This window comes from Pan troglodytes, chromosome 15, assembly GCF_028858775.2.
Source record: "Pan troglodytes isolate AG18354 chromosome 15, NHGRI_mPanTro3-v2.0_pri, whole genome shotgun sequence".
Taxonomy (NCBI): Eukaryota; Metazoa; Chordata; class Mammalia; order Primates; family Hominidae; genus Pan; species Pan troglodytes.
In genome coordinates, this window is record NC_072413.2 from 86,560,629 (window position 1) to 86,811,128 (window position 250,500).

Consider the following 250,500-nt stretch of genomic DNA (forward strand, 5'->3'; position numbering starts at 1 on the left):
ATTACAATAGTGTAAGATCTTTTCTTGGCATGTGGAACACAGAACCTTTTAATTTATGTAAATTTTAATTTCAGTGATTTTGTTTTAATGCTGTTGTTTCTGGAAAGCTTTTTAAAGTATTGTTTCATGTAAATCTCATTTTCTTAAACAATTAACAAAAACTTTTGAATACTTAACTCTGCATGAGACGTGGTCCCTGCACAACACGGACTTTTGGTTTAGTGGGTGATAAACGCACCTGCACACCACACACGCAGTACAAGGCCAAAGTGGGGAGCATTGTCATAGAGGTATGAGTGCTATCCAAGAGCAAAGCCCAGCAAGGTGCATCTTGGGTCGTTTAGCTAAAGGCAAATAAGATTACCTGTGTTTCTAAGGGAAAAAAAATAGATCAATTCTGTTTGTAATTGATATTTCAACTGAACTCTATGAGGGGGTCAATTTGTGTGTGAGCAAAGAAAAGAGATCTAAAAAGAAGTCACTTTGCTGGCTTCCCAAGGTAGAAAAACTGGAATCATGTGTGACTTCTCCCATTATCATCTCCAGCCTGTCATCAAGACCTGGTATTTCCTCCTTTGAAATGTCTCATGAATTCTTTGTTTCCTTTCTGTTCCCCCTGGAACATTCTAAATCCAAACCCTCATCATTTTACATCCGGATTATTGCAACAAGGGTGGTCGCCTGACATCTGGTTTCTCAGTTCTCTCTTATTTCCTTGCTAATACCAGGCTTCCTTCTCTTATCACCCTTACTGGACTCCCAAGGTTAAGTTCTTCTGCCTGACCTATAGGGACTTTCCAAACGGGCCTCTCTGACCACCTATATCGCTTTCTGCCCCTGTCAAGCTTTGCCCCTGGCCAGCAGCCCCTCCTGCCCTCCTTCCACTTGTCTAAGCCTTCTGCTTCTCTGCAAGTAAGACTCTGCTTCCAGGATGATTTTCTAGCCACACCATTCCACAGTGATCTCCACATTTGGCAAGAACTGTAAAAGTTGTTTCATGACGGCTTCTTTTATATCTCCTAGGATTCCTAGGACAGTACTGGGCAAAGAGTAGGCACTAAATAAAAACTTGTTAATTGAATCAGGAAGAAAATAAAAGAATTTTAAAAATAGAAAATGACCGTAAAACCCAAGAGATGTTAGACAACTGAGTTGAACTTCCTCCCTCACAGTCCACAGATGTCATTTACTGACCAAGTACCTAAGCCCTATTTTCCCTCAGCTATGTTAATTTGGCAGGAACATTCATGGGAAGGCACTTGAATAACACCTTCAAAATATTAGACATAAAATTATTAGCTTGTGTTGCATATCTAAGGAAGTGAGATAATTTATATGGTGCCACCCCCAAAGATACAAAAGGGTGTAAGTAAAAGTCCCCTTCTCACCCTGCCTGCTAGACACCCAGCTCTTCTCCTGGGGGGTAACCAGTGTTCCCTCATTCCTCTGTATCCTTACAAAGATGTTCTGCAGAGTTACAAGAAACTACATATAAGTATCTTTACCCCCTCTTGTTATCCAGAAGGTGGCATACTTACACATACTTTTACACTGGAAGTTATTTCTTACTAAAATAAATAAAATGTAAAAAGAAAGCCCAGCACATAAAATGATGAAAGACAAAAAGATGAAAGAAGGCTGGGCGCAGTAGCTTATGCCTGTAATTCCAGCACTTTGGGAAGCCTAGGAGGGCAGATCACCTGAGGTCAGGATTTCGAGATCAGCCTAGCCAACATGAAGAAACCCCGTCTCTACTAAAAATACAAAAATTAGCTGGGCGTGGTAGAGCATGCCTGTAGTCCCAGCTACTGGGGAAGTTGAGGCATGAGAATCGCTTGAGCCCAGGAGGCACAGGTTGTGGCGAGCCAAGATCACGCCACTGCACTCCAGCCTGGGTGACAGAGCAAGACTCTGTCTCAAAAAAAAAAAAAAAAAAGGAAAGGAAATTGTGGTTTGGTGGGTGCACTGACTAGTGTTTTCTTAGAAGTTCAAAAGTTAATCTGTTTTGATAGCATGGTGAATACCCACCGTATAAATATCATCATCTGCAAAAATCCAAATTGAATGAATGCCCTGCCACGCAAAGATAATGATTCCTGGCTGGGCGCGGTGGCTCACGCCTGTAATCCCAGCACTTTGGGAGGCCGAGGCGGGTGGATCATGAGGTCAGGAGTTCGGGACCAGCGTGGCCAATATGGTGAAACCCCGTCTCTACTAAAAAAATACAAAAATTACGCCCGGCACGGTGACTCACGCCTGTAATTCCAGCACTTTGAGAAGCCAAGGTGGGCGGATCACAAGGTCAGGAGATCGAGACCATGCTGGCTAACACGGTGAAACCCCATCTCTACTAAAAATATAAAAAATTAGCCAGGCATGGTGGTGGGCACCTGTAGTCCCAGCTACTTGGGAGGCTGAGGCAAGAGAATGGCGTGAACCCGGGAGGCGGAGCTTGCAGTGAGCCGAGATCGCATCACTGCACTCCAGCCTGGGCGACAGAGCGAGACTCCGTCTCAAAAAAAAAAAAAAAATTAGCCGGGCAGGTGGCACACGCCTGTAGTCCCAGCTACTCAGGAGGCTGAGGCAGGAGAATCGCTTGAACCCAGTAGGCGGAGATTGCAGTGAGCCGAGATCGCACCACTGCACTCCAGCGTGTGTGATAGAGTGAGACGCTGTCTCAAAAAAAAAAAAAAAAAGATGATCCCTGAGGAAGGGGACAGTGAGGGCTAGAACTAGAAATGTGTGGCCGGGTGCGGTGGCTCACGCTTGTAATCCCAGCACTTTGGGAGGCCGAGGCGGGCGGATCACGAGGTCAGGAGTTCGAGACCAGCCTGGCCAACGTGATGAAACCCTGTCTCTACTAAAAATACAAAATTTAGCCGGGCGTGGTGGAGGGCGCCTGTAGTCCCAGCTACTTGGGAGGCTGAGGCAGGAGAATCGCTTGAACCCGGGAGGTGGAGGTTGCAGTGTGCCGAGATCGCGCCATTGCACTCCAGCCTGGGGGACAAGCGCCAGACTCCGTCTCAAAAAAAAAAAAAAAAATAGAAATGTGAAGTCTTTGGTCTCTGAATCTGCACCTTAAGTTCTGCCTACCACACTCAATACTGTGTCACATGCAACACCTTTTCAGTTGCAAAAGAGCAACCATTTTATGGATAGATTCCCCTGGACATCAGAGAAATGATTATCTTGGCAGTGTGTTTGTTGAAATGGAGAAGCATGTCTGCCTCAGTAGCAAGTGACTGCTGTGACTGTAATTCCCAACACTTAGGGCCTTTGATCCAAGTATGTCTATGCCATGTGATAATCACTGTTGGAAAACACTTGTCCATTCAGCCCACATATATTTAGAAGCCAGGTGCTGCAAGGAGAAAGGTAAATAGATGCATACCCCTGTCCTCAAAGACTCACCATGTGAACAACAGGTGAATATGTAATTGTAGTAGGTGAGGAAATTTATACATGGTTATACTTTATAGTCTGAATGGACTGGTAATGTCTCATTAATCACTGTGATCAGCTTCTGCTTGAGTCTGGAAAAGCAGACTCAAAAGGCTGACAAAAAAAGGTTGACTGAGTACTCAAAGAAAAGCAAAGCTTTGGGCCTGGCACGGTGGCTCACACCCAGCACTTTGGGAGGTCGAGGTGGGCGGATCATGAGGTCAAGAGAGCAAGGCCATCCTGGCCAACGTGGTGAAACCCTGTCTTTACTAAAAATACAAAAATTAGCTGGGTGTGGTGGCACGCGCCTGTAGTCCCAGCTACTCGGGAGGCTGAGGCAGAAGAATCCTTTGAACCCAGGAGATGGAGGTTGCAGTGAGCTGAGATCACGCCACTGCACTCCAGCCTGGCGACAGAGTGAGACTCCGTCTCAAAAAAAAAAAAAAAAAAAAAAAGAAAGAAAAGCTTTTCAAGCAGGAAGACACCCCCACTCCCACCCCACCTTCCCCCATCCCCTAGTGCTTCTACACACTCACACACGCACACACGTGCAAAGGATGTGCAACATCCAGCTGAAATACAACCTGAGAAGAGATTGCAGACGTGGTTGGGGGGCAATGTTAGAAGACTCATGGCTCCATGGAGATGGGGTTGGTACTCAGCCCTTCTGACTTCAAAGCCAATGCTCTTTTCAGTCATCTTCTCTTTTTGGAAGACAGCCCAGAGCCCTCTTAGCTGGCACTTTGGGTTTGTTGAAATCTGGTCTTCACACTGTCCCCTAGAGGAAAACATGTTGTTTCCCCTAAATCAGAGAACATTTCCAAGCTGGGGAAAAAAAAAAATACTGTCCAGTATAGTCTTTTTCAAGCCTAGCACTCCTACTCCCTCTAATGGCTTCTCTTAGGGCATTGTCATGAACATCTTCTTCGAGATGTGATGTAGTTTGTGAAGCTGCAGTTTACAGGGAAGTGCCTGGAACTGCACTGGAACACCAAATGAACCATTGGTTTAGTGGGTTTGCCCCTCCTGTGATCGAGACATCATAACATCTTAGATCTAAAGGTGGGAGGTCTCAAGCAGCCTTTCAGTCTCTTTTCCACAGTTGTCCTAAAAGTTAGCTCATTGTCCTAAAAGTTAACGCTTTCTTGAATATATTTTAATAAGTTTCCCTACTCTGAATATGTTTTAATGAAAACATTACTTTTTATTAAATGTTATTCTCAATATTATGTTAATATTGACTGAGAATTGGGTACCCAGTAATGGTAAAACATGTTTTTGTTCTTAGTTCTGAAATGGTTGGTAAAGGAATAAAAGTAATTCATCTGTCTTTTGGATTGTGAGTGTCATGAAAGCAGGGAGTTGGTCTTGCTCCTCTTTGCGCTCTGGCTCCTAGCACTGTATCCCAGTGCAGGTACTTAATTTTTAATCAGCAAGCATAGTACTGCTATAAGCCAGGCACAGTTCAATATGCTTCACAAATATTAACTTATTTCATCCTTATAGTAACCCTTTGCAGGTGAAACTAGTATCATACCTATATCACAGATAAGGAAACTGAGGCACAGAGATGAGAAGCAATTTGCCGAAGGTCTCAGAGGGAGTGGCAGAGCCAGGATTCAGACCCAGACGGTCTGGCTGCAGTGCCCTTGTTCTGTGTCATTCTGCTCTGCTGCCTGTCATCAATGTTGAATGAGTGTATGATCACTGGATTTATCCTTGAGGAATGCTTTTGTAAATTAGGTCTTTAATTTCTTTTACCCTATTAATATTTAATGAGTGCTTACTATGTGTCCAGCATCCTGAAAGGTTGGAGAAATATAAAGCCCTACAGAGAGTTTATAATTTTGTTAGAGAAGACACACACACACACACGAAATAACATTGCACAGAATATATTATTATACTAATAGCTTCCATATAGATGCCATAGGAATTCACAAGAAAGGATTATATGAGATTATTAAAGGACCACAAGACAGACCCTAGGTAGCCCCACAACTCCTGTTTCTGCTGTCCCCACAACCCACTCCTGACCCCTAGTGTGGATTGCTTAGGTAATAAACATGGCAAAAATAAGAGGTTTGGCAGATGTAATTGAGGTCGTGAATCAGCTGATTTTGGGGTCAGGTCCTGGGTGGGCCTAACTTAATTAAATGAAAGCCCTTGGCTGGTCTCAAACTTCTGGTCTCAAGTGATCCTCCCACCTCTACTTCACTGAGCTGAAATTACAGGCATGAGCCACTGTGCCTGGCCTTTACTGGCTTAAGTGAACAGACATGTTAGTGAACCCTTTGGCAAAGAACTGTGGGCAGCCTCTAGGACTTGAGGGTGGCTTCCAGATGATAGCCAGAAAAAAATCTGGGTCCTTACTCATAAAGCCACAAGGAAATGAATTTTTTTTTTTTTTTTTTGAGACAGGGTCTCACTCTGTCATCAAGGCTGTAGTGGCATGATCTTGGCTCACTGCAACCTCTGCCTCCCAGGCTCAAGCAATCCTCCCCTCTCAGCTTCCCAACCAGCTGAGACTAGAAGTGCATGCCACCACGCCCAGCTAATTTTTTGTACTTTTGAAGAGACATGTTTTTGCCATGTTGCCCAGGCTGGTCACGAACTCCTGGTCTCAAGTGATCCGCCAGCCTAAGCCTCCCAAACTGCTGGGATTACAGGCATGAGCCACCGCACTCAGCCAGAAATGAATTCTTGCTAACAACCTGAATGAGCCTGAACATAGATTCCTCCTCAGTCAAGCCTCCAGATGAGAATACAGCCTGCCTGACACAACTGTAGCCTTGTGAGACCCTGAGCAGAGGACCCAGTGAGGTTGACCCACGGAAACCATGAGATGATAAACGTTTGTGTTTTAAGCTGCTAAATTTGTGGTCATCTGTTATGCAGCAATGGATAACAGAGACCACTCTCAGGAATTAGTGGATATGAGGGAGAAAGGAGACCTCTCTGTGCCTCCTCTGTTTCCCAGGTTTTGTGATCAGGGATAGGGAGAATTCGGCTATTGATACAAATAGGGGAATCAAGAGTAGTAACCTATTGAGTGGAGGAAGGGGAGATGAAGGCGACTTCTGTCTAAGCGCTGAGTTGGGAGAAAATAAGAGTAGTTACTGGCCGGGCGCGGTGGCTCACGCCTTAATCCCAGCACTTTGGGAGGCCGAGGCGGGCGGATCACGAGGTCAGGAGATCGAGACCATCCTGGCTAACACGGTGAAACCCCGTCTCTACTAAAAATACAAAAAAAATTAGCCGGGCGTGGTAGCGGGCGCCTGTAGTCCCAGCTACTCGGGAGGCTGAGGCAGGAGAATGGCGTGAACCCGGGAGGCGGAGCTTGCAGTGAGCCGAGATCGCGCCACTGCACTCCAGCCTGGGCGACAGAGCGAGACTCCGTCTCAAAAAAAAAAAAAAAAAAAAAAAAAAAAAAAAAAAAAAAAAGAGTAGTTACTTAGAATTTGGGAGTGGGGTTTGTGTGAGAATTCAAGGCTGATGGAAAATTCGGTCATTATCAGCACAGAGTTGACAACTTAAGTCCTAAGAACAAAAGTGTTGTCCCATGGAGGGTGTTCAGAGAAGCAGGAGGATGGGATTCGTCTCGGGGAGAGGCCACGGGTGGGCCTGGAAGAAGGAAGGCAGAACCAAACCCAGGAGGGCCAGTGTACTGCAGAGTCAAAGACTTGACGGATTGGCTCTGTTGCTCTGGATAGTCCATTTTCCCTTCAAAGGTAATTGCAGTGCAACCTCTAAGGGGCAGACTCCATTTTACAGGTAAGAAAAGTTGAAATACCTGGACCGATACCATACTGACAGTAAGTGAGGGCTGGATTTGAACTCGCGTCTCATATCACAGCCCAAGATCTTTCTGCTACACATTTAATTCATTCTTAACATCAAAGAGAGAATAAAATGAATAAGCGGAGGGCCAGCCGAGAGACTAACGAAAGGTCCCCGAAGGGCCCGGGAGGCGGAGCTGCAGGACCACCCGCACGCGCACGCCGCCGCCCTCCTTGCCTGAGCACAGGTTTCGCGGGTAGAAGGCGTGCGCAGGCGCGGACACGGGCGCATGCGCGTTCACTCCGGCGCGCAGTGCCGGCCGGGGCGGGGATACGCCGTGTGCGCGGCCGGGGGCGGAACGGAGGAGGAGGCGGTGGTGGCCCGGCTGCGGGGTAGGAGTCCGCGGCAGCCTCCGGGTAAGCCAAGCGCCGCGCAGTGCTGAGTTCCCGCACGCCGCAGAGCCATGGAGATCGGCACCGAGATCAGCCGCAAGATCCGGGTGAGGCCCGTGCCGGGCGGGGGTGGGAAGCCAGGTCTCGGCGAGCGGGCGGTTGTCAGGAGTAACGGGGACTGTGGGCCCGGGTGGACGCCGCGGCCTGGCCTCCGCTGGACGCTCCTGGCGGGCTGCGGCTCCTCCTCGTCCAGGCCGCCTCGGGCCTGGGGACATTTGCGGCCTCGGAGCGTGGCTGCGGCTGAAGTAGCCGCCGGGAAATGGAAGGACAGGCGCAGGCCCGGCTGGAGCCACCACCGCGGCGCAGGGCGCCGCTTTGGATCCGCTGCGGGAGGTGGGCGCCGCGGGGCTGGAGCTGGAGTGGGGTGCGGGGTGGGGGGCGGTGCAGGCGAGGCTCCTCCCCGCCCCCGCCCGGGGGATCCGAGGTGCGCGCACCAGCAAAGTGGCCTCAGCCGCTGCAGAGTCCGGTCTTCTTTTCCTAGAGCCGCCTTTCTCACATGCACGTTTGCTCTTTTTCTCTCAGAGTGCCATTAAGGGGAAATTACAAGAATTAGGAGCTTATGTTGGTAAGTGTTTTTTTGGTTGTTAGTCTTACAGAATTTAGAGTTTGCAGCTAATAGAATTTTAGTCAATGCATATTTCTCACCGTACTTTGGACATTGGGAGAGACTCCCTTCTACCTTCTTCAAATCTTATACTCCCTGGTTACTTCTTTATCATCTTTTTGCAACCTTGTTTTTTTTCTCCCAAACCTCCTTCTGTTATGGTGTTTTGAAATTTAGTTTCCTCCGTTAAGGCTCTGTTTGACCGAATTTTATTTTATGTTTTTCCTATTCTCTCTCTCTCTCATTTTAAATTCTAGGGACGGGTCTCGCTACGTTGCCCAGGCTGGTCTTAACTCCTGGGCTCAAGCAATTATCTGACCTTAGCCTCCCTAGGTGCTGGGAGTGCGGGGATTACTGGTGTGAGCCACCATGCCTGTTTAAAGTTTCCTATTCTTGTTACTTTCCTCTTGACATTTGTTTTTAGAACTCTGATGTTGGATGTGAATGTTTGATGCTTTCTGGCATTTGCTTCTGTAATGGTTCAGTGAGTTTTATTTTCCGATCTCTTTATGTTTTCCCTCTCTCTGAAACAGTAAGGCTTTTTCCGTCTCTTTATTCTAATTTGAGTGTTTACTCTGGGTCAGGTACTGTGCTTAACTATTGTATATGCATTAACTCAGGATAATCCCTACGAGAATCCTGGAAGGTAAGTGGCAGTATCTTTGACTGTGTAAACAAGGAAACTGAGGCTTTGCCTACTTGAGCAAGGTTTTATGGTTTGCCCCCAAAGCTGGTGCCTCCTATAAAAATAATAGCTACCACTAATGACAGTGGTTCTCAAAGTGTGGGAGACTCCAAGGGCCTCTGAAGTCAAAACTGTTTTCATATTAATACTAAGATGGTATTTGTTATTTTTCACTGTGGTGGTGGTGTTTGGATTGTGTAAAACTAATGGTTGATAAAACTTGTCAGCATAGTAACACCATAATGAAATCATATTCAAATCACTCCCCCCTTGTAGTTTTTTTCTTTTTGAGCCAATTACACTTAAAATGTCATTGATGAAGATGTGAAGTCCAGGGTTTACAAAATATTTTTTATCTTCTTAGTATTCAGTGCGAGGAAATAGAAATGCTCATAAAACATTTTTATTGTATACTGAAATACGGTTGTTCTGAGGAAAATCATTTTAGTTGAGAACTAAGCTAGCCACCTCTTTCAGGGAACATCATTTTTAACTTCAAAGTACTGACAAACTGGTTACATACACTAGGATATTTGGCAGATATTTACTTGAAAGTGAGCAAAGAAAAGAATCCATAGTCTTTGTTGCCAATCACATGTGAGCTTTCAAATGAAAATTAGAATTTTGGAAAATCTGAGCCTGCCTCCATGAATTTCACAGCTTCCCAGTACTTAAAAAAATTCTGATTAAATAAATGGTGATTTAAAAAAAATTTGTTATTATTATTATTTTTTTTGAGATGGAATTTCACTCGTTACCCAGGCTGGAGTGCAGTGGCGTGATCTTGGCTCACTGCAAGCTCTGCCTCCCGGGTTCAAGCGATTCTTTTGCCTCAGCCTCCCAAGTAGCTGGGATTACAGGCATCTGCCACTACACCCAGCTAATTTTTTGTATTTTTAGTAGAGACAGGGTTTCACCATGTTGGCCAGGCTGGTCTCAAACTCCTGACCTTGTGATTCGCGTGCCTCAGCCTCCCAAAGTGCTGGGATTACAGGTGTCAGCCACTGCATCCGGCCAACTCAATGGTGATATTAAAAAATAATTATTTTATATTGCATAATGAAATATATCAACGTGTCAGTGGTTTTTGTAGCTAAGTGAACCAATCTTTTCTAAATAACCAATGCATAATATTACAAAATTATGCAGTGGATTAAAGATTTATTTAAACTCTGGGGTGGGTCAGTGGATTTCTGTGCAACAGTTCAAAAAGGTCATTGACGTATTTGACATTCCACGTTGCTTTAACATTTAATAAGCTACCACTTGTTTAGTTTTGGTGTAGTGTCACAGAAGAATATCCACCTTATCTGAAAAGACTATCAGAATACTCCTTTTTCAACTGCATATCTGTGAGACCAGATTTTTTCATATTCTTCAGTCATAAGCACATAGAACAAGATATATAAAAATATGAAACAAGGCCAGTCTTTGCAGTAAATTTTTCTTTTTCTTTTTTTTGAGATGGGGTCTCACTCTGTGGTTCGGGCTGGAGTGCAGTGGTGCAATCTTGGCTCACTGCAACCTCCGCCTCCCAGGTTCAAGCAATTCTCCTGCCTCAGCTTCCCGAGTAGCTGGGATTACAGGCACCTGCCACCACCTCCCCCCCCCGGCTAATTTTTGTGTTTTTAGTGGAGGCGATGTTTCACCATGTTGGCCAGGCTGATCTCGACCTCCTGACCTTAGGTGATCCACCTGTCTCAGCCTCCCAGAGTGCTGGGATTACAGGCGTGAGCCACTGTGCCTTGCCTAAATTTTTTTTTGGAAAATTTAATAATGTTACTTGTGTTAATATAATTGGATTTATGATTAACACGTGATGGATTTATTTTTTAATGAATTAATAAATACTTTTTAATTAAAAATGATCAGTTCTAATTTTGAACACCATAAATAATAGAACCTGCATAAACCAAAGAAGGGGCCCAAGACCAAACAGTTTGAGAATTGGCAATTTATGGAGTACTTACCACCATTTGCTGGGCACTTTCATAAACGATTTGTTGTCAGGATTGTTGGAAGACTAACAGATGAGAGAATTGAGGCTCAGAGAAAATAAAGCTGAACCAAGATTTATTTATTCTTTTATTCTTTCAACACTTGAACTGCATTTTTTATAGTTTTCTTTGAAACAAAAAAAGTACTTCTGAAATGAACCTTTCTGCCTGCATAGAAATATTACAAGTATTTAAGGTATTAAAGAAATTTGTCACAGCATGGTGGTTCACGCCTGTAATCACAGCACTTTGGGAGGCCGAGGTGGGTGGATCACTTGAGGTCAGGAGTTTGAGACCAGCCTAGTCAACATGCTGAAACCTGGTGTCTACTAAAAATACAAACATTAGCTGGGTGTGGTGGCAGGTGCCTGTAATCCCAGCTACTCGGGAGGCTGAGGCAGGAGAATCGCTTGAACCCAGGAAGCAGAGCTTGCAGTGAGCCGAGATTGTGCCACTACACTCCAACCTGGGAGACAGAGCAAGACTCTGTCGTAAAAGAAAAAAAAAAAAAGAGAACTCGAATGGAGTTTTGAGGGTCAGAGATTAGAGTTCCTGATAACAGCTTTTGCTTCCTTATCTTCTTAGTGAGGTTTTTGTTTTTTTGTTTTTTTAAATCCTAGACGTCACTCTCATAATCACTGTAGGATTACCACTAGGAGGGTGTTTTTTGGCTTCTTTTATTTATTTTATTTATTTATTTATTTATTTATTTTGAGACAGAGTCTTGCTCTGTTGCCCAGGCTGGAGTGCAGTGGCAGGATCTCAGCGCACTGCAAGCTCCACCTCCTGGGTTCACGCCATTCTCCTGCCTCGGCCTCCCGAGTAGCTGAGACTATAGGCGCTCGCCACCACACCCAGCTAATTTTTTGTATTTTTAGTAGAGACAGGGTGTCACTGTGTTAGCCAGGATGGTCTCGATCTCCTGAACTTGTGATCTGCCCACCTTGGCCTCCCAAAGTGCTGGGATTACAGGCATGAGCCACCGTGCCCGGCCTTTTTTCTTTTTCTTTTTTTTTTTTTATCCTAGACCTCACCCTTATAATCATTGTAGGATTACCACTGTGAGGGTAAAACCGTGCATTGAGTTGACATTATTTAATGTTAAAATTGAGTTTTTTAAATGATGTGGAGCTTTTGGGTCTATTTGTTTATTCGATGTTGCTACAAGTTTGTTACCGTGAGTAATTGAAACCTGCCTTTAGCAAGGGTAAAGATGTTCACTTGAGAAATGAGTGTTATTTTGAAACATTGCAAATTAAAACTAAACAAAACTCAATTCTTTTTCTTGGGGAATGTTCAAATATTTCCCATATGCTTCTTTGAAATTAATAAGCATTATTAAAAAGATTCAAGGAAGTGAATGCACGCTCAAGTTTGACCCTATAATTCAGAATGTTTAGTTTTGTAGGTATCAATTATTCTTAATTTCCATTCTTCTGGTAATTGAAATACCTGTGGAATGAAGAGAAAAAAATTAAAGCTAAGCCATCTTGTCCAATGTAATTCCAGTAGAGCTCTGCGACTCTAAAGCTTAGAGCTACATCTATATTTTCAAGCACATCAACTTTAAGAAGAAAGTTTTGAGGAAACAAAGTTTTGATCTACCTTTCCTTTTAAATAGATGAAGAACTTCCTGATTACATTATGGTGATGGTGGCCAACAAGAAAAGTCAGGACCAAATGACAGAGGATCTGTCCCTGTTTCTAGGGAACAACACAATTCGATTCACCGTATGGTATGTTTCTGAATTTTTGTGCCTCAGACCAAAGTTTGGCACAAGCCTGAGTTGATATTCTGTCCAAAGAGAGGTTCTTGACACTTGAGTTAGGTTTACTTTGGAGAGGCAGTTTGTGAGTGATGAGAGCACAGCCTCTGTATTAGTCCATTTTCACAGTGCTATGAAGAAATACCCGAGACTGGGTAATTTCTAAAAGAAAGAGGTTTAATTGACTCAGAGTTCCACATGGCTGGGGAGGCCCCAGGAAGGGGAAGCAAGCACCTTCTGCACAAGTCGACAGGAAAGAGAAGAGTGAAGGAGGAACTTCCAGAGACTTATATAAAATCATCAGATCTTGTGAGAACTCACTGTCTCTTGAGAACTCGGGAACTCACTGTCTCTTGAGAACTCACTATCATGAGAACATCATGGGGGAAACCACCCCCATGACCCAGTCACCTCCCTCCCTTGACAGGTAGGGATTACAATTCAATATAAGATTTGGGTGGGGACACAGAGCCAAACCTTATCAGCCTCTGAAGCCAGACAGCCAAAGTTGAATCCTGGCTGTGTCTTGCCTTGGTTTCTCTAGCTATAAAATGGAAATAGTACGGCCACTTGCTTTATAAAATTATTATTGAGGATCAAATGGGCTAATATGTGTAAAGTACTTATAGGTGTCCCTAGCATTTTCCTAAGGAATTCTTAGTATATGTCGGCTATACTTAATATGTTTCTTTTGTAAACTTCTATATCTTTTTTTTTGAGACAGGGTCTTGCTCTGTCACCAGGCTGGAGCACAGTGGTACAATCATGGCTCGCTGCAGCCTCGATCTCCTGGTTTCAAGTGATCATCCCATTGCAGTCCCCTCCCTCCTGCACTCCCATGCCTGACTAATTTTTAAATTTTTTGTTCAGACAGGGTCTTAGTATGTTGCCCTGGATGCTCTTGAACTCCTGGGCTCAAGCAGTCCTCCTGCCTTGGCCTTCAGAAGTCTTGGGGTTATAGGTATGAGCCACCGCACCTGGCCAGCTTCTGTATCTTATAGTTCCTTTTCCCCCACCAAAACCAGTTACAGATGTTTTTTTGAACTGGGTTGGCTTCTTATATTGCCTTTTACAATGAGTTACCTTTTAGAGGGCAAGGTTTTCGGTTTCTCACTTTTCTGTTTCTCACTTTTTAAGCTTTTTGTTAAACTCACACCTTCATTTTGAGTAATAATTGTAGTGTAATGTTACAGCATATTTTGAGATTATAAGTTTTTTTAAGTTTGGAATTTTAAAATAGGCAACTTTGCTTTTATACATAAATTACTGTTATATGCCTTTAGTTGAGAATACTGACTAGAAGAGTAAGATTCAACTTAAGGTGCTAGGTCCTGGTACCAGGTTTGAGGTAAAGTGAGGATGAGGGCTGGAGGATAATGATGTAGCTGAGAATAGACAGACGAAATACTTTATTAGGCCTCTCAGGCTAGGAACTACCAGTTACCGTGAAAGGTGATGATGTAGCAGAAGTGAGCAAGTGGCCTGCCGAATTTGAGTGCAAGAGGAGGCACTGAGTGGGGAGATGAGCCTGGTTAAGTTCTTGCCTTTATACCAAAGGTCATCTTCAAGGTGTTTTTGCCCAAGTAGGCAACTGTATGCTTATCAACCTTCTTGAAATTCTGCACAGAATTCTCTGGGTTTATACATTGCACAAATTTGAAGAACATTGTATAGTGGTCATCAGTTGTTATCATACACTGCTGCCTCACTGTGGGTGACCCAACCCATTTGTTACAATTTGTCCCCAGAGGTTATTCCCTCCCAGCCCCCCTGCAAAAAAAGATTGTGGGTCTTTTGACTGGGGAAATTACCATTATTGTGAGTACTATTTTTTTTTCTAAAGTGACCGAGTAGATCCTTTTCTCCGATAACTTGATAGAATACTTAGATTTTTAAAACAGACTACCAAATGAATTTAAAACCAAATTAATTCAACATTCTCATCTGGCCATAAATTGAGTTCTTTAACATGTAGTGAAGCAAAGGGTGATGTCCCCATTTTGGCACTTTGCTTTCTTAAGTTAGTGTTCATTAACACCAGCCCCAAACAGACTATTGTGATTATTTGGAGCCTTGAAGTAATTGTGTCCGTGGGGACAGTAGCATGTGACTAGGGTTCTCATTGAAACATGAGGTTTCTGGCATTTTTTGAGAGGTACTGGGAAGGGATGTAAGGCAAAGTACCTCATTTATAACTACCAAAACAGGTTATGTTACAAGCAAGATTACAGCCTTACAGCATCAGTTTTCAAAGTAATAGAGTGAAATGATATAGCATAGTTTGAGATTATAACTTGTTTTAACCTCTCAGAATTAAGTTGTCCAAGACACCATCTAGTTTAAGCAGTTAATATAAGCTGCTTAAGTGGTGGTAATAATAAGCAATATTACATGTTTATGATACTTGTTTTACTGTAAGCTACAGTAAATCTTTAGTACTTACAAACAGGGTGACATATTTTGTAGACTAAGACTGGTCAGATGATATTCTTTCCCATATTTTTGCAGAGGCTAGATGTTGAAAACAGTGAAGAAAAAAATACAATTTTTTATTGACTTCTGTAGGATTTATACAAAACCCTTTTTTAAAAATGTGAAGTTTGAAAGTTAATACCATTTATTCACTAAATACAGCTTATCAGTATTTATCTCAGCTAGGTGCAGTGGCTCACGCCCGTAACCTCAGCACTTTGGGAGGCTGAGGCAGGTGGTTCTCTCAAGTCCAGGACTTCAAGACCAGCCTGGACAACACAGTGAAACCCCATCTCTATTTAAAAACAATAAAAATATTAAAAAATTTAAAAAATTATCTCTGAATATAATGTCATAAATTTAGAGTGACAGTTGAATTGAAATCTTTCTTAACAGAAGGTTTATTTTTGTTTTTTGTTTTTTTCCTCAGGCTTCATGGTGTATTAGATAAACTTCGCTCTGTTACAACTGGTAAGATTCATAACATTTTTTTTTTTAATTTCTGCTTGCTATGGCATATGATTTGTTTCTTTCTAAAGTCATAGTGCTTTGGGAAAAACCCATCAATTTCAAAACAGTGGTTCATTTGAACTTTTTTAGAAAGCACATACTTTTATGAACTTAAGAGCAGTAAATTTAACATAATTCAAAGATAATTTAAGTGTGGGAGAGGGAGCAGTGCACTTTATCCGAAGGAAATAATTACATATATGTGCAAAGATTTAGCCTCAAGGATATTTCAGTATTTTATAATTGAAAACAATTTAAAAGTTCAGTCATAATAAACGAAATTGTTGTATTACCATGTGTGGAATAATATTCAACTATTAAAAATAATGTTGTGGAAGAATAACAGAATATACACGCATAAGATAACATGTTTTAAAAAATGTGTATATATGCTCTTCCCCCGAAAAATCACCTTTGAGATAATTGGTGATTTTTATTTATATTTTTAAAATTTTCTACAATAAACATATTGCTTTTGAATTGGTGATGAGGAAGGAAACGACTTAAAGTAATAAAAATAGATGGCCGGGCACAGTGGCTCACGCCTGTAATCCCAGCATTTTGGGAGGCCAAGGTGGGCGGATCATGGGCTCAGGAGATGGAGACCATCCTGGCCAACCAACATGGTGAATCTCCGTCTCTACTAAAAATACAAAAATTAGCCAGGCATCGTGGCACATGCCTGTAATCCCAGCTACTTGGGAGGCCGAGGCAGGAGAATCGCTTGAACCAGGGATTTGGAGGTTGCAGGGAGCCGAGAACACGCCACTGCCCTCCAGCCTGGCGACAGAGTGAGACTCCATCTCAAAAATAAATAGATAAATAAAAATAAGAAATAAAAATAGATTAAAAGGACTGTATTTTTCTTTTCAGAACCCTCTAGTCTGAAGTCTTCTGATACCAACATCTTTGATAGTAACGTGCCTTCAAACAAGAGCAATTTCAGTCGGGGAGATGAGAGGAGGCATGAAGCTGCAGTGCCACCACTTGCCATTCCTAGCGCGAGACCTGAAAAAAGAGATTCCAGAGTTTCTACAAGTTCGCAGGAGTCAAAAACCACAAATGTCAGGTAAGAGTCTGGTGTAGACCTGCTGGGGGCAGATGGCTCTGTGTATGTGACATTTATATTAGTTTTTATATCTTTCAGTTTGCTGTTCTCAGCAATTTTTAGAAACAATGAAGTGATCATGAGTAGTTTTTTGAATAAAATAATGGATAAGATCTAAGTATGATTATCTTTTATCACAAATTTAGTAAATCAAAGTTTAAAGAAAGTGCAATTTCAAAGCAGTTTTGAATGGAATATGTAAAGGGAGTATCCTCAGTTTTTTCATTGAAATTTTTCAAGTAAACATTCTTTAAAGATTTGGTGATAATTGCCCTAATTTGGCTGTAATACATTTTGTTGTTCTTTTAAATAGACAGACTTACGATGATGGAGCTGCAACCCGACTAATGTCAACAGTGAAACCTTTGAGGGAGCCAGCACCCTCTGAAGATGTGATTGATATTAAGCCAGAACCAGATGATCTCATTGACGAAGACCTCAACTTTGTGCAGGAGAATCCCTTATCTCAGAAAAAACCTACAGTGACACTTACATATGGTTCTTCTCGCCCTTCTATTGAAATTTATCGACCACCTGCAAGTAGAAATGCAGATAGTGGTGTTCATTTAAACAGGTTGCAATTTCAACAGCAGCAGAATAGTATTCATGCTGCCAAGCAGCTTGATATGCAGAGTAGTTGGGTATATGAAACAGGACGTTTGTGTGAACCAGAGGTGCTTAACAGCTTAGAAGAAACGTATAGTCCGTTCTTTAGAAACAACTCGGAGAAGATGAGTATGGAGGTTTGTATGTACTTTTAAATTCTGGCTTAGGCTAAAAATCGGCAGTTCTTGATACCAAATAATATATGAAGTAACTAAACACATATTCCAAGGCCGGGCGCAGTGGCTCACACCTGTAATCCCAGGACTTTGGGAGGCCGAGGCGGGTGGATCACGAGGTCAGGAGATTGAGACCATCCTGGCTAACACGGTGAAACCCCGTCTCTACTAAAAATACAAAAAATTAGCCAGGCATGGTGGCAGGCGCCTGTAGTCCCAGCTACTCGGGAGGCTGAGGCAGGAGAATGGCGTGAACCTGGGAGGCGGAGCTTGCACTGAGCCAAGATCGTGCCACTGCACTCCAGCCTGGGCAACAGAGCGAGACTCCGTCTCAACCAAAAAAGAAAAAACAAAAAAAACCACATATTCCAAGTTTATTTTATTTTATTTTACTTTTTGAGAAGGAGTTTCGCTCTTGTTGCCCAGGCTGGAGTGTGATGGCGCGATCTCAGCTCACTGCAACCTCCACCTCCTGGGCTCAAGCGATTCTCCTGCTTCAGCCTCCCGAGTAGCTGGGATGACCCGCCACCACGCCTGGCTAATTTTTTGTATTTTTAGTAGAGACGGGGTTTCACCGTGTTGGCCAGGCTGGTCTTGAAATCCTGGCCCTGTGATCCACCCACCTTGATCTTGGCTCACTGCAACCTGTGCTTCCCAGGTTCAAGTGATTCTTCTGATTCAGCCTCCTGAATAGCTGGGATTACAGGTGTGTACTACCACGACCAGCTAATTTTTGTATTTTTAGTAGAGATGGTGTTTCACCATGTTGGACCAGGCTGGTCTCGAACTCCTGACCTCAGGTGATCTGCCCTCCTTGGCCTCCCAAAGTGTTGGGATTACAGGCATGTGCCATGGCGCCCGGCCCCAAGTTTATTTTTAAATTGTTTTATCTGCTGTTTCTCATGCTATACCAGATTTTCCTCTCCATGGCTTGCTCCTAGAGTTCTTTTGTATCACATCTGTATACCTTTTTGGGATTTCCAGCATTTGAGATATTAATCTTAAATTAATTTGGGGGGTTTCAATCAATTTTAGATTGTTCATGGTAATTGCTAGTGAGCAACCAATTAACTCTGTTTTATTAGTTTCCTCAATAGCACTGTATGCAGCTGTTGATAAAATAAATGTAAAGTTCTAATTTTTGTTTTAGCTAAAGGTTGACTGTTAGGGATAATATTTATATTTATAGTATTTATTTATTTATTTATTTTGATATGGTGTCTCACTCTGTCGCCCAGGCTGGAGTGCAGTGGCATGATCTTGGCTCCCTACATCCTCCACCTCCCGGGTTCAAGTGATTCTTCTGCCTCAGCCTCCTGAGTAGCTCGGACTACAGGCACATGCCGCCACGCTCAGCTAATTTTTGTATTTTTATAGAGACAGGGTTTCACCATATTGGCCAGGCTGGTCTCGAAATCCTGACCTTGTGATCCGCCCACTTTGGCCTTCCAAAGTGCTAGGATTACAGATGTGAGCCACCACACCCAGCCTCAGATTTATATTTTTACATAAAACCAAGAAATACTCTGTGAATTTCTCATATTACTGTGTACTGTTTTTTTCTTAAAATGGAAACATTTTGTGGTAGAACTTTTGTTATTTTCTGAGATTAGGTAAGCATAAATTTTATCTGATTGCAGGATGAAAACTTTCGGAAGAGAAAGTTGCCTGTGGTAAGTTCAGTTGTTAAAGTAAAAAAATTCAATCATGATGGAGAAGAGGAGGAAGAAGATGATGATTACGGGTCTCGAACAGGAAGCATCTCCAGCAGTGTGTCTGTGCCTGCAAAGCCTGAAAGGAGGTACCTTGAACATGGCTGTAAATTAATCTTTAACTGCCTTGGTGGAGTCTTCCTGATTTATTGAAGAGAATAATCACGAAAATAATTTTTGTTTGTTTTTTGAGACGGAGTCTCGCTCTGTCAACCAGGCTGGAGTGCAGTGCCATGATCTCGGCTCACTGCAACCTCTGCCTCCCAGGTTCAAGTGATTCTCCTGATTGAGCCTCCTGAATAGCTGGGATTACAGGTGTGTACTACCACGACCAGCTAATTTTTGTATTTTTAGTAGAGATGGTGTTTCACCATGTTGGACCAGGCTGGTCTCGAACTCCTGACCTCAGGTGATCTGCCCTCCTCAGCTTCCCAAAGTGTTGGGATTACAGGCATGAGCCACCGCACCTGACATAAATATTTAATGTAATACCGTGTAGGACTTTTCCATTGGGTTTTGAGAAACACATTAATGAGAGAAATTGCTTAACATTGGAGAGGATTGCAGAGAATATTGACTAATATGGTGGGGTGAGGAGGAACAACATCAATTAAGATTCAGATTTATTATTTAAAAAAACTAAAAGGGGCCTAGGCATGGTGGCTCATGCCTGTACCTAGCACTTTGGGAGGCTGAGGCAGGAGGATTGCTTGAGACCAGGAGTTCGAGACCAGCCTGGGCAATGTAATGAGTCTTTGTCTCTAAAAAAAATTAAAATAAATTAGTTGGTCATTGTGGCAGGCACCTGTAGTCCTGGACTGGAGAGGTGGATGTGGAAGCATTGCTTGACCCTAGAAGTTTAAGGCTGCAGTGACATCACACTCCATCCTGGGTGAGAGAGTAAGAGTCTGTCTAAAAAAAAAAATAAGGTTCCAGTGTAGTTGGCATTTTCTAAAAACTGCAGCTAGTCTGTTTAAAACCTAGAGAAGGTTGTGGTAAAGGCATAATAGATGGCTGGCCTGTGAGGAACTGAAATTTAAAAGTTTAATGAAAATACCTTTCTTAACTCTTTTAGACCTTCTCTTCCACCTTCTAAACAAGCTAACAAGAATCTGATTTTGAAGGCTATATCTGAAGCTCAAGAATCCGTAACAAAAACAACTAACTACTCTACAGGTAATTTAAATGTATTATGTTTACACTTGGTAAGACATTTCTGTAATTCTTGAGTAAGGTGAAAATGATTGCTCCTTAAATTGTGGTAAAATAAAGGTGCCTGTCAGATGTCAAGACCAAGATGAGGTTCCCCTATAGAAAAATGGCTTTAAAAGGAAATTGACAAGTTTGAGAAACTTCCCCAACTGTTATTGGACTGTAGTTTTTCAAGCACCATATAATGCCTTTTATATCTTTCCAGTGTGTGTAAAATATATAGTACATAAATATTTTGAAGAGAATTTTGATGAAGTGGGACTTTCATATTAGCATTAGATTCAACATTAGATACGAATTTACGATGTGTAAAGGGGAGTACAATTGGACAATAATAGGTATCTGAAGTTATAGAAATTTGTTAAACAGTAGTATATAAACAAGGTTGGTTTCTTCCCTTTTGGCGGAACTCATTAGTAGAATATAAGACAGAGAATTGACTCATTTGTGATGTTCCTGCTCCAATTCTAGTGGAAGTACTGAATAATTTTATGAGAGAATATAAAAGTATTACGCTTTCAAAACAGGAGATGAATCAGCTGTAAGCTGGTCTTACGGAAAGCTGATTCTGAAATGCAAACAACTGATGGGTGTCATTTTGTGTTGTCATTAAATTCTGTACTCTCTGGCCGACCTGTTGTAGACAATGTGTAAACTTGTGTTAAGAAGCTGATGGTAATGAGCTACTCTAAAAAGATTTAAGTTTTGTTGTGGATTTGGTGGGTGTACTTACAGCATTGCCCTGCTTATCCACTCTCTCGCTTTTTTTTGTGACCCCCCTTCCTAAAATGAGATAAACTGTAGCCATCAGTTTTTTTATTTGTTTTCTTTTTTTGAGGCGAAGTCTTGCTCTGTTGCCCAGGCTGGAGTGCAGTGGTGTGATCTTGGCTTACTGCAACCTCTGCCTCCTGGGTCCAAGCAATTCTCCTGCCTCAGCCTCCCAAGTAGCTGGGATTACAGGCTCCCACTACCATGCCAGGCTAATTTTTTTGTATTTTTAGTAGAGGCGGGGTTCCACCATGTTGGCCAGGGTGGTCTCGTACTCCTGACCTCAGGTGATCACCTGCCTCCTCGGCCTCCCAAAATGCTGGGATTACAAGCGTGAGCCACCGCGCCTGGCACCATCAGTTTTTGATCCTGATACTTGTCTGTCCTCTTGGTTCTCCTCATCCCTAATTTAACCTTGAACACAAAATTCAACAGGTTTTGGCATATAGAATAAAGATTATCAGGCAAAGGCGCACTCTTGACCTAATGATATATCTACATTTCATTTCCTGATTTATCAGCAATATTAATTGTCTAGAATGATGAGAAGTTTAGAGAAGTTCCATGACTTTGAAATTTTCTTTCTTTACCTAGGTTATCTAAATTACAATTTGAAACTCATATAAGATCATGAAGCTAAGCTTAAATAAACCGCATTTTGTTGAAAATGAATACATATGTACTATATTGTATTCATGGTATGTGGTTGTATGGATATTGTTTACATATGTTTGGATAAATAGGTTCAGGTATCTATCTCAATAATGTAAGAAAAAATGAATGGTATCTATGGATCGAACTCCTCATATATATGTTCTTTTCTTTTCTTTTTCTTTTTTTTTTGGAGACAGAGTCTCACTCTGTTGCCCAGGCTGGAGTGCACAGTGGTGCAATCTCGGCTCACTGCAACCTCCGCCTTCCGGGTTTAAGCAATTCTCCTGCCTCAGCCTCCTGAGTAGTTGGGATTACAGGTGTGTGCCACTATGCCCGGCTAGTGTTTGTATTTTTAGTAGAAACGAGGTTTTACCATGTTGGCCAGGCTGGTCTCAAACTCCTGACCTCAAGTGATCCACCCACCTTGCCTCCCAAAGTGCTGAGATTACAGGCATGAGCCACGGCGCCCAGCCTGAACTCATATGTCCTAAACCAAAGGAGGTATTTATATTTACTATGACATAGTCACTGTGGAGTTTTGACGTATTACCGCATTTGTATTTCTATCTTTTTTGCTTTTATGTGAAAGTCCCACAGAAACAGACACTTCCAGTTGCTCCCAGAACTCGAACTTCTCAAGAAGAATTGCTAGCAGAAGTGGTCCAGGGACAAAGTAGGACCCCCAGAATAAGTCCCCCCATTAAAGAAGAGGAAACAAAAGGAGATTCTGTAGAAAAAAATCAAGGTAATAACTTAAATGATGTTTCACTCTTTACTACAGTTTTTTCATGAGGCATTGAATATTTTCCAATGGATTTTTATGAAATATTACACTATGAAAAAAGTGATGATTAAGCCCAGAAATAGAATGAGAAGAATACCATGAGGAAGGTTCATACCAACACTTCAGAAAAAAAATTTTTTTTTAAAGAGGTAGGGTCTTGCTGTGTTGCCCAGGCAGTCCTCAAACTCCTGGGCTCAAGCAGTCCTCCTGCCTCAGCATCCTTAGTAGCTGGAGGTGTGTACAAGTGTGTGCCACTGCACCCAGCCCTTTCTAGAAATTTTTGAAAGTCTTTTTATTGTGGAAATTTTTAATATTCTCAAAAATGGAAAGGCTAGTACAGTGAACTCTCATGAACCCAGTCATTAAGCCTTAGTTATTATCAGAATTTTGCTGGTCTTTAGATAGCTCCTTCTTAAAGATATATTTATTTCTGCATTCTTTCTTTTTCTCTTTTTGTTGATCCTACCCGTTTACCTGAACTTGAAATTTTAGTTACCTTTAAATCTCCCGTCTCTTAAGCATCCTGTCTCTGACCTCCCATATGTGTCCCAGCAACCCTAATTTATCCCCTCGTGCCTAACATACTTCAGTTTGCTTCCAGGTTTTTTTTTTTTTTTTTTTTTTTGCTTTTTTCTCAGCTTTCTCCCCCAATTCCTGTACAATCTTTTGACTTTGAAAGTGTGTCTCTCATCTTCTGACTCCTTTGTGAAAGTATCTCTCCCCTCCTCCTCATTACCCAGAAATAACGCTGTTAGTTTGGACTTTTGGTGTCTCTGTTATCTGACCCCTGGGCCTGCACAGCCCTTCTCCATGACTCTTCAGACCTTTTGTCTCTTTTGTCATCAAGAAGGATTCTTTTTTCTTCTGTTTCTTTTTCTACTAAGATTTGAATTTTAAGACCCCACCAAAAAAATCTATATGCTTATTATGTTATTTCTCACATACTTTTCAAGAACCTTGGAATATGTTTTTTCATTTCTTCAAAACTGTCCTTTAAATTGTTCCAGGTTTCATGAAACCTTATGATTTCAGAATTGTCAATTCTGTATTTGTTTCCTCATTGTGTCTCTTTAAAAATTTTTGACTGTATTGTTCAGTTTGCCATGACAGCGTTATATACTATTCTGATAATTGATAGGCCTGAGGACAAGACCTGTTTGGTCCCCAAACAGCAGATAGGTACCAATTGGAAAATGTGAATGGGCCAAATTGAGAAGAGGAGCTGAAACTGAGGAGGGATTTTGCTCAGTGCAGTGGCAGATGAGGCTGATCTAAAAGGACTGCAGTGGTCTACTCCCTATGGAGTCTGTAGTGTGTTGCACCAAGGTTTTCTTCAAACACAGGACTCTACGTGAGAGTCTTGGAGTGGAATCAGATGGAGCAGGGAAACAGACAATAGAGAAAAGGAAAGAATGTCAGATAAAAATAGGAGAGGAAAACAATAGGAAATCTCAAAGCAAGGTGCCATATTTTTTAACATCACAAAATCAACAGAAGAAGGTTGTTGATTCTGAAGTTAGAATAGCTATCCAAAGCAAACTTTCCCCTAAAATGAACAACAGAAAAGTATCAAGGTCAAGTCCTGTGCCGAATTGAAAGATAAAAGGGAATAAAAGACAAAACAGCATTGTTTCAATGAAAGCATGCTGAAAGGTATACCAAAAAGAAATACAATTTCAAAGTGAGCTAGAAGACATTATTTAAATAATACAAGACAAAGCCAAGAAAAACATAAAACAGAAGAACTTTGAGGCTGGGTGCAGTGGCTCATGCCTGTAATCCCAACACTTTGGGAGGCTGAGGCAGGAGGATCACTTGAGACTAGCCTGGGCAGCATAGCAAAACCCTGTCTCGACAAAAAATAAAAATATTAGCTGGGCAAGGTATACACCTGTAGTCCTGTCTCCTTGGGAGGCTGAGGTGGGAGGATTGCTGGAGCCCGGGAGGCTGAGGTTGCAGTGAGCCACGATCATACCATTGCCCTCCAGGGAGGCTGAGGTGGGAGGATTGCTGGAGCCCAGGAGGCTGAGGTTGCAGTGAGCCATGATCATGCCATTGCCATCTAGTTTGGGCGATAGAGTGAGACTGTGTCTCAAAATAAATGAAGACTAAATTAGAAAGAACTCAAAAGAATTAGTGCGTCTTAATAAAATAAAACATGCGTGTAATCCCAGCAATTTGGGAGGCCAAGGCGGGAGGATCACTTGAGGCCAGGAGTTGAAGATCAGCCAGGGCAACATAGCAAAACCTTATGGCTACAGAAAACAGCAATTTAAAAATAAATAAAATTAAAACATCTTCAGAGAAATTGAAGATAAAAGACAAGAACATTTTAAAAGTCTAAAAGGGCTCATGAGAAAGTGGCAAATATTGATAATAGGCAATAGAAATACAGTGTTTTTATAATAGGAATCTCCAAAGAAACAATATTCAGAGGAACAGAGCAAACATTAACTGTCTTTCAAGAAAACTTTCATGAAGTGAAAACATATTTGAAACTGTTGTCTGAAAAATTGTACAGTATACCTGAGAATATTTGCCCAGAACCATAACACTAAGATGTATTATATAATTAATGAAATTTTAAAAAGAAAAAAAATGATTTGGACATTTAGGCAAAAGGGGCACATGACTCAGAAGAAAAGGAAAGGTAGATTATCATCAAACTTTTCAACAGCATCACTTTTGTGCTGGAAGAAAATGGACTAGCATATTTAAGATACTCCAGAAAAGAAAATGTGAGCCAAGAATTTAATGTCCCGCAAAAGTGACCTTTAGAAGTGATCCAGCACCAACTGTTATCTATATGCAGAAATTCAGAGACTCATTCCCGTGAACTTTTCTTAGGAAATCTAATGGAGGATGAGCTTCAGACAAGTAAAAGCCTGTTGTCCTGAATTTACATTGGAAATGTTTCGGAACTCACAATGTATTTTATATATAAATACATTTTTTTCTAGTTCTGTCTGCTAGAAGGCATAGAAACATTCATCAACCGTTAGCATCATCTGTAGTTCCCAGATTGTGGTCTTGGAATACTTCCTATTTAAAAAACTAGGCTTCTTGGGCTGGGTGCAGTTGCTCACGCCTGTAATCCCAGCACTTTGGGAAGCCGAGGTGGGCAGATCACCTGAGGTCAGGAGTTCAAAAGCAGCCTGGCCAGTGTGGTGAAACCCCATCTCTACTAAAAATACAAAAAAATTAGCCGGGTGTTGTGGCGTGCGCCTGTAGTCCTAGCTACTCAGGAGGCTGAGCCAGGAGAATCGCTTGGATCCGGGAGGCGGAGGTTGCAGTGAGCCAGGATTGTGCCACTGTACTCCAGCCTGGGCAACAGAGTGAGATTCCGTCTCAAAAAAAAATAAAAATAAAAAAACAAAGAACTAGGCTTCTTGAGAAATGTCTTTTTCCAGGTCTGGGGCAGGAAATGTTAACATGATCCTGGAATGGCTCAACATCCCAGATAGCAAAGAAGCTGTCAATGAATGGTAGACCACGTCCAAAGGATGCAGGAGCCAACTTAGAGGTTTCCATTGGCCAAAAATGGAATTATTTGAGATTCAGTAGGTGTAAATATCGCGGTGAATTAAAGCCCATTTAAATCCACAATTTCATAATGACATTTAAAAAAAATAAGCTCTAACTAGTCACCTTCTGGAAGATAGTAGATAATCATTCATTGTCTTGAAAACTGGGTAAATAAAATAATTGAACATTTATGCTGTCTTTTCTGTGAGAATGATACCACTGGGTAACCCCATAGGACAGGAGTTGGCATCTGTTGGAACCAAACCGTGCCTATTCATGTATGTATTGTCCGTGGCTACTTTCATACTACAGCCTTAGTTGAATAGTTGCAACAGACCATATAGCTTGCATAGCCTAAAATAGCCTAAAAGATTTGCCAACCTCTGATATAGTAGATGAGAGAAACATTTTCTTTTAAAATGATTTCAGCTGATAAGAGAACAAGATGGTAGGATTAGAGTTATGCTTTTAAGAGTGAAAACCAGTTGTTTTGTGCCTCTTGATACAAAAGAACAGAACTTTTGTCTTGCCAAAAATGTAAACCTAAGTCATCAAGCTCCCAGTCCAGCAGTCAGTTTGCAAGAAGTTGCAGAGGCCAGAGGAGTATGTTGGTTGAGCTTCACCGTGAGTGTGCAGCCGGAAAAATAGTGTTTGGGACACTGTGGGTTGAATAGCCTGAGAAATTGAGATTAAAAGGCAAATCAAAGGAAAATAAAAGGAGCAGGATTAAACTGTAGTGGCTAGGGATACCCAGTGTGTGTGAAATTATAAAGAACCTCTAGGCGTTAATATAAAAAGCACACAGTGGTTGCTTTTGAAGAGGACTGATAAAGATGGAGCACACAGAGAGGCTTCTGGGGTGGCAGATGACGTTCTCTCTTTTGACTTGGATGGTAGTCAGAAGGGTGTTTTGCCTTACAAAAATTCATTAAGCTATATGTTTGTGTGGTTTTCTATACTGTGTTTTAAAAGGGGATAATTGAAATGGTGTCAGGTACCTTTGCTGATGAGGAGTTTGGTATTACTAGATATATTCACAAGTGTGAAGTGATACTGCAAGCAACTGTTATCTGTTAATGTGGTTACTCACTGTTGTACAGTATAATCTGGGGCAGGTTTTTAAAATATAAACATGCACTCGTATTAGCATAAGTTGTTAATTTTTTTTCTTCTTTTGTTTGAGCAGATAGCATTCTCTCATTTCTCTGGTGTCTTTATTTTTACTAGCGCACCCACCTCATAATATGTGTACTTTTTGCTTTTTGTCTTGCCATCAGTCTGTCACTAGAAGTTTATTTTGCCGATCTTTTCAAAGACTTAACAACATTATTCTGGCTTTATTGATTTTTTTTTTTTTTTTTTGGTGTTTTTGTTTTCTATTTCATTGACTTGTGCTTTTTTTTTATTTTATTTTTTTAAGAGGCGAGGTCTCACTGTCACCTAGGCTAGAGTACAGTGGCACAATTGTAGCTCACTGCAACCTCAAATGCCTGGGCTCAAATGATCCTCCCACCTCAGGGACCATAGGCACACGCCACCACGCCCAGCTAATGTTTAAGTTTTTTTGTAAAGATAGAGTCTCACTATGTTGCCCAGGCTGGTCTGGAACTCCTGAGCTCAAGCAGTCCTCTTGCCTCAGCCTCCCAAAGTGCTAGGTTTGCAGGTGTGAGCCACTGCACCTGGCCCGACTTCTCTTTTAATTTATCCTTCCATATTTTAAAAATTATTTACCTCAGGCTGTCTTCTTCTCAAATGTAAGCATTTGACAAGAATACATATGACAGGTTTTAATTCATCATGTTTTCATTATCAGAGTGTCTTTAATTTCCATTATAATTTTCATCATTGAAAGTGTGTTTTCTATACAGTATTTGGAAGTGGTGTGTGTTTTTGTCTTTTAATCCTTTTTATTATAGACACCTGACTTAATTGCATTGTGGTTAGATAATGTAATTTTTACAATGCATAGTTTTTGAAAATTGTTAACACTTGCTTAGTGCATAATCAAGTTTATGCATCTTCCACATGCATTTTGGAAGAAAGTGGACTAATTATTGGATGGGGAATTTTACATTTATTCAGTAGATAAAGCTCTACTGTTAACATTATTCAAATCTTGACCTTGCTGAGTTTTTGTGCTGCTTGACTTACCACTTGAGAAAGGGTGTTGAAATTGCCCAACATGATGACAGATTTATCTTAATTTCTCTTGTACTTATATCAAGTTTTTGCTTTATTTTTAGGCTGTTATATACTATTAGGTGCATACATATTTAAATTTGTTATATCTTCTCTGCAAATTGAATCCCTTATCTTGATTTATGACCCTCTGCAGCAAAAGATGTTTTTATCTCAAAGTCAGTTTTGCCTGATATCAATATAGCCATTTAATTATATTTGCTTTATATATCTGGTTTCCCTGCCTTTGTTTTCAGTTTTCTCTCTCATGCTTTAGGTATATACAGTTGACCCTTGAACCAGACAAGTTTGAACTGTGTGGGTCCACTCATACACTTATATGTGGATTTTTGAAAATAAATATATTGGAAATATCTTTTGAGATATGTGGCAATTTGAAAAAACTTGTAGATAAACTATATAGCCTAGAAATAGTGACAAAATTAAGAAAAATTTAGGTATGTCATGAACACATAAAATATATGTAGCTACTAGACTAACATTTACTATCTTAAAACATACACATCTATTATGAAGTTTAATTTATCAAAATATATGCACACAAACACAGACTTTACATGATACCGCTTGTAGTTGAGAGAAATGTAAGCAAACATGAAGATGCAGTAATAGCTACATAAGATTTACTATAGTACATACTGTACTACTGTAATAATTTTGTAGTTACCTCCTGTTGCTTTATGGTAAGCTAAGGTGTTTTGAGTGTCCACTTAAAATGCTGTGTGATGCAACCATCTCTGCGACAGTTCAGCTCTCCAGTAAATTGTGAATTGCAGTGAAAGGTGATCTCGCAGTTCTTGCATATTTTTCATCATGTTTAGTGCAATACTGTAAACCTTGAATAACACCAGGGGACCCATAATGAAGTGCTACTGGTGATGCTGGACGTGCTCCCAAGAAGTAGAGAAAAGTCATGACATTACAAGAAACCATTGCTCAGTATGTACCAAAGATACATGTTACAACTGTGGCTGCAGTTATTCACCATTTCAGGATAAATGAATTTAACATAAGAACCATGGTTAAAAAAAAAAAAAAAAGAAAAAGAAAAAAATGTATGAAGCTGCCACTGCAGCTACGTTGGCAACAGTAAGTAGTTAAATGTTTGGGAAGTCAAAAGTTGTATGTGGGTTTTCAACTGTTGTTGGGGGATTGGTTCCCTTAGCCCTCCTATTGTTTAAGGGTCAACTGTATATTATATCTTAAATATTATAAAGCTGGATTTTGTTTTTTAGTCTCATCTGAGTTTGCCTTTTATTGGAGAGTTTAGACCAGTCACATTTATTACAATTACTGGTATAGTTGGATTACTTTCTGTCATCATTTCTGATTTGCATTTGCCTGCTTTTCTGTTTTTTCTCATGTTTTTTAAGGTTCATTAATTACTGTTATTGTTGACAACCCTAACCCTGGTTCTACAATTTTAAACTAGTTTACTGTTTAAACCTTCCCTTTCTGTTCTTTTTTTTTTTTTTTTGAGACGGAGTCTCACTTTGTTGCCAGGCTGGAGTGTAGTAGCGCGATCTCGGCTCACTGCAACCTCCGACTCCTTGGTTCAAGTGATTCTCCTGCCTCAGCCTCCCAAGTAGCTGGGATTACAGACGCCCACCACTACGCCCAGCTAATTTTTGTATTTTTAATAGAGACGAGGTTTCACCATGTTGGCCAGGATGGTCTCAATCTCTTGATCTCTGATCCCCTGACCTTGTGATCTGCCCGCTTCAGCCTCCCAAAGTGTTGGGATTATAGGTGTGAGCCACCATGCTTGGCCTCATTTCTGTTCTTTTAGTCGTTACCAGTGAAATTTTACCACACATATTTAATTTAGTATTCTAAAAGTTAATATCCTGACCCCATTCTCAAACAGTAAAAGAACTTTTGAATACCTATGAAGAGCTTCAGTCTTTACCCTCCTGATTTACTTGTTTCCAGTGTTTCAATTTGATCTTTTTTAAATGCACAAGTTGGGCCGGGTGCGGTGGCTCATGCCTGTAATCCCAGCACTTTGGGAGGCTGAGGCGGGTGGATCACCTGAGGTCAGGAGTTCGAGACCAGCCTGACCATATGGTGAAACCCTGTCTCTACTAAAAATAGAAAAATTAGCCAGGCATGGTGGCACACACCTGTAGTCCCAGCTACTCAGGAGGCTGAGGCAGAAGAATCGCTTGAACCCAGGAGGCAGAGGTTGCAGTGAGCTGAGATTGCGCTGCTGCACTCCAGCCTGAGCGACAAAGCGACACTCCTTATCAAAAAAAAAAAAGTAAAATAAAATACACAAGTTGGACAACATTTTTGTAATTTTTTCCAGGCAATGTTTTTTGAGGTTTACCTCCTGTTTATCATTTTACTTATTCTTAACATCTCTGAGTGTTATTTGGGGATCATTATTTTCCAATAATTTTGAAGTATTTTTGAAGTATTTTTTTGGAAGTTTCACTGAAACATGTCTGTTGGCAATATATTTTCCAAGAGTCTATTCACCTGTGAGTGTTTTCTTTCTTTGTGTTCTTGTGCAGTAGTTTTGCTGGATACCCAAATCTAGGTTGTTAGTTATTTGCTCTCCACAGCTTATATATATTATTATCCCATTGTCTTCTGCTTTCCATTGTTGAGTGGACTTCTATCATTCTAATTGTCTGTCGTTCCTTTGTAGGTGATCTGTCCTTTCTCTCTGGCTGCTTTCAAGATCTTCTCTTTGTGTTTGATGTTCTGCAGTTTCACTACGATGTGTCTAGGCGTGGATTTCCTTTTATTTTTCCTGTTTGGTATAATGTATGGAAGCATCCCATATATTTGAAATAAAATGCATTATGAAATACATGCTCACCATAGAAAATCTGGAAAAAGAAAGCATATCAATGTAATATCTCCTGATAGATGAGAAAATAATCAAATAGTATAAAAAAGATTAAAAATAAAAAGCAACATTCCTTACTTCTTTCTTCTCTATACTAGTCCCACTCCGCAGAATCCCCCACTTTTAAATGCTTCTGTTTCTTTCTCCATGTTGTAATAATATGCTTTATACTGTTTCTTCATTGACCAACTAGATAGTACCTGTTGATTTCTTGCTGTATGTCAGGATCTAGCCCATTTATACTTTTCCCTTGCTTCCAAGCTCATACAGCAAAATCCATTTTTAATTCATTTATTGGTTACTTTAGTAATTTTAAGTAGTAATCTAAATATTTCTTGTCTGGTTATATTTCAATATATTTAGTATATTTTGACTTCTGAAAGATATGTATCCTTCAATTCCTTTTTTTTTTTTGGAGGTAGAGTCTCACTTTTGTCACCCAGGCTGGAGTGCAGTGGCGTAATCCTGGCTCACTGCAACCTCTGCCTCCTGGGTTTAAGTGATTCTCCTGCCTCAGCCTCCTTAGTAGCTTGGGACTACAGGCACAACCTGCCACACCTGGAATTTTTAATAAAATTTTTAGTAGAGACGGGGTCTCACCATCTTGCCCAGGCTGGTCTCAAACTCCTGAGCTCAGGCAATCTGCCCACCTTGGCCTCCCAAAGTGCTGGGATTACAGGCATAAGCCACCATGCCAGGCCTTTCTTTCAAGTCTTATATTTTCTTTCTTGCCGCCACCTACATTCTGTCCTGCCTCCACCTTCTAAATTGTCACCTGTACTTTTATATTGTCAAAGCTGATCAAATTTACATTTTGTTCCCTACTTTAGTTAAGACTTAGTCGATTGACTCTAAGTTGAGAAACAGTAAGCATTTACACTGTTAAGACTATTTAGTCTGGGCATGGTTGGTGGCTCACACCTGTAATCCCAACACTTTAGGAGGCTGAGGTGGGAGATTTGCTTGAGCCTAGGAATTTGAGGCCAGCGTGGGCAACATAGCGAGACCCTCATGTATATATATTTTAATGTTTTTTAATTAGCTGGGTGTGATGATGTGCACCTATAGTCATGGCTACTCTGGAGAATTGCTTGAGCCCAGGAGTTCGAGGTTACAGTGAGCTGTGATTGTGCCAGCCTGGGTGACAGACCAAGACCCTGTCTCTAAAAATAAAAAAAAATTTTAAAGACTATATAAATATTACAAGGCCAAATTTACATTCTGTTTCTTGTACAGTTTTGTGGGAACTCTCTAGAGTTTTTTTAATTTTTCCCCCTTTTTTGTTTCCCTTAGGTTCTTCTTTTTTCCCTTCCTTCATTGCCTACCTGTACTGTAGCCTAAAAGTCTATCACTCTGTGCTTTGAAATCTTTGGGTTTCCCACTTGTTCTTAGGCACCTTCCTCCTGGAGCCTCTCTCCTCCTTTTCTGACCTCACTGCTTGCTCTAGGCCTGCTCAAGGCCATCATCCCGGGGCGCCCTCCTCCCCTGAGTCGGCTCTGCAATTCCTGAATTCCATTTTGTCTTCTCAGTGCATTTCTCCATTTTGTAATCACATCACAAAGAAACTCCTTAAGAAAGTATAGAAGGTAAATTTTCTGAGTTCTTGGAAATCTGAAGCTATCCTTGTACTTGTTTGATACTTTGACTAGGTACAGAATTATAGGTTGAAGTCATTTTCTTCAGAACTTTGAAGGCATAGTTTCATTATCTTGAGGCTTCAGTGTTGATGCTGAGAACTTGGTTGCCCATCTTATTCCATTGTGTAATACCTGGGATTTTTTTCTTCCGGAACTTTTTTTTTTTTTCTATGTTCCTGGTGTCTGAAATTTCACTGTGGTATGTCTAGATGCTAGTTAGGTACATTAGGTACCCTTTTAATTTGAAAATTCATTCTCTTCAGTGTGGGAAATACTCTTGCATTATTTGTTGTAAAATTTGCTGTCCTTGTTTTCATTGTTCTCTGGTGGAAATTCTATTAGTTGGATGATAAGCCCCTACTTTAATCGGTCAGTTGTATATTTTTTCTCTCTTGATTTTTGACTTGATCTTGTTGGTCTACTCTTGAATACTTGCTTGACTTGATCTTTAGTCTCCTTACTGAACATTTTAAAAATGTAGGCAAGCGTATTTTTTAATTTCCACAAACTTTTTCTTGTTCTATTTTTCATAGTATCTTACTTTGTGGATACAGTATCATCTCAACTGTCTGAAGATCCTAATTAAAGGGATTTTTTTTTTTCTTTTCAAGGAATTCACTCTTGTCTTCTAATTAATGGAGTCAGAGTCAGATTTTATGCTTTTTTTCTTGCTCTTTCGATTATGGAATTTTTTTCAAAAACATCTGCAGATAGTGGTTCCTAGTTTAAGGAAAGGTAGTGCAGAGGCTTCCCTAGAATTGTGCTGTGGGCTGAGCTTTTCTACAGGCAGGTTTAGCTTTCAATGAAGCAGACAAGGAGCTGCAATTGGCCTTGCAGTTGTAGAGGAATTTCTTGGGGGAGCAGGTTGGTATGCTTACACTCCTACTAGTTGTCTATTAAAAATATTAAAATTTTGTCTTTTAAATGTCTGTCTCTGGCAGTACCATTCACAAGCCTTCTTCTCTGCCTTACATCCTTCTTGGTTTTTACTCATTGCTGCAATCTCTCACAGTTGGATGGCCCTTTGTTTCATCCAAATTCAAGGCTTGATATATCATCTCTGCACTGTGACTCTCACATTTTTATATCTCCAGCCTGGACCTTGCCCTGAATTCCTCATTTCTGTCCAACCACTTTATATTTCTTCTTGGAGGTGTAATAAATCATTTCAAACTTGTCCAAAGCTCAACTATGAATTTTCCTCTCCTGTCTGTTCTTCCTGTAGTCTTCCTCATTTTAGTTTATTGGTGACTTCACCTTTCCAGTTTCTGAGACAGAATCCTGTTGCCATTCTTTTTTTCTCTCCTTCTCCTTTCCTTCCTCTTCCCTCTCTACCTCTGTCTCCCTCCTTCCCTTGTTCCACCTGTCAGCCTCTACCTCCAGATTTATAGAATTCACTACCGTTTATCACTTCTGCCTCTACCACCCATCAAAGTCACTGTCTGGCCGGGTGCGGTGGCTCATGCCTGTAATCCCAGCACTTTGGGAGGCCGAGGCAGGTGGATCATATGAGGTTAGGAGTTCGAGACCTGCCTGGCCGGCATAGTGAAACCCCGTCTCTACTAAAAATACAAATATTAGCTGGGCATGATGGCACATGCCTGTAGTCCCAGCTACTCAGGAGGCTGAGATACGAGAATTGGTTGAACCTGGGAGGCGGAGGTTACGGTGAGCCGAGATCATGCCACTGCACTCTAGCCTTGGTGACACAGTGACACTCTGTCTCAAAAAAAAAAAAAGGCAAAAAAAAGTCACCGTCTGTGATTTGCCTTGGTTACTTGATTATTGGAATAGTGTGTTCTTACAAGGTGTGCCTGCTTTCAAACTTGCCTTCCTTCAGTCCATCCCACACAGCAGCAGCAGTGATCCTTTACACTGTAAATTAGATCATGCTACTCTGCAGCTTAGAACCCCCCAGGGGCTCCCTGTCACACTGTAAGTCACAGTGTTCTGCCTTCTCATCACCCACCTGCCTCCCTCTGCTCTGGCTCCCCGTGCTTGCTGCTGCTCCTGCACACTGGCCTGCTTGTCCTTCAGGACGTTGGAAGAGTTGCGCGTCTCAGATGCTTTTGCCCTCTCCTGAGAATGTTTACTTTGGATGTTCTCATATCTCATCCATGTGTCATCTTCGAGGCCTTCTCTGGCCCCATCCCCACACTCCCTCTTTTCTGAAGCTTTATTTTTCCCCATAACGTTTGTCACCATCAAATACATATTTTATGTTTTTGTAGTGTAGGTATTTTTATCCGAACGTAGGTCTTTATGTTTTAACGTGAATTGTTTTCTTTTAACATGTATTTATTTGGGGGTCTTGAGAGCTACCTCCTTCCCCATCTCAACAGAGTCTGTCCTTTTTGAGCAGGGATTTATGTGTGTGTTCTGTATGGCTGTTACTGAGTGCCCAGAGCAGTGTCTGGCATATAGTAGCAGGAGCTCAGTCAGTGTTTGTTGTCTGAGTAAATGTCACTCCTGCCTTGCATCTAACCTGCAGTTTTCACAGGGGCTCATTTGTGTTTTTGCCTGCTGTGCCTTACAGCCAGTATTTGTCCATATATTTTCTATTACCCAGAGATTGTTGACATCTCATCTGCTGCACCTTGTAACCCCCATCTCTAAACCAGTGATCTCCATCATATTTTTGACCTGAAAATTTTTGTACAGTAGCCATTTTTAAGTATGTATACCAATATATGTATTTTACTTACGTACACATGCTATATTGATATGAATATTAGAAAACATAAGAATAGAAATCTGCCGGGCTTGGTGGCTCACGCCTGTAATCCCAGCAATTTGAGAGGCTGAGACGGGCAGATCATTAGGTCAGGAGTTCGAGACCAGCCTGGCCAACATGGTGAACCGCCGTCTCTACTAAAAATACAAAAATTAGCCGGGTGTGGTGATGGGTGCCTGTAATCCCAGCTACTTGGGAAGCTGAGGCAGGAGAATTGCTTGAACCTGGGAGGCGGAGGTTGCAGTGAGCCAAGATTGCGCCACTCCACTGTAGCCTGAGCGACAGGGTGAGACTCCATCTCGGAAAATAAAATAAAAAAAGAACAGAAACCCAAAGATCATAGGGTAGAGATGTAGATATTAAGTTCTTTAATTCACTTTTATGGACTCTTCAGAAGGAGAGATTATAATTGTATATACTTGATACATTGTGTTGGACTGGAAGCACTGTGAAGGATTCTTAGTCAAGGGGAGATTTTATATTCAAAGAAAATGGAAAATCCCCCTGCTTTGCTCGGAGGGAAGAACTGCACTTAAAAGTTTGATGTGTATTGGTGTCGTCTTCTAGGCATTTCTTATATCTGTGAACATGTGCACCCTTTCTATATAAAGTGGAATTATATGTTTACTTACGCACACACACAAATGTACATATAAAGCAGGAATTATACCACCCAGAGTTCTCTGTGACATTTTTGTTCCACTTAATGTATCATGGGAGAGTCCTTGAGTGTGGACCTAGGAGCCAGACTACCGAAGGTGCAGACCCTGCAGTTTACTAGTTGATTTAACCTTTCTGTACCCTAGTTTCCTAATCTATAAATGAAGAATAACGGTAGCATTTACTTCAGAGTTATTGGTAGGAGTAAATGTTAAAATACATAAGCTTTCTCTGCTGATGAATATTTACACTGGAGTCTTAGGAAGGGTCCTTGCTTATTTTCTATTCTAAAGTTGGGCTGGACATAGTGGGCCATATGGGTGCCATCAGATGGGCTCTTGTTTCTCTGTGACCCGTTCTGTTAGACCTCTTTCCTGCTTTTTTCCTTGAGGTTGTTTATCTGTCCTCTAGTGAACCAGCTGGTTTGCAGGTGGTGCTTTTCTGAGAGTGTCTTGCTGTTAACAGTTACTATGGATGTCATATGCCAGCTGGTTCTGTTAAAAAAAAAAAAGGCTGTGAATCCAAAGCCTTGAATTTTGAACATTATTTTCTGTCTGGAATTTTGAAGAACTGATTCATAAAGTGGAGAAATGAATAAAGATTTTTATTTTACAAATTCCAGCACTTAGCATTTTCTTTATTCTGTTACTGTTACTGTGACATCTATTTGACTGGGAAACCAAAGACTACCATTCTTTATAAGGATTCCTTTTTTTTTTTTTTTTGAGACAGATTCTCACTCTGTCACGCAGGCTGCAGTGCAGTGGCGCGATCTCACTCACCGCAGCCTCCGCCTTCCCAGGTTCAGGTGATTCTCATGCCTCAGCCTCCCGAGTAGCTGGAATTACAAGCATATGCCACCACGCCTGGCTAATTTTTGTATTTTTAGTGGAGACAGGGTTTTGCCATGTTGGCCAGGCTGGTCTTGAACTCCTGACCTCAAGTGATCCACCTGCCTTGGCCTCCCAAAGTGCTGGAATGACAGGTGTGGGCCTCTGTGCCAGGCCAGGATTCTTCTTTTAAGAGGCTATAGTGAGCAGCATCTACTAACTTGCATCCTTGTATGTTGCATATCTTATTTGTTTGCTTGGGGAGTAAACCAAAGTAAAAACGTCCTTTGTCAAATTAAGGACCTTACAAGATTTTCTGTGTTAATGGATTGGAAGTCTTTACTATTCTTTTTTTTTTTTTTTTTTTTGAGATGGAGTCTCCCTCTGTCGCCTAGGCTGGAGTGCAGTGGCACGATCTCTGCTTATTCAGTCTCTGCCTCCCGGGTTCAAGTGATTCTCCTGCCTCAGCCTCCTGGGTAGCTGGGATAAGAGGCGTGCGCCACCACACCTGGCTAATTTTTGTATTTTTAGCAGAGACGGGATTTCGCCACATTGGTCAGGCTGGTCTCGAACTCCTGACCTCATGATCCGCCCACCTTGGCCTCCCAAAATGCTGGGATTACAGGCGTGAGTCACCACGCCCAGCCTAGATGTCTTTACTATTCTTAAGATGGCAGTAGTCCCCAAGTTGATCTATGGATTCAACTCAATCCCTGTTTAAACCCCAAATTGCTTTTTTTTGTAGAAATCGGCAGGCTGATCCTAAAATTCATATGGAAATAAAAAGGGACTGAGAATAGCCAAAACTATTGAAAAAGAGTAACGTTGGCAAGGTTATGTTGCTTGATTTCAAAACTTACTACAAAGCTAGAGTAATGAAGACTGTGTGGTACTGGCATAAGGATGACCATACAGACCCGTGGACCGGAATTGAGAATCCAGAAATAAATGCATACTTTCACGACCCATCAATTTTTGGCAGCGGTGCTAAGACAGTTTATTGGCAAAAGAATAGGTTTTTCCACAGGTGATGCTGGGACAACTGAATATCCACATGAAAAGAATGAAGTTGGAACCTTACCTTATGTCATAAACAAAAATAACTCAAAATGGATCAAAAACCTAAACTTCAAAACTCTTAGGGAAAAAAATAGATATGTCTTGGATTCCAGAATGATTTCTTAAATATGACACCAAAAGCACAAGCAACCAAAGGAAAAAAGATAACTCGGACTTCATCAAAATTTAGTATTTTTGTGTTTCAAAAGATACTATCAAAAAAAAAAGACAACAAAATGGGAGAGAATATTTAAGAAACACCTGTCTAATAATGGTCTAGTATTAAGCCAAGGCTGAGTTCTTATTTCCCCGTCCTTAAGTTTACACGATACTATATTAGTGAAGTTGAATTCTGTCATTACCACATGTATCTTGAAAGAAGTTTGTGTGGATCACGGGTCCAGTTACTTTCTCCGCCCTTTCCCTCCAGAGGATTTGTCAATCTCAATAATGTTATATACTAATTTCAAGGGGAAATACAACTCAAAACAAATCAGAAATCTGAAGCTTAAAAATGTTATGGTTTAGATGATGAAAAGGGAAAAGTACATTTAATTCATATCATATTTAGATGTAAAGCAGTTAATGTTATATTGCTTAACTTATCAAGTAGCGCTTCAGTGCTCTCATCATATGAAGTAAATAATAGAAAATTCTTTGTGTGACACATGTCTGTTTTCAGCCAATCAGAAACCAGGATTATTTTGTATGTAATAATAGGGTTTACTGGAAGAGGAGCTATACAGATGGTACTTAGAGGATGTAGGGCCCTACGTATTAGGGCTTCTTAGTTGTAGCGGAGAGCAATTGGTCTGGTACGTTTAGCTTTTTCATATTTAGTTTTGAGTTCTGACTCTAGAAATGTACAACCCCATCTTTTGAATTACAGGTTTTAAGATGTTATTTGCTCTTAATACGTCTTAAGGTAACAGCCTTGATCACTGCTTTTACTTTCGATGAAATAACTTAATGAGCTGTGAAGAAAAAATTATCAGATTTTAAGGGAGAGAATTTTATGAAAATGTCTTTGAGGTTCCTATCACCTTTATGAGAATGTCTTCAAAGTTTCCATCACCACCTCTACCAATTTTTCTTCCACCGGAGCCAGTGGACTTAGGTTCCATAACAAGCTCCTCTTGTTCACTGAATGAGCCAGACAATATTTCCCACCGTTTAAGGAAAATATCAGCTGATATCAATGAAATTAAAGGAATGAGAGCAGCTATTTTGACAGTGGAAGCCAATCTTTTTGATCTAAATGTTAGAGTGTCCAAGAATGAAGCAAAAATTTCATCTTTGGAGGTTAAAATGAATGAATATTCAACAACATATGAATGCAACAGACAGTTTGAAGATCAAGAAGAAGATACTGAATCACAGTCAAGAACTACTGATGTAAAAATAATCGGCTTCCTTAGAAACGTTGAGAAAGGTAAACTCTTAATATATGATATGTTCTAGGTACCCATCCTTTGATCTGTATCTTTCCACGTATGTTGACTGTAGCTCTGATGTGGAGGGAGCAAGTTACAGAGAACTTGAATTTTTCATGGACCTTTAATGACAAATTTGGATTCTGCTTGATTTAGCTTAGCAATCTAGAATTGATCAGAATTCCATCCTCTTTAATGGAGCTCTCTAAAACGATGTTTTGAAAAGACAGATGAACCTAGAGCGATGAAGCAAAACTTGAAATGTGGAAGTGTGGTCTTTCATGTGTCTTGTGAAATTATTTTAAAATGTCTCATTCTTTCATCATGTACTGTTGATGTGAAGGAGACCTGTTGCAGTATTTGGATGGAAAGAGCATTCTTCCTGTAACTTTTCACCTCAGTTTTCCAAGCTTCCCACAGGAATGCAACTTGACCTAAGTGTCATCTTCGTTACAGTTCCTCAGAATGTGTGTTTTTTTATGGTAATAATTCTGGAAGGAATTCACTTTTTTGGGACGCACCAGTAAAATTTCATATAACTTATGTTTTAAAGGAAACTAACTGATACAATTTCAAATCGAGTATAGGTTTTAAAATTTAAAAACACCTTTTAATGAAATGTGGTACTTGGTGGGAGATGGCCCACTTAACATCTTTGCACTGAGTAAGCAAAGCCTGTCCTTGTGAAGCCACCTGTAATGGATATACCCAAAATCAGCATGTGGGCATCTTAGTAAGATTTCAGTATTTGCAACCCTATCAGTTACATCCCTTTGTACACTGTAGTGCAGTACCTTATAATGAGCAAGTGAGTGCCTGATGTCTGCTAAGCGCTGTGGGGGCTACAGAAAAGTGTGACATTCTCCCATCCTCAAGGAGCTTAACATCAAATCGAGGATGGAAAAAAATCAGTTCTTTGTCCCTATTTTGTGCAGTCAGACTGCTGGGCATATTATAGTTAGGAATAGTGAACCTAATAGGAATTAATGTTAGGAGCCTATTTTAGAAGAAATAAGTAGTTGAACATCTTTTCTTGTGGGAGAGGCAAAGAATTATCATCATGCTTTGCTAACATAGGGTGTGGATTGTAGAGCTGAGTGTCTTATTGTTTTCTTTGCATGCATCGAAGCCCAGAGTTTGTCTTTTAGGAACTCTTGTTTAGATGATGAGAGTGTTTTGTTTCGCTATTTCGATTATCTTCAAAGGTCATGAGTGAGTCGTGATGGTAAGAGCTCAGGTGATGGAGGGAGGTGCTTGCCGTGCTTATTGTGCAGTTGGCTGTGATGCGAGCTGCTGGGCCACAAGGTGCCTTTTCCTGGATTTTCCACCCGTTTGCCACCTTTACTTTCCCCGCAGAATTCAAATTCAGGAAAACTGATGTCCTCACAGAGGGAGAACCAGGAGTGTTTTAAATTGGCATTTTTGGTTTAACCCTGAGTACAGCCTTTTTTGTCTTACAGGATATGTCTTTGGTCTATAAATACTATTAAATTGAATGGTTGAAGCTTTAAGTTACTTTTAAGACTTCAAGTTAAGAACCCAGAAGGACTGATTTTTGGGAACCACATGCTGGTATTGTCTGTGTTGTAAGCTTAGTGAAGTTTTAAAATTTATATTCTAGGAACTCAACAGAGGCAATTATTATCCCGACTGCAAATCGACCCAGTAATGGCAGAAACTCTGCAGATGAGTCAAGGTTGGTAATGTTTCGAGTTGTACTGCAATCCAGCCATTTCAGTTGCCATTTCCATTTCTTACACCCCATTTAACGTATCTCGGATCTCTTAGATCCTGCCCTAAGATGTTATATTTAGATCTGTGAAAATATTTTAGGGCCAGGAGATAAGATCTGCATTTCTTTCATGTTATATAGTGTTATAATTTTTTGCCTCATTGGAAAACTTTGTTCCTTTCACACCATTCCAAGTGTGTCCCTAGCACTGTCGGCTGTCACTCTCCTGCTGTCAGGAGTGACCTGCGTTTCTGATTTACCCTCCCACTCTACCCAGCTTTTGTCATTGCCATGAGTGGCTTTTGTATCCTGTTTTTCACCTGGTTAGCCTTATCCTCTTGTACTTCATTTTGGAGTCTTATCACCAGGGCCACACCTGGAACTTGTTGTTCTAGTGTTCTAGAGCCACTCTAGTTTGCCTGTCTCCTTTCCTCTCCCCACAGACACACATGCCAGGGGCTACTCCAGGACTGGAGCTGACGCCTTCATTTTTATTATCTCTGTCCTCAGTGCCCAGCCCCTGCCAGATGCATGTTCAGTGTCTTAAAAATGACTGCAGGATAAACACAGGCAACCATGAGAGACCCGGAATCATCTCAGTCCTTCTGTTTCCCCTAAGTCTGTCTTTTGTGGGAAGCTCTGGTCCCTAGACCCCTCTCAGTCAGGACTCCACAGTCAGTCACTCTGTTCCCCTACCCTCCCCCAGCTTTCCAGCTCAGAAAGTGTGCTTTTCCTCCCTAAGGGTCAGCCTCCACCAGAGGCCAGATCCCACCGGGTTGGTGAGCCACTGGCATGTCACCCACTCCTCCAACTTCATTCTCTGCCTCCTGTCTTCTCTCTGTAGAGGTGTTCAGACATTCTCTGCCCATGATTTTGCTCTCTCATCTCCCAGCAGTCCGTCCTGCTTCCTCCACAGGAGTATTTGAAAAGGTTGACAGCCGAGATCTGTGTGTGGGATCCACTTCATCAGCTCTTGTGCATGTTTTCTCTTCTGCCTCCTTCAGCTTTTCATTGTACCCATGGTGCATGCAGTTTGAAATAGCAAGTAGTTCTGTGAGGCTTATGAATGACTGCAGTCCTTAGCTCCTATCACATTTTTTATTCTAAGATCCCTTTGTTTCTGCATATTCTATTAATTTTCTAAAAACATACTGATTTTGTGTACACAATACTCTTTGTTATTTCTCTGTGGATCTGAAAGGTGGTTTTGACATTTTTCCCCTCCCTGCTTGGTCTTGTTTTCTCTAAGTGGTCTGTTTTGGCTGTCTTTTATGCTGGAGGTTCCCCTCTGATGTCTGGGGATCCTAGGTGGTCTTACATTTAAGAGTGGAGCACTCAGAAGGTCACTGGTATTCTGGGTTCATGAGTTGGGGCATGGGGCACTTTGACTTTCTGTTTGAAACTAGACCCTGTGGTGGAAAGTGATTTGTCCTGCCTGTCTTGGTTTGTGGGCACCCTGATGTCACTGCCTTCAAGACTTTCCTCTCAGGCTGGTCAGCTTCTCCAAAACAAAGTTTTTCAAGTAATAGCCTGGTAGTCAGAGTTCTGCGAGCTTAAGTGGGGAAAGAAGGCTGGGGGAGGCACCTCACCATTAATTATTATGTAATGTTTATTTAACCCTCCCCCAACCATTGTCAGTCCAGTAGTTCTTTCATCATGGCTGGTGTCTCTTGGTCCAGGGACTCTGTTCTTATCCTCTGAAGAGTCTAAAGCTCCACTTTCTCCAAGGGAGAATGCATGCAGTGGGTAAAGATTTATCAGGAAATCTAATTGCCTTTAAAAATTTTTAACAGTGTACCTTCAGGTGATTTTGTCGTAGCATCTTTCTGGCAGAGACCCTAATGGTGCATCCATAGGCCTCTCCGAAGATTATCTACAGGAAAGCACATCACCAGTCGTCCCAGGTGTCTTCAGTGTAGAGGTCGGGATTGGTGTGGCAAGCATCAAAACCAAGAAAACAGTGGCCAGGTGCGGTGGCTCACGCCCATAATCCCAGCACTTGGGGAAGCCAAGGCAGGCAGATCACTTCAGGTCAGGAGTTCCAGACCAGCCTGGCCAACATGGTGAAACCCAGTCTCTACTAAAAAATACAAAAATTAGCCAGGCGTGGTGGTGCACATCTGTAATCCCAGCTACTAGGGAGGCTGAGGCAGGAGCCTTGCTTGAACCCAGGAGGCAGAGGTTGCAGTGAGCTGAGCTTGCACCACTGCACTCCAGCCTGGGTGACAGAGCAAGACTGTCTCAAACAAAGAAAACAGATACATGGAATTAGAGTTGAAGAAGAACTAACTGCTTCTTGGACACATCTAATACACCTCTTTTTTGCCTGTCATTTCTTCCATTTCTTCCTAAGGTCCCTTTTACTGCCAGTTCCTGAGCCTTTGGAGAATCTTGTGGTCTGAATTGGATTGCTTCATTATTGCCTTAGAATTCAGCTTTTACAGATCCCCTGAGTTCTTAATCATCTGTTTTCCACTTTGAAAATTTCTTTTTACACTTATTTTCTTTGTGAGTTTATGCTTTCAAAACAAAAACAAAACTCTCATTGACATTTCTGTGGGCTTTCAGGAGGGAACAAAAAGTAAATGCATGGGGTCAGCCTCTGTGGTCTCTACTCAGAAGATGTTACTTACTCCCCCGTCTGTCTGGTCTCCACGTGACCTGGGCTGCTAACGTTCCGCTTGCAGAGAGGTGTGCGGGAGGGACCGGTGCACGCTTTCCTCAACCCTGGAGCATGTTACACTTGGGTTCCCATACTTTCTCCAAGCTTTGACCTTTCGGCTTCCAGTTCACTCTGTCTTTATTCTTCTCATTCCCTTTCATTCTCATGTGTCAGCTCATCTCCTCCATTCCTCCTCAAAAGGTTAGCTTTGCTCTCTCCCACCTTCAGCATTATTTTCATCTCTTCTGTGTTCACCCAACCTATGAACTGGTAGAACTCCTTCGTCTCAGAAAGTGCAGAGTGGTGGGAAGGAGTGAAGCAGCCCCTGGGCCACTGTTGGGACCCACCTTTGACAGTTGTGAGACCTCGGTGAATCATTTAATAACTTCGAGCTGCAAACAGTCATCTGTAACATGGGAGGAAACCGACTTTGTAGGCTTTGAGTGAGGATTCAGTGAGAGACGGCCACCCTGAATATGTTAAACACTTCTGTCACCTTCGGTTTTGACTCAGCATCTTATTTCTGTCCCCCCACCTACAGGTCAAATCTGAATTTTCTACTTCCTCTTAAACATGGGAGAGTCCCACAAAGACTTTAAATCTAACATTGAAATGTATCTTTGCCCCTTTTAACTTTGCTCTTTTTCTTTTGCTAAGTTTCTCATCCCAGCTTTCTCTTCCGCCTGTCTCCCTTTACCATCTGTACTGCCCTTGCTGGGGAAGGCGGGCACGCCCCTTCCCAGGATGGAGCGTGTCTTCTCTTCCTGTCAGGTGTGTGAGACCAGGACAGACAGCAGAGAATCTTTTCATTCAGAGCCTCACCCTCTGTCCCGGGCAACAGCAGGTCGAGAACTCTGGTTCTTTCTTAACACTGTTTTTCTAAAAACCAGTTTGATCAGGCCACTTCCTTCCTTAGGAACCTCTCTTGATTTCTTTTCTCTTTTTTTTTTTTTTTGGTTTGAGATGGAGTCTCCCTCTGTCACTCGTGCTGGAGTGCAGTGGCACAATCCTGCTCATTGCAGCCTTGACCTCCTGGGCCCAAGCACTTCTCCCACCTCAGCCTCCCAAGTAGCTGGGACTGTGGGCATGTGCTCCCAAGCCTGGCTAATTTTATTTATTTATTTATTTTCTGGTTGATGGGAGGTCTCACTATGTTGCCTAGGCCGGTCTCAAACTCCTGGGCTTATGGAATCCTTGTGCCTTGGCCTCCCAGAATGCTGGGATTACAGACATGAACCGCCACACCAGGCCACTTGATTTCTTACTAATTATAGACCAGAATCCAGAGTCACTGAGACATAGAAGAACCTTTATTATATGTGTCAGCCTTCCTTGGTATGTACCGCTGAGCCCACCACACACACCCTTCCAGCCATTCCACATTCTAACCTTTCTCAGATGCCTTCGGCCTTGTGAAAGCCCCTTTCCTTCTACGTGCGTTTTCCTCTGCCTGAAGTGCTGTGTTTGTTTCTCCGAGTCTCTCTCCTTGTTTATTCCTGCTTGTTCCTTTACTGCTGACTTCAGATGTTCCTCCTTGCTAAGCTTTTCGTTGGTTCTTGGGTGGAGTGGGCTGTTCTGTATTCTCAGCACCTTGTTCACATCCCTTTTGGGTCATGCTATTCTGAAATTGTATATGTGTCTGTTTTTCTTTTTTTCTTTGTGTATCTAGCTCAGTTCTCTTAGTTGTTCAGTAAATACTCAGTGAATGAACATAAATGAATATCCTGTAAATTTTGGTCTCTAAGCTTTAAAAGAAGTGTATTAACTTTAGTCCGTTGATGGCGTATTGATAGGTCAGCCATTCTGGGTTGTAGGTCTTGGCATATTTTGTAAAATAGTAGATGATGTGAGCTTATGGTTATTTGCATTAAAGGCCAGTGTTTTTCTTGATACATATGTTTAAGTGTCCATTCACCTTTCAGTTACCTTTTAAAGTAGTCCTCGGTTTATAACCAACTGGAAATTATACCACTTGAATTCTTTTTATCAGGACATGATTCTTAAGTGGTACTGTGCGAAGTGAACAAACCAGATTTTGGAAAAGTGGTTCAGCAGTCTGTGTATTCTAATTATAGGGAGCATTAGGACTCAAATTCTCCAGGTTTTTAGAAAAGATTTTTGTACTTTAAGGGTATATTGTTAATATCTGTTGAGATGCCTCACCTGAGAACCTTTCTCTGCTGTGGATAGGGAGTGTTAATCAGAATCACTTGTGCCGTGCCCTACGCGAAAAGGACTCCTTGAGTTCTTTGAAAACATGTTTGGAATAGAATTATAGCCCTGTTTTCCTGAGTGGAACCAGTTGTGATTTTCCTTTGAAATAATTTGAATATATAAAAGATTGACATTCTTCTCACATGTATAATGTTGGGAATGTAAGGTATATTCAAAAGTAAACATTTGTGGCCAATTTTTTTGGCTCAGATTACTATGACATGGAATCCATGGTCCATGCAGACACAAGATCATTTATTCTGAAGAAGCCAAAGCTGTCTGAGGAAATAGTAGTGGCACCAAACCAAGAGTCGGGGATGAAGACTGCAGATTCCCTTCGGGTACTTTCAGGACACCTTATGCAGACACGGTAGATGGTTTCTTTTTCTTGTGTAGTTAATTTGTGTGATGAGATAGTAAAGGTTAACCATTCGTTTGCAGCTTCCCTCCTCCCCACCCTACCCGCTAGCGTAGAGTGCTTTCATTGATTCAGTAGCTAGCCCGTGAATAGTTAGCCAAATTCAGTTTTCAAGAATTCCAGTTCATCTTTCTTGTTCAGAAATCCATTAACCTACAAATTACAACTCAGTGTATGATTTAACTCTATTAAAGATTCTTTTCTTTATGCAAATTCAGGAAATGCAAGTTTAAAAGCCAGCTGACCATAATCAGGTCAACTCTAAAGAGAGTTGGCAGATCAGGTTTGGGTGATTTTTCGCTTAGAAAATGGACTGTTTCTATAAAAGAAGAAACATACAGATAATTAGCATAAATGCTGCTGGCCCTTGTGTTCTGAGCATTGATGCTAATTTTTTGGTTTGTTTCCATGTTGACCCTATGAAGATCGAATGGGTGATGGGGTCAGGCTTGAGGGGAGATTGTCCTTAGTAAGTACAGGCTGGAGGGTCACTGGTGATGCCACTGTGACTGTTCATGGCCATCGTGTGTTAGCAGAGAACCCGCCAGTGCTGCACCTGGAAGCCCTACCTAGTCTTTTTTATTGAACCAAACGCAAAGCCAAGGGAGTGATAGTTCTGCTGAAGAGCACTTTAGGGGGCTCAGCGTTTTGTGTTTGTTTCCCTAATTCTATGGTATTTTTTATCTGTCTGGCAGAGATCTTGTACAACCAGATAAACCTGCAAGTCCCAAGTTTATAGTGACGCTGGATGGTGTCCCCAGCCCCCCAGGATACATGTCAGATCAAGAGGAGGACATGTGCTTTGAAGGAATGAAACCCGTAAACCAAACTGCAGCCTCAAACAAGGGACTCAGAGGTCTCCTCCACCCACAGCAGTTGCACTTGCTGAGCAGGCAGCTTGAGGACCCAAATGGTAGCTTTTCTAACGGTGTGTTGAGAGCTCAGATTTTCAGGGTGCTGTCATTGTGAAGGGAATCTTTGACTTGTTTCTCTACCTTGAATGAATATTGGTTAAAGGCCTTGCTTTTATTTATATTCAGTAATGGCCTTTTTTCTTCTTTCAGACAAACCCACCAAGTACATTTCAGACTCTTTTTCCTGTGTCTTTTTCATAGGTGGGCTGTTACTCCAGTTTGAAAACGGAGTTCAGCCATGGAACCTGAGAGACCTCTTCCGCTTATGCTGGCTAAAGGATGAACCACCATTCTTGTTGCCTTCTTTACCTTTGTATTTTCTTCAGAAACTGTACTGCCACTTTGCCCTTTTATCAGCAGTAGTCTCTTGCAATTAACTTGAGAGAAAAATTTAGATTTGATGCTATTTCTACCTCAGTGAAATTTCTTTGAAAGGAGTTTCTCACCTAATCTATCAAGATCTTGGAACTGTTTAAATTAATGTTGAAGAGTAATATTTAGCAGAACTCAGATGAACTCATTTCAGATAGCACCATAGTTTTTGGCAGGTGACAGTTTCTTATCACCGTTTCTTTCACTGGGTATCAGTGGTAGCTGCAACGCCACTGATCATTTCCATTCATGATAGAGAATGGTAATTATGTTCCTTATATCTTCTAAAATATTTAGAAGCACCTCTTCATTGGCAGGAGGGATAATTACTCAATCTTAAAAGTGTACAGATTCAAAGGAAAAACAGTAATGGATTTTGAAACATTTCCTTGAGTAATCCTCTTCTTGGAAGAGATATGAAAATGTATTGAATACCTTTCTCAATCATTAAAAATAGAATAGACTTTAGAGGGAAATCATGTTAGTGGAGCGATAACACTTAGCTTTATTTTAATTGGTTGCGTTTCCTGCTGTGAATCAATGACGTAGTGTCGTGGTTTTGATTAGTGGAGGGAGTTGAAAATCTGACCCTATCAACAGGAAGAAAAACTTAAAAAATAGTAAAAGCTGCAGTAGGCAGTCCCGATTTATTGACTCTGTATGTTTTGTCTAAAGAGAAGACTCCAGTGTTTTCACTACTCTTGATTTTCAATTTGGTACCTTAATTTTTTGGTCTATTAGGATCTGGTTTCATTTAAATGTAGGTGTCCATATGAGGCTTTATGGGGTATACATGTAGCAGCAGTGACACCAAAATAATATGTTAGTAAAAATTCTTGCCAGTGCTGTGGCCATTGTGCTGACAGCCATGATGAGTGGTGAGCCTCCTTTCCCATTGCTTTGACTGGGGACTCAGTGTTTCCCTGCTGCTCAAGGATGAAGCTTTGTAAGATTAGCATAGGGGTGTGGCTGGAGAGACTCCTGCAGAACAGTTCTCAGGAGTCTCTAGTCTCTGCACCACTTCCCCTGTGAGCAGGGAGTTTGAAACTGCAATTGCTTCTGGTTGGTTTTATGTTGGGTTGTTTCAAGGATGCTACCAACAGCAACATCTGTTTTAACCTGCTGTCTTTTCACTCACTGTCATATGGCAGCACAGATTTTATAGCTTGCTTTCTTTGTTTTTTTTTTGAGATGGAGTCTCTCTGTCCCCCAGGCTGGAGTGCAGTGGAGCCATCTCAGCTCACTGCAACTTCTGCCTTCCAGGTTGAAGCCATTCTTCTGCCTCAGTCTCCCAAGTAGCTGGGATTACAGGCATGCACCATCACACCTAGCTAATTTTGTAGTTTAAGTAGAGACGGGGTTTTACCATGTTGGTCAGGCTAATCTCCAACTCCTGACCTCAAGTGATCCACCAACCTCGGCCTCCCAAAGTTCTGGGATTACAGGCGTGAGCCACCACGCCTGGCCTATAGCTTTCAATAAAAGGTGAATTTGCCTCTTAAGGTTTGAACAGAAAGTTTTAATAGTTTACAAAGTCGGTGTCAGCCAGTGAAGACTAGGGGCATGACCTTCATATGACTTAATGTTTTTAAAAGAAAGATAAAGTTTCTTTGTAAGGTATTATTGTAATAATCACGTTTCTTTGTAAAGTATTATATTGTTCCTGAGTATCTAGCTACTTTGCTTTCCAGCTAGGCTTCTCTTGGGTATTCTCTTAATCTTTTATTTGTACTGGGTTCTTGTGTATATATTATAGTCTGCTGTGTGTAATTTATTGTAGGAAAAGGGTAAGACACATTTACTCTGCAGGGATGACACAAAAAACCTGTAAAAATTAGAGAAACTTCCAGTCATCTCACATTTTCTTTGGAACCAATTATTCTTGTATCTTAGAACTAAAATGACTTATACTGTTTTGTTTTTAGAAAGGGTCTCCCTCCTGTTGCCCAGGCTGGAGTGCATTGGCACAGTCATGGCTCACTGCAGCCTCCACCTCCCAGGCTCAAGTGATTCTCCCACCTCAGCCTCCTGAGTAGTTGGTTACTACAGGTGCACACCACCATGCCTGGCTAATTTTTTGTATTTTTTGTAGAGATGGGGTTTCACCATGTTGCCCAGGCTGGTCTGAAACTCCTGAGCTCAAGTGATCTGCCCGCCTCGGCCTCCCAAAGTGCTGGGGTTACAGGCATGAGCCACCACATCCTATTTAAAGCTTAAATAGGACTTTTACTATTTTTAAAGTAGCATAGAAAACTGTTTGTATCAGGCATAGTCATAATTGCTCTTTGATGCTGCTCCTATCTGGGCTGCATGACTGCATTTGGGTGCCTTGTTCTCCTGTAGTGAGGACAGAATGTGGGTCACTGGAACAGTAAGTACTCATAGAACTAGCTGCTGCTGCTATTACGACTGGTTGCCTGTTTTGCATTTTTTCCGTTTAATCATCAGACTCCAAGGAAGACATTATTTTCTCTTTGTATAGATGAGAAAACAGAATTCCGAAAAGTTAGCTAACATTTGCACAGAGTGTCTGGCTGAGCAACTAAGTGGCAGAGTCAGATTTTAACTGACCTCTGGCAAGAGGACTAGAGGAATATAGTTGAAGTGATACTTGCTTTCATGAACATGAATGTGAACCATAATACATAATACCCATGATGCTATTTTGTGGGGAGTTTAAGGTGTCTCAGTCCAGAAATTAGCAGCTGATTATTGCCTGTAGCTGTAATTTTACTTATTCAGTGTTATTTAATAAATTGCCAGCATTACAATTTTGATGAAGGCAGATTTTTGGCTTACTGAAACAGGATAAAAATCTGGCAACAGGGGTCCCACTTTGCCCTGTCATAGTAATCGAAGCTGTGATTGGATGTGGCACAGGGAGTGGAGTGGATGGGTGTGCACTTGCTTTCCAGGTTGCTGCTCCCCGTCTGTCCCTTATTGCGTTTATCATCTTCAGCCCAGTCAGTCTTGCTATGTTAGGGGAACTGCCCAGTCTCTGTAAGTGATGGCATTTGTGACCCCATTGTAGGTAAAAATGTTTTCCCCTTTTTAGACATTGCTGGCTGAGTGCGGTGGCTCATGCCTATAATCCCAGCACTTTGGGAGGCCGAGGTGGGTGGATCGCTTAAGTCCTGGAGTTCAAGACCAGCCTGGGCAACGTGGGGAAACCCCGTAGCCAGGCGTGGTGGCACGTGCTACTTGGTAGGGGCTGAGGTGGGAGGATCACTTGAGCCTGGGAGGCAGAGGTTGCAGTGAGCCGAGATTACGCCACTGGCACACCACTGTACTCCATCCTGGGTGACAGAGCAGGACCCTGTCGTAAAAAAAAAAAAAAAAAAAAAAAAAAAGTAAAAGACATTGCTGAGTTTTGCACCTGGACTTACAGCTCAGCAGGTGGGAATCCTTTTGTATTTGGGCCACTCATCATCTTGCTGGCGTGTGAGGATTCACATCTCCTTATCACCTTACCTGTTTTCAGTTTGTATTTAATTTTATTAGTTCCCCACTTGGCGTCCTTCTCTATTTTTAATTCAGCTATGAATTAGTATTGAGAATTAGAATTTTTGGTGAAAAATTTGGCCGTAGTTGCAGAGTCACTGTCCTCTTTCCTTTTCACAGTGAGAACTGTTGTCTTCTTCCTGGCAACCTTTTATAGGATTCTATGGCCAGTGTTAATCCCATAATTTGAGCTCACTTATTTTATATGACTGTACATTTAACAGAAGATTCTAAGACTGGGGTTTGAGGGAAATATGTTAAAGGTGCTGTGTACTGAATTGATCATAATGAATGAAATACTTTTATTTCCTTTCCCTTTGTAGCTGAGATGAGTGAACTGAGTGTGGCACAGAAACCAGAAAAACTTTTGGAGCGCTGCAAGTACTGGCCTGCTTGTAAAAATGGGGATGAGTGTGCCTACCATCACCCCATCTCACCCTGCAAGTGAGTACCATCCCCCCATCTCACCCTGCAAGTGAGTACCATCCCCCATCTCACCCTGCAAGTGAGTACCATCCCCCCATCTCACCCTGCAAGTGAGTACCATCCCCCATCTCACCCTGCAAGTACCATCCCATCTCACCCTGCAAGTGAGTACCATCCCCCCATCTCAACCCTCAAGTGAGTACCATCCCCCCATCTCACCCTGCAAGTACCATCCCCCATCTCACCTGACAAGTACCATCCCCCATCTCACCCTGCAAGTACCATCTCCCCATCTCACCCTGTAACTACCATCCCATCTCACCCTGCAAGTGAGTACCATCCCTGCATTTCACCCTGCAAGTACCATCTCATCTCACCCTGCAAGTACCACCCCCTCATCTCACCCTGCAAGTATCATCCCCCATCTCGCCCTGTAAGTGCGAGTATCATCCCCCATCTTACCCTGCAAGTACCATCACCCACTTCACCCTGCAAGTACCATCCCCCACCTCAGCCTGCAAGTACCATCCCTTATCTCACCCTGCAAGTGAGTACCATCCCCTCTCACCCTGCAAGTATCATCCCCCACCTCACCCTGCAAGTACCATCCCCCATCTCACCCTGCAAGTACCACCCCCTCATCTCACCCTGCAAGTATCATCCCCCATCTCGCCCTGTAAGTGCGAGTACCATCCCCCATCTTACCCTGCAAGTACCATCACCCACTTCACCCTGCAAGTACCATCCCCCACCTCAGCCTGCAAGTACCATCCCTTATCTCACCCTGCAAGTGAGTACCATCCCCTCTCACCCTGCAAGTATCATCCCCCACCTCACCCTGCAAGTACCATCCCCCATCTCACCCTGCAAGTGAGTACCATCCCCCACCTCACCCTGCAAGTACCATCCCCCACCTCACCCTGCAAGTACCATCCCCATCTCACCCTGCAAGTATCATCCCCCACCTCACCCTGCAAGTACCATCCCCTATCTCACCCTGCAAGTGAGTACCATCCCCCATCTCACCCTGCAAGTATCATCCCCCACCTCACCCTGCAAGTACCATCCCCCATCTCACCCTGCAAGTACCATCCCCCATCTCACCCTACAGGTACCATCCCCCATCTCACCTTGCAAGTACCATCCCCCATCTCACCCTGCAAGTACCATCCCCCATCTCACCATGCAAGTACCATCCCCATCTCACCCTGCAAGTACCATCCCCATCTCACCCTGCAAGTACCATCCCCCATCTCACCCTGCAAGTACCATCCCCCATCTTACCCTGCAAGTGAATACCATCCCCATCTCACCCTGCAAGTGAATACCATCCCCCATCTCACCCTGCAAGTGAATACCATCCCCATCTCACCCTGCAAGTGAATACCATCCCCCATCTCACCCTGCAAGTGAATACCATCCCCATCTCACCCTGCAAGTGAATACCATCCCCATCTCACCCTGCAAGTGAATACCATCCCCCATTCCACCCTGCAAGTGAATACCATCCCCCATCTCACCCTGCAAGTGAATACCATCCCCATCTCACCCTGCAAGTGAATACCATCCCCATCTCATCCTGCAAGTGAATACCATCCCCATCTCACCCTGCAAGTCATAGCCAGCTGATTTTGGCTTTCAGTTTAGTGTCTGTATCTTACACCTTATTTTGTTTTTGTTTTTCTGTGGACAAGTTTTTAGTTTTATAACTAAATAGAGTGACAATTACCATGGCCCTCTCCAGAGTAGCGTATTTCTTGTTCATGTATGTTTGTTGAGAGGCAAGCGGGGGGGGGGCTTTGTTTGTGCCTCGGACCTGTGAGATACTGAAATACCTGGGGTTCCTTAAGAATTCTGTACGTTTAAGCAGATGGGTATATGGTAACTGCCCCAGTTTGTATGCATTTTGGCCACACACAGTATACACAGATTTTGAGGAGTTGAGGGAAAAGTTAGTTATGGGTAATGAAAATATTTTGGACTTGGATTAAATTTTTCCTTACAAGCTGGCTGGCTCAATGTAATGAGCTTTATGAGATGGCTTTTTGGGGCCTTTTTTTTTTTTTTTGCCGGGGGTAGGTCCTATGGATGGAATCTTCATTTTTAATTCTTTTAAGGAAATGATGTGGGAATAATACAGCTGTACATATAAGGAGAGTATGGGATGAGTCTTTTTGTATCACAAAGCCTTGCATAGAGGATGTGTTTATTTTATTAATGAGTTCACTGCATAAAATATATACCTTTTTTATTAAGTGGTGTGATTTTTATCACAAAAGCTTGTCTTTCTTGGTGGCTTGGCTTGAGTTAAAAGCCTGTGTTTGTGTTATCCCAAGCTTTGGAATAAATGATTGTGTCCTATTTTGATATATGGTCTTATTTTAAAATATTCTTTTTGTTGCTGTTTTTTTTTGCATTTCTCAAAACAAGTAGTGATGGGGAGTGTAAAGAGCCCTTATACACAAAACTAATAATGCATTGAGAAGATTGAATATGAAATATGCTTTTTTTTTGTTTTGTAGAGCCTTCCCCAATTGTAAATTTGCTGAAAAATGTTTGTTTGTTCACCCAAATTGTAAATATGATGCAAAGTGTACTAAACCAGATTGTCCCTTCACTCATGTGAGTAGAAGAATTCCAGTACTGTCTCCAAAACCAGGTGAGTGAGTGACTGTGCTACTACATTTGGGTAAAAAATATAAAATGGCATTTTGTGACTGTAAATGGAATTGAACAAACAAAAGATGGTTTCAGAAATAATTTTGGCAGGATCAGTTAATCCAACCAGTCTTTAAAGAGCAAGTGTGCCTATCTGTAGTATTCCGAAGTATTTTGACTAGTGAATATATAAACCTTACCATTCTAATTTAAAAATGGTTTTCACTTTCAAAAAAAACATCAGTAGACTGCATTAAAAATGGGTTTTCCAAACAGATTGGAGATCAGTCCTGGTTTTTATTTTGTTAGCAGTTGCACCACCAGCACCACCTTCCAGTAGTCAGCTCTGCCGTTACTTCCCTGCTTGTAAGAAGATGGAATGTCCCTTCTATCATCCAAAAGTAAGAACTTCTATTTTCTCAAAAATCAATTTAGTGACAACATCTCAATTTCCTCATTTAACTTCTTTTTTGTCAGAGTCACTACACTGGTGTAAAAGTAATTGCGATTTTTGCCAGTAAAACTATTAAGTTGTTCCTCGTCACTGAACCTCCATCTGGCCCCTTAGGCCAAGTGGTCTGAAACTGTTCAATGTTAGTATCCCAAGCACTCAGTGGGGGGAAGCATATCTTTGCTGGTCACATTTTCCATTATTCCCTGCATTTAAGTATATGGATGGGTTTTAGCGGGGGCTGGGGGGCAGTTTGAACCTAATGTCAGAACTGAGATGAAGAAATCCAGTAGGTACTGCTTAAAACCATCCAAACTTGTACTGATGATGGTTGATGAATCTCCAGATGTTTAGTTGGTCAAAATGAATTATCTCCTTCTTGCCCCGGTAGCTTGAGGACCATATGAAGGCCTTCACTTGCCCCCATCTGTAACTGGGCGTAGATGAGGGTACTCAGTGAAGAGTGTAAGGGATAATTAGAAGTTTTTGTGGTATGCTAAACTACCTTTTGAAATTGTACTTGCTGTGATTCTTTGACTAGAATTTTGTGTCTCAAGGTTAAGTCCATTTTTCAAGGCTTCACTGGTATTAAAATGGTCCTTATAGATGGAATCTCTTACTCTGTTAATGGTTAGGGTGGGCTGGTTATTGTCTCCTAAGTTGTATGTTGGCCAGGTGAGGTGGGTCAGGCCTGCTCTCCTAGTACTTTGGGAGGTAGAGGCAGAAGTGGAAGGATCGTTTGAGCCCGGGAGTTTGAAACCAGCCTAGGCAACATTTAAGAGACCCCATCTCTTAAAACAACAACAACAAAAAAACAAAACAAAACAAAAAAAAACAGGCTTGGTAGCACACGCCTGTAGTCCCAGCTACTCAGGAGACTGAGGCAAGAGGTCATGCCACTTCACTCCAGCCTGGGTGACAGAGTGAGACCCTGTCTCAAATAATAAAATAATGTGTTTACTTATATTAGCCTTGTGGATATTGTTGAAGCTCTGTTATCTCTATTCAGCATTGTAGGTTTAACACTCAGTGTACAAGACCGGACTGCACATTCTACCATCCCACCATTAATGTCCCACCACGACATGCCTTGAAATGGATTCGACCTCAAACCAGGTAAACATTCAAATTCGTTTTTCTCATGTCAGTTCAAATTCTTTTTTCTAATTTGCAGTTTCTTAATTTATAAGCACACAAAATTGGAAACTAGACTGTTACTTTGAATTTTTTTCTTTGCTGTTTAATTATACAAGGCTCCTTTGGCAAAATAATTTACTACATGGGCTAAATTTTACATTATCCAGTGGTTACTTTTTTAACCTAGATTATCTTGCTCTGTTGCCCAGGTTGGAGTGCAGTCACACTATCATAGCTCACTGCAGCCTCAAACCCCTGGGTTCAATCCATCCTCCCACCTCAGCCTCCCACTTGTAGCTGAGACTACAAGCGTGTGCCACTATACCTGGCTAATTTTTTTTATTTTAAGTAGAGATGGGGTCTTGAACTCCTGAGCCTGAAGCGATATCCTTCCACCGTGGCCTCCCAAAGTACCAGGATTACAGGCATGAGCCACCACACCCAGCCAGATTTTAACTTCTCATTATATACTACGCAAACATATACTAAGGCCAGCAGGAGTGTATATATGTGTACTGTACTTGAATTTCACATCCATTTTCTTCGACATTAGCAACTGGGAAATACTGAAAGGAAGTTTCAAAATATTTTAGTGTGGCCAGAAAATTTAATTACATATGGTATTGTCTTTTATCTACCTGACATAATTGAATTATTTTTAAAAATCTGCCATTTATATTGTAATCTTATGACCAAATATTTATTGCTTAAAACTAGTCAACTTTTTAAACTGAGATATATGGTATATATGGATACAAAGCAGATAATTAAAACAATTTTTGGTTCTGTTCATTCAGCGAATAGCACCCAGTCCTGCCTGGCAGAAGATCATGCAGTTTGGAAGTTTTCATGTACTGATGAAAGATACTCTACAGAACTTGTCAAATCTTTGAAACTTGGAATATATTGCTTTCATAATATGAAGTTTTATTGCCTATCTATCTATCTGAAGTGTCTAATTTTTCAAGTTTGTAAGTTTATTACGTGGTTTTAACATTGGGTGTTTTTGTTTTGTTTTTACTATGAAAAGACAGCTTAAGGAAGAGCTAAATTCTGTTGAAGTATTTGGGGCGCGTTTGTGCGCTGCTGTTGTGAGGCTCAGCATATGAAATTGACATCATGGTTAGTCATGGTACTGCAGCTTAGGGGGCTACACGGTTGCTGTGTGAGTGGAGAGATGCAGTGAGGCAGTTGTCATTATTCTAAAAATTGTACTACTTTCACTTTTCCCAAAGATTATATAATGTTCATAATCCACCATGAAAACAGCATTGGCCAAAGGTACTGAGGCTGCTTAAAATATTCAATTCTGCTTTTTAATTTTTAAGTGAATTTAGTTTGAAAAGCATGATTATACAGGCCTCTCAGGCTGAGTGCTACTTTGGTAAAGTTCCCAGTTTTCCTGCCTTCTGTGACAGGATGAATGAGGTGGGTATGGACGGTGGAGGCAGCTGGAATGGCAAGTGCAGAAAATAGGAACAGTTCTATACAGTGCTCTCATTTACTAATAACATAATGCCTTCTAAATAATTTTTTTGGGAAACTACATTATCACAAAATTATACAAATTTTTTTACAAGTATTTACATACTGTATCTGAAAACAGACTTTAAAGTCACAAGATTATAAATGTACATATGTATTCTCACATTCTGAAAAATAACATTCTCAGAATCCACAGAAAATATACTTAGTTACTACTGAAGATAATTTTTGAAATGTAAAAATTAGATTTAAATAGTATATTTTAAATGACAGAACTATAATTACAGAGATCAGATCAGATAGGTAAACTGCAAGATAGATAGGATGAAACTTTTGGCCTACTGTATTACTTACAGAGTTTTTTTGTGTGTGGTTTTTAAAACTGTTAAGGCAAGAAGTGTCAAATGCTTTAGAGTTAAATAACAGATCACTGATTTCAAAGACTTGGTGTATAGTGTTAAAAATTAAAGCTTAAAAGGTGGTTAGAAAAGTGGATTAATGCAAAAGGGGTAATAAAGACTGCAACATTCTCAGGACCAAATTAAACTGCTAAAAAAAAAAAAAAGTTCATTGACTTGCTTAGTCGTATACCCAAATGATGATAAACCTACATGTGCAAAGGCTCACGTTTAAGATAGATTGTCAAGCCAGCAGTCTACTGTTGTGTTGCCATTGCTTTTCCATTGGGAGAAGAAAGAATTAATTAACCAACCAGTCATTAAACCATTTGGTAAGCTGCACTTTGCTGTGCTGATCCCACAGGAAAGGCTTGAAACACGAGAAGCAGCAAAGACAGAGCACACAAGTGCATAAGGCTATTGTCTTCAGCTTGGGTGAAATGACAGTTCCTCTTCATTCTAAAGGTTTACTCCATTGAATTTAAGGCATTTGTTCATTCCAGTGTTGAGATGCTTTGCATCTCTGCAGAAGAAATTTATTTTAAATTGTTTAAATATCTGGAAATACTTTTAGCTATCATTTATAAAGATAGTTTTGTTCTCAGTTTCACTATAAATTATAGAACAAATGGGAAACAAGGGTTTAATTTAGTTCAGCCATTTTACAAGGAAATAAAATACTAAAATCTGATTGTTTTTTGCTATTTAATAGACACTGCCCAGACACATATTTAAGAGTTTAATCTTTCAGTTGCTATGGCTTATGAACAAGCTAAGGTTGACCATAAAACATTTGTTGGATGACGTGGTTTAAAATGATCACCACAAAAAGGGACCACAAAAAAAGGAAGGAAATGAGCATGGTTGGCGATTGGAAGCAAGGGTACCAGAGGGCACAGTGTGCTTTGGCATGCATTTTATACATAAAATGAATGGAACAAAAGGTGCCAGAAGTCCCAGGTTACACAATCAGGAGCTTAGATACTGCACACAAAAATAATTATCTGGGTTAAAAAAGTAAACATAGGGCAGATTCTATATGGCCTATCATGTTTCTTCACCTTCCCCTCGTTGCTGGCTGATACAGCAAGGTGGTCAGCTGATGACTACTTAGTCAATATGACCTTTAGTCGTGAAACTGACAGCAGCAGTGATTAAGGCTGACTTAATCAGGTTGGCCACTTTGAAGGACAGAAATGCAGTGGAAACAGTTTTATTCTATGTAGTTTACATGCTTAAGGTTACAGAGTTTCTACCTGCACTGTAATGGAAATATAATTTCTCTGTAGCCAAAAGCTGGCAAACTTGACCCAGAGGGAAAATTTAAAACTGCAGCAGGCTCAAATGTAGAGTATTTTTCTTTTTATGGGCAGGTTGTTCAGGGATTTTTTTTCCCCCTTTAATTTATTGACTGACTGTAAATACATGAGTAGAAACTTAATAGTCATGTATTTCAAAATTTGGCTTAATTTAGGAGAATCCACTGATGAACAAGTACCAACTTACGTTTCAAGCTTCTTAGCCCCATAATCAGTCCTTCAGCCACAGCTATTTAGAGCTTTAAAACTACCAGGTTCAATCACTGGTTATGCTTTCTGTGATGTAATTTAGTCATTTCTATTTTTAGTATTAACCAAGTATTAGACACAGAAAATAGGTATTAAGAATCTTCATATATCCTGTCAGACCAAATGGGATTCCAGGAACCTAAAGCAATCTATTATGCTATAAAGATAATTAACACATTAAAAACTCATAGGGTCAATACAGCATCTTAAACCTCACACTTAGAAAAATATATTTTTAAATAGTCTACATAATTTTCAATCTTCAGGAAACTACAGATAGGCTAGACAGCGAATTCCTGAATGATGAGTAGTGATCTTTGGCAGCATTTAAAGTGAAAAGAAATAAGGATCTAAGAATTCAGCCCTAATCCACTAAAAAAAGGAATTCTAACTGACAAGTTTTTACAAATGGAGTTGGGCTCATTCATTTTGGAAATAAACCTATGGAGTGGCACACATCTAAACAAATTTTCCCAATAGAAAAAAGGCTATAAAAATTTTATTCCAAGAGTAATTGTATAATGTTGTATATGTGAATTTAACACTTTTGTTTACATGTTAAACAAATGTGTATATATTAGACTACATTAAATATGCAATTCTTTCTTCCAGTTAAATACTGTTGCTCCCTAAAACCCTTACATTGTACACCATTGGGAATGATTGTTCATCATACTACTTTTCCATTAGTGAGGCTACAGTTATGTTTTAAATGTGCGATTACAGAGATGGCATCTGAACATAAACTGATGGCTCGAAAATGAAAATGGAAATGTAGCAGCCATATACTCCTAACTTTGGATCTGTTCCTGAATTCAAAACTACTAGGAGAAAAGTGTCCTTTATAAAAAAGGACCTTATTAATGCCTAAAAAACATCATATTCTCTAGGAAAGCTTGTGTCTGTTTCCTTAGGGAAAATGTTTGCCTTTTAAAAACTGTGATCCTTTAGGATGATCATGACTTTCCCTTTCCTTATGGAAATGCAAGAATAAAATATTTCATTAAACAATGAACCTTGAAAATAAAATATAAACATTAAGAAACCATTTTGCTAAAAAGATAATGAAAATTATCCAAATTGGGTTTTTGAGTTCTTCTGTAAAGAGTGCTCTACCCTAAATTTTCCCAGCAGGTCTGCCGAAATCACACACTTCCCAATACAGGGGGACTTGGCCTTTACCATCAAGTATTCGATCCTTCCTTGAAATGGCATTATCTGGCAGTGTATGGATTACGGATTATACCCAGTGCATATAGCAAATATTTTGAACAGATCAGTCTTTCACTATTTTGATGATTCTGGGCATTTCTCCCTGTTACAGTCTTGGGTTAGCACCACTTGACCATGCAGGGTTGGGTTTTGGTTTTTCTTCTCTGTAATTCTGGTCTCAAAGTTAATTTCTGTAGTCATCTCAGCATCTCTCAGTGAGGTGTATGTACACATTTCCAGACAAATAAGCTGCAATCAGAGAAGAAAATTGCAGGGAGTTAATTATGTTTTTAGATTTTCATAACAGTTTAATATTTTTCAGTTGCGCTTTCAGGTTACATGTGTAATATTTTTCCTCTTTAACTCCTTTTATTCTGTATTTGCATAAATATGAGATTCTGAAGAGCCATCTGGTTATACTACCTTCTACTAATGTTGACTAGCTGATTTCATAAACCTAAGCTGTAGGAGTTGTTGTATTAAGTCTCTTAACTAGTAACATAGTCTGCTCTTCATGGGCTGAGAAAGTTACTAACCTGCAGTCATCACCTCCAGCACTAACAACATGTCGATCACCACTGGTAAATCGAATATTTGTCACATGGGGCGAATGACCCAAGAACCTTTTGTGTTTTGCCTAAAAAACAATGACAGACAAGCTCAGGGCATTTGGTGCACACAGAAGTCAAAGGCTCTTAGGAACTATAATCTCTATGACAAGAGCTGTGGAGAGAGTAAGGAGTTAGCACCGCAGCCAGTGATTAGAATGCTTTTCAGCATGAGTAGTGGATCTGCAAAACCAGGCTGTGTGGGCAGTCAGATGTCTCCAGGTACTCTGACCATTTTTCTCTAAGGAAAAGCATTTGAAATTTGATAACTGATTATAGGTTTGGTGAAAAGCTAATTACAGCTTTTGTAGGATGGTTCCAAAGATGATATTACTCGAGGGAGAGGATTTGTTTCTAATAGCTTTTATTTCAAAGTAAATAGATTTAGAAAGTTTGGGGAAAAATTTAGAAATTAGGACAAAACATTTTAAATATATGGGGAAAAGTGCTGATGATAAGATATCAAAATTAGGAGTAAACTGATAATAGTAAACAAAACACAAACTTACAAATTTTTCTGGACATGGGAAGTCAAATAACTTAACCATGCCAAAGTCATCTCCTGTAACAAGACTGATTCCTGAATGAGATACACAGGCACAGTTGACATCAGCTTTCTCAGCATGTCTGGACCAGATTCCCAAAACCTCATCTCCTAGAATACTAGAGGGAAGGAACAAAAGAAAACTCATTATGGCAAGTGCGGGCAGGTTGACTATATTCAAAAAGTTTCTTGGCAATTAAAAAGTACCCTATCATGTTACTTAAAATACAGGAAGTAAATTATGGTAAGTTGTTTGGAGACCTGAATTTCATCAGGATATCAACTCCTGCCTTTTAAAAATGACATTTTATAATTTGAAGGGTTTCTAGATTAATCTTTTTAAGATTAAAGTAGTACTTTATGAAAACTGATAGAACTATTTTTTCTTTTTTTTTTTTGAGACAGAGTTTTCGCTCTTGTTACCCAGGCTGGAGTGCAATGGCATGATCTCGGCTCACTGCAACCTCTGCCTCCTGGGTTTAAGCAATTCTCCTGCCTCAGCCTCCCGAGTAGCTGGGATTACAGGCATGCGCTAACGTGCCCGGCTTATTTTGTATTTTTAGTAGAGACAGGGTTTCTCCATGTTGGTCAGGCTAGTCTCGAACTCCCGACCTCAGGTGATCACCTCCGCTCAGCCTCCCAAAGTGCTGGGATTACAGGCTGAGCCACCACGCCTGGCTGAAAACTGATAGAACTATTTTTCAAATTAAAAGTGCTACTTGGCTGGGTCCAGCAGCACATACCAGTAATCCCAACATTTTGGGAGGCTGAGGCAGGAGGACTGCTTGAGGCCAAGAGTTTGAGACCAGCCTGGGCAATATTGTGAGATCCCTATCTCTACAAAAATAAAAATGACTTATGACATAGGAATTAAAAAAATTTCAGAAATGGGGTCTCGCTATGTTGCCCAGGCTGGTATCAAAACTTCTAGGCTCAAGTGATCCACCTCGGCCTGCTGCATCAGAGATTACAGGCATGAGCCACTATATGCCTGGCTGATACAGGAATTTGATGGCATTTTTCATTGGCCAAAAAAATGGATAGTCATGGTTACCTGTCATACAGCCAGAAAATTTGAACAAATTTGGAAGCTTTGACTTCTAATAGATTCAAGATAGCATTCCTTTAGATAGAGAATTAATAACAGTTGCTTAACAGCACCCAATACCTTTTTGCCAGTCATTAAATTTAGCATTAAGAAAAATATCAGGGTATCTTTAAAGTTAAAACTTTGATTTCCTTAAAAAAAAAAAAAAAACTTGATAAATCATGGAAACTGATAAAACATGGAAATATATTCAATAGAAAGGGGTCCCAACATGAACATACCATTTCAAAATATGGTAACAAAAACTTGAAACTCAATTACTATTCCTTATTGGAATGGCTCTAACAGTTCAGAAATAGGATTTTCTAACTGGCCTTCAAAGTCAGTTCTTGCCTTGTGAATATATAAGTATTTACCTAGTCCATGTAGCCCAAGTAATTCTGTCAATAGCGGCATGATCCATAAGATGTTTTCCTGAAGGCACTTCATAGACATGCCGTTTATAGCAGCCACTAGAGACCTTTTTCATCAGATTAAAATGGGACAAGAATTCCATTAGGTGAGAGACAAAATCCACAGGGGGTTTACAGAATACTAGCATATTGCTACTTGATTTACATGTCTAACATTATTAAGTATGCAAAAGATCACTACAAAAACTTGAGAAAAGCACTGATAAGTGGGGGAGGAAAGGGGAGCTGTAGGTCAGAAGGTACAAAGGGAGGAGTTGAGAAGCTGGAGCTCTGGAGCTCAGGAACTTTAAATGCATTCACTAACACGAAATGTAAAAGCAGAAGAACTTGCCACCTGGGTATACAGTATTGGCACTGTACCTGGAGATAACTGCTATCTGCAGAGAAGTCCATTTGAATGACAAAGCTTGGAATGTCTTTGCAGTAGCTGATTCTGTTAAGAGTGGGGCCCAACGTTAGGTCATAAAAATCCACTGAGTTCTCACTAGAACCTACTGCCAGATACCGGGAATCCGGACTAAATCTGAATCAAAACAAAACGTAAAAAGTATTAGACCACATGAAGTATTATAAATACTTAAGATCAGTGACTTTTCCTTTCTAGTTCTTAAAAGTAACGTGTGATAAGGCCTCAAATAGATTTACCTGACAGACACAACTGATTATGTATACTGAGATTGTCTGGGTTACATGAAATAAGGAAGCTTTATATTTTACTTAAATTTTAAATATTTCCCCAATTGTCATCTCCCAATTCCTTTAAAAACATCTAATGGCTTAAAAAAACTTTCTAATCCAGGCCCAGTGGCTCACACCTATAATCCCAGAACTTTGGGAGGCGGAGGCGGGCAGATCACCTGAGGTCGAGAGTTTGAGACCAGCCTGACCAACATAGAGAAACCCTGTCTCTACTAAAAATACAAAATTAGCCAGGCATGGCGGTGCATGCCTGTAATCCCATCTACTCGGGAGGCTGAAGCAGGAGAATCGCTTGAACCCAGGAGGCACAGGTTGTGGTGAGCCGAGATTGCGCCATTGCCCTTCAGCATGGGCAACAAGAGCAAAACTCCAACTCAAAACAAAACAAAACAAAATTTAATTTTTTAAATAGAGGCGGGGTCTCACTATGGTCCCAAACTCCTGGCCTCAAGCAATCCTTCCCCCTTGGCCTCCCAAGGTACTGGGATTACAGGTGTGAGCCACCACACCCAGTCAGAACATCTCAGCTTTTAAAAGCCATTAGCATTACATAATTAATAAGCTAATAATTCATTAAGATAGTTTTCTTCCATCTGGAAAAAACGTCTTAATATTAAGCAAAGAACACAGCCCAGCTTAACTAACCTCCAGTTATTAAGGTGAAATGACACAAGTTGAATCTTGGAAGAAGAATTTTTTTTTTTTTTGAGACGAAGTCTCGCTCTTGTCTCCCAGGCTGGAGTGCGATGGCGCAACCTCCGCCTCCCAGGTTCAAGCGATTCTCCTGTTTCAGCCCCCTGAGTAGCTGGGATTACAGGCGCCTGCCACCACGCCCGGCTGATTTTTGTATTTTTAGTTGAGATGGGGTTTCACTATGTTGGCCAGGCTGGTCGAGTACTCCTGACTTCAGGTGATCTGCCTGCCTCGGCCTCCCAAAGTGCTGGGATTACAGGCATGAGCCACCGCGCCCGGCCTGAAGAACTTATTTAAAAGACAAAGTGAAATGCTATTTGCCTAGCAATCTTTGGAGTCATATGGGACAATTCAGTCTCTTGAAATGGCCCATGAGTCTTACTGAGGTACGATAGAGACTTGTAAAAGCTAAGGGAAGCTACTGTTACTGTTTTATATATTGAAGTTCTGAGGAAGGTTTCATTGGTAAAAGGATTTTACTGATGAAAAGCGTACAAGCTTCTGACAGACCTAGATTCAATAATCTTATCTACTGATCACATAGAAGTACTCCGTAAACGGTAGCCACTGTTGAAAAATGCTTAAGCACTGAAAAACAAAGGTTTAAGAAACATTTAAATTAATTTGGATTCTGGAACATTTAATCAATAGGTATTGATTAAATTAATGAACTACATATTCCCAAACTGAGGTTACTAAGAGAAGATATGTTTGAAATCACAACTTCAGTTTTCCAGGGTGACAACTTTTGAAGGGCAGATAGCTCTCTTGTATTACAGTGGGAGATACCTCTTGGTGGGATGAACTTAATGGACATGGCTAAGTGTTAACATGAATTCATCAAACATTACCTACTAGTACTTGCTATTATAGTTGGTGCCCAGTGGGTTTATAATTTAGCAAGAAGAATTAAGTAGTATACAAACAGCCATATTTTAGCATACAATTTATAATATGGGAAATGCTACAGGCCCTGGGGACCTCTTTTTGAAGGCAAGGCTATGGAAAATTTTACAAATGGAAGTTAAATCAAGTATATACTAGAAACTCTATTCCATTTGTTCACTAACCTGATATCATGGATTGCACATCTCCTGTCTCTCTTCTTTCCCCATATTTTTAGAGAACTCACTAGTAAAATGATAAATTCTCCATTTTTCATTCCAATAGCCACCATGTCCCCTTCAGGGCTATAACACACAGTACGAGCAGCATGCCCCAAATTCACTTTGTTTAACATCTTCTGCATTAAAAAAAAAAAAAAAAAGAGTCATAGGACACATTAAGTGAAGTACTTCTAAATTATACCAGTTTCCCCTCAAAATGCTCAACAGAATTCTGGTAGTTCTTTACTAGCAATTTAGAACTTCCAACTTTTCTTTTTAGAAGTTGTAACCTCTTTTAAAAAAATTATCTGTACTTACTTTATCAGCAATATCCCAAAGTCTCACTGTCCCATCTTCTGCAGCAGAAAGGAAAAAATCCCTGGAAGGATGTGTTGCTAGTCCCCAGATTGGCCCATCCACATGACCGTTAACTAAAATATTACAAGCTGCATTTTTCTCTCCAACTTCGATTATTTCAGCATTCCTTGTCCCAACAAGGATCTTGCCCTGAAACACAAGCAGGACCAATACAGTGAATGTAATACAACAGCTGCTTTTCTTCTTCATAATATAAAAATGACCCTATTGACCTGCTTTCAGAGAACTTTTTGCTTTGAGCTAATCTAGTAGCAAGGCAGTCATTAGCTCATGCAAATTTTTCTATGACTACAGGCACACATCTATCTGTAAGCACACTGGGCTAGATTACATATTAGAGTCCATGCTACAGAATAGAACTTTTCTGTGGCAGTACACCTGGATTCTTCAATAATCAAAGTTTTTATTTGATAATCTCAGGATTTCCAAACTGGGGTCAGTGCAGTGGGATATAGGAAAAAATAATAGAATTTATTTTTTAGTTAAAAAGTAAAAGCTTAACTACAATTTAATATGCAGACTGAAGATAATATCCGTATGATTTATAAATACACTTAATAAGTACAAACACGCTCACAAATTTTCATAGGAGTTGTAGTTTTGAATTTTTATTTTGAAATTGACACATACATATCTATAGGGCATAGGGTAATACGCATAACCATCACCTCAGACATTTATCATTTCTTTGTGATGGAAACTTTCAAAATCCTCTCTTGTAAATACCTGAAAATACATAAATACGTGATTCTTAACTATAGTCATCCTACAGTACTACAGAATACTAAAACGTACTATTCCTATCTGGCTGTGTAAACTTGTATCCTTTAACCAGTCCTTCCCTATCCCCCTCCCCCTCCCCCTTCTCCGCCTCCAGTAACCACTATTCTACTCTCCACCTCTGTGGGATCAACTTTTTTAGTTTCTGCACAGGAGTGAGAACATGTATTTATCTTTCTGTGCCTGGCTTATTTCACTTCACGTCATGTCCTCCAGTCTCATCCATGTTGCCACCAAGAATGACAGAATTTCATTATTTTTTATGGCTGAGTAGTATTTCATTGTTTACTGCAGGTTTTATCTAGGGAATGTGTTTTTTTTTAAAAAAATGGAGACAGCTGTCCTAATATGAGTCAACTGCCAAGGGTTTTCAATTATGTCTACTAGAGTTGTTGAATTGGCAGATTCTAGAAAATATTGGAGGTTTACATACAGTATTTAGACAGAATAGCTTCCTAGCTTATGCACCACACTGGTGCTAACTTTGGCAAAGAAAGCAGCAAAGACAGAGTAATGTTGGCAAGCAAATCCATCGTTATGCATTATTAAGTATTGTTCATTAGGCTGCAAAGGGTGAGGGAATCACAGTAATAACCACTTTCTGTTTTCTGCTGCACTGTATCAGCTCATGGAACATCTTACTTTGCCTCTGCACACAGAACGAACACAATCTGTGGCTTGTCCTGTCTCAAGCCTGAAGGCACGGCACCGCCTCAGTTCCTGATCCCACAGTTTAACCGCTCCTCCTTCTTTTGACCTAAGTAAATAACCAAGCCAGAGTAAGTGTTCATTATTGGCTACTATAATTTTTATTATAAACAAATACCAAGTTATAAGCAGAATCTTTTTTTTTTTTAAAAAGGCCCTGATATTTATAATTTACTTCTAATATTCTTGTAAACTTTCTATGGCAATTTGAGGATATACTATATCTCAGTCAAAATAAACATCCAGTTTCAGTGAATTTTATTTTGAGAAACACTCTTTTTTTCTGACATGAGCATAATTTTATTTAGCCTCTACAATACATTACAATACATTATCCTCTCTCATAATACTTTTTTTTTTTTTTAAGATGGAGTCTCGCTCTGTCTCCCAGGCTTGAGTGCAGTGGCATGATCTAGGCTTATTGCAACCTCTGCCTCCCAGGTTCAAGCGATTCTCCTACCTCAGCCTCCCGAGTAGCTAGCATTACAGGTGTGTACCACCACACCCAGCTAATTTCTGTATTTTTAGTAGAGATGGGGTTTCACCATGTTGGCCAGGCTGGTCTCAAATACCTTGACCTCAGCTGATCTGCCTGCCTCGGCCTCCCAAAGTGCTGGGATTCCAGGTGTGAGCCACTGTGCCTGGCCTCATAATACTTATTGATTAGGAAGATGTAAAAAAAAATTTTATTAAAAGGATAATGGAAATGTAAGGCAAAATAATAGAATTACAAATGCTATGCTACAGAGTTGATTTATTTATTTATTTTTTTGAGACAGAGTGTCGCTCTGTCACCTGGCCTGGAGTGCAGTGGTGTGATCTCGGCTCACTGCAACCTGTGCCTCCCAGGTTCAAGCGATTCTTCTCCCTCAGCCTCCCAAGTAGCTGGGATTACAGGCGTGCACCATCATGCCTGGCTAATTTTTGTATTTTTAGTAGAGATGGAGTTTCACCATATTGGCCAGGCTGATCCTAAACTCCTGACCTCGTGATCCGCCCACCTCGGCCTCCCAAAGTGTTGGGATTACAGGCATGAGCCACTGCAACTGGCCCAGAGCTTATTTTTGAAGGCCAAAACAGAAGCATATTTATTCCCTACCAGGTGTTAAAATATCTCACTGGAACAGTTTAGCAGGCTTCTAGTGAGTGGGGGTGTGCAGGAGTAAATGACGTGGAAAATACAAGTGTTGGAGGACGAAATAGAGCCCATTTATGGATTTTATTCCTGGAAGGGCTGAAAAATGTATTCCTTCCTTTTCTGCTAGATGAATTGCTTGTCTGAAAGCATGCCTATGTGCATTCTTCCTTTATGTAAAAGGCACAAATTCTGCGCTTGTGTTTAATTAACATATGTGGGTTCTTTCAATCCTGTATTGAAATGTACTTCTTAGTCAACTATATGTCACATTTTTTTTTGTTTTTGTTTTTGTTTTTTAAATGGGGTCTCACTCTGTCACCCAGGCTGGAGTGCAGTGGCACCATCACAGCTCACTAAAGCCTTGACCTCCCCAGGCTCAAGTGATCCTCCCACCTCAGCCTCCTGAGTAGCTGGGACTACAGGCATGTACCACCACACCCGGCTAATTGTTGTTTTTTATAGCGATGGGGTTTCACCATGTTGCCCAGGCTGGCCTTGAACTCCTGGGCTCAAGCGATCCACCTGCCTCAGCCTCCCAAAGTGCTAAGATTACAGGTGTGAGCCACTGTGCCTGGCCTACATGTCATGTTTCAACATGCATATGACTATGTTGGTGACAAATCAAATCATAAGTATCTGGTTACTGTTGGGAGATTTGAAAATCACTCAGAAGAGACCTCTTCTCAAATTTTGAGGTCTTGTATAAAACAGTTTAAATTTGCCTCAAGCAAAAGGAAACAAGGCAGTTCTCTCTAGTTCCCTCATCCTTTTCTAAAGCAACAATGTGCATTCTACTCCTTAGAATGCATTCTGAACAAAAAGAGAGCAGGCAGTCAAAATACAACCCTGGCTCCAGATTCCCCCATGGGCCTCCTACTCAGCAAATACATACACAGGCATACAGACATTAAGAAAAGTAACTCAACTTGTAGGACAACTACCTATCCACACCTCAGAAAAAGTATCACCCCAACATGAAAAAAATTGGAAGCGAATTAAGACCAGAAATGAGAATCAAATAGAAGGCACATAAAAGGTAATAAAGGAGAAGCATATGAGGAGGAAGGTCGGAGAGGACACTCTGTGTAGCCTAGAAACAACTAGAATAATTAACTGCAAACCTCAGGTAGGTCACAAATGCATAAATATTCTGTGAAAAGAAAGAGGACTCACGGCCTTTCCTTTCCCCCAGTCACGATAAGTCCATCTCGCAGGGTGGTGTACATGGCAAACACAGGCCCGTTGTGAGCTCTCGCCACGATTCTACACAATATGTGATCTTTCCACACACAGACATCACCACTGATGGTACCTGTAAACGTCAAGTTATTCTGAAAAGGAGTGGGGGAGGGGGAGACAAACTCATCAAAAGTTCAAATAGAGTTTAAATAGATAATTTTCTATGTATGTGTAATGCTGTCTCACCCTTGATACAAAGAGCATGCATCGTGTAGTGGCAGCAGCACTGAATTCACGAGTCAGGAAACCTGAACGGGAGGCTTAGCTTTGTCAGGACCTTTTCCTTTCCAAGTCTGTTGCTTATTAGCTAGAATAACCTTAGACAATTCTTCCCTTCCAATTCTAACATACTATAATTCTAGGGTTTATTTTTTATTTTTTTGAGACGGAGTTTCGCTCTTTGTTGCCCAGGCTGGAGTGCAATGGTGCGATCTCAGCTCACCACAACCTCTGCTTCCCAGGTTCAAGTGATTCTCCTGTCTCAGCCTCCCAAGTAGCTGGGATTACAAGCGCCAGCCACCACGCCCGGCTAATTTTTGTATTTTTAGTAGAGACAGAGTTTCACCTTGTTAGCCAGGCTGGTCTTGAACTCCTGACTTCAGGTGATCTTCCCTCCTTGGCCTCCCTAAGTGCTGGGATTATAGGCGTGAGCCACTGTGCCCGGCCTGAGCCACGGTGCCTGGCCTGGTCTTATATTAAGAATACCCAAAATGTTCAACTGAAATTTGACATGGCACAAACATTTCAATGGTCTTTTTCTCAAAAATGTAAGTGTACTTAAATATTCTAAAATTATAACTTTTCCTGTAAGTATTGCATAATCACAAAAACAAAAAATGCACTTAGTTTTTCGATGCACCAAAGGATTTATACAGCCTAGCCAATGCAGGATATTAAAGGAAAGAGATGTGGATTGGAAGCCACAGGTCCAGATGAGATGGAATAAAGTGAGAGGAGAGCAGGTCTCCTGAACACCCTTCTGTCAGGGCCAGGAATTGTGCTATTTCCTTCTGTCTCACTACCTCCTTCTTCCCTCGAAGTAGAGACACTGGCCCAGAGCACTTCCAGCTGTATGATAAGCAGTATGTTAAATGATAAAAAGCAAAGGAAATCCTAAACCCTAGTACCACCTTAAATCATTCGAAAATCATGTTTCTTGATTTACCTTTCTCTCTGACAAATTTTTAGGACTATGAAGAACTACTAGGAAGACAGAAATTTTAGGATATTTAGGGTGACAATTAGAAGATTAAGGAAGGCTTTTGAGTATAACAGTAGTCCAAGGAATCAAATGTTCGTCATAATCCTTATTATGGTGGCTCATGCCTGTAAACCCAGCACTTTGGGAGGTCAAGATGGGAGGATCACATAGCTTAGGAGCTTGAGACCACCTAGGCAACATAGCGAAACCCTGTCTACTAAAAATGAAAGAAAAATTAGCCTAGCATGGTGGTTCCTGCCCTGTAGTCCCAGCTACTAAGGAGGCTGAGGATCACTTGAACCTGGGAGATGGAGGCTACAGTGAGCTATAATCGCACCATTGCACCCCAGCCCAGGCGACAGAGTGAGATACTGTGTCAAAAAAAAAAAAAAAATCCTTTTCCCCCTCTCATTAACATTCTTTTCACTCCCTAATTTCTGAAATAACTAGATTTTTGAAAGATGAAATATATGCTTGACCAGGGCATGTAATGATTAGCAGATCACAGTATCATCTCAACAACATTCATGTGGCTGATGATCTAAGGCAAGAGAATGTAAAGTAGTCAAAGTCACACTATGTGCATTTTAAGAGACATACTGCACCAAATGCAATAGCGAGCATGGTCTGCATCCGGGCATCTTCCAGTGTGCTCAGTAGCCCTTTTTTGCTAAGAAGAGCTCTTCCTGCCAGGGTCCAGAACTTCACATGTTTTACTCCCACTGAGACAAACTGGGTATCTGAATCTGGTCGGAATTCTGCCACAAAAATACGTTGATTGTGACCAGCTCTGCTGGCAATTTTGGCACCTGACAAGATACAACAAAATTATCTAGGTTATTACAAGAACCAAGCTAATCAACAGCATCAAACAAATATGTAAAATACATAGTTCAAAAAACAAAGGCTTAGAAAGAGAGGCCAATGGCCCCTGCTCTACTACCTAGCAATACATGATTTACAATTATTTGTGTATTGAGTCCTTTTCACTTATCTTCGCTCCATTAACTTTTCTTTATATAACTTAAATGTTTTGTCTAAAGTGTGGTAGGTAATATTATCCTGCTGATCTGCCATTATCATTAGAAATATACATAATTTTCATAAGAATCTCCAAAACCAATCAAATCATTAATAATAAATACATAGTTTCTTGCTGGAAGAAAATAGCAGTGAATCATTTATAATACTAATAATGGTTTCATTCATTTATCTGTTCTGTGAGGTTACAGTTCCACTGGGCTTTTAAAGTGAAATATACCTACCGTACCACTGTGTACAGTATATTGCATAGGCCTACACTGAATGATTGTTTCAACCACCAACTTTAAGACGAATATTAAATACAGAATTCCTACTATCTTTGTATTCTTGTTTTTTTAAAAATCAAACACACAAAAGAATCCTACCTTCCTGCCATCTCCAAATGGTAATAGTATGTTCTGGGTCTAGTCCCACAGACAGCAATAGTTTGCCAGTAGCACTGAAGCTGACTGAACATACTCCCTTTGAATGGTAGCATCTTAGGATAGATAAAGTCTGCTTGTTCATTGCATCCCAGATGTGAATAGAAGGAGCTGTAGCTAAATAAAGATAGTATCAAAAAGTTGTAATCTACCTGTTATAAATATTTCTGTTTCTAAAGCTGATGCATATTCATCTCTGAAACATGGACAAATGTGTACCAAACAAAAACTGTACTTAACAAAGAACAGCTCAAAACTAAAACTAAATTTTAAAAAGGAAAAGGAGTTTTGGGGGTGGGGAGGAAAGAAAAGGAAAAAATATAGAACACTTCTTCAGGCTATATTCCAAATTGCACTTTTGGAAAAACAGCATTTAGACAAGCAAATCAGGCAATCTCAACTTTAAACAATTCAAAACAAATGCATGTTTTATGTATACTTTTAATCTTTATACAATTATATGGAGAACTATACAAATATTAAACAATAAATATTAAACACCAAGTATACATTCAGTACTGATGTTACCTGAAAGAGAAGTGAAAAGCAGACACAAATAGACAAAGGCAGTAGATAGGAAACCACCTGAATAGATCTCAAAAGAAATTTTCAACCATACAGATAGACATCTGGTAAAAAGCTAAGTTCATATCACTTTATAAGACATTTACTTAAAAAGGATTTCATGAGAAAGATAAAACTGCTAATCTTTTAAAAAATGTGGTTATTATTAATCTTGTGTAGCTTGTTTCTGCTGCTTAAAAAATTATCCCAGTTCTCCATATTTTCTAAATTAAAAAAATTATAGTTTTATATTTTCTTTTTTATGAACTGCACCCTATAAAAATGGATAGGTCAGTTCAGCAGTTAATTCAATCTCAGAACATAAGTACTTTTAATGAAGCAATAAAAATACTAAAGTGCATTTGCTTCAAATTATAAATGTTATAAATGTTTTAAAAATAGAGAAACATTAAGACAAGCTGCCTTAAATCATTCAATGCAGAAATAAATGTTGGTCTCTAAAGAAAATATTCTGATAAGTTTAGATTATATTTTATACCATCTGCTATTTGTAATACACAATGATAAATTAAATCTGGCAGTTCTTCAAAGCAGTTAAAATATATTAAACCAGAGACTTAGAGTATCATTAAGTAGAAATTGTTCAAAGATTTATGCAACTGTAAAATATCAAAACTACATGGGAACATACATAAAAGTTTATCATATAATAAAATAGGTTATTTATGTTTGTAAAATTTATGACAATAATGTAAGTATTGAACTAAAATTAATATATTATTCATTCATTAAAAGTCAAAGTACCCCAAGGCATAGGTAAACTTAACCTCAATAAAGAATGTTAGGTGGCTTAAATTTAAAATGTAAATATATACCAGATCACTCTATACATTTTGCCAGTGATAAATATTATATAAATATTTTTATATGTTTACAAAATGCACCTCTAGGCAATTCACATGTTATATTTGCCAAATCATGATGAGGTAGACAATAGATTTTCAAGAAATATCACTAACTTTGCCTCCAAATTTAATATGCCACAAGTTTTAAAGTTTTATTTATCTAAATTTAAATAGCAAGTAATCTTAAATTCAATGACTGAGCTTCTCATATTTTTATAAAAAATTAAAGGAGATGGCAAGAAGGTGAAACCAGAATTTATGTTTTAAAACGTATAGGTACGTAAGGTAATGGAATTGTCACACACTTAGACTGTTCTAAACTTACATCAGTAACAGTATTTAAAACTAAAATTACTGCAAATTTTCAGGACCTCTCGAAGTTACTAAAGATGAAACTATGTTTATTAAGTATATTATATTTTCTCCTATCATTTGGAAATGGTCATTCCTGATGCTTGGGTAACACATAAACAATTCTTCCTCCACCTGTTCCAGGAGGCCATGAGGTATTAAGTACCTATCATGGCAGGCATGTTACTGGGGACATCGCATATTTTCTAATGCTTACCTTCTAGGTAGGTACGTTTTTTCCTGAATTCAGCCTCAGAGAAGATAACTGACTTGCCCTAATACAACTCAGAGCTGGGAGAGGCAGCACAGGTATGCCGTTCTCAGTATCCAGGTTCCACTCTTGCTCTTTTCCCCATATGTAGCTCCCTCCAGAAAATCAATCCCAGTAACTTTTCACTACCGTTTTTCACTCTTAGTTTCCAGTATAGAGATGCCATAAGTGTCTCTTTAAATTTTTAATTGGGTCTTACAAGAATCAAAGTTTTAAAGGATATTCTTTATCCCCTAGTTTGCCTTTGATGCAGTATAATAAAAACTGTATTTTTTTTTTTTTTTGAGATGGAGTTTCGCTCTTGTTGCCCAGGCTGGAGTGCAATGGCATGATCTCGGCTCACTGCAACCTGTGCCTCTGGGGTTCAAGTGATTATCCTGCCTCAGCCTCCAGAGTAGCTGGGATTACAGGCACCTGCCACCACGCCTGGCTAATTCTGTATTTTTAGTAGAGATGGGGTTTCTCCATGTTGGTCAGGCTGGTCTTGAACTCCCGGCCTCAGGTGATCTGCCTGCCTTGGCCTCCCAAAGTGCTAGGATTACAGGCATGAGCCACCATGCCTGGCCTAATAAAAACTGTATTTTAAAAGAAAATTTTAACATGGGTCATTAGGTATGCCAAGTGTATTTTGCCCTTTAGTCTCTGTAGTGAGTAACTCCTTACTGCATACTCAGCATCCATTACATCCTTTCTTCCTACCAAGGCTCCAGTTTTATTCAGGAATCTACTCCTTCCTAGAGCGTAAGTGATTCAGGGGAAACAAACTGCATGCTCAACTAATAAGTCTGAGCCCACTGTGATAATACTGCCTCCACTCCCAACCCAGACCTCAGTGATTAGTTTAATAACCCAGACTTAAACCAATCAGCACATGGTATTCCCCTAGTATCTTCTCAGTTCGCAGTTTGCTTTGTGTCCTCATGCAAAGTCAGGCTAAAATGACTCAGTCAGGCTAAACGGAAGGATTTTTAGGTCATGGCTCTGAAATGGATTTTTTTGCTTCTTTCCCACTGGATAACAGCAAGGAAGCACATAACTCCAATTGCTACTGCAGCCATTTTCATGACCACAAATGCAACCAGCCTTATCGGTGAAGCCAACACTGTGGATAGCAGAGCAGAAGAGACGGAAAGTCCCTGGGTTCTGGATGACATCATGAAACTCCTGAAGCAGCACACTCCGGAGGCTACCCTCCCTCTTCATTCTTGTGTGCTAAGGAATTTCCTTATCCTCTGCTGTAAAATGCAGACACCCACTGAAGTTATTTGATGGGCAACTGCCTGTCACTACAAATACTACCAGAGAGTGAGTTTTCTCTGCTTAATTGCCTTAAGGATCAAAAATATCAAATTCTGAGGTGCAGTCTTAGGAGGGCTGAAATTACTTTATCAGAGACAAAAGATATTCCCATAGTGTCCACTGAAAACATATCTAATGTATTCAATGGTAACTTTTCTTTTTTCTTTTTGAGACAAGGTCTCACTCTGTCATCCAGGCTGGAGTGCCATGATGTGATCATGACACACCGCAGCCTCGAATTCCTGGGCTCAATTGATCTACCTACCTCAACCTTCCGAGTAGCTGGATCTACAGGCACATGCCACCACACCCATCTAAGTTTTGTATATTTTTGTAGAGATGGGGTTTGCCATGTTGCCCACACTGGTCTTGAACTCCTGAGTTCAAGCAATCCACCCACTTCAGCCTCCCAAAGTGCTAGGATTGCTGGGCACGGTGGCTCACGCCTGTAATCCCAGCACTTTGAGAAGCTGAGGCGGGTGGATAACCTGAGGTCAGGAGTTCGAGACCAGCCTAGCCAACATGGTGAAACCCCATCTCTACTAAAAATACAAAAAGTTAGCTGGGCGTGGTGGCAGTCGCCTGTAATCCCAGCTACTTGGGAGGCTGAGGCAGGAGAATTGCTTGAACCCGGGAGGCAGAGGTTGCAGTGAGCTGAGATTGTGCCATTGCACTCCAGCCTGGGCAACAAGAGTGAAACTCCATCTCAAAAAAAGAAAAAAACAAAACAGAAAAACCCAAAGTGCTATGATTACAGGTGTGAGCTACTGCGCCCAGCTCATATCTCTTCTAATGTATTTATTCTCCCACATTGCAAAGTGACAATTTAAAATCTTTATCCTTGTTCCAACCTAATACCCATTCCCCACCTCCTCAATCTCAGTTGATGATACAGGGAAAATGGAAGTCATCAGACAGTACTTCCTTATTTTTCCATCCCCAAATCTACCAGTCTTCTTATATTTGTACAAGAAAGAATGTCCAATAAATTTCGCTCCTTATACCTGTGGATAATTTCTTCCTGTCAAACTGATTTCTCTCAAAGTATTCCCCATCCCATTTAGCTCACTGTTCAAGCAAAAAGTTCAACTGGCCTTGATTCCTCACTATGTCATACGCCCATACCCAATTAATCAGAAAGGATAACTGGCTTTACTCCAGAATACACCCCATATTTGTCTCGTTCTCTCCACATTCACTCCTGCCACCCTGCTTAACTGTTTTTTGCTTGGACTACTATAACGGCCCCCTAATTTTCCAATTTTCTCTCTTCCCCCTCTACATTCTCAATAATATAGTGAGAGTGGTTTTCTCAAAGTATAAATTCGGTCATATCACTCCCTTGTCTAAAATTCTCCAGTGACAGCCTCTGCACTTAGCATGAACCCAAACTCTTCTCCCTGAGCTACAGCATCCTGCATGAGATGACCACTATCCCTCTCTACATTCATCTCAGAGGCCTTCCTCCAGTCACACTGACCTTCCAGTTTCTTGATCCAGCCTCAGGGTTTATGCAGGAAAGATTTAATATAAGCAGGGTACTTGCAGGGTACCAAAAAGCAGTGCAAAGGCCCAAGGTTACTGTCATCAGAAGGGCCTGCTTGCTGGGCTAGCTCTTGGCCAGTGTGTAAGAACTTCTGAAGTGTTCTCCATGTTGACAAAGCTCTTTTGTTCACCTGGGGCGCTGAACACTTGCTTTCTTCAGGGCGTTTGGTATTTTGGTAGTTAAGGCTGGTCTTTATCCCTATGTGACCAACCCCCAATAAAAACTCTGGACTCTGAGACTTCAGTAGGCTTGCCTAGGCAGAAACACTTCATGTGTGTTGCTGGATTTGACTGCTGGAGGAAGAAGCAGGTTCTGTGTAATCCCTGGCACGAGGGTGTTGGAGAGACATAGAAACCCTGTAACTAGATGCTCCGGATTCCACCTCATATGTCTTTTCCCTTTTCTGTTCAATGTAATAAACTAAAGCCTTAAGTACCTCTGAGTCCTGTGATTTCTCCTAGTGAACTGCTGAATGTGTGGGAAGTCTTGGGACCCCTGAAACTGGTCTGAGCCTGCAGCCCCCAGATCATGCCTCAGCTATCTACTCCTGGCATAGCTGAATGTTACCACCTCTGAAAAAACAAATACTTTGTTTTATTGCCATCATCTCATTTATTGTTTTTAACACATTTCTTGCCATCTCATCTCAAATCATCAAGGTATTTTAGTTTTTCTTTTCTTTTTTTTTTTTGTAGAAACACGGTCTTGCTGTTGCCCAGGCTGGACTTGAACTCCTGGCCTCAAGTGGAACTCCTGTCTCAGCCTCCCAGAGTGCTGGGATTACAGGTGTGAGCCACTATACCCCACCTGTCATCTCATTTGATTACAATACAATCCATGCTTCACTGTGCCTTAAAAGTGTGATATTCAAAAACTATTTTTGTTTTTTGTACCCTTGTCTTGACATGATGGAGATTTACTAGTTAAAAACCAAAATAAAATAACAAGAGATAACAGATAGTGCTCAAAGTCTGTGAATTATAATTGTGTTACTGGAACTTGCAGAGTACCAAAAAGCAGTGCAAACAGATGAGTGTCATCTATAGCCTCTGTAGCTACTACACACCTCTGCCATTGTAGCACGAAAGCTGCCACAGAACATATATAACTTCATAAGCATGGTCGTGTCAAATAAAACTTTTATTTAAAATGCTTATACTTTTATTAAAGTGCTTAAAACAGTGCTGAGAACAGGGTCTCACTATGTTGCCCAGGCTGGTCTTGAACTCCTGGGCTCAAGTGATCCTCAGACCTTGGCCTTCCAAAGCACTGGGATTACAGGTGTGAGCTACCATGCTTGTCCAAAAAAACCATTACTATTACCACAGATTGAGTTCAGAATCATGACATTAAAATAATGTATTCTTCATTAAAAAAAATCTGCAAGTTTTTTATAGAGTAACAAGATACTTGATGATATGGTTTGGATGTATGTCCCTGCCCAAATCGCACATTGAATTGTAACCCCCGGTGTTGGAGAAGGGGCCTGGTGGGAGGTGACTGGATCATGGGGGCAGATTTCCCCCTTGCTGTTCTTGTGATTGTGAGTTCTCATGAGATCTGCTTGTTTAAACGTGTAGTACCTCCCCTTTCTCTCTCTTCCTCCTGCTTCCACCATACAGGACATACCTGCTCAAGCCCTTTGCCTTCCACCATGATTGTAAATTTCCTGAGGCCTCCCCAGCCCCATTTCCTGTACAGCCTGTGGAGCTGTGAGCCAATTAAACACATTTTCTTTGTAAATTACCCAGTTCTTTAATAGTAATGCAAGAACGGACTAATATACTTGAACTTGTTTAATATGCACTATCATTACCAAACAATATAAATAAAGCAGAAAATGTTTAGTTTTCCTTACCTGACATGTCTGCTGAATCACCTATAATGGAAAATAATTATCTATAAATAACATAAATCTGTAAAATCTGTAAAAACCCAAATATCATATTAATTATAATTTAAACTATTATATACAAAATTGGTTTTATTACATTTGATTGAGTAAACTGTAAGAGAAGGCACTCATTTCAATCATACATACTTATTAACATGCTATGTATGATCTTTCAATCTTCCTTTGGATAAAAATTTTGTTTTCTTTGCATTTAATGAGTTACATAAACTTTTAATTATAATAACTTTTAAAATGATACTGATATGATTTAAAATTATATTACCCTCATTTTGGTTTATAAAAATGTACTGCTAATAATAGACTCTCTGGAGTTTTAATGACAGCAAAGGTTACTATGTAACTCAAGAAAGGAAACAAGTTCTTTCTTTCAACTAAAGATTTTCCATATGCATCTTTTAATGCATCTTTGTCTCCAGGGAAGAATTAGATCTAAACCTTCTGAGCTGAGAGACATGATGGCAAAGCTTACTGTATAACTCAAGAAAGGAAAAAAGTTCTTTCTTTCAGCTAAAGATTTTCCATATGAGTACAAGTTTGCCAAGAAAGAAAATGTGAAAGCTCATGCTCATTATATTTGTGGTAGAAATACCTAATAACCAAACTTTTCAAAGTAGCAGTCTTTAGAACAAGAAAGAAAATAAAAATATAGGAATCCATTGAAGACAGGTGATTGTTTTTTGCTTTGGCAAAGCTTTATATCCATATGAAATAATGATTTAAAAAACATATTGATAACATAGGACCATAGTGCCTTGACCTGGAACATGAGGAAAAACAGAATAAGTACTTAACTCTGCTGAGCAGACCATATAGGAAATATCATTTTTAGTTATGAATATGCTCTATTAACAACCAAATGGTGAGAGGGCTTGGAACTTTGCCACCTGAAGCCTGGGTGAAAGACTGGGAGCGTTTGGTCTGGAGAGACTAGGTTTGTCTCTGAATATTAACAGGGTCTGGGACAGAAGTACAAATGAAGGCTTGAATGTCATCGGCCTAAATATTTTAAAGCTATCCATCAAGATAAAACTTATCAAATAAAATATATTCTAGCCTCTTACCTTGATGAGTACACTCCTATAATGATCTGGAAGGCAGATACCAATTTAGAACTCCTTAGAGTTTGGGCAGCATGAGACAACCTGTCTCATTCTCTTCCATCCCACACCACAAAGAACCATGGAAGCTCATGTGTGGTGCTATGAACTGGATGTCTGTCTTCCCCCAAAATTCATATACTGAAACCCTAATCACCAGTGTGATGGTATTAGGAGGTGTGAAGGTTATGAGGATGGAGCCCTCACAATGAGATTAGTGTTCTTATAAGAGACAGGAGAAAGATAATCTTTTTTCACCATGTGAGGATATAATGAGAAGACAGCCATCTGCAAATACAGAGAAGGCCCTCACCACAACTTGACCATGCTGGCACCCTGATTTTGGACTTCCAACCTCCAGAGCTGTGAAAAATAACATTTCTGTTGTTAAGCTACAAACTGTGGTATCTGTCATGGCAGCTCAAATTTCTTAAGACATGTGGTTATCCTAGCTACTGCATTAGAACTCCATCCACCCCTACACAAAGAACAGCTTGGCCACCCCTCAAGAGTATACACATTGGTTGTACAGTCTGTCACTGGGAGGACAGACGCAGAGAAAAGGCTCATGCAGGGCCATTAGTAGGTTCAGGACCATCTGGTAGAGAATTCTGGGATTTCATATACCCAAAACATGGTCCAGTGGAGAAGTAGGCTCCCCCATGGAAAGCAATCCCCTTGCTCTCATGTACACCTTGTTCCATGGAATGTAGTTGGAGGGTGCCAAAGGAGACCTTTTAAAAGAGAAGCAAAAGGCTGGGCACGGTGGCTCATGCCTGTAATCCCAGCACTTTGGGAAGCCAAGGCGGGCAGATAACAAGGTCAAGAGATCAAGACCATCCTGGCCAACATGGTGAAACCCCGTCTCTACTAAAAATACAAAAATTAGCCAGGCGTGGTGGCGTGCACCTGTAGTCCCAGCTACTCAGGAGGCTGAGACAGGAGAATGGCGTGAACCCGGGAGGTGGGGGCTGCAGTGAGCCGAGATTGTGCCACTGCACTACAGCCTGGGCAACAGAACAAGACTCTGTCACAAACAAAGAAACAAATAAAAGATAAGAACTAGATAAGACTCAGGGAGAATATGCTAGCTGTCTCCAAAACTGGAAGATAATGCCATGGGAATGTGATTAGATGTTCTAGATACACCAAGAATGAGGGCCAAAGAGTAGCAATCACAGACAGATTTCTGTTGTATATGAAGAACCACTTTATAACTAAGCTTCCCAGGGAAACGTTTACTTCATTAGGTATTAAGTGGCAGCAGGGTTCAAACACACTGTAACAGAGAGGACAAAATGATATACTTGGCCCTAAAATTCCAAGATTCTAGCCAGGAAAAAAGTTTGAATGTAACTGGCTAAAATAGTACAAAATCAAACATTTCAATTCTTCTATGATCTATATGATTTTTAACAGAAGGAACAATAAACATTGTAAATGCTGTTTTGTGTTTTGTGGGTATTAAACAAGCCTGACAGCAAAGTAACAAAACAATTCTCTTTATGTGTGAGGAGAAAAATAAAATCCTTTCTTATTCTTTAGTCTTCCCTTGAGTCTATCTTAATTAGTCACCAGTAATTTTTGTTATCTATCTTCTGGAAGGGTACAAATGGTGTAAGGAATGGAGCTACATATATAATCTAAAATTTACCTCTGTACTCCCCAGAGTTTGACTTGGAAAGAAAGAGGAGGGATATAATTAAACATTTCATATTTTCTATAGTGTTGTCTTTCAAAATAAAGGGGAGAAAAGGGCCAAATTCCTAAAAGATTAATTTGTGACCATGACATTTCTTAACTAAGAAAGAAAACCACAGCACTAAAATGATAAATAAGTTGCCTAACAGAGGGAGAGCAAAGGAAAGAAAAGGAGAAGCCAAGGTGGGAAATGAAAGAACCATATTCTAGAATTCTATTTGCAGAACGTAAATCCCATTAATACAGGGATTTTGCCTTTTTGTAAGTAGCCCATATCCCCAGCGCCTAAAACAATACCTCGCACATGGCAGGTGTTCAGTAAATTTGTTGAGTAAGTGAATTTACTCAATAAAAATTAACTAAACAGTAACTATGTACCAAGAGGCATTGAGCTAGGTACTTAGGTAACATAGTTTCTTCATTCCTCAAGGAGATGGGCCTTGTTCCTTGTGCACAGTGAAAATAAGACTTCACTTTCCAAAATCTTAGCACAAACAGAAGCTAGACCTATGTATTTATATGCAAAGATTAGAATATTTTCTGTATAATGGGTAATGTTCCATTTACTTTTAAAAGTAGAAAACTGTACAAAAAGGAAAAACACAAGGGTCTATGTGGCATAGCTTCAGAACCAGGCAACCCAGACAACAAATTCCTGACTATCAACTTAGTACTCGCGTGAAAAATAAAGATATTAAAAGTATAAATTATCTTAGTCAAGAAGAAAAGGGATCTGGAAAGCTAGCTTAGCCATCAAGGCCCAATAAATTCCAACAAACTCAATGATTTCAATAAATTTTACAAACGTATTGAAGTTTATGAAACTTCTGCCATATTCATATTTAGTAATCACAGGTTGGCAGATATGTCCTAAACAGACCTGCCATCCTCTCATCAGTTTGACTGTAGAGTTATGGCCTTTGTTTAACAGTTTTTCACAGAGGTAAAAGAATACAGGTATATTTCAAAACAGCTCAAAACAGTTGGTGAATTAGGTCAATGACAAAGAAAAGAAAAAGGCAGAAGGGATTTACCAACAACAAACAGACTTGGGTCCTCTCTTCTTTCCAGCCTGAATCCCCATGGAAGCAGGGTTCTACCCCGCCCAGTCTAGTTATTTCTTAGCTTCCCTTTGTTTACTACTTCCTCTTCAAACTCCTCTTTTCTGCTTTATATGCTATTGACTTAAACCTTTTTGCTGACCAGAAATTCCTGCTAAAGGACTAAATCCAACTATTTCAACTACCATACAATAGTTTCCTTTAAATTTTGGATTGTCAAGACCAACTCAGATAACCAGAGTGAGTGAGAGAAAGGTACCTGAAAGCAAATAATATGGTATAATTGGGTAGGGCTTTATGTATACATAGATTTTGAACAATCGATAAATCAATAAGATTTTGATTTTTTCCTTGGATATTGAATTTATTTGAACAAAGCAAATGCTTTAAATTGTTTCTTTTTAAAATACAGAAACATACCTACTTGGCCAGTTGCCACTATGTTGATAAATTTGGGGTGCTGGTTTACTGTGAGGCACAGAATATCATCATTATGTTCCTGATAAAAACTCTGAGAACCTACAAAAAAGAATTTGAGAATTAAGTTTGAAAATTTTAAGATGTAACAGCCAAAAGCACTTACCCAGAACAATAAACTACTCTTTAACTTATTTGCTTATTCAAAACATGTTTTTGAGCACTTACTATGTATACAGCATCATAAGGATAGAAAAATGATTCAGAATTATGTAATGGGATAGAGCCGTAAAAGGGATAAACAATACAGTACAAGGCTGAAGATTCCAAGTGCCATAAGAGAGTTGGGATCAAAATGCTATGGGAATTCAGAGCAGAAAAGATTAATCTCATCATGGGAATATGGTACTCCTGGACTGACCCAGATAGATTTTACAAATCTTTTACAAAAAGTCAGTGGGGAAGGGCCTTCTAGACAGAGGAACACTTTAAGCAGAGGCCTAAAGGCAGGAAAGTGTTGTGTATCCATATAACAGGCTCATTTGGCTGAAGTGTAGGGTCATGAAGAAGAAAGATGAGTAACATGGTTGGAAAGGCAGCTTGGGACTAGAGTTAGGGAGGATTTTGAGTGTCAGCCCATGATCCGTCTGTTTTGGTTTCTTAAAGAAAAGGATTTGCCAGAGTCACACAGAAACCAGTAGTAATTTTCCATTTAATAATTTGGGCCATATTGAGCCACATTTTATATTTGTTCTTATGTCAGTGGAGGAAGAACTGCAATCTGTTTTTGTTCTTGTTTTTGTTTTTTTTGAGACAGTCTCACTCTGTTGCCCAGGGTGGAGTGCAATGGCGTGATCCTGGCTCATTGCAACCTCCACTTCCCCGGTTCAAGCAATTCTCATGCCTCAGCCTCCCAAGTAGCTGGGATTACAGGTGTGTGCCATCATGCCCAGCTATATATTTTTTGTATTTTTAGTAGATACAGGGTTTTGCTGTGTTGGCCAGGCTGGTCTCAAACTCCTGGCCTCAAGTGATCCGCCCATCTTAGCCTCCCAAAATGCTGGGATTACGGGCGTGAGCCACCGTGCCCAGCAGGAATTGAAGTTTTTTGATCAAATAAGTATAATGTGATTCATCTGGTAGTAGTAACAGTGAAGAGACCTTGTAAGGCTATGACAGTAGTCCATGCAGAAGGGAAAAAAGATAGACTTGTGGAAGTAAAATGAAGAGGTGGAAAATGAGTTCAGAGCAGTAGGTTGGATCCAGAGGATAGAGAAACCATGAATAATACTAGGCCCCCCAAAAAGCAAAACAAAAATCAAACAAGTGGGGCACTTCAACAACCCACTGATAGTGTTAGATCATCAAGGTAGAAAACTAACAAAGAAATTCTGGACTTGAATTCAATACTTGACCAATTGGACATAACAGAAAGAACACTCTGCCCATCAACCATAGAATATACATTCTTCTCATCTGCACATGAAACATACTCTAAGATTGACCACATGTTCAGCCATAAAGCAAGTCTCAATAAATTCAAGAAAATTGAAATCATCTCTGCCATACTCTCTACCCACAGTGGAAAATAGAAATCAATACCAAGAAGATCTCCCAAAACCACACAATTACGTAAAAATTAAATAACTTGCTCCTGAATGACTTTTGGGTAAACAATGAAATTAAGGCAAAAATTTAAAAAAAATCTTCAAAGTAGATTAAAACAGAGACACAACATACCAAAATCTTTGGCATGTAGCAAAAGCATGTTAAATGTTAAGAGGAAAGCTTACAGTGCTAAATGCCTATCTCAAAATGTTAGAAAGATCCCAAATTAACAATCTAACATCACACCTGGAGGAAATATAAATACAAGAACAAAGTAACCCCAAAGCTAGCAGAAGAAAATAAATAACAAAATCAGAGCAGAAATGAACAATACTGAGACCCAAACATCTATACAAAGAATCAACAAAATAAAAAAATCGGTTTTTTGAAAAGATAAACGAGATCAATAGACCACTAATAGTTAGCTTAACAAAAAAAAGAAGATCCCAATAAACACAATAAAAAATGACAAAGATCACATTACAACCAATCCCACAAGAACACAAAAGGCCCTCAGAGACTATTATGAACACCTCTAAATACACAAACTAGAAGATCTAGAGGCTATGATGTTAGTTGTGGGCCTCTAAAAAAAGAAGAAGAAAAATCTAGAGGAGATGGATAAATTCCTAGAAACACACAACCTCTCAAGATTGAATCAGGAAGAAACTGAAATCCTAAACAGACCAATAATGAGTTCCAAAATTGAATCAGTAATAAAAAACCTATCAAAAAGCCCTGGACCAGATGGATTCAGAGCTGAATTCTCCCAGACATACAAAGAAAAGCTGGTGCCAATCCTACTGAAACTATTCTAAAAAATAGAGGAGTGGGCACTCCTCTCTAACTCATTCTGTGAAGCCAGCATCACCCTCATACAAAAACCTGCCAAAGACATTTGAAAAAAGAAAACTACAGGCCAATATTCCCATAGAAAACTACAAAACATCCCATACAAAACATCATTCCCATACAAAACATCATCCCTATGATGAACATAGATGCGAAAAGCCTCAACAAAATACTAGCAAACAAAATCCAGCAGGACATCAAAAAATTAATTCACCATGATCAAGCAGGCTTCATCATTCCTGGCATGCAAGGTTGGTTCAACATATGCAAATTAACGAATGTGATTTACCATACAAACAGAATTAAAAACAAAAACCATATGATTATCTCAACAGATATGGAAAATGCTTTCGATAAAATCCAACATCCCTTTCATGTTAAAAACCTTCAACAAACTAGGAATTGAAGGAACACACCTCAAAATAATGAAGCATTTATGGCAAACCCACTTCCTACACTATGCACAATGTATCCTCAAACTGGTGAGAAACCAAATATAATAAAAACTAAAGCAGGTGGCCTACCTCCATCTGCCCTCTCTCTAGACACCCCACCACTAGAAAAGTGATTAATTACAAATCAGAAAAGTAAAAATAAAATTATAAGTATAAACATGAGAGTTTACACATACATTCCTTTCTTGTTTATCTTACTCTTCCTCATTCTCTCTGAAGGACAGACAGACCTCGATTAAGAAGGATTTTTCTCTCTAATCAGTATGTTTTAAATGGCCCAAATTATTAAATAGAAAATTGCCACTGATTTCTGTGTGATCCTGGTGAATCCTTTTCTTTATGAAACCAAAATAGAAAGATCATATTGATGGTTAATACCGACAAGAGGTGGTGGATTATAATTCACATCATCAATCTACTCTTTACCCATTCAGGATGAAGCTATCAGAGGAAAACCAGAATGAACTAGATAACCTTTATTTTTACTTCTAACTTTCAGACTTTTATGAAGTTTGCCATTAAATTGTAATAAAACAATTCAAAATTAAATACTTAATGTTACTAGTAGCATTATCACATTGTTCATCAAATGATGCTAACAGAACGTTATTTGCTCTTGAATAATCCAACTGAATAATCCAATCAGTTAAATGAACATCAAGAAATAATTTTCTCACCTTCTTGGATCAAACAAGGTATCATCATAGAGCCACAGATAAACAGCTTTCTTAGCCTTTCTTCCTTGGCTTTCCAAGGCCTCAGTAAGAACACTTCCAGCCCCAGCAATCACTCACCCAACATGCTACATTCAATCACTATCAGAAACCACCATCCAAACCATCTATTCTCATCATGAGGTTATGGGAAAATAGAATTAAAGTTATAAATGGTTTCAATATAAAACATGGTTTTAACATACAGTAAAACCTTTACTTCTAATAGAGACTTATGAGCACTTTGCATTATGAATTCCTTTTCTGCTGTATTATACTCTCTTAAAACTGAAATTTGTTTACTTGAAATATTACTAGAAAGTTCTGAAATATGAAATATTTTTATTCTGGAGTGTTTCTCCTACATTTCAATTACTATTTATAGCTTTAACAAAGATTTTAAGCTGCTAGATCAAAATTTCTAAGTTAAAAAAAGTGATAGAGGGATGGAGAATCAGGGTTTCCTACCTGTAGCAACATTGTGCAGAATTCCAACAGATGCAGTGTGATAAATTATATCATCACCATCATTTAAATAGTGAACATTATTCCTACAGTCTCTGCCTCGATAACCAAAAATGAGCTCCAACACAAGGTCCTATAATGATAATAATAAAACCATTATATTCTTCCTCATGTCTAAATGTTCACCACTGTTTTGTTGTATACATAATACTAGTAGTGTCTGCAGTCAAAATGGAGTATGCATTTTTGATGTTTTACAAACTTAATATACAAAATTAAGCTACTCATACTTCTTTATATAACCTGTTTTGGGCAGCTTAAACATACATTCTATACTTTTCTATATAAAGTTATGAAAAGGAAAATGGAATCACAAGGTAGTCTGATTCCAAGAACTTTAGTTCTTAAGATTTCACATGTAAACACTGAGGTACAGTTGGCCTTACATATCCAAGAATTCAACCAATTCCAGATAGAAAATATTGGGGAAAAAAACAATAAAAAATAACATTTAAAACACAATATAGTATAACAAATATGTATACAGCATTTACACTGTATTAGGTATCATAAGTAATCTACGGATGGTTTAAAGTATGCAGGAGAATGTGCATAGGTTATATGCAAATTACTATGCCATTTTATATAAGGCACTTGAGCACCTGTGGATTTTGGCATCCCCAGGGGGAATCTATCCCCCATGGACATAGAGGGACTGTATTTTTTGTGTCCAAAAGAAGAAAATTTTATGTTCATTGTTAATCAAAGTATCTGACCTACATACAAGAGTCAGGATAAATTATGTCCAAGTCACATACTTCGAAGAACTCAAACAGTACATTCATCATCGGTGGACAAAAACTAAGTATACTGTCTCTGACAATTCATGCTGAAGTTCTGGCAGATAATTCTGCAACTGAAAATGTACATTTCATTGACTTTGTAGGACTAGGTTGGGGAGGGAACGACAGCAATCACCATCGCACAGCTTTACGCCTTGTTTACGTTTGATTTAGCAGAGTTTGGTTGTTTGCTGCTGCTACCGGGATTATGAAATGCCTGAAGAGCCTTCCTTCTTCCTCAATTATTACGTAAGGTTACTTTGGCTGGAAGCAGAGACAGAAGGAGAAACAGGCTTCATGAACCCTGTACAGTGAATATATCGCACAGGGTCAAAATTCCTATTTGGTATAAGTACTTACTCTTTAATTTACAAATTTAAGCCACTGAATTTTAGATACTGCCAAGGTGTCTGTGCTTCTATAAGCAAAAGATCATTCACACATACTTAGGTTTAGGACTCCTCTGAGATACAGTTCAATTAGGGTATTATTCACAGAAAAGTAAAAGGAAGACTAATTTAAAAAATTAAGAGAAACAGAGAATATCCATCCAAAACTCAGACTTACATAAGAATTAAGTCAAACAAAAAACAGTACTCAATACACTGATTTTCATGAAAACTAATGACAAAACTTGGGTGTTTTATAAAAAAGAACTCTGGATACATTTCAGTAACACTGGAGAGTGAGTTTTCCTTACCTCTATAGGTCTCTTTTTCTTGCCTACATTGTTTGTCTGGAGTTTCTCTGGCTGTGGTGGGGCCCTGCTCACTGGAGGCCTGCAACAGAGAAGTGGGGAGGAGGAAAGGCATGCAGCACTCAGTGCCTTCACTGAGCTTCTCACACCATCCCTCCCAGAGAGGTGTCTTGTCACACCTTCCCAAAGATGACCCATTCTGTGGTCCACTAGACTGCCCTCTTCATCTTGAGAGCTTCTAAAGCAGGAAGGTAGAAAGAAAATATTACAACTTTTATTCATTTTATTTTATTTTTTTTTTGAGACAGAGTCTCACTCTGTCGCCCATGCTGGAGTGCAGTGGTGCAATCCTGGCTCACTGCAACCTCTGCCAACTGGATTCAAGCGATTCTCCTGCCTCAGCCTCCCGAGTAGCTGGGATTACAGGTGTGTGCCACCACACCCAGATAATTTTTGTATTTTTTTAGTAGAGACGGGGTTTCACCATGTTGGCCAGGCTGGTCTCGAACTCCTGACCTCAGGTGATCGGCCCGCCTCGGCCTCCCAGAGTGCTGGGATTACGGGATCAGGAGTAAGCCACCACACCCAGCCTTTTCTCTTCTTTCTTTCTTTCTTTTTTAGACCAAGTTTCACTTTGTCACCCAGGCTGGAGTGCCGTGGCACATTCTCGCCTCACTGCAACTCCACCTCCCGGGTTCAAGCAATTCTTGTGCCTCAGCCTTCCCAGTAACTGGAACAACAAGCGTGCACCACCACACTCCGCTAATTTGTGTATTTTTAGTAGAGATGGGGTTTCGCCATGTTGGCCAGGCTGGTCTGGAATTCCTGGCCTCAAGTGATCCGCCTACCTCGGCCTCCCAAAGTGCTGGGATTAGAGGAGTGAGCCACTGTGCACAGCCTCACTTTTAATTTCTTTGGTGTACGTGTCATAATGTAAATAACAGCACAAGAGTAGATTGTTTATAAACAAATGTGAAAATGTTAATTTAACATACTAAAATATTTCTTGATGGGTACATTAACAACAAAGCCTGGATTACTGTTCTAAAGTATCTAACAGAGTATCTTCACATGGCAGGTATTGAATACATCCTTCTTGAAAGTGAATTTTCGTAATATTTCTATGAACGTTCCACACTGTTAGCAACATAAATCACATCCGAGTTCAAATTTGTATTTATCTGTTTCTCCATGCCCTTCACCTTCTCTACTTGCTGAAGTCCCTAGTACTGGTTAATGGCATTGCCATCAGATGGTTACTCAAGGAAGACATTTTATAGTCACAAAGCACTGTAAACCATACAACACATTATAAAAGGAAATAACTATTATTATTGCTTCCAACTCTTTCTCTTCCCTTATTCTCACTATTTACTAAAAATGTATCAACTTTACCTACACAGTAGCTGTCAAATCTCAAATCTAGCCCCTCTTCTCTGTTCAGGATCTATTTATAATGTGCCGTGTCCCAACAGGTATATTGAGTTCACATTTTGAATTATTTAAATGTAGAAGCTCTTCTCTAGAACCTTTAATTTTTTAAAAAAATGCAATTTAGTTTATTATTTTTATCTCAACCATTATTCAAATACTGAATAACCGGAACATTGAATTTAAATCAATCATGCACCAATCCCTTTCCAAATTTTAAGTTAATATTCAATTTGTAACACCTAAATCAGGAAATAATACAAATTAACCTTCCCATGTAAAAGACTCCAACATTTATGAACAAGTCTCATAAAATTAAAGGCATAAAATATACTTGCATTTTCAAAATGGTTGTCAAGTTAAACATCAATAAAAGTAAATGTGCTATATCTTAAACATCCAATAAGAAATGAATGGGATGTTGATACGCAATATGAGGCAGCATGTAAAATATATAAGCATGACTGGTGTCATAAAAAGTAAACATCCTTTTCAAGAATATATAAACAATGTTTTCAAACCTTCTTCATATACTTTTTTTGGATGCCCACAAGTAAAAATAAAATTGAATTTATCATATTTAACATTTAAAAATATTTCTGATAGGACCATTTCAAAGAATGATAGAAGCCTTGCTTTTTTCCCCAAGTCAATTTTGTTGGTGAATATTATTCTATGTTACTGTCTGACAGCTTTAAATGTAACCCAAACAATAAACAGGTAATTTTTATCTATATAATCCTATATAACAATTAACCACATTTTAATTTTTATAAAGATCATTTAAGCATATTTTAATTTTTATAAATATCATTTATATAAGGTATATCATTGCTGAAAATAAAATTATACAACTTATAAAATTATACAAGTTGAATGGATAAGTTTTAGTAAAGCAGTTACTTATACAGAGTAAGTCCAATAATTAAGATGCTATTCATTTCAGTGATACCAATTCCAAAGGAAAAAAATGTGCAAAACTGTGAAGAGAGGTAAAGAACACTAAGTAACAGTATCCCATTAATGCTAAATATGGAAGATGACAAAAATACAAAGTTAGGCTTTGTAAACACAGCAAAGAGAGGATTACCTGGAACCTCTTTTCAGCAGCAGATAAAGAGGGAAAAAGATTACAACATAAATTTGAATTGAAAACACTAGTGAAATACCTCCTGTAATAAAATATTTTAACAAGTTTAATGCAGACAGCTATATTGCATAATATTAAAGGCCTGTTGTTTTTAGTTTATAATCCCAGCACTTTGGGAGCCCAAGGCAGGAGGATCACGAGGTCAGGAGTTCGAGACCAGCCTGGCCAACATGGTGAAATCCCGTCTGTACTAAAAATACAAAAAACATTAGCCAGGCATGGTGGCACGCACCTGTAATCCCATCTACTCAGGAGGCTGAGGCAGGAGAACTGCTTGAACCCAGGAAACGGAGGTTGCAGTGAGCCAAGACTGCATGCGCCACTGCACTGCAGCCTGGGCGACAGAGCGTGACTCCATCTCAAAAAAAAGAAAAAAAAGAAAGAAAAAAGAATAAAGAAAAGGCATAAGGCTGGGCACAGTGGCTCACACCTGTAATCCTAGCACTTTGAGAGGCCAAAGCAAGAGGATTGCTTGAGCCTGGGAGTTTGAGACCAGCCTGGGCAACACTGTGAGACCCCACCTCTATAAAAAACACAACAATTAGCCAGGCCTAGTGGCATGCACCTATAGTCCCAGCTACATGGGAGGGTGATGTGGGAGAATCACTTGACCTGGAAGGTCAAGGCTGCAGTGAGCTGTGATCACATCACTGCACTCAGCCTAGGTAACAGAGTGAGACCATCTCAAAAAAAAAAAAAAAAAAAAAAGGGTTACTCCATTAATAACAGGGAATCACAAGAAAGGTGAAAAAAGAAAAAAACAAATAAATGAGAATTCAATATATTTCATGTTGTGAACTTTAAAGCTTGCCATTCTTATTTTTCTGCAATGTAATCTGAATTTTAAACAAAACATTTAAGCTTATTTTTGTTTTTAAGAATGGGCACTGGCACTAAAATGTTAATTTAAAAAGCTGGTAGCACTGGAGATACTTCAAAGGAAATTGTCTAAAGAGCCTAAGTTCCACCTGTTCTGACCTAAGAGGGTTCCCCAGTCAGTGAATCCAAGCAGGCAGAAATAGTCACTCGGGACTATGCTGAATTTAGAATTTTGCTAGTAAAAAAAGTAATCTTTAAAAAGTTTTTTTTCTCTCTTAATAGCATAATGATCAAAACAAAATTGGAAGGAATCATGAAAGTCATTTCATCCATTTTCCCACTGAGACCAGGAACCTTCTTTACATGTCTAGAACAATCATTGTACAGCTTTGATGACAACTGATCATCTAAACTCTGTATAAATACTGCTTGTGACAGGTCTCTTCTACATAAAAAGCCATTCATATCCAAGATAACAATGATATCTCCATTTAGTTTTCTTGTTTTGAAACAAGATTCCCAGAATAATAATAATTATTTTTTTTGAGACAGGGTCTTGCTCTGTCACCCAAGCTAGAGTGCAGTGGTGTGATCATGGCTTACTTGAGCTTTGACCTCCCACGCTCCAGACATCTTCCTGCCACAGCATCCCACGTAGCTGGGACCACAGGTGCACACCACCACACCCTGCTAATTTTTAAAATTTTTTTTTGTAGAGACGGTGCCTCAACAGATTGGCTAGGCTGATCTTTAACTCCTGGCCTCAACCGATCCTTCAAACTTAACATCCCAAAGTGCTGGGATTACTGGCATAAACCACTGCACCCGGTCAATTAACTATTCTTTATATGAAGTGGCCTCCCAACCTCCCTTCCTCCAGTGCTTTCTTCTAGCCCATTATAAACTATCCAAGTCTCCTTTAAAATGTAGAGATCAGTACTGAGTAAGCTATTCTAGATGTGAGGCTAGATCTGGGTGCTTTATTTCTGGTAAAATAGTATAAGATTTTATGGCCCATTTTAGAGGTTGCTTCATACTCTGAACTCATATCTTTGTACACACCACTCTGCTTAAAACAGATGATGGATTCCTGCTGTAGATATAATATTAACAGGTGTCTATTATTTGAGTTTCTGCACAATCTGGTCTCAAGTCTACTGTTTTCATCCTTATCTCCCAGCATTTTCCTAGTGATACCTTCCCCCTGCCACCCCCCACCCCCGAAACAGGGTCTTGCTGTGTTGCCCAAGCTGGAGTGTAGTGATGCCATCACAGCTCACTGCAGCCTCAAACTCCCAGGCTCAAGAGACCCTCTCACCTCAGCCTCCTAAGTAGCTGGGACCACAGGGCTGCCACCACACCCAGCTAATTTATTTTTACTTTTATTTTTTGTAGAGACAGGGTCTCATCATGTTGTCTAGGCTGGTCTTGAACTCCCAGGCTCTAGCAATCCTCTCACTTCGGCCTTCCCAAGTGCTGAGATTACAGGCCTGAGCCACAATTACAGGCCTGAGCCACTGTGCCCAGCCATGATACCTTTTTTAATTTATAAAACAGACTAGCCATTTCCACACTGTCGTTTCAGAAACTCTTTCAAGACATTTTCACATCACCAAAGGTAGATATAAAAGTAACCCAAAGAGTCTTTACCTACATGTCATTTTATTAAACATACAAATACCATAGTTACCCTCTTTTCATCTTTTTAAATGAATGGATTAAACATGCATTAAATCATGTTAACAGGTTTAAAATTGAATAGTCTTTCACTTAAATATATGTGTGGTTAGGTTTGTTTTTACGAGCCTCTGAAACTTAAAGAAAACCAAAACTATTCATTTGCATTGTAGTAGTTTGTACAGTCATATGTAAAACAATTTATCATAATGAAGACCCTTATAATAACAACCATATATGCTATCTAAAAATGCAACTCTTTTATAGAATTTGTCCTACTTCATTTTATAATGCTTTGTTGACAAATGTAGTTAAATGTTTTATAGGGAAAAAATACCTTAAAATACCATAAAGAATAAAATAAAGGGTAAATTTTTGAATAAAATATTTTCTTTTATAAAACACTTACCTTACTACTCCCTGCCTTCAAAAGGAGCAAGGGGGAAAAAAGTAGGAAAACATATAAAAATTGATGATGAATAGAATACAGCATTTTAGCAAACAGAAGAAAGGCAACATGTCAACAGAATTTTAAGGAAATACAAAAATGTCTAACTTATGTCACATTGGTTTAAACATTGATTTAAATATTTTTATTCACAAATACTGGAAATTTGACAAAAATTAACTACTTTAAATACATAATATTTGTTATAAAAACATTTATTGGCCGGGCAAGGTGGCTCATGCCTGTAATCCCAGCACTTCGGGAGGCTGAGGTGGGTGAATCACTTGAGGTCAGGAGTTCGAGACCAGCCTAGCCAACATGGTGAAACCCCGTCTCTACTAAAAATAACAAAAAATAGCTGGGCGTGGTGGTGCGTGCCTGTAATCCCAGTTACTCAGGAGGCTGAGGCAGGAGAATCATTTGAACCCAGGAGTTGGAGGTTGTAGTGAGCCAAGATCGTGCCACTGCACTCCAGCCTGGGCGACACATCAAGACTCTGTCTCAAAAGAACAAAACAAAACAAAAAAATAAAAACAAAAACATTTATTTAAAAAGAAAAAGGTAAAATTATCGCTTAGGAAAAACATCCACAAAAGTATCAACCAAATAGAATGGTTATTGTCATTAGAAGCATTTTTCCTTTTAAGTGGATATTTGATAAGTATTTAATTGTTTTTAATTTTTTTTTCATTTATTTATTTTCCCAGAGACAGGATCCCACTCTGCTGCCATAGCTGGAGTGCAAGGGTGTGATCATAGCTCACTGCAGCCTCCAACTCCTGGGCTGAAGCAATCCTCCTGCTCAGCCTCCTGAGTAGGAACCTCCTGGTACAGGCATGTACTACCATTCTTGGCTAATTTTTCTATTTTTTGTAGAAATAGGGTCTTGCTGTGTTACCCAGGCTGGTGCTAAACACCTGGTCTCAAGCAGTCCTCCCACTTCAGCCTCCCGAAGCACTGAGATTGCAGGCATGAGGCACAGCACCTGGCCTGTTTTCCATATAAAGTGTTTTATTTCATATTTATGACAGTAATATATGTTACTAAAAAGCAATTATTTAAATAAACCATGAACCATATTATCTCCTCACAAATATTCTAAGTTGGTAAAAGAGATATGAACCTCTTCATTTGTAATCTCCTTTGATTTTTTTTCATTTTATGAAAATGAAATCACATTAATGACTTCTGCCTTGTCATTTTCTTTCTTTTTTTTTTTTTAAGGCAAAGAGTAGAGCTTGGACTCTGCTACGGGGGCCAACAGACCCTCTCTCTCCCTCCCCACACCTTGTCATTTTCAAAATATTTAGCAGGGTTGAAATTGTAAAGTAAATTGAGAACAAAATGCAAAGCAATTTGAAAAATTATTTTGGAAAAGTTAGCTGCAGAATATACAAGCTAACATCAAAGATTTCAGTTATGACAGTGTTAATCATTCTTCATGAGTAGTAAAATATTTCCATCTGTCAGAACATGCCTCACTTCAGCAATGGGTGGAAATTTACATTTAAGTGTTTTACCGTGAATGAAGCAGACTACAGATTAAAATTAGGTCACATTTTCTGACATACCAAATTTATCCAATAAATAATTTTTTAAAAAAATCAATATAACAAATGAAAGAAATTTATGGGAATGTCTAGAGCCCCTTCTTCCCCATAGAACACTTTTCACTTTTCATTACTTAGGAGACATAATTTTCCTTAAGTCATATTAAACACTACACTTCAAATATTCTAATTAGAATATTTAAATAATATTATATTTTCATATTTATCTGTATTTATCTAATAAATACATATGTAGTGGTTATTGCTTTGTGAATATTTAATTTCAGAAATAATGTTTAAGTATTTACCAGGTATCTCCTCAGTTAACTTTCATTTCATTCCAAGGGATAAGGTGTCATTAGTGAAGACCTACTATCTGAATTCTTGATTTACATTATTTCATTTAAAACTTGAAATATACCATAAATTAGGGATTATAATGTTCATTTTGCCACTGAGGAAACTGAGGTTCAGAAAGAATGAATAATTTTTCAAAGTCACACAACTGGTAATGAAAAAAATGAGTATTTTACCCATTTGTCTGACTCCAGAATTCATGTCCTTTGCACTATATGATGCTGCATTCTAGCAAGTTACTTGAAACATGGAATTCTGTACAAGTACTTAGATTATGGTATACTGTGCTTTCTTAAAAATATCCCTAATTTAATACTTTGCCTCGTTATACATAATGAAAAACTGGATGATCACTCTCCATCCCCTTTCCTTAGGTGACCTCCCATTGCTATGATCTGAGGTACATGAGGTATACCATCAGCAAACGACACCTGGAAAAGGAGCTGAGGAGGCACTGTGCCCTTAACACTCCATCTAGAGCTTCCCTGGCAACGCTGGGGTCAGTCAATTTACAAAATCTCTCAGTTCTCCCCTTCCCCATTACTAATGTGTTTTTCACCTTAACTTCATCCCTTTCCCCGAATATAAAATCCATAGGTGCAAACTCAAATCCCTCTGACGAAGCTTTCCTGTAATGTCATTTCTATCTCTCTTGAGTTCCAAAACTCTTCAGCACTATCCTAAATGGCCACAAATTCGCTTGAATTTTCTACAAATCCTGTTCAACTGTGAATGAATTCCCTTTTAATTTCTCCCTCAAATTGTCCACTAACTTCTCATAATAAAGTTTTCCTCACCACAACCTTGTTCTCACCTCCCACTGCTGTTCCCACCTCCCACTCCCTCTGTTCCTTCTTACTGTTTCTGGATCTTTTCCTTTTTTGTTCTTTAAACCTCTTTGCTTCTGAAGTCCATGCCATTCAATGCTCCATATCCCTTTTTATTGTTTACCACCTTTGATTTTGAAACACTAGTTTCACAATTTATTTCTTAATCTGTCATCTAGCTCAGAGACTTTATTAAAAAGTGATCTCTAAATTACTTTGGGCAGTATGGCCATTTTCACGATATTGATTTTTTCCTATCCATGAGCATGGAATGTTTTTCCATTTGTTTGTGTCCTCTCCTATTTCCTTGAGCAGTGGTTTGTACCTCTCTTTGAAGAGGTCCTTCACATCCCTTGTAAGTTGTATTCCTAGGTATTTTATTCTCTGTGTAGCAGTTGTGAATGGGAGTTCACTCATGATTTGGCTGTTTGTCTATTATTGGTGTAGAGGAATGCTTGTGATTTTTGCACATTTATCTGGTATCCTGAGACTTTGCTGAACTTGCTTATCAGCTTAAGGAGATTTTGGGCTGAGACAACAGAGTTTTCTAAATATAAAATCATGTCATCTGCAAACAGAGACAATTTGACTTCCTCTTTTCCTATTTGAATACCATTTATTTCTTTCTCTTGCCTAATTGCCCTGGCCAGAACTTCCAACAATATGTTGAATCGAAGTAGTGAGAGAGAGCATCCTTGTCTTGTGCCGGTTTTCAAAGGGAATGCTCCCAGTTTTTGCCCATTGAGTATGATATTGGCTGTGGGTTTGTCATAAATAGCTCTTATTACTTTGAGATATGTTCCATCAATACCTAGTTTATTGAGAGTTTTTAGCATGAAGGGGTGCTGAATTTTATCGAAGGCCTTTTCTGCTTCTATTGAGATAATCATGTGGTTTTTGTCATTGGTTCTGTTCATGTGATGGATTACATTTATTGATTTTGGTATGTTGAATGAGCTTTGCATCCCAGGGATGAAGCCGACTTGATTGTGGTGGATAAGCTTTTTGATGTGCTGCTGGATTTAGTTGGCCAGTATTTTACTGAGGACTTTCACATCGATGTTTACCAGGCATATTGGCCTGAAATTTTCTTTTTTTGTTGTGTCTCTGCCAGGTTTTGGTATCAAGATGAAGCAGACATCATAAAATGAGTTAGGGAGGAGTCTCTCTTTTTCTATTGTTTGGAATAGCCAGAAGAATGGTACCAGCTCCTCTTTGTACTTCTGGTAGAATTCGGATGTGAATCCATCTGGGCTTTTTTTTTGGTTGGTAGGCTATTAATTACTGCCTCAATTCCAGACTTTGTTATTGGTCTATTCAGGGATTCCACTTCTGGTTTAGTCTTGGGAGGGTGTATGTGTCCAGGAATTTATCCACTTCTAGATTTTCTAGTTTATTTGCGTAGAGGTCTTTATAGCATTCTCTGATGGTAGTTTGTATTTCTGTGCAATCAGTGGTGATATCCTCTTTAACATTTTTTATTGTGTCTTTTTGATTTTTCTCTCTTTTCTTCTTTATTAGTCTGGCTAGCGGTCTATCTATTTTGTCAATCTTTTCAAAAAACCAGCTCCTGGATTCATTGATTTTTTGAAGGGTTTTTTGTGTCTCTCTCTCCTTCAGTTGTGCTCTGATCTTTATTTCTTGTCTTCTACTAGCTTTTGAATTTGTTTGCTCTTGCTTCTCTAGTTCTTTTAATTGTGATGTTAGGATGTTGATTTTAGATCTTTCCCACTTTCTCCTGTGGGCATTTAGTGCTATACATTTCCCTCTAAAGACTGCTTTAGCTGTGTCCCAGAGATTCTGGTATGCTATATTCTTTGTTCTCATTGGTTTCAAATAACTTATTTTATTTATTTCTGCCTTAATTTTGTTATTTACCCAGTAGTCATTCAGGAGCAAGTTGTTCAGTTTCCATGTAGTTGTATGGTTCAGAGTGAGTCTCTCCATCCTCAGTTCCAATTCAATTGCACTGTGGTTTGAGAGACTGTTTGTTATGATTTCTGTTCTTTTGCATTTGCTGAGGCGTGTTTTACTTCCAATTATGTGGTCAAATTTAGAATAAATGTGATGTGGTGCTGAGAAGAATGTATATTCTGTTGATTTGGGGTGGACAGTTCTGTAGATGTCTATTAGGTCCGTTTGTCCAGAGCTGAGTTCAACTCCTGATTATCCTTGTTAATTTTCTGTCTCGTTGATCTAATATTGACAGTGGGGTGTTAAAGTCTCCCACTATTTTTGTGTGGGAGTCTAAGTCTCTTTGTAGGTCTCTAAGAACTTGGTTTATGAATCTGGGTGCTCCTGTATTGGGTGCATATATATTTAGGAAAGTTAGGTCTTCTTGTTGCATTGATCCCTTTACCATTATGTAATGCCCTTCTTTGTCTTTTTTGATCTTTGTTGGTTTAAAGTAGATTCAATGCTATCCCCATCAAGCTACCAATGACTTTCTTCACAGAATTGAACTACTGTAAATTTCATATGAAACTAAAAAAAGAGCCCATATAGCCAAGACAATCCTAAGTAAAAAGAACAAAGCTGGAGGCATCATGCTAGCTGACTTCAAACTATACTACAATGCTACAGTAACCAAAACAGCATGGTACTGGTACCAAAATAGAGATATAGACCAATGGAACAGAACAGAGGCCTCAGGAATAATGCCACATATCTACAACCATCTGATCTTTGACAAACCTGGTAAAAACAAGCAATGAGAAAGGATTCCCTCTTTAATCAATGGTGTTGGGGAAACTAGCTACTCGTATGTAGAAAACTGAAACTGGACCCCTTCCTTATACCTTATACAAAAATTAACTCAAGGTGAATTAAAGACTTAAACATAAGACCTAAAACCATAAAAACCCTAAAAGAAAACCTAGCTAATACCATTCAGGACTTGGCATGGGCAAACACTTCATGACTAAAACACTGACAGCAATTGCAACAAAAGCAAAAATTGACAAATGGGATCTAATTAAACTAAAGAGCTTCTGCACAGCAAGAGAAACCATCATCAGAGTGAATAGGCAACCTACAGAATGGGAGAAAATTTTTGCAATCTATCCATCTGACAAAGGGCTAATATCCAGAATCTACAAAGAACTTAAACAAATTTACAAGAAAGAAACAACCCCATCAAAAAGCTAAGGATATGAACAGACACTTCTCAAAAGAAGACATTTATGTGGCCAACAAACATGAAAAAAAGCTCATCATCACTGGTCATTAGAGAAATGCAAATCAAAACCACAATGAGATACCATCTCACATCAGTTAGAATGGTGATCATTAAAAAGTCAGGAAACAACAGATGCTGGAGAAGATGTGGAGAAACAGCAATGCTTTTACACTGTTGGTGGGAGTGTAAATTAATTCAACCATTGTGGAAGACAGTGTGGCGATTCCTCAAGGATCTAGAACTAGAAATACCATTTGACTCAGGAATCCCATTACTGGGTATATACCCAAAGGATTATAAATCATTCTACTATAAAGACACATGTACATGTATGTTTATTACAGCACTGTTCACAATAGCAAAGACTTGGAACCAACTCAAATGTCCATCAATAATAGACTGGATAAAGAAAATGTGGCACATAAACACCACGGAATACTATGCAGCCATAAAAAAGGATGAGTTCATGTCCTTTGCAGGGACATGGATGAAGCTGGAAACCATCATTCTCAGCAAACTAACACAGGAACAGAAAACCAAACACCACATGTTCTCACTCATAAGTGGGAGTTGAACAATGAGAACATATGGACACAGGGAGGGGAATATCACACACTGGGGCCTGTCAGGGAGTGGGGAGCTAGGGGAGGGATAGCATTAGAAGAAATACCTAATGTAGATGATGGGCTGATGGATGCAGCAAACCACCATGGCACATGTATACCTATGTAACAAACCTGCACGTTCTGCACATGTATCCCAGAACTTAAAGTATAATAAAAAAAAAAGTGATCTCTCCTCATAAAATGGCCTTGCATATGTCCTTACTTTTTTATTTGCTGATTCTAGACTAAGACCAATAATTCCCATTAAAGACAACCTGCCTTTTTAGAAAAATTTTTGAAATGAGGATTGTCTATGCTTGAATAAAGAAAGGCACATCGATAGGCAGGCCTTTTCAAAATTGAATCACAATACTGCTCACATACTTCTTAAAAAGTACTCGGTGTTGGATTCAATTTTTATTATCTCCTCCAACCTCATCACACACATTTATAAAAGTTAGCAAATAAGATGAATCATATCAACCTTATAAACATGTATAAATCCCTAAACCACTAGTGTTAACACATAGTGTTACCATCAATAGGGTTTTGTTTTTGTGGGTATTTTTTTTTGAGACAGGGCCTCATTCTGACACTCAGGTAGGAGTGCAGTGGCGCCAATCATAACTCACTGCAATCTCAACTTCCTGGGCTCAAGCAATGCTCCTGCCTCAGCCTTTGAAGTAGCTGGGGCTACAAACACACACCACTAAACCTGGATTATTTTTATATTTCCATAGAGACAAGGTCTCACTACATCACCCAGGCTGATACCAAAAGGTATTTAAAGACAGACATACTTTCTAAGAGGTGCTGTGAATTGTCTAAAGCAAGAATATCACTGTTACTTAGTTTGTGTAAAAAAGCCACTTAAATAATAAATTCCATTTTTAATGACAATATCTTTTTCTTCATCTAATACTAAACCAAATTATTACCTTTCATCAATTGAGGGTTCTTTTTGTTGTAAATGAGGCTTGATTCCTAACATTGGGCGAATATTTGTTGATAAGGCTCTGATGGTGTAACTGATTTCATTCTCCCTTGTAACATCACTGTCATAGCCTACAATAAAAATATACGAGTAATTCTTTAAGCAATAACCGAGATCAATTATGATCTTATAAATTGGATACAAAGATGTTCAACAATATGAAATAAATTAAGTTGTTATAAGCAAATTATGAAGTAATATGCAACCAGAAAAAACGATGTAGAAGAATGTTTAATTATACGTAATGATGTTTTCAAAGTATTACTAAGTAATAATAGCAGGTTAAAAAATAAGTTCAATATGACCATACTTTTCTTAAAAAAATATTAGCTACATACATCTTAGGATATACCCCAAATATTAGAAGAGGTGTTACCTCTGTGTGGTCAAATTATGGAGGCTGTGTTTAATTTTTATGGCAAAATACATTTTCTATAATGAGCTGATATTACTGGTATATTAGAAGAAAATCAAAATTATTTTAAAATATGAGGTTTAGTAATATAAAATTTACCTTAACAGTACTTATTTAAAATTCAGATATTTTTCATTTGTAGATAAATAATATCAAAGTCATAAATTCATGGCAACCTGTTGTTCTTGAGTCACAAAATGGATTTTGATGTTAAACAGACTAAAAACAGTACCACTACAATTATTCAAACATTATTATTACTTGCTTTAACTTCTACAGCTTAAACAAGTTGTGCTAAATTTTCCCTATACTTTTGTTCAAGTATTATAAAATGACGTACCCCCATCTTCTTCAGAATCAATGTCGGATTCTTCACTATCACAAGGCCTTTTTTCTCGATAGCCTTCCATCTCATTTGTCCACACCATTAAAGACATATCTGTACCGCCTAGGGTAACCAACATGCTGTCATCATAAGTCCAGCGAACATTTGTGACATGTGTACTATGGGCCACGTACCTCTTAAACTTTCCAAATTTCCCCTAAAGAGGAAGAAAATTCAAACAATCTTTCTGAGAAATTTCATTATTTAAATATTTCCATTATGATTTTGAATTTTGTTAATAATTAAAAATTAATCATTTCAAGTGCAATGTGTTAAAAAAAATATGAGAAAATACTGAAACTCAGCAGAATAAAAGATACCAATTCCTAAACCTGTTAAGGACAAGATCTAAAACCAGTAGTTTCACAAAATGCTGGTACCCCAGGCAAAACTCTTTAAAAAACCAACTTGGTATTCTGCATTAAAAGCATAAAAATGTTCTTGTATTTGACTCACCCATCTCCCTTTTAGGGATCTATGCTAAGAAATGCTATCTGTGTAAAAAAATACTTACCATGGTATTTACTTATAGTAGTGAAAAAAATTAAATACCTTAAATGTTCAAAGTAATAGTTAATTACAATGTATATGGAATAGTGTATATATATTAAAGACAATGGTTATGCAGATGTACTGTTGGAAATAGATACAATAATTGAGAAAGGATACACATGCCTATGTACAGCATGAGTATGTTAACAAAAAGTAACTATCGATTGATTGCTTTGGTACACATATATTTATATACCCATGTAAATATCTTTCATCTCAATTCATTAGTGCTTTTGTTTGTAAGCAATACACATAGAAATGCATTTTCCTTTTAAATAACAATAAAGTTTAAGTTATAAATACTGGCAACTTTAAAGTCTAGCATTACCAAGTTACATAAATTTCAGATCAAAGCATCATAAAGCAGGTTTTCCGTTAACATCTTTTCAAAGGTGTTAAAATGAGAGATGTCTTATACAAAACACAGTGATAGCAAAATTTGTGAATTGCCTAGGAATGACGACTCTCTTTTTTTTTTTGATACTGGAGTGCAGTGGCACGATCTTGGCCCACTGTAACCTCCGCCTCCTGGTTCAAGCGATTCTTCTACCTCAGCCTCCCAAGTAGCTGGGAATACAGGGACCCGCCACCGTGCCCAGCTAATTTTTTGTGTTTTTAATAGAGACGGGGTTTCACCATGTTGACTAGGCTGGTCTCAAACTCCTGACCTCAGGTGATCCACCTGCCTCGGCCTCCCAAAGTGCTGGGATTATAGGCGTAAGCCACTGCACCCGGCAGGAATGATGACTCTTAATAATTAAGTTAGGGTGAGGGATCTGTCATCAAAGCATGGCAAGAAGGTAGTTTCTCTAAGACTGTGTGGTTCTTGCTACACTAAGGTGAAAACATAATCTGCAGATCAATATTCCAGAACCTATTCCTAAGGGATCTACACCATCTGGAATGCTGGAAGTGAAGTTTCTGGCAAATATTTTAGTGGAACACATTGTTAACAACTAAGACTCTACCATTTACATGTATCTAAAACAGAAATCAGTGGAATATTTTCTTGGGTGTCTGAGTTTTCAATGAGAATTTTTAAACCTGTGTTTTCATTTCAATGCTGATCTAAAAATATTAATATGAGCAGTTACTCAAGATCACCAGGAACTGAATACCACAATATCATTTCAGTGCCGTATTTCAAATTTATCTTTATGTTCATGTTGGTGCCAGAGTATAATATATAACTTAATTTGTGAATTAAGAAATAAATGCTGCCAGATAACAGTGACTCGCGCCTGTAATCCCACCACTTTAGGATGCCGAGGCAGGAGGATCACCTGGGTTCAGGAGTTTGAGACCAGCATAGGCAACATCTGGAGACCCCATCTCTACAAAAAAAAATTTTTTTTTTACATTAGCCAGGCATGGTGGCATGTGCCTGTGGTCCCAGTTACTCAAGAGGCTGAGGTGGGAGGATAACTTGGGTCTGGAAGGTCAACGCTGCAGTGAGCCATGATTGCGCCATTGCATTCCAGCCTGGGTCACAGAGAGAGACGCTGTCTTAAAAAAAAAAAAAAAAAAGAAAGGAATGCATTGTATCTGGACTTGATATATAAATTTTATTTCCGTGTTAAGGAAAAGCCTAATATTTTACAGTAGTTTGAACAGAGGGAAGTGATAAAAGAATTAAGTACTTGCACAGCACACATTAGCATAGGTACGTAGAATGCCAAAGAATCTGTTGGCGAGGCCCAGTGGCTCACGCCTGTAATCCTAGTACTTTGGGAGGTCGAAGTGGGCGGATCACGAGGTCAGGAGTTTGAGACTAGCCTGACCAACATGGTAAAACCCTATCTCTACTAAAAATACAAAAAAATTAGCTGGGCATGGTGGTGTGCACCTGTAATCCCAGCTACTCAGGGGGCTGAGGCAGGAGAATAGCTTGAACCCGGGAGGTGGAGGTTGCAGTGAGCCTAGATCGTGCCACTGCACTCCAGCCTGGCGACAGAGTGAGACTCCATCTCGGGGGAAAAAAAAGAAAAAAGAAAAAAGAAAAAAAAAACTTAATATACATAAGCAGGAAGTAAATACCAATTTTAAGCAGAAAATCATCAACAAATGATGCTGATGATTTAAAATGCACATATATTCTGCTACGAAAGCAGAAAAAATTTGTATGATTTGGTTTCAAAAAAAGTCATTCATTACATTAAATCAATGGTGCTTAATTTTATAAGTCGAAGTATTTTCTATTTAATTGGTTAAAACAACTTCAAGTTTGAAGCTGTAACTATAAAGAGTTTATATTTATTGTTAATAGTATATATTTAATTAAAAATTCAAAAATTATTGAAGTTAATATTGGGGATAAAAGGAATGTGTCTCTCTCTCTGACACAGGGTTTTGCGCTGTCACCCAGACTGGTGTGCAATGACATGACCACAGCTCACTGTAGCCTCCTACTCCTGGGCTCAAGCAATCTTCCCACCTCAGCCTCCTGAGTAGCTAGGACTACAGGCATGTGCCACAATGCCTGGCTAATTTTTTTCTCTGTTTTGTAGAGAGGAAGTCTTGCTATGCTGCCCAGGCTGGCCTGAAATGCCTGGCCTCAAGTGATCCTCCCACCTCAGGCTCCCAAAGTACTATACTGGGATTATAGGCATGAGCCACTGTCCCCAGCCAAGATGTTTCTTGTAAAAGGGATATTCGTATTAGTCAATATTGAAAAACACTATAGGATATGATATATAACTTAATGTATGGGATTATAAATTACAATACTTAAAAGCTATAGATATGAAACATAATTCTGAACCTTTCATATTACAACATTACATATTACATATGTACAATTAATAACAATGAAGTGCTATGACAGGACATTACCTTAACCATTTCATAATTTATGATCATTAGGAAAGTTAAAGAAAAACACATACTTTAGTAGGATATCTAAATAACTTCACAAATCCCAAATCGTCCCCGGTAGCTAGAACCATTTTGTCACTGGTGAGGCAAGAAGCAGTTACATCTGTAACTTCTCCAATTACTGGCCAAATTCCTTCACAGCATAAACCAAGTACACTTGTCCATGATGCCCAAGCAATTTTTTCTACCTAAAAACGAAAAACAATGCTGTAAGTTTGGATTATCCAAACCTAAAGTATTAACGACCAAAATGTAAACATTTTTCTTTGTAGTTATGTGTGTCACAAGTAAAATGAAAGTTTTAATGAAAAAATAGTTAAATTATTAGTTGTCTTGGTTTTGTAACTCCCCAGAGCCTACTAGTTGCTGCAGAAAAATTTTAATATAGTATTATTCAGAATATAATTATATATCCACTGTGTGTTCTAGATGCTAAGCATACAGTGTTAATAATAAAACCGTTTCTGACTTTAGGATAATCAAGTAAGATTCTTAAAGTTCATGTTTAAATTTCTAACAATGCATTATGTTTTCCAACTAACCCTTACTAGAAATTTGGAACTTTTACTTATGGTCTCTCCCTTCATTAAGACACTTTCATGTTAAATTTGTTAAGCCTCTCTTCCTAGGCCAAGATAAAAAATACAAAAAAAAAAAAAGGCTAATATTGTCAGGCACAAAATGCAACACAATTTTTCTTGTTTTTTTTAAGAAGCAAAAACAGTAATCTGGCAACAAACTTCTTAGGCATATGGATTCCTAAGGACGTGGCAGATATGCAATACTCCAATCTTAGATGGCATGTCTTCTATTTGCTATTTCACGCTTCTTGTCTTTTGAGGAAAGCAACTGGAGCACAGCTAGCCATGCAAGTGATTTATTCCTTTTTTTTTTTTTTTTTTAAATACAGGGTCTCACTTTGTCACCCAGGCTGGAGTGTAGTGGCATGAACATGGCTCACTGCAGCCTCCGCCTCCTAGGTTCAAGCAATCCTCCCACCTCAGCCTCCCAAGTAACTGGGACTATAGGCACATGCCACCATGCCCAGCTAATTTTTTGTATTTTTTTGTAGAGATGGGGTTTCAGCATGTTATCCAGTCTGGTCTTGAACTCCTGAGCACAAGCAATCTGCTTGCCTCTGCTTCCAAAGTGTTGGGATTACAGGCGTGAGCCACCATGCCCGCTGACTCCTTTTATTAATATAGTGTTTCTTCCTTCACCCATGTATTCTGACTCAATAAACTCAATAATATCCAATATTTTAATAATTTGAGAACAGACTTCACGTGTAACTAAACGATAGAAAGTAGGTATCAGTTTTCTAGCCACTTTTATTCACATGAACAACACTGCAAGCACCACTGTTGTCCTACCTCCACGCTGGGGATGGTTTGTTTTTTCCCTCTGGGAGCTTCAAAGAATAATTGTTCCTTAGCACCAGTGTTGACCTGTAAAAGCTTTCCTTCAAAAAAATTTTTAAAAATATTTACACATATAAAATACATACAAATATATATACCATCAGTATGATGTTTAAGTTTTATGGGAAAAAATCAGCTTAAATATAAAAACCATTTTCTGCTGCAGTCAACTTATAGTAAGAACATTTTATTTTTATAATTCCATATTACTAAGTAACTAAATTCATAAGTGGTTTGATTTTTGTATATGTATATACATAAAAATGATTTCTTTGGTTATGCATATGTAAAAAATTCCTAGAAACAAATGTTAAAATATTTTTTAAAGTGTAAGTATCTGTTTAACTATATTTAGAAAAACTTTATGATGCTCAATTTATATAGTTGAATACAATATAGTTGAATACATGAAACAATAACGTCCTTAAAAAGAGAGGATTTAAAATACTTAACATTTATCAAACATATTAAACTCAGTCATATGCCATGCATTCTGCTAAAATACAAACATACTAATTAAGTTCTTTATGTTATATGATTATGACTCTTTTTGAAGATATATTTCATATCAAACAATGAGAAAAATGACTTTAAAATCTTCATTAACATTTCTTTTTAAAAATGTATTTCATTATTTTTTTTTTTTTAGGAATGGGGTCTCACTGTGTTGCCCAGGCTGCTCTCAAACTCCTGGGCTCAAGCAGTCCTCCAGCCTTGGCCTCCCAAAGTACTGAGATTACAGGCATGAGCCACCATACCTGGCCAACATTTCTATATTCTATTTATGTCAAATTTATATGACAAAGATCAAGACATCTTCACAACAATTTTTTTGCATAATATTTAAATCACTTTACAAATTAAACAACTAATCACTTACTGTACTATTATTTGAACGATATTAGGTGAAGTATTGAAAAGTGTAGGTTGGGTGCAGTGGCTCATGCCTATAATCACAGCACTTTGGGATGCCAAGGTGGGAGGATTGCTTGAGTCCAGGAGTTCGGGACCAGCCTGGGCAATATAGTGAGAACCTGTCTGTACAAAACATTTAAAAATTAGCCAGGCATGGTGGTGCATGCCTGTAGTCCCAGCACTCAGGAGGCTGAGTTGGGAGGATCACTTAAGCCCAGGAGGTTAAGGTTGTAGTGAACTGTGATTGTACCACAGCATTCCAGCCTGGGTGACAGAGTGAGACCTGTCTCAAAAAAAAAAAAAAAAAAGAAAAAGGAAAAAGAAAAGTCTCAACTCTATAGTATTCATCTTCAGATGTAAAATAGTAAAAAATAATTTTGAGAATAATGGTTGTTTTTCCCAATTCTTTTTAACTCATCTGTTGAATCACTTTTCTGTTTCTCTAATATAGCTATACTAAATCAAATGAAACTTTTATCAAATATTAAGTTATTTAAAGTCTTACCTCTAATATCCCAATCAATATGGGTTATGTAACTGGTAGCTCCTTTGCATATTCCTACTCGTTTACTATTCATTACATTGTATATATCTATAAAGCTGTCATGGGATGCTACAGCAAGGTATTTCCCAGAACCTATAATAGAAACATATTTGCTTGACATTTTCTATCTTTGGAAATACTTTTTTACACTCTGCAACTAGAGTTAATTTTCCTTTTCTTTATGGAGAAATCTTAGTTGTTTCATAAATTATAATAAAACAGATGTGTTAAATAACAAATGATAACATTTTTCAAGTATATTATACTTAACAAAATAATTTTTTAGTGTAACAAATTAGTTCAGTGGGAAGCAAATGTCAAAAGCTATGTATGATGTAGTTTTGATACTTTGTATTTAACAAAACTCCCTCTAAATTTAGAAAAAAATGGAACTAAACCAACATAAGTAAATTTTGCCTTAACATTAGTAATTGCTACATTACAGTAGGTTTGTAGTAGATAATGAATACATGGAAATTAATGGAGTAAAATGAGTGCAATTTCAAAAGCATTAAGAATATAACGAAAACAGTTATCCAACCCCTTTTATATCACAAATGAGGAAACAAAAGCTCAGAGAAGCATCCTGGCTCAAGTCACACAGAAAATTTAGTAACAGAATTGGCACTAAGACAGATATTTGCACCAATCTAACAACAGGGCTTTTACCTCTTGCTACACTGCCTCTTCTAGTAAAAAAGTTAAGTTCTGAGATAACATAACAGTTAATAAAAATTATACATTGATACATTTATACACTGCCAGACCCAAGTTAATACTCAAATACAATTTCAATGGATCTTACCAGGAGAAAATCGAATATCTGAAATCATATCTTTTCTGTGATGAAAAGACACAAGATCCTCTAGAGTATCCGCATTTGCCATTAAGAAGCTTCCATCGTTGAGACCTACGGCTAAAGCTTTACCATCAGGAGAAAAACAGCAACACCTCCCACCTGAAAGAGAAAGAGTATATTAGGCAATTTTCCCTTTTTTCTAATTTAAAGTATGGGCCAGGTGTGGTGGCTCATGCCTATAATCCAAGCACTCTGGGGAGCTGAGGCAGGAGGACTGCCTGAGGCCAGGAGGTTAAGACCAGCCTGGGCAACATAGCAAGACCCCATCTCTGCCAGTAGGCAGAGTAGGGGAAGGGGCAAGGGGCAAAGGAGAAGGGGCGAGGGGGAAGAGAGAAGGGGGAAGAGAGAAGAGGGAAGGGAAGACAGGTAAGTAAGTAAATAAATAGACAGGCATGGTGGCACACACCTGTAGTCCCATTTACTTAGGAAGCTGAGGCGGGAGGACTGTTTGAGCCCAGGAGGTTGAGGGTGCAGTGAGCTATGATTGCACCACTGCACTCCAGCCTGGGTTACAGAGTGAGACCTTGCCTCAAAAAAAAAAAAAAAAATTATTTGCTAAAAAGGTTGCCTCTTTATTATGGCTTCAAATCAATATCAAAAAGGAGTCGAGATACAGATTAAGTTTTCCATAGAAGTCAATGGTATGGAATTCTAAGCAGGAATGAAACTCACTTCTGAATACAACAAAAGCAAGTATGGATATTTACCTTAAAAGAAATTAAGTTGATGAAAAAGAATGAGAGATTTTAATTAACATAAAAAGCCAATGATATATGTGGAAGTTTTGCAGAGTAGGTTTTACCTTTGTAGCTTCTTTCCAAAAAAACAGAAATTTAAGAAATAAGTCATCTTTATAAAAGTAATTTTTTTTGAGATGGAATTTCCCTCTTGTTGCCCAGGGTGGAGTGCAATGGCATGATCTCAGCTCACTGCAACCTCCGCCTCCTGGGTTCAAGTGATTCTCCTGCCTCAGCCTCCCAAGTAGCTGGGATTACAGGCATGTGCCACCAGGCCTGGCTACTTTTGTATTTTTAGTAGAGATGGGGTTTCACCATGTTGGTCAGGCTGGTCCTGAACTCCTGACCTCAGGTGAACCACCTGCCTCAGACTCTCAAAGTGCTGGGATTACAGGCGTGAGCCACAGCACCTGGCCTATGAAACTAAAATATTTTTAAAAATCTAATAGGCCATTATTAAAGGTAGGAAGATACATCTATATATATAAGTTTCAGAACCATATATGAAATGATATTTTTGTTATTAATGATAAATTAATATCGTTCATTAATGTCATTAATGATGTTAACATTCGTAAAAATAAGGGTTAGTGCTGCATTGATAAACACAAAAAAGGGCTTACCCTAACAGCAAGGGTTGCAGCAAACATATTCAAAAGCCCTAAGGGTTTTGGTATCTTGTATGAAATCTGATGAGGAAAGGACAGGGTATATACAGAATGAAAAGTTATAGCATAAGTTGAGAACAAGTAGTCATTTAATTATCAAGCATACATTGGAAATGAAGAAATCTAAGATGTGATTTCTCAGATTTGAGAGTCAAGAGATGATGATGACCTGGAGCTGGGTGGCAGCAGTGGAGGTGATAAGAGGAAGGATTTGGATATATTTCAAAGATAGAGCTGGCAGAACTTTGACCAACTGGATGTGGGGTGAAACGCGTCAAGGGCATGGTTTTGCTTGAGTGGTGATGCCATTTACTGAGATGGGATAAACTAGAGGAGGAACCAGTGCTTAGTTCTGTACAAATTAAGTTAAAGATGCCTATGAGAAGTTTAAGTGAAGACATGAAGGAGACAATTTAATATATGAATCCTTTTCAGGAGCTGCATATAACGTTTGTTATATGTATATCTTTATTTGTGTATATTAACTATTTGACTTTTCTCTCCTTTTTCTCCTTCATATTTTATACAAGTTTGCTGGAGGTTAACTTTACAATTTTGTGTTAAAAGAATATTCCTTGTGTTAAAAGAATATAAGACCGTGACTAAATTTGAGAATAGCGTAGGTCTTCTCTCTTTAGGGGTGAGAACTACCTCACTTGTACCAAGGGTAGCTGCATCTCTTTGGGTAGAAACATAAGGTTAGTTCTGTGATTGTACTGAAATTCAAATGTGTGTATAAAGGTTCATGTGGATCCTGACTAGCCAGAGGGGAAGACTGTGCTGGTTATTAATTTATTGCCTCTCAGTTCCAAATCTGCCACTTTGGGCCTCACAGACTTTTTTGCTAGCTTGCCAGTAGAGGGAGCTGGAGAGACACTAAAAGGCCAAAATAGAAGTGACTCCCTTCCTCCAGTGTGCTGTTTTACTAACAGAGCCAGGGCACTGGCATGAAGGGGGCCTGATAGCATTCACCAGAGTGGCAGCCCCAACTGCCTCTTTCAGCAAGTTTCTCCACCATCACTGTAATGGCTCTAACGATTTAGCTGCAATTTGCAGACTTCAGGAAGATTCTCTGGCAGGAGTGCTCACAGTTCAATGATTTTGCCCTAGGTTAAGCTCTTCAAGCAGTGGTTCTGACCATTCAGCTCTGGCCTGCTGCCTCTGGCAAGCTTCTCCTTCACCAAGTGACTACTCTCACTGTTCCACTGAGGGCTGCACCCTCTGGCAAGCTTTTTTGCCACAAGCTCACTGAATGTTCTGGTGGCAGCCACACCATTTCCAAACAGGTCTGAATCACCTTTAACTTGTTCACTCTCCCTTAGTACTAGGGTTGGTAGCTGCTTTCTATGGTGGCTACCTCTAAGGCTTTTTCAGTAGGTAATCACTTTTTGCTAGTTAGCAATTCTTTTTATTAAATTCCCACTGTTCAAATAAGCCTTGTAGTCTCATCTTCTGACTGGACAGTGACCGACTGAATCTAAAGTGTGAGTGTACATATGAAAAGAAAAGTCCGGGGAGAAGCGCTGGAGCAGTCCTAAATGCAGAGTGCAGGAAGAAGAGATACCGCTAGCAAAGGAAACAGAAAAAGGGAGTCAGTGAAGTAGAGAGAAGAAACAGACACGCACGGGTTCCAGAGACAAGTGAATAAAGTATTTCAGAAAAAAAAAAAGGGAATGATAAATTGTGTCAAAAACTGCTGTGAGGTGAATGCACTGAGAACCAGGAAGTGATCAACAGATTGGCAGCAGGTTAAATGGACAAGTAGGGAAAAAAGCCTAATTGGAGTGGGTTATGGAGCTACTGTCATGTGAACACACAGAGAAGGGCGCCTCAACTATTTTGAGGAGTTCTGCTACAAAAGAGGGAAGAGAAACAGAATAGTAGTGAGGTCAATTATCACAGTTCCCTGTTTTACTCAATGCTTATTCTGCTGGTTGGGTGCAGGCATAAAGCAGGTAGAAAGTTGAGTTTAAGGGAAGATTAATATAGTAAGTATCCTTTAAAATTCATAGCTGAGATCATTGAAAAATTAGAAACATTTTCTAGTTATCAAAATTAAAAGGGGAGCAGAAAACCAGAGCAAAAAAGCCACATTTGGAAGGGGAGGGGCCAAGAAAGCCAACTAGAAACAGCTGTGGTCAGAGGCTCCCACCAAGAAGACCGAAAACGGCAAGTGAATCCTGCACCGGCAACTGAGGTATCCAGGTTCTCTCATTGGGACTGACAAGGTGGTTGGCATGACCCATGGAGAGTGAGGAAAAGCAGAGTGGAGTGACAGCCCACCTGGGAGCTGCACAGGACAAGGGGAGCTCCCACTCCCAGCCAAGAGAGGCAGTGAGTGATTGTGCTATCCTGCCCGGGAAACCACACTTTTTCCATGGATCTGTGCAACTGGTGGATCAGGAGATCCCCCCCGTGAGCCCATGCCACCAGTTCCTTGAATCCCAAGCATAGAGCTGCACAGATTCTCAGTGGCCACTTAGCTACAGACTGCCGAAGACTACCAAGTTCCTGGGGGAAGGGACAGCCGTCATCACTTTGGCTGTCTGCTGCCTCAGATGACTGAGCTCCCTGGGCGAGGGGCAGCAGACATCACTGCAGCTACAGTCTGCCATTTCTCCTCTGACGGTGCCTGGGAAAATAGACAGTTTAGACCCAGGAGGAATTCACCACAGTGCAGCACAGAGGCTGTGGCAGATGGTGGCCAGACTGCCTCTTTAGGTCGGACCCTGACCATAACCCCTCACTGTGCGGGGCCTCCCTGCAGGAATTTCAGCAACTCCAGCCAGAGGTTTGTGGACAGAACTCTGATCTCCCAGGGACTGAGCTCCTAGAGGGGAGGGGCATCCGTGGTCTCCATGGATCAGCAGACTTAGTCTTTCCCTCTACCAGCTCTGAGGAATCTGGGCAGTCAGGACAAGTGGGATTTCCCCCAGTGTAATGCACCCCCTCTGCCAAGGGGTAGTCAGAGTGCTTCATTAAGTGGGTCCTGGATCCTGTACCTCCTGACTGGGTGAGACCACCCCAACAGGGGTTGCTAGACACCTTATACAGGGGCGTTTCCAATGGTATCAGTTCAGTGACCCTCTGGGACAGAGATCCCAGGGAAAGGAGCAGGCAGCTACCTTTACTGTTTTGCAGCCTCCACTGGTGATACCTCGAGGTGTGGGAGGGACCCAAGCAAAGAAGGTCTGGAGTGGACCTCCAGCAAACCTCAGCTGGAAGAGGAAGAGGGGCCTGACTGTTAAAAGAAAAACAGGCCAGGCATAGTGGCTCATGCCTGTAATCCCAGCACTTTTGGGAGGCCGAGGCAGGTGGATCATGTGGTCAGGAGTTCAAGACCAGCCTGACCAAGATGGTGAAACCCCATCTCTACTAAAAAAAACCAAAAAAAATTAGCTGGGTGTGGTAGCAGGTGCCTGTAATCCCAGCTACTTGGGAGGCTGAGGCAGAGAATTGCTTGAACTCAGGAAGTGGAGGTTGCAGTGGGCCAAGATCACGCCACTGCACTCCAGCCTGGGTGATAGAGCAGGACTCCATCTCAAAAAAAAAAAAAAAAAAAGGAGAAAAAAGAAAAACAAACAAACACCAACAACAAAAGCATCAACAAAAAAAGTCCCTGCAAAAACCTCATCCAAAGTTCAGCAGCCTCAAAGACTGAAGCTAGATAAACTCACAAAGATGAGACAGAATCAAAGAAAAAAAATGCTGCAAACTCAAAAAGCCAGAGTGCCTCTTCTCCTCCAAATTAACACAACACCTCTCCAGCAAGGGCACAGAACTGGGCAAAGGCTGAGATGGATGAATTGACAGAAGTAGGCTTCAGAAGGTGGGTAATAATGAATTTTGCTGAGCTAAAGGAACAAGTTCTAACCCGATGCAAAGAAGCTAAGCGCCATGATAAAACATTACAGGAGCTGTTAACCAGAATAACCAGTTTAGAGAAGAACACAAATGACCTGAAGGAGCTGAAAAACACAACCAAGAATGTTACAATGCAACCACAAGTATCAATAACTGAATAGACCAAGCACAGGAAAGAATTTCAGAGCTTGAAGACTATCTTGCTGAAATAAGATACACATACAAGATTAGAGAAAATAAAAAAAAGGATGAAAAGGAATGAGCAAAACCTCTGAGAACTACGGGATTATGTAGAAAGACTGAACCTATGACTGACTGGGGTACCTGAACAGAACAAAGTTGTAAAACATACTTCAGGATATCATCCAGGAGAACTTCCCCAACCTAACAAGACAGGCCAAAATTCAAATTCAGGCAATCCAGAGAACCCCAGTAAGATACTCCATGAGAAGATCAACCCCATGATACATAATCATCAGATTCTCCAAGGTCAAAATGAAGGAAAAAAATGTTAAGGGCAGTCAGAGATAAAGTCAGGTCACCTACAAAGGGGAGCCCATCAGACTAACAGCAGACTTCTCAGCAGAAGCCCTACAAGTCAGGAGACACTAGGGGCCAATATTCAACATTCTTAAAGAATTTCCAACTCAGAATTTCATATCCAGCCAAACTAAGCCTCATAAGTGAAGGAGAAATAAACTCCTTTTTAGACAAGCAAATGCTGAGGGAATTGGTCACCACCGGGCCTGCCTTGCAAGAGCTCCCGAAGGAAGCACTAAATATGGAAAGGAAAAAGTGTTACCAGCCACTGCAAAAACACACTGAAGTACGAAAATCAATGATACTATGAAGCAACTACATTAAGTGTGCAACATAACCAGCTAGCATCACGATGACAGGATCAAATTCACACATAACAATATTAACCTTAAATGTAAATTGGCTAAATGCCCCAAATTAAAAGACAGAGAATGGCATGCTGATAAAGAGTCACAACCCATTGGTGTGCTATATTCAAGAGATCTATCTCATGTGTAAAGACACATACAGGCTCAAAATAAAGGGATGGAGGAAAATTTACCAAGCAAATGGAAAGCAGGAAAAAGCAGGGAGTGCAATCCTAGTTTCTAACAAAACAGATTTTAAACCAAAAAAGATCAAAAAAGACAAAGATGGGCATTGTATAATGGAAATGGGATCAATTCAACAAGTAAAGCTAACTATCCTAAATATACATGCACCCAGTTCAGGAGCACCCAGATTCATAAAACAAGTTCTTAGAGACCTACGAAGAGACAACCTAGACTCCCACATAATAATAGTGGGAGACTTTAACACCCTACTGTCAACATTAGATCATCAAGACAGAAAATTAACAAAGATATTCAGGACTTGAACTCAGCTCCGGATCAAGCGGACCTGATAGATATCTACAGAACTCTCCAACCAAAAACAATAGAATATACTTTCTTCTTGGCACCACATAGCACGTACCCTAAAATCGATCACATAATTGAAAGTAAAACACTCCTCAGCAAGTACAAAAGAACTGAAATCATAACAGTCTCTCAGACCACAGCACTATCAAATTAGAACCCAAGATTAAGAAAATCATTTAAAACCACATAACTACACAGAAATTGAACAACCTGCTCCTAAATGACTCCTGGGTAAATAATGAAATTAAGGCAGAGATCAAGAAGTCCTTTGAAACCAATAAGAACATGGAGACAAGATACCAGAATCTCTGGGACACAGCTAAAGCAGTTTTAAGAGGGAAATGTATAGCCCTAAGTGCCCACATCAAAAAGCTAGAAAGATCTCAAATTGACACCCTAATATCACAACTAAAAGAACTAGAGAACCAAGAGCAAACAAACCCCGAAGCTAGCAGAAGACAAGAAATAACCAAGATCAGAGCAGAACTGAAGGAGATAGAGACACGAAAAGCGCTTCAAAAAATATTAATGAATCCAGGGGCCGGTTTTTGAAAAAAATTAATAAAATAGATCATTAGCTAGACAAGAAAAGAGAGAAGAATCAAATCGACACAATAAAAAATGATAAAGGGGACATCACCGCTGATCCCACAGAAATACAAACAACCATCAGAGAATACTATAAACACCTCTATGCAAATAAAATAGAAAATCTGGAAGAAATGGATAAATTCCTGGACACATACACTCTCCAAAGACGGAACCAGGAAGAAGTTGAATCCCTGAATAGACCAATAACAGTTCTGAAATTTAGGCAGTAATAAATAGTCTACCAACCAAAAAGAGCCCAGGACCAGAGAGATTTACAGCTGAATTCTACCAGAGGTACAAAGAGGAGCTGGTACCATTTCTTCTGAAACTATTCCAAACAGCTGAAAAAAAGGGACTCCTCCCTAACTCATTTTTTGAGGCCAGCATCATCTTGATACCCAAACCTGGCAGAGATGCAACAAAAAAAAGAAAACTCCAGGCCAATATGACTGAAGAATATTGATGCAAAAGTCCTCAATAAAATACTGGCAAACTGAATCCAGCAGCACATCAAAGATTATCCACCACAATCAAGCTGTCTTCATCCCCAGGATGCTAGGCTTGTTCAACACACACAAATCAATAAACATAATTCATCACATAAACAGATCTAAAGACAAAGACCATATGATTATCTCAGTATATGCAGAAAAGGCCTTTGATAAAATTCAACATCCCATCATGTTAAAAATTCTCAATAAACTAGGTATTGATGGAACATACCTCAAAATAATAATGATAAACCCACAGTGAGTATCATACTGAATGGGCAGAAGCTGGAAGCATTCCCCTTGAAAACCAGCACAAGACAAGGATGCCTTCTCTCACCACTCCTATTCAACATAGTATTGGAAGTTCTGGCCAGGGCCATCAGACAAGAGAAAGAAATAAAGTGTATTCCAATAGGAAGAGAGGAAGTAAAACTGTTTTCTGTTTGCAGATGATATGATAGTATGTCTAGAAAACCCCATTATCTCAGCCCAAAAGCTTCTTAAGCTGATACGCAACTTCAGCAAAGTCAAAGGATACAAAATCAATGTGCAAAAATTACAAGCATTCCTATATACCAACAACAGAAAACAGAGAGCCAAATCATGAATGAATTCCTGTTCACAATTGCTATGAAGAGAATAAAATACCTAGGAATATAGCTAACAAGGGAAGTGAAGGACCTCTTCAAAAACTACAAACCACTGCTCAAGGAAATAAAAGAGGACAGAAACAAATGAAATAATTCCATGCTCATACATAGGAAGAATAAATATTGTGAAATGGCCATACTGCCCGTTATTAGTCTGTTCTCACACTGCTATGAAGAAATACCTGGCTGGGTGTGGTGGCTGACACCTGTAATCCCACCATTTTGGAAGGCTGAGGTGGGCGGATCACTTGATATCAGGAGTTCAAGACCAGCCTGGCCAACATAGTGAAACCTTGTCTCTACTAAAAGTACAAAAATTAGCCAGGCATGGTAGCGCATGTCTGTAATCTCAGCTACTCAGGAGGCTGAGGCAGGAGAATCACTTGAACCCAGGAGGTGGAGGTTGCAGTGAGCTCAGATTGTGCCACTGCACTTCAGGCTACGCTAAAAGGGTGAGACTTCATCTCAAAAACAACAACAACAACAACAATAAAAACCCTGAGACTTGGTAATTTATAAAGGAAAGAGATTTAATTGACTCACAGTTCTGTATTTCTGAGGAGGCCTCATGAAACTTACAATCATAGCAGAAGGCAAAGGAGAAGCAGGCACCTTCTTCACAGGGCAGCAGGATGGAGTGAGTACAAACAGGTGAAATCCCAGACACATAAAACCATCAGATGTCGTGAGACTCACTATCACGAGAACAGCACAGGAAAGACCCGCCCCCATGATTCAATTACCTCCCACCAAGTCCCTCCCACAACACGTGTGAATTCGAGATGAGATTTGGGTGGGGACACAGTTAAACCACATCATTCTGACCCTGGCACTTCCCAAATTTCATGTCCTCACATTTCAAACCCAATCGTGCCTTCCCAACAGTCCACCAAAGTCTTAACTCATTTCAGCATTAACTCAAAAGTCCACAGTCTAACATCTCATCTGGGACAAGGCAAGTCCCTTCCACCTATGAGCTTGTAAAATCAAAAGCAAGTTACTTACTTCCTAGATACAATGGGGGTACAGGCATTGGATAATACAGCTGTCCCAAATAGGGGAAACTGGCCAAAACCAAGGGGTTACAGGCCCCATTCAAGTCCAAAATCCAGCAGGGCAGTCAGATCTTAAAGCTCCAGTGATCTCCTTTGACTCCATGTCTCACATCCAGGCCACACTGATGCAAGAGGTGGGTTCCCATGGTCTTGGGCAGCTCTGCCCCTGTGGTTTTGCAGAGTATAGCCCCCTTCCGGGCTGCTTTCACAGGCTGGCATTCAGTGCCTGTGGCTTTTCCAGGCACATGGTGCAAGCTGTCAGTTGTTCTACCATTCTGGGGTCTGAAGGATGGTTGCCCTCTTCTCATACCTCCACTAGGCGGTGCCCCAGTAGGGACTCTGTATGGGGGCTCCAACCCCACATTTCCCTTTCGCACTGCCCTAGCAGAGGTTCTTCATGAGGTCCCTGCCTTTGCAGCAAACTTCTGCCTGGGCATCCAGGCATTTCCATACATCCTCTGAAATCTAGGTGGAGGTTCCCAAACCTCAATTCTTGACTTCTGTGCACCTGCAGGCTCAACACCACATGGAAGCTGCCAAGGCTTGAGGCTTCTGATCTGAAACAACAGTCCGAGCTGTACTTTGGCCCCTTTTAGCTATGGATGGAGCTGCTGGAATGCAGGGTACCAAGTCCCTAGGCTGCACAGAGTAGAGGGGCCCATGGCCTGGCCCACAAAACCATCTTTTCCTCCTAGGCCTCCAGGCCTGTGATGGGAGGGGCTGCCGTGAAGACTTCTGACATGCCCTGGAGACACTTTCCCCATTGTTTTGGGAATTAACATTCAGCTCCTCATTATTTATGCAAACTTCTGCAGCTGGCTTGAATTTCGCCTCAGAAAATGAGATATTCTTTTCTGTCACAGTCAGGCCGCAAATTTCCTGAACTTTTATGCTCTGGTTCCCTTTAAAAACTGAATACTTCAAACAACACCAAAGTCACCTCGTGAATAATTTGTTGCTTAGAAATTTCTTCTACCAGATACCCTAAATCATCTCCCTCAAGTTCAAAGTTCCACAAATCTCCAGGGCAGAGGGAAAATGCCACCAGTCTCTTTGCTAAAACATAAGAAGAGTCACCTTTGTTCCAGTTCCCAACAAGTTCCTCATCTCCATCTGAGACCACCTCAGCCTGGATTTCATTGCCTGTGTCATCATCAGCATTTTGGTCAAAGCCATTCTACAAGTCTCTAAGAAGTTCCAAACTTTCTTACATTTTCCTGTCTGCTTCTGAGCCCTCCAAACTGTTCCAACCTCTGCCTGTTACCCAGTTTCAAAGCTGCTTCCACATTTTCAGGTATCTTTTCAGCAGCATCCCACTCTACTGGTACCAATTTACTGTATTAGTCCGTTCTCACACTGCTATGAAGAAATACCTGAGACTAGGCAATTTATAAAGGAAAGAGATTTAACTGACTCACAGTTCCACATTGCTGAGGAAGTCCCAGGAAACTTACAATCATGGCAGAAGCCAAAGGAGAAGCAGGCACCTTCTTCACAGGGTGGCAGGATAGAGTGAGTGGAAGTAGGTGAAATGCCAGACACATGAAACCATCAGAAGTCATTAGACTCACTATCACGAGAACAGCACGGGAAAGACCTGCCCCCATGATTTAATTACCTCCCACCAGGTCCCTCCCACAACATGTGGGAATTCAAGATGAGATCTGAGTGGGGACACAGCCAAACTATATCACTGCTCAAGGTAATTTATAGATTCAATGCTATTCCCAATAAACTACCATTGACATTCTTCACAGAATTAGAAAAAAACTACTTTAGAATTCATATGGAACCAAAAAAGAGCCCATATAGCCAAGACAATGCTAAGCCATAAAAACAAAGCTGGAGGCATCATGCTAATCCCACTTCAAGCTATACTACAAGGCTACAGTAACCAAAACATCATGGCCACTAGTACAAAAACAGACACATAGACCAAGGGAATAGAATAGAGATCTCAGAAATAAGACCACATATCTATGTCCATTTGATCTTTGACAAACCTGACAAAAACAAGCAATGGGGAGAGGATTTCCTATTTATTTATTTGTTTGTTTGTATTTTTTCTGAGACAGAGTCTTGCTCTGTCTCCCAGGCTGACGTGCAGTGGCACAATCTTGGCTCACTGCAACCTTCACCTCCTGGGTTCAAGCAATTCTCTTGCCTAAGCCTCCCAAGTAGCTAGGACTACAGGCACACACCACCACACCTGGTTAATTTTTGTATTTTTAGTAGATACAGGGTCTCACCATATTGGCCAGACTGGTCTCGGACTCCTGAGCTCACACAATCTGCCCACCTTGGCCTCCCATAGTGCTAGGAGTACAGGAATGAGCCACCACACCTGGCCAGATTCCCTATTTAATAAATGATGCTGGGAAAACTGGCTAGCCACATGCAGAAAATTAAAGCTGGACCCCTTCCTTACACCTTATACAAAAATTAACTCAAGATGGATTAAAGACTTAAATGTAAAACCCAAAACTATAAAAACCCTAGAAGAAAATCTAGGCAATACCATTCAGGACACAGGTACAGGCAAAGATTTAATGATGAAAATGTCAAAAGCAATTGCAAAAAGGCAAAAATTGGCAAATGGGATCTAATTAAACTAAAGAGCTTCCTCACAGCAAAAGACTGTCATCAGAATGATCAGGCAATCTACAGAATGGGAGAAAATTTTTTGCAATCTGTCCATCTGACAAAGGTCTAATATCCAGAATCTACAAGGAACTTAAACAAATTCACAAGAAATAACCCCATTAAAAGGTGGGCAAAGGACATAAGCAGACAATTCTCAAAAGAAGACATTTATGCAGCTGAGAAACATATTTTAAAAAGCTCAACATCACTGATCACTAGAGAAATGCAAATCAAAACCACATTGAGATACCATCTCACACCAGTCAGAATGGCGATTATTAAACAGTCAAGAAACAATAGATGGTGCTAAGGCTGTGGAGAAATAGGAACACTTTTACTCTGTTGGTGTGAATGTAAATTAGTTCAACCATTGTGGAAGACGGTGATTCTTCAAAAACCTAGAACCAGAAACACCATTTGACCCAGCAATGTAATTACTGAGTATATACACAAAGGAATAGAAATCATTCTATTACAAAGATACATGCACACATATGTTCACTGCAGCACTATTCACAATAACAAAGACATGGAATCAACTCAAATGCCCATCGATGTTAGACTGGATAAAGAAAATGTGGTATATATACACCATGGGATACTATGCAGCCATAAAAAGTAACAAGATCATGTCCTTTGTGGGGACATGATGGAGCTGGAAGCTATTATCCTCAGCAAACTAACACAGGAACAGAAAACCAAATACTGCATGTTCTCCCTTATAAGTGGGAGCTGAACAATGAGAACTAAGGATACAGGGAGAGGAACACACACTGGGGCCTCTTGGGGGACAGGGAGGAGGGAGAGCATTGGGATAAATAGCTAATTCACATGGAGCTTAATATCTAGGTGATGGGTTGACAGGTGCAACAAGCCATCATGGCACACGTTTCCCTATGTGACAAACCTGCACATCCTGCACATGTATCCTGGAACTTAAAATAACATAAAATAAAAAAAAATTTTAAAGCCACATCTGCCCTAATGGCATAGGAGACTAGTCTTGCACCTGAACCTCCTAGACAAAACTGGAATTCATGAAGGGACATACATTAATTGTACTCATTATAGTACTAGCTTTCAAATTTTTGTTAATTTTAAGTTCCAAAATACTCATAGTGATTAATACCATTATTTCAAAATTTTAAAAAAATCTGATCTCTGAATCATTAGCATCCAGAGTAAACATGGGTTATACTGTTTTGAAAAAAATTTTCTTCCCTCAAGTTTCACAGAGATAATAAAGGTCAACTAAGCAAAACTAATACTGTGAGAATAATTCTTATTCTAGCTTGAAGACTTTTTGAACACTGGAATATGAACACAGTATTGGTTTCCTAGAGGCTGTAACAAATGACCACAAACTGTGTGTCCTAAAACAACAGAAACCCATTCTCTCACAGTTCTGGAGACTAGAAATCTGAAATCAAGATGTTGGCAGAGCTATGCTCCGTTGTGAAAGTTCTTGGGAATAATCCTTCCTTGTTTCTCTCTAGCTTCTGGTGGTTGTAGCAATCCTTGGTGCTCCTTGGTTTATAGGTACATCACTCCAATCCTCTGCTTCCATCATCATGCTGCATTCTCCCAGTGTGTCTGTGTTCCTATATCTTCACATGGCCTTCTTATAAGGACATCAGTCACTGGATTTAGAGCCCAATCAAATCTAGTATGCCTTTGTCTTAAACTGATTATATCTGCTAATACTCTATATTTCTAAATGAGGACACATTCACAAGTACTGGGGGGTTAGAACTTCAACATATCTTTTCAGGGGGACACAACTCAACTCACAACAAATACAATAGTAATGAATTATAATTTCCTTCTACAAATCATAAATTTAAAGACAATGTAACCTGGAAATGCTTTCTTTAAAATAAATATTATAGCTTGCTATCAATAAAGGGGCTATAGCCAGGCATGGTGGCTCATGCTTGTAATCTTAGCACTTTGGGAGGCCAAGGTGGGCGGATCACTTGAGGTCAGGAGTTCAAGACCAGCCTGGCCAACATGGTGAAACTCCATCTCTACTAAAAATACAAAAATAAGCCAGCCGTGGTGGCGCACACCTGTAGTCCCTGTTACTCGGGAGACTGAGGCAGAAGAATCGCTTGAACCCGGGAGGTGGAGGATGCACTGAGCTGAGATCATGCCACTGCACTCCAGCCTGGGTGATAGAGCAAGACTGTCTCAAAAAATAAAAATAAAAAATAAAAAAATAAAGGTGCTATAGTCCCTACAAAAAAAAACTTTTTCAAAAAAATGTCCTTGAAGCCATCAAACAAGAGATAGTATTATCTGATGATACAAGAGTCACAGGAAATTTAGAACTGGATTATACTTATATTTTCATCATTACTCAGACTAGTGTATAGAATAGTGTATAGTATAGTGTAGCGTATAGTAAGGGCCTTTTAGGCCATTGGAAAAATTTGCTCAAAATTAATTACTTTTCAACTCAATAATACTATCATTAATAAACTTTGCTCCTTAAGGTTGCTTTAAAAGAAACATCAGTTATTTTATTTCAGTGTTTTATGCTGAAACTTTCTTCATTTTATGAAGTATTTACTTTTAATAATTTACCAATTAAAATACTGCACAGCTATACTTATATTATGATTTTGTCTTTTTGTATTTCAATATACTAAACATTAAATTACATATTTAGTTTCACTAATTTTTACTTTAAATTTTTTTGACTCATGAATATCTTAAGAAATAAAATAGTTATTTAATTACATGCAATTTTTTTGGCAAAAACTCTCCAAACAGCATATTGTCATTTTCTTCTAGTATTACAACCATATCTCAGGAGCAAAAACAGAGAAACCTTTTTTTTAAAATGTGTCTGGCAATAAAGACTTTATGAAACAAGCTTATCTATCCTGGCCTGGGTTCTCCACAGAGAAGGAAAAATCATACTTGAGAATTCACAAACACAGGGTGGCTTTCATAAACCTTAGATTCAAATTTATTCTAATTACATGATTTATGTAATCCCAGTTAAATAAATTTTCAGTGGTTCTCGATGGTAGCACCTCAGACACCTGAAGAGAGAAACACAAAATCTCTGGAATTCATGAAGGGACATACATTAACTGTACTCATTATAGTACCAGCTTTCAAATTTTTATGTTAATTTTAGGTTCCAAAATACTCATAGTGATAATCTAATACCATTATTTCCAAATTAAAAAAAAATCTGATCTCTGAATCATTAGCATCCAGAGTAAACACGGGTTATATTGTTTTTCAAAAAAAAGTCCTCGATCCAGACATCATGGGATTCCCACACCCTCGATCCAGACATCATGGGATTCCCACAGGTAAAGTCCAATCAAACATGAACTTACAATACAAATTTAAAATGCACAAGAAGATGGACCACTAGGAGGGAGTCAGCAGAAAAAAAACAAAAACCAAAACAAAAAACAAGAAAACATCCAAAAGAATGGTAAGAAAAACACAGCATAATGAGATCCTTGGAGACAATTAGATTTTATATTCTTTATCTGAAACGGGTAGTTAAGATTAAAGATAGAAAAGAGTAAATCTAAAATATAAACAAGAAGTATGATGTTAAAATATCTCAGGCAAACTTGAAAACAAATAGAAGTTATAAAAATGACAATTATCAAAATTAACTAATGGGCAGCTTAAAAAACAGATGGGAATGAACTGCTATAAAGAGAATTAAAAACTAGAATAAAGATCTGAAAAAATCACACAGACGCCACATAGAGACAGACAGAAAACATGAAATGAACAAGACAAGGACTAATAGTGTAGAATTAAAAAACAGAAAGTTCATTTTAAACTTGGAATTGGCCGGGGGCCGTGGCTCACGCCTGTAATCCCAGCACTTTGGCAGGCCGAGGTGGGCAGATCATGAGGTCAGGAGATTGAGACCAGCCTGGCCAAGATGGGGAAACCCTGTCTCTCTACCCTGACAGCTTCATCTGCTTCCTACAAATGGGCTCGGTTCTATTTACAATATCCTTCCTCAACTGTCTACCCTTAGTTTTTAGTTCTTTTTTGAATTTTTTTTAGTCCCCACTATGCCTTAGAAAAGTTTCCAGTTCTAAATTATGTATGTATAGTCACAAAGGAGAGAAAAACTTAGCTTCTGTTTACCTTCTATATTCTTTATTCAACAAGTTATTGGAAATTTGCTCACTTTAGGCATGATGATAGGAGGTCCCATAAAGCCAAGACTGAGTACAATTACGTTTCTCTATGTGGCACCATAAGCAAGTAGACATTGAATAAATATTTCAACATATTTAAAGCCTTTTTAAAATGTGCCTAGTTTTGCTTTCTTATATTTGTAAAGGTTAGAAAACTGTGAGAGCTTAATCTACGTTCAAGTGTGAGAGCCTCTTACCCTTTTTCAGCTTCCGGACAGCCAACATACAATGACTAGGTGAGAGATCCCATATTCTTAAGGTTTTATCATCGCTTACAGTAGCACAGATGGGCAGATAAGGGTGTGTAGCTAAACCCCACACCTCTCCTTCCATGTGTCCCTATAAAGAAAACATAGGATCAATTTAGTGTATGTGTGTGTATATTTATACACAGTTTTATTTAGAATAAAGCTAAAGATACCATTCAATAATATACGATAATAGGATACCGAATAGTGAGTAAATCTATCAAAACTTTTCTGTTTATCTTTGGGAAACACAATAAAAGACCTCTGTAACAACTTTAGCTCCACAATTACCATATAATCAAGCTACAATTAAAGTTAGCTTATAATCCTAAAACTTTCTCTGGGTGGAGAGAATAGGAATTGGCTGCTCTGCAATGTTAATAATTGCCACACAGGAGGTACTTTCCTGCATGAGAGAGTGAGGAGCTCCACAGACCTGCTCACCAGTGAAACTAGTAAAAATCAATTTAAAAAAAAAACGCAACCATTTAAAGTCTCTGAAAATAGTTCCAAGGAGATGCAACAAAGGAAGGAACATTTACTCAAGAAAATCTGCTAAAATTTGTTAAGAACAGTGAGAGTCTACGGTATTTAAACTGAGATCCACTCCCTTCCTCCCTCCTCATCTGGTTGGAAACTCCGAGACTGATGCAACCAAGAACACTAGGCTCTCTCTCCCCCCACCTCGCGGTCAGAGCACTATCTTTCCAGGTAGGGCAGGATGTCAGCATTTCTCACCCTGCCCTCAGCCTCCTGTTGCTGAGGCTAAATTCTTGTTGAGCTCAGCTGACAGGTGGGAGATAACTTCTGCCCAGCCCCTCCTCCAGATGGAGGCTCTACTTTGGATGTGGTGCCTCTGAGAATAATGGGGTCCTGGGGTAACCCAGGAAAAGCTGAGACTACTGTCCCCTCTCCCCTTACCAAGTACTCAGGGCCTAAAGCCTGAGATACTCAAAGATAAGGATTCCATTGACCTCACTCTCAACTCCAGAGCCCTGGTTCAGAGATTCTGCCTGGAGGGAGAGGCAATCCAGAAAACCAGATAGCTCCTAATCTCTTCTCAAAGGAACTGACTTCATTTACAGCAGAGTGTGAAAAAGCTCATGCATAAGTACGTCTCAAAAACAGTGAAAATTGTTTTGAAAATTTCTTAACTATTCTTGAATATTTTTTCTTCTATATGGTTTTTAATATCTTTCCAGAATTTGTAAAATATCTAATAAAAAGTAATTGGGAGGAGACTGGTAGGCTAACTGGAAATATAGGCTAAACCGTAGGCCAGCTAGTTTGTCCAAGAGAACCAGTAAACTCGCAGAGATAGCTGGGAGGAGCCTGCCTGGAGTCAGAAACAAACCTCAAACACTAATCTAGGGAAGTATCCCTTTAAAGGAGCCTGAATTTGATTGGTTTAGCCTGTGGCACAATTTATACCCAAGGAAAATGTTGAAAACAATAGAGCAATATGCTACCAATTAAAGGAGTTTAACAGTTGGGTGTGGTCAGGGAAAGAGACAAAGATGAGGGAACCCTTCCTGAATTATGTTATACAGCCATTATTACCCTGATATCAAAGCCAGACAAAGATATCACAAGAAAACTAAAGACCAATATCTCTTATAAATACTGATGCTAAAATCCTCAACAAAATACTGGCAAACCAAATCCAATACACATAAAACATTAGATATCACAACCAAGTGGGATTTATCCCAGGAATGCAAGATTGACATAACATCAAAAATCAACTAATGTAATACACTATATCAACAGAATTAAAAATGAAAAACACATGATCAGCTTAATAGACATAGAAAAAGCATTTGATGAAAATGCTCCACAAATTTGGAATAAAAGGGTAGTAACTCCTCAACTTAAACTTAGTAAGGAGCATCTATGAAAAACCCACAGTTAACCTTATACTCAATGGTGGAAGACTAGATGCTTTCACTCTAAGATCAGGAAGAAGACAAGGATGTTCTGTTCTCACCACTTACATTTAACAATGTACTGGAGGTTCTAGTCAAGACTATTGGACAAGAAAAAGAAATAGCAGGCATCCAGATTGGACAAGAAGAAGTAAAACTATGTGTATTTACAGATGACATAATGTTGTACACAGAAAACCCTAAATAATCCATTATAAAACTATCAGAACTAATAAATGAGGACAGCAAGTTTACAGGTTATAAGGTTAATGTACAAAATCTACTGCATTTTGATACACTAGAAATGAACAATATGCAATCAAAATTAAGAAAACAGTTGTATTTATAACAGCATCAAAAATAATGGAAGTTAAAAATAAATTTAACAAAATGCGTGCAAGATCTGTACACTGAAAACTACAAAACACTCAGAAAAAGTTAAAAGAAGATCTAATTAAATAGGGAGCTATCCCATGTTCATGGACTGAAAGACTTAATGTGTAGGATGGCACTACTCCCCAAACTGATCATGGAATAGTGCTGCTACAAACATTGTACAGTTTTTGTTGTTGTTGTTAATATATGTAAACATTTCTGCAGGGTATACACATTCCTATACCTGTAATTACTATCATTTTATAATATTTTTATTTCTAGCATGGAGAGTTTCTCAAAGCTTTCTTGACTATTCTTGAATATTTTTTCTTCTATATGGTTTTTAATATCTTTCCAGAATTTGTGAAAAATCTAATTAAAATTTTGATTGTGATTAAATTTATATAACATTTCTTTTATTCTTTAGTAAAATCTTACAGTTTTCTTAACACAGGTTGTGCATATTTTTAGCTATATTTATTCCCAGTTATTATATTTTTTGTGTATCTTTTATTTTTTTTTTAAAGAAATGAGATCTCCCTCTGTCACCCAGGTTGCCATGCAGTGGTGCAATCATAGTTTACTGCACCCTTGAACTCCTGGGCTCAAGTGATCCTCCTACATTAGCCTCCTGAGTAGCTGGGACTACACATGTGTGCAAGAAAACCCAGCTAATTTTATTTAGAGGTGTGGGGGCGGGGGGCTCACTATGTTGCCCAGGCTGATCTTGAACCCTCAGCTTCAAGTGATTGTCCCACCTCGGCCTCTTGAGTAGCTGGGATTATAGGCATGAGCAACTGCACCTGGTGCAAGTAGCATTTTATTTATTTATTTATTGAGAGGGAATCTTGCTCTGTTGCCCAGGCTGGAGTACAGTGGTGCAATCTTGGCTCACTGCAACCTCTGCCTCCCAGGTTCAACCAATTCTCCTGCCTCTGTCCCCTGAGTAGCTGGGATTACAGGTGCCTGCCACCATGTCCCACTAATTTTTGTATTTTTAGTAGAGATGGAGTTTCACCACATTGGCCAGGACGGTCTCGAACTCCTGACCTCGTGATCCGCCTGCCCCAGCCTCCCAAAGTGCTGGGATTAGAGGTGTGAGCCACTGCACCCGTCCGGCAAGTAGCATTTTTAATATCATATTTTCTAACTAGTTATTGCTAGTATATAAAACACTATTGATTTTTATAAGTGGATTTTGCATCTAATCACTTTACAGAACTCTTTAATTAGTTCTAACAATTTTTCAGTTTATTCCCTTGATATTCAAGGTATAGGGCTATAATATCCAGAAATACCAACACTGTTGTCCATTCCTTTCCAACACATACATCTTAATTATTGTTTTGTTTTACTAGATTGGCTAAGACCTCACACAAAATGTTGGACAGTAATGCTGTGATCTGGTATCCTTGTCTTGCTTGCGATCTCAAGAAGATAATAAGACATTTGAAATCTTGAACTCTACAATAAATACTAAAAACAATGGGACATTTTAAAAATTTTTAACTGGGAGGCCAAAGCTTCAGCACTTTAAGTTCCTATGTAAGCAAACCAAAGCCCAATGTAAACAGTGAAACGAAACTAGAGACTATGCCAATCAGAATCTGCAACTAATCTCTAAGTAAGGTCTTTCCACTCTAACCAATTAAATATATTTTCTTTGTCTTACTTCTGCACTCAGCCTATAAAATCTCACTGCCCACACTGCTACAGCAGATCTCTCTGAGCCTTTTCCAGTGCTGAGTGCTGCCTAATTCATGTTTTTTTTTTTTTTTTTTTCTGAGACAGGGTTTCGCTATGTTGCTCATACTGGGCTCAAGCAATCTGCCCACCTTAGCTTCCCAAACTCCTGGGCTCACGTGATCTGCCTGCCTCAGTCTCCCAAAGTGCTGGGATTACAGGCATGAGCCACCATGCCGGCCCTCTTTTAATGTGCAGGTAAACTCTGTTAAATTTATTTTGTCTAGAGTTTTTCTCTTAACAGACATTATTTGTGACTTCTAAATCTTTTTTCACAGTTAAGAAACTGTGTTTTTAACAATGTCATATTTGGATTCATCTGTAAAAGCATACTTGTGTTAATATTTTCCAAGACATCACAAACATGTTAAACACCATGACCCCATCATCTTTTTACTTCAAAGACATATTATGTAAGTGAAATTAAACAGTAAGACACCAGTTAATTTAGTATATAACATTTTGTCATCCATTTACAAATTTTCCTTGATCCTTCAAAATGTTATTTTAACATTAAAGCACGTTCTCCTCTATGTGTGCTCATTGGTGTCATAACAGTGAAGTGGGGGTTGCAGGAGAAATAAGTCTGTATTAAGAAAATTCTTTTTCAGGGTAAAAAGGCAAGCCAAAGTTTGGTGTTACTATATAGAGTTGCACAAGGACAGTTTTTGGTCAGGATATATCCTGTTTCATTTACTGTTTTATGGTGTTATTTCCCTATTTTCCAGAAAAATATAATACACAGAAGAAATATAAATCTAAAAATCGAATCCACCATTCCTGATGGAAATGTTAAGGATCATATAACCAGCACCTAATCCTGCTATTTAATTTTACATCTCTATCACATAATTTTTATATTTCTGGATTTTTGTTTTATTATTTACATCTTTTCACTGATATTTAATTTTCAGTAATAAAATTTTAGCATACATTCATTTTTATTTTTTCTTAGAAACTTAAGAATGGCCTAATGAAGAGTTTCAGAGAAAAATAATTGCCTTAGGCTCAACAAATATACCTTATATAAATAAAATTAAAAACAGACTGGGTTAAATTAATTACAGCTGGTTTTTCTTTTCATTGGTCCCTTATTTTCTGATAAGAAATTACTCAAAATATTGGCAATTATTCCATAGAAGAATATGTATATTTACTGACACCCAATCATTTCATTATAAGCAAATTAAAATTTTTTCTGTATACATTAACAGAAAAAAACAAATTTTTTCTGTATACATTAATTTTTTCTGTATACATTAAAATTTTTTTCTGTATACATTAAATTTTTTTTCTGTAGACATTAACAAATATTTCCCTAATTTAACATTATTTTTCATCACTGTCAACTTTTGGCTCTTATATATTGAAATAATCAATTGTATGTAAAGAAAAAAAAACAAATTAGCATTTAAAATTACCTGAACCAGAAGTGTTATTGGGCCACTTTTATCCACTTCTAGTATTTCACCATTCTTTGTGCCAACTAAAATATGACCATGTCCTAATGATATGGCACGTATAGATGGATTATCTTCCAAGAGAAGACCTGAAATGTTAAATGAAGATGTTCTTTTAGACATACAGTTACTATAATACAACAGTGTATATATTGCCAACTAAGCTATTTTGACAGTGAAAATCACATTACAAGGTTTTCTCCTGTATTTTAAGTATTCTAATAAATGTACTATATTAACCTCAATCATTCAATTTAGTAATCTCTAAATAAGTACCACCTATGTCTTGTAAGTCTATGATTCTATTCTCACATTCCCTCCTACCATTCCAACAGCTATTTGTTTACCTCTTCTTATATTAGCCCTTCCTTATCCATCTCCTGCCCCTCTTATTTACAATATTCTTATTAGTAATTTTAATTCAATTCAAGATATATAGTCAGCCCTCAGTATCCTTGGGGGATTGATTCCAGGACAACCACAGATACCAAAGTCTATGGATGCTCAAGTCCCTCATATAAAATGGTGTAGTATTTGCATATAACCCACATACATCATTCCATATATATTTTTTTTCAATAGGGTGGGGTTGTGCCATTTTGCCCAGACTGATCTCAAACTCCTGGGCTCAGGAGTTCCACCCACCTGGGCCTCCCAAAGTGTTGGGATTACAGATGTGGGCCACCACAGCCGGCCCCCATGTGCTTTAAATAACTTTTAGATTGCTTATATCTAGTAGAATGTAAATGCTATGTAAATAGCTGTTATACTGTATTTTTAATTTATATTATTTTTATTGTTCTATTGTTACTTTTTATTTTTCTCTAGCATATTTTCCATTTGCAGTTGGTTGAATCTGAGGATACGGAACCCACAGATACAGAGGGCCAACTATATTTATTTATGTCTACTTGTCCTAGGGAGGCTTCAGCAACATATTAGTAAAGATGATAGACTCAACTCATACCCTTACAGAGCATACAGTGAGGAAAACAGACCCTGTGTTAGGGGCATATTGAAATAGGAGCACAGAGCAGTGGAATCTAACTTTTTTGAGAGGAGATGAGGGTGGGGGAAATCATCCTAGAAAAAATCAGGTTTGATATTTGAAAAATAAGTATGTTGTCAAGTAACTGGAGGGGGCAGGAAGGAAGAGGAAGGACATGTTTTAGGAAAAAGTAAAAACAGGTAGAAAGGCCCAGAAGTCAGAGAGAGTGTGGTGCTATGCCTTAAAGGAAGAAATGCACTCAAAGACGAGTTAACGGGTGCAGCACACCAACATGGCACATGTATACATATATAACAAACCTGCACATTGTGCACATGTACCCTAGAACTCAAGGTATAATAATAATAACAACAATAATAATAATAACAAAGAAAATGCACCCTTTGGGCCCACAGCCCGGAGGATGGTCGGCGGACAGGGAGTTGGGCCTGATGCTGCCCTTGCACCCTTCCTCCTCTTCAAAAAAAAAAGGTAGGCCAAGCACAGTGGCTCATGCCTGTAATTTCAGTGCTTCAGGAGGCCAAGTTTAAAGGATCATTTGAGTTTGAGACCAGCCTGGACAACATAGAGGGACCCTGGCTGTACAAAAATTTGAAAATTTGCTGAGTATGGTGGCAGGCGCCTTTAGTCCCAACTACTCAGGAGGCTGAGGCAGGAGGACCGCTTGAGTCTAGGGGTTCAAGGTTTCAGTGAGTTATGATTGCACCACTGCACTCCAGCCTGGGCAGCACAGCAGGACCCTGTCTCTTAAATAAATCAACAAACAAATGGCAAAGGGAAAAAAGGCCTGTGAGGCTACAGAAGCAGGGTCAACAAAATGCCAAGGTGAAACAAAATATCAAAGTTGCACACAAGTTCCTGACTGGTGATAAATGTGATGTTCACATGGAAATTTTCTTTGGAAAATTAATGTTAAAATTAGGATTCATAATCTTGTATTTCACTAATATTTTACCATGTGTATCATAGAAAATAGACTTTTGAAAAGATGGCAATGATTCTGGTATCCAGTTAAGTGATTTCTTCCACTTAATTCTGATGCCCAACAAGACGGAAAAATACATGCCATGTGTTCCACCTCAGTGATCACGCACATTAATGAGCAATTAATCTTTTTTTCCTATTAAAAAACCCCACTAAGTCTCAAATCACCTTTAGATCCCGGGGCCAATGCAGCTCTTTTTATAGCATAGGTCTTGAGACATCTTTCAAAAGAGTCATCCCAAAGAGCTACTATACCATCTTTTCCTCCAGTTACAAACCCCTATGGAAAAAAAAAAGTTCAAGTTAATAAAGATCTAAATATTTGTTAAAATAGTAACCTTTTTCCTTATATTGAAAACTTCTAGAAAAAAGAACATAGTCAAAAGTTACAGCTTGTAAAGAATAGGAATTAGCTTAAGAATCCATTGTGTTTTTAAACCGTCTACATGGAATCTGCAACAATATTTACAGTGACCCTAAACATTTTACTTTTAGATAGGGCTTTAGAAACATAGTTTCTAAAATCTGTAACTATAAGTTAGATCACCACTCTCAGAAAGTTACATATATCCTCCTGGAGTCTACATAATAACCTCATCCTTAAAAAGAGAAAACAAAAATGGTAACTACCTGATAGGATATGGTGATTATATATAAACAGCCGATTTTTGACACATAGTATGAGCTTAAGAACATGAAGTTAAACTTTAAAAAAAAAAAAAAAAAAACACAAAACAACAACAGCAGACCTGGCTGGCACCATGGCTCATGCCTGTAACACAATACTTTGACGGCTGAGGTGGGAGAATAGCTTAAGCCCAGGAGTTGGAGACTACCCTGGGCAACATAATCTCTACCAAAAAATTTTTAAAAATTAGATGGGTGTGGGTGGCACTTGCCTGTAGTCACAGCTACTCAAGAGGCTGAGGCAGGAGGATTTCTTGAGCCCAGGAGCTGGAGGCTGCAGTGAGCTATGACCACACCACTGCGCTCCAGCTTGGGTGACAGAGTGAGACACTATCTCAAAACAAAACACTGCAGACCTATTTCATTCTGTGTTCGGGAGTTTGAAAAGAGAAACAAAGAAAGGTCAAGATGACCCTAGCCCACAGACTACTGCTGGATAGTCCAGGCAAGTAGAAAGGCAGTGTTCCTTTACTTCTTAAAATGCTCTACACTCCAGGACAAATTTTGTTTAATTTAAAATCTCTTTAGGTTACTTACTTTTTCCAATGCATGCATACTGAACACTGGCCCATCATGCGCTTTCACTGTTTTTACAAGAAAGATGTCTCTCCAGATACACACATCTCCTGTGGATGTTCCAGAAAAAGCCATCTCTTCAGTCCATCCATATACTGCACACATCATTGTGTCATTTTTCCCCAGTGTGCCTATGTAGCCTTTTCTTCCAATCAATCCTCCCCCTAGTTCACAAAAAATATTATGAAAGTACCACTTTCAAAATGTACTCAATTATAAAGAAGCAAAGTTTCTTTTCTACTGTTGTTGTTGTTGTTTGAATAGTAAGGCATGCAACAGTAAGGAGAATTGAAAACTACAGGTGTCTCAATCAGTGATGTGGGTAACACCTTGCATAGCTGCATTTAGACCATAACTTTTTAGATAAACAAAGACCTGGACTAAGTCTGTTTTAATCAGCCCTTAGCACTTTTGATGATGTTTTTTAAAGTTTTTATTATGACATATTTAAGAATACAAAAAGGCATTTAAAAACCCCAATACAATGAATGCCTATATATCCGCTGACCTACAAAAAGATCCCAAAGTAACTGAAATGTCATGCCACCCTCATCTCCCTTCTTCACGCTTTACTATTGTGAATGTGATACTGATTATTCTCATGCATTCCTTTACATATAAATATTTGTGAATTTTTAAGCAATCTCATTTTTCATGTTTTAAATTTTTCTATAAATATCAGCCTGTATGTATTCTTTGCAACTTGCTTTATTCACCAATGATTTGTTATAGAGTTTTTTACATGTTAGAAAACTCACTTTCATAACCACATAGCATTCCATTGTATAACTATACCATGGCTTATCCATTTTCCTATTAATGGAGATTTAAGTTACTTCCAAGTTTTTGCTATTAAAAGCAATGCTGCTTTAAACATTCTTGTAAAGGCCTCTTCTATACAAGTGCAAGAGTTTCTCTAGGAATGCCTGGGAGTAGTAATAGGGTAATGTGCAAAAGGCATATCATATAGATCAGAGAGGTATCAGCTCTTGCCAAACTGTTTTCCGAAGTTTATATACCAATGTATACTCCTACGAACAGTGAAAAGAATTCCTTGTTTCTCACCTTTGGGAACAGTTTGTGTTGTCACACTGGGGAATACGAAATACCAACTGAATTTTATTGTAGTTTAAATTTGCATTTCTGTGAATATTATGCTAGATCACATTTTCATATTTTTACTGACCATCATTACCTATTGATATCTCTTGCCCATTTTTCCCAATTGGACTCACAAATTCCTTCCTTCCTTCCTTCATTCATTCAAGAAATATATTAGCTGGGTATGGTGGTGTACACCTGTGGTCCCAGCCACTTGAGAGGCTGAGGCAGGAGGCTAGCTTGAGCCTGAGAGGCAGAGGTTGCAGGGAGCCATGATTGTGCCAGTATGCTCCAGCCTGCGTGACAGAGCAAAACCCTGTCTCCAAACAAAAAGAGAGAGAGAGAAAGAAAGAAAGAAAAAAGAAATATGCATGCCAGGCACTATTCAATGTACCAGGCATAGACTTATGAACAGAACAGGCAAGACAACAAAATTCCCTAGAGCTTCATGGTGAGAGACAGTCAATAAATGTAACAAGTAAAATATACTGTGCTAGATGATGATGGGTGCTTTGGAGAAAATAGAAGCATAAAAAGGAGACAGGAAGTGGGAGGAGTCCACTTTAAGTAGGGTGGTTAAGGTAAGCCTCATCAAGAAGGTGTATCTAAATGAAGACTTGAAGGAGGTAGCAAGAGCAAGCCATGCTAGAAGAGTGTTCCAGGCAGAGGGAGCAGCAAGTGCAAAGGCCCCGATACAACAACATGACTGAAATCACTAAGTAACATCCAGGGAGACCAGTATGGAGCAGCAAAGAAGGGGAGACTGTAATGGGAAATGGGGTTGGAGAGGTCTAAGGCAGTACTGCAGGCCATTGTAAGGACGGCCTACTTTTGCTTTACATGAGATGCAAAACATTTGAATAGTGAAATGACAAGATCTGGCAATTGATTTATTAAGAGGTTCATTCTGACTTCTGGATTGAGAATAGATACAAGGGAGGTCAAGGATGAAAGGAGTTAGAAGGCTATTTCAATCATCTGGGCAAATGGTAAATGTGGCAGACCAAAGTGATATCATAGAAGATGACGAAAAGTGGTTAGATTCCAAATGTATTCAGAAGACTGTCTTTTCTCAACATAGAAGGCAGAGTCATTAGTGACCTTGTAAGAGCAGCTGGGTGGAGTGGTGAGGTGAAAAAAACTAGATTAGACTTTTCTAAAGAGAAAGAGAACATAAACTGCAAATTGAAAGTAGGAACAACTGTTTAGAGGTGGTTTAGCATAGAAGATGACAAATTGATCAGCAACTGGAGAATAAAGTTGAAAGAGGGTTTTGTGTCACTTATTTAAGATGGCGAAATCACATCACACTTTCATGCTGAAGGGAAAGTCTGTAGAGAGGAACATTGATGATACAGTAGAGAAAGGGTAGAAGAGTTAGAGTGATGTCCTTGAGTAGATGAGAGAAAGAATCTAGTGCACAAATGGAAGAACCGGCCTTTATTAGAGGGCAAACTATCTTCTAGAGCAGAGTGGGGAAACAACAGGCTGAATGCCAAATCCTGCCACTACCTGTTTTTGTACAATGTCCACTAGAGCAGGTTAGCACTCTGAGCTGCAGAGACCAAGTCTGTTTACTTCTCTGCACCCAGGGTCTGCCTCCCTGGTTTGTGGCTGTAACTAGCATCTGCCCAGAGTCTGGGCTGGTCCCCACCTACAAGCTAGAGACTCTGCTAATGGCAACTGCTGGGTATCTGGCAGTGGAATCTCAGTCTAGTAGTTGCCCCATTTCTGGTCAGCTGCCCAAATTCAGAAGGTTGGGCTCTCCAGGAACAGAAGGACACACTAGGATCTATGTGTCACTGGGGTAGTGAAGCTCACTACAGTTTCACTCCCAACCAAAACCTGCCAGACCCATTCCCTGGCAGACAGAATGTCTAATGGCAACTGGGTGCAAACAGGGTAAGCAGGGCAGGACAGTTTTCTCACTTGTTCTATAATTACCTACATAATACCCTTGATTTTGTCCTTTGGCCTAGAAAGCCTAAAATATTTACTATCTGGCCATTTATGGAAAAAGTTTGCCACCTTTGGTTCAGAGCATTGACAGCTGGGTTTTCTTGATGATACACACAGCATAACACGTTCCTGTTACATGAGGTCATATAATCAGCTCACATTATTATTGCATCAAAAACTTTCAGAGGCTCCCCATCCCTCTGTCCCTACCATGAATAGAGTTCAAATTCCTTAGGGGAGAGACTAAGAAGTCATAACTTGAAATTCTCAAAGCCTAGATCTGGAATGGGAGGCAAGAAGCCCCATGTTAACCTCAAGCCTAAGTCATCTCCTTCAACCTACTTTACCTAAAACTATGTATTTAGAGGGTTAAACAATAGTTAGGTTAAGTAAGTGGATACTTATTTCCCAAGTGGTTAATGAACTCTGTGGATCAGAACCCCAAAAGTAAGGAAGGTTGAAATGCTCACCAAAGCCTTAACATTCATCCTTTTATGCTTCACTTTCAGGTCTACTATACGTCTAATCAAACTTAAGAAAGAAAGTTATTCATTTGGAAGTATTTTCACTGCAAGAATATTTGCTTTCTTGAAATCTTATTTCAAACAAATTCATAGTTCTTTTCCAAGACAGAAATACTGAGTACAATCGGCCTTCCATGTTCTCAGGTTTTGCATCTGTGGATTTAATAAAATGTGGATTGAAAATATTCCTTTTAAAAAGGATGGGCTGGGCACGGTGGCTCATGTCTGTAATCCCAGCACTTTGGGAGGCCAAGGCGGGTTGATCACCTGGAGTCAGGAGTTCGAGACCAGCCTGGCCAACATGGTGAAACCCCATCTCTACTAAAAAATACAAAAATCAGCTGGGTGTGGTGGCGGGCACCTGTAATCCCAGTTACTCAGGAGGCTGAGGCAGGAGAATCACTTGAACCCAGGAGGCGGAGGTTGTAGTGAGCCGAGATCACAACATTGCACTCCAGCCTGGGCAACAGAGCGAGACTCTGTTTCAAAAAGAAAAAAAGGATGGTTGCTCTGTACTGAATACATACAGACTTTTTTTCCTTGTCATTATTCCCTAAACAACAGTACAACAAACTATTTACATAGCATTTACATTATATTAGGTATTATCGGTAGTCTAGAAATGACTGAAAATATACAGGAGGATGTGCATAAATTATATGCAAATACTATACCATTTTATACAAGGGACTTGTGCAGCATGGATTTGGGTATCCTTGGGGAATCCTGGAACCAATCCCTGATATTTTCTGATGCCATGAGGTACAACTGTATTATTTGCTGCGAATTTGCAATTACAACTGACTAAGGTGCCCAAATGAAGTTTGTTTAAGCATGTGGAAACAAAATTACAAATGTAAAAATACTTCTTTTTACTTTGTAAACGCATATGCTGTTATCTGATGAGTTTTTGATAAAGTGTTAAATCCAAGACTGAAAATTAATTCATGTCCCATGTAATTTACAACTTGAAAGTTACTTGAACTTGGGAAATGTCTTCACTAAGTTTATTCTTTTCTAATAATGTTTTACTTCTTCCTACATTTACATATTTTCTCTGAACAGTTTCAATTTATTGAGATTTTGATGTCACATTGCTGGAATTTATAAGTATACTATTTAGAAAACAGACATTTTTTATTTTATAGTTACAAATGACTAAAGTAATATAACATTCCACTTTTGTATCATTTAATAGCATATGAGTAATTTTTTTTAAATTTTCATTTTCAGTTTAGACTACAGAACATGTCTTTAACAGAAGAAAAAGTCTGGACATAATTTGATTAATCTCATATATTGAATTCTTTTGCAAGTATGAATACTACTGTATTAGTCTGTTCTCACACTGTTCATAAAGACATACCCAAGACTGGGTAATCTATAAGGAACGAGGTTTAATTGATTCACAGTTCCACATGGCTGGGGAGCCTCACAATCATGGCTGAAGGTGAATGAGGAGCAAAGTCACGTCTTACATGGTGACAGGCAAAATTGCTTATGCAGGGGAACTCCCATTTATAAAACCATCAGATCTCATGAGACGTATTCACTTCCACAAGAACAGTATGGCGAACTGCCCCCATGATTCAATTATTTCTACCTGGCCCTGCCCTTGACACATAGGGATTATTACAAGTGAAGGTGAGATTTGGGTGGGGACACAGTCAAACCATATCAACTACATAAATGCAGCCAATAAATGGCAATAAATCTTGTATTTGTTTAAAATGCATCAATACAACAGTAAATTACTTTTAAAAAATAAACTAATTTTAGATAATTTTAGATTTCCAGAAAAGATGCAAAAGTGTTACAGAGTATTCTCTTATACACTTCAGTTTCTACTAATGTTAACATCTTTTTTTTTTTTTTTTTTTTGGAGACAAGTTCTTGCTCTGTTGCCCAGGCTGCAGTGCAGTGGGAGATCACAGCTCACTGCAGCCTTAACCTCCTGGGCTCAAGTGATCCTCCCACCTTATTGTCCCAAGAAGCTGGGACCACAGGTACACACCACCATGCCCAGCTAATTTTTTTTTTTTTTTTGTAGAGACAGGGTCTCACTATGCTGCCCAGGCTGCTCTTGAACACCTAGGCTCAAGTGATCCTCCCACCTTGGCCTCCCAAAGTGCTGGGATTATAGGCATGAGTCACTGTGCCCAGCCAATGTTAACATCTTATATTACCATAGACCATTTGTTGAAACTAAGAAACCAACATATTTGATACATTATTATTAAATGAACTCAAGACTTCATTCAGATTTCATCAGTTTTTCTCCTAGTGTTCCTGCTCTATTCCAGGATGCAGTCTAGGGTACACACTGCACTTAGCTAAATTACTTTCAAAAGCAATAATTTCTTAAAATTCTATGGAGTAAAAAAGAAGCACTTTCTTACCTGCTTTACGCCAAAATTTCATGTGTTTAATTCCAGCTGTAATTAGTTTATCAGGCACATAGGGGTTCATCTTTACAACAAAAATCTTATCTTTACTTCCTCTGAAATAAACATCGAAATGTTTTAGCTCTGAAGATTCATCATTCCTGTATTAATCTCTTGCCTAATCCATACCCTATCTTGATTACTCTATTTACGAATATTTTACTCCCACTTATCTCTCAGGTTTGGGCTGTGTATTTGTTCTTTTGTCATCATTTTAATATGGTAACTCTGCTCCAGAGAATCTCAAGAGACAGAAATGGTCAAAACTGAACTCCTTTTGGACAGCATCTATAATACCTACTATAGTACTGTGCCATAGGGGATGCTATTTGTGGCATGAATGGGTTAAAGTCAATTTTAAAACGATACTTTGTTATAGCTTAAGATAGCCTTTCCAACTACAAAATTCCTCTTAAACTATTGTTAATTTGGGCATTATCTATATGCTCCATAAAAAGCATTTATCTATATATTTAAAGTGCTTTAACATCGCTTTAATAAATAGGTTAAAATCTCTGACACTGTTGACTAGTTCCTCCTTTAAAGCATTGTTAATATTACTATATAAAATACATGCTCACTGTAGAAAACTTAGAAAATGAAGAAAAATATAAGAAAATAAAAACCTATAACTTCTTTGTGACATATATTCATATATATCTTTTTTCACTTTAATATATAATATAAGCATTTGATCATGGTCTCCAACAGCTATATAATAGCCTATCATACAGTAGAACACATTCTAACTGTACATGGAGATTTTAGATAGTTATATCCAATGCCATATTATAGTTATATTTAAAAGTGGGTTCACAAGGGATAAATCTACAAAGAAATTCTGAAATCATTTACTATGATTATATTATTCAATGGTAATAAACATGAAAGCAATAAAAAGTTACATATTTGCTTGATTTCAAAATTGTTTTAATTAAAAATTTTTTTAAGTCCAAAGTAATTCTAGTATTTTGCAAATGTGATATCAAGTTTTTTTCCTACCTTGCTATTGAAAGTTTCTCTCCTTTCTTCCAGTCCCACAGCACAACAGTATGGCTATCATCTATGCCAACTGATGCCAAACGTTTCCCATCCGCTGTGGAAAATTAATGAGAGAGATAAACTGACTATTAACATTCAGAAGAGAGAAAACATTCAGTATATATTCTAAACCCACATCCTATATTTAAAATTTGATAAAATAATGTTAAATGTTAGGCATGCATACACCTATAAAAAGAACCAGAATTTATAAGGGAGGGAGAATAAAAGTTTCTCAAATGCTCTAAATGTATCTGCTCTCATCGCACCTGATCTCCTTTTCCCTTATCTATCTATCAATCAGGTTGGGATGGGAGGAGGGAGATAAGAAAAATGGAAAAAAGAGATTTAAAAAATAGAAGGAAAGGGAAAACTAACAAAGGGATGAAGAAAATATTTAATTAAATTCATCATAAGAAATTTACTGTAATATAAGAACTTTGAGTAATTATGAAAAGTTAATCAAATGAAAAACACGTAAGTTACAACAACATGCTGCCACTAATATGACTACTTTTAGTAAAGGTCAATCATTCAAGCAATACATAATGAATATATTAGACAAATCACTGCGACAAATGATCAGTGAATATCCTATGGGTGTGCATGTTTACAGGCTGTAAAGGCTCAGACCACAAGAAAATATTTTCCATTTTACCACACTTTGCAAGGCTCAATTAGTTCCTCACTGCTCCAGTGGTATTTTTCGTGGTGACTCACTTAGTTTGCAATTCATTTTCTAGTTTCTTAACTGTTAGCAACTCTTTGAATATATATATATATATATGTTTCCCTCTGAAGTCTACTATGGATGATTTATCACTTCAGTCAGAGCAGCAAAAGCATTAATTCACTGTTTCTTAATACAGAATTCTCTATTAATGTATTTCCTCCCTCTTCCCAATTCACACCCTAGCTTTCACCGCAGATCTATCTGTAGTGGTCAAACTTTTAAACAAACAGAAAAGCGCTAATATGATCTGAAATTATTTTTACAAGACAGTTTAAAATTGTCACTGTATAAATATGTCTAAAATAAGTATTTCAATTCTCAACTCTTTCTTTGCTAGCCTTTTACCCTAAACATTTTCAAAGTTTACTCTGACTATAAAACGGTAAGTGAGATCAGTGCCCTCCCACCGTGGGAGATGCAAACCATCTGTGGTAACTGAGATGAATTTAGGTTGTTACGTAGATAAACATTTTTATGTTAACAGAAACATGTAAATTTTAATAGGTATTAAAACTATACTCATTAAGTTATAATTATAAACTAGCTAGCAAATCCACACTTTCATAGTATTTGATAAGGATAACAGTATACACATTTGATAAAAACTGTGAACGTCACAGCTAAATGACAAGCTTAGGTAACACTGACTTAGATTAAAATGCTATGTGTTGCCTCTGCATTTTGTTCATTCTTACTGAGACAGCAAACAGCCTTACCTGAGAAATCAACGGCACTAACACCATACTGGTGGTGGCCCCCCTTTAATATGGACAATGGTTTAATGGTCTCTGTATCCCATATATGAATTGAGGGATCTCTACCAACCTAAAATAGAATTATAGAAGCTATTAAATACAATTAAATTATTTATTTCCATATCTACTAAAAGGAAATAAAACAAGAGATTTTTAGAGCTTGACTTATTTACCACAGAAATTTACTAAATAAAAATTTAAAGCAAACTATATAAGTGACTGATATTTTTTTCTTATGCTTGTTCAAAAGCTAATGAGGCTAGGCTCAGTGTTTCCAGGAATGATGTAACTAAAACTATGTGACTTTTATCATATATTTCATCAATAAAGATGATAAATGCTTACTGAATATCTATTGTTTGTATGCTAGATACAACGAGCAATAAGACATTCAGGTAACTTTTGCAAACTCACTGGAAAAACAGGACATTATCAATGAAAGACAAACACCTCTTAATAGATGCTTAATGAACATGAAAAGGCTGTGCAGAATGAGTCCATAGAAGAGAAGGTACTGGAGGTGGGCCTTCAGAAAGCACAGAACTTGAATATAAAGAATTCTAGACTAAAATAATGGGGTAAACAAATATTCAGAGGGGGTTAAAGTACCAAGCATGTCTATAGACCTGAAAAGGCAAATCTACTGCAGCACTCTGTCACTTATTTTTTAACTTGGTTTATGATGTTCACTAATGCACAGGTAAACTATCAATTCTTAATTATTCCTCTAGACTCAAGTAATCACTTTCTTTAACCATAAGCATAAAGAGATATAATATCTTTGTATATAGAGACAACTCCTGAAATAATTAATAGAGCTGTCAATTATAGTTAATTTTGAGACTGATTTATTTATTTATTTATTTTTTTGAGATGGAGTTTCACTCTTGTTGCCCAGGCTGGAGTGCAATGGCGCTATCTCGGCTCACCGCAACCTCCACCTCCTGGGTTCAGGCGATTCTCTTACCTCAGCCTCCCAAGTAGCTGGGATTACAGGCATGTGCCACCACACCCGGCTAATTTTTTGTATTTTTAGTAGACACAGGGTTTCTCCATGTTGGTCAGGCTGGTCTCGAACTCCCGACCTCAGGTGATCTGCCTGCCTCGGCCTCCCAAAGTGCTGGGATTACAGGTGTGAGCTACCGCACCCGGCCGAGGTTGATTTTATAAAAAGATATAACAAATAACACTGCAATCAGCCAATATTTCACTAAGTTATTCAGCCAAACATTACCAGTAACTTTTTAGAAAATTTTTAACATTTTTTATGGGTACACAGTAGTACCAGTAACTTTTAAGTTTTCTTTTTATATAAAAACTTCTACAGAATTTGATGCTTTTGATGATTTTACTGTACTACTCTCTTCCGGTTCTCCAGTTTCCTTTTTTTTTTTTTTTTTTTTTTTGAGACAAGGTTTCACTCCTGTTGCCCTGCTGAAGTGAAATGGCATGATGTTGGCTCACTGCGACCTCCGCCTCCCAGGCTCAAGTGATCTTCCTTGTCTCAACTTCCCAAGTAGCTGGGACTACAGGCATGCACCACCATGCCCGGCTAATTTTTGTATTTTTTGTAAAGATGGGGTTTCACTACGTGTCCAGGCTGGTCTTGAACTCCTGGGCTCAAGTGATCTGCCACCTCAGTTTTCGAAAGTGCTAGGATTACAGGCATGAGCCACTGCGCCCAGCTTCCTTGACTCCTACTACTGAGTTTCCTTCTCAATTTCCTCACCTGTTACTTAAATACAAACCTCTCCCAAGGTGGTCTTTAATTCTCCAGTCTTCTCATTCTTCATTTTTGCCCTGAGGTATCTCACTTCTATAGTTTCAGTGGTTAAATCAATAAATATCTCCTAAGTCCTTCTCTCGAGCAGTTACTTTTCCTCTGAATCCAAGACTTACATTTTCAATTGTCTACTGGACATCTCACCTGGAAATTATGATGATGACTAACACTCACTGAGAAGTAATTTATGTGCCAGAAACTGTTCTAAGCACCTTACGAACATTGACTCATGTACCAATCACAACAACTCTACGAGATGGGAACAGATAACATCCTTATTTTAAAGGATGAAGGAACGAAGGTAAAGAGAGGTTAGGTAATTTGCCAGTAGCGAATAAGTGGAAAGGCTTGGATTTCAATATCACATTCCATGAGGTATAGACTATTAAAGTACACTTAGGGCATCTCACTCAGGGATGAAGGGGAGAAGGGAGAGGTTGGGAGAGTTCTCAGATAGGCTTAGCCTAAGTCTTAAAAGGAGCAGAAATTAGATAAAGTTGGAAGGTTGAATAGAAGTGGAGGGGAAGAGTTTTCCAAGACGAAGGAACTAAGTAAAAGATGTGAAATAGCATTATACGTGTTGGACAAATTCTATCTATCTCAGAAGGCAAAAAAATAGTTTACAAAGAGGCAAATAGTAAGAGATAAAAAGGGGAGTTGGAGAGTCAGACTTGGTTAAATGCCTTGAATTGCACTGGTAGTCAACTTCCAACTCTGCATTAATGTTATGCCTTGAATTGCATTTAACCAAGTCTGACTCTCCAACCTCCCCTTTTTATCTCTTATCATTTATAGCTTGTGGCTATTTAGACAGCTGTTTAGACAGCCTACAGGCTATTAACACTAATAAATATGAAAGAATTTTAAGACTTTTAGAAAGATTACTAGTGAATGGGGAAAATGGATAAAGGAAAAAAGCAGGAGACCAATGGCTATAGTAATGTTTTAGAAATTGTGAAGCATTGATTGTCAGTAGAGATATGGAAAAATTAAAGATGAAAAGAATATTGAAGATAAAGAATAAATATATATTCAGGTGAAAGAATGGGTGCTACTTGAGGACTGACTAGCTTTAGGGGTGAAGAACAAGATTAACTTCCAGGCTTAGGCAACCAAGTTAATACACTGCTATGTTCTAAGAAGGAAACACGAAACGATGAACAGGTTTGGAAGGGAAGATTAATCCTATTTATCTCCATTTTAGATATGTTGAATCTGACTTGCCCACAAGACATCTAAATCAGTGTATTTTTAGTGAATTATATCTATATATACACACACACATATATACACACACATATACATATACACACAGAATAATTTGTCCAATTCTTATACTACATTGTGAGCTCCCGATAGTGGCAGCCAGTCTGAGTTATCTCTGTGTTTCCCCACAACATTTAATGCTTTTGAATAGGAAGCACTCAACAAGTATTTGCTGAATTAAACAAAATTTCCAAATTATAGTACAATTAGTCATGTTATTCGACTTTCCAGGTAAGTTTCTTTCACATTCTTTCATTTCCACTTAAGATCACAGTTCCTGACAAGAGGTTATTCTTTGTATTTAATTCTCCAAAAGACAAAACTCTCTAGATTTTTCATCTAAATTTCTTTTTTTTTTAATTGTTTTATTTGGGAAAAGTGCTTCTTACAAAAGGGAAGCTGCAAACTACAGAGACCTCTGCAACAATTATTTGGTTTTTTTTCTTAAAGTGAAAGAATGGGTGGGATCCAAGGAATCAAAACAGTAGATGGACAAACCAGGAGCATCCCTGAGTTATTTTCAGGAAATAAAGCATCAAAACACAAAGGAAAAATTTCCAATCAAGGAATTCTTCCAACGACTTAACTTTATCTAGTCTCAGGGATTCCCAAGCCCTCCCCTTCAGTGGAAAAGCATGACTTATTACTGCAAACCCATTACTCCACTACAACAAGCACCTTAGAACAGAGTTTTTAATCACATCTGTCTACCTGAAAACTCAGAGGTGGAATGAGGCAAATACCCACAAAAACAAACACAAAAACCTGACAACAAAATGTCCCAAATGAGGACAAACGTTTCTCAGAAAGTGCCTGTACCGGAAAGGTTAGATCATAAACCATTAAATACAACTGTGCATCCAAGACCCAGTTTGTGTTAATATATAGGATAACCAGGTAGTTTTAACCTCTACCTACCCTCCTGATTAGTTCCTCAACTAATGTCCATAATGCATTCTAAGATTTGAACACTGTGAGTTACTCATAGTTCTTTAAATAAGCTGGGGTTTTTTTTTTTTTGCCCTACTTTTACAGATGCTGTAATACACTTAGAATGCTTTCCCCCAACTTCCCCTCTGCCAGGTAAACAACTCAGCTCAAATGTCATCATCTCTATGAGGGTTTCTTCGATTCTACTGGGCAAAATTAATCATTAGTTCTTCATTACATTGCTACCAGGCTTTGTACATATTTCTACATTTAGAAACAGGGTGATTTTGCCCTCCAAGGGACATCTGGGCACTGTCTGGAGACATTTTAGGTTGCCACAACTCAGGGAAGTGGGTGTTACTGGCATCTAATGGGTTGAGACCAGGGATGTTGCTAAATATCCTACAATGCATAGGTCAGCCTCCCACAACAAATAATTACCTGCCCCAAAACATCAATAGTGCTAAGGTATTGTCATAAATATAGATCAGAGAAGCTTCTCTGCTCTATACTTAGGACACTGTATCACAACTCAGAATATGAGTTTTCACCATGACAAGAAGTTGTCTTATTTATCTTTATATTCCTAGCACATTTCTTGGTACATAGAATGTGCTTGATGAATGTTTTTGAGTGAATGAAAGAAAGGAAGAAGGAGAGGGAAAGGAAGGAGAGAAAGAGCAAGTAAGGAGAGGCACAAAGAAAGGAAGAAAAAGGAAGAAGAATGGGAGAAAGAAAAAAGGGAGGAGTTTTCTCTCCTTTCAGGAAAGCTATATAGGAGGATGCAAGTTGATCCCTTTTCCACATATCCTAGCTAGAAGGTATATTTACACAGTGTTTAAAGCCAGACAGACTGAAGGCTTTAGGCTTTACTACCTATTAACTGATTGATCTTAAGCAAATTATTTAATTTCTCCAAACCTAAACCTCATCATTTGTAGACTGAAGGAAATAATTTTACTCTCACATGGTTGAGGTGAGAATAAAATAAATATACATTAATAAACTAGTAAAGTACTTACACAAAGGAAGAATCTATAAACATCATTTCTTCCCTTCCTTCTCTAAGAATATCCATATAGAGAGGTATCAGTTAAGATTTTCTCAGGGTTTTTTATTTCAATATTTGTGCTTTCTACTTTGGTAAACCTGAATAGATTACTATCATGGTTGTAAAATAAAGAGACATAGTCCTTTGGTTTGTCACAGGACATTTGTTAAATAATTTACATTTGTTTTAGGTAACTCAACCTAAAGACACCAGATTTCTAGTCTTTATGTTTTCTCTAATTTTACTAATTTAAAAAATTAATATCATGACAGAAATAAAACAAGCCAGAGCTATGAGTTCCAAATTTAAATTAAAATAATATGAATTAAAATAATAAAAACTCTAAAACTGTAGGAAAAAAGTTTGGGGTAAATTTTATTTATAATCTGAAAATAAAACTCATTCTAAAGAATTCTTTACTCTTCATATCCTAGAACATAAAAGAGATATGTGATTAATTTATTTAAACTCAAACAAAGGTGTAGCTTATCTGGCTTATTGTCAGTCTTTCAAACCTACCTGGCCTGTTGCCACGTAGTCTTTCAAAGGATGAATAGTTAGGCAGAGAATATCATCATCATGACCCAGATAAAAACGCTGTGTGTTTTGCTGTCGATTATAAATGACACCCACTGCTGCCACATGGTACACAATTTCACCAATTTGAGTATAAAACAGATTACTTCGACAGTCATAACCTCTGTAACTAATATAGAAAACAAATCATATATAATTTTGGCCTTTTATCTGATCAATACAGAATATACAGGGGAGAAGTAGGTACCCTTTGGGTGAATCATTCAATTTCCAGTTTTACAGGATACTAAACAATTTTTTTTCAAGAGATGGGGTCTCGCTCTGTCACTCAGGCTGAAGTGTAGTGGTGTGACTGCAGTTCCCTGCAATTTTGACCACCTAGGCTCAAACGATCCTCCCACCTCAGCCCTCCAAGTAGCTGGGACTACTGCTGTGCGCCACCATGCCTGGCTAATTTTTGTATTTTTCATAGAGATGGGGTTTTGCCATGTTGCCCAGGCTGGTCTCAAACTCCTGAGCTCTACCCACCTTGGCCTCCCAAAGTGCTGGGATTACAGGTGTAAGCCACCATGCCCAGCCTGAACAATTAAAAAAATACCACCATCTCAGATCCAATAAACTTTTATGAACTGCTCGGACTGCAAATAGCTAAATCTAAGCTATAATACTGAGTGAAAAAAACAAGGTAGAAAATAGTATGTATAGTATACTACCATTTACGTAAGTATAATATTAAAATTGTATACTATAAAACAAAAACAATTGCTTTTTATAAGTAAAAGGTATAGAAAAGAATATATATTTGTATTTGTTGTATAAGTATTTCTGAAACTAAGTAACAGTAACTATCTGCAGAGAGGGGAAATGATGGCTGGGAGGGCAGAGGTGGGAGAAAGATTTTCAAACTGTACCCTTTTATACACATTGTTGGACCATGAGAATACAACATATATTCCAAAAATAAGTTTAAACTACAATTTTAAAATATTATCCTCATCCAAGACAAAGTAGTCAAATCTTAAAATGGTCAATATAAGTCTATTTATAGCAACCTTGGTTTGCACTTCAAAGAAACCCAATTCATAAAATACAACTGCATAGAAACTACTGCCATTTTAACACTAGAGAAAAAATACTTGTACTAATTAAATCCTTTTTCAAATTCTTGATAAGTATTATCAGTCAGGTAAGAGAATGAATGCTGGGTGAATGGTAGAAAAGAGTCAGATTGGAAAATCTGTTTCTGTCAAGCTGAAATGTGAGACCCGTATTGCCAGATGTTCTAAGAGAATCCAGAACCTGTATTTTGGTGAAATTAAAACATTTAGGCAAAAATGTTCATGCAAGAAGAAGTCACAATATCATTCCAAATTAGACATATTGAGGGGAGATGATTATCTCTTACATTTTACTTAATTGTTTAAAGAGGCCCATTTCCATACATATGAAACTTTCATAAGACAAATTTATTTTTTATTTAATAAACACTTACATAGTGCTTATTATGTGCCACATAATGTTGTAAGTCACCACTAGCATTGCCTTATTCACTCCTCATCAGAACCTTGTAAGGTAGGTACTTGATACGATTCGGATATTTGTGCTGTCCAAATCCCATGCTGAAATGTGATCCCCAGTGTGGGATATTAGGCCTGGTGGGAAGTGTTTGGGTCATGGGGGCTGATCCCTCATGAATGGCTTGGTGCCATCCCCTTGGTGATGAGTGAGTTCTCTCTTGATTAGTTCATACAAGATCTGATTGCTTAAAGAGTCCAGAAACCCCCTTCCCTTTTGATCCCTTTTTCCTTGCTCTCTCTCTTGCTATGTAACACACCTGCTCCCCCTTTGCCTTCTGCCATGAGTAAAAGCTTCTTGAGGCTTCACCAGAAGCTGAGCAGATGCTGGTGCCCTGCTTGTACAGCCTGCAGAACACTGAGCCAAATAAACCTCTTTTCCTTATAAATTATCCAGCTTCAGGTATTCCTTTATAGCAATGTGAAATGGACTAACACAGTACTATTATCTCCATTTTACAGACAGAAAAAAAGAGACACAGAGAGGTTAAGTGACTTGTTTAAAGTCACAAAGCACACATATCATTAATATGATATATTACACACAATGTAATATATTACTCTAAGTCAAATATGCCCAGTTGTCCCAACAATGTCCTTTATAATCATCTTAAAAATCCAGATATTTTAAAAAATATCTTTCAATTTGGTTTTGTCTAATGTCTCCTCATGATTAGATTCAGGTGATGTGTTTTCCCCATGGGCAATGTTCTATCCTTTCGGATATGTCATTTCAGGGGATACAGTCAGTTCTATCATTAGAGATGTTAAGCTAGTAAGTGTGAACCAAAATTCAAACAAATAAATGAAAGATAGTTGTTTTATACCCGTGAACAAAGTGTAATCGAATACTATTTCCTGGAGCCCGCTCTCTTCTTTTAGAAGTAGCACTTTTTTGTTTCTCTTTGCATTGTTCTTTAAGCTGAGGTAGATCTTCTTTGTAAACCTTTAAAAATGTATACAAGTAGAAATATTCTTAGAATATATATTAATAAAGGTGTTCGTATACTCCCAATATAACTTTCAGACATTGTCTGAAAACAACAGCTTTAATAATAGTCTTAAATGAAAAGGTAATTCATGAAATTTACTCCCTCGGAAAGAACAAACAAATTCACATTTTCTACATATCACACTGACAAATAGATACATAGTGTTCCAGGAAATTTTTATACTTCATAAAAGAATATTGTTAAAGGAATAAATGTGAGTATACTATGACAAAATCCTATAGGCAAATAGAAGGCAAGCATACTTAATATACCAAGCATTTAATATAAAAAAATTTTACACAAGTGTACTCTAACACTGACAGTGGGAAAACTAACATAGTCATACATTGCTTGGGAAATTAAAGCCACAAAAGATAACAACAGATGACTAACGGGGAGCAAGATAAAGAAGAAATTAGACTTTTTAGAGAAAAACCATGTGATATGGAAAATTACCTGTCGACGGTAGGTGAGCTGTGTCTCTTGTTCAATTTCAGAATCCAGTTCTGGAACATCAGACAGATCTGAATCTGATTCATCACTATGAGAGTCAGCCAGACTTTCTGTAATTTTTAAAAATGAAATGTTACTTGTTTAAAGAAGATTCATTTTCAAAACAGCACTGAAAAATTAATGATTAAGAGCTATGTCAGTTGACATGGAGACAAGCCATAAAACAATCAAATGAAATTACCTATTCAAGTGACACAGATGTCAGTAAACTGTACTACAGATTATCTTCCTCTCCACTCACTGCAAACTCAATAGCTCCTTTAAATCCCTTCACTGGCTCCCCAATGACCGCTACATCAAATTTAAATGTCTGTGCAAATATAAGTGAATATAACCTATAATTAACATGAAAAATAGCTAAAAATACTATATGCAACAGATGAATTGACATTAGATAATTTTTGTCAATAAAAGCATTTACAAAATCTAGATACCCATCTCTCAAAGGATATATTAAATGTTTGTTTTGCTATTAATATAACTGTTTCTTCACTCATTATTTGATAGATTAAAACGCAATCAAAATTACTTTGTATTTCACACTCTGTGACATCTAACTTTAAACATATAGAACTAATATTTTAACTTGAAATTTCTACTAATAACAAACTACACTGTTAACTTATGAGGCCAGATTATACTTTAATATAAAATTGTTATTTGGGGGTTACTGAAGAATTATTTGACAGGGAAACTGTTTAGCTAATGCATACTACTCACCTTGGGGTGCTATGTGAACAGCATCTTTCAGTTTTCTTTCAGGAATAAATTTCCACTGAAAGACAGAGTGATCTGCTCCACCAATAGAAATAACCCACTGATAATCATGTGACCATCTGACATTAGTTACGTGAGCTGAATGGCCAATATATTTTCTAAACTTGGCCCCTATAATAAAAATATATCTTTAAATTGATAAACAAATGCTAAACAAAATACCATTTAAAACAATTTTTATATATGAACCACTGTATCATCCTTCTATCTGAATTATAAACAAATGGGAAAAATGCTGACTCAAAAATTGAACAAATGAATGAATCTGTATCAAGGAATGCAAATATCTCCTCTGCTGATTCACAAGGAACCACAAAGGCTGCGAGGCATTATCTTATCACTTTGAGAAAAACCTGGGGATCAACTGTTTTTATATTAAAACATTTGAATGTTTTGGCCTGAGGCCTTTGGGCTTAAGTGAAATTCAAAGGACTAATCAACTAGACCTTACCCCCATTATTCTCAACCCAAGCAGCCAGAGGATCCTTTTAAGACTTAAGTCATCAATAAAATATTAGCAAAATGAATTCAGCAATATATAAAAAGGATTACACAACATAATCAAATGAGATTTATGCCAGGAATGCAAGTTTGGTTCGACATTAAAAAGTCAATCAATGTAATGCATCATATTAATCAAAGTCAAATATGCCCAGTTGTTCGAACAATGTCCTTTATAATCATTTTAAAAATCCAGATATTTTAAAAAATATCTTTCAATTTGGGTTTTGTCTAATGCCTCCTCATGATTAGATTCAGGTGATGTGTTTTGGGTAAGGGCAATGTTGTATCCTTTTGGATATGTCATTTCAGGGGATATGGTCAGTTCTATCATTAGAGATGTTAAGCTGCATCATTTGGCTACGGTGGTATACACCCAATTTCTCCAATAATAAAGGAATCATTTAACTTTGTGGTTAATTTTCTTAAAAATCTATGTGATAACAGGGATATATTTTATTTATTTATTTATTTATTTGTGGCAGAGACAGGGTCTTGCTATGTTGCCCAGGCTGGTCTCGAACTCCTGGGCTCAAGCAATCCTCCTGCCTTAGCCTCCCAAAGTGTCAGGATTACAGGCATGAGCCACTACATCTGACAGGAATATATTTTTAGAATATATTGTCTATCTCCTCCTCCTGGTATGTGGCATTATATAGATATTCTTATTAAAATACACAGGATACAATGATGCTTAGCTTCATTTTGATATTGTTTTAAACACTTTATATTAAGTTATAGAAGACTTGTATATCAGGATGTCAAAGCCCCATCAATGAAATTCTGGAGAAAAACTTTCATCTTAGTCATTAATTTAAGATAACTATCGTAATTAATGCATAAGATAGAATCAAAACTCATCTAAAGTTATAATTTACTGCTGCTTAATAGTAATACTGTTATTTTAGGAATAAATTTTTTATGTAGCTTAATATAAGTCACTAATTTAACTTCGCATAGTTCAGCCCAGCAAAGTCCTATGAGGTAAGGGCTCTTATATAGGAATGCATTACTTGCCTGTCAAGAGGGCTTTGGCTACTTCTACTACCTTTGATGCAACCCTTAAGCACTCTTAGGCATCAGAGAGTCTGAAAAGTTAAAGCCAGAAATTCTAACAAATAAAATTCCAAGTTCTAAGATCTACTAATTTGTTATGTTAGGACAATTAAAGAGTTATCTCAGCATCTGATCTGCCTATACTGAGTGATAGAGAGAGGTACAAATAATCCTGTAAGTCCCTTCCAAACTTTTCTTTGGGACTTCTCAAAGACCCTCTTGGATAAACCAAGGCAGCTAAACAAGAAAGTTGTAAAATAAGTCTAAGAGAAACCAGTATTTTTAGTCAATGGGACTGTATTAATTTTTTAATAACCAGTTTAATTTTTAATAACTTGTTCTGATAAATGGGTATCTTAGAAGTGAACCTAGATATATCTTTCATGAAATGACCTTGACTCACCAAGACCAAGTTACATGCTTCCAGAATTCTCTGTGATTACCCCTTGTGATTATATTTATATAACACTGAAATGTAATAGTCTATTTACTTGTTAACTCCTCCAATAAAACTATAAGCTCTTTAAAGACAGCAGTGGTGTCTTGTTTAATATATATCTCTGGTGCCTGGTATATAGCAAACACTCACTAGATATTTGAAGAAAGAGAAAAAGAAAGGAAAAGCAAAGATTATATTTCCTTTTGCTCTGCTTGGACTTTTGAGTTGGAATGCTAGACTGTAATGTAGGAAAGAGTAGTAAAGGAAACTGAGAGGGCATGAACATGATTCCAACCCCTATAATGCACAGAAGAGGGCAAAAGTTTGATGTGCCTTAAAGAATATTAGAATTGAAATCAAAAGACTAGTGCTTGAGCATCATTTAATAGCACGGAAGTCTGAGCATTCCACCAAACCTCTTTTGGACTCCATTTTCTCATTTTTAAATGTAAATTGGATTATATGCTCACAAGGTACCTTTTGATTATGAAAACTATGATAAAAATGATTCAGTAATAAGAATAGTTAAGGCCTAAACAGTGTATCATCAATTAGTACAAATACCTCAGAGAAAAAATTTATCAAGACAAACTATAATGATCATAGAAGCTTCCTAATTTAAAAGAGGATGAAAATTCTTGGTAAGGATAAAGAAATATACTAAAATATTTGTGTTTCAATGATTCCATTTCTTTTCTAATGTGTTTTAATGTGTATTTTCACACAAGGGTAATATGAACTAAATATTTTCAATATATGGTATCAATATGACAAAAGATTTTTTTCCATTTAACTATGTTTTAATGATATTAAACTTCTAGATATGGGAATATATAAATATATGAAAATATCTTTCTGACCCTAGTAAAAGTAAGAATTTCTTAATATACAAAACTACACTACCTATAAGAAAAGAAAGAGAAATAGACTTGACTACACTGAAATTAAGAACTGGCCAAGAAAACACATCATTAAGAAAATAAAAAGGCAAGCCAAAAACTGGGAAAAGATATTTGCAAACTATAAAAATTACAAAGCATTTGTATTATTAGAGTATATAAAGTAATTCTTAGAGATCAATAAAAGAAATAACCCAACAGAAAATAGGAAAGAGATATGAACCCATGTTTGATAGAGGAGAAAACACAGAAGACCAAAACATATTTTAAAAGATGGTTAACCTCATTTGTAGTCAGACAAATGGAAATTAAGACCTCAATGTGACATCATTTACACCAACTGGGTTTGCAAAAGTTAGAAAGTATAGCAATATCAAGTGCTGAATCAACAGGCTTTGTAAAACTGGATAACCACTTTGGAAAATATTTAGGTATTTTCTTATAACGTTCACATTCTCCATGACCCAGAAATTTCACTCCTAGTTATTTCACTCCTTTGAGAAACCTGCATTTAATATCAAAAGATGGGAAATGACTCAAATGTCCAATGACAGGAGAATAAATGCATGAATTGCAGCATATACTTACAACACAATATTTTGCAGCAGTGAAAAAAAAGGCATTAAAGCTACATGCAACAATATGGAAAACAGCACTGAATCAGTCCCCGTTATAAATTTTTCTTTGTTAGATATTTGGTTTTTCCTATGAATTTCCTGGAATCTAAATGATATTTTCTCCAAATATAAGTTTTCATTTGTCAACAAGAAGTACAGAGGGGGTCTTGGCCATTATTAACAGTGATGGAGGTGATGGGCTAACGTAACTCTGCCCTCACCTCTCCATTCTCCCTGACCCTGACCTGCTCACTGTCCACCACAGCCCCTATGCTGCTGCCTAGGAAGAGTCCTGGATTCTTTCAGAGAGATATGGTCAAGAGCAGGTGAAACTAGAGAAAAAGAGGATGATAATGAAGAAAAAAATATGAAGAGGGGTGGAATGCTTTGGGCTGAAATTAAAGTGCAGTATGTAGGGTATATGTGGTTCATATGATCATTCTCTCTTTGAGCTAACTTCGTATATTTTTTGTTTCAATTACAATGATTCTATAACATAAACTACTTCTATTATTTAAAGTCCACATTTTGTAAATGCTGCACTTCTAAGAAGTCACCTAATGAATATTACCTGAGTGGATATCTAAAATATATTAATACACCAGCTACATTTTTCTAAGTTGGACTAGCAATGCAACTTAATAATTAATCTAAAAGAAAGAGTATATTTCTAGTAATACTGCCAACTTCAAGGTATGTAATTATGTGAATTCAATTAATACATAATCTTTTTTGGCCTAAGTGGTCTGCAAAACATAAAATCTTAAAATACTTATATTAATCCATTAAAAATGCAGTAGTCGTATTCTGTCTTTCCCACTTACCTAGCTACAATCTCAAGCTGACTCACAAGTGCCTAGAAATAGAAATCATCCTTACTAGAAAATAAATTACTAACAAAAAAGCTAACAAATGGGAAACAAAAAAGAGAAGCAATTTATACTTATGTCCTTGAAGGAGTGAATAATCTCTTAGACAAGACTAATTTTCTTAGGCTTTGGTAAAATATTCACACAGCAGTTCAAAGAACTACTACATATTTTATAAATGAAATAAAATTATTGTGCAATAACATCGACTTCTCTCTTGCAAATGATAAAAATAATCAATAAATCCTATTCACTTGACTAAGAAAACTAAGAAGATTAAAGCATTTTTGTTTTTGCATAGAGGTCAGTATGTGAAACAATAAGTAGGAGCAACGTCTAAGAGGAAGATCATCATGACTACTACTGAATCTCACACTTCATAACCAGGCAAGTATCATCTTAAAATTTGTTGTGCATGGTGACTCTCATGTCCTGGCTATGTGGTGGGACTCAGAAATAGGGTACTTTAATTGTTAGATATTTAGCCAGTCTTTTGATATGGTTTGGCTCTGTGTCCCCACCTAAATCTCATCTCGAATTGTAATCCTCATGTGTTGAAGGAGAGACCTGGTGGGAGGTGATCGAATCATGGGGGCAGTTTCCCCCATGCTGTTTTCGTGACAGTGAGTGAGTTCTCACGAGATCTGATGGTTTAAAAGTGTTCAGCAGTTCCCTCCATTGTTCCCACTCTCTCTCCTGCTGCCGTTTAAGTTGTGCCTTGCTTCCCCTTCACCTTCTGCCATGACTGTAAGTTACCTGAGGCCTCCCCAGCCATGAGGAACTGTGAGTCAATTAAACCTCATTTTTAAAAAATAAATTACCCAGTGTCAGGAAGTTCTTTATAGCAGTGTGAAAACAGACTAACACACCTTTATTAACATACTTAGTGAAATATCTTCACATGTACCTAGGAAGCTGACATCTCACAGGCAGGAATCAATAACATGGCAAGCCAGCAAGATCTTTTTTTTTTTTTTTTTTTTTTTTTTGAGACATAGTCTCGCTCTGTCCCCCAGGCTGGAGTGCAGCAGTGCGATCTCGGCTCACTGCAAGCTCTGCTTCCCAGGTTCACGCCATTCTCCTGCCTCAGCCTCCTGAGTAGCTGGGACTACAGGCGCCCGCCACCACGCCCAGCTAAATTTTTTCTATTTTTTAGTAGAGACAGGGTTTCAGTGTTAGCCAGGATGGTCTCGATCTTCTGACCTTGTGATCCGCCTGCCTCAGCCTCCTAAAGTGCTGGGATTATAAGTGTGAGCCACCGCGCCTGGCCAAGCTGGCAAGATCTTAAACTCATCACTTTACCTTAGAGGCACAACAGAAATACCAGCCTGGGCTTCTGGAAAAATTGAGCCCTTAAGTTTGACATCAGCAGATTATATATTTGAATCAAACTATTTTAGCTGTTTCCAAAAATCACCTTTACTAAGCTACATTTTTAATGTTTGCCCAACACCTTGTATCAACAAGCCAGGTGAAAATCACTACTGCATCTGTTACAGGTGTTGATGCTCTAGGAATACACATTCACTACATCTAACATAAAGTCCCATACCTCAGGAAAGTTCCTCGAAAATTTTCCAAAGAAACTTTGATTTGCTAGAGGAGTAAGTTGCTTTTTTTTTTTAAATGTACAATGAAAACTATTTTGTGCACTGCTTTATTTTTGGTTTCCAAGAAGCTCAGAATCAAATTTGATGTTTGACTACTGTCATTTTCTTTATCTAGTTTGAATATGGTATTTCTATTTATATTTCCCCTGATACTGATTCTCTATTTGTACAGTTACTTTAGTACTTACGGACTTGTTATGAGCTGACTCAAATACTTTATGAAATAGGCATGGAATAAATAAATGATACCTAACATTTTATTTAATTATCCCAGATCTATGAACAGAATGATTCATATCATTTTAGAAGAGATCCAAGAAAAAGAGGTGATATATAAAATACATAGAAAATAACCAAATGATAAGACTATGTATTAGTCCATTTTCAAACTGCTATAAAGAACTGCCCAAGGCTGAGTAATTTATAAAGGAAAGAGATTTAATTGACTCACAGTTCAGCATGGCTGGGGAGGCCTCAGGAAACTTACAATCATGGCAGAAGGTGAAGGGGAAGCAAGGCACCCTCTTCACAGGGTGGCATGAAGGAGAAGTGCATGAGATCACAGGAAAAACTACCATTTATAAAACCATTGGATCTCGTGAGAATTCACTCACTATCACAACAGCAGCATAGAGGAAACTGCCCCCATAATCCAATCACTTCTCACCAGGTTCCTCCCTTAACACCTGGAGATTACAATTCAAAATGAGATTTGGCTGGGGACACAAAGCTAAACCATATCAGACCCTGCTCATGCCTGTAATCCTAGTACTCTGGGAGGCTGACGTGGGGAGATCACCTGAGGTGAGGACTTTAAGACACAGCCTGGCCAATATGGTGAAACCCTGTCTCTACTAAAAATACAAAAATTAGCTGGGAATGGTGGCGCATGCCTGTAATCCCAGTTACCTGGGAAGCTGAGGCAGGAGGGTTGATGGAACCCAAGAGGTGGAGGCTGCAGTGAGCAGAGATCACCACTGCACTCCAGCCTGGGCAACAGAGTGAGACCCTGTCTCAAAAAAAAAAAAAAATACAACCATCATTGTACAGTCTGACTCTATGAAAAAATTCACGAAGTGAAAAGAAAAATGTTTCTTTGAAAAGAAAGAGATATAGTGCATTCATAACAACATATGAATTCAAAAAGAATTTTCTAATAAAATTTCATGACCAAAATAAATGCAGCATATGACAATAATTTTTGAATTAGCAAAATGAAACCCTTCACCAATCAGTGTAATTTTAAAAAATATGAAATCCTTTATCTCAAGACTAATTTTCTGCAAGAACACAAAAGTCTTCTGTGAGAGAGAGGTTACTTAATATTTTGAAAGAAAAGGTACCTTTTCTTAAACATGGATATCGGAATAATTTTATAATTCCATAGTCATCAGCTGTAACTAAAACTTGGCCAATATAATTTCCATCTACTGAATTTATATCGTTGATATCTGAATACTTGGGCCAAATTCCATTTACTTCAAGGCCTGAAACACATGTCCATGAAGCCCAATGAACACCTTTTATTTCTTCTGTACTTGTCACTTCCTTTCCTCCTAAAAATAAATCAGAGTCTTAATTTAAGAAGTTATTTCATTTGATTTTCTCAAGCCTAAACTGTACTGAGAACATAGTAAATTCCAAAATTTAATGTATCTTCCCACCCCACTTAGAGGAAAATACATAAATAGGTAGGTAAGTTTGGGTTAAGAGAAAAGAAAACTAAATGCAAGAAATTTATAAAAAGCTACTACAGAAATTATACTGATTCAGAGACACACATTGCCTTGAATGATTAGCTTAGCAGGTTCAATTATGTGGAGAATAAAACTGAATCTTATTTAAAAAATGATACAGATTAGTCATAACAGGGTAAGTTATAAAAAAGGTAAAAGCTATGAGAAAGTGGCAAATCAGGTATTAAAAAAGAAGCCTAAGATACATAGTTGAGGAAAAAGAGAGAACTGGAAAAGACCAAGAAGAAAGGATGAGTGTAGGATAATATATTTACATTAGGTAAGAGGACTTTAGGACCCAGTCAGTCTTCATTACATATAGACTGTTAATGAAAAACTTTTGGGGAGATGCATTAATTGAATTATGCAGCTAATTTTATATAATAGGTTATTGGAAGATAGTGACTAATTCCCTAAGCGTCACAACAAATAAAGTACTATGCAGTGGCTGGGTGCAGTGGCTCACACCTGTAATCCCAGCACTTTGGGAGGCCGAGACAGGCAGATCACTGAAGGTCAGGAGTTCAAGACCAGCCTGGCCAATATGGTAAAACTCCATCTCTACTAAAAATACAAAAATTAGCTGGGCATGGTGGTGGGCACCTGTAATCTCAGCTACTCGGGAGGCTGAGGTAGGAGAATCACCTGAACCCGGGAGGCAGAGGCTGTAGTGAGCTAAGAACATGCCACTACACTCCAACCTGGGCAACAGAGCGAAACTCCGTCTCAAAAAAAAAAAAAATACTAATAGGTAATATTTTGATGATTCTGCTTTTATTCCATCCATTCATGCACTCACTCACTTGCTAATTTATTTACTTATTTGTTTAGTTAGAGCCACGGTCTTGCTCTTTCACCCAGGCTGGAGTTCACTGGCACGATCTTGGCTCCCAGCAGCCTTGAACTCCCAGCTCAAATGATCCTCTCACTGCAGGTGCATGCCACCACACCCTGCTCATTTTTTTTTTTTTTTTTGGTAGACATGTGGTCTCACCATGTTCCCTGGCTGTTCTCAAACTCCTGGGCTCAAGAGATCCTTCCACTTTGGCCTCCCAAAGTGCTGGGATTACAGGCGTGAGGCACTGCACATAGCCTATTCCTCTCTTTTAAAATCTTTGGTTGCAATTCTGTTTTTCAAAGTTAGTTAGTTATATTATTAATATTTGCAAAGTTTATTTGTTTTTTTTTTTTGAGACAGCCTCTTAATCTGTGGCATAGTTGGAATGCAGTGGCAACATAACGGCTCACTGCAGCCTTATCCTCCCAAGCTCAAATGACCCTCCCATCCCGACCTCCCGAATAGCTGGGACCACAGGTGCATACCACCATGCCTGGCTAGTTTTTGTATTTTTAGTAAAGGCAGGGTTTCGCCATGTTGCCCAGGCTGGTCTCAAACTCCTGGGCTCAAGCTATCGGTCCACTGTGGCCTCCCAAAGTGCTGGGATTACAGGCGTGAGCCACTATGCCCAGCCTGCAAAGTTTATTTGAGATAAACACAAAAAAAATGTATTGGTCACACATTTCTAGTAATTATATTCACTTAATTAGTTCCACCCATAAAAATGGCATTTTTGACTAAGATACAGTGGTACTTTACCATACACTATACTCATGGTATGGTATTCAATAAAAAGAGAATCTGTTTTAGATCCTCCAGCCAAAGCAGTTTTAATTAAGAACCAAAGGATTTATAGTAGTAGTTGCCAGGGACTGGGAGAGGCAGAGGTTGGTGGGGGCCGGGGTGGATATAAGGAGATATAAGTTTCAGTTATACAGGATGAATAAATTCAGAAGATCTAATATACAGCTTGTTGAGTACAGTTAATAATGCTGTTACTGTATGATATACCCGAAATTTGCTAAGAGAGTGGAACTTAAATGTTCTCACCACACACACACAAAAATGGTAACTGTGAAGTGACAGATACATCATTTAGCTTGATTGTGGAAATGGTTTCACAATGTATCTATCAAAACATTACATTGTAAATTTTCAATATATACAATTTTTAATGTCAATTATACCTCAATAGAGTTGAGAAAAAACCCAAAAGGATTTCAATATAATAAGGCAGCCTTATTGTATTATATTGTAGAATTATTGTAGAATACAATAATACATTGTATTATATTGTAGAAAAGTCTACAATGCCTGAAATATTAGCTCAGATCTTCTTTGATTTCCTATGATGAAATGTAACTTACACTCTGCTTCCAGTAAAACTCTAAAATATTGTATAGGCACTACAAATCTATAATTTGCTAGAAATTGTTACCTGGCATTCTATAAAAAAGTCTTTTCCCATTTCCATCATTTGTCTGCAAATATCTACTGTCTGAAGACCAGTCCAGATGAGTGATGAAACTAAGGGATCCCAAACACTCGCCAACTTTTTTATAACGCTGAGCAACTCCATAAATATCAACCGAGCTGTCATTGCATCCAACAGCAAGGTAAGTTCCATCTGGTGAATATTTTAACTCATGAATTGCCTCCTTCCTATCTTTAATATGTACAACTTCCGTCATATCTCTGTTAAAAAGAAAAAATGAGACTACATGAACAGAAGTCACAACAGAATTAATGCCATTTCAAACATGTCTAAAATGACCGTGAAGCTGTATCAAGTGTTTATAAACTATAAAGTAAACATAAATAACACAAGTAGTATTAATTCAGCAACAATACGCTGCTGAACAGAAATACATGGAAACAATATATGCCAGACGTACAGGAAAATGCTGAATTTCAGTTTCTAAATTACTTTAAGTACTTCAGAGATCCATACTAAATTTCTGGAGTTAATAAAGAATAAAGGAAATAAAGTAATAGATTTTTATGGTAAAAGAAGTTCTTTGTAAATATGGAGTTTATGAAAAATGTTTAATTTAAACACTATAATTTTCAAACAATTTTTTTTTGTAAGGAGCTAAATGTGCAAAATTACATTTAGGAAATAATAAAGGATGAATTCATCTATATTACTTCAGTAATACTTTTTTTTTTTTTTTTTTGAGACAGAGTCTCGCTCTGTTGCTTAGGCTGGAGTCCAGTGGCATGATCTCGGCTCACTGCAACCTCCACCTCTGGGGTTCAAGAGATTCTCACCTCATACCTCAGCCTCCCGAGTAGCTGGGATTACAGGTGCACACCACCATACCCGGCTAATTTTTTTGACGTTTTTACATAGAACACACATTCCTCCCTTAGGGACCATGTTGACCAGTGAAGTGGAACTTTTTTTCAATGATGACTTCTTATTGAGTATCCAAAATAATACAGATATTAGTAACAACCAAAAGATGGATAAATATGTAGTAAAACACCACGGAGTTTCCAAAGTTGTGGAGTTTGTGGGCAGGAGGAGGAGAAGCAGAGGGAGGGAGAAAAGGTAGGAGGAAGTAAAAATTCTTATTTTCAATCAGTGTCAGAGACTTTTCTCCAGAAAAATTTTGCCTTCATTGACTTCTGTTACACATGTGCAAGAATTAATCTTCAGTTGTATTTGAGTCACTGTACAGCTGTGGGCCTGTTAATTACAGTACTTACTGATTACACTAACCAACATAGTATTAGAAATAGAAATAGAAAAATGAGCCCCAAGATAAATCCAAGATTGTATTATTTGAAGCTTCTGTACTTTTTTTTAAAGTTTCCCTGGTCAACATCACTTTTGCCTCTGCAACTTGCAAGGTCCCCTTCCTATGCATAGACTCATACAGCTGCCTCTGCATTTCCCAGGGACTCCTTCAAGTTAACATTAAATCCATATACAGTATTGCCCTTTGCTCCATATCCGTCCATCCATCCATTCCTCCCTCCCTATATGGAGTAAGATTTTTAAGAAAAGTCTAAGGCACTATTTGGCAGCTTTTACTTTTTATGCCTCCTTTATTTAAAATTTTATAATTATAATCTTCATGACCTGCATTAAAATGCTTCTGGAAAATTCTTCAGAAGTATTTTGGTATTTTTTATAGCATTTTTGTTTAGAGACTTAATTGCTTCCAATTAAGAAGAGAAGAATGTCTTATGTCCAAGGTTTTCTGTTAACATGTCCACTGCTCACCAACACACACACACACACACACGGTAGAAGGTAACAGAGAGATTGTGGTTGACTGATTGGTTTTTTAGTATAATATTGCTCCGTCAATATTATGAATTATATGACCACTCTCTCATATGAAGAGTTTCTCTGACAAATTTAAAGCAAAGACGACAACTATTAGATGAAAATTTGTTAATTTTTTAAAACATTCTGAATTAAGTCTCTGGGAGACTAATATATGATCACTATGGTTTCTTTTAAGAAGCAGAAGGAGGCAAAAGCCTGGGAATACTCATACATGAACAGTTCATAATACATCACAAAGTAAAGGTACAGAGTTGATCAGAGCATACAACAGAAGAATCATTTCTAGCTGAGTGATTCTGGGGAGACATATCAAAGGAAGTGGAGTAGATAGCTATGATGTCTCCATTTTGTTCTGAGGAATGAATGAGATTTAGCTCAGCAGAAGATAGGAAATGGAGGTAAAGGACCTGTTTCAGCAGAGACAACAGTATGTGAAAGAGCTGATGGCAAGAGAAAGTATTCAAGTTCAGCTTGTGACGGCCACTGTAGTTGAATGGACACAAACAAGGGGACTCTGGTGTGAACTCAGTCTGCTGAGGGAGAATCATGAAGTGGGGGCCTCATATGTCTTATTAAGATTTTTGGCCTTAATTTGTGAGGTTAAGCTAGGATAAGATGTACCAGTCAAATCACTGATTTGGTTCCAACGTAAAAAACAAATAAGGCTGGGTATGGTGGCTCACGCCTGTAATCCCAGCAGTTTGGGAGGCTGAGGCGGGCAGATCACAAGATCAGAGAGAGACCATCCTGGCTAACACGGTGAAACCCCATCTCTACTAAAAATACAAAAAATTAGCCAGGTGTGGTGGCATCCGCCTGTAATCCCAGCTACTCAGGAGGCTGAGGCAGGAAAATCACTTGAACTTGGGAGGCAGAGGTTGCAGTGAGCTGAGATCCTGCCACTGCACTCCAGCCTGGGTGACAGGGCGAGACTCCGTCTCAAAACAACAACAACAACAACAACAAAACAAATTAAAGGAGCATAGTAATAGGATCAAAACCAATTAAAAGGTTACTGCAGATGATGGTTTCTCAGACTTCAGAAAAAAGTGAGCTTCTTTAAAATACAATGTAGTATTATACTCCATACTATTATAGGACGTAATACGTACTATAGGTTAAAGATATAATTCTAATCTTATTCACAAACCTTAATTAAAATGTTCCTAGAAAATTAATTAGGAAAGCAAAATCAATAGGATGTGGTGCTGATGGATTACAGATGGTGGGTTCAGGAGAAAGAGGTATCAAGGAAAACACCTAGGTTTTTGCTTAGGAACATGGATAATGGTGCCATTAACTAGGATAAGGCCCATAGACAGATGATCAGTTTGGGAGGGATATAATGAGTTCAGTTTTGGAAATGCTGAGTTGCAGGTGCCTTTGAGACATCCAAGTGATGTTAAATAAGTAACTGGATATGCATAGCTCGAGTTTTGAGATAACAGCTGGAGCTGTGCATCCAGGGTCATTAGGCTATGTGTGGTAACTGACAGCAGAGGCAGAATGAGACTATCTAGGGAGAAAACATAGAGTAAAAAGAAGAGAAAGTCTAGGCCTGAGTTTTGAGGAACTCTAATATTTACTTGCTGGGCAAAAGATAATTAGCCTATGAAGAAAATGGGGCTAGAGAGGTAAGCTGAAAACAGAAAGAGAAGAAACACCTAAAAGCCAAGGGAGAAAGCATTTTGAGAAGCAGCAAGTGGTTAAGAGAATCAAATACTGCTGGAAATTCAAGCTAAATGAGAAGTGAAAAATGTCTCCTAGTTTTAGGGACATAGGGTACAATTAGTCAGTGTTTTTCAACATAAAGCTGAAAGCAGAAGGCATATAGGAATGAGGATAGAGGTTGATAATTAGAAGAAAAGAGAGAATAAAGTTAGACAGTTTTATGAGAAATACTCCTGTGAAAGGGAGGAAAGTAGAAATGTGATGTAAGAGAGAGAGACTTTGGTTTGAGGCATGAAACTTAAGATGGGACACATTGAGCATATTCTAATAGGGCTCTTTGGTGGGGGTGCAACCAACCATTTCATGTGAAAAAATAATGGATGTACACAAAGAGTTACTTTTTTAAAGCCAGGAGACAACTTTTGGAACTTACTACTCCCAAGACGCAGAGCAGAAAAAATATAAATAATTTGAAGAAAAATTTTAAATGAATGTGTGATTTCTTCAGCAAAAACTGTCACGATCCCTTTTAAAGTTGATAAAATGTGGTAGTAACACTGTCAGAGAGAGACAAGTGGCTAGCCATTGGTAGAATCTAAAATGACAATTTGACTAGGCATGGTGGCTCGTGCCTGTAATCCCAGCACTTTCAGAGGCCAAGGCAGGAGGACTGCTTGAGCTCAGGAGTTTGAGATCAACTGGGCAAAATGACAAGACCACATCTCTACAAAAAATTAAAACATTAGCTAGGCATGGTGGCTACTTCCAAGTAGTCACAGCTACTTGGAAGACTGAGATGGGAGGATCGCTTGAGCCCAGGAGTTGGAGGCTGCAGTGAGCTGTGATTGTGCTACTGTACTCCAGCCTGGGCAACAGAATGAGACCTTGTCTCAATCAATAAATAAAATGACAATTTTATGTATTTACAACTATTAATAGTCTATCCCATACCCTGTGGGAAACCTTACTCCATCTTCAGCATAATTCATTAGCCTTGCTTATCAAGCTCTTCCACTATTATGAAGTCTCTCTCACTATTCATGAGAAGGAATGAGTGCCTCTGAGGAGTTTGCTGTTGATAACACAGTGTAGCTTACTGTAAGTCAAAGTTCCATATGTGTATATATAATTTTCTACTTTAAAATATTTGCAAGTTTTCATATGACTCTATGATATGAGCTTTTTTTTTTTAAACAGAAAATGGTGGGAAGTGAGGACAGCAAAATGGTAGAAAAGGAATTTCCAATGCTAGTCCGCTTGCAGAAATACCAATTTGAATCATCCATGCATAAAAATACCTTCACAAAGGAGATAGACACATGAAAATCCTTCCAAAAAATTAATTAATCTAGGATCTGGTTTTTTGAAAAAATTAATAAAATAAATAGACTGCTAGCTAGACTAATGAAGGAGAAAAGAGGGAAGAATCAAATAGACATAACAACAAATGATAAAGGGGATATCACCATTGACCCCACAGAAATACAAACAACCATCAGAGAATACCATAAACACTTCTATGCATATAAACCAGGAAATCTAAAAGAAATGGATAAATTCCTAGACACATACACCCTCCAAAGACTTAACCAGGAAGAAGCTGAATCCCAAAATAGACCAATAACAAGTTCTAAAATTGAGGCAGTAATAAATAGCCTACCAACCAAAAAAGGCTCATGACCAGATGAATTTATAGCTGAATTCTACCAGAAATACAAAGAGGAGCAGATACCCTTTCTTCTGAAATAGCCCAACAATTGATAAGGAGGGACTCCTCCCTAACTCATTTTATGAGGCCAGCAACATCTTGATACCAAAACCTGGCAGAGAACCAACAAAAAACTTCAGGCCAGTATCCCTGATGAATATCAATGCAAAAATCCTCAGTAAAATACTGGCAAACTGAATCCAGCAGCACATCAAAAAGCTTATCCACCACAATCAAGGAGGCTTCATCCCCGAGATGCAAGGCTGGTTCAACCAATGCAAATCAATAAACGTAATTCATCACATAAGATCTAAAAACAAAGACCATATGATTATCTTAATAGGTGCAGAAAACGCCTTTGATAAAATTCAGCATCCTTTCATGTTGAAACCTCTCAATAAACTAGATATTGAAGGAACATCCCCCAAAATAATAAGCTGTTTATGACAAACCCACAGCCAATATCATACTGAATGTGCAAAAGCTGGAAACATTGCCCTTGAAAACTGGCACAAGACAAGGATGTCCTCTCTTCACCACTCCTATTTAACACAGTATTGAAGTTCTGGCCAGGGAAATGAGACAAGAAAAAGAAATAAAGCATATTCAAATAGGAAGAGAGGAATTCAGATTGTCTTTATTTGCAGATGACATGATCCTATATCTAGAAAACTCCATCGTCTCAGCCCAAAAGCTTCTTAAGCTGATAAGCAACTCCAGCAAAGTCTCGGGATATAAAATCAATGTGTAAAAGTCACAAGAATTCCTATACACCAACAACAGGCAAGCAGAGAGCTAAATTATGAATGAACTCCCATTCACAATTGCTACAAATAAAATACCTAGGAATACAGCTAATAAGAGAAGTGAAAGACCTCTTTAAGGAGAACTACAAACCACTGCACAAGGAAATAAAAGAGAACACAAATGAAAATATTCCATGCTCCTGGACAGGAAGAATGAGTATCATGAAAATTGCCATCCTGCCCAAAGTAATTTATAGATTCAATGCTATTCCCATTAAACTACCACTGATATTCTTCAAAGAATTAGAAAAAAACTACTTAAGAAATCATATGGAACCAAAATAGAGCCCGTACAGCCAAGTCAATCCTAAGCAAAAAGAACAAGGCAGGACGCATCACGCTACTGAACCTCAAACTATATTACAAGGCTACAGTAACCAAAACAGCATGATTCTGGTATAAAAACAGATGGGTAGACCAATGGAACAGAATAGAGAATTCAGAAATAAGACCACACATCTACAACCATCTGATCTTCAACAAACCTGACAAAAACAAGCAAGGGGGAAAGGATCTCCTATTCAATAAATGGTGCTGGGAAAACTGGCTAGCCATATGCAGAAAACTGAAACTGGACCCCTTCCTTACACCTTATACAAAAATTAACTCAAGAGGGATTAAAGACTTAAATGTAAAACACAAAGTTATAAAAAACCCTAGAAGAAAATCTAGGCAATGCCATTCAGGTCATGGGCATGGGCAAAGATTTCATGAAGAAATCGCTAAAAGCAGCTGCAACAAAAGCAAAAATTGACAAATGGGATCTAATTAAACTAAAGAGCTTCGGCACAATAAAAGAAACTATCATCAGGGCAAAGAGGCAACCTACAGAGTGGGAAAAAATATTTGCAATCTATCCATCTGACAAAGGTCTGATATCCAGAGTCAACAAGGAACTTAAACAAATTTACAAGAAAAAAACAACCCTATTAAAAAGTGGGCAAAGGACATGAGCGGACACTTTTTGAAAGACAACATTTATGTGGCCAACAAACATATGAAAAAAGCTCAACATCACTGATCATTAGAAAAATGCAAATCAAAACCACATTGAGGTACCATCTCACGTCAGTCAGAATGACAATTATTAAAAAGTCAATAAACAACAGATGCTGGTGAGGTTGAAGAGAAATAGGAATGCTTTTACACTGTTGGTGGGAATGTGAATTAATTCAACCATTGTGGAAGATGGTGTGGCGATTCCTCAAAGATCTAGAACCAGAAATACCATTTGTCCCAGCAATCCCATTACTGGGTATATACACAAAGAAATATAAATCATTCTATTACAAAGATGCATGCATGTGTATGTTCACTGCAGCACTATTCACAATAACAAAGACATGGAATCCACCCAAATGCCCATCAATGATAGACTGGATAAAGAAAATGTGGTACATGTATACCTTGGAATACTATGCAGCCATAAAAGGGAAGGAGATCATGTCCTTTGCAGGGACATGGATGGAGCAAGAAGCCATTATCCTCAGCAAACTAATGCAGGAACAGAAAAGCAAACACCACATATTCTCGTTTATAAGTGGGAGCTGAACAATGAGAACTGTGGACACAGGGAGAGGAAAAACACACACTGAGGCCTTTTGGGGGTGGGGTGAGGGGAGGGGGAGCATTAGGAAAAATAGCTAATGCATACTGAGCTCAAACCATTTATGCCTAGTGCTCCATTACTGGAACGCTAAGCTTGTGGGAATTATTTATATCTTACTGCTCAAGGTCATTGCCAAGGTCTGATTTTTCATAAAAAAAAATTTGCAACCCCTGGCATAAATGGGTTAATACCTAGGTGATGGGTTGATAGGTGCAGCAAACCACCGTGGCACTTGTTTACCTACATAACAAACCTGCACATCCTGCACATGTACTTTGTAACTTAAAATAAAAATTAAAATAAAAAAATGTTCATAAGAGCTAAGAAAACATGGTGAGAGATTACAGAATCTGTATGTAACACAGCAATAAGGAAAGACATATTTGAAGAAGGAGGGAAGGACAGTTTTACATTACTCATGTCACCCCTTCCCTCAAGCCAACCTAAGTGTCCATCAATGTACACATGAATAAAAAAGAGATACACTATTCATTCTTAAAAAGGAAGAAAATTAGCTGGGCACAGGGGCTCATGCCTGTAATCCCAGCACTTTCAGCAGCTGAGGCAGGAGGATTGCTTGAGGCCAGGAGTTTGAGACAAGCCTGGGCAACACAGTGAGGCCCAGGCTCTACAAAAATTTTAAAAAATAGTTTTAGAAAAGGAAGAAAATCCTGTCATTTGCTACAACACGGATGAACCTGGTGCACATTATGCTTAGTGAAATAAACCAGGCAGAGAAAGACAGATACTGCATGATCTTGCTTATATGTGGAATCTAAAAAAGTCAAACATAGCAGAGAGTAGATTGGTGGTTAACAGGGATTAGGAGTACAGGTGGGAAATGGGGAGATGTTGGTTAAAGAGTACAAAGTTTCAGTTAGAACGAGTTAGTAAGTTCTGAAGATATACTGTATGGCACAGTGATTAGAGTTAATAATAATGTAGAATATACTTGAAAATTGCTAAGACACATCTTAAATGTTCTCACCTCCTAAAGTGGTTAAGTATGTGAGGTGATGGATATGTTAACTAGCTTGATGTAATCATTTCACAAAGTATATGTATAACCAAAATCTCATGTTGTACATCGTAAATATATACAGTTTTTATTTGTCAATCATGCCTTAATGAAGCTGGGGGGACACAAAAATAAATTTTTAAAAAGGCAGACTGGTTACAAAATAATTTTTAAATTGTTAACAGTTTTTATTATGAAGAAAAGATAAGTTTTAAGAAGATATTGTGGCTTTACCCTGGCATACCACCTTATATACTAATTTAAGAATCATGATGTGAGATTCTAATTCATTCTATTTTCTTCCAACTCTCACTTAACCCCCACTCCTGGTGCAGGTACTTTAATATGTTATGAGCCGGGCACAGTAGCTCACGCCTGTAATCCCAGCACTCTGGGAGGCCGAGGCGGGCAGATCACAGGGTCAGGAGATCAAGACCATCCTGGACAACATGGTGAAACCCCATCTCTACTAAAAATACAAAAAAAAAAAAAAATAGCTTGGCGTGGTGGCACGCACCTATAGTCCCAGCTACTCAGGAGGCTGAGGCAGGAGAATCGCTTGAACCTGGGAGGTGGAGGCTGCAGTGAGCCGAGATTGCGCCACTGTACTCCAGCCTTGTGACAGAGCAAGACTCCATCTCAAAAAAAAAAAAAAAAAAAGTTATGTTCAGTAATGAATCCTGCTTTACCATATGGAGAATACAAAGCAAATCAAGAAGAAATAGTAACCAGATAAATTCAGATGGATTAAGAAGACCATTTTGTGAGTTAGAATTTTGTGGTTCACTTTTAAAGGCATTTAATAATCAGAATAACCCTTTCAATACTATTAGCAATGTTGGATTCAGGTGCTAAAATACAGTCTTATTAGGAATAAAACCTTTTTCATCCAGTCTACTGCATTCAGTAACTGAAAGGGCAAGTAAATGTATAACTAAAAAAAAATCACTACTTTTGAATGCGTATCAGATATGATAGGAATTCTTAGGTGTTTTACATGCATCTTAAATTCTTGTAAAACCTCTATAAGTGAGCACTCCAATTCCAGTACTTCCAATACTTTCAGTTCTTACAGAAAAGAAAAAATGAAGCTGATCATGAATATTAATTATTATTCATAAGTAATGACCAGGTGTTTCTATTTATTATTTCTAACCTGCAAAACTGAAGAGCAGCCTCCAAAGAAATTAAACAACCAATGAGAAAAAGAACAGATGTTTAATCTTAGATGATGATAGTTACAGAGATTCCAGAATCAATAGATAAAATCAGTGCCCAAATTGTAACAGTATGGATAGCCCAACAGGGAGGTTTCGTAGTCTTTCATCTCTCTTCAAGAAGCTGTTTCAGCATGACAAAATAAAGTAATATGACATACTTATAGAGCTCTGTGGAAAAAGCTTTAATTTATATTCAAATGTTATATTCATTTTTTTAAAATATGAGGTACCTAGAGTAGTCAAATTATGTCTTTCATAGAGACCCAGAAAGTAGAATGATGGTTATCATGGGCTTAGGAGATGGAAGAATGGGATTATTTTTTACAGGGTACAGAGTTTCCATTTGGGAAGATGAAAAAGTTCTGAAGCTAGAGGGTGGTGATGGTTGCACAACAATGTGAATGTACTTAATGGCACTGAATTTTACATTTAAAAATGGTTGAAATGTGAAGTTTATATATTATATATTTTACCACAATAAAAAATGTTAACTTAAAAACCGGTCTCGGAAAGGGGAGTCAGCACATGTAGAGGCTCAGAAGTACAAGAAAACATAATGTATCTGTTCATAATGGGGAGATGTTAGTTAAAGAGTACGAAGTTTCAGTTAGAATGAGTGAATAAGTTCTGAACATATACTGTATGGCATGGTGATACAGGAAAGGAGTTTCCTATAGATGAAAGAAACTGGGGTACTGAGAAATAGGCTGGAAAGATGGGCACTACATACCACGTGAAGGATTATGAGCTGCATCCTAAGGACAGTACAAAGCCTTTATCATACTTTAGAAATAAGAAGAAAGCACACAATGTGTTTTAAAAGGAATCACCATCACTGTGGAGTGAAGAAAGGTCTTGAGGGAAACAAAACAGGAGGTAAGAAGATCAGCTAAGAGGCTATTCCGCCAATCCAGTTAGTAGATGACAGAAGCCTACACAAGAGTACAATGGTGAGAATAGAAGGAAGGAGATTAATATGAGAGCTATCTCAGAAGTAGACTCTCCAGAACTCTTTAATTAACTACATAGGGGAGGCAAAAGAGAGAACTGTGTTAATAGTTTCTGAATTGAGCAACTGAGCGAAGGATCTTACCGTTCACTGAGGTAGAGAAGAAAGACTTCGTAAGTACTTATCCTGTGGATCTACAGCAAATTTCTTACTGGCTGCATAGAATTCAATTGAATTTATCTATCTATAATTCAACACAAAATGTTAACTGCTTTACCAAATTCTTTAAATTTTTCTAATTACTCAAACAAAAGAAGAGATGGAAGCATTTTTTAAAGCATAAGGCTGTAAATAACAACAACAACAACAACAACAACAACCCCATTTTAACAGCCTCAGCTTGTTAAACGGAGAGGGATCATTACTGAAAATCTATACTAACAGGAAAAGGTAGTTGGGACCCAAACTTTATAGCTCAAAATTTTAGCCATTAATCTATTAAGCATTCTTAACCCCCCAAACCAAGGCTTCTGAATTTATTTTTTGGACAAAGCTATTTTTATAAATATATTTTTATACTTGATGAAATTAACAGCTGAAATAAATATATTAATAAGAAGGGGAAGAGAAAAGGATAAGTAGGTAAAAACAACAAGTATTATATATTCTGTATCGCTGAAGAGAAAATTACTTATATTCTGTATCACTGAAGATAAAATTATTATGTGTTTCTACCCTAATACCATACCTTACTCTAAGTACAGTGAATGAGCCATCCTTCATTCCAAGGGCAAGATGGATTCCATCTGCATTGACAGCTGCACAACGAATTGGTTCTTCCATGTTACACCTTGCTATTAATGCATGATCTACTAGGCTCCATATCCTGTAAAATTTAATTTAAAAAATAAAAAAGGTTAGCTAATGCATACTTTAATAAAAATATTTTGGTTAAAATAATCTCATCTTAATTAAGATAAATCTAGATATCTTAACTATCTGTTGTGTGGCAAGAAATTCTTATCTATGAAAATGGGAATTGTTCATGCTTAAATGACAGAAGTTGATAGAATCTTTTGCTTTTAATTTTTTTGGCGACATCACGTCACTCTGTCACTCAGGTTGGAGTGCAGTGGCGTGATCATAGCTTACTATAACCTTGACCCTGTGGGCTCAAGCAATCCTCTAGCCTCAGCCTCATGAGAAGCTGGGACTACAGGAATGTGCCACCCAACCTGGCTATGTTTTGTTGTTGTTGTTGTTTTGGTATCCTTTTAGCACAGTTATAGTGTCACTGCATAATAAACACAATGTTTTGCCATCTAATTGAATAACAGTAAAGTCCATGCTCCACTTTGCCTTAAAAATGTAACATTCAAAGTCCAATTTTATCTTTTTCCTCTTATGTCAACATGATGAGTATGCACTGGTGATAAATAATAATGTCACCATATGGTAATGCACATAGCGGTCAAAATTCTGTCAAGTTGTAACTGTGTCACTGAAATTTGTAATGAGCTGAGGAGCAGTGCAAAGGGATGTGAGTATACCATCTCTTTCCCAACATCTCAACTCTGCATCTGTAGTGTGATACACTGCATTTTTTTTTTTTTTTTGAGACGGAGTTTCGTTCCTGTTGTCCAGGCCGGAGTGCAATGGTGTGATCTCAGCTCACTGCAACCTCCGCCTCCCGGGTTCAAGCGATTCTCCTGCCTCAGCCTCCCAAGTAGTTGGGATTACAGGCATGCACCACCACGCCTGTATTTTGTATTTTTAGTAGAGATGGGGTTTCTCCATGTTGGTCAGGCTGGTCTCAAACTCCTAACCTCTGGTGATCCACCCACCTTGGCCTCCCAAAGTGCTGGGATTACAGGTGTGAGCCACCGCACCCAGCCAATACAATGCATTTTTAAACAATGCAGTACATTGATTCTTTCACTTTTAGATAGGTTATTTCTACCCTGACCAAAGGGAGAGAGTGTGTGTGTACACATATATGTATACATCCTTATGTACATACAGTCTAGTGTTTAAAACTATCCAAATTCAGAATCTATTCCAGACCACAATGCTAGAAATCAACAACAAAAAAGATAACTAGAAGATACCCATTGTTTGAAAATTAAGAATTATACTTCCATATAATCTAAAAGACAAAGACAAAGATGAACTCTTAATGATTTGTTACTATTTTGAAGTAAGTTATAAAACTGCTTAAAATCAAAACTTGTGAAATATAGCTGAAACAGTACTTAGGAGGAACTTTTGGGAGCTTTAAATGCATATACAGTTGGCCCTCTGTATCCATGGGTTCTGCAGCTACAGATTCAACCAACCATGGAAGGAAAATGTAGTTAGGCCTATGATGGTTGCATCTGTACTGAACATGTACAGACTTTTTTTTTGTCATTATTCCCTAAACAATATAGTATAACAACTATTTACACGGCACTTACACTGTATTAGGTATTATAAGTAATCTAGAGATTTAAAGTACAGTTGACCCTTGAATAATGCACCGGTTAGAAGCACCAATTCCCATGCCATCAAAAAGCCACGTCTAATGTTTAACTCTCCAAAAACTTAACTACTAGTAGCCTACTGTTGACTGGAAGTCTTATCAATAACACAAACAGTTGTTTAACATACACTTTGTGCATTATATGTACTAATACTGTATACCTACAATAAAGTAAGCTAGAGAAAACATAATTAAGAAAATCATAAGGAAGAGAAAATATAATTGTTATTCATTAAGTAGAAGTGGATCATCATAAAAGTCTACATCCTCATCATCTTCACATTGTGTAGGCTGAGGAGGAGGAAGAGGAGAGGCTTGTCTTACGATCTCAGGGGTGGCAGAGATGGAAGAAAATCCACCTGTAAGTGGACCCATGCAGTTCAAACTTGTGTTGTTCAAGGAGTAACTGTATTTTGGAGGATGTTCAAATTATATATCATTTTATATAATGAACTTGAACATCCACAGATTATGGTATCTGCAGGGGGTCTTGGAAGTAATCTCCCCCAAAAATAGCAAGGAATAACTACATTATAAATAAACAAAGGCTACAATTTAATAAATAGGCATCTACCCCCAAGACATTAGAAAAAGATCAGCAAAACTAAGATTTTCTAAATGCTTTTATAGTATTTTTAAAATTGTTACTAGTTTATAGGAAAAATGATTTTTGTATATTGTTTTCATATCCAGAAAATTTGCTAAATTCTCTTTTCAATTCCAGTAATTCATCTTTGGATTTTTCTATATATATAAACACATCATATATATATATAACCAACTGAGAATGGCAGTTATTTTTTTCCTTTCCAATCTGTGTGTGTGTACGTGTATATATATATACACATACATATATATGCTATACACATATACATTTGGCCTTACTATATTGACCAAGACTTCTAGTCTATAGCTGAACAGAATGGTGAAAATAGCATAACTGTCTTTTTTCTGATTTCAAAGGAAAATCTTCAATACTTCAACATTAAATATGATATTTGCTGGTGACATTCTATGCTCTTACCACAAGGGACAGCAAACCATGTCCTGTGGGCCAAACCAGGCCTGCTGCCTATTTTTGTACAGTCTGAAAGCTAGGAATAATTTTTACATTTTTAAATGGTTGAAAAAAAGTTTTAATAAAATTTTGAAACACAAGAAAATTATTTGAAATTCTACTTTCTGTATCTGTAAATAAAGTTTTATGGAAGTATAGGCATATACTTATTTGGTTTTTGTTTTTTTTTGTTTGTTTGTTTTGTTTTTTTGAGACAGTCTCTCACTTTGTCACCCAGGCTGGAGTGCTGGCACAATCTTAGTTCACTGCAACCTCCGCCTCCCAGGTTCAAGCGATTCTCGTGCCTCACCCTCCTGAGTAGCTGGGATTACAAGCATGTGCCACCATGCCCGGCTTATTTTTGTATTTTTAGTAGAGACAGGGTTTTGCCATGTTGGCCAGGCTGGTCTTGAACTCTTGGCCTCATGTGATCCACCTGCCTCAGTCTCCCAAAGTACTGGGATTACAGGCATAAGCCACCACACTCGGTCTTGTTTCTTCTTTGTTTTTTTTTTTTTTTTTTTTTAATGTATTGTCTATGGCTTACATACTGTCTTTGTATCACACTACAGAGGCAGAGTTGAGATACTGGGAAAGAGATGATACACTCTCATCACTTTGGACTGCTCCTTAGGACATTACAATTTTCAGTGACACAGTTACAACTTGACAGAATTTTGAGGGCTATCTGTATTACCATATAGTGACATTTTGTTATTATTTTTGTTTACCAATGTATATATTCATACTGGACTTAGAATGTTACATTTTTAAGGCACAATGGAGCACGGACTATACTGTTATTGAATTAGATGGCAAAGCATTAGGTTTATTATGCAATGACACTGTAGCTGTGCTAAAAGGATACAAATATACATTACCAGACTAAGCACTCATCACAATTTTTCCAACTCACAGGAAAGCTCAGAAAAATTAGAAAATTTAAAACAGAATATCTCATCACAGAAGTTATTCACAAATTTAAAAATACAATGAGGTTGCAAGAGAAGTAAGTTTCTGAGTGGTTGATTTGTTAGCCAAGCAAGGAAAGCTACTTATTGGTAATGAATTACTTAAATCATTTTGAATTGCAGCAGCTTAATATGTCCAGAGAAAACAGACTTGTTTAAGACTGTTAGCCTTTCTGTGAGAACAGTTGCTCCAAAAGTTGAGAATATTGGGAACATTACCAATAATTAATTTAAAAACACGACAAATAATTTTGAGTGGTTTTCCTTGATTCTTCGTGGGTTAACAGATGTTACAGATACTACTCAATTGTTTATTTGGGGAGTCAATGCAAAGTGTGAAGTGACAAGAATTTGCTTTTATGAATAGTCTGCATGAAACAACTAGAGACAAGAATATATTCAAAATCATTGAGAAAACACTAATTCAATGCAACCTAAATTGGAATCTGCTAAGATGAATTATAACTAACTGATGGTGGGAAAAAAGTATGTATAGAAAAAATGGCTTAAAGAAACTTACACAGATTATGAAAACATAAGGGGTTTAAAGCCTGTGCTTATTCATTGTATTATTCTTTAGCACGTACTTAGTGAAGAAAAAAATAAGACTCTCTCGTTTTTTTTAACCAATAGCATTAATGGTGAACTTCATTTGCTCCTGTGGATTTAACTAACCACTTTCAGTTCTGTGAATTTATTTTTTGTAGTTATAACAGCTGCTTTAATGTCTTTTTTATATTATTATTATGCTTTGAAGTTCTAGGGTACATGTGTACAATGTGCAGGTTTGTCACATATGTATACATGCGCCATGTTGGTGTGCTGCACTCATTAACTCGTCATTTACATTAGGTATATCTCCTAATGTTATCCCTCCCCCCTCTCCCCACTCCATGACAGGCCCCGGTGTGTGATGTCCCCCTTCCTGTGTCCAAGTGTTCTCATTTTTCAATTCCCACCTATGAGTGAGAACATGCGGTGTTTGGTTTTTTGTCCTTGTGATAGTTTGCTGAGAATGATGGTTTCCAGTCTCATCCATGTCCCTACAAAGGACATGAACTCATCCTTTTTTATGGCTGCATAGTATTCCATGGTGTATATGTGCCACATTTGCTTAATCCAGTCTATCACTGATGGACATTTGGGTTGGTTCCAAGTCTTTACTATTGTGAATAGTGCCACAATAAACATACGTGTGCATGTGTCTTTATAGCAGCATAATTTATAACCCTTTGGGTATATATCCAGTAATGGGATGGCTGGGTAGAATGGTATTTCTAGTTCTAGATCCTTGAGGAATTGCTACACTGTCTTCCACAATGGTTGAACCAGTTTACAGTTCCACCAACAGTGTAAAAGCGTTCCTATTTCTCCACATCCTCTCCAGCACCTGTTGTTTCCTGACTTTTTAATGATCACCATTCTAACTGGTGTGAGATGGTACCTCATTGTGGTTTTGATTTGCATTTCTCTGATGGCCAGTGATGATGAGCATTTTTTCATGTGTCTGTTGGCTGCATAAATGTCTTCTTTTGAGAAGTGTCTGTTCATATCCTTTGCCCACTTCTTGATGGGGTTGTTTTTTTCTCGTAAATTTGTTTGAGTTCTTTGTAAATTCTGGATATCAGCCCTTTGTCAGATGAGTAGAGTGCAAAAATTTTCTCCCATTCTGTAGGTTGCCTGTTCACTCTGATGGTAGTTTCTTTTGCTGTGCAGAAGCTCTTTAGTTTAATTAGATCCCATTTGCCAATTTTGGCTTTTGTTGCCATTGCTTTTGGTGTTTTAGACGTGAAGTCCTTGCCCATGCCTATGTCCTGAATGGTATTGCCTAGGTTTCCTTCTAGGGTTTTTATGGTTTTAGGTCTAACATGTAAGTCTTTAATCCATCTTGAATTAATTTTTGTATAAGGTGTAAGGAAGGGATCCAGTTTCAGCTTTCTACATATGGCTAGCCAGTTTTCCCAGCACCATTTATTAAATAGGGAATCGTTTCCCCATTTCTTGTTTTTGTCAGGTTTGTCAAAGATCAGATGGTTGTAGATGTGTGGTATTATTTCTGAGGGCTCTGTTCTGTTCCATTGGTCTATATCTCTGTTTTGGTACCAGTACCATGCTGTTTTGGTTACTATAACCTTGTAGTATAGTTTGAAGTCAGGTAGCGCGATGCCTTCAGTGTTGTTCTTTTGGCTTAGGATTGTCTTGGCAATGTGGGCCCTTTTTTGATTCCATATGAACTTTAGTTTTTTCCACTTCTGTGAAGAAAGTCATTGGTAGCTTGATGGGGATGGCATTGAATCTATAAATTACCTTGGGCAGTATGGCCATTTTCAGTTCTGTGAATTTTTGCCAGATACAGAAGCAGAAAATCCTGACTTGCGCTAATACAGCAGTTAAATGGCTTAGCAGTGGTTAAGTTTTGTTGTGATTTTCTGATCTTAGAACGAAGATTGAAATTTTTCCGAGTTAAGAAGAATTGATCTCTGTCTTTCTTTTGAGACGGAGTCTGGCTGTTTCCCAGGCTGGAGGGCAGTGGCGCGATCTCAGCTTATTGCAACTTCTGCCTCCCAGGTTCTAGCGATATTATTAAACGCTGAATGGATTTGGAAATTAGCTTCTACTGAAGACTCAATACTGTTACCTAATGAATTCAACCTAAAATTATAAGGCAAAAGCAGCACAATGTAATGTGAAACTTACATTGTGGTAAAGTCATTTGAACAATTAATGCTATTTGAATAACAATATCAAGCTGCTTTATACACTTCTGTGCTACCAAAACTTAAAACAAGAAGTGAGGTCTCCATTCCCACACAAATCTGCAGCAGATATTTTTTGGAGCTTAATTTATAGCTTTAACACCATACGTTGGACTATCCTCCTTTGGCAAATGCTGGGTCTTGTCTGTCCCTTGTACTCCAAGACAAAGCCATAAACAAAGGTCAAGTTTACCCAAAGGAAAAATGCCTTCAGGGCAAAAAGCGGCTTTGGCACAATGCCCCTAAATGCCCATTTTCTTTCACAAATTGGCTGGATAGCTCCTCACTATCTTGTCAGTTCTTTGAAGCTTTTAAGGTGATTGACATTTTAACTAATATCTTTAGTTGTTTTCATTAGAAGTTGTTTTATTCCAAATAAATTGCCCACCAATAACAGAAACAGTAGTCTGAACAATTACTTTTTGAAGAAACAACTGTCCTATTGGCAGCAGCTAGGTGGCACTTGGTAATAGCAATTCTACAATGAAAGGATTATGAATAGCTCCTAGCAGAGCACAGAGTGAGGTGTAGCCCCCACAGTAAGTTTACAGACATATGACCTATGCCATCTCCCATCCCCCAAAAATAGACTGGCACAATGACAGTAAATGGCATGACTGATTAGCATACCATAAAAAACATCAGTAATTATCTGGAAACAATTAGGTTGAGTCCCCATCCTACTTCTTACACTAAAGGAAGCTTTACATAGATTGGGAGTTAAACATAAAAATATAACCACTAATGTACTGGAAGAATATATTGAAAATTTTTTAAAAATAATTTTGGGGAAGATTTCTCTATGATACAATCCTAGAAGTCATGAAAGAAAATACTGATAAATTCAGCTATATGAAAAATAACAACAACAACAACAAGAATTTTTGCTTACCTAAAACAACCTACACGAAGTAAAAAAAAAAGCAAGTAACAAACTATTGAAATTACTTGCAATTTACATTATAGGCAAAGAGTTAACATCCATAATATATAAAGAGCTGCTAAAAGTAAAGGAGAAAAAGATCAACAACCCTACACAAAAAATGGCAAGAAATGTGGAAAGTTTACAGAAAGGATTCTAGGGAACCACCTAACTTTTAAAATTGGTAAATATAGGGAAAGAATTAAGCACCTTTCCGCCTTTATTATAACCAGGATAAACAAATAATTGATGAGAAGAAATTCTCTTTATAGAAATACTACAGCTAACAAATGAATAATGAGTGGTAAATGTAAGTATTAGAATGCCACCATTTGAAATTCTTATTAAAATGATAGATTTAGGCCATGCATTCTCAACGGGGGCAATATTTCCTGAAAGGGGGTAAAAATGAATTCTTAGGGGTAAAATATCTTAAATATTACAATGGTTTGCGTTCTCTTAAGGGGCCACAATACAAAAAGAGATACACAGTTGTCTGTGGTCTTAAAATTTCAAAGAGAGGGTGTGATCAAGAAAAAAAATGTAAGAAAGTGACAATGAAAAAAGGTTGGGAAATACTAATCTAGACAATAATCATCAATGGCTGCTACTAGAAAAAACGGAGACTACACATTACATACCATCAAGCAGCAGTACATCACCACCTAGGAAATATCCTGAAAATTCATAACTATATCTCATCAAACCTCTAAATCTAACTACCAATTTACAGGATACAGGGAACACAGACTATGTTAAAATACACTATGGGTATGCAATTAGCCAAATCCAGAATGTGGGAAACGCTAAATAAACTGTAAGAAGAACAAAAAGGGAAGGAAGAAAGCTGTAGAATAAAAGAGACTGAAAAGACATCAGCAAACGCAATATATGAAGCTCATTTGGGTCCTGATTTTAAGAAATCATAAAAATATTTTATGAGACAATCAGGAATTTCTATACTAGCTAGATACAGAACACTGTGTGATAACAGTATTGTGGTGATGTTTGAGATATCTTTTAAAGATACAAACAGAAATATTTACAGATGAAATCAGGGGAAAAAAAGACAAACTGGGGGAAACAAATCTCAATTCCTAAAATTGATCAGTGGTTCTCAAACTTTTGAGTATATCGTAGTCACTTGGAAGGCTTCTGAAATCACAAATTGCTCAATTTCTGGTATTAGGTCCTGTAAAAGGCCTGAGAATTTGCATTTCTTACACATTCTTAGGTAATGCTGATGTGGCTCGTCTAGGAACCACACTTTGAGAACCACTATCACAGACAAGGTTTCTAATTTCTTTAATATATAAACAGGTATCATTAGATCTTATTTAAAATCAAGTAGAGAAAAAGACCTATGAACTAACAGAAAATAGGCAAAGAGCTTGAACAGGTCAAAGAAAAAAATGTCCTCTAAACATATAAAAACATAACAACCCTCAATATAAGAGAAATACATATTTTCAAAATATAACAAGGTATCATTTTTCACCTTTTGGGATTATAATTAGTTCTGTTAAGGGTGTGAGAAAACAGGCACTGGTAATATATTCACAATAGGTGTATAAATTGTTGCTGCCTCTATGTAAGGCCTTATCTATCAAAATTTAAAATGCACATATCCTTTGACCACTGCTAAACATTTATCAGAGATATTCATACATGTACAAAATGACAAATGTATAATGATATTCACTGCAAGCCCTGTATTTCTAAAATACACAAAACTGGAGGAAACTAATCTTCCATCAGTAATGGATTAGTTGAATAAATTACAGTATATCCATGCAGTGAAATATTATATTCCTGTTAAAAAGGAGGAGGTAGTTCTGTACATTCTGATATGGAACAAACTCCATATCATATATTTGTAAGAGAAAAAATATTACTAATAATTCTATTAATTTTCAGTATTTATTACTTATGTTCATTTGTTATACCATGAGCTAATAAAGTTTTAATCGGAGTATTTTTTCTTTCTTTTTTTTTTTTTTTGAGATGGAGTCTCACTCTGTTGCCAGGCTGGAATGCAGTGCCATGATCTTGGCGCACTGCAACCTTCGCCTCCTGGGTTCAAGCAATTCTCCTGCCTCAGCCTCCCAAGTAGCTGGGATTACAGGTGCCCGCCACCATGCCCAGCTAATTTTTGTATTTTTAGTAGAGACGGGGTTTCACTATGTTGGCCAGGATGGTCTCAATCTCTTGACCTTGTGATCTGCCCGCCTTGGCCTCCCAAAGTGCTGGGATTACGGGCGTGAGCCACAGTGCCTGGCCATGTTTTCTTTATGTTTATCTAAGGATACATTCCAGCCTATGGAATTAATTAGTTTATAATTTGCTTACCTGACCGAACGATCATCACTTCCAGTCACAGCCAAAGGTTTAGTAGGATGGACAGCAAGTGCCCAAAGTTCACCTTCACAATGCCCTTGCATAATTAGAAAAGGTTTATTTCTTTCTTGCACCACAATTTCAAAAATTTCACTGTCCTGTGTTCCAACTAGAATGTGGTCACCTCGCCAACACACACTCCTTACAGACAAACCTAGTAAAAAGTAAATTGTATTTAATATATAATGCTGTAATAATGATAGCAGCAGGAGGCAGACAAATCCCTATGCAGATAGGGGCAAGTCCCGGTGAAAGCCAACCTTCAAACCTAAGACAGTTTAAAGCCTGAAAGCCAAGCTACAAGTCTCAGATAAATCCACGGACCAACTGAGAACGTCTCTTCCCATTTGGTGCACTTTCCTCTGATTGATCCCCACCTTTCACTTACTTTACACATATTTATCCTTCCCTAATTTTTTTTTATAGTGTTGTGCCCATCTTTGAGTGGTGCCTTTTTTAAGCCTTTTTTTACTCACAAACCCATCAGCATGCAATCCCCCATTCTGAGCCCATAAAAGCTCCAGACTCAGCCATATTTGGGGACTGCCCACCTTTGGGTGGGGGGTTGGGGGCAGGGGAGACTACCTGACTTCACCCCATCTCGGGTACCCTCTCCACTGAGAGCTGTTTTGTCACTCAGTAAAACTCTTTGCCTTGCTCACCTGCCAGCTGTCAGTATAACTTCTTTCTTCTTGGATGTGGGACAAGAACTTGGAACTCACCAAACAGTGAGTACAGACAGAGCTGTAACCATGCAGCACTCCCCTCCTACTCAACAAGCAACAGGAGAGGGAGTCGCTGGGCACCACATGCCCCCATTTATTGGGCAGGACTGAAAGAGCTATTAACATGCTGTGACACCCCCTTTGGGGCTTCAGGGTCGCTGGAGTCCCCAAGTTTTTTAGGTGCCACCACATTCCCTTCAACCAGACGCCAACGCCCAAGGCAGAAGCAGGTCACAGCACACCCGGCCCAGCCACAGGCTGAGCATGGATCCTGCAGCAAGTGTGGGATCCAGCCAGAGTGTAAGCCAAGCGCAGCCTGCCAGGCCAAGTGGGCAGGGTACCTCCTGGCGAGCCTGGAGCCCAGTGCAGCCCTGGACAGGGGCATTGCGCCCGCCATGGAGGTCTCCAGCTGGCAAGGTAGCACCCAAAATATCCTGTGTCAATAATTCCAATCTTCCTAAATTGAAGTTAATTTTGTACCTTTTATATCTTAGATGTGAGACAGAAGAAATATGTAAGTCCTTGATCTATACTCACATTTTCTTCAATTGTCCATGTTGTTTTCTACATGAAATATTTGTCTTTTTATGTACCTAGTTCCTACCCATCCTTCAAGACATGTACTCTTCTTCCTTCTCCCTTGTAGACAACTCTAGCCATGTCTACTTGCTCAGCCAGTCTTATAACACTTCAGTCTGCATTGTTCAATAAGTACTCAATTAGTAAATTACCTTTATAGAATTGTATTCTTTTCCTTTTAATAATCTTTTTACTTGTCTATATTTCTTCAATATACTTATAATATCATTAAAAAGAGAGAATTTTACTTTTTCTGCCTACTCCTGAATGTCTTTTGTAATCTTAGGAAAGCTACCGTGTTTTTCAGTTTTCTCATGTGTGTTACATGGCCAATATAAAGACACCGTGTACCTCACAATGTTCTTGTGAGGATCAGATAAGAAAAAGTCTCAAATTATTTTGTAAGCTTTAAAGCACAATAATGTTTAGCAAAACTAATGAAAATAAAATAACAATTAACATTTACATGCTTATTATGTGCTATCTTTATAAACATTTGAGAAATATCAATTCATATATAGGATCCTATATCCTAAATAATATATTTATTCTTATTTTCCTTATTTACAGTGAGGGTAAATTACCAGCCCAAGGTCACACAACTTGTAGGTGACTGGAATATGGTTTAAACACAAACCTGTGGGTAGCTTTTATAGTAAAAGGTCCTGTTTTATTACATCAATTTTTTTAATCCCCAAGAGAAAAAAAAAAATCCCCCAATTGCTGACAAATTTGGGTGAAGGAAAAATACACCTATCCACATTTAAATTATCCCGAACAAAAGTTTCCCAACCCTCAATATTTACCCCCAACTGTTTATTTAGAATAGTTTGTTAAATAGTTATATTTAGCATTCTAATAGTAAAATACTTTCAAAATCCAAAGATACCTAAGTGAGTACCTCTCACATCTCTCTATAGGTCCCATTATAATAGATATTAGACTTATGAAAGAATCTTTCTCCTAACAATGAACCTAAACTCTTTACAGGCAAAATTTCTCCTTAATAGAAGAATTTTAATCAAATGCATACAGGGTGAAGAGGCAAATATAAGTCTTATTTATATTTACAAAACTTACATTTATACTCACTGAAAGAAAGAGATAATCTTTGGGAAGTTTAGAGTTTGCCTAGTACTAAGACATTTGTTTTGTTATTACCTTTGTATCCCTGGTCTGTTTCCCTGAGATCAATCACAGTAATTGGTTTAAAAGTTAAATCCCAAAGACGAATACAACCATCTCTGCCACCAGTAGCAAAGCCTTCTTCACAAGCATTCATGCTAAAAATTCCTGCCTAGAAGAGGAAATAAAATAATTTAACAACAAATATTTTTTAAGAACATCTACTATATGAAGGTAGAAACCCTTTTAAACCAATTTAACAATATTTTGTTAGGATGTAAGAATAAACAAATACATCAGAAAACACAAAAGAAAATCTAGAAGTAAGTCCATAAGAACTTAATACAGTTGCTCGTTGTGGATTTGAACTTCACTGGCTCACTTATATGGATTTTTTCAATAAATACAGTCAGCTGTGTATCCACAGTTCCACATTAGCAATGAAACCCAGATCAAAATACAATCTTTGTGGGATACAAAACCCATAGATAGGGAGGGCTTTACATATGCAGGTTTCCCAGGGCAAGACTTGAGTATGTGTAGATTTTGGTATCTGTGGTCCTGGAGCCAATCCCCCCCAAAATATCAAGGCATGACTATATATAACCAAGGTGGTATTTAATTATATGGATAGAACATAAAAGAAAATAAATTTAATTCCTATACCACATGTAAAAATGAATTATACATGAACTTAAAAAATAACTATTTATAACTAAATATAAAAAATAAAACAAGAATATTAGAAAAATTCAGAATAACATTTAGGTAACTTTGGGCTGTGAGAGACTTTTCTAGGCATGGCAGATCACCCACAAGTTTTAAATTTGTTCATATGAGAAAAGATGTAATAAGCAAAGACAAACAGATTGGAGAAATATTTGCAACATGAATGACTGTCAAAAGATTAATAACCCTAATATTCAAATGAATAAAGGAAAGAAAACCAATTCAACAACCACAAAAAATTTAAAAAGTAAAAAAGCAAAGGGTAGGAAAACCCAATTAATAGAAATGTAATGCACTGAGGACTTTTCTACACGAAGATCTTGCTGTTAACAACGTGGCAGCTTTGTGCTATCTAGCTCCCTTTACTTTGTAAGGGGGACCCAAATGCTAAAAAGCTCAAACCAAAAAACGCTAAGAATTTAAACAGCAGATTTCTTTTTAAGTTTAGTAAGTTATTTACACGAAAATTTAATTGCCTCTGGTAAATTAGCCTCAAGAACACTAGCTTTATTCTGGTGTGGTTAATCTAGAATACTTTTAGATTGAACTCAACAAGCTTTTTTTCAACACTACTCTTCAGAAAGACACCATACTAAAGCAATAGCTTTAACAAGATACTAATTATACTAATGTAATAAATATCAATGAGTCTAATTGATTTCTTCATTGAAATCTTGAAAACAGATAATTCAGTTAGAAAAGCATTTTCAAGCAACCAAACTGACTAGAAACAATATACTATATTACGCAGTCTATCATTCTAAGACAAGGTTAAGTAATACACATGAAAGTGTTTAAAATACTTAAATGTACTTACAGCATGGGCTCCTTGTATTGTTCGTATAAGATTGATTCCTTTCCAAACATATATATCCCCATTGAGTGCACCAGAATATGTTAATTCATCCCTTGCACAGGCTAGGCACAGTATTGTCTGAAGGTCACCCGTCTTACCAAAGACACCTCGTTTTGGGGTCAGAGCATTTCCACATAAACTCCAGAACTAAAAGGTATATAGTATAATCAAATTACCAAAGAATTCTTATAAAATAAAGTAAAACATTCCCAATACTTTGATGCTATATTAGAGCAGTGAGCTAAAATTAACTAAGAAATTGCCTTATGATAAAATAGCATTCAATGTTCAGATTCTCATTCTAGTGCTGTCAAAAGCTACGTTATAGCATAGCTATATAGTCACTGGTTTCAATTCTTATCTGTAAGAATAAGGGGTTTGAATCAGATTATTTTTAAAATATGCTATGCTTTCCTTAGGTTTCTGAAAAGAAATCTACATAAAACTTAGATTAAGCCAGGCACAGTGGCTCATGCCTGTAATCCCAGCATTTTGGGAGGGCAAGGTAGGCAGATCACCTGAGGTCAGGAGTTCAAGACCAGCCTGGCCAATATGGCGAAGTCCCATCTCTACTAAAAATACAAAAATTAGCCAGGTATGGTGGCGCATGCCTGTAATCCCAGTCACTCGGGAGGCTGAGGCACAAGAATCGCTTGATATCAAGAGGCAGAGGTTGCAGTGAGCCAAGAGTGCACCACTGCACTCCAGCCTGGGCGCAGAGTGAGACTCCGTCTCAAGAAAAAAAAAAAAATTTTAGGTTAAAAAGTTGGGAATCGGTTAGCAATGAAAATGAAGGTAAGTCATCACAGACTAAGAAGAAGAAAAAGGACCAAATCTAACATACTCTCTCTGATAGAAACATTAAGGATAGGAAAAAAGGAGTATGCTACAGCTCATGGTAACTGCAGCTCACTGTAACTATAATATTTGATATTTTCAAAGCTGAGCAATTGCTTTGCTTGTAAAGCTTTAAAAAATAAGATAGATGTCCATGTGGAATGATTTGTTCATTCTTGGGAGAAAATAAGAAGTTAACCATGAATCTTCATTACCAGGGCTTTTGTTCTATTAGGTGGAATTAGGTAAATTTTTATAGTTCACGGAGAGAAATTTAAAGAAAAAGGAGTTGGGGGGAAGTGGACACAGTGGCAAACGCCTGTAGTCTCAGCAACTTGGGAGGCTGAGGTGGGAGGATGGTTTGAGGCCAGGAGTTTGAGGCTACAGTGAGCTATAAATCACACCTGTGAATAGCTACTGCACTCCAGCATGGGCCACATGGTAGGATCCCATCTCTAAAAAATAAACCAAAAAAATGGGACGGGGCAGAGATATATACATTAAATAGTTCTGCATAAAGAAATTAGGCCCAAAGAAAATATTCAACTTTGCAATAAGTAATTAACATTTAAAATAATTTATTATCATATATTCTTATTTTAAAATTTGAAGCCTCAAAGAACTAAAAATTATGATCATTATTCAAAGATCTAATGAGTACTTTAATTAAACTTTGTAATTTTTAAACTTAAAATCTCCATAATTTCTGTGTACATAAGTGGCTTGTTTTCTTTCTTTCAGCATGTCCTAATTTGAATCCATTATTTTCTTCTAGATCAGTGATTCCCAATGTTAGCTTCACATTAGAATCACCTGGGAAATCATAAAATGGGATGCCTGGACTCCCAATTGAGATGAACTGAGACAGAATCTCTGAAGCATGAAGCCCAGGTATCCAAATTATTTTGATGCTCAGCAAGGGTTAAGAACTATTGTTCTAGAATCCAAATCAATATTGACCAATAGAAATTTCAGTGATGATGAAAATATTACACACACACACACACACACACGCTTTCCAATACAGTAACCACTACTAGATACATAAGCATATGAAATGTACTGCTAGTGTGACTGAGGAAATGAATTTTAAATTTCATTTAACTAATTTGTGTTTAAATAGCTATGTATGGTTGGACAGTGCAGTTCTAGATCATCTCTGGGAATTAATTTCCTCACATGTATTGCCTGCAAAGAGAACTATGTTACTATTCATTTCTTCTAGCAAAGGGAAAGAAATGTAACTCATTATAAAAATATAGTTTATTTAGTTTGAGATGAGCTTTTTATAAAAACCTGAAAATGGAGCCTGTAGCTTTACTTACAATATAAAATAGTAAGATCTCCTTATTCATAATTAATTTGCCAATCACTTATTAAGCACTTAATATATATCAAGTACCATATCAAACACACTGTCCATCAAAGATGAACAAGACAAAAATCTCTACCTTCACAGTGCTTATATCATGTGCCTTAAAGCCCAGCATACAGCCTTTTTGGTATTAAATATTTGTCAAAAAATAAATATTCACTACTATCCATCAATCAAATCAATACCAGAATAACAAATCAAGAATTGCAGCAGCAGTGAAAGATGCACTGGAGAAAACGTGGATGGAGTTAGGCATATTGAAATAAAGAATGTGAACACAGAACCTTAATTAATTCACTAGGAATTAACTGCTACCAGGAACTGTTACATCAGACAGTGGAAGTAAAGCAACTTAATTCCAATTTGTTCCAATGATTTAAAAGTAACTATAAACATAATAATGAATATCACCATTGACTTTACAGGCTTCAAAATCTGAGCTGTAATATAAAACAAAACCCAGAGCTTTCATAAGCAAAGTAAATAGTGGCTATCAAGGCTGAGAGAGGGACAAGGAGAGATTTGTTAAAGGATACAAAATTATAACTAGAGAGGAGGAATAAGTTCTACTACTCTATACCACTGTAGAATGAGTATAGGTAATATGAATACACAGTTTCAAATAGCTAGAAGGAGGATATTGAATGGTCCTAAAACAAAGAAATAGCAAATGTTTGGGATGATAGCTAATTACCCTAATCTGATCACCATACATTTTTATGTATCAAAACATCACTATGTACCCATGAATATGTACTATCATTATTTGTCAAATAAAAAAAAATTTAAAGGCTGAGGTCAAATCAGGGAGCAAATATAGAAAAAGGAAAAGCAACACTTTCAGAAAGCAGACCATGTGTTAGGCACTATGACAAGCACTTGAATATACACTGCCGCCTTATTTAATCATCAATTCTTTGAGGATGGTAACAGCAGTCACAGTTTTAAAATGTGAAAATAAAAGCTCAAAGAGGTTCAATAACTCATACCAGGTTAAACAGCTAATAAATGGCAAAGCCAGGTCTACTCATGTTGCTTCTCCCACACCATTCTATCTATGTAAATGAAAAACTCTTCATTTGTTTCCTATTCTCAACATTTTACTTTGTAAGTGAAACATGAAGAAACAGGATGGACACAGTAAATCCTACCTCACTAGACTACAGATTTCTTTATGGAATGTGGCTTATTAATTTCCTATTCATACCTATATCCCTTACAATAGTTCAAAGCAAATAATATATATATTTGTTTGACTGAACATAAGAACAATAAAAACATTGCCATTTTAAAAATAAGTACTATCAAAATTCTGAAAGTAGGCTAAATTGTTAACAGTGCAATATATACTTAGCAGTAGAGAACTAAACGTGACTATTATAAAACAAGACCCTTCTAGTACCTTGATATGTTTTACACCACAGCTGACAAGTTTATTTGGCTGGTACAAATCCCAAGAAATATCAAATATCTGTAAACAAATCAGATTCATGATTAAAATACTTATTTCCAGAATCATTTAAAAATCCTGTCCAAAAGACCAAATGGCCCAAACTCCTAATCATAAAATAATATTCCTCAATAAATAATAATCAGAATCCCACACTTCAAAATCTTATGAGAAATAAAGTAAATTTGAAAATGATAAGAAATAAAAAGCATTTCTTCATTTCTATGAACTTCAAACACTACTGGAGTAAAATTTAACACCTCTGTTTATTTTTAATTTTTAAAAAAATTTGGTCCATAAATAACAAGAATGGTTGAACAGAATTAGGACACGAAGGGAGGTGCTTGCATAATTTCTACAGAAAAGAGATTCAGAATGGAACATGACACTTATACAGTCTAGAAATAAGAAACACCTTTATAGCTTTCTATCACTCAGAACTGTTTACATAAAGAATCCAAACACTGATTTTACAGTAATTTTTTTCACTGTCTAAAGGTCAAAGTTAACTCAAATTTTGGGGAGTCTCCAGGCTTCATTATTTTCTAAAATTCCATAAATTCTAAATACATGCAAAACATTTTGTTACAAAAGCAAACAAGCAAAAACCCAGGTGAAATAAAATACGAATGAGAAATGTAATTAAACAAATGATGAAAGAAGAACTAACATTTAAAAAATAATTCATTTATTCTGCTTTCTGGTAGTCGTCATGTTTCTTTGACACCTTATCAACCTACCTCTAAAAGGTTTACATTTTTGGTATACTAAAATGTACACTTCACATTTTGGTATACTCCAAAAATTTACAAAGTGATGCTCTTTAGTGATAATGAAGAAAGAATACATATTACAGTTAATATTTAACAACTCACCATAATACAGATTATATGAAAAACATATCAATGCAACTTTGAAATATTCAACCACAATAATACTTTCAAAAACTCCATTGACAGTGTCATATTTTGTAACGGGTCTATTTATTAAATTCCAAATAGTCATGTGCAAAATGCTTTGATCTAAGCAGGTAAGAACATGCCAGCTGTCTAATAAAATATATCCAACATTTTAATAATGGTCTAAATTGTGTGTTTGTTTGTTTGTGTGTGTGTGTGTGTAATAGGCCTCGCTGTGCAGCTACTAAAAACCAAATGTATTCTCCAAAATGCGAATATACACAAAATTTTCTACCCAACTTTTAGAGTGATAAATTCCCACCAAATACAGTCATTGGCCATGCCTCTGTGCTGGTTCAGGTTAGGATTTTACTACATATACATACACACAAATTAGACACTTTTAGGAGTTTACAACTTTTTTGATCTACATCCATAAAAATAGTATAATATTTAATTAAAAGCTGGCTATGATGTATTGTTTATATACAATTTGGAATGAGGAATATATATTCTAACAAGTCATCAGTTAAAAATGTTAGGTCTCTAAAAAATGTAATAGTAATACGTAATTTTAAATCCACACAAGCAACATTATTTTTCACCTTAACCATAATACATATGTAACAAATTAGTGGTAAACCAAACTAAACAGACCCTAGGCTCAAACCATTCAATTTTTAAATTGAGATTTGAATAATGGGTGTCTGCATATGTCAAACCCATCAAACTTCACACCTTAAATATGTGCATCCCTATGTGTATCAATTATATTTCAATAAAACTGTTTTTAAAAATGTAAAGAAAATACATTGTTTTTACTGAAGCAAACACCAGGTTAAAAGTCTTATACCTAATGTAGATGATGGGTTGATGGGTGCAGCAAACCTCCATGGCACGTGTATACCTATGTAACAAACCTGCACGTTCTGCACATGTACCCCAGAACTTAAAAGTATGATAAAAAAAAGAAAAAAAGTCTTATGCCAATGCTATACATATCAAATCATGTTTCCAAGTCCTACAATACATATGTACTCTAACACTTTAAGACTTTTTACATCTGTACAATTATTTACCAATTGTAAAATTTTAATTACATATGACCTATCTGGCAATAACAAAATACAGAAGAATAAAATCCCCTGAACTCTCTTCTGGTCTTTCCCTTCCAGTACTCGTTAGAAATCTCAAAAGAGAATACTTACTCTATCTGTATGACCAGGAGCCATAGACAACATTTTTCCCCTTTTCCAGTCCCAAACACAAACTGCATTCTTTGAATCAAGTCCAACTGAAACCAAGCGCTGATTTATGTCCAAGAAGTCCAGGAAGGAATAAAAAGGCAAACAAATCAAAGAGAAACTGAATTACAAATAGCAAATAAATTATAATCATGGGTTTTTATAAACATAAAACATATATGCCTATATTTTATAGACCTCATAAAGGCTGAATGTATTTCACCTTGTTAGTGTTTCCACATATGTATCGATCTTCACATTATGAAACAGAAGAGAGACTTCCATTTCTAACAGTAGGATTGACAAAATATCCTAAATATACCTCCTACCAAAAACTAAAAATACTAGATAAAATGTAAAATCATGTTTTTAAATGGACTGATGAGCTGTCGAAAAATTAAGAAATTTTCCAGTGGGAAACCTGGAGGATGAGAAAACACCTACACATACTGGACTCTAAAGGCATCGGGTGAATACTTGTACCCCTGATTTCTGTGCTGTGGGCTGAGGAAGAATAGGAGACAAAGTCTAGGGCCTACCTAAGGTGGGGATTTGAATTGCAGACCGCCTCTGATTAAAGCAGTACACCTCTCGGAAACAACAAATAACCCCTTCCTAAAGAAGCGGAGGCAACTCATGAAGAGGGAGAAACACCTCCCTGAACATTTGTAACCACAAGCATCCTTCACATGGTTGCTGGCCTAAATTCTCATTAAACATGAATCCTTCAACTAGGAAATTTAATTCAAAGTAGTCTTCAGGGTTGGCTGTGTCTTCAAGCAACTTCAACAATGTGGCCCAAGCAAATATAAATCCTAAATGAAGTACCGCAACTTTGATCCATCCCTCAAAGAATTCCTACAGGTAGCAATTCAATCAAAACAAGCTAAAAAAAAAAAAAAAAAAAAAAAAAAAGCCAGGTGCGGTGGCTCACACTGTAATCCCAGCACTTTGGAAGGCCAAGGCAGGTGGATTGCTTGAGGCCAGGAGATTGAGACCAGCCTGGGCAACACGTTGAAACCCCGTCTCTACTAAAATTACAAAAATTAGCCAGGCGTGGTGACTCACGCCTGTAATTCCATCTACTCGGGAGGCTGAGGCAGGGGAATCACTTGAACCCAGGAGGTAGAGGTTGCAGAGAGCTGAGGTCGTTCCACTGCACTCTAGCCTGGGAGACAGAGAGAGACTCTGTCTCAAAAAATAATAATAATAAGCTGAAAAAATAAACAAACCACCCCACCCACACACACAAACACAACAAAATAAGAAACCATGAGTGAGAATGGGCAAGTCACAACAAACAGCGAAGTCGGCCTTGCAAAAAACATCAGATATGGCATTATTAGTTAAATAACATAAGCTTAATGTGAGAAATAAGCTTAATGTGCGAAATAAAATTAAGGATTCAAAATATCTGTATATGAGCAAAGAATACGAGACTATAAAAAGTATCCAAGGAGACTTGAAGAAGCAAACGGAACTTCCAGAAACAAAAAATAAAATAAGTTAAAAATTCAATGGAAGAGTTAAATACAAGATTAGCAGGAGATGAAAAGACAAAGTTGAAAACAGAAGTGGACAGTGAGACCGAAAGTATGAGAGAGGTTTAAAAACACAAAAGATGGACTTCTAGCCATGAAGGAGTATCAAGGTCTGAACTTACCCTCCCCCACCCACCCCTGCCATAAACAGCTAGAAACTGTACAGAATACATGAAACAAATGTTTTCAGACATTTGCAACTGGAAGTAAAGCACTGTGAACCCTGAAAGAGGGGAAAACAAATAAATTGAGTCCTGTAATCACCCGAGCTTCCATCTAGGAAGCAATTTCTAGACTATGGCACAGAAAGGTGGAATCCAAATAGAGCCTGGTAGACTTACTAATTTGGACAAACAGAGCCTGGAGTTCAGAGAGGACAAGATGCCTAGAATTTGCAGAGCAGGAAAAGAGCTCCAGTAAAACTATCTATAGTAAGATTTGAGAATATTAATCTCTGCATGCATAGGATGAACTCTATGAGGTCATGCAAAGAAGAAATTCTAGAAAAAGAACAATTACTAGAGAGCTAAAAGCAAAAAATTCTCAGAGATCACAAAGGGTCCAGAATCACTCAAATTCTCAATAACCAGAATGAAGATACCTCTTTGAACTCGCTGGGCAGTCATTAGGAATCCTGAGGTCAGGAGGAGAGTGTCATACCTTAATAGTGAAATTATACCAGTAATTCTAGAGCAAAAGCTACTCTAGTGCTGCCTCATCAAAGTTTGAAAGCAAGCTTTTCACAAAGATGAAACTGATTCATGAGGAACTTGACTATTTGCCAGAACAGTGTCCATATACTTTAAAAGGATATAATAAAATTACAGGTATGTGAAGAAACAGGAAAATGTGACTAATAACCTGGGGAAAATCACTCAATAGAAATAGACTCAGGAAACCCAGAGATAATTAAAATTAGGAGACATTTGCTGTTAAAATTAACATTTTCAAGACAAGAATTATCTCAAACATACCAAGAATAAAAAAAGAAAAGATATAAAAGAACAACACAGAAAACTGTTACATTATCTAAAATGAAAATTTGCTCCAAAGGATTAACAGCAGCTCAGACAATGATGAAAAGATAAATAAACTTGAAGACACAGCAATAGAACCCATCCAAAATAAAGTACAGAAAGAAAAAGAAAAAAAGAATTGACAGAGCTTCAATGACCTGCAGGAAAATATCAAGTGGTCTAACATACAGGTAATCATGGCTCTAGAAGGAGAGAAAAGACAGAGGAAAAGAAAAAAAAAAAAAACTGAAGAAATAATAGTAAAAAGTTTCCTAAATTGATGAAACCATAAATCCACAAATTTAAGACGTTCAACAAATCCCAAGCAGGATAATCATTCACACAGAAAAAACACACAAGACACATGGCAAACAAATTGCTGAAGCCATCACTAAAAGGGCAAATTCTAAACAGCAGCCAGACAAAAAAGGACAACTGCTGTATGGAGGAACAAAGATTTAAAAATTATCCTAGACTGCTCATCCAAAGTGATGTAAGTTAGAAGACAATGGACAAACAGTTTAAAGTGCTGAGGCAGAAAAAAGTCAGCACAGAATTTGTATACTAAGCAAAAATATCCTTTGAAAATTGAGTCAAAACAAAGTCTTTTTCAAGCAAACAAAAGCTGAGAAAATGAATCATCAGTAAACCTGCACTACAAGATATGATCATGAAAGTTTTCTCATGCAGAAGTAAAATGATACCAAATAGAAACAACTTACACATATGAGAGTGTCCAAGTGGTTAAATATGTAAGATTTTTCTCATTAAAAAAATTTTAACAACTATTTAAGGCAAAATAACAGTTATTATGGGGTTTTCAAAATATGTAGAAGTATTAATAAATAAATGACGATAGCACCATAAACAGAAGAAAGGAAACAGCAGAATATACTTTTTCATATTCTTTCCAAATATACATGAAATATCATGAAGATCACAAAAATTTGGATTACAAAGTGTCAATAAATTTTAAAAAATTAAAATACAGAGTATGTTCTCTGACAAAAACAGAATTAGAGTAACAGAATGTTATCCAGAAAATCTCCCAAATATTTGGAAATTAACAACATACTTCTAAGTAACTGAAAGGTCAAAGAAGAAATAACAAGAAAAATGTGAGGAAAAACCCACAAGACATACTGTGAAAAGTACTGGTTTAGAGCAGGGGTCAGCAAAGTACAACTCTCAAGCCAAATCCTGTCTGTGCCTATGTTTTTGTAAATAAAGTTTTACTGGAATATAGCCACACTCATTCCTTCGTGCATTGTCTATGACTGCTTTCACACTGCACTGCAATGCAGAGCTGAGTAGTTATAGCAAAGACCAAATGGCCCACAAAGTTTAAAATATTTACTATTTCACTTACTATAGACAGCTTATCAAATGGTGGTTTGGAGCACAGATTCTGGTAGCAGACTGCCTAGGTTTGAACATCATCTCTTACTAGCAGGCTGACTTTGGACAATTATTTAGCCTCCCTGTACCTTACTTTCTTGACCTATTAAATGAGGATATAAAAGTACTTCACAGGGGTCACTATGAGAATCAATATATACACTATTTAAAGGAGTTAGAGTGCCTGATATATGGTTAATGTTATTTAATGTTTGCTTCATATCATTATTATTATTGCTATTAGTTTACTATAACCATAGTTAAATGGGGACAAATAAAAATACCTCACAGGGGTTACTGTGAAAATTGACATATGTACTACTTAAAGGAGTTAGAGTGCCTGGTATATGACTGATGTTACATAAATGGTTGCATCATGTTATTATTATTACTATTAGTTTACCATAACCTTAATTAGCTTTAAGAACCTACGCCCTCTAACTGTCCAAATGAGAAATGCCATCTAGTACCCAGTTACAATTTCTGAAAAGAAAGTTTTACTATTTAAACTCCAAAATTGGTAGAATGAATAATTTATATAAAAAGATACAGAATACAGTTTGTTATGACTCTCCATCAAATCAAGCTAGCAGAAAGCCCAGAGAACAAGAGGAGATTATTTGTACCTCCTGAGAGTATTTACTATTTGGGAACCAAAGGGCATCAGCAAAAATCTAGCTAGAACAAAGGTATCTACCTCTTGCTATCAGAATACTGTGTAGAGGTTAAAATTTCACAAGACAAGTATATTAAGTGAGGAATAGCCAGAGGGGCACTGCTGTTCTTTCTACTAATGTCTCCTCTGTCTGGTATAGCTCATCAAATACACACAGCAAAACACAATTGGCCAAAAACTTTAAAATTCCATGTATCCAAATAGAGCCTCAATACATCTAGTTCTACATCTACAGGCAATAACAAACTAGACTTGACAGTACTTTCTCTGTAGGCTTGATAAACATATCATGACCCAAACCAACATCCCTATGCATAGATTACGCAACAACAGACAGGACAAGGTAGAAATGACACAGCAAATACTACCTCCTCTTCTAGCTTTTTATCATTTTTTACTTTATCATTTCTTTTAACCCAGACTTGGTAGGTGAGAAAGAGAATAAAGTTTTCAAGCAAAAGTAATGCTTAATCCATTAATTGGAAGAGAGAGTCAGAGACAGTTTGTAGAAAAGTAATAGTACATTTCAGAACAAAGGACCTCAAGATTAGAGAGATCATGGTGCTTTCAAGAGAGTGCCAGTAATTTAATCCAGGGGAGGGAAGGAGTGCTAACTGGAAAGCGGCAAGAGACAAGGCTGGAGAGGTAGGGCAGAAGTCAAGAGGAAGAGTTTTTTTTTGTTTGTTGGTTTTTTTTGATAGAGTTCGAATAAAGAGAGAATTCAGTTTTAAATGTAGAAAATGGAATATCTACAGAACATTCAAGTGTGATATTTAGAGTTGAGAAGCCAGAGCCACTGTTAGCTGATATGGAAGTTAAAGTCATGGGCCTATATACTCACCCAGAGAATGTAAGTAAAGTGAAAAGAAAAGGCTACAGACTCCTGAAGAACACTGATATTTAAGAAGCAGACAAGGAAAGACTCCTTTAAAGATAAAAATAATCAGAGAGGGAGAAAGAAAACCAGATAAAGAAGCCTCTATCCATCTTCCCAAATTCCTACCTGATCCTATTCCCAGACAAAATCTTATTTGTGTCCATTAACTGAATTGGAAGTATCCATAAAAAATTTTAGCACACCAAATATTTAAATAAGAAGGAGATAATAATAGCATCTATTCCAAAGGGTTGTTGGGAGGATTAAATGAGATAATGCAGGCTTAGCATAATACCTGGCACTTGGTATATGCTCAACACCTTTAGCTATTATGTTTTTATGAACTTAAAATTTTAAGTAATATGTTCTCATGAAGATCTCTGATAATGAAATACATGTACCCAAGACTTTTCCTACAAGTTGCTCAAAGTAAGTGAAATTAAACACTTTCAACTAGTAAAAGCTATGGGCATGATTTCTCCTTGGATATATAGAAGAAATTCCTCAGCAATGCAATATATTACATTTAGAAAGGGCAAATTTAAAGCTAAGAAGAAAATATCTATATTTAATGTTATAGATGCTTATAATTAAAATGGCTTGAATTTCATAACACCTTAAATAAGTGGTTTTTAAAAATAACATTGTAGGTTTGTTTTATAACATTTTATGCTATGAAATAGGTATTATTTCCTTTAAAGAAGAAAATGAAATTCTGACAGAACATTAAGACTTGAAAAATAATAGCAAAAATGGGACATGAATTAAGTTTGTGCAATTGCCAAACACTGCTATATGGTGATATAAACCTAGAAGCACATTTTTTTTCCAAATAAGAGATTCCAATTAAGTCTTTATAGATCCATTACCAGAAAGTCATCTCTTACTAATATGAACAGGAGGCAGGGAAATACTGGGTAGAAGAAGGTGGGGTCCCTGGCAAGGGTTCCACCCTCAAGCCTGGACCCCTGGCCCTCAATGAGAACATGCACTCCTGTTTTCCCACCAGAATGTTACCTTTGCCAAAATCACTCTGGCCCACAACCCCAACCCTGTACCCATAAAATCCCCAAACTCCACTGGCAGAGGAGCAAAACAGCACTGCAGAGAAGGAGAGAAGAGAAGTGTCTGCATATCAAGAGGAGTTTGGCCCAGGATGTTCAGGAGAAGATTATCTTCCCACTCCATCCCCTCTCCAGTTCCCCATACCACTTAGAGCCACTTCCATTGCTCAATAAAATCCTCCATATACACCACCCTTCAATCTGTTCGTGTAACCTGGTTCTTCCTGGACGCTGGACAATCCAGGATGCACTGGGTGCAGGAACCCAAAAAGGCTGTCACACTGACTCTTCACTGAGTTGTTCAACACTTAAGCTGCTGGTGTTAAAGAGTATTGTTTGTAACCTCTGGGGCTCCAGAGGTTGTGGGTAACCTTAGATGCTGCCACAGGCAAGCCAGCACCCAAAGGCACTCACCCCAGCTCTCCTGCAACCTCTCACCTGCATGCCCCACTCCCACAAGGGGTTTGAGCTGGGCAGCCAACTAAACGAGCTACACCCTTGTTACAAGTCCTGCAAAGGGGTCAAGGGAACTCTCTCATCTCATTACCGGAAAATCACATTAACCTATGCTACTCAAAGAAGCTATTCCTCAGAGTAATATATAAAAACATCTACTGGCTATCATGTTCAAGGGGACAGAACACACTGTAATTTGTTTCTGTAAAATTGAGGTCTATAAAACTAATTTTATGAATTAAAAAGCAGATAACTAAAATTGTTCTAAAATTTAAAATGATTTTAAAGTCTAATTATAACATAAAACTTTTAAAGATTATAAATGAACAACCTGCAAGATCCAACTTTTTACTGGTAACTTTAAAGTATTTTTAGGTATAACAATTTCCATAAAAGCACCACAAAAAAAGCTCTTGGCTTGTTTAACTTTTTAAAATCATTGACTAGAAGTAGATGATAATTTAGAAACTGATTAGTCAGTTGAATGATAATTATATCCTTTGTTGTGAACTTTGATTTTGTATAAAAAATAACTCATAGGAATTGATCCATTATATTCAACAAAAATATAATTTTAATAGACAACCTTTAAGGTAACTGAAAATTGAAATACAGGCTGGGTGCAGTGGCTCAAGCCTGTAATTCCAGCACTTTGGGAGGTCAACAACACTGGAGGATAGCTTAAGGCCAGAAGTTTGAGACCAGCCTGGGCACCACAATGAGATCCCATCTCTACCAAAAAAAAAAAAAAAAAAAAAAAAAAAAAAAATTAGCCAGGCATGATGGTATGTGCCTGTAGTCCTAGTTGTTCAGGAAGGTGAGGCAAGAGCATTGCTTGAGCCCAAGAGTATGAGTTATGATCATGTCACTGCACTCCAGCCTGGGCAGCAGAGCGTGACCCTGTCTCTAAAAATAAAAAAATAAAATTAAAACATATACAGCTTTCTGAGAAACTTAATTTTCCTAAGATATCATCCATCTGTCCTGTCAAAATACCCTATCTGGAAAAGAGTTATATAGAAAAATCTGTATAATAACCATGTAATATTCCACTGAATCAAAATCACTTTGGCTTTCAAGGTAATAATTAATTCAATTGAGAAAGTTCTTGACATGATGAAATAAAAACCCCATTGTTATATATCAACCTCCCACCCCACCTACCCACCTCCACCTTTGGACAAATAATTTTCATCAAGTGTCCAATTTAATATTTATAGATTTATAATCATTTTCTATAATATACCTTAACATACAATTTAGAAAAAAATGAAAAACTGTCACATACCTGTCCATCTAAGTCAAACGCCAAGCAAGCTATACCATGTGTATGAACATCCTTTAAAACTGATATGGTCTGCACAGTGTATGAATCCCAAATACAAATATAAGGCTCTTTCCCAACTTGTCCTGTTGCTACCAACACTCGTTCAGGGTGCAATGCAAGGCTGTAAAATAAGGAAATAAATAAGTAGTATTATTAAAAATTGCTTATACAGATTTTATAGTATTTGGTAGATGTAAAACACATATACCAGTGTGAACATTAGACTTTATCCACTTTAGACAATTTGGATTTTTTAAAAATTATTTTTGTTGAGACAGAGTCTCGTTCTGTCAGCTAGGCTGGAGTGCAGTGGTGTGATCTCAGCTCACTGCAACCTCCATCCCGCCAAGTTCAAGCGATTCTTGTGTCTCAGCCTCCTGAGCAGCTGGGATTACAGGCACCCGCCACCACGCCCAGCTAATTTTTGTATTTTTAGTAGAGATGGGGTTTCGCCACATTGGCCAGGTTAGTCTTGAACTCCTGACCTCAAGTGATCCGCCCCCCTCAGCTTCCAAAAGTGCTGGGATTATGGTGTGAGCCACCACGCCCAGCAGGTAATTTGGATTTAAAATAAATAGCTTCTATAAAAATCCATGCTAACAGTTACTACTTCATAGAATATGTGATAAACAGTTAATGATAAGCTAATTATACCCTTCATAATCCCTGCAATATATTGTGTGTAAACTTCTCAAGAAAAGAACTCTCACAAGAGAGCAATTGGATCACAGCAACAAATTGGTAGCCTTTTCCTCATTTAGTATTCACCTGTTTCCAAGCCTTCTTTCCCATTTTACTATTCCTTTCACTGGATAAAGTTAGACCAAATCTTAATGTCTAAATACAGCATTTAGTAGCACTCCTACTATAACACTAACTCTTAAATTATAAATTCCATTTTAAGAAACAGAAAGGTCACCCATAATTCGCAAAAAAGAATCTATGAGTCTCTAAAAACAAGACAAAGACCTAGCAGTTGGTAATAGTTTATGTACATCAGCAGAAGGCGGGGAAAATATAAATTTCTATTTGATAATTTTTTCTATATGTCAATTTACAATATCAGATTTGCCCTTGAGATGAACAAGAAAATCACACCTGGCATCAGGGTGGAGAATCACTAAAAGGGGAAAATTAGGAGGATATTAAAACAGAATCAAGGCTGGGTGTAGTGGCTCATGCCTATAATATCAGTGCTTTGAGAGGCCAAGGCTGGAGGATCACCTGAGGTCAGGAGTTCAAGATCACCCTGGGAAACACAGCAAACCATTGTCTCTACAAAAAAAAAAATTTTTTTAATGAGCCAGACATAGCAGCATACACCTCTATTCCCAGCTACTTGGGGGGCTGAGGTGAGAAGATCGCTTGAACCCAGGAGTTCAAGGAACCCAGGAGTTCAAGGCTGCAATGAGCTATGACTGCACCACTGCATTCCAGCCTGGGCTTCTGGGCCAGATCCTGTCTCTAAAGTAAATAAAGAAGATAAAATTAACAGATTGGATGCAGGGGACAAGGGGAAGAGAGGGGTCTAAGATGACTCTCGGGTTTCTGGCTTGAGTATTTGAATGGTTTGGGGTGGTATTCATCAAGTCAGGGAATACTAAAGGGGTAATCAATGGGAGAGAAGATGAGTGGGAATACCAGGCTGGTTCAACATATGAAATCAACAAATATGGCATATTAACAGAAGAAAGGTCAAAAAAACTCCCATATATGTTTATCTCAATAGACACAGAAAAATTATTTGACAAAACCCAATCCCTTCATGATAAAAACACATAAACTAGAAACTGAAGGAAACTTCCTCAAACTGACAAAGGACATCTACATAAACCCAAAGCTAATAACATATTTAATGATGAAAGCCTGAAAGCAATCCCACTAAGTAAAGGGAAAAAACAAAGATGTCAGTTCTTGTCACTCATTTAACTTGGTATTAGATATTCTAGCCAAGAAAAATAGGCCAGGAAAAGGAACAAAAAGTAAAAGTAAAGATCTCTATTGGCAGATGATATGATCATATATACAGAAAATCCTAAGGAATCCACAAAGAAACAACCAAAAAATGAAGAGCTAATATGAGTTCAGCAAGGTTGCAGGATATACGATCAACATAAAAAATCTATTGTATTTCTATACACTAGCAACGAACAATAAAAAAATTAAAGAAAATAATCCCACTTACAGTAGCATCAAGAGGAATAAAACATTTAGGAATAAATTAAACAAAGTACAAGATTTGTACACTGAAAACTACAAAAACCCACTGAAGGACATTTTAAAAGATCTAAATAAATGGAAAGACATCTCATTTCTGGGCTTAGAGGAATGTAATATTTGTAAGATGGCAATACTTCTCAAATTGATCTACAGAGTCAACATAATCCTTGTCAAAATACTAGTTGTCTTTCTTGAAGAAACTGACAAGCTGATTCTAAAATTCAGAAAGACTCAAAATAACCAAAACTATCCTGAAAAACAAGAACAAAGTTGGAAAAATCACACTTTCCAATTTCTAAACTTACAAACTTACTACAAAACTACAGTAATCAAGACAGTGTGGTACTGGCATAAGGATATGCAGATCAATCAAACAGAATCGTGAGTCCAGAAGTAAACCCATACATTTGTGGTCAACTGATTTCAACAAGGGTGGTGCCAAGACAATTCAATGGGGGATAAAATGGTAATTTCAACAAATAGTACTGGGACACCTGAATATATATCCCACATACAAAAAAATAAATTTGGACACATACCTCAAACCATATACAAATGTCAACTCAAAATGGATCAGAAGCTAAAATAATTGTTAAAACTCTTGGAAGAAAATATAGGCATAAATCTTACTGATCTTGAATGAAGCAGTGGTTTCTCAGATTAACACAAAGCATTAGTGACAAAAAAAAAGCAGATAAAATGGACTTAATCAAAATTAAAAACTTTTATGCTTCTAAGGACAATCATCAAGAACATAGTAATGCAACCCAGAGAATGGGAGAAAATATTTGCAGAGCATATATCTGATAAGGGACTTGTATTAAGAATATATAAAGAATTCCTACAAATCAACAATAAAACTATAAATAATCCAATTTTTCAAACAAATAAAGGATTTTAACAGACATACCCCCAAGGAAGATATACAAAAGGCACATAAAAAGATGCTCAACATCAATAGTCAGCAGGGAAATACAAATCAAAAATCACAATAATATACCATTTCTTTTTTTCTTTCTCTTTCTTTCCCTCTTCCTTCCTTCCTTTTCTTGCTTTCTTCCTTTCTCTCTCTTTCTCTCCTTTCTTTCTATTTATTTATTTCAGACAGGGTCTCACTCTGTCACCCAGGCTGGAGTACAGTGACACAATCACCACTCACTGCAGCCTCGACCTCCCATACTTAAGACTCATCCTCCTGCTTTGGCCTCTCAAGTAGCTGAGACTACAGGTGGGTGCCACCACACCTGTCTAATTTTTTTTTTTTTGTAGAGATGGGGTCTCCCTATGTTGCCCAGACTGGTCTCAAACTTTTGGGCTTAAGAGATCCTCCCACCTCAGGCTCTCAAAATGCTAGTATTACAGGCATGAGCCACTGCTCCCAGTCCACTTCTATAAATATACATATATATACATATATATGTGTATTTATTTATTTTTGACACAGAGTTTTGCTCTCATTGCCCAGGCTGAAATGCAATGATGCAATCTTGGCTTACTGCAACTTCCGCCTCCCAGGTTCAAGCAATTCTCCTGCCTCAGTCTCCCAAGTAGCTGGGATTACAGGCATGCACCACCACGCCCAGCTAATTTTTTTGTATTTTTAGTAAAGATGAGGTTTCACCATGTTAACCAGGATGGTCTCGAACTCCTGACCTCAGGAGATCCACCTGCCTTGGCCTCCCAAAATGCTGGAATTACAGGCATGAGCCACCGTGCCTGGCCCACTTCTATATTTTAAAAGACAGAAAATATGAAGTATTGGCAAGGATGTGGAAAAAGCGTAACCCTTAAACATTGATTATGGGATTGTAAAATGATGTAGCCTCTTTGGAAAACCGCTTGGTAGCTATTCAAAAGGCTAAACAAAGTTACCGTATGATCCAGCAATTCTATTCCTAGATGTATTCCCAAAAGGAATGAAAACATATGTCCACACAAAACTTGTACACAAATGTTCACAGCAGCATTATTCACAAATGGCCAAAAAGTAGAAACAATCCAAATGTTTGACTGAATCACGAATAAAACGTGGTATCCACACAACAAAAATGACAAAAGGAATAAAGCATTAATACATGCTACAACATGGATGAACCTTGAAAACATTACGCTAAGTGAAGGAAAACACATATATAAGGGCCACATATCATATTAATACATTATGAAATGTCCAGAATATGCAAATCCATAAAGAAAGTAGATTAGTGATTGCCAGGTGCTGGAAGGAGAGGAGAATGGATAAGGACTGCTAATGAGCTTGGGAATTTTTTAGGGGTGATAAATATTCTGAAATTAGATAGAAGTGATGGTTGAAAAACTTTGACTATACTAAAAATCACTGAATTGTGCACTTAAAGTGTAAATTTTATGTTATGTGAATCATATCTCAGTTTTTAAAAAGTGAAAAAAAATACCGACATTACTGTCTGTATACATATTTTTAGTATAAGGATTTATGCAAAGAAAACCTTTGAAGTTAGACAGACATGGGTTCAAAATTCTGGCTCTGCTCTTCACAGGCTTCTTAGCAAATTCTTTATCTTCATCTTGTTTTCTCACCTTCAAAAAGGGCATATATTTACTACAAGTAATATGAGGGAAATTTCCCCAAGCTTGAAAACTGGGGAGGAAGGCTGTGTGGTGGCTTGTGCCTGTAAACCCAGTGCTTTGGGAGGCTGAGGCAGGAGGATCACTTCAGGCTAGGAGTTCAAGACCAGCCTGGGCAACACAGCAAGACCCCACCTCTACAAAAAATAAAACAACTAGCCAGGTGTGATGGTACATGCCCGTAGTCCCAGTTATTCAGAAGGCTGAGGCATGAAGATCACCTGAGGCCAGGAGTTCAAGGCTGCAGTGAGCTGTGATCATGCCACTGTACTCCAGTCTGAGTGACAGGGCAAGTCACCATCTCTTAAAAAAAAAAAAAAAAAAACAACTGGGGAGAAAAACTATGCAGGTCCTCATAGTTTAACTACAAAATCTTCATACAATAGAACAGAGGTATTCAAAGTCAAGTTAGAGAAAAAGGATAGGGTGGGTCCGTGTTTAGATTTATAAGAAACTGTCAGTTTTCCACAGTAGTTGTACCATGTTACACTCTCACCAGCAATGTAAGAAAGTTCCAGTTGCTCTACATTCCTACTAATATTTGGTGGTGTCAGTGTTCTTAATTTGAATTTCCCTGATGACTACTCACATGGACTAATTGGTCTTATAATGATCTGTTCAAGTCTTCTAGCCATTTTCATTAGGTTGCCTTTATATTTTTGAGTTTTCAAAGTATTTCATATATTTTCAATACAAGTCCCTTTGTCCAACATGGGACTTGCAAATATTTTCTCCCAGACTGTAGCTTTTCGTTGCATTCTCTGTTTCTCTCACAGAGCAAACATTTTTTAATTTTTATGAAGTCTAGTTCATTGACTTTTGTTTTATGGACCATGCTTTTGCTTAACCAAAGGTAATAAAGATTTCCTCTGATATTTTCTAAAACTTTTATAGTTTGTCTTACATTTAAAGCTACAATCTATTTTTAGTTAATTTTTGTATAAAGTGTAATGTAGGTTATAGTTGTTTGTTTGTTTTTTGCTGTCTTTATGTAAGATTCCTAACTTTCCAGCACCATGTATTGAAAAGACTATCTTTTCTCCATTGACTTCCCCAAGCACTTTTGTCAAAAGTCAATTGACCATATCTATATTACTTTTCCACAAATTGCACCCTGTATTTTACAACATTAACCTATGTATCTATCCTTTCACCAATACCACACTGCCTTCATGAGTATAGCTTTATTATAAGCCTTAAAATTGAATACTGTGAGTCCTCTACCTTTGTTCTTTTTCCAAATTGCTTTGGCTATTCTAATTACTTCATCTTTCCTATAAAGTTTAGAATCAGCTGTATATCCTATATATCTTGTTGGGATTATGATTAGAATTGTATTATATCTATAAAGAACTTTGAAGAGAAGTGACATCTTAATTATATTGAGTCTTCCAATCCATAAACATAGTATGCCCGCCCTCCATTTTTCAAGTATTCTTTGTTTTCTGTCTCATTTTATAGTTTTTAGTATATAACATAGACCTTGCATAGATTTTGTAAAATTTATATAGATATTTTTGAGCTTTTGTAGACAGTATTGCTGTAAAATTTCAGTTTCCAATTGTTCATTGCTAGTAGGTAGAAATATAACTGATTTATGTATGTTGACCTGGTATCCTGTGACCCTGATAAATTCACTGAGTTTTAGGAGTAGTGTTTTTTGTGTGAGTTTTTAAAAAATAAATTATTTGGAATTTTCTATGTAGGCAATCATGTTGTCTAAGAATAGAGACAATTTATTTCTTCCTTTTCTTTCTATAAGCCTTTTTATTTCTTGTCTGATTGCACTGGCTTGAACTTCTAGCAGGATGTTTTTTTTTAAAAATTATTATTATTCTTTAAGTTCTGAGATACATGTGCAGAATGTGCAGGTTTGTTGCATAGGTATACATGTGTCATGGTGGTTTGCTGCACTCATCAACCTGTCATCTACATTAGGTATTTCTCCTAATGCTATCCCTCCCCTTGCACCCCAGCCCCAACAGGCCCTGGTATGTGACATTCTTCTCCCTGTGCCTATATGTTCTCATTGTTCAACTCCCACTTACAAGTGAGAACATGCGGTGTTTGGTTTTCTGTTCCTATGTTAGTTTGCTAAGAATGATGGTTTCCAGCTTCATCGTCCCTGCAAAGGACATGAACTCATCCTTTTTATGGCTGCATAGCATTCCTTGGTGTGTATGTGCCACATTTTCTTTATCCAGTCTATCACTGATGGGCATTTGGGTTGGTTCCAAGTCTTTGCTATTGTGAACAGTGCTGTAATAAACATACATGTGCATGTGTCTTTATAGTAGAATGATTTATAATCCTTTGGGTATATACCCAGTAATGGGATTCTTGGGTCAAACGGTATTTCTTGTCCTAGATCCTTGAGGAATCACCACACTGTCTTCCACAATGGTTGAACAAATTTACACTCCCACCAGTGTAAAAGTGTCCCTATTTCTCCACATCCTCTCCAGCATCTGTTGTTTCCTGGCTTTTTAATGATCGCCATTCTAACTCGTATGAGATGATATCACACTGTGGTTTTGACTTGTGTTTCTCTAATGACCAGAGATGAGCTTTTTTTCATATGCTTGTTGTCTGCATAAATGTCTTCTTTTGAGAAGTGTCAGTTCATATCCTTAGCCCACTTTTTGATAGGGTTGTTTTTTTCTTGTAAATTTGTTCCTTGTAGATTCTGGATATTAGCCCTTTGTCAGATGGACAGATTGCAAAAATTTTCTCCCATTCTGTAGGTTGCCTGTTCGCTCTGATGATAGTTTATAAATGTATATGCACCCAATACAGGAGCACCCAGATTCATAAAGCAAGTTCTAAGAAACTTACAAAGAGACGGGCCGTGCATAGTGGCTCACACCTGTAATCCCAGCACTTTGGGAGGCTGAGGCAGGTGGATCACCTGAGGTCGGGAGTTCGAGACTAGCCTGACCAACACAGAGAAACCCAGTCTCTAATAAAAATAAAAAATTAGCCGGTTGTGGTGGCACATGCCTGTAATCCCAGCTACTCGGGAGGCTGAGGCAGGAGAATCACTTGAACCCAGGAGGCAGAGGTTGCAGTGAGCCAAGATCATGCCATTGCACTCCAGCCTAAGCAACAAGAGTGAAACTCCATCTCGGGGAAAAAAAAAAAGAAACTTACAAAGAGATTTAGACTCCCACACAGTAATAGTGGGAGACTTTAATACCCCACTGTCAATATTAGATCAATGAGACAGAAAATTAACAAGGATATTCAGGACTTGAACTCAGCTCTGGACCAAGCAGACCTAACAGACATCGACAGAACTCTCCATCCCAAATCAACAGAATATACACTCTTCTTAGCACCATATAGCACTTATTCTGTAATCGACCACATAATTGGAAGTAAAACACTCCTCAGCAAATGTAAAAGAATGGAAATCATAACAAACAGTCTCTCAGAACACAGTGCAATCAAGTTAGAACTCAGGATTAAGAAATTCACTCAAAAACCATACAACTACACGGAAACTGAAAAACCTGCTCCTGAGTGACTACTGGGTAAATAACAAAATTAAGGCAGAAATACGTTCTTTGAAACCAATGAGAACAAAGACACAACACACCAGACTCTCTGGGACACAGCTAAAGAAGTGTTTAGAGAGAAATTTATAGCACTAAATGCCCACAGGTGAAAGTGGGAAAGATCTAAAATCGACACCCTAACATCACAATTAAAACACTTAGAGAAACAAAAGCAAACAAATTCAAAAGCTAGCAGAAGACAAGAAATAACTAAGATCACAGCAGAACTGAAGGAGACAGAGAAGAAAACCCTTTCAAAAAATCAATGAATCAGAACCTGTTTTTTTGAAAAGATAACAAAATAGATAGACAGCTAGCCAGACTAATAAAGAAGAAAAGAGAGAAGAATCAAATAGACACAATAAAAAATGATAAAGAGTATATCACCACTGATCCCACAGAAATACAAACTACCATCAGAGAATACTATAAACAACTTTATGCAAATAAACTAGAAAATCTAGAAGAACTGGATAAATTTCTAGACACACACACCCCCCCAAGACTAAACCAGGAAGAAGTCAAATCCCTGAATAGACCAATAACAAGTTCTGAAATTGAGGCAGTAATTAATAGCCTACCAACCCAAAAAAAGCCCAGGACCAGACAGATTCACAGCCGAATTCTATCAAAGATACAAAGAGGAGCTGGTATCGTTCCTTCTAAAACACTTCCAAACAATAGAAAAAGAGGGAATTCTCCCTAACTCATTTTATGAGGCCGGCATCATCCTGATACCAAAACATGGCAGAGACAAAACAAAAAAAGGAAATTTCAGGCCAGTATCCCTGATGAACATCGATGCAAAAATACTCAATAAAATAGCAGGATGTTTAATTAGAAGTGACAAGAATAGACACTCTGGTCTTTTTCCTGCTTTTACAAGGAAAACATTCAGTCTCTCACCATCAGGAATAAACTTAGCTGTAGGTTTTTACAGATGCTTTTATAGCCGGGTTAAAGAAGTGGACTTCTAGTCCTAGTTTGCTAAGCATTTTAAAAATATGAATAAGTATTAAATTCTGTCAAATGCTTTTCCTGTATCTACTGAGATAGTCACCTGGCTTTTCTTCTTTAGCGATTATATAGCGAATTACACTGATTAATTTTCAAATGTTGAACCAGCCTTGTATTCCTGGAATGAATCCTACCTGGAATGAAACCTGGTTATGATATATTATCCTACTGATGGATTTTATTTGCTTATTAGCTTATTTTGTTGAGAATTTTTACATCTATATTAATGAGGGACAGTTGTCTGTAGTTTCCTTTTCTTCAAATGTTTGTCTGGATTTTGTATTAGAGTGATGCCAGCCTCATAAACACAGTTGAGAAGTAGTACTTCCTCTTCTATTTTCTATAAGCAATTGTGTGGAATTGGAATCATTTATTCTTGTAAGTTTGGCAGTTTATATCTTTTGAGGGAATAGTTCATTTCATCTCAGTTGTCAAATGTATAAGTTGTTTATAGTAATCCCTTATTCTCCTTTTAACGTCTTTAGGTCAATAGTGATATCCTGATGAATACTGGTAATTTTTGTCTTCTCTTTTTTATTCTTGGTCAGCCTAGCTAGAAATTTATCAATCTGATCCTTTTCAAAGAACCAACTTTAGGTTTTTCTCTATTGTTTCACTGTTTGCATTAATTGTCTTCATTATTTCCTACTTTGTTTGTTTTTGTGTTTGCTCTTCCATTTCTATTTTCTTAAGTCAGCCTCCTAGATTACTGACCTGAGATTATTTTTCTTTTAAAAAATATGCATTTTAATGCTCCAAATTTCCCTTGAAACACTGCTTTGGCTGAATTTTACAAATTTTGATATGTTGTATTTTCACTTTCTTCTTCTTCTTTTCATTTTCATAATATATTCTACTTTCCCTTCTGTTCTGTGTTACTGATTTTTATTTTGATTCCATTATGGTCAGAGAACATACTCTATATGATTTCAATTCTTTTAAATTTGTTAAGGTTTGTTTTATAATATATAGCCTATTTTGGTAAACGTTTTGGCACTTGAAAAGGATGTGCATTCTGCCATGACTAGCTCATGCTGTTTTCTATGCCATGAATAATAAAGTCCTTTGTCTCTAACCTAGGAATTTCACGTCTTTGCCAGCATCCAAAGAAAAAAGTAACATATTAGTTTGTAACAAGGGTATTATATTAGTTTTCTATGCTGATGTCACAAATTACCATAAATTCAGCATCTTAAAGCAATACAAGCTTATTATCTCCCAGTTCTGCAGGGCAGAAATCTGGTTACAGTGTGGCTCAGCTGAGTCCTGTGCATACAGTTTCACAAGGCCAAAAGTCAAGGTGTTAACACAACTAAATTACTTTCTAGAGTCTCTGGGGATGAGTCAGCTTCCAAGTTCATTCAGAACGTTAGCTGAATTCAATTCCTTGTGGTAAAGGGACTGAGGCTTTCACTCCCCTGCTGGCTGTCAAGGGGGAACTGCTCACCTCCTCAAGGCCAACTGCATGCCTCATGATGTTACCACCTCCATCTTCCAATCAGCAATGGCACATTGAGTTTTTCTCAAGCTTTGAATCTTTCTGACTTCTGCTGCATGTTTTCTCATTCCAGCTAAAGAAAATTATTTGCTTTTAAGGGCTCACATAATTAGACTGGGCCCATCTAGATAATTCAAGATACTCTTAATATCTTAAGGTACATCCCTACCTTAATTATATCTGCAAAGTCATGTGTGCTTTGTTTAACATAAAAAATTCACAGGTTCCAGGAATTAGAGTATGGATATCTTTGGGGCCAGTCTGGCTACCATGCAGACTCAGAAATTGAGTCCACTGGAGAATTATTTATATTTTTATATTTTCAGTTCTAAGTATTCCATTTTTCTACAACTTCTATTTCTTTGCTGAGAACTTCCAACATTCTATTTGTTTTAAGAACAGTTACTTCATGGCATACTGTTGTGGGAAGTCAGGGACCCCGAACGGAGGGACCAGCTGAAGCCATGGCAGAAGAACATAAATTGTGAAGATTTCATGGACATTTATTAGTTCCCCAAATTAATACTTTTATAATTTATTATGCCTGTCTTTACTGCAATCTCTGAACATAAATTGTGAAGATTTAATGGACATTTATCACTTCCCCAATCAATACTCTTGCGATTTCCTATGCCTGTCTTTACTTTAATCTCTTAATCTTGTCATCTTCGTAAGCTGAGGATGTATGTCGCCTCAGGACCCTGTGATTATTGCGTTAACTGCACAAATTGTTTAAACAATATGAAATCTGGGCACCTTGAAAAAAGAACAGGATAAAAGCAATGTTCAGGGAACAAGGGAGATAACCATTAGGTCTGGCTGCCTGAGAGCTGGGCGGAACAGAGCCATATTTCTCTTCTTTCAAAAGCAAATAGGAGAAATATTGCTGAATTCTTTTTCTCAGCAAGGAACATCCCTGAGAAAGAGAATGTGTTCCCAAGGGGAGGTCTCTAAAATGGCCGCTTTGGGAATGTCTGTCTTTTACAGTTGTAGATAAGGGATGAAATAAGCCCCGGTCTCCCATAGTGCTCCCAGGCTTATTGGTACGAGGAAATTCCCGCCTAATAAATTTTGGTCAGACCGGTCGTCTGCTCTCAAACCCTGTCTCCTGATGTTACCAATGACAATGCATGCCCAAAACTTCATTAGCAATTTTAATTTCGCCCCAGTCCTGTGATCTCGCCCTGCCTCCATTTGCCTTCTGATATTTTATTACCTTGTGAAGTACGTGATCTCTGTGACCCACACCCTATTCGTACACTCCTTCCCCTTTTGAAAATCACTAATAAAAACTTGCCGGTTTTGCAGCTTGAGGGGCATCACGGAACCTGCCAACATGTGATGTCTCCCCCAGACACCCAGCTTTAAAATTTCTCTCTTTTGTACTCTTTCCCTTTATTTCTCAGACTGGCCGACACTTACGGAAAACAGAAAAGGACCCACGTTGAGTATCGGGGGCTGATTTCCCCCGATAGCATACAGTTATAACAAACGTTTTACATTCTTTCATAAATTCAACACGTAGGTCATCCTGGGGCTGACAACTGTTGTCTTTTCTTGTATAAATTGTTGAGATTTTAGTAATTTTTATATGCTAATTTTCAGTTATATCCTGAGCACTTCGAATATGAAGTTATAAACTCTGAATGCTCTTAAAATTTTCCAGAGAATGCTGATATTTTTATTTATTTCAGCAAGCAAGCAATCCAATTAGGTTCAAGGTACATATCCCTGCCCTCCTTCTGGGGTCCCAATGTTAGTTCAGTTTTAAAGTCTTTGCAGTGCTACCACATGTACACACACCAAAGGGGCAAATCTGAAACCTGGATGATTGTAGGTCAGTTCTCAAAGCACCTGATATACAGGCAGTTCCTGCACATGCAGCACAGAAGTGAGTCAACTATACCCTTATGAAGATGCCCTTCTTGAGCTCCGTACCCCCTACAATTTTCCCCATAATTTCCACCTCCCAGAGGTCCCTCTTCATTATACTGGAGCTAAGAGTCTAGGATGTTGCCTCTCCATACTATCATGTACTTCCCACAACTGGGCCTGCCTCTGGACAAAAAGCATTTTTCCTATTTTTAAATTGGTTATTTGTCATAATATTGTTACACTGTAAGAGTTCTTAATATATTCTTGGTACAATTCTTTTCTCAACTGTATTTTTTTGCATATGTGTGTCTGCTTGTGGCCTGCCTTTTAATTTTCTTAATGGTATATTTAAAAGAGCAAAAGATTTTAATTTTTTTAAGAAGTGTTTTATTTTGGACTAATTTGAGACTTATAAAAATGTTACAAAATAGTACAGTTTTCTTATATCCCTCATCACACTTCATTACAATATAAACATTTTACATAACCATATAGTAATCGGGAAGAAGAAGGAAATTAACATTAGTACAATATCATTAGCTAAACTAAAAACCTTATTCAAAATTCACCATTTTTTCCACTAATGTCTCTTTTCTGTTCCAAGATCCTATCCAGGATCCCATGCTGCATTTTAACTGTTATTCCTCCTTAGCAACTTCCAGTCTCTATAAAACTTGCTTAGACTTTCCTTTCCTTTCATAACCTGGGGACTTTTGAAGAGTACTAACCAGTTATTTTAGAAAATGTCTCCAAATTTGGATTTGTCATGGTTTCTCATGATTAAAGTGGGGTTATGCATTTTGGGCAAAAATACCACAAAAATTACATTTGTCCTTCTTTCCACATCGTATCAGAAGGTTTAGGGTGTCAATATTACTGATGATGTTTACCTCGATCCCTTGGTTAAACAGTACATGCCACCGTAAAGATACTACAAAGTTTTTCTTTGTAGTCACTAAGTATGCTAGGGGAGATACTGTGAGACTATGCAAATCCTATTTCTCTCCTCAAACTTTCACCCACTAATTTTAGCAACTATTGGCGGATTCTGTCAGTAACATTTACTACTAAAATATTTCCGTAATGTGATTGTCTTTTTTTTTTTTGAGACAGAGTTTCGCTCTGTCACCCAGGCTGGAGTGCAACGGCGCAATCTTGGCTCGCTGCAACTTCCACTTCCAGGGTTCAAGTGATTCTCCTGCCTCAGCCTCCTGAGTAGCTGGAATTACAGGTGCCCGCCTCCACACCTGGCTAATTTTTTGTATTTTTAGTAGAGACGGGGCTCCACCATGTTGGTCAGGCTGGTCTCGAACTCCTGACCTCAGGTGACCCACCCGCCTGGGCCTCCCAAAGTGCTGGGATTACAGGCGTGAGACATCGCACCTGGCCTATAATGTGATTCTCTTTTTTCCCTCTTTTCTTCAACATTTATTAATTAGAATTCTACTACAAGGAAGTTATCTTTTCTATTTATTTATTTAACCCATCTATTTATATCAGCTTGAACTCATCAATATTTTATTTCAAAAGTTAGCAAACTTTTTCTGGAAAGGGCTAGAGAGTAAATGTTTTACGCTCTGTGGGCCATACAGTTTCTGTCACAACTACTCAACTGGGCTATTATAACACTAAATCAGCCATAGATAATATGTAAACCATGCATTCCCATTGGGAGCAATATCATCTCCGAAGGGGCAAAAATTAGTTCTTAAATGCATAGAGGTCTGATTGCATAAAGCACAGAAATACATTCAATATAGGAACTGATATACAGCATATCTGTGCTATTAAAATTTTGTAGTGGGTGAGGGCATTGATATAGTTGGATCTGTGTCCCCAACCAAATCTCATGTTGAAATGTAATCCCCAATGCTGGAGGTGGAGCCTGATAGGAGGTAACTGGATCATGGGGTAGCTTCTCATGAATGGTTTACACCTTCCTCTGGGTGCTGTTCTCATGATAGTGAGTTCTCATGAGATCTCCCCACCTCGCTTCCTTCTACTCTAGCCATGTGAAGTGCCTTGCCTCCCCTTTGCCTTCTGCCATGACTGGAAGCTTCCTGAGCCTCCCCAGAAGCAGAAACTGCTATGCTTCCTATACAACCTACAGAACTGTGAGCCAGCTAAACCTCTTTTCTTTATAAATTATCCAGTCTCAGGTATTTCTTTATAGCAGTGTGAGAATGGACTAATACAGGTGTTTAGAGAAAAGACAATATCTAAAAGGGCTCCTTAGGGGACAGTAATAGAAATGCAGTTGTAAAATACTGAGGTAACAAATAGTCATATCTGAATTCAATTAAAACCTTATTTACAAAAAATAGGTGACAGGCCAGATTGTCTCAACTAGGAAATATAGTTATGTATACTAACCCATGCATACATTCTATAGTCTGTATACATAGATACATTCTGTATCTAAGTATTTGAAAATCATGAATTCGTATCAACACTTCAGATTCTAATCCGAAACCACAGGGCTCATTTAAGACTTCTCCCTTTATTTATAACTTCTTACTCCAAGAGTGAGAAACTAGGCTCTCATAATCTATGGTCTATTTACTTTAGTAGACACAAAGACAGTTCAGAATTGGTAGCCCTGTGGAGGACAATTTTACTAACTAGATTACAGCATTATGTGCAGTTTTTGTTTTTTTTTTTTGGTCTTTATCCTTACAGTTAAGATACTGTTAAGACACTGTTTTTCAGTCATTTAGGTTCATTGTTCGCAACAAAGCTCAGCAGCAGAGGAGAGGAAAGAGCGCTTGTGAAACGGCCGCTGAAATTTGTTTCTTTTTCTCTTTTTACTTACAGTCATTTTGCAGTTTTGGTATTCTCTGTTTAAGTAATGCTGGGGCTATGGTTTGCACAGAAAGTCTGGAGAAGAGATTTTAGGAGGTTACTTACTACATACCTGCCATTGTCTTCAGTTACCTGGAGGTCTGATAAGTTATTTTAATGAGGTTCAATTTATAATTTTACTTTTTATAATTCATGCTTTTTGTGTTCTATTTCCTATGCATTTTCTAGAAATTTTATAGTTTTACCTCTCACCTTTTAAATTTTATATATGGTGAGGTATATGCTGGGGTTCATTTTTTCCTCATAATAGATATTCAGTTGTTTTTCACATCATTTGTTGACAAGAGACCATTCAGTACAGAGAAAAAATGCTGATGTAGGTTAAGATAAGAACGTTTCTGAAACAGGGAAAAAAGAGTGGGATCTAGTACACAAGCAGCAGGATTAATATTGGATAGGAGCTGAATGTATTGCTTTTGGACAGTTGGAATCTGAAGATTCTCTTCCGATTGGTCCAATTTTCTTAATGAGAATGAAAGCACGAGTGTTTTCAGGTATCCTTCAGGTTAACTTAATATCTTACAGTTAAGTTTCATCCACATCATGCCTAGTATATTGCTGAACATATAGTAAAAACTCAACATTTATGGATTAATTTGGGAGACAAATGACAGATGTAATCATCTGAGGGTATATTCCCATTCTAAAACATTTAACAAGATTACTACCCATCCATATTGTGACACTATCATCTGAAATATATGGAAAGAACAGATTTTTTAAAAGTTCTTCTTCCTATTAATATTGCTGAGTAATGGAAATTAATTAGATATAAGCACTGTCATCAAATCCCACAATTACATATTAAGTTGCTTTAAGTATTTAATCTCTAAATTTATCATAACTATAAGGAAATAACATGTTAAACAAACATAAAGTGAGCTATCATCTTCCTCATAAATCTCCATTCTTACATGCAAATATATCAATGTTCCTTTACATTTATCTCACACATCTCAAATGAGCACTGTACACTAGTAGACATCTCTATTAAACACTTAGCTGGTAAATGTGCATCCTTCTCTCAACCTCCAAACTCTCACATGAGCACAGTTCCCCCCTATCAACCTCTGCCTTGCAGCAGATAAGCCTGTCTTGTACTTAATGATTAACATAGATCGAATTAAAGAAGATACTTCATTCCCATGAAATTCACTAATCTAACTGTACTGGCAGACTCTGACTTCTCTTTATGTCTATACTCCTTGAACTCTCTGCTTGTGTTCTAGGTCCCATTCTCCTTAGTTTCAAGTACTTTACTCCTAGAACTATGCTTTCTGGAATTATTGCTTCCTCACTACTGAGTCATTCCTATTACCATTCAAATATACCCATTAAAAAACAATTCCCTTGACCAATTACCCATCATCCCATTTCTCTGCTCCTCATTCAAAGCAAAACTTCTCAAAAGAGGTGTCTCATCTTTTTCACTCCCTTTATTGTGTTAACATACTTCAAAGTAGGCATTCATCTCTTCTCCTTCACTGAAACAGTTTTTTCCAGGTCATGTATGACATTGCCAAACCTAATGATAAACTGTATGTCCTTATTCCCCTCCATTTTTCAGTAGTGTTTGACATAACTGACCACCCACGTTTTTGAAAGACTTTCCTCTCTAGGCTTCCTGACTTCACAGTTTATCAGTCCTTCCTTCTCTGTCTCCATTGGTAGGCACTATCTCCTGCACCCCATCTCTGAATGTTAAAGTGTATGAGGGCTTTGTCTTGGCTGTTTTCCCTTCCTTTCCCAGGTGATTTCATCCAGTCCCACAGCTTTAAATGCATATAGACTGTGATAACTCCCAACCCTGTATCTCTAGGTCAGCACAATGGATACATTCCTCAAATTTAACTCATCCTAAAGAGAATCTGATTTCCTCCTTACCTTTCCAATCTGCTCCTCCTTGCCTTAGTAAATGATATCACCATCCATTCAATTGCTCAGACCAAGAAGCTAAATTTCATCCTTACTACTTATCTTTTCCTCACTCATCTCATGCATTCTATTAGCCTGTCCTACTGGCTCTATCATCACCGTCATTTCTGCTACAATCTTAATCTGAACCAGCATTCATCTTACATCACAACTACTTCAGTAGCCTTCTGTCTACCTACCATTATTCCTCTATTGCTTCCCTTTAGAGCTTTCTCAGCATAGCCAGGTGATCTTTAAAAATAACATAAATCTGATCTCATCATTTACCTCACTGAGGTGTACTGGGTCACAGTACACCTCACTTGATATCATACAGGATGCACATAATTATGACCTTCCAGGTTCCCTGCGAGTGAGCATTTTTCTGGACTGATAATGCAGGATATCTGTCTTTCGGTGTTTTCAGCTCATGATGACACTGAACAGATCCACCAATAGAAAACAAAAACTTTGCTTGGTAATAAATCTCCAAACAGGGAATATCCAGCATGGGAGGGCCTTAGGCAAGAAGCCCAGAGTATTTAAGGAGGTCCCAGTACTTACCCACATTGTCATATAACGCATAATAGTAAATGAATGGATTTGGCTAGGTCCTGAGGTTCTTTCAGGTTGACTCCTAGCCCAGCACCTGAACACGGATTACTATTAAATCCAGAGCAGTGGTTTTCAACCCTGCCTGCATATTACAATCATTTGGGAAGCTTAAAAATTAAAAACAGAAACAAACAACAAACGATACCTGGACCCCAACCTAAACAAATTAAATCACAATTTCTTTGGGTAAGGCTTGGCCATTGGTGGTTTTATTTTGTTTGTTTTCTTTTAACTTTCTATTAAGCAGCCAGGGTTGAGAATCAGGAATCTGGAGCAGTGTCCTCAAACTTTAGATTATATTAACATCACCTGGAGGTGATAAAAACTTATTACTGGGGCCGGGCATAGTGGCTCATGCCTGTAATCCTAGCATTTTGGGAGGCCAAGGCAGGCAGATCACCAGAGGTCAGGAGTTCAAGACCAGCCTGGCCAACATGGTAAAACCCCACCTCTACTAAAAATACAAAAATTAGCTTGGCGTGGTGGCAGGTGCCTGTAGTCCCAGCTACTTGAGAGGCTGAGGCAAGATAATCGCTCGAACCCAGGAGGCAAAGGTTGCAGAGAGCCGAGTTCATGCCACTGCACTCCAGCCTGGGTGACGAGAGAGACTCTGTCTCAAAAAAGCAAAAAACAGAAAACAAAAAACAAAAAACAAAACCACACAACTGATTACTGGGCTCTACACCTAGAGTTTCTAATTTGGTAGATCTGGAGTGAGCCCAGATAATTCGTATTTTTTAATAACTTTCCAGGTGATGCCATTGCTAGTCTGAAGACCACACTTTTCAGAAGCAACGATCCAGGGCTGCCAGCTATGTGTCATTTTTTTAATAACCAAGTAAAGCAGAAACTGCTGGAACAAATCTGTTTTTAAGAAATGTTATGAATACATAATAGTTATACATTGGAACGAATCTTGAAAGAGGCTAGTTTTGTGTACCAATAATGACATGACTCATTTTCTCATCTTCTTCCTGCTCTTCCTTTTCCCCTGGGCATACACAGTCTTTTGGGGAGTCTTATGATTACAATACAATTATAGCAAAACTTCGCTAAGGTGAAGCAGTCCTCATCTTATTGGACACAGCTGATAATTCCTTTCTCCCTGAAATACTCTCTTCACTTGACTTCCATGATCTTATACTCTTGGTTTTTCTCGTGTTTCTCTGGCCACATTTTTGTCAGTTCTTCATCTCCCCTACATTAAAATGTTGGAGTGCCACAGGAATCCATTTATTAGATCCTTTATCTAAACTCACTCCTTCAGTGGTCTCATCTAGGTTCATGGCTTTAAATACTGTCTATATGCTGATAACATTTAAATCTATACCAGCTCAGATTGCTTCCCTGAATTATAGACATGTATGTTCAACAGCCTAATTTAAAACCCCACTTGGTTGTCTATCAGATAATCTCAAATAGAACACTTCTAAAACAGAGTTGCTTGGTCAAAGTCATGAGGCCCCTGTTTCAGGCCCTAGCTACCAGACAACATTTTTATTCCCTGGGACAGAAGGGAAACTGCTGCCTTGAAGGGAAGGACCTACTCCTGGCAGCATTCACCACCTGCTAACTGAATAGCCCTTGGGCCCTGAATAACCAGTAGCAACACCCGGGTACTATGTCAAGGGCCTTAAGTGAGCCTCTGAGGCTTGCTGGCTTCAGGTAGGATACAGCACATTATCAACTGTGGTGGCCATGGGGCGAAACTCCTTTTGCTTGAGAAAAGCGGAGTGAAAAGTAAATACTTTGTCTTGTAACTTAGGTACCAGCATGGCCATAGGGGTGGGTAGATCACCAAGTGGGATCTTTGGGTCCCCAATTCCAGAACCTGACTCTTGGATGGCATTTCTGGACCTGCCCTGGGGCAGAAGGGAGCCCATTGCCCTGAAAAGTGAGTCCCAGACCAGGCAGCATTCACCACAAGCTGACTTATGAGCCCTTGGGCCTTAAGGGAACATTGGCAGTAGTCTGGTAATGCTCTCCATGGCCTGTGGTGGCAGGCAGTGGCTGTAGGGAGAGGCTCCTCTGTCTTTAGAGAGAAGAGTGGGAAGGACTGCGCCTTGTGGTTTGAGTGCCAGCACATCCACAGTACAACAGAACACCAGGTAGACTTCTAAGGTTTTTGACTCTAGTCCCTGACTCATGGATGGTACCTCTGGACCCACCCAAGCCTGGGGGAACTCACAGCGCTGAAGGGAAGCACACTGGCCTGGCCGGCTTTACCACCTGAGTGTAGAACCCCAGGGCCTTGAGCAAACATAGGCAGTAACCAGGGACTGATTACAGCAAACCTTGGGCAAGACAAAGTGCTGTGCTGTCTTCAGGTCTGACCCAGCACCATCATAGTGGTGGTGGCCACAAGGGTGATTATGTCATTCACCCCCAGCTTTAGGTGGCTCAGAAGAGAGAGAGAGAGACAGAGACAGAGAGAGAGAGAGAGAGAGAGAGAGAGAGAGAGAAAGAGAGAGAGAGAGAGAGAGACTCCATTTGTTTGGGAGAAAGTAAGAGAAATGAGTAAGAGTGTGCCTGCCTGGTAATCCAGAGAATTCTCCTGGATCTTGTCCAAGACCATCAAGGTGGCACCTCTATGAGTCTGCAACAACTACAGCATTACTGGGCTTGGGGTGCCCCCTAAAGCCGATACAGCTTAGATCACAACACCCAAGTTCTTTCAGATATCTTGGAAAGGCTTTCCCTAGGACTGGTACAAACAAGCTCAGACAGTGAAGACAACAATACCTAACTCTTCAATGCCAAGACACCAAAGAATATCTACTAGCATCAACACCATCCAAGAAAACATGACCTAACCAAAGAACTAAATAAGCTACCAGGGACCAATCCTGGAGGAACAGAGAGATGTGGCCTTTCAGAAAGAGACTTCAAAATATAGCTGTGTTGAAGAAACTCAAAGAAATTGAAGATAACACAGAGAAGGAAATCACAATTCTGTCAGATAAATTTAACAGAGACTGAAATAATTTACAAGAACCAAACAGAAATCCTGGAGCTGAAAAAATACAATTGACATACTGAAGAATGCATCCAAGTCCTTTAATAGCAGAATTGATCAAGCAGAAGAAAGAATTAGTGAGTCTGAAGACAGGTTATTTTAATCAGAGAAGACAAAAGAAAAAATAAAAAACAATGAAGTGGGTCGGGCATGGTGGCTCACACCTATAATCCCAGCACTTTGGGAGGTCGAAGCAGGTGAACTGCTTGAGCCCAGTAGTTCAAGACCAACGTGCGTAACATGGCAAAACCCTGTCTCTACCAAAAAAAAAAAAATTAGCTGGGCATAGTGGCACATGACTGTAGTCCCAGCTACTCAGAAGGCTAAGGTGAGAGGCTCACTTAAGTCTGGGAGGCAGAGGTTACAGTGAGCTGAGATTATACTGCTGCACTCCAGCATGGGTGACAGAGCAAGACCCTGTCTCAAAAATGAAAAAAACAGAAACAACAACCAAAACAATGAAGCACCCCTATAAGATCTAGAAAATAGTCTCAAAAGGGCAAATAAAGGAGTTACTGGCCTTAAAGAGGAGTTAGATAAAGAGACAGGAGTAGAAAGTTTATTCAAAGTGATAACAACAGAAAAAGATATCCCCAAACCTAGAGAAAGATATCAGTATCCAAGTACAAGAAGGATATAGAACACCAAGCAGATTTAACCCAAAAAAAGACTACTTCAAGGCATTTAATAGTCGAACTCCCAAAGATCAAGGATAAAGAAAGGGTCCTAAAAGAAGCAAGAGAAAAGAAACAACACACAACGGAGCTCCAATACATCTGGCAGAAGACTTTACAGTGGAAACCTTACAAGCCTGGAGACAGTGGCATAACATATTTAAAGTTCTGAAGTAAAAAAAAATTTACCCTAGAATAGTATATCCAGTGAAATTATCCCTCAACATGAAGGAGAAACAAAGACTTTCCCAAACAAAAGCTGAGGGATTTCAACACCAGACCTGTCCTACAAGAAATGCTAAAGGAAGTACTTCAATCAGAAAGAAAAGGACATTAATGAGCAATAAGTAATCCCAAGTGGGTTTTGAAGGTACAAAACTCACTGGTAATAGTAAGTACACAGAAAAACACAGAATATTATAACACTGCAACTGTGGTATGTAAACTACTCTTATACTAAGTAGAAAGACTAAATGAACCAATAAAAATAATAACTACAACAACTTTTTAAGACATACGCAGTACAATAAGATAGAGATAACAAAAAGTTAAAAAGCAGGAGGATGGGCCGGGCACAGTGGCTCATGCCTGTAATCCCGGCACTTTGGGAGCTGAGGCAGGCAGATTGCTTGAGCCCAGGAGCTCAAGACCAGCCTGGGCAACATGGCAAAATCCATCTCTACAAAAACTACAAAAATTAGCTGGACATGGTGGCACACACCTGTAGTCCCAGCTACTCAGGAGGCTGAGGTAGGAGGGTCACCTGAGCCTGGGAAGTCAAGGCTGCAGTGAGTCAAGACTGTGCCACTCTACTCCTGCCTGGGCAAAAGAGTGACATCCTGTCTCAAAAAATACAGCAAATTTTTAAAAATGAGGGGACCAAGTTAGGGCATAGAGTTTTTGTTTTCTCTTTGTTTATACAAACAGTGTTAAGTTGTTATCAGCTTAAAATAATGGATAAGATAGTATTTGCAAGTCTCATGGTAACCTCAAACCAAAAGACATAAAATGGATACACAAAAAATAAAAAGCAGAAAACTAAATCATATCACCAGAGAACATCACCTTAACTAAAATAAGACCTGAATGAAAGAAGGAAAAAAAGACAATGAAACAACAAGAAAACAAATAACAAAACAGCAAGAGTAAGTTCTTACTTATCAATAACAATAAAGATTTGTTTAATATTGTATGGATTCCTGCAAGTTTGGGGCTCTCTTCAGGTACACAAGAGTTAAAAACTTCAATTTTGAGTGTACGACTTTTCTCAGAAGCCACTGTGGTTTGCCCTGTTAAGTATATATTATATTGACAATTCTGTTATTTTCTGTTTCTGGACATAGAACTGTGGAAGGTTAAGAAGTGGTAAGTGGCTGGGTGTGGTGGCTCACGCCAGTAATCCTAGAACTTTGGGAGGCCGAGGCGGGTGGATCACGAGGTCAGGAGATCCAGGCCATCCTGGCAAACATGGTGAAACCCTGTCTCTACTAAAATACAAAAAATTAGCTGGGCAATGTGGCGCACGCCTGTAGTCCCAGCTACTCAGGAGGCTGAGGCAGAGGAATCACTTAAACCAGGGAAGCGGAGGTTGCAGTGAGCCAAGAATGTGCCACTGCACTCCAGCCTGGTGACACAGCAAGACTCCATCTCAAAAACAAAACAAAACAAAGTGGTAAGTTAAATATTTCAGGGATCAATAATGCAGTTTATCAAAGATATTTGGGTTTTCTCCCTTTTAAGCATATAACAGGATTTCATTTTTGGGCTTCTTTGTGGTTGGTTGGAACAATGTTATTAGTTTTTGGGGTTTCTTTCAAATGAGTTAGGAGCCTATGTGATGAAACTTCCATGCTAAAGCATTTAGATTGTAGATTGTATATGTGAGAATTTTTGGAGCTCTCTTTTCTTCTGGCGCAAGCAACCATCAATGTTCAAGGTAATCACCGCTCCATTAGTCTGTGTTCAAGAGCAACCACAAAGAACAGAACCCTTAGGGAAATTAATTAATGATGGGTATGAAAAATATACCTTCGTTATTAAGCAATCCAGGTTTTGGGGATATTTGTTACCATACCAAAATTTAGTCTATCTTGACTGATTAAAGCCTTCTTCTAATATCTTTTTTCCTGAAGCCATAAAGAGAAAGCGAAACTATGAGTATCATATCAGAAGTTTATATATAGCACAGAAATATAGATTTACTCAACAGAAAGGGAACTGAACCAGATCCTGCCTTCTGCCACTGATAAGTTATGAGACCTATGGCTAATTACTTAATGTCCAATAGTATCAACAGTTTATATAATAAAGGCTAACAAGGGATAATGGCACGTCTTTCCTTTTATTTACATCATTCCCAAGAAAATGAGTTGGTTCTCTGTCATCTTTAGAAGGTGACCAATTACCTTGAACTTGAATTTACTGCAATTCTTACCCTAATTAAAAAGCTCAAATTGTCCCATGTAGAAGTCACTTCATATTGCCTCCTTGGAACTTTGTTTGTCACCCTACTAGTCTTTTATATATCCTCTGCTCTCTGATGTCAAGATATTCTAGGTGCAAACCAGGATCAGCTGTTTCTCCATTAATCCTTAGTTTTTATCTTGAGGAATGAATTTTAAGTCCAGAGTCTGGGACTTGCTATCTATACTGGCTTTGTCACAGTTTTGTAAACTTTCAGTGGATAGAACTAGGTTAAAAAAAAATGCATATATGATACATTGTGAGTTATATGGACATTTCCAATTCAAATCCAGAACTACAAAATTTTTACTTCTATGTTACTGTGAGGAAATAATTCTCTATGGATCTCTCATGTTTCTGGAAAAAAAATTTTTTTTTTTTTTTGAAATGGAGTCTTGCTCTGTTGCCCAGGATGGAGTACAGTGGTGTGATCTCAGCTCACTCTGCAACCTCCACCTCCCAGGTTCAAGAGATTCTCCTGCCTCAGCATCCCAAGTAGCTGGGATTACAGAAGCACACCACCACATCCAGCTAATTTTTGTATTTTTAGTACAGATGGGGTTTCACCATGTTGGCCAGGCTGGTCTTGAACTTCTGACCTCTAAGTGATCCACCTGCCTCAGCCTCCCAAAGTCCTGAGATTATAGGCATAAGTCACCACACCCAGCCCATGTTTCTGAAAATTTTGAATGCACAGGTATTGACTGTCTTTGTTCTAGGCTATTTTTTGGAGGATATTTGTATAGCAAACAGACTTGAAAAATAAAGATAATATCTCCCTCTGCACAAAGGGTAGATTTGTTTACTGTTCAGTATAATAAATGTATCTCTCTCCAGCACAAAGGACACTTTATCAGTCAGGGTTCTGCAGAGAAACAGAATAGAATACATACAAATGGATTTATTTCAAGGAATTGGCTCACATGATTGTGAGGACCGACAGGTCTAAAATCCACAGGGCAGGGCAGCAGTTGATGTTTATAAAAAATCTTTTTTTTTTCTCTTTTAAGATGGAGTCTCACTCTGTCATCCAGGCTGGAGTGCAGAGGCGCGATCTTGGCTCACTGCAACCTCCGCCTCCCAGATTCAGGCAATTCTTGTGCCTCAGACTCCCAAGTACCTGGGATTACAGGCGCGCGCCATCATGCCCAGCTAATTTTGTATTTTTGGTAGAGACGGGGTTTCATCATCTTGGCCAGAATGCTCTCGATCTCTTGACCTCGTGATCCATCTGCCTTGTCCTCCCAAAGTGCTGGGATTACAAGTGTGAGCCACTGCACCTGGCTGAGTGGGGCCCCTTATAAAGAATAATCTCCTTTCCTGAAAGCCAACTGATAAGATGTTAATCATATCTATAAAATACCTTCACAGCTCACTTAATGTTTGATTAAATCATCTGGTACTATATAACCTAGCCAAGATGACACAGAAAACTAACCATCACAAGCAGGTTTGTTTGCAGTCTATTATAAAAGATTCAGTTTCCCTAAACTCCAGGTTACTTAGCTGTGATGTAAACTCACAATTTAGGCTCCTCTATATCACCCTGTGGGTTTAGGTGGGCAAAGATGACTGATACAAATACAATGCTCATGCTGTTTTCTGTGCATATACAAAGTGATAAATCCTTTTGTCTCTGACCCAGAAGCTGGTGTGTTCTGTCAGCATCTAAGAAATTGTGATAGGCTCCTAGTAACTTTCCAGTAGGGTAAAACTGCAGAACTTTCACAGTTCTTCACAGTTACATCTGATTTTTTTTCTTCCATCCTGAGAATTTTGGTTCTCAAATGTAATAGATTTATAAATCAGAATGTCCCCAAATTACTGATTTGTTTTATCCCACCTTGCACACACCACAGACTTAGAATAACAATACCAATGATACTACCACTAATTATAATTACTAAAAATAGTCATCACTTCTTTTGTATATCCTTATCCCCTCTTTGCATTTCTTATTGATATGGTTTGGCTGTGTCCCCACCCAAATCTCACCTTGATTTGTAGTTCTCATAATCCCCAGACATGGGAGGGACCTGGACAAGGTAACTGAATCATGGTGATGATTACTCTCATGCTGTTCTCATGATAGTGAGTTCCCATGAGATCTGATGATTTTATAAAGGGCTTTTCCCCCTCTTCACTCCGCACTTGTCCTTGCTGCCACCATGTGAAGAAGGACATGTTTGCTTCCCCTTCTGCCATAATTGTAAGTTTCCTGAGGCTTCTCCAGCCCTGCAGAACTGTGAGTCAATTAAACCTCTTTCCTTTACAAATTACCCAGTCTTGATTATGTTTTTATTAGCAGTGTCAGAACGAACTAATTCAGTAAATTGGTAAAGATACCCAAAAATGTGGAAGTGACTTTGTAACTGGGTAACAGGCAGAGGCTAGAACAGTTTGGAGGGCTCAGAAGAAGATAGGAAAATGTGGGAAAGTTTGGAACTTCCTAAAGACTTGGAGGGCTCCGAAGACAGGAAGATGTGGGAAAGTCTGTAAGTTCCTAGAGACTTGTTGAATGGCTTTGTCTAAAATGATGATAGTGATATGGACAATAAGGTCCACCCTGAGGTGGTCTCAGATGGAGAAGAGGAACTTGTTGGGAACTGGAGTAAAGATCAATCTTACTATGCAAAGAGACTGGCAGCATTTTGCCCCTGCCCTAGAGATCTGTGGAACTTTGAACTTAAGAGAGATGATTTAGGGTATCTGGTGGAAGAAATTTCTAAGCGACAAAGCATTCAAGAGGAAGCAGAGCATGAAAGTTTGGAAATTTTTCAGCCTGATGATGCAGTAGAAAAGAAAAACCCATTTTCTGGGGAGAAATTCAAGCCTGCTACAGAAATCTACATAAGAACGAGGAGCCAAAGGCTAATCACCAAGACAAAAAGGAAAACGTCTCCAGGGCATGTCAGAGACTTTTGCGGCAGCCCCTCCCATCACAGGCTCGGAGGCCTCAGAGGAAAAACTGGTTTCCTGTGCCAGGTCCAAGACACCTCTGCTACATACAGCCTAGAGACTTGGTGCCCTGTGTCCCCACCACTCCAGCTGTGGCTAAAAGAGGCCAAGGTACAGCTCAGGCCATGGCTTTGGAGGGTGCAAGCCCCAAGCCTTGGCAGCTTCCACATGGTGTTGGTCCTGCAAATGTGCAGAAGACAAGAACTGAGGTTTGGGAACCTCTGCCTAGATTTCAGAGAATGTATGAAAATGCCTGGATGGGGCACGGTGGCTCACACCTGTAATCCCAGCACTTTGGGAGGCTGAGGTGGGTGGATCACCTGAGGTCAGGAGTTCAAGATCAGCCGGGCCAACATGGTGAAATTCTGTCTTTACAAAAAATACAGAATTAGTCAGGGGTGGTGGCACACACCTGTAGTCCCAGCTACTCAGGAGGCTGAAACAGAAGAATCGCTTGAACCCAAGAGCTGGAGGTTGCAGTAAGCCAAGATTGAGCCACTGCACTCCTGCCTGGGCAAGACAGAGTGAGACTCCATGTCAAAAAAAAAAAGAAAAAAAAGAGGAAGAAAGAAAGAAAAGAAAACGCCTGGACGTCCAGGTAGAGGTATGTTGCAGGGGCGGAGCCCTCATGGAGAACCTCTGCTAGGGAAGTGCGTAAAGGAAATGTGGGGTTGGAGCCCCCACACACAAATGTGGGGTTGGATCCCCTACACAGCTTCACTAGGGCACTGCCTAGTAGAGCTGTGAAAAGACAGCCACAGTCTGGAGGATGATGTAAATGTAAAGGACTAAAATCTCCAATCAAAAGAAATAGAGTAGGTGAATGGATGAACAGATCAATGGAAGATCCACTGGAACAGATCAATGGAACAGATCAATGGAGCTTCCACTGATCCAAGAAACACACTTCACCTATAAATACACACATGGACTGAAAATAAAAGGATGGAAAAAGATATTCCATGCCAATAGAAACCAAAAAAGAGCAGGAGTAGCTATATTTATACCAGAAAAAGTAGATTTGAAGTAAAAAAACTACAAGTGACAAAGTCACCGTATAATGACAAAGGGGTCAATTCAGCAAGAAGATATAACAATTTTAAATATATATGCACCCAACACTAGAGCACTTAGATATACAAAGCAAGTATTATTAGAGCTAGAGAGAGAGACAGGCCCCAATATAATAGCTGGAGATTTCAACAACCCATTTGTAGCACTGGACAGATATTCCAGACAGAAAATTAACACAGAAACATCTGACTTAATGTGCACTATAGACCAAATGGATCTAATAGATATTTGCAGAATATTTCATCCAATGGCTACAGAATGCACATTTTTTTCCTCAGCACATGGATTATTCTCAAGGATAGACTGTATGTTGGGTCATAAGACAAGTCTTAAAGTGTTGAAAAACATTGAAATAATATCAAGCATCTTCTCTGACCACAATGGAATAAAACTAGAAATTAATAACAAGAGGAATACAAATACGTGGAAATTAAACAATATGCTCATGAATGACCAGTGGGTCCATGAAGAAATTAAAAAGGAAACTGAAAAATTTCTTGAAACAAATGTAAGTGGAAACACAACATAACAAAACCTATGGGATACTGCAAAAGCGGTACTCAAAGGGAAGTTTAAAGTTGTAAGTGCCTACATCAAAAAAAAGGAAAAACTTCAAATAAACTAATGATACATCTTAAAGAACTAGAAAAGCAAGAGCAAACCAAACCCAAAATTAGTAGAAAGAAATAAGATCAGGGCAGAAATAAATGACATTGACATTTTAAAAAGCCAATACAAAATTTCAAGGAAACAAAAAGTTGTTTTTTTTAAAAAAGTTAAACAAGATTGACAAATCTTTAGCCACATTAAGAAAAAAAAAAAGAAGATACAAATAAAATTGGAAATGAAAAAGGAGACATTACAACTGATACTGCAGAAATTCAAAGGATCATTAGTGGCTTCTATGACCAACTCTATGCCACTAAATTTGAAAATCTAAAAGAAATGAACAAATTCCTAGACATATACAACCTACCAAGATTGAACCAGGAAGAAATCCAAAACATGAACAGACCAATAACAAATAACAAGATCAAAGCCATAATAAAAATTCCAAATCAAAACTACAATGAGATACCATCTCACCCCAGTTAAAATGACTTATATCCAAAAGACAGGCAGTAACAAATGCTGGAAAGGATATGGAGAATGTAAATTCGTACAACCACTATGGAGAACAGTTTGGAGGTTCCTCAAAAAACTAAAAATAGTGCTACCATATGATCCAGCAATCCCACTGCAGGGCATATACCCAAAAGAAAGGAAATCAGGATATCAAGGAGATATCTACACTCCAATGTTTGTTGCAGCACTGTTCACAATAGCTAAGATTCGGAAGCAACCTAAGAGTCTATCAACAGATGAATGGATAAAGAAAACGTGGTATATATACACAATGGAGTACTAGTCAGCCATAAAAAAATGAGATCCTGTCATCTGCAACATCATGGATGGGACTGGAGATTGTTAAGTGAAATAAGCCAGGCAAAGAAAGACAAACACCGCATGTTCCCACTTATTTGTGGGATCTAAAAATCAAAACAACTGAACTAATGGACATAGAGTAGAAGGATGGTTACCAGAAGCTGGAAAGGGTCGTGGAGGACTCAGGGGGAAGTGGGGATGGTTAATGGGTACAAAAAAAGAGTTAGAATGAATAAGACCATTTGATGGCACAACAGGGTGACTATAGTCAGTAATAATTTAATTGTACATTTTAGAATAACTAAAAGGTTGCAACTGGATTCTTTGTAATACAAAGGATAAAGCCTTGAGGGGAAGGATACCCAATTCTTGATGTGATTATTTCACACTGCTTGCCTGTATCAAAACATCTCATGTACCCCATAAATAGATAAACTCACTCTGTACCCACAAAAATTTAAAATAAATTTAGTAAAATAAAACAGAGCTGTTGATCTTTCCTTCTGTCCAAAATATAAAACTTGCTCTTCCAACACTCTTTCCCAATTCAGTAGCCAGCAACTCCATTCTTCCAACTGTTCTGACCAAAAATTCTGTGATCATCACTGACCTTTCTTTTCTCTCACAATTTATATGTGATCCATTAGTAAATCATGCTACCTCTATCTTCAAAATACATAAAAATTTGCTCTTTTGTCAGTACTTTCACTGTTACCACCCCAGTCCAAGCCACCAATACTTCCTGACTGGATTACTGCAACAGTCTCCTAAGTGGTCTCCCTGCTTCCATCCTGCCCCTCCCTCTCTTCAGTCTGTTCTCAACATAGGAGCCAGAGTGACTTTGTTAAACCATAAGTCAAATTATGTCACTATTTTGATTAAATAGTTCCAATAACTTCCATTGTCAGATGGGAAAGTGAAAATCCTCTCAATAGCCTATAAAATCTGCCCCCACCACCATAGCTCATCAGACCTCATTTCTTACTACTTTCCTTCAAGTTCACTCTGCTCCAGCCACACTAACATTCTTACTATTCCTCAAAAATACTGGCATTCTGCTTCAGGGCATTTGCATTTGATAGTCCCTTTACTTAACATGTCCTTTCCACACAGCACATTACCTCACCTCCTAGTCTCTACTTAAGTGTCACCTTTACAGTGAGGTCTTCCTGGCCACCCTATCTAAATACCTATCTAAACTCTTCCCAATAGTTTCTATCGCATTTTCTCACCTTCTTTTCCTTAGCTCTTACAAACTATACATATATACATGCATATATAAAAATTTACACACATATATAAATTTTACCTTCTTTATTCTGTGTCTCCCCACCCAGTAGATAAAAGCTCCATAAGGGTGGGCAATTTTATCTGTTTGGTTCACTGCCATATCTCTAGTGATAAGAATAGTCTTTGGCAAATAATAGGTGTTCAGTAAATATTTGCTGAAAGAACAAGTAAACCAAGAAATAGATATGTCCTAAATGCCACTTAAGAAAGGGTCTTAAGAAGGTGTGAGTAACCAACTGATAAGGTTTGGCTCTGTGTCCCTACCCAAATCTCATCTCGAATTGTACTCCCATAATTCCCATGTGTTGTGGGAGAGACCCAGTGGGAGATAATTTGAATCATGGGGGCAGTTTCCCCCACACTGTTCTCATGGTAGTAAGTCTCACGAGATCTGATGGTTTCATCAGGGGTTTCGGCTTTTGCATCTTCCTCATTTTCTCTTGCTGCCGCCATGTAAGAACTGCCTTTCACTTCCCACCATGATTCTGAGGCCTCCCCAGCCATGTGGAACTGTCAATCCAATTAAACCTCTTTTTCTTCCCAGTCTCAGGTATCTCTTTATCAGCAGCGTGAAAACGGACTAATGAACCAACTATGTCAAATCATGATGAAAAATCAAATAAGATGAGAACTGATAACCATTGGATTTGGCAATGCAGAGGTCACTGGTAACCTCAACAAGAACTGCTATGGTGAAACAGAACAAAGCCAAGAGTAAATGGGAGAAAAGGAACTGAAGATAGTATAAGCAAATTCTTCAAATATTCTCTCATAACACAAAACCACTGCACACAATGTTACCTCTTCCAAGAATGCTATACCTTCTTTCATTTCTTCTGATGACCCTTCTCCCTATTGTCCTCAAAGACTTAGCTTAGGTATTATATTCTATAAGAGACATTGTGAACTTTTTATATCCCCATGTACATACCATATCACAGGTACATTAGTGCTATTCCTAGTATACATATGCTCATTGAGCATCTGATTGTGTCTAAACTCTGAGTATCTTAAGGCAGGGATTTTTGCACAAAACAGAAGCTCAACAAATATTTCTTGGATGAGAAAACTTTGAAATAAAAGTTCTTAATAGCTTCTAATAATTCATTATTCCACGTTTTCCTTAATGTATATCCAAAACATGTTTTATTAATTGTCTGCATATTTGCACATAAGACATTATAAAATAATAAAGGAAAATAATTAAATGTAAATCTAATAATCTGGCTTCTCCCTAAAGAATATATACTTAATACACATCTATTACAATTTCAACTATTATTCTAGTTAATTCCTACTTTTCCTGGAAAACATCTCTTAATTTTATCCCTTAAATTATGCAATATTTAAAAAACCATAAATATTTTGATATTGCAACACATAAAATGAAATCTTACCAAATATAATTGTTACATGGTCTATAAATAAATGTTAAGTCCATCTAATTCTAGTTACTTAAGCACAGGGACATTTTATTAAATATGTTTTCTAATACTTTTTGAAGCACTACTTCTACATACTGCACAGTGCTTAAGAAAACTCTGGTATCAGGTTTGAGGAGAGGGTTCATGCCCATTTCTCAAACGGCTTGTGTTAAGAATTCTAGGCATGGTGGGGGCAATGTGTTTCCCAAACAGAATAATCTGAGGCACTTTTAAAAAAATAGATTCCTGGGCTCCAACCCTAGAAGATTCTGACTTTGTGCGTTTGAGCAAAAGGCTAGAAACTGGTGAAAAGCTCTTCAAACTATTTTGAAGATAAGCCAGGTTTGGGAAATCATGAGCATGTATCTAGAAGCATTAAGTAGACTATAAGTAGGTTTCCAGTAATTCCTACCAGAGCTTAAAAAGTTGCTACTCTGAACCCATATAAACACAAAAAAAATCTATTTACCGTGCAAATGTCATTCTGAATCGCTTTTCCAATTACAATTTTGACTTGTGTTGAATAAATTAAGTTTCTATACCATAAATACTGAGCTGTCAAAAACCACTTTTACTAAACCACAATAAGGCTTGGTCAGTATTTTTTCTTAAGAACACGATTTACCACAAATAAAGAAAATAGCTTCTACACCCTTCATTTTGTCTTTTAAAAAAGCCATACATAGAAGCAATGAAAAGTTATTATTTTAACCTGCAACCATATAGTGTGGTATACTTTTCAAAATATTTCAGATGCATCGTCATTTGAGCTCATCACCAACTGGTGAGACCCTTTCGCTATGTTAAAAAAAAAAAAAGTACTCTAAATTCTATACCTACTTAATACATAAACAATGGGCTCTGACTCCCATAAGGAAAGCAGAGTCAAATAACAAAATGCCCCAAGTTAATTATATTCCATCAATGGTCTTCACTGGTATAGATTATTTGTAAACTCTCAATAATATCCTTAAGAACAATCTTGCAAAAATTTGCTTACGGGAAGTACCTAGAATAATACATTTGAAAAGATAATGCACTCTGGCTGCACACGGTGGCTCACATCTGTAATCCCAACACTTGGGGAGGCGGAAGTGGGAGGATCACTTGAGCCCAGGAGTCCAGCACACCAGCCTGGGCAACATACAGAGACCCCATCTTTACCGAAAAAAAAAAAAAATAGCCCAGCATCATGGCCCACATCTGTGGTCTCAGCCACTTGGGGAGGCTGAGGTGGGATGATCACTTGAGCCCAAGATTTCAAAGCTACAGTGAGCAGTGATTGCACCATTGCACTATAGCCTGTGTGACGCAGAGCAAGGGCCTGTCTCAGTTTAAAAAAAAAAAAAAAAAAAAGCTATCGCATTCTTGTAACAACTGGCAAAAGTTTCAAAATATAGACCAAGGTATAGATGTGCATCTTATGCTAAAACTGGTAGTAGCTTATTTTATAACTTAGTCTTAAATCTAGACTAGAGATTTTTATAGATACAGATTTTATAGATTTATAGATTTTATATTGATAGAATAACTAGAGAATTTTATCAATATAACTTGAGAAAAAGAACAAAAAAGTGACCCCAAAAGCCCTATATTATTTCTGACATTGAAACTAATTGCTATATAAACGAGTTACTAAGATAAATATAACTAAAAGATAAATGACTAGAGAAGTATACACAAGTAGATGGCAAAAAGAAGATGGAGAACTACAAGCAACACTGAGAAAATGATGAAATGTCATGTGGCACCACCATTGGCAATCCCAGGTGATAATAAAATGGTCAAAGAACCAGTAAGCAAATGATAGACTAGTCATGATTCAGCCTTTACCACCAACATTGCACTCACATTTTCAAAACCTGAGGACAATGATCTGCTCATTCTGGAACAGTTCTATCCTCAGACTAAGTAATATTTGACCAATAAGTTTTACATAAGTTTCAGGCAAAGGTGGAAACAAAACAGATGATGAAAACAGCACTGACTTTTTATTACTAAAGCTAAGGTTACAGCAACATTGGTTTTCACTATGCATCACATTTGTGAATATTACATCTTCTGCTGTGGCATAATTTAAAAATTACTAGAGTTGTTTCTATACTCACAAGTCAAACACTGAACTGAAAAAATATTGAGGTTTTAATATTTGCTCAATATGTTTCACAAACATGAATGATCTGTCATTACTATTTGAAATAAAATGTCCAGAGCCCTTTCACTGATTCCTAAATTATATTCTCAGTATCATATTAAATTTGTGCCACCAATTTCAAGATGCTGTATGATTCAGATTTCACTCCCTCATTGAAACTTTTCAGGAAACTTATTTTCATTGTTATACATTAAAGATGTGTCATTTGGATAAAATCATGAGCATGTATATTCAACGATGAGAAATTCGAGTATGTTTGTTGTTTTGTATAAGTTGCGCAACTATACCAAAAGAAAGTCAAAGCATTACCTTCCTTACAGTTTACTGAAACACAATTATGAAATTTAAGCGGTGTGACATATAACACAGCTTCTAATTACTGCTAGAAGAACAAGATGTAATTTACCTCACCAAATAAATCATATCTAGTTTCAGAAGACCTTAGTGCTATACTGCTCTCATAACCCCCAAGGAGTAAAAACAATACAAGTGTACCACGAGAAGACCTCAAAATCCTTCACATTTACTCCACCAGCTGAATTCAACCTAATAGACTAAATTATCTGGAGCAGGGCTTCAGTTAAGGCTGCTCCAGCTAGGTAAAGCTACTATGCCTGGTACTTTGGGAGACCTAACATACGGAAAAGAAGGGAGACTTGAAAGGATTAGGGAAAAAGATAAGACACTGGGGTAAACTCTACTCTTGGGATAACTAAGAAGATAAATAATTACTACGGGTTTACTTTAGTTTTGTTTTTCCATCAGCAATTTGGGCTATTATAGGTCTGTAACCCTAATCACCACGATACAGAGTCCCAGCTTGAGAAAAATGAAATGACTTATCAGTTACCTTTTCAAAGTAATACATTAAATACAATCTGAAAAAGCACTCTGGTGTCCAAAAAACAAAAACAAACAAACAAAAACCAACTGAATACATAGCACCACCTCATTCCTTACTCTGCAATCTCAATTTTGTCTTTTCTTATCTTTACTCCATCTTACCCTACCTTTGTTTGTCCTAGGCATCCTTTCCCTCTTACATATTATAGATGTACAGAGACGCAAAACAGAAGAACAACTTTATTTGTGGAATTTACATACCAGGGCTTCTTGCCTACAAGACTTCAAACCAAGGTACCGTATTTGAAATGCCCAATTTAAATCCCGTGCAACATACATGAGGGAATAACATTTTGTAACCAAACCCAAATCGTAGAATCTTTGATAAAACCCCAAGAGCACCACACAAACACATTCTCAATTGCTTTTAATATATTTTCCTCTGTAAAGGACAAAAAATGCTGTGCTTGAGGCAATAATCAGTGGCCTAGAATGATTTCTGAAGCTCTTGACTTTACCATAAAAGTTGTACTAAGACACTGATTGAAAATTACATTTCAAATATACCGCTCACTAAAGAAATGTCAACAAGCTCTGGGACCAACTTTGAGTTATTGTCCAAGGAAGACTAAAAATAGCCCCCCAACAGCGATTTAATTTTAAGAAAATACAAAAGTAGCTTATTTAGGAGTATTTTAATGAAGATGAAGAGAACTGGAAATCAGTGAAGTTTTCAGCAGCCTCTTCAGATAAGACCTACCTTAAATTGCCTTCAGGTGTGCACATTTTAACATCCAGTGAATTGCCTGGAGGTTGCCCGGGGTTTCTGCTGATAATAGCAGGCGGTGAAACCTGAACTAATAATTACGGCCAGGAGGTGAGAGCCCTTCAGGACGCCACCCTGGGCGCGCTCCCCGGGAGCAGCCCACCGCTTGCTGTGCTTCCATCAGTCCTTTATTAGGTAAAGGGTTTCCCCCCACCCCGGGTGCTTTAAGAATGCGTTTAATAAGAAATTTCTCACAGGATCTAACGGAATAAAGTGCCACCAAAATAACCTTTTCGCAGTTTTCGTAATGTTGATGGAGTGGGAAAGGGGACAAAGCCGTCAAACCGGGTGCCCGGTGGATCCGCGGACCTGATCTTCCTGCACGGACCCGAGAGAGAGTCCCTAGACGAGGAAGAGGGGAAAGGCATTTGCAGGGTGTTAACTGGTGGACTCGGGACCAGAGAGACAGCTGCGGATTCCCCTCGGGGTGATGCTCCGTGCAGGAGCGGTCACGGCGTCCAGAGGGACCCGCGGTTGCAAACTCCGGGAGCGGCTTGCAGGGTGACGGCGGCGGCCCCCGCTCCCCGGTACCTGATGATGTCGTCGCTGTGGCCCCGGTAGAACTTCTGCCTGTGCTCCCGCGGGCTGTACACCACGCCGACCCCCGCCACGAAGTATACGATCTCCTTGGCCGCAGTGTAGTAGAGGTTGTTGCGGCACTGGTGGCCCCGGTAGCCGTACACCCACTCGAGCCGCAGGTGGCAGCTCGGGGCGCTCCGGGCCGCCATGTCGGGGCGCCCACCCGCCGCTCCCGCTCGGGCCCGCGGCGGCGACGGGAGGCGGCGGCGGCCCGGCAACGAAAGCCTTCCCGCTGGCTGCCGGGACTTCCCGCCAGCCGCGTCCTCTAAGCCGCGCCCGTCAGGTGCATCTCGTTTCGGGGGCCGCCGCCGCCTCAGCCCACAGGCGGGAGGAAAACCCTCGCCTCGCGGAACATGCTGAGGGCCGCGAGCGCCGCCGGCTGTCAAGTGGATGCCCAGAGCCCTTCGCCCGCCTCGGCTCGCCTAGTCTCCTCAGCCCGTAGCGCCTGGGCCGAGAGCGAGGGCCCGCCTCCAGCTCCTCAGCCGCCGCCCGCGCACGCAGCTCCCAGCCCCGGTCACCTGCGGCGCTCGCGCCCCGCCGCGGCTTTGTAGCCACAGCCTAGCGGACCCGCGCCGCGCACCCCGAAACCGAGCGAGCCGAGCCGAGCCGAGCCGAGCGGCGGGCGCGCGGCCTTGCGTGGCCCCGCCCCCTCCCGCGCTCACTCCGCCCCTCCCGGAGCCGAGAAGAGGCTGGAGTTCGCGGGGCCACGGTCCAGTTGCGGAGTCGCTGGGACCGCGTCTCTGCACGTGCGCGGGCCGGTGAGCCCTCCCTCGTTGAGCTGCTTAAGCCCAGGCGGACCCTCGGCGACCCCGGGCTCCCGCTGCTTTGCGTCCTCAACCGGGAAGCACCTGCCGGTTCCGCACGGTCCCTGCACCCCGCGTAGGCCACGTTTTTGCCTGGGAAAATCCACACCGGGATGCTAAATTCTCTTTTTTACGCTTGATACCTTGTGTGTCTTGCTGCCTCATAGTGCTTTCGGACCCAGACATTGGAATGATGCCGAGCTTCCTAAATGTGCTTTTAAATTATTATTTTTAGAAACAGAGCCTCGCTCTGTCGCCCAGGCTGGAGTGGAGTGGCGCAGTCTCAGCTCACTGCAGCCTCCAACTCCTGGGCTCCAGCGATCCTCCCGCCTCAGTCTCCGGAGTAGTAAGGAGTACAGTTGCGTACCACTATGCCCGGCAAATGTTTTGTTTTGCTTTTAAGTTTATTTTGTAGAGGCGGGGGTCTTGCTGTGTTGCCCAGGCTGGTCTCCACCTCCTGACCTTCAGCAGTTCTTCTGCCTCAGGCCTCCCAAAGCGCTGGGATTACAGGCCCAATCCACTGCGCCTGGTCCTAAGTGTATGTTTTCTTAAGTGACCGCAAAGCTGAAGGTAGACTTTAGATGGTAAACTGACATGTGAGATCTGATTTCCGAATAGCAAAAAAAAAAAATTGTACTTCGATTTTTTTTTTAATGACTGGGACATCACCAACAGTTATTCTTAATTAAATAAATTCAATTGTGATCCTGTAGAAAACTCCTGTAATAAAAGTATTGGGAGCAATCAATTCCTGACTATGTCATTTCCCCTCCTACTCAGTTGTGTCCTCTTCTCACAGGAATATGAACAAGATTTATCAATACCTCTAAAAATAATTGGAAATCCACAATTTAAAAAGTGTTAAGTTCAGGATGGCCACAAGATTTACAACAAAAAAATACTAATTCAGGATATACCAATATGAACCCTTATTGTCTAAAAATTACTGTTTGATTTCCATAGAAAATACCAAGACAGAAATCTGACAAAAGCTAAAATAAACTACCATCGTTTCAAGAAATATGACTCCAAAAGGGGTTGACTCCTGTGTGGTACAGATATATTGGAATAGATGTTATCCAATGTCTACTTCCTCAAAGATGCCAGTTACTAACTTGAGACAGGATTACCGTTTCGTCTTTGATTATGACTTCTAATCTGCAAGCAGTTTACATGCAGGAAATAAAGGCCATCTGAAAGGAATTTACATAGATGTCATGAAAAGTAAACTCTGAAAGAGTTTCCATTCTGGGCAGAATCTGAAAAAGAGGAATAGCTTTCTGGCAGCTGCTGCAAAGAAACAAAATCAGGCCTGAGAAGTGGCTCTAAGGCCCATGTAGGGTACCCTGGGCAAAAGCACACACAGTTTCTCTTTGTCACCAGGAGGGCGTTTTCTGTTTTTTAATAAGAATATGTTCTAATTCACTAGTGAGTTCCTTGAAATCCCCTGGTGAGAAAAAAGAAAAATTGTTGATTATTTAAATTCAAGCAGTGAACTTAGAAAACATTAAATATTTGTTGCTATACATTTGTGATATATTAATTACTGGTTACATGTAAATTTTATGAGACAAGGAGATGGAAGAATATAGTTTTTTCTATGTTTCGGATTTTTCAGCACAATATCTTATGGATCCCATGATACACACTTAAGTACTCAGATTAATAAGAGATTTAAGTAATTTATTTTCCCATTATCATATTTTCCATTACGATTTTAATGACCCAAGTGTAGAGTGCGAAGCAAAAACATTCTTAATTAAACCATCCTCAACTGGCGACTCAAGACCAAAAGAGACAGCCGAGGCACAAAGGTGGCTAGAAAATGAACCATTCATGAATACTAGAGGAAGAAAAAAACAAACCTGATCAGTTCTTACCCTCACAACTTTATATAATCCAGTATTACCAATGTCACATCAGAAAGCTTAATGAAGCTTTTATTGCTAGGTGATATTCCATCATCTGTATCCTGTGAAAGTAATGCAAATAAGGACGTGGGAGAAAGAAACAAAAAATTATACACATCAACAAATGGACATTTGTTAAGCATTCCAGACGAAGGCTGCAATACCCCCTGTATTCGTCCGTTCTCATGCTGCTAATAAAGACATACCTGAGACTGGGTAATTTATAAAGAAAAGAGGTTTAATTGACTCACAGTTCCGCATTGCTAAGGAGGCCTCACAATCATGGTGGAAGGCAAAGAGGAGCAAAGTCGCACATGGCAGCAGACAAGAAGAATTTGCGCAGGGGAGCTCCATTTATAAAACCATCAGAACTCATGAGACTTATTCACTACCACTAGAACAGTATGGGGGAAACCACCCCCACGATTCAATTATCCCCACCTGGCACCACCCTTGACATGTGGGGATTATTACAATTCAAGGTGATATTTGGGTGGGATACAGCCAAACCATATCACCCCCTTTGGTAATCTAGTTCCTGAAACTTGAGTTCCTAGTATGGAATTTGAGATATTTGAAATATTTCTAAAATTCAGGCAAATAAATCATGTGCTGGCTACTGATTAGGTACCCTTAGGTTTATAAAGAAATCTAAGGCAAAATGTAGAAAACATAAAAACCAAAATTCCCCAGCCTGGCCAGTATGGCAAAACCCCATCTCTACTAAAAATACAAAAAAAGTAGCCGGGTGTGGTGGTGCAGGCCACCATCTCAGAAAAAAAAAAAAAAATTTCATGCAATTACTTCTAGCTAGCATGGTGGCTCTCACCTCTAATCCTGGCACTTTGGGAGGCCAAGGTGGGTGGTCAGGAGTTTGAGACCAGCCTGGCCAACATGGTGAAACTCCATGTCTAGTAAAAACACAAAAATTTGCCGGGCATGGTGGCGGGCGCCTGTAATCCCAGCTACTCGGGAGGCTGAGACAGGAGAATCGCTTGAATCCGGGAAGTGGAGGTTGCAGTGAGCTGAGATCGCACCACCGCACTCCAGCCTGGGCAACAAAGAGTGAAACTCTGTCTCAAAAAATATGTATATATATATATATAATATATATATTATATGTTATATATATTATATATATTATATGTTATATATATTATATATATTATGTTATATATTATATATTATAAGTTATATATATTATATATATTATATGTTATATAATATATATAATATGTATATAATATATACATATTATATATATATATCTGTAGTCTTACCTTTGATCAGCCTATTGTACATGCAGAGCCTGCCACAGTGCCTGGTACTACAATAGCTGTTCCCTACATATTTATCAACCATGAATTAGAAAAGAAAATGTTGTGCACAATCCTATTGTGTTGTGCACAATAGGATTCCTCTTAGTTTTATCTTGAATACTTGAAATCTTTGAAAACTTGAAAGTTTTCTTTCTTTCCTTTTTTTTTTTTTTTTTTTTGAGACAGAGTCTTGCTCTGTCACCCAGGCTGGAGTACAGTGGTGTGATCACACTTCACTGCAGCCTCGACCTCCCAGGCTCAATTGATCCTCCTACCTCAGTCTCCCAAGTACCTGAGGCTGCAGGCATCTGTCACCGCACTCAGCTAATTTTTTATTTTTTAGTAGAGGTGAGGTCTCACTATGTTGCCCAGTCTGGCCTCAAACTCCTGGACTTGAGCAATCCTCCTGCCTCAACCTCCCAAAGTGCTAGGATTACAGGTGTGAGCCAGCATTAGCCATTATGTCCAGCCTTGAACCTTATTTGATATCCAATACTGTGTTAGTCAGGACTTCTTTGGTTGTACGTGACAGAAACCCACTCAAAAGGCTTAAGATAAAAAGGGAATTTTAATGCCTCATAAGACTGAAAAGCTCTAGAACTGGCATCAATGCACTTGAATCCTAGGGATCAAGTGATGTCATCAGAAACAGGTCATCAGGCTGGGCACAGTGGCTCACACCTGTAATCCCAACATCTTGGGAGGCTGAGGCGGGTGGATCATTTGAGGTCAGGAGCTCGAGACCAGCCTGACCAACATGGTAAAACCCCACCTCTACTAAAAATACAAAAAAATTAGCCGGGCATGGTGGTGCATGCCTGTAGTCCCAGCTACTCCGGAGGCTGAGGCAGGAGAATCGCTTGACCCCGGGAGGCAGGGGTTGCAGTAAGCCAAGATTGCACCACTGCACTCCAGCCTGGGCAACAGAGCAAGACTCTGTCTCAAAAAAAAAAAAATACAGAACAAACAAAACAACAACAACAAAACAAAAAAACAGATCATCAGAATTAACTCAGTTCTACTTTGAGTAGACTCCATTGCCAGACAAGCAAAACAGCTGCCAGCCACTCCGATTCTATATCCCACCCGCTTAGCAATCACTGTGGAAAGAGCTTTTCTCAGCAGTTCCCCTGGAAACTGTTAGACTTTAGCCTGGTTAACTCTGATTGGCTGACTTATATGCCGCCCTTGGATCCATAGAGTAGTGCCAGGTGCGCCAAAACCACAGGAAGGGGGAGTAGGGGTGGAGGAATCCTCTCAAAGAAATCAAAATAGTATTACCGGAATAAGAAAGAATGGGGGCCAGCAGGGCTGCACAGGGCTGACTTGGGAGCTGTAACATTCCCCAGTCTTCATTTACCAAACCAAATACACCTGCAATCTAAATCGTAAAACAGATGTTTGGTAAATAAATGCAACTATAACACAGTACTCTTTCTAACCAGATTGCCACCCAAAGATCCTCCTCAGGAAAAAAAAAAAAAAAAATCTTGAAGCTAGTACCAGATGCCAGGCAGGCACAACCAGCAGATGTTCCCTACTATTAACTATATTTTCAAACACCTATTAGATTCCACCTAAAGCCTTTAAAAACTGGTACCATATATAATTCAAATAAAAGAAATCTCTAATCAAATTATCTTGTCCTACACATCTGCACACCTTGCCATCTTCTCTTTCTGTTTTAATATCAGTATTACCCCAGTGAGGCAGGTTGGAAAGATAGGCAGTTGCCTTTGGTTCCTTACTGTTTCTCACCTCCAATATTTAGTTACCAAGTCCTTTTGGCTCTGTTTTAGAAATATTACTAAAACGCATCCCCATCTCTACATCAATGCTTTCCCAATCCCCACTGCCACAGTTCAGTTCAAGCTGTAATTATCTTTTCCCTAGATTCTGCCACCTGAGTTAGCTGTAAAAAAAATCATTTATCTGATCATGCCAATTCCCCTCTTTTAACAACATTTGCTATAAGCAACTTAGGAATAGGTATCTTGTGCCTTGAAATATTCTTATGCTTTGACCCACAGATTTCTCATCTGGATACCTGCCACAAGGTAATAACAAAAAAATGTAAATCAGGATTCATGTTGAAATTCATGTTCAAATATTTATCAAAAGGCTGGGCACAGTAGCTCACACTAGTAATCCCTGTACTGTGGGAGGCCAAAGGGGGAGAATTGCTCCAGTTCAGGAACATAGTGAGACCCCATTGCTACAAAAAGAAAAAAAAACAATTAACCAGGCATTGTGGCATATGCTTGCAGTCCTAGCTACTCAGGTGGCTGAGGGAGGAAGATCGCTTGAGCCCAGGAGTTCAAGGTTGCAGTGAACCATGATCATGTCACTGCACTCCAGCCTGAGTGACAGAGTGAGACCCTGTCTTTAAAAAAAAAATTATCACAGCATAACTTAGGACAATAAAAAATCTGGAAGCCTAAATGCCCAACCACGGAGAAAACCTTAAGCAAATTGATTCAGCCAGTATGACAAAATATTATAAACCATCAAAAAGTAGGCGTTTTTTTGCAGATAAATTTTGGCAACGTTGCAAATTTCCCATAATAGAATGTAAATGTTTTATAGCAGGATACAAAAACATATCTATAGAATGAGCCCGTTTATATAATATAATGAGGACTAGATCAAAAGATACCAAAATGTGAACAGTTTTGTAATATGATGGGCAATTTTTTTTATTATACCTTAAGTTCTGGGGTACATGTGCACAACGTGCAGGTTTGTTACATAGGTATACATGTGTCATGGTGGTTTGCTGCACCCATCAACCCATCATCTACATTAGGTATTTCTCCTAATGCTATCCCTCCCCTAGCACCCCACCCCTGACAGGCCCCGGTGTGTGATGTTCCCCTCCCTGTGTCCATGTGTTCTCATTGTTCAACTCCCACTTATGAGTGAGAACATGCGATGTTTGGTTTTCTGTTCTTGTGTTAGTTTGCTGAGAATGATGGTTTCCAGCTTCATCCATGTCCCTGCAAAGGACATGAACTCATCCTTTTTTATAGCTGCATAGTATTCCATGGTGTTTATGTGCCACATTTTCTTTATCCAGTCCATCATTATTGATGGGCCTTTGGGTTGGTTCCAAGTCTGTGCTATTGTGAAGAGTGCCACAATAAACATACATGTGCGTGTGTCTTTATAGTAGAATGATTTATAACCCTTTGGGTATATACCCAGTAATGAGATTGCTGGGTCAAATGGTATTTCTATTTCTAGATCCTTGAGGAATCGCCACACTGTCTTCCACAATGGTTGAACTAATTTACACTCCCATCAACAGCGTAAAAGCGTTGCTGTTTCTCCACATCTTCTCCAGCATCTGTTGTTTCCTGACTTTTTAATGATCACCATTCTAACTGATGTGAGATGGTATCTCATTGTGGTTTTGATTTGCATTTCTCTAATGATCAGTGATGATGAGCTTTTTTTCATGTTTATTGGCTGCATAAATGTTTTCTTTTAAGAAGTGTCTGTTCATATCCTTAGCCCACTTTTTGATGGAGTTGTTTTTCTCTTGTAAATTTGTTTAAGTTCTTTGTAGATTCTGGATATTAGCCCTTTGTCAGATGGATAGATTGCAAAAATTTTCTCCCATTCTGTAGCTTGCCTGTTCACTCTGATGATAGTTTCTTTTGCTGCGCAGAAGCTCTTTAGTTTAATTAGATCCATTTGTCTATTTTGGCTTTTGTTGTCATTTTTTTGGTGTTTTAGTCACGAAGGTTTTGCCCTTGCCTATCTCCTGAATGGTATTGCCTAGGTTTTCTTGTAGGGGTTTTATGGTTTTAGGTCTTATGTTTAAATCTTTATAATCATTATGGGTAATTTTTCAACTATTTTTGCTATGTTTTCTAAGTTCTTTTTAAATATACTTGTTGGCTGTGCGTGGTGGCTCATGCCTGTAATCCAAGTACTTTGGGAGGCCAAGGCAGGTGGATCACCTGAGGTTGGGAGTTCAAGACCAGCCTGAACAACATGGAGAAACCCCGTCTCTACAAAAAATACAAAATTAGCCAGGAGTAGTGGTGCATGCCTGTAATCCCAGCTACGCTGGAAGCCGAGGCAGGAGAATTGCTTGAACCCGGGAGGCAGAGGTTGCAGGGAGCCGAGATTGTACCACTGCACTTCAGCCTGGGTAACAAAACGAGACTCCGTCTCAAAAAAAATTATATATGTGTTCGTGTGTGTGTGTGTGTGTGTGTGTGTGTGTGTGTGTGTGTGTGTTTGTAGCTGGGTACAGTGGCTCATGCCTATAATCCCAATGATTTAGGAGGCTGTGGCAGATGGGTCACTTGATCCCAAGAGTTCAAGACCAGCCTGGGCAACATAGTAAGACCCTGTCTCTACAAAAAAATTTAAAAAGCAGCTGGGTGTAGTGGCACACGCCTATAATCCCAGCTACTAGAAAGGTTGAGGCAAGAATGATCCTTTGAGCCTAGGAGTTCAAGGCTGCAGTGAGCCAGTTGTGCCACTGCACTCCAGCCTGGGCGACAGAGTGAGACTCTATCTCAAAATACACACAAACAAACAGACAGACACACACAGACACTATCTCAAAATACACACACACACACACACACTAAGATGAGATAATTTTGTTTTTCAGCATTCTGCATGGGAAAAGAATTATGTTTGTATAGAAAAAACAAAATACCTGAATGAGTGCTTGGCATAGAAAATTAGATCTTAAAGGAACCGAATGTGGACAATAATGTTCTGCAGGGAGAATGAGGAAGAATTTGTTGCTCCAGGAAGATGAAAGACGAATGAAAGTAAGAGAGATGGCAAAATTGCAAGTCCTGCCATGTAGCTCTCTCCAAAACCTTTCAAATGTTACATAACATTTCTAAATTCATGAAATGTTAGGTGGGTTCTTTCTTAAAATGGAAACTGGAGAAATGGGCTTCTCATGTGAGTTGATGTAGCAGGAAGCAATGCCACAAGAAGAGAAGAATAAAGTCAGTGGGGAGCAGGCAGGGAAGTCCTGGATTCTAACTGGTAAACTTGGAGTTCAAGCCACGTTAAACTCTCCAAGCGGTAGTGAAGTTGAAACTGACATCTCAGTTACACACACCCATTGCTTTTATTATTAGGGAAAAGTAACAAAGGTAATTTTAAACAAACATTGGGTAGAATCTAATTGCCGTATAAAGTACAAACTCCTCAAGTGACATACAATGCCTCCCATCTCTTTTAACAGACTCACCTCCAGCCAGTTCCTCCCTGCTCTGAACTAGCCCTTCTGTGTAGACATTCTAGATTGCTGGTAATTCCTAAAATTAACCAGGCCTTTCAAGAACTGCGTATACATTTGCAGCCTCCATGTTGTGCCTTACCCTCAACCATCCACTGTTAGCCTGTTAAACTCCTACAGAATCTTTGATGTCCAGCCCAAATGAACTGCCTTATTATGAGTTGGATTGTGTTCCTCCCAAATTCGTAGGTTGAAATCCTAACCCCTAGTACCTTAGAACAGGGTTCTTAAATCTGCCGGCCACGGACTGCTACCCGTCTGTGGCCTGTTAGGAACTAGGCTGCACAGCAGGAGGTGAGCAGCAGGCAAGCGAGTGAAGCTTCATCTGTATTTACAGCCACTCCCCATTGCTTTCATTACCGCCTGAGCTCTGTCTCCTCTCAGATCAACAGGGGCATTAGATTCTCATGGGAGCACAACCCCTATTGTGAACAGATTGCACACGCAAGAGGGATCTAGGTTGCACGGTCCTTATGAGAATCTAAAGCCTGATGACCTGTCGCTGTCTCCCATCAACCCCAGATGGGACTGTCTAGTTGCAGGAAAACAAGCTCAGGGCTCCCACTGATTCTACATTATGGTGAGTTGTATAATTATTTCATTAAATATTACAATGTAATAATAAAAGAAATAAAGTGCACCACAAGTGTAATGCACTTGAATTATCCTGACCCACCCCATCCGTGGAAAAATTGTCTTCCACAAAACCAGTCCCTGTTGCCAAAAA

At 38.5% G+C, this 250,500-nt stretch overlaps 2 protein-coding genes and 1 long non-coding RNA gene across 43 annotated transcripts; 2 read left to right on the forward strand and 1 right to left on the reverse strand.

The window, feature by feature from the left end:
• Positions 1-7,475: 7,475 nt before the first annotated feature.
• ZC3H14 (zinc finger CCCH-type containing 14) lies at positions 7,476-58,196 on the forward strand. Of its 29 annotated transcripts, none has more exons than XM_016926552.4 (17): positions 7,487-7,720; positions 8,196-8,238; positions 12,581-12,695; positions 15,628-15,668; positions 16,581-16,776; positions 17,129-17,558; positions 19,238-19,398; positions 20,385-20,485; positions 22,533-22,688; positions 41,283-41,357; positions 46,480-46,639; positions 47,383-47,615; positions 51,798-51,918; positions 54,423-54,559; positions 54,871-54,959; positions 56,019-56,125; positions 56,944-57,085. In XM_016926552.4, exons 1-17 carry the CDS (start codon positions 7,685-7,687, stop codon positions 56,948-56,950), a joined length of 2,208 nt encoding a protein of 735 aa, XP_016782041.1. In that variant the 5' UTR covers positions 7,487-7,684; the 3' UTR covers positions 56,951-57,085. The 29 variants fall into 29 exon arrangements, with proteins under 29 accessions (XP_016782057.1, XP_016782041.1, XP_009426555.1 ...); XM_009428280.4 differs by having other exon boundaries at positions 7,497-7,720; positions 54,868-54,959; XM_063793034.1 differs by having other exon boundaries at positions 7,509-7,720; positions 47,383-47,600; positions 54,868-54,959.
• Positions 58,197-58,720: 524 nt separating this feature from the next.
• On the reverse strand, positions 58,721-241,062 carry EML5 (EMAP like 5). 13 transcript variants are annotated; one of them, XM_063793033.1, is made up of 44 exons: positions 240,416-240,649; positions 203,533-203,692; positions 195,181-195,279; positions 193,026-193,094; positions 189,373-189,558; positions 187,863-187,998; positions 185,350-185,551; positions 175,522-175,659; positions 163,930-164,186; positions 161,261-161,473; positions 153,870-154,037; positions 153,093-153,199; positions 152,472-152,590; positions 150,053-150,239; positions 144,465-144,573; positions 142,977-143,070; positions 141,930-142,030; positions 135,908-136,110; positions 134,852-134,963; positions 132,652-132,779; positions 127,137-127,278; positions 110,558-110,710; positions 109,714-109,845; positions 108,246-108,334; positions 106,884-107,060; positions 103,402-103,603; positions 102,591-102,717; positions 95,097-95,111; positions 92,132-92,140; positions 89,614-89,692; positions 88,075-88,204; positions 83,982-84,080; positions 79,646-79,666; positions 72,834-73,007; positions 72,025-72,233; positions 70,158-70,315; positions 67,781-67,895; positions 66,299-66,487; positions 65,945-66,117; positions 63,843-64,005; positions 63,426-63,529; positions 61,927-62,080; positions 61,346-61,446; positions 58,721-61,058 (listed from the first exon to the last, which is right to left on the reverse strand). In XM_063793033.1, exons 1-44 carry the CDS (start codon positions 240,610-240,612, stop codon positions 61,022-61,024), a joined length of 5,937 nt encoding a protein of 1,978 aa, XP_063649103.1. In that variant the 5' UTR covers positions 240,613-240,649; the 3' UTR covers positions 58,721-61,021. The 13 variants fall into 13 exon arrangements, with proteins under 13 accessions (XP_063649103.1, XP_016782032.1, XP_054522189.2 ...); XM_016926543.4 differs by lacking the exons at positions 92,132-92,140; positions 95,097-95,111 and having other exon boundaries at positions 240,416-241,062; XM_054666214.2 differs by lacking the exons at positions 92,132-92,140; positions 95,097-95,111 and having other exon boundaries at positions 58,721-61,446; positions 240,416-240,650.
• On the forward strand, positions 67,828-78,712 carry LOC134808308 (uncharacterized). Its single transcript, XR_010150997.1, has 3 exons — positions 67,828-67,917; positions 75,964-76,247; positions 78,483-78,712. It is a non-coding gene; the product is annotated as an uncharacterized LOC134808308 (long non-coding RNA).
• Positions 241,063-250,500: the final 9,438 nt, after the last annotated feature.

What these genes read in the sequence shown, in the direction of transcription:
- ZC3H14 (XM_009428280.4), top strand. Translation starts at nt 7,685, where the DNA reads ATGGAGATCGGCACCGAGATCAGCCGCAAGATCCGG. An exon ending in AGATCAGCCGCAAGATCCGG is followed by an intron (nt 7,721 to 8,195) that starts GTGAGGCCCGTG and finishes TTTTTCTCTCAG; the next exon opens with AGTGCCATTAAGGGGAAATT. An exon ending in AGTACTGTCTCCAAAACCAG is followed by an intron (nt 54,560 to 54,867) that starts GTGAGTGAGTGA and finishes TTATTTTGTTAG; the next exon opens with CAGTTGCACCACCAGCACCA.
- EML5 (XM_063793031.1), bottom strand. Translation starts at nt 240,612, where the DNA reads ATGGCGGCCCGGAGCGCCCCGAGCTGCCACCTGCGGCTCGAGTGGGTG. An exon ending in TTCACTGTACTTAGAGTAAG is followed by an intron (nt 164,187 to 175,521) that starts GTATGGTATTAG and finishes TCTTTTTAACAG; the next exon opens with AGATATGACGGAAGTTGTAC. An exon ending in AGCTCACCTACCGTCGACAG is followed by an intron (nt 152,591 to 153,092) that starts GTAATTTTCCAT and finishes ACATTTTTAAAG; the next exon opens with GTTTACAAAGAAGATCTACC.